General features: G+C 36.3%; 1 protein-coding gene across 1 annotated transcript; it reads left to right on the top strand.

The window, feature by feature from the left end:
• Positions 1-48,004: 48,004 nt before the first annotated feature.
• Positions 48,005-261,316, top strand: SPOCK3 (SPARC (osteonectin), cwcv and kazal like domains proteoglycan 3). The gene is made up of 11 exons (XM_075751834.1): positions 48,005-48,117; positions 48,291-48,464; positions 126,080-126,125; positions 144,233-144,347; positions 178,936-179,062; positions 197,860-197,974; positions 238,370-238,489; positions 249,855-250,076; positions 256,858-256,920; positions 258,170-258,307; positions 259,242-261,316. The coding sequence occupies exons 2-11, from the start codon at positions 48,291-48,293 to the stop codon at positions 259,415-259,417; spliced, it is 1,296 nt and encodes a 431-aa protein (XP_075607949.1). The 5' UTR covers positions 48,005-48,117; the 3' UTR covers positions 259,418-261,316.
• The last annotated feature ends 27,042 nt before the right edge of the window (positions 261,317-288,358 follow it).

Below are 288,358 nucleotides of genomic sequence, written 5' to 3'. Positions count from 1 at the left end.
TTTTCAAGGAGAAAAAAAAATTCATTTTAAGTATGTTTTATTTTCTACTAAAATCCAGTTATATTTAGACATAGGTAATGTTACGCAGACATAGCAATATAATTCCACATAATATATCCACATAAAATGCATTACAAATCTGTCATAACGGAATCATTCATTTTATTGCGAACTTTAATTCTATTTTGCTACTAAGCTACACTTTTAATTGTTTTTCATCTTTGACTTCTGTAGTACTGGGCTTCTTCGTAGAAATCCAGTGCTCAAACAAGCTGAAGTCAGAACTCATGGTTTTTTCCATGGTGAAAAAGTTTGTACCTTCAGAAATGCATTTCTCCCAACATTAGCTGGGGACATTGATTAATTTTGCCTTGAAAACATGATGAGCTATAATTAAAGTCTCAAAAGATCCCACATTGTGAACTACCCACATTTTCTGGTGACCTCTCCTTTCTTGACTTTGCTTATGTTGTCAGAAGTGATGGGGTCACAGCACATGGCTCAATGGATATCTTTTGCTTCTTGTTATTTTTTTCTCCTCTTTATTTCCCATTCAGATGGGACTGATTCCCTAGTGAAGAGATGCAGTAATCTCTAGAGTTTCTGTGCTTTTTTTTTCTCCCCCTATTGACATAAAGATTTGGCCTTCACAAAGTAATCTCTAATACTTAGGGATGGGATTGTCAACAAAATAGTATGTGGAGAGGATGCCTGTAATTGTCAAGAATAAAAATAAATAATATATCTAAAGGCATGGAAATGTATCTTTGTTTTTCCCAGATGTTGATTTAGTGACTGGAAAAAAAAGTGATTTTATTTTTTTAGACAAAAGCAATTATAGAAGTTGGTTAACTGTTAACCACAGTATGTAATAAACCTTAAATGATCCAGACAGAAGATAAAGCATTAAAGTCAGCCTTTAACTATAGAGGCTGGGCATTTCTGGTATGAGTTCATGCAAGGTGTCATCTCGGTACAAATGGTGTGGATTCATTTCTCCTAATATTTTAGATATGCTGTGGAAGATCTTGAGAATGCTTTGCTTACAATAATTTAGGTGGATTAATTTTAGTGGGATTTTTGTAGGTTTTTTGTGGGCTTGTTCCTATCTCATTATACCAGCTGAGTTTGGAATAATGTCTATAGTTTTCCTGACATGACTTTTTGCCAGTTTACAGCTCCTTGATAACTGTTCTTCCAGCAGAGTTCATGGATACTTTCTGATGTGCCTGCAGCCCCTTTAGATCTTGGTTCTACAGTGGATACATGTTACAGGATCACCCATCTTCTCACATAAGCTGTTCTGAGCTAATTTTTGATAAAATATTTCTGGATTTGCATGGACCCATTCTCAGAATAACAAATAATTTCCTTTTTCCCAAAGTTTTGAGAAGTGACTACTTGTATCATGTCTTGAAATTCAGATTGAGCAACCCTGGACGTGGTCTGGGTAGGTAAATAAGAGAAAATAAGTTCCTTTTCAAGAGCCTAAAATGGAATCATTTAAGATCACTGGTATCTGTAGATACTAGTTAGTCCTGGGCTAATGCTACTCTTTGCTTATGGGAAGCTTCCACTTGTGAGATGAATTCATCTGATGCTATGATGAGATGTATTAGTTTGAGTTAGCAGAAACCAAAAGCTGCAGCTAATGTCACAGAAATTTTAGAAAGAAAGCAAAAATGCCATGTGCATCACATGATGTGGCAAATAGTTCAAGCAAATAGTTCAAAATACTCTCAGCATCTACCCTACTGAACTGATAAAATTCAATTATCAGTTTTCAGAGACAAGAATGAGTCAAGTATCTTCTTTAGGGATCAATCTAAATTTTAATGAAGGATTCCATTTGGGACTTACAAAACAAGATAAAGCTCTCTTTGTTGGTCTATGGTGAGAAAAAACATGAGGACTGAAATATTGATGATTCAAGGATTTGAGGGTTTAAGCAGATTGTGTATGGTGAGATTATTTTATAAGACCTTCATTAAAATTTTGTTTGAGCAGTTAAGGAGGGGAAATAGCATTGCTAAACCCATTTTCTTGTAGTTGGACTATTAGATTATGATCCCCTTATATTCTAATTGGAGCTTTTAACCTGTTTCAGTCTGGAACACAGGCCCATATCCACAAAGCCATTTGAGAACCTAATTCTTATTTGAACACTTAATTGTCACTGATTTTGAGAGAATGTACTTGCCAGAATGGGAGTTAAGTGCCTAAATACCTTTAAATAGCTGAGCCATAATGCTTTTTTTCGACCTGTAGTTTATACAGGTACTTATGTTCCAATTTTTTTGGAGACACAGCAACGCCCTCCTAACCTTTCCTAATCAAACAACACATATCTGCAAATCATACCCTGTCAAGGCTAAACAGAAAGGCTTTTATCATTTATTATTTTTGTCTACATTGCTGCAGAAATACAAAAGCTAGAAATTCACGTAAGCAAAGATAACTCTTTATCAGTCCATTTCTGCAATATACTTTGACTTTGTAGTCATTAACGCTCTCTTCATGAAATGTTGATGCCAACATTAACAGCCAAATTAAGCTCTTCTGAATAAGCGGGGAATTTTTCTTAACTGGAAGTACAATATTCAGCAAGCAGAACCACCTGATTGCTCCATATTTTTATGTTTATGTAGCTATACTCGCTTCCATGTAATTGGGCTGCTGCTATTAGCAGAAACCATTCAGACTTTATTAAACGTATTTGTAAAACTCATTTTCATTAGATATGTGACATCTGCATTTCTGTCTGCTGGGTTCTGCCTTTCTACCTGAAACAATCAAAACTAGACACATTATACGTCTGCCATCTTTCATAATCTAAACTGCCTCAAGTAGGAACAATGCATTTATATTTTATAATGAAAAGAAACCCTCAGAATGCCAACTAGTAGACACAAAAGATTATATTCCTATTTGCCAGGCTTGGATTGTCAGACATTAAATTTTTTAAGAGCCACTTCTGATGAATTATTGATGTTCTCACTATTTAGAAAATGGATCACATCACTAGAGTAATTAGCACCCTGCCACTTCTGCCTATCATGTTTAATGTGTCATGAGAAAAGGCTGTGTTGAACTATTTCTTTTTAAATTAATGACTAGCTTTTTCTCATCCGTTGTTCTGTTGCATATTATCATCTAGTGCATACAGATGGTATTCCATAGGGTTAGGATCCAACATCCATTTGTGGCTTCCTTTTAGTATATGTATACATGTTTCTTGTAGGAATTTAATGATGTAGATTTTTCCTCTGAGGATTACTATGCCAAGCAAAGGTTTGAAGTAGTATTTCTTACACATCAACAGAACCTGTTGACCAGAGTGAAACACTTCCTCCACAAAATATGCAGTTTTATCCAGTTAAAAAACGAATCCTTAAGTCTGTCATGTGACAACTCAAGCTTGTAGTAGGGAATACTTCCTAAGTAACTGACTTATGATGTAATTTAATGTTCCTAGCTCAATATTTGTTTGAGGCGATCATAATACATGATTTTATTTAAATTATTGGGAACCCATAGAACTGCTGAGGAATTTAGTAGAGATGAGCCGTGGTGTAGATTGTCCGTATATTTTGGCTTCAGTGATGTAGAATTTAATTTTTACATCTAAAACATAGAATGGATGCCTTCTGAAACTGAAGCTGCAGTAAAGGTAGTAAGTGAAGTGTATTCAGATTCATATAACCAAGTGTTATCCTCTGTATGTAAGAGATCTCACTTGAGGCAGTGTAAGTATTTAGGAATAATGTTGGTTAGCAAATTTTTATACTTTCAAATGAATAAAACAGAGTTCTGTTTTGAAGTTTGTGTCCAACAAATATAACTTCTTGAAATAAGAAGTGTCTACAGATTCAGGTGAAAGCACTTAAAAACCCCCAAACCCACAGCCTTCAACATAAATACAGGCCATGGAAATCTCTTCAGAACAGAAGTTACTTGCCATAACTTGCTATCTTTTTACAGATGCGACAGTAGTAGTTTTGCTTTCTTCTTGATTTATATACATCTATGCCTTTTGGAATTTGTCAAGCCTTAGTCATCCATTTCTTCCTAAAAGCCTGCTAGAAATAACTGAAAACAGAGGTAAATGTATACCAGCAAAGTGATTTTTATCAGATCAGTAATTTATAAACATAATGTGTGTTACTTAGAAATACAAATTTTAAAAGATATCTAGAACTGCATATTTGCCTGGGTTATTGTCCACTTAACTGAGTACTCAATTATTCTCTGCATTTAAATGATCTCAATACCTGATACTTTGGAAAGCAGAAATATTAATAGAGGTACTTAAGAAAATAGGAAAGTGGAAAAAAATATCACATGCAGTACATGGTCATGAAGGCTTAAAAAAAAAAAATCAATACTTGTGTACCTAAATAAAAGACTGCAGAAACAGAAACTGACCTCACTCTGGACATATGCATTTCAATGGACAAGGGCATTGATCAACAAAATTAGATGCTTAACTGGACACTCTAGTCTCTGAACTTGAGTGTGTGACTATGATACACAGTATTGAAAAGTAACCTGCTTTGTTTCCTGGTTTCAGGCTCTTAATCTACATTCTTCAATAATTTAATGTAACAAGAGAAATAGTGGCAAAAATTCAAAACTAGATGCCAAAAAAAAAATCTATTCAACAGAATAAATAAAAGCTTAAAAATGGGTGATACAAAGCAAAAATAAGCAATTATAAACAGAATAAACCCAATGACCTCCAGGACCTTTTTAAGATAATTTATTCTCAGATGTAGACATGCATTTTAAATTCTACTGCAATTGGAAAGTGAAATTGCCTCCTTATTTCCAAGCTAGAGTGGACTTTGCCCAAAGAAGTGATAGAAGCTGAAGAAATGGAAGTTGCCCTCCTTAACATCTAGCACATTTGGGGTGGAAGAGCTGCCTGGCAATTTCTGTGATCACCTGGCAGATGTGGTAGGTGCTGAAGCACCTGTAGAGTCTCTAAATTGAGTGCATTAAGCCTTAGGATATACTTAATGCATTAGTGGAGGATGTACTGCTCTTCATCTCTGTTTGACTTGTCTATTATGCTGTCAAGCTGCCTCCGCGCTGCTAGGGCAGCCGTGGCTGTGTAACAAGTGGAGCGCACAGAAAGCTGGCAGAGCTGCTTGTCTCTGCGCTGCCTGCCGTTGCAGAGGAATAGTGATAGCTTCATTCCTGCAGGCCAGCACTGGGATCCACTTAAATATGTGAAGGGTCTGCCACATCTTTCCGTACACCCAAGCCATCTTGATTTCCTAGCTAGACCTATATCTCTGCAGAGTGCTTTACAAACGTTAGCTGTTGTGTTGTCTCCTTTTCAGTACTGCAGAAATACATTGTACATGACTGCCTCTACCTGAAAGTATATTAATCTGTGATTACTCCTTATTTTGATTAGTAACAGGGGCAAAGGGAGTTACTTGGTACTGTTTAATACAAGCTATAACAAAATTAGCAAAGAACATGTGTTAATGACTAAGGCAGCACTGATCATGCTGCAAATGTGAGCACACAACTCATCCATTCCTTTTTGGTGGTGTTAGGCTGAGCCTTTTGCTGTACGTTGGAGAGCTGAATAGTGCTGTTAGAAAGGAGATGCGTATCCCTGCCAGACCACTCAGCTTACCTTAATGCTGATGTAGAAGGCTCTGATGTCAGGATGGGTTTCAGGACCTCAGAACAAGGTAGCAGATGTGTTGGGCTGCTGTGCCTGATGAGCTTATGTACAGCTTGCTGCTCCTGGGAAAAAGCACCTCCAAGGAACCTGTTTCTGGAGGGGTGTCCCCCTGTAAATTAGGGTGGTGGCATCACCCAGAAAGAGCTGTATTCTGAGCCAGTTGAGCTTGCAGTTGGTGAAGTACTTGTAGTGGAAAAGAAGGATATCTGCTTTCTATGTAGAATGGAAAATAAGTGGCAAACGGTACATGCACTGGCTGGGTTCAGAGACAGATTGAGAGATTTGAATTGGGCAAGTCACCTGGCCAGTTTGTCTTTCTCCCTTTCCTATTATTTATTCCTGCTCATACACTCTATCATATCCAGTAAGTTTTCCTGAGCAGACCTTGCTTTGTTTCTGCACCATGTTAAAAAACCCTGACTGTGCTGGGTCTTTTGCTTTCCTGATTCTGCAGCTGAGCCTCTTGCTTGCTGACTCTCAAAGTCTGTTGATTGCAGAGGAAAGCTTACCTGCTGTTGTAGATTGTTTTGGGAAGAGCGTCCAAAAATTCTTTTGTTCCAAAAGTTGTACCATTGGCCACAAAAATAGAAAATATTTGATACTTATCACAATGTCAGTTTTACTTTTTCACTGTAGAGTTAACAATTCAAAGCTGCAATTCTTTTTCTGTAGCACATTGGAGTAAGGAAGGAGGGGGGGAATATTAAAAATTTGAAACGTAGGGTCTCTAAGCTTAATGGTCTGCACTCCTGCAGTTAGCAATACCAGGGCTGTAGCACTTAAGTGGCATCTCTGACCAGTGGAGATCCCGCAGAACAGGACACTCTGTGCTCTATCAGTTGCCAGGTGCACATCTTGGTTTGCATTCCAAAGTGTGTACTACCCATGCTTACCATTTAAGATAAAGTCTGTAGGAGAAAAGGGAATGCTATTTGTCCTCAGAATACAAATAAGAAAGTTTCTATGAAGAAAAAAGGGACGTGTGTGTTAAAAATCACCTGAAGTATGTTATTTTTATATTGTTGCTTGTATAATTAACTTGGATGTACTTCAAAGAACAATTGTGATTTACAAATCCTTTTTTCCAAAGTACAGCCAAATAATAATGAACAAAAGATGTGTAGCAAAATAATTAAAAAATCCCAAACTTCTGTTGCTTCTCAAAAAGTAATTATGTACACAGAGAAAAAGACACATTGCAAACTAATCACTGAATTTAATATTCTCGTTTAGCTTAGATGGCTACAAGGGTCCAGAAGAATACTTATATTCCTAGTAGAAGGAGTAGTTAAAACTCATGTAACATTGTATTTTTACTTGCATAATATAAATATGAAAGTCTTGGATCTCTCTGCTGTAAAAAAAATCTCTGTAGTGTTTGACTAATGGAAAGAACAATAAAGAAAAAAGTACTTCAGTGACTCAGGACTTCCTTCTCATTGACTTTCAATAATACACAGGCATCTAAAAGTCTTATCAAGTCATACAGAATGACACTGAACATTAAAATGGAATTTAAACAGACTTCAAGCCCATACTTATATTCAAAAAGCCTCATTCAGCAGTCGCCTTCCCCTAAAACTGTCTAAATTCACTGCTAATTAGTGATTACCTGATCTGGCCTTTGCATAGGTTCTTGGCTGATGTAATCACACAGCTGCCCCAATATGACCAGCTGACTCTTACCTAAGCTTTGCAAAGATCTAGAAATTAGGTCAAGTGATGCTTAAGTCCTTTAGAGGACCTGCCTGGCACTTGTGCTCTAGGGGTGCCCCTCAGTGTTGACTCTGGTGGCTCTCCTTCCTTCTCCATATGTGATAGGATGCAGATGAAAAGAGGATGATGCTCCTTGCTCTTTGCATCATACTCTAGTAGTCACAGCAGTCACCCAAATAGCAGGAAACTCCTGGATGGATACCTCCATCTGGATTCTGGGTCTAATGACTCTTCACCTAGAAGTTGAACACTGCTAAAATCCTGTATTGGATCTAACTGTCCTGGAAATAGGATTTAGAATTTATATCTTCAAAGGATTGATTGAAAACTTAACCCAAATGGACCAATGACAAGCTCCTTTAAAAAAAAAAAAATCTCTAGTACACCTTTTGATTTTTTTTCCAGCAAGTATAGTAAAGATAATTTTTTCCCCCAAAGTCTACTGAATTGTGGGGCCCACACACTTCCCTACAAAGCATATCTGTGCTCTTGGAGAAGCTCTCATAAGCCATGTCTCCCCTTTCATGCACTCAAACACTGGCTATGCATCAGTCTTGAATTTTATCTTTTTTTTTAAGTATAATAACATTTTTATGTGGGAGGTAAGACAGAATTTTTTTCCCTGTCAGAGCTGCCTTTGGGAGTGAGCACCTCAGGTACAAGGTTCTGATGCCTTCTCTGGCTTGTAATGGTGAAGGAACAAAGGGAGAGTGCTACAATAGTGGCTTATGACTTGCCATCTGTGGACCCTTCAGGTCTCCCTGAACCCTTTCTAAAGGGTCCAAAAAAGGAAATGTAGTAAATAAAACCTATTATTAGGTGTTAGTTCACAATACAGGAACCTAATACTTCATCAGAAAAGGCTGAAAAAATCATTCATTTACATGAATTACACAGCTTCATTAATTTATACCAGCAAAGGAATTGATACTGAGCTTTCATTTTTTTTTTTTTAGGTGTTTTTAAATGCCTCATCTCTTAACACTGCAGTGAGATAGAAAGTGTTTAAGGGATAAACATAGGTTCATTAACAACACATCTGAATTCAACATTTAAGGACTCATAGTAGTATGTTAGTTTGCTGAAAATCTATTTATTTGTTAAGGCATCAGTTTGAGCTTTTAAATGGGGAACTGGGAAGACCATCAACATCCTGCAACATTAAAAGACAGCTCTGTGTATCTGGAGTCGTGCCTAGGAGCCTGACTTGCAGCTTTGCCTGTGTTCTCACAAAGCGCACATGCAAATCTACAAAAATTTCATATTCTGAAATAAAGTTTAGTATATAATATAGGCACTTCTCCTGGAAAAAAAAAAAAATGGAAATAATGCTTATTTTCATCTTTGTTAGATGTTCCATGAAATAATGAGGAGAAAATGTGCATTTTCTATGATAGGCTCCTAGAAGGGTAAGGAAAAGATTGGGATATATAAAGCTGCTCAACTATTTCTGGATCTTGTATGCTTTAGTTCCGCTTCCATATGTTTATGGTTTTACATGGCTTGCGTTTAAATGAAAACTGTGTGTATGTGTGGTAATATGTTTTACCTGGGGATTTCCAGTACAGAAACTAATTATTTCTTCAAACTGATCTGACACCATGCACAATTGATACTGATGGCTGATGAGTTTATAATTTTCTTGTGATTAAACTGATTGTAAAAGCAGTGTCATCTGTGAATAAGGGTATCCTGACATCATAATTGAGTGATGGTCATAAACTCATCTGATTGTCATGGTATAATTGCATTATTAACAGTTCATAATAAGAATCTATTGGGCTGAAAGTTTGATAGAAATCGATTTGTCTTTTTAGCATGCTCCCAAGAATAGATGAGTAGTGCTTGTACTAACATGACTGCTTTTTCAAGCAGTTACGGTAAACCACCTCAGGGCTAGTCCATGTGGAAGCTGGATCTGACATAACACCAGATTCTCTTTCTTCATGGCTTTGATTAGAAGGGGGACCCCGTAGCAGTGGTGTGAGGAGCAAAGTAGTAATGATGCATTCCCTTATTACCATAGATCTACAGCCATAGACTTGTTTATTTTTGCATTGGTGTTGGATGGAGACAAGGAAAGAAGAGAGCCTGAAATTAGATCTTCTGTGCATCTAGCTTATCCTGATATAAGCTTCATTATCCTTTCCTGTCAGCTGTAGATCTGTTACTGCATTGGCTCTGTGATGCATATTTTTTTTTTTTCTTCCTTCTAAAGGGTGGATGTCAAGATGATGGGGCTAGACTCTTTCCAGTGGTGCCCAGTGACAGGACAAGGGGCACTGGGCACAAACTGGAACACAGGAAGTTCCACCTGAATATGAGAACTTCTTTATTTTGGGGGTGACTGAGCACTGGAACAGGCTGCCCAGAGAGGTTGTGGAGTCTCCTTCTTTGGAGATATTCAAAACCCGCCTGGACGTGATTCTGTGCAACCTGCTCTAGGTGATCCTGCTCTAGCAGGGGGGTTGGACTAGATGATCTCCAGAGGTCCCCTCCAACCCCTACTGTTCTGTGGTAGAGTTGCATTTGAGTTATTTACGTATTTTGGATTTGAGGAGAAATGTCTGCCCTGAGGGAAAATGCAAGGGTAGACGATGAGGAAAAGAGCATCATAAAAATGTATAAGGAAACAGACTGGCTTTTCTGCATTAGTCAAGGCCTATATTGGAGCCTTCTTAAAGAATTTAACATTATTACTAGGATTGCAAAGTCAAATACTCAAAAGTGGTTAATGCCAGTATCGTTTCATTGCCATGTTGAGCATGTGCATCGCAACAATCTTAAGATGTTCACATACTGCTCTTACCCCTGGTTTATTCAACATGCAGAATGCGCAATGCTTGCATCCGTTATTTTTTACTTTTTAATCTTATTGCTCAGTATATGGTGCTCAACTTTATCTACTGTTCATTGTTCTAACCCTACTACGAATATAAAATTATTTCCCCCATAGGTTTTTCTTCATTATCCTATCCAAGTGCTTAAAGTAATTTTCATGAGATTGAGAAAAATGATATTTTTCCATTAATTCAATTTCCCAGACAGAATACCTAGGACACCAAATAGCATCAATACTGGAACAGTTTCTGGCTTTCTTCCTTGCAATAGCTAGCATTGCAATCTTCATGCTTTAAAAGCACAGTTCTAGTTAACTTTAGTCACAGTTGTGACTCTTCTGTGACTCAAACTCCACAGTCTCAAGATGAGTGTTTATAAGTAGAATATATATTGGTAGTGAACTGTGGAGTTAAATTTCAATGACTAGTCTAACGTCACATCAGAGATGTATTACATTTCACATTAGTGCATTGCTGTACAGTTATATCTCTGCTTGCTTAATTACTGAGACCAGCAGGTTTGCATTAGTGTTTCATTCCCACTTCGGCTACTAAGGAACTGTTTTGTTTAGCCTCAGTGGAGCTCGATGTGAGCCAGCTTAAGTATCTGCACAGTACCGCATTGTGCTGCGCAGATGTGTCCTGCGTCAGATGCAGCAGCAGAATCCAGCTCTGCATGATGCCATTTCAGTTTCTTGTTCGTAGGAGTAGCTTCTGCCTTTGAAAGCCCTTGTATTTATTCACTACACGTATTGGAACCCCTGAAACAATGTAAGATCTGAAAGACAACAGGTCCACGTGTATGTTTAACATCATGTGGGGAAAACTAGTGCCAAGTAAGGCGTTGGAAGATTTTACTTGCATGTATTTGTGCAAGGTTCTTGATGCGAAAAGCTGGACTTTAGTCAGTGGGGTTTCTAGAGGAAAATGCACTCCCAGGCAATTCTGATACCACCTGCCTGGTTTATTCCTGATTCTAATCTACTTTGTTGCTTACTGTAGCAATGCCATCTTGCTTGCATCGGCTTCTCTCTGTATGCTGCTTATGTGATCCTGTCTCTTGCCCAGCAGTTGCCCCCACTCCCCAACAGGCTAAAACAAATCCAGGAATGTTTCTCTAAAAGGATGCAAAATGTTAAGACCTTTCCAATGCATTTCTAAGTACAAAGTTCCCTATTTTGGCAATAATTTTAAGTACTGTACTTTTAAAATAATTATAGCACAAGCATCAAGCTGTGGTTTGGTTTTGGTTCACCCTCCAAGAAATTTATTTGATCCTATAAACCTGTCTTTGGCAAGTCTGGTGCAGGTCTGTTCAGAAACTCTGACAACTCATTGAGCCCTGGGAGGACAGCGCGCAGCCCAGGTGCACAGCAGGGTTCAGACTGGAACTCTGAATCACAACTCAGTTATTGCTTAGCATTACAGGGGAAGTAAATGCTATCATTTTTATTCATGGGATATCTTGCTTCTCCCTTCTTAATTCATGTCAGCTCATCCTTCACCTCCCTGTCTGGGAGCAAAAGTGATACTCTGTCTGCTGCAGAAGCTCTTTGCATCACATACAGAAAATCTGGCATTCCTGGCTCGGAATAGTTCAGGTGCTCAGCAGAACATCTCCTCTGCTTCCTCACGAGGACGTGTGGCTTGGCCTGCAATCGGTCACTGGCTCCTGTTTGCTTCAGCTTTGCTCTTACCCCACAGGTGTGTACTTGTGCTGGGCTCATTTGTTATGCTTGCTTCTTGCCTTAATTTTTGTTAGGTGATCTTCAGGGTACGCTTTTATCAGTTACTCCTGAAAAAACAAAGTATATAATATTTCCACATGCCTGCTGCAACAGTAAGATCTTAAAAGATCTCAAAAGATCTCAAGCAAGCTAGTTATGACTTTTTTTCTCTTAAATCCGTGCTTTCCATGACCTCTGCTCACTGTGAAATGTTTGTCATATATGTAATGCTGGAAGGTGGTATTAAATTAACTTGTCTGTAACTCTGTCCATCCTCCTTCAGTAGTGCTCAGCTATTTTATAAATACAGTGAACCTGTTTGAGTATGGCGAAAATGGCGTTATACTTCTAAGAACACTTTCTTAAAACTGTATCTTCTACCAGATAGATGGGGGAGGGGCATTTTTTTTTGTGCCTACATGATCTGAGCTTGTACTATTAAATGCCCCAAACTTCCATTTACTTTACAAAGTAATATTACAGAGAAATCAATACTGAAGGTTCAGGCAAAAGAAAATCTAGCTACAGAGTTTTCCATGTTCTGCTTTTGCTTTAAGCCAAGCCATGGTTTGAATGTGTCCTCTCTGCAATCATAGGACTTTCAGAAGCCAGAAGTTTTCTTGCCATAGGCTACAGATCAGTAGATGCACCAAAACCTGCCTGAGTAGCCGGGTAAGTTAGCCTATGCCATGATAGCGTAGGAGGCTTCTGATTTTTGCACTCCTCTATCAGGTATATCACAAATGCACATCTATTGTGCTATTTCTGGCAGTGCTAGGAGGCTTATTCTCAAAGAAGTTTTTTCTTTTTCCTGGCCATGATTTGAGAGGTTGTCATGATAGTTTTGTGTCACACTGGGTAAAGTGACTGGAGTCTTTTCTACGGTTATTTTCTGAATAGTTGTAATGTTCTAATATTTTTCAATCTTTTGACTAGTGTGACAAAAAATTTTCTTCATTTCCATCTTCATTTCCTTTCAGTCTCTTAGCAATGTATCGCTAGACATAGTACTTTGTCTATTTTAATATATGACTAATCTTTTCAGACTCATTTCCATTGCTATCTGTGCACTACAATTGCTAACTGTATTATGCCATGGAATATGGTATGCAGCAGTCCATCAATCCTCTTTCTTCATCTAAAGGCAGAAAATATATAGTAATTGCTTAATAAATCTGCCATTTCTTTATCTCAGTCTCCAATTCCCCATTTGCATTTTTAGTAGTTTTATCTTTAGGGCTGGCTGGTCATCTAACCAAGACAGGACGATAGCTAACTTTTATAGTACAGAAAGCAATAGGATTCTATGGTGAATTAATATTTTTTTAATTAATAATGGGTACTAAATCTTGATGGAATTGTTAAGGTCATGCATAACTCCAGCCTCCACAGAACTTGTCTTGGGCACCTGGGTTGGAAAGTGTCCTCTCTGTTTGCCTCAGGGATGTAACCCAAGGAAGTTTCCTGCATTTCAACACAAAGTATTTGACAACAAATTTAGGGCTGAATTCTAGCAAGATCAGCTTTTCCTACATACTTCAGCAACTCTTCTTTGTCAAAAGAACTACCATATGTTTAATGAGGCATTAGTGGCATATTATTGGAACAGGGATTTCTTTTTGATTTCTTGCTAAGTAATGACAGGTTCACCAGGTGTGCTCTTTTCTGCTGTAGTAGTAGAGATATCATGTCAGCAGAGGATCTGAAAGCAGCTAAAACTATTAGTGATTCCAGTTATTTTTGTATATTGACAAGAATTGTTTGCCTCAAAGAAAGCTAAGAGTTCTAACTGAGAAAAACAAAGGAAAAACACAAAGGCTTTCAGCTTGTTTATTAATCACACTTTTGTTTTACAGCTTATTCTGTGCTGCATCAACGAAGCTTAAGAATACTTCATTATCTAAGTGAACTTTAATTTTCTACGCATTGTTTGCCTTCTGAATTTGCTGTCTAAGGTGTGTGATAGGGAGGATTTGCAAGAAAGGATTTACTGCTGGTCTTGCTTATCTGTACTTCTTGCCGTTTCTGAACTGGAGTTTCTGTTGAGCAGATCTTCAGATTTGATAATGAAAACTTTCAGCATTTAGGAAGCATGAACTGATGCAGAATCCTAAAGCATATCTTATCAGCAAAACAGGCCTTTGTGAACACACTTGAACCATCCTACCCCTCCTACTACTCAGGCTTAGGTGAGAATGTCAAAGTGAGTTCAAGATCCCTGTCTTGATCTTGAGGGAACTCCATAGCATGAGTCCTCAGATATCTAGAATATCCTAAGAAATTGCAGTATAAAGCCTGTTTTGCATGATGCACCTTCCTGTATAGGATTAAATATAGTTTCTGTTGACAGTAAAACTCTTAAGGCTGTGCTTAAGACTATGGACTAAACTGGGACTTTGGACAATCGCAAATCTTGAAAGCTTCTCTTCTCCTTAGACTACGCCCTTTCTAGAATAAATACATAGCAATAGACAGAAAAAAACACTTTAAAAAGCAAACAAGAAAACCCACCAAATCAAGACATTGATTGCCAGTGCTTCTGAGGGACTGTTAATAAATGAAAATGCATGGCTGATATTTAGTTATTTTGCTTAAATAAATACCCAGAAAATATTAAAAGAAACCTGTGGAGGATGTCTATAGAACTGTCAAAATGTACTGCTGCTTGCTACTATTACAATCTACATCAAAGTCTAGAAGTAATATAAAATCCCTCATTTAATTTGAATTAAGTGCCAAAGCAAGAGGAATATGCAATTTTGAGAAAGTAAGCACAATGATATGACACAGCTCCAGTCTTATGCTTCGGAAAACCTAGATTTTATTCCTAGGGGAGTAGAGATACATAAGGGAATATACAGTGGAAGAATTACTGCTTTATCTTTTATGCTTTCAAAATAATGGAAAAAATAAAAAGAGGAAAGCTTTCCTAGCTAAGCTGAACAAATATTTCTTCATGGGATCTCATAGTGTAACCTTTTTCAGACATAAAATGGACTAAATAGCAAGTATGTGACATGAATCAGACTTCCTGTGGCATATGGTCCAACACAGGCTGGATACAAGTGGGGAGACTACCTTGGATCTTTAAGGAAAATATTTTAATGTTGACAAACAAGCACAGCAAGAGACAGAAATGTTTTCTGTACAGAGCAAAGACAGAGTCTAAGTGTAGATCTTAAAAAATAGTTGCAAGAACACTTAATCCAGACTTATGATGGAATTGCTTCTTGAAAGGTGGGATAGTCACATCCAGTTAATTTACTGTCTTTTAGAGAACTAGATATGCAAACTACAATCAAAGGTCTTAGTGTGGTGAGGTTGCTGTGTGTGTATATCTCCCTGTTCTCCTCTCCTATAACAGAGGAACAGCCTCTTTCTTACTCTTCAGTTTGATTCTGATTCACCTAGGGATCTCAAATTCCTTTCCATTTTTCAAACTAAATGTTTTAAATGTTCTAATTGCTTCTATTGTTCTTGATTATTCAATCTTACTTGATAAAATTGGTCTCTGCTGCCCTTTTTCCTTTTAGCTTCAGCCTGGATGAATTTTAATTATCTCCTATTCCTTTTGTGCTGTCCTTTGCTAGATTTCTTTTACGCTGTTGACTCTTGATCACGTTTCCTTATTTTACATTATTTCAAAGCTACTTATTAAAGGAAAAATAGCTTTGTTTCTTGTGATAGCACTTACACTCCTGGGTGTTTACGTTGAATGATAGTGCTCTAGCTAAATGTTCTCTAATATCAGATTTACCTGCTTTGCTTTTTTCTCATTTGGCATACAAGTTCATGGACAGCCTTTTTCACATTGCCTCATCAGCAAACCAAAAGGATCAATCCCACCCTCTTAAAGCCAATGTTAGAGATCCTTCTGATTTACCTAGGAGGAGTGAGGCTTCTTGTAGATGTCCCTAGAAATATCTCCATGTTCTAGCGCTGCAATTGTTCTCCCAAACAATACCTCTGCATTTTTCACAGGTCTCATGAAATCTTTCCCGCTGTTCTACAGATGTCCAGCAGCATACATGATTCATCTAACAGGCGAAATGAACACTTAGATAACTTCCCTGTATTTCTTACCATCTATCATTCTTTACCGTTACCATTGACCCTCTTCCTGAACTGCTTTTTGCTATCCATTTGATGAAATGTGCATTCTGGTATTTTTAGTTCCATACGATGTTTGTCCTTCAGTCAACCTTTGACATATTTGAAGGGGGTAGGATATGTGGAGATGTGTATGTGTGATTTTTGTTTTTTAAAAAAGTAATCAGTCTTTTCTAAATGTCTTCATGGAGGTAAAAAGGCAAGCCAGTCTTTGCTATCTGTGTAACAGTTGCATATCAAGGCGTATATCTACAGATAAAGCACAAATAACTTCACTAAATAAAATCTCCGAGGTCTGCTTTTAATGGCTGTGCTTCTGCAATGATGGCCACAGTAAAAGCCTGAAACTGCTGTGAATAAAACAAATATAAAACTGAACCATTTTATTTTCTGTCCTGTAACAAAAAGCCATTTCTGGGAAGAAGAAACTTAAATTGTTTTGTGTCAGCAATGTATATGAACTTGGCTTCTCTCTTCAGGAGGGGAAAAGAACTAGAAGCAGCAGGCAAAGGAATCAAGTAGTATTTTTAATTCTTTTCTTTCCTACATGACATGTCTATGAACCACTTAATTCTGTATCAGTATGGGTTTAAAAAAACCCAAAATATACCCCCCCCCCCCAAAAAAAAACAACCCACCAAACCCAAAATGCACACAACTGCATAACAAAACAATGAACCAACTTGAGACTTGAATCATAAATTAATTCAGGCATTTCTATGGAAATTACCATTGTGTATGCTTGAGAACACTGTTGTGCAGAATGTATCTTCCTCTAGCTTGCTTTGACTCATCAGCTACAGTGCAAAACAGATCAAGTAAAGGCTCACCAGGGATGGAATAATTGTGATCCTAGTAAAGTGATAAACTTTCACTGACTTCAACAGAGCCAGAGTTTCACCTGAGGAGCAAGGACCCATTCTGAATTGTCCTGGGTGCATGTGTGGAGCTGAGAGTGGGGAAATTGATATAAACTGTACTAAGATACTGCAACTAATGACACATAGTGCTCACAATAAACATTCAAGAAATCAGTTTACTCTGTAGGAAGGGACTGCAGTAGTGGATGGATATTATATATATGTAGACAAGCTTTCTTTTGTAGTGAGCATAGGGATCCTACAGTGGTAAATAAACTCAAATTCTGTGTTTTAAACTAACTTGCTTCCACAGTGGCCTCAGAGAAATGTTATTCTTCATTACCAATCTTCTTGCTGGAACAGTAAGTTCATTTCTAAGGCTTCAGGAAAGCAAGACATTTGGTACGGAGGTCCTCTGAAGGTCCAGGAACACTACTTTTCCAAGACAGCAGGCTCTACTTGCTAACTAATTGCTCAGTGTCGTCCCTGCAAGGTTTTTGCTTCTTGACAAGCAGCAACAGCAGGAGGGTTCAGATCAGAAATCAGGCTGACTCATTTATGGTGTGGCTGCATAAATAAAACATGTATTAGCTGCCCAAGGTAGAAGGGATGTGAGCACAGTGCATGCCACAGCTATGTATTGAAGCACTACAGAATAATTACGGTGCCGTTGTGTATTCCAGACAATATGTAGTATGGACACAGTTAATGTGACTTGAACAATATGGATGTGCATTAGTCCTTATCATCTGACCGCGATCAAAGCCTGGACCACACAAGACAATGTAGATACGTTACTGTGTTCAAATGTGTTAAGTCAAATATACCACACACCAGGCAAGGAACAGAATCAGACAACTATGAACCATATGTTGGTTATGAGCCGTCTTGTAAAACTAATGTTAACATAAAATATTGTATCCTATAATGATACAGAATGCATATAGATATAACATTAATTATGGACCTAACTGTCCATCTGGAGCATCTTTGTTTTGTTTAGTCTAAGTGTTTCCAGTTCAGACATATGGGAGTCTGGAAATCACTTTACCCTTGGTAGTGTATATAGTATCGGTTTCTGGGTTTTATTGCATTTCCTTTGCAGCTGTGATTTGTGGCCATTTGCATTTTTGCTGACAGGTACTAAGAGTAAGTCAATATTTATAAAGTATTTCTTCTATGCCTTCCTTTTACTAGAGACTTCACTGATCGTAATGAGCTGCTGCTTCAGAAAATGAAATACAATTTGGGTGCACATGCCAACAATAATTGTACCTGTCAAGAAAAACAGATAACATTATAACTATCCAAAATTTAATCACAAGAAATGTGATAATTCATATGGGAAATCGTGTTTTACAATTTCTTTCATTTCATGTGGTTGAGAGTAGATCAGGAAAAAAAATTACACTGTTTAGGCAACACATGCAGAATGGTATAGAAAGGCAATTACATGCAAAGCTTTTAAAAATGTCTTGGTGTTTCCTGTTGATGGAAACATACCTGAGACTTCAACAATAAAAACACAGCATGAAAAGTTGGGGAAAAAAGTGACTATAGTTAACTGCTGCATAATATACTTAATTTGATTTAGTTAGGAACTATTTTAAAATTTTTCTGGCAATACTGCTGGGAGCAAGTATAATGTAGCATATAAAAGAACCTTTCAGCTGTGGAGGGTGAGATTCAGTTCTGTCGTTAGTGTAACTCCAGGCTAATTTGTTAAATCAGATTTGTTCCATATTGATAGCCATATGAGTAAAGTCTGAATCTGGGCCAGATCTTGCATACTAAAATCCACCACAGTTTTAAATTTTTATTTATAATAACAACAATCAAATTACTTTTTTAACAACATCAGCCCATTGCTCTAAAAGCAAGCAACAAGAAAAAAAACCCCAAATCACAAACAACAAAACCAGTCAACCAGTAAAAATCAGCTAATTAATGAAAAAGTTATTAACACAAGATTTCTTCATTTTCACATTTTTAATTGGCATTTTCATACCAACCAAGATGTGCTCTTATTATGCTGCTTGCAGTAACTGATAAATTGTATGAAGCCAGATCTTTAGAGGCAGGTTTCAGGTGTGTGAGCCCAGCTGAAGGGAAGTGCAGATAGCTCCTGTGCTTGGTTCCTGTACAGAAAGCCTAGCTAGCGTCCAGGCTGCAGTTGGGCACAGCAGCTTAGCTCTGAGCCTTGACTTGCATGGCAGCTCCTCCCGGTGAACATATCTGTGATCCATCCTTCTCTGGTGGTATCTTGATACCTTGTGGTATCCCTGTTTAGCGGAGGAGTCTTGGATAGTGACAGTGAGTGGCTGATTCACTTGAGATATGTCTAAAAAGTCCACGTAGTACAGGAAGAATGTGTAAATGTAAATTTATTACTCAGGGGCTTATCCAGCCTTTGCAAGAATGCATCAGGATGAGGGTTTGCACTCTGCTTTTTTGTTCGGGTTTTGTTTGTTTTTTCTCAGTGTTCTGAAAAACAATACTCTCATTGTATGATCCAAATTAAATATAGGAGAAGAGTCAGTAAGTTGCTTGTCATAGTGTTCCTCTCAGAAGTACAAAGAAAATTAATATATTGTTTTGCCCTGGAATGATCTCCTTGAATTTGGTCAGTGTATGTTAGGGGCAGTACATGTGGCCTGGAACACAGAAGAGGCTCTGCCCGCTTTGCTTTACACATACCGATTTCAAGATTGTGCCCTGTAAAAGGGGAAGCTTAAAGCTTCAAGTCTCTTGAGGTTTTTATAACTGCAATGTTCCCTGCCTAGAAATGGAGTTCTGCAGCAGAGTGAGGAAATGAGCACCAACAGGAGGCTTTAAAGAAAACAGGCCACGGCAAAGAAAAACAGGAAGTTTAAAATGAAGATGATGATAAATGCAGTTCAGAATAATGACTACGTACTTTTCATCAAGTCTGAGAGAGCGTTCTCTGCTCAGCAAGGAAACTTATCAACGGTGCGATGTAACAGCCATGGCAGGAGATTCTTTGTACTCGACCTTTTAATGTCTGAAGGAGAAAAAAGGCTTGTGGGTTGAGTCTTAACAAAATCTGCTGTAAGAGTTGGTTTTGTTCAACACTATAAAAACATAGACAATGCAGAGTGGGATCTTTTTTGTACTTTCATTTTTATTATCATGTGAGCAGTTATACATGAAAACATTTCCGCTGACTGTTATATTTAAATGTTAGTATGACCATAGTAACCCACTCTGTATTATATTTCTAGGAACAGAGTAAGTTTCTTCCTTCAGAGAGAAAGTCTTAAGCAGTATACAGTGACTTAAAGTTGATATGATAATATATCCCTAAATAATCCAGCAAATAATTTAAAAAAACAGCTATTTATACTGAAATGTCATGTATCAAGACCTCTGGAAATCTAATCTAAGAGTTTAGAGCTCTGTAAGAGTACTAATCTTTGGAAGAGTTTGACAGCTCTGTAATTTTGCTCTCTGTGGGTTCCTGTGGCGTATTCATAAAACGAGCCAGCTACAGATCTAGGATTAGAAATATCTGGACTAAGAGAAAATATCTTTTAATATTTTTAAAAATATTTATATGGAGCCAGATTTGCTCTTGGATTTGAGGAGCATATACCTAGAGAACAGTATATCCTGTACACTATAGGCAATCTGATTTATCACCAATACATTTCACAATGTTACATAATTTATATTAGAATGTAATTTTAAGTGAAAGCAAAGTGAAACCTCCTCTGGCCCTGCAAAAGTGCATGGGAAGAGGGCAGAAAGATTAAGTTTTTGCCATTTGATTACTCTTTGGGTTCTCTAAGAACTCATTTTATCTTTAAGATTCCATTTTGCAAAGAGATGGCCATATTGCTCTGCTAGTGATCTTTTTTCATAATTATATTTGGCATTTGAGGTACCAATAACTCTTGCTTTAAGTCTGATAAATAACAGTATTATAATTTTTTCCTTCATCATTTTACTAGTTTTGGTGACTCATGAAATAGCTGCAAGTGATGCATCTGATGGTGCCACGCTGTTGGCAGTGTTCATCTGCCACCATGTTTGCTGTAGATACAAAGGGCATAGTAACAGTCAGCAAAGAAGTTAAGAAGGGTATGTATGTGATTTCTGAATGCATCATTTGTTCCCTGAACTGTCGTATGCTTTTTAAATGGTGGCACTTAGTTCTAGCCAGATGCTACAGGAAATAAAGAAGAAATCCACAAAAGAAAGAGTTTGGATTAGGAATTTCTCCTTCCTTACCCAGATGGGAGAAAGGTTGCTGTCCTACCTGTTTCCCAGCTGGTTTGGGAGAACAAATAAGAACTCATCAAACACTGCTAGAGCTTAGAGAGATATCAAAATTGATTTTTAAGCTATCTCGACAGTTTGGAAATACATTCAGCTGGATCACTAGGAGACTAAATGAATTTGGGACGTCATCAGTAAGTCCATTAAAATTTACCCATCTATTACATAAAGCAACAGGGAGCAAGAGCAGCTCATTTAGAACCACGTCTTCCAAATTCAGCAATAAATAGTGAAAGACCATCTTTTTCCATTCCTAATGCCTGCAGGAAGTAGATAAGGGAGAGCTTCTCCATCCATTTATATTCCTTCCTCCTATTACCTTTTAGTTGCTTTAGTACTTCAGGATATTGTGTTGCATTAAACAGTAGGTCTTTCCGCTGTATAACCTTCACAAGGGTTATACAGTGTTTTCCAGCCTCTTTAGTAGGTGGACTGGATTAAATGAGAAGGGGTCTTTCTCTGGAGAATAACATATTGCTAAATGGGAGTGCATGATATATTCCTCCAAGGAACTGCAGTAGGTATGAGGTGCAGTGCTAGACATGAACGATTAGCATGTGGAAGCTGGAAAAGTGAGGAGACTTGAAGCTAGTTGGTTTTGTGTATGAGAGTCAATGGAGTTTCTTTAACTTATTTGACAAATAAAAATAGATGTATTACACACACCACCCCACCACCCCCATCCCCCCCCCCATGGAATAAAGGTATTAAGCTCCTTCAGAGAAAGGGGGGGGGGGGGGAAGCAAGATGAACATTTAAAGCATTTGAGAGATGTGTAAGTAAGGTCAATAGTTGGAGGGTGTGTGCGTATGCATGAAGATGAGAGAGACAGCGTTTGGGAGATGGTGGGTATTAGTTAAAGAAACTTTGTAGCCTGCATATCTAATAGATAACCTTTCATGTCTTTAAATTACTGTTTAGAATAAAACCAGAGGTCCAAATATCCTTGTACAATTTAGAAATTCAGAACTGAATCTAATACATTGTAATCCAATCTGGTATTAAAACTTTCACCTGTCCTTGAATGCCTGATCATCACTGATAAGAGAAGAATCTCTTAATGTAATTAATTCATGTAGTAAACACCAACTCACTCTCTAACTATGTAAAAATAAATCACAGTAGTAAAAATTATTTGGGTAGAATAACCACCTATTGGGTAAATAATTAAAGAATTTTAAAATAAAATATAAAATAATTGGAGAATTAAATAACAAACAAAACCCCTGAGGAAATGAGGGAAAACTTGTATTTCAGGATTATGGTTCAGAACCTTTCCTTTTAGTGATGGAAAACTGCAAGCAAGATAAAGCAAATTTTATGGCAACTTCTGGGGTAAATTCTTTGCAGATAATATACATTTAGATGAAGGAAAGACATATGCAAATTTAATTAAACAAATGCAGCAGTGTCTTCTAAGTATTAAATGGTGGGATGAGGCACCTACCTCAACAGAGTGACAGAAGCAGTGCAGGACATGTTATGACGATAAGTGACTAGCAATATCAGATATTGACTCTAAACTGGATCGTTTGCTGTGAGAAGCTTTGGTATCAGAACCATGTGAAATGTTAATTGGATTTGAATAGAAAAGCAGAGTTCTTAGGTTTGCGCTGACCCAGGACAAGCAAGGCCAATGTCCTGGTGACAAATATGGTGAGTTGTCCCATTCTCATAGGCCATTTGCTGATGAGTTATAATCTAATGACGTACCTCTTCAGGACACAGGGCAACAAGACTGCTGTCTACCAGTTCAGCTGTTTTGAGGGAAATAACTGGTTAACAAACTTCATGTTATATTTTGACCCTAACTTACACATATGATTTAAAAAAAAAAAAAAGTTTGGTTAGTGCCTGGATAAGTGTAGAAATACTTCAGGGTTCAACTGTAAGTGTGGAACTACCAGAATTCACTTTTGCAACTTTGGCTCATCTTTCTTCCCAATGACTCTTACAGATTACTCTCAGTGACTCTACTTCAACTATTTTTCCTTTTGATGTAGAAGGAGGTGGTGAAAGGCTATCTGAATATTTCAAAGGCCTATTTTTCTTAGTTCCTCTTATCTATATTAACAGTTACATCTTCAAAGAACTGGAACAGGAATGTGTTACCTGTCCATCCTAAACTAATCCTTAAATGTGCCAGTTTTTTTCAGTTTCCATTCATTACCACAGCCATAGTGTCATTTCTAAGAAATTCTCTAAAATTGATGAAAAACTCATAAGTTTATGGATTTATTGCATTTGTCTCTAAACAGCCCAAAACCAATGCAATTGTGCGGCACTGTCTCCCTCATCTGCACCCTTTTTGCTTCACAACGGTCTTGCTATGGCAAATACAAAAGATGAAATGACTCAAATACAAGGAAGAATTGTGAACTATTTCTGCTTGGAAGATACCTTCCAGATGATCTGTTGGTCTGGATTTAATATCCGAAACTTCTCAAGATACTCTAATACAGTATGTTCTACTCTGTAAATCATATTTCTGTGCTCAAACTGTGCCGCTTTGAAACTTTTGCAGGCGAGTAAAATTTTTTTCAGCGCTACTCTCCCATAGTATGATCACTGTCTGAAAGGCATATGTTAAAACTTAGAATTATATTTTCACAATGGACTTCTTGTTCTTCTCTTTTTTTCCTCTAACAGCTTGTCTTTTCAGCGGTTGATTAGTGTTTATGGGGAATCAGATACTTTTCTGAAATGGCACTGCTAGACTTCTGCCTTTAGCATAGAGTACTTACATATATAACCACACACAGAGTCTGATATTTGGATGGGAATACATAAACCTTTTTACTTAAAAAATTACAAGTTGGTATTGGCTGCCCACAAATATTTTAGAGGTTTTCCTTTCCAACAAAGGGAATCGGAACAGTCAGAACTATCATTTTGACATTATTCTGATGGTGATCAGTGCTAAGGGCCAGGGCCACAGGTGACAACATCATTGTAACATCTGTGAGCTAGCAGGTATTTTGTGTAGATCCATATGCATCCTTCTTGTTCTTTCCAGTTTCTTCTAGATGCACAGTAGAAAGGATAAGGCTTCCTTCCATGTTGTCAGTGAGGCTAGTTAAGCCATAGGCTTCAGGTTTCAAATCAGGTATTTTTCCTAATCGTGGGGTAGTCTAATGGGTAAAACACTAATTTTTTTCCCTTTAAATTATCTTTTAATTAAATGTATGGCATTTACTCAGGAATCATTCAGTTATACATGATAACTTTAAATCTCTTTCTCTTTTCTCTGATTCCCTCGGCACCTCCAGAAGCATTTAACAACAGTAAAAACTTCTGTATCTTGTTTCCAAATCATCCAAGAGTCCCTTATCTCCTTCTAACACTCACAATAGCAAGAAATGATCTGACTCACTTGGAGCGGAAGACTAAATAGGATCGTCGATGTCTTATACGCACTGCTGTCTATGCAAAGGCTCAGCTAACACCAGTTAGTCACAGAAGCCAGCAGAAAAGAGAAAAAGCCAGTTTTGCCACTGAGAGAGGAGGAAAAAACCAAACCACCAAAACATCAGATCAGACACTAGAACAGGGAAATATCAGCACATCACATCAACAATTCCTGGTGTTCAAAGAATGTGTGCTGCTTTTGCTGATGTGTCAGCTCTGCCTGTGGTTCCCATAGTCACTCTTGCTTCCAGACATGCTTGTCATTACAAAAAAAAAGGTGTTTCAATTGGTAAACAAATGAGGAATATGAATTCTCTTTTCAAACACGGAAAGACCATTAGAAAACAAAAGACAAAATAGCAAAAATTTGCACTAGATGACAAAGCCTGTGAAACTAATGTCCCAATCAAAAGGGTATAACAACCTGCATAAGGCTAATGAGTGTTAGAATTTTTTTGACTTTGAATTTTGGATTTTCACTTTCAGTCCTGATTCACTGGTGTGTATCTAACATGAAATTCAGGACAATTTCATTTGTATACAGCTATCTAATATTTAATGGCTGTTAGAGACTTCAGATAAAATCTATATGAATTTAATTTTTGAAATATCAATGCCTTAAGAACTTTAAGAAATAAAGAATACATTAGCTTTCACAAGCAAGGTCACTGCTATAGCGTTTTTATAGATAATTGTTACGTCAGGGAGGAACGTTAAATGTTCAGCTGTATCTAACTGGCTATTCTTGAGCTCATGAATAGTCATTTAGAAGTTTAATTTCACCATATTAATTACAGATTATTTTTTTTTTCTTCTTGAAGTAGTCTTTACACACACACACACATCAGTATAGCATTCCATTGAAGATTTGTAAGGAAAAAGATGCTTTACTGACTTAAAACATGGATATTAACTGTGCATGGGTAAATTATGATTGTAGAACATCATCAGTGCTGTGTGTTAGATGCTATTAGTTCATGGGCTAAGAGAGGGATTTGCTAATTTCAGGCACTTAAAATGGAAAGCTTGGACCAGAATGTGATGGAACAGGAGATGTGATTTATCTTTCAAATAGATCAGTCTAAAGCATGCGTAGGTGCACTGATCCAGTTGGAGTCACTTTTGCTTAGATTTACAGTAGTAATTGAACTATTCATAATTGTAGAATTGTAAGTAAGTCAAATGTTGTGTTTTAGTCTCAGGGAGATTTCTTATTTTTTTAACTGAAGGAAATGAAGAGAAGTTACAAGTAAAGCAAGACAAAGTAAAAAGAGAAAGTAGTAAATAAAAGACAAAATCATATTAAACACTCTATGCACTATTATCTTCTTATTGCTCTGTTGTAAGAAAGGAAATAAAGCAAAGAAAAATAAGCTGTAAAAAAAGGAGAAAGCAAATAAAGTCAGAATATCATAGCTTATAAAGGGATGGTGCACATAGCTAGATAACTGTCCATATTGGGAACTGCTGCACAATATCTCTTTTCAGTACTGTATTTCCAAATCTTGTGATAAACATCTCTATACAGAACATCTTTCCACAACTATTTATTAAACAAAACCTTTAGGATCAAATTGTTAGCTTAAATTCTATTATGAATGGAGAAAGATGGGACTATTTACTCTGCAAATCATAGTTATTTCCCTAGCTGCCTTCTAGTTCCCAGAAGGAAAGTAAATTGCTTTGGATCTAGCCTGCCTCCACATCTTGAGTGGACCAATTCAGAGTGATTTACTGATCTAACTGCTAGTTTGTTTTGTTTGGCTAAACTTAATGTTTGTTCGCCTTGGTGAAAAATTCCACGTGCTTTCTCCTTCAGACTTTCAGGGACTATAACCTACTCACCAGCTATTCCAAGAACTATCTCAAAATGAGTTTTCCAGTTGTGCATCAGATAACAGTATTCATTGTTTGCCATATGCAGCCTCTGCTCTGAAAAATCCATTTTGAGTTGAGCTGAATTCTTCAGCCATTCAGCTGAAGAAAGAAGTATGGTGCAGAGCAATACTAGAATTGATTGGACCATGGGATATCATTACTACTTGCATGACAATAAAATGAAAAGTTCAACTAGCCGCATGGATTAAAATCTGTCTTATATCCCCCACAACTTGGGGGAAAAATCTGAAAGCATACTCTCTCACTATGAGTCAATATGCTTTTTTTAACTTACTCAGAATATTCTGATTCTCTCCAAAGTGGTGCTATTTCTTTACGCAGCTGTCCCATTTTTCATCTTAAGAGTTCATTTACACAGAAATATTTTCACTTCTCTCTCTGATTTGGTTTTGCCTTAGGGAAGGCTACCTCCTTTGACGTTGTGCACATTCTGAACATTTCATTAGGTACTTCAAATACTCAACATGCAATAAACTTTCAAGGAGCCTACTGCAGAGGAGAAGATATTGATTAAACTTCTGTTTATTTCTTTTTGAATTCTGAATAATGCATTTCCTGCTTGCTTTGGTGAATCTTTTGCACTAGTAGTTTATAGATTCACTTTTGCTAACAAATCATATTTTAAGATTAAGTACTTTCTCATAGTAGCTCTTGTGACTGCTTGGAGTCCTTTCAGTTTGTCTTGTGGTGGTGGTTGGGTTTTTTGTCATTCTGATTGGGTTTCTGTCACTTTAATGTCTGAAATAAGTTTTAACTCTGGATTATGTCCTGCCTTTCTCCTTCATCATGTCTTCTGAATTGATATAAGATCCTAGAATAATTTGTATTTTGGCTTTCACAACCTTTCATAGGTCCCTTTTTATGTATACATATGGAGTATATGTATACATGGAGTATCAGAAGACATACATTTTATGGAAAAGTACAGGTGAAATTATTGCTAAATAAGCATTTCACTTTGTAACTGACCCTAGTAGTTTTACAAATATCTTTTACAGAAATGCAAGGTTATAGCTGGAGATAACTGAAGTCAGTGGAAAAGACTTGAGACTGATATTTTTTTCTACTTTTTTTAAAGGAAAAAAAAAAATGTTAGCATTAAACTTTTTACCAAAAAATAGCCAAAAATACATTTCAATAATTAAAATGGTTTTGCTTTTCACAAGTGTGCTTTTAAAAATTATAGGATTTACAAAGTATATTAAGTGCAGGAGGTTTTTCGACAACTTTAACCTATTGTAAGGTTACTGAATAATTCCAAGACAGAAACAGTGTAATACAAAATAAGTGTATTGAATGTAATTTAAAGAATCAGTTGAACAAACTCCCTTGAATGAATATCCTTTAACTGGCAGTTAATCAGTTTCCAAATGACATTCACTAAAGTCACAATGAAAAGTTGTAACTTGAATAGGAAACATGACGTGTACGCAGTGGATAGAGAACTGAAACTCATGACTGAGTTTTATTGGGTCTACCTGTCCAGGAAGGCATATTGTGTTGCTCCCTGCCAGCTCCTGCCTATGTAAAGCTTGAAATAAAAAGAGAAGGAAGTGTAATACTGTGGCAAACAAGAAAATGTGGCATAAAAGAAAAAATAATAGAATGTTCTGTTAAAAACAGGAGCCTTGCACCAGGGTTAATATACATTTGGAGATTAATATAGTCTTTAGAAGTATTTTATAAAGGATTTTTAACTTTAAAAACTAGATTCTAAAGAAAAGACAAATAAAATATACCATTCTGATAGTTTGTGCATGAATTATCCATCAATATATGCCCACTAATTGGTGCAATACTTGATTCATTTTTTCACTGGTAAATAGGGTAATGAACTAGTCTTTCCAGAAGAAATAACAATCACAAAAAGACTATTGCCATGAAAGCATCCTTTAGCAATAATTATCTTATTCAGTCAGAAATTAACTAGCCTTATTACTAAAGATTTAGATTTAAATTACTGCTACTCTTGCCTACCGTCTTTCAAAATATCATTGTATCTTAATTCCATACCACTGTAATACCACCCTATATTAATTCTAACAAAACAACATTATGTGCCTTCATACCTCCATCTTAATTACATGTACGTGGAAAATTGCTGAAGGAGAAAACAGATATATGCGTGTCTTCAAAATAACTGATATTTCCACTGAAAAGGTGGTTGTTACCATGGAAATGAACTCTGAGTTTTCCAGCTGCGGTACTTACAAAGGTAACTGCTCACATAAACATCCCACAAGTGGAACAACAACAAAAAAACCCCAAAGAGTGTAACCAACCTAGCAGTGTTTATGAAGTGTTCTTTAATCATATAACTGCCAAACCATATAGTTACATTTTTTAACATACATTGTGTTTACCTGTGCGTGAAAAAAGAAACCGTATACCTAGTTCTCAGCCATAAGTTAGACTTTTTTTAGTTCTACCTGGTCTGATAACATTGTCTGTGAAAAAGATATGCAAATAGTGGATTAAAAAAGATTAAGAAGTGTTGTGAAAAAAATTAAAAAGATTAATTTGTATATTGTGAGGTCCCACTGATTTTATGCTCAAAGCTATTTTTTTTTTTTAGTCTTTTGACAAGGAAAATCATGTAGCGTTGTTATCTGGAAAACCTGTGCATTTTTTTAATAATATGCATATTTTGTATGCACAATATTGACTTCATAGTGTTACTATCTGTACTTTGACTATGGGACAAGTTTACATATTAATATAGATGTCACAATATGTTTTGAAATATGAAATAGTGACATTGAAGGAGGAAATTTAACCAAATAGGAAATCAAACTGGTTAACCATGTTTATGCTAGCTTTTCAAACACTGTACAGAAAACAAAGATAATGAAAATTGTCATTAAATAATAGTCATTGTAGAGTGTAATGCTGTTTCAATCTCTCTCACCATTTGACTAAGTAAATTTTTTTCCAGTTACAGTAAGAAAAAGAATCAGATGTCTTATTTCTGCTAACAACTTTCAGACGTCCCTTCTTCCATCTCTGCCCCACTGACTCTTGAAGAAGATCACTTATGTTGTCATTGCCTTACAGACAACTCCGTTATCTCAAGCAATGGGACTCTCTATGAAAGGAAAGATGACTCCTCCTTAATTGGGTGGTAGAATTGGAATTTCTTCATTTTAAAATGAGAATTTCTCAGAGGAAGGAAGAAGCAAGCAAGCCAATAGCAAAGAAGAGAAAGAGAATGATGAAAGATGAAATGATGAGCAATCATTAAAAATAAAATAGTGTAGCCTTTCTCTAAGTTGATGTCATTTTGCAAGGTATATTTGTCCCCTTTTTTTACAGACTTGATGTGGCACACCTTATTTGACATTCTGGGGCAAGAAACTACTGAAGCCAAGTCTTTGGGTACTGAAATTGATCTTACAGGAAGGCTAACAGAAAGAAGGCTAAATGCACTTGCAGCGGATGAGTACTTCTAGAGATTTGCTGCTTTTCAGTTCTGCCAGGTCAGATTTGGAACCATCAGTTAAACTATTAATCTTGATTAATGGAAAGTTTTGAAAATCTGGTACTTTGGCACAAACACGCTTTAATATTTCTGCCAAAGTCCTTAATTCACCTACTTTCACTTCAAGAAAACTGACTGAGATAAGGTCTTACTGCTCACAAACGATTATGCCCTGCATAGTTTTGTTGATGTTCATTTGCAAGGAATGTTCATAAAGTTCAATCAATGAAAACTGCATTAGGTGGGACACTGAAGGGATTAGGGGAACAGAGAGGAGCACGTATAGCACAGCTTCCCTGGGAGACAAAAATCAGCTTAGTACTGCTGATGTATTTTTTCCGCTCTCCAGAAGTTGCTTGAGACCAGTATCTGCGGACAGAAGTTCAACAAGAGGCCAACACTTTGCTGTGCCTCAGTGCAGAAACCCAGGTCCACTCAATCTGATCACATTGCAGGTAGCGTTCTACAAGATAAGCTCAGTCTGCTATGGACTGTTTCCAGTAGCTGTGTGGTGTTCTGGGGGGTTGGGACTTGTTAGTTATGTGCTTAATACTGCATCCAAAACATGCAGAAGCTAAACTTAGCATTGCCCTTTTGAACTCTGGGGTTTGGGTTGTTTGGTGTTTTTCACTGGCAAGAAAGTAAAATGTATAGGGTTAAAAATACATAGCTTAAAAATAGCGTTGTGTTTGTAGAATCAGAATCTATTTTATAAACAATTTAGTGGAGCTTCTTGAAAATGTTAGATATGTCTCCAAAGGCAAAATTTGGAATTCTTTATATAGCAAAAATAAATTGCTCACTTGTAGTAAATGTTTTGCATTTTGTGAATGCATCGAAGGAAGAGAACCATTCAAACTTTTTGAATGTTTTATTACAATCTTAGACGCTCTGTGAAGTATGCTGTTCTTGAGGCAAAAAAACGGGGCGGGGAGGAAGGACATGTTGCCTCTCTTTGCACCGTACTACTGTCCAATGGTGCTTGGGAAAAGTGTGCCTGGATAATAAAGTCACTGAATAGTTGGAAGAGGTATGACTTTATCTAGTGTAAGGAAACGGATGGACAGGTGGGATTCTTTCTGCCATTATGATACACTTTTAAGTCTCATACTTTTCTGAGAGCCTGAAGGACAGAGTGAAGTGCTAACAGAAGGAGAATGAATAGAAAGTGCTTTAGACTGTCATTTCACATTTAAGCAAAATCTATGTTATACTAACTGCTTCTTGTGATAAAAAGTCCATAGTTGAAAACAAAACATACGTGCAGTACAATACAACATAGTACATACAAGCTTGCTATTATCTCTATCTGTTATCAAAACCTACATCTTTCAGCCAGGGAAAAAACAAACAGGAATCTGGAATGATCCCTCAGGTTCTAAAAATTCTCTTTTTACTTCCACATCTCCACTGCAGAATTCTGCTAGTAAACAGGAAACAACAGCACGTGTTGACCTAGATGCTATATTTGATTTCTCTTTTTGTTAAAAAAGTCCTTCTCGAGAAATTCTGTCAGCAGATGGGTGAGTACTCCTGTGTCTCCCATACCTTCACCTAGCTCATTGTAGAAACACTTCACTTGGAGAATTCAGGGTGCTCAAATCCAAGGAGTCATAGTTCCTTTTCTTGCTATGATCTTATCTCATATCATCTAGGCCTTCCCCCCAGTCCCATGGTCCTCCAAGGCTGTTCTTTGCTCTCACTCTTCTCTCAAAGGTAAATCCTGTGCAGCTAACAGTGTTCCCATCTTTGTTTTAGAAACAACATGCATGGTTTTTACAGCATTTCAACTACTAGAACACTATGTGTTACCTTGAAAATGAAAAGCTTGAAGGTAATGAAAATACACAATTGTTTCAGGATCTACAAGACACTTGCCAAGTAGTTCTGCACCCTGTGAACTGGTGCTTCTAAGTTTCTGAAAAGCAGCTTGGTTGTATTATGATATAGATATAATTAACTGTGTATGCACAAAATTTCCAGGTAGTGAGCTTGCTCATCTGAGGCTGTCAGCATGGAAACACTAAAATGAGAGCTTCTTTGGAAATATAGAGGAAACATGCAGCTCCCTACTGATATGTGTCAGTGTGCAAGTGGTTTACAACAGGGATGATAGTTATGCAGATGGGGATATTGAATCTTGCAGAAAGGTGATTCTAAACAATGCAGAAAACAAGAGATAACATCATCCCAAGGTATTAGAACTGTGTTGATGGATAGCCTCAGCATGTCATTCCCTAATGCTGCTTGTGCGTACAAAGTCTCTTTGGGAGCACAGGTGAATTACTGGGAGATTCCTCTGATAGTAACACTGTTTTTATGGAATGTGTCTGCTGCTCCCTGATTCTGGAATATGACGATATTTTTAAAAAATTGCAAATGTTAAGTAGAAAGAATAAATATAAGTGGGAAAGAAAGAGTTGAAAGCAAGCTGTTCCTTCAACAGCTAGGCAGAAAAAGTTACAAAAGCCTTTCATTTGGTGTGCTTGGCTGAGGGAGACTTAAAAGAATGCCTTATAGTGCCAGGCATCCATCATATATTGTGTTGCAGCTCTAGCAGAGTCAAAAATAGGTAATTATTGTAATTGTTTGCTGTAGTTGGCTCAAGTACACATAGTAAATGATCTGCAAAAGCCTATTGTAAATTAGGGCTCTGATGCAGTGTATTATTAGACCTATGTTAGAACATTTTAACAAAAACCGAACACACATTCAAAGCTTATAAAAAGTAGTTGTAATTAAATTTCGTATTTTGAAAAAGTTGAGTGTGAGCTTTCTGCTTAACCTTTTACTATACCTGAACTTTAGCACTGTTTTCTAAGTGGCAGAGATTGTTGGCTTGGCTTGAATGGCTGGCTTTGCTGCTTTGAAATACACTTCCTAGGCAGCTAAGTGTAAACATTTCCACAGATGTGGAGGTTTTGTGGGTATTTTTGCAGCATTTGTTTGCTGCCTGAAAATGACATACAATCCTGTTGCGCTTCTCGTTACATCTCTGGACTGGACTATTTTCTCCAGGAAGCATTTCTTTTGATCTTGCCTCCTTTGCCATGTCAGAATTATGACCTGTACATGAATTTGCCTTCTGTTTTCCTGAAAGTGGATTTCTGATGAACAATGAATTTGGTTTTACCTAAATCTTTTGCAGAAAATATTACCTGTAGGAAATAGTTGTAAAAAATGTTCAGCCATTTTGCATGAAATTGCCATCATCAGTAGTAGTGTCTGATTATATGACCCACATTTTCTCCGTTAACAAGGCAGCCTTCCCCTTGCCAAATAATCTGATTTACTACGCACATATACATAGATCTATTAAGTTGTAACAGGCTTACACTTTGAAAAAAAGTCAGATTTTCTTGGTATCCATGGAAAATTTCAGATGCTTTTTCCAGCACCCTAAGAAGAAGAATAGCTGCTTGTGTCACAGCACTTTAATTCTAGCCTCTGTTGTCTTCTAAGGAAGCACGCACTTGCAAGGAAGGCTATGGGACTTGCACATCTAGCATAGTGTTAGTGCAATGCGATAGCACTACTTGTCTTCTCGCTGCAGTGCTGTAGCAGGGACATGACGTGCTGAGAGGAAAGACAAATTATTCTAAGGACAGATAAACACAAATAATTCTATTGACATTCATATGCTAGTCACTATAAGACTTGTAAGGATGCATGGCTCTTACTGACTAGCTTCTCAAAGACTAGTCCTAAACCACATGTGCAATCACACTGGGGTGCCAGAAAAGCTTAGGATAACTGTAAAGGTATGACTTCTAGTATCTGCAAGCAAAGTTTCCAGGATCAAGAAATTTTATAGGTATAACTAGTTATAGCATAAAGGACAAACAGAAACACTCCCGTTGTCGAGTAATAACCATTTTATCTAAATAAATAATTTAAAAATGAAATAAAATATTTTAATTTAAAAATAAAATAAGGAAGAGAAAAACTATAGCTAGGACGATGTGCAACTACAAGAATTGTAATAACTTAGCTCGTATCTCTAAAACACATCTGGACTGATGTTAAAAAAAAAAATTGTGATTTTCAGTTATCACTAGGGGGCACTCCTCTCCTAAATACGTTAAGAAAAAGGCACAAATAGTACATTCCTGTAAAGAGGTTTTCTCAGCGAGATGTTAAGGATATGTACATGGGTCTATTTAAAGAGTTCTCTATGTTTCTAGAAGTAAATGCTAAAAGGCACGAATGTGTTGGTAATTACCCTTTGGTCACATTCCTTGATCTTGTGAATCTGACTAAATTCAATTAAAAAAAAAAAAAGAGTTTAGAAACATTGGTTTCTATTTTTAAAAGATGATTGTGTCTTAAGGAACTGGAAGGTTTAATGTATTCTCCTTGATATGTGTCAGTTCATGAAGATTATTATTAAATATCTTATTTCTGCTTAAACTCAAAGATACTCTCATAAGACTATCATGTTCTTAATCTTCATTGTCAGTTTGTAATCATTAACTTAACATTAATACTTCCCTATTCATTATCCATATACTTTTGAAGAAATTTATAATTTAATACTCTGACTTAAAGGCACAAAAGATAAAAGCTTTCCAAATGTTCAGTGTATGTAAATTGTCAACTGTTACATTTTTAGACCTTTAACCCAAGTGTGTATTTGATTCCCTGCAAGTACATTGGCACTGTATATAGGACAAAGCAACTTCATTTCCAGCTGCATAATGCAGTTTGTAAGTGAGTAGCTCTGAATAGGATCAGAGAAATGAAAAAGAAGGAAAAGATCTGCCATTCAAAAATAAAAAAGGGAGTAGTGGCACTATAAAACATGAAACAAATTTATAAATCAAACCTCATAGATTTCAGTATTTACTTTAGTTTATTGTAACCTCTTAAAAACCCTCACTCCAAAATATAATAAAGGATTAGAACAATGGGCTCTTCAATCAATAAGTACACATGCTTTTCAGGTTGAGAAGAACACAGTGAACAAGTTATGGAATGGACAGTTACATTTTAAATAACAAGTTTATTATTAAGAGAAAAACATTAATTGCATGCTGTATAACTGCCTATCTTTTTATATTCTCTGCGTACATTCCCAAAGATCAGGGATAGTCAGATTCAAACATAATTTCAAGTCTTTAGTGATTAGCGCAGACTTCTGGCATACATAATGTGACCTGGTATGTATCAATCAATGCAGTCTATTCATTTGATGTTCTATGTGGAAGATACAATTTGCTTCTGTCATTCTAATTCTATGCAGCATTTTCAAAACAATTTCTGAGAGGAGGCGTCAAGATGATGATTTCATACGCACAAGTTCTTAGACACTGTCTAAAAATGTCTGTGCCATGTCCGTCAAAATATTACCTATCACCATAGGTTCGATTTTGGTCTAAGAACTATGTCTATTCAAAAATCGTGGAGGTAATTGTCATACTACTAATATAGTTACAGGTTGATGTCAAAGATCAGAAAGCTCCATGTCATTCACTCGCTGCTGGCTTTCAAGCTTCTCTCGATGCATGATTCCTTCCCTCTTCCAGGAGTACTTTAGATGAAAATGTAATTGTTTATTGTGAGTCTCTCTCAAAAAGAAAGGATTGAATCACCCCAGCATTATGACTCTGATATGTGGTCAGCAATATAAAACTTTATGGAGTGATGAAGAATGGGGATGTTCTTCATCCTTGATTAAAAGGAAGGCTTCAATCATTTGGCTAAAATTGTTCCTATTCTGTAACTCTAAATCTGAGAGAGATCCTATTATTAGGAATAGGTGATTCTTTGATGAAGTTCTAATAAACATGAGACTGGATGCTATGCAGTATTTTGGAAAACCTGGACATTGATTTCTTGGAATTTGTCTGGATTTGTATACTTTAATGAATGCAATGTAATCCCTTTTCAAAGGTGTTGATAGTTTGGTGTTTGGATTCTCAAAGATGCTGGCAATTATCAACTTCTATATTCTTGACTCTTCCTTTTGCTGTTGAGTGCATGAATCAGAGTGGCATGTGAAAATTAAATTCCTGTATAGAGTCCAGAGCTGTGCTTGTACAAACATGTAAAAAAAAAAAATCTTGGAGGAACCAGCCTTCTTTCTCTCTTGTATTTTAGTGATAACTTATTTTTGGTATTTCAAGAGACTACGCCGAGTATAAGAGGTTTCTCTGAAACACAGGCTTCCTTGAAATGTATGCTGGAGTTTGGAAGAAGCACTATAGTTTATTGATTTAATCTATGATATAGGGAAGTTATGTGGCTTGCACAATCTTTGAAGGTAAAAGGAAGTCTGAGATCCTTGGTGTTTATCTTGATGACCTGAAGTAGAGGGGGGAAAACGAAACAACCACAAAATACATAGTAAGAGATCAGAATTACTTGCTGTTGTACTCTTATGGATTGGTATAGCTGGGTGTGATGTATGTTAATATAATAAAAGGATAAATCATAATAATTGATTATGGTGGCATAGATATAGAAAAATCATGATTTTTAAAATTCTAAAAAAATTTGAAGTACTATGTTGTACATTAACATACTATTATTTTACTCTAGTAAAATGGAAAACTGTGGGACATCTAGTGTTTTAGGCTAATAAAACATCCAAACAAGGACTTTTTGAAGAGTTATTAATTGAAGGTCAACTTATGGTCTGGCATACAGCCTAGCCACATGTGAAGAGAGAGAAAGCGAAGAAGGAAGTTTCATCAACCGGGTCAATAAATTCTGCATTTCTGCTGAGGTCTATAGGAGTCTCTGGAGGAACTGAGGTCTATGGGTGGGGTTCCATCTGCTGGATCTAGAGTGTAGCTCAGTGGGTTGCCATCAACCTGATGTTAGCATCTTCTCTGTTGTTTGTAGAGGCACCATAGAATACCAAAATATGCTGTAGAAAAACATGTGATCCCCATTCAAGACCAGAAAACTTCAGTAGAAATGTTAAACCTGTGATCTGACTAGTCCAGGCAAACTCAGCTGGATTAAAGTCTGGATAAATTACAGACTTTTATAGGTCTATGCTAATCAGCATGTGTGGAGGAGCAAACAACAGGTTGAGCAATGTCTTCTTCTCCCCTGCCTATGCACAGCTATTTGGTATGGGCCTATGTTAGGAAGAAATTTTTTGCTAAGAGTGTGAAAAAACTTGCCATCTCAGAGGGATTTAGATTTGAGAATGGATTTATGGTAATTCACCCAGTGGTATCTTGTGCCCTTCGAGCCAGATCATCCTAAAGGAAAATCATCATTATGTAAAGGGCATGCAAGTTTCCCATAGATTTATAAACTGCTTTCCAGACTCCTCGCTATGTGTAAAAAATAATTTAATTCCTTTCACATTTTCTTCCATGTCAAATCTAGATGAAAAGTCAACGTCCTAAAACTTTCTGTAGAATCCAAACTTTTAAAATGGCTTTTTTTTAATTTCAGTGTTTTGATTGCCCTGAATTGAAACACTAATTTTAATTTAATCTGAATATTCAGAATTTGAGTCTGTCAAATTGCATCTACTAGTATCTCTAAATTACTTCTTTATTGTCTAAATGCTTTGTGTTCTTGTTCTCTCCTGTGGTCTACCTAGGAAGCCAGATGGTTAGAAATTTTTATGTCTCTGACCAGGTTCTGTGGCAAAACTACATCTTCTATAATTCATCATGGGCTCCTTTGAGGTTTAGACACACATGTGGCCCACAGAGACTGGGACTCGGAGGAACTTAGGCTTTGAAATATAGCAACTACAAATTGCAGCCAATTAATTCTGACCAACCTGGAAACTTACTGGTTTAATTTTTGATGAAATTAAATCTTTCAATTTGGTTAAATAAAATGATCAATTTTGCTACATTGCCCACTATGTAAGCAGAACTGGCATCCCACAGGAAAAAAAAAAAATAATTGTAGAAACACATTTTAACTTTTTAACTGTTTAACTGGATTATCTGTTAACTAGAGTACCATGGAACTGGAGTTCCTTTCCTCAGTTCCTTAAGTGTATTTTCTGTGGGTTTGTTGGGTATTTTTCTCCTTTGGAACCTTGTTTCTGATTTTTGATGTATCAAAGGTTCTGAAAAAAATAAATTAGTAACAAGAATGATCATATAGCAAAATACTTAGTTCCTAGATGTCCTGATTAAGATAAGCTGCCGATTGTGAAACACTGCTGCCAATTCAAAATGGCCAGCTCAATACAGAGAGATTTGGCTGCACATTGCAATAATTTATATATTTGTACTAATCTACTCCCAATAGCTTCACCAACCTCAGTAATCTGGAAGACCAACTGTACTCTACAGCAGTGTCGTGTTGTTCTTGTTCCACATAAATTTTCCACTTCTGAAACAGGCCACATAAAAAGATAGTTTCAAAGACCTATACTGCATATCCAGGTTATCTTGTAAAGCAATTGTACATAATTGTGTAGCCTCCTCTAAATGATTTGGTAACAAGGGAAGACATACAGCATGTGTAATAGTCCTCCAGGCCCAAAACAAGTTAATGTAATGGGCACAAATGTGTACTCTTGTCAAATTACGTATTTCATTAGAAATAGACTTGGTTCCAACAGAAGATGTGGTTTTGAGGAAGAAAAATGTGCCAATAAAGTAAAACCATTTAATTCTGAAATGTCTTACATAGGTGTAGAAACAGAGCCAAAGAATAGATGTGGTTTGTGATCTGACTGTAAAAGTAAGATTCCTCTTCTCCTGTTGTAACAGATTCCTTTTAAGGCTTACACTTTGCTCCAAAATCTAACACAATAACTAAACAAAGTCGTCATTTGCTTTTTAATTATGGTTGTATCAATAAATCTTCATACTGATACTCCCCAAATCCCAGTGACTTTCATGGCAAAATTGTTTTGAATATGTGTGGCTTTCCTGATTTACATCAAGGCAAAGAGTCATTTTAGGTGGATGATGCGTGGTGGTTCAACCAAACTAAAAACTGCTTCACTGTGGCTAGCTAATTCCATAGGTTAATTCATCAGCCTACAGTTAGTCAATAAAGTTGTGCAGGTCAACTGTCATCACTATAAGATAGAGGATACTTGTGGGAGAAGGCCTTGGTCCAGTTGCTGACAGAAGAAAGGGGCAAGATAGTTCTTATGTTTGATCAGCTTAGCTTTTGCTTTTGTGAAGACTTTGGTTCCCTTAAATAGTAATGCTATCTGAATTTGGAAAATTTCCATCTTTCAGAAACATGAGATTAGGCCAAATTAGTAACTATTAGTACTTTGTAGCTACCCATCGTTGCTCTCAAAAAACGTATGCCTAGTTTATTTCTCACATAAAACATTTTGATAAAGAATAACTTTTTTCATAAATGACACTTTATTATGAACATTTTTAGACAGAATTCTTTAGATTTTGTGAAATCCTCTGTAAGTCTCTATGCCATGTGAATGAATACATTAGAAGTTTGTCATAATATGTGTTATACTCTGAAAATATAGCCTGATAGCAGTGTCCAGCATACAATAACCAAATGTATTGTATCCAGTGCTTTTGATATTATGCATAAAACATTTTACAGGAAAGCATTCATTTCTCAATAAATGAGATTTCAAAAAAACAGCCTAAAATATGAACTGATACAAAGTAGAATATTTCTGTATTTGATAAATTTTATTAAAAATTGGTTTAATTATTTGAGTAAACTTTGCCATTTTGATTAGTATTTTGGTAAAATAGAAAAAACTAAACTCAGTTTTCCACAAAAAAAAAAAAGCAGAGTCATGTAGAATGTTGAAAAAATGAAAAATATCTTAATGTTAGAATTTTGTCATTAAGTAATTTTCTTGCTTGCCACATTATGCATAGGCTAGAGCTATTGTTAAGAGAGACATTCAACAATTTCAAGAACCCTGTCTCTTCAAAATAAGATGTAAAAGCAGACAATGGGTTATGGTCAGGGAGAGTAAATATTAGAAAGGAGATTAATTAGCATGCCAAAAGAACTTTACTAAGATGAGGAGGCTACAATGGGGCTGAAAATCTCCAGCTGTGCAGAACTATCAGGAAGGAGGAATAAGTGGTAAATGAAGAATCAAAAAGGACCCCTACCTGTTTAATCAACCGCAATGATTAGGATAATTCATGGATTTTTCAAACTGTATGATGAAGAGATATTTCTTAAGAAATGCTGGTGATCTCCATAGTAAGGAAAAAAAGAAGAGTTTGTTTCAGAGAGAAAACAAAACAAAAGTTTTCTGCAGATATGTAGCATGAATTTTTTTTCATGTTATTTTCATTCTTATTCAAAAGAATGAATATCTAACCTGTATAGTAAATATCTGGGTTGCGATTTGTAAAAAAAGTCTCATTATATCATCCTCTAGCTTTGTCTGCACTAGAAACACTAGAAACAAGTAGATTTGCAAAATTATTCTTATAACTTATTTCAGACCTGAAAATCCATAATGACGTAAGGTCACCCAGCAACAATATACTTTTCACATCATAGTATCATCCACAGTACCTTTAATTGAGCATAACTCAGACTGTACTTCTGTATCTCTGACCACTAAATTTGAGCTAACAGGAAACTTTTAGTGGGTAAAAGTAGTAGTAGTAGATAATTCTCTTTGCTTGTCCTTATTTCTCATTTTTGTCTGTGGATGAAAAATGTGTGGAAGACCTTCTCCAGTCATATACTTTGGAAAACAGAAACTGTAGGAGGTATGAACTAGAGATGATTCTAGGATAATTACAGAAAATTGTGAACAGTTTTTCTCCTCTTGGGTCCTGAAGGAACAAAATCACACAACTGAACAAAAACATCATATAGCTTGTAATATGTACCCACCTCATGACAAAGTTCACTAAAGCCAATAATATGAATTTCCAAAGTATGTCTCAAATGGTAAGTAACAGAACAGAATCAGAGGGATACAATGGCTGTTGAATCCACTCTGCTAATAAGGTAACCTGAACTCACAAATGTTCTTATCTTATTAATAAGAAAGAAATTTAGAGAGGTCAAAGCTCACAAAGGGTACCTTTGTCCTACCCAACATCTGAGTTGCTTCTATTGAGATTTTATGTTTGTGAGATGGTTAAAACAGGTCACCATCCAACACACACAGCTCTACTGGCTACCCAACATTTTTTGGTGCTTAAATGGAGTCAAGTCTGAAATTCCAACCTCAGATATGGAAGCTGAGTACTTCTGTGTAAGACACATATAAAATAGCTAGAAATGCCTCAAGTAGGAAGATGTTCTTTCAAGGAGGTTGTGAATAACTCATGAAGATTTTAACAGGCTGTCGTGGTTTTGCCCCAGCTGGAAACTAAGCACCATGCAGCTGCTCTCTCACCCCTACCCCCCAAAGGGGATGGGGAGGAGAATGGAAAAAAAACCAAACTTGTGGGTTGAGATAAAGACAGTTTAATACGATAACAAAGGAAAAGAATAATAATAGTAATAACAATAATGATAATATATAAAACAAGTGATGCACAAATGCAATTGCTGACCACATGCAGAAGGGAAAAAAAAAACCCACCCAAATGATTCCAAGTCTGTTTCCATTCCCTGTCTGATCCCACCTCCCAGCTAGCTTCCCCAGTTATATTCGGAGCATGAGGTTATATGCTAGGGAATATCCCTTTGGCCAGCCTGGGCCAGCTGTCCTGGCTGTGCTCTCCCAGCTTCTTGTGCACCTGGCAGTGTGTAGGAAGCTGAAAAGTCCTTCACTTAGTGTAGGGACTACAACTACCTAGCAACAACTGAAAACATCAGTTTCAAACAAGATTACTCTCATACTAAATCCAAAACATAGCACTATGCCAGCTACTAGATAGAATGAAAATTAACTCTATCATCTCAGCTGAAACCAGGACACAGGCATTGCTTTAACATGATGTCAGTTAAAGGGTCCATCCATCTTATGAAGTTATGACTGTTATTTACGCAGAATATGTACTGCATAAAATGTTTGTTTTGAAAGGGTATGTCTGGGACTAGGGCACAGAGAGATATTTCACCTTTTCTGGAAGCTGTGATGTGTGCCAGATCAAACTCATGGGTAGGAGAAGATTCTGATTTTTTTACGGAATTACTGAGAACAGTCAGATGAGAAGATTTTCAGTTTATAATGAATAAACTACTTCTAAAAGGTATGACACGCAGACACAGAAGATTGTACTTGGCATCAAGACACTGCATATTATTGTGTTCTAAATTTTAACATACAATTCAAATTGTTCACTGAATTTGAAGGGAGTTTTGAATTTCTGAACATCAGGAAATAAAAAACTTCATTGCATACTTTCCTAGAAATATAACCTTAACTTTGACAATGATAGCAACTAAAAATATTCAGTAGTCAAAGTGAAAAATGACGATTTCATATCTACACATGGTATGTTTCTTCAATAGGTTAGGTCAAAGATGAGCTGCTGAGGTTGCTGTGGAAGTTAAAGTTCTGAAGTTTGTATTATATGAAAAGCCAGATCCTTCTGTGTTTAAAAGGTTTGGAAGAAGAACTCAAAGCACATGAAATTCTCTTATTTTGGAAAGCTTGAATTCCAGGATTTATGTGAACTTCTATTGCATCTGCTATGTTTTTTGGGGCTATATAGAACAGCAGATGAGATGTCAGGCAGAGATGTCACACTAGTAAGATTATGTTATCTTGTTTGTTATCTAAGCTTGTGAGGACTTTATTCAGACCTGTCTTGAGATGGTCTTCTGCCCTCGATCTTGGACAAGACCATTCATCAATGCCTTATTCTGAATGGTATATAAGCTGTCAAAAAGCACAGATGGATGTGTGGTTAATGCTGATCACCTTGCTCTCTGGATCTTTTTTTGTGGTTTCTGGCTTTTTGACAGTAGTTGTGTAAGCAGAGATCCACAGATGTTTTGCAATCTAATCATATTCACGAAGAATAAGAACTATGAGCATCTTGGAGCATTTACCCCACAGGAAAAAATATTAAGGATTAAATTGCAATAATAGCAGAAGAATAGGGAAAGTCATAGAAGACCAAATATATTAAATCTTGAAATCTGCAGCAGCCTAAAGTAGAAGATGAAAGTCAAGGATGATTATGAGAGATGAATATTTCAAAGCAGTTCAAGACACAAGTACCAAAAGCCAAGGGGAAGGTGAGATGCAGCTAGCAAAAGACATCAAGGTTAATAAGAAATCATTATGAACATTGAACGTTTTAGTATAAAGAGGGTAAAAGAGAGGAAGGTGCCCCATTGTGGAGGAAGAATGTAGTAACTGGAAAAATGGAAGAAACAATAATTTAAAATCTATGTACCAAACATCAACGGGATGTAGGTGGTTAGCTCAGCTATCACAGCAATGACAAGAAAAAAGAAAGGGCATAGATAAGACTTTGTCTCTAACAACTCCATTTTGTAATTTTTGTAAAAATGTGATTGTTTTCATCATCTTATGAACTCGGCCCCTGAATATTTACAAAACTGTTTGAAAGGATGTCAGAATTGTTAGCGGTTGCTTTTGAGAAACTGTAGAGAACAAGTGGAGTACCAGATGACTGTAAAAAAGCAAATTAAAAGGGTTTTTAAAAAAAGGGATCTTGAAAAAGGGTTGGAAAAGGGTCAGAAAATGAAACTCCTGTTGTCCTGCTCTCAGTTTCTAGAAAACACAGGGAGAGGTAGTACAGTGCACTATTTCTAAGTGTCTGGAAGATACCAGAAAGATGCATAACAGTCAGAATGTAATTGATACAACAAATCATATCAAGCCAAAATAATTTCTGTTTATCAAGTAATCCTTCTGCTCTGTTCAAGAGGGGGAAAGCAAACCCAAGGTATTCTAGTGTTCTAGGCACTGACAATATAAAAACCAGGTAGCTTGATTTGAAAGATTCAACAGGACAATAGAGACAGTGATCAGAGGTCTCAAAACCATAGTGTAAGATTAAAAGAATAGGGTAAAAATATGGTAATAAACATATCATAGGGAGGAAATATGGAATAAGGTTGCAATAGTTTACAATATAGAAGAGACTGCTGAATAGAGGAAGACAGTAATTTGTTCTTCATGTATTTGGTGAATAGGATTCACCATAAGAAGTTTTAAGCTTAAATTGCAACAAGAACTTGTTTCAGGTATTGGAAACCTCTTCTGAAGTTAGACTAGTAAAAGTCACTGACATAGATTAGTGTGCAGTTTCCATTGCTGACAGACACTCCACCGATGGTGACTCTGTGGTCTAAAAATAGATTTAGATCGACATCTGCTAGGACTGACAAGGTATATCTGATTTTGCTTGTGGGCAATGGGATAGCTAGATGTTCCCTTGGGATTCCCTTCAGCATAACTTTAAAAAATTATTTTAACTGCAAGGGTTGTGGTGTTATATTTGAATAAACTTAACTCCATGCTTTAGTGCCTCAAAAGTACACATTCTTCATTTGCGGGAAGTGGCTAAAGCACCTTTGAGACACAGTGTTCAGGGTATAAATGTCTTTGTATTTCCCAATAATTTATCAGCATGCTCCTTCTGTTTCATCATTAACCTATATATACAAACTTTACTTCCAATATATCTCTTGGTGCATCTATAACATAATTCCAACACCCTTTCATATAACATACAGATGTGTATACAATAAACATATTTACATGTATACTCCCTCTTTTTTCATCTCTCCTTCCTTTTCCTTATGCAACATCCATATTGTTTATGATAATCTTGTAACCTTCTACAAGTATATTACCAGCTACATCATCATCTTTGCTATCTCCCTCTAGGCTCCATCAGCTAATCAGTGGTAAAGCAACCTGACTAGTTATGATTTTAAACTAGTAAGTCTTAATATTTGAAAAATCTGTATTGGAAAATATACAGTATTTTGAAATTGAGAAGAAAGACAATTTTTATTAATAACAGTAATGTTTCTTAACTGGACAATGATGAAAAGTGCTATTAGTTTCTAAACTCTGAGTTTAAAATTATGTACCTGTTAACATTAGTAGTATTCTTTTATCACTACTGCAGTACTGGATTCCCTGTCACATCTTAAAGATGCTATTGTTAGGCACATCAGTACGTAACAATACAGATATATTTTCTGTGAGAAATGTATGTACATTTAAAATAAAGGAAAGAATAATTCTCAGGATACATAAATTTAATCTTTGAAGAGAAGTGGAATTATTGAGAAGAAAAAAACTTCTTGTATCTTCAAAATGCCATTTCAATCAAGTATCATTTTTTGTGTGCTTGAATAAATGGAATTACCAACTTGTGTAAAGTCCTTGATCAGAATGAGGCTCTTAAACCAATTACGTGGAGATCAGAGTGCTTAAAATTATAAGGAACACATTTAGAATTATTAAAGGCTTCAAATAGCTTGGTTCAGGAAAAATTACATATAATTGATCATTTAGTATGTGTTGTCAGTAGAAACTGCAGTCATAGATGTGGAAGACCACTTTTTAGACAAATCGCAATGGAACTTTTGTAAAACCAAAACCATACCAGAGCTCCCTTTTCTCAGGTTTTTTACTGAACGCAAATCTCAGCTACTTTTATTCTTCTCTAAGTATGGAAAGATGCACCATAAGTTAAAAGTATTGAACAATATTATCTGGATGAAAATGTGAAACACAGATGAAGCAAAACTAAAATAGATTACCTTGATTGCTAGGTAAATGAAACCACAAATTCGAGGAATGGGATGCTTTTGAAAACATTTAAATAAGAAGTCATTCTTAAAAACAACAAAAAAAATCATTAGCTTTATAGAGAAATTTCTTCTTTGCCAAAGGCCAAAGCGATTTGTCGCAAATTAACATTAAGACTGACGAATACAAACTGGATTGTCAGACAGTGATTGTATAAGGGACTGACTCTATAACCCACCCTGAGAATAACATGACTGTTTTATTGATTCTTACTTAGCCTCTGTGCAGTCCCTCTATCCCTTTGCTTTGAATTTTATGATTCATTTATTAAAGAACATAATATCATTCTGGATAGGTAGCATTTTCAGAGTCAGGCACATAAATCCTAATCTGGCAATCATCCTCCATATCTGTCAGACTGGTGACAAGATTCTCATTGATTTTAGTGATGCAGGTTTAGGAACAAAATGGCACGTATTATGTAGTGTAAAATGCAGGTTAGCAGATTGAATTCATACTTTACTATCTGTCTGTAGTTACAGTTTATAACCAAACTCAAAACTTGCTAAGATCAGTCACAATCTCATATTCACTTCTGGTTTTGCATGAAGTGGCATTTTTCTGCTTATCAGATTTGATGGACTTGGCCCTAGTTTCAAGTCTGAAAGTAACTCTCAAATTTTTACCATGGAAAATACTTTCAGATACTACCCTAGGAATGTTGTGTAGCAACCTTGCAGTGGGTTAGCCTCAGCTAACAGCCAAACTTCCACCCAGCTGCTCACAGCCCCCTACCAGCAGGACAGTGAGAGAAAATAGGAAGAACAGGAATGAGAAAGCTCATGGGTTGAGATAAAAGCAGGGATGTTGCTTACCAATTACTGTTGCAGACAAAACAGACTTCACTTGGAGAAGTCAACTAAAATAAAAACGCAATTGCTAATTTGGGTAATGGGAAACAAGAAGATACATGTTAAAACACCACTTCCCCCCCCCCCCCCCCCCCCCATTTTCCCAGGCTCAATTTCATTCCAGACTCCTCTTCCTGACCAGCACATGGACAATTGAGGGGGAGCACAGTCAACATGTAACGGTTTCTCTTCACCACTCCTTTGTCACATTTTTCCTCTGCTCTGGCATGGCTTCTGCATGGGCTGCAGTCCTTCAGAAAATGTGATCCAGTGTGGGCTTGCCACAGTTCCTTTGGGTATATCCAGTTGCTCTGGTGTGGGTCTTCCAGGAGCTGCAGTGCTTTGTCAAGGAGCATCTCCTCCACCTCCTCCTCCTCTCCCTGACCTTGGTGTTCCCTCTTGTTTCTTTCTCTTTTTGTTCCCATCTCCTCTCTCTCCACACAGCATTTTCTGCCCTTTCTTAGCTATGCTTTCACAGAGGCACCACCAGCTTTGCCGACAGGCCCATTTACGGCCCACAGTACCTCCACTGTGGAGCTGGCAGGAACCAGCTGTCCCCAACATGGGGCAGCCCGGTACCTCTTCCCACAGAGGCCACCCCTGCAGTCCCTGTCCCCCTTCTGCTACCAAAACCTTGCGACACGCAGCCAATACAAACCTAAAAAGTGGGGAGTTATTTAAGTCTAGGGAATAAAGCTAACATTACAAAATTAGATGAATTAGGTCCACAGGATGGCAGATGGAATTCAAAATTAAATATGGAGTCAGCTATGCTGGAAAGGTAATTGAACTATTTATGCACCTTGCTCACTTCTAAATTAAACTTAACTAATTGAGGAAAGAAATAGGATGTCACTGAAGGCTTTGAGTTAATGTACAGCTGCAGTTTAAAAGACAAGAACCCAGAAAGAGGGGGATTACAAGAGGGAATAAGACAGGTGGCATTACTATGCATGTACCTAAACCAGCGTTCAGAGGTGACGTGAGAGCTTGCATGTCTCCTGTCCCCTAAGGTACAGGATGTTTTATCTTGAAATTACGGGGAGTTTTTAAAGACTGTACCTGCCTAAGGAATTTTTGCAGGCTTAACTTGGGGTACGAGGTGCCAATACAACTGTAGAAAAATTCCAGCGACTTCCACCCTCACCTGGAGGTACTGGCAGCACACCGCGGCTCCGGCGGGGCCATCAGGAGCGCGACGAAGGTGGCCCGTGCGGCCGGTCCCGCAGCTGTTCCCTGCCGCGGAGGAGGCAGGAGGGCCGAGGCTCGGCTCCGCCCCGGCCGGACTTGCCTTGCCTTGCCTTGCCTTGCCCAGCCTACCTCACCTCAGGACAGTGGGCTCCGCAGGAGAAAGCCCTTCCAGCCGCCCGACCGCAGACCGTTACCCCCGGCGCGGCGTCGCCGGCGGCGTCGCGCGGAGCGGCACAGGGGCGGAGCGGGGCGGGGCGAGGGGCGGGCGGAGCGCGCGGCGCGGGGCGCGGGGCGGACGGCTGCAGACGGCGGCGCGTGCGGGGAGGGAGCGGGCCGCCTTTCCGGCCGCGGCGAGGAGCGCGGTTGCGGGGCTCGCAGCAAGGTGACGGGCTGGGCAGCCTCCCCTTCCTCCCCCACCCCTTCCGCGCCCCTTGCCCCTTTCGGGTGGGCGAGGGGTCCGCTGCGGGCGGTTGTCCCGGTCCCCCGCCGGCAGCCCCCGGCTGGGGTTCGGCTCTGGTGTGGGTAACCCCCCTCCTCGTGTCTCCTCTCGCCCAGATGCTCAAGGTAGCAGCCTTCGTGTGCGTGTGTGCAGCAGCCTGGTGCAGCCCGGCGCTGGCGGCGGCGGCCGGGGGCAGACCGGACAGCGGCAATTTTCTGGACGATAAACAATGGCTCACGACCATCTCCCAGTACGACAAGGAGGTCGGGCAGTGGAACAAATTCCGAGACGTAAGTTCAACGCTTCCACCCTGCCAGCCGGCAGCCGCGCCCGGCCCGCTCCCCTGGCAGCCCCGCGGCTGGCGGGCTGGTTCCGGTCGCTGAGGGCATCCCTTGGGCAGCCAGGGCTGGGGTTCAGCCTCAACGTACCCCCCCCTTCTCCCCGAATTTCAATTTTTATTTTAATTCCTGGCGGCACCTCGGCAGGAGGAGGGAGGTCTCACCGGGCAGTTCCCGGTGCGCTGCCGCCGCTGAGCGGCGAGGACCGCCCGGTGTGCCCCGGGGCCGTGCTGGGCGCCCAGCCCGCACCTCCGGGGCCCGGCGGGCCGGGCCGCTGGAGCTGCTTCCCGCCCTGCGGGTCGCCAGCCGTTAAAAGGTGGCGGCGGTGGAGGGAGAGTCGCGTTTGTCCGTCCTCCTCCCCGTTTCCCGCCCCGCAGCGGGAGCGGCGGTGGCTGCGGGAAGGGCTGCGGTGGGGGCGCGCGCTGCGGCCGTTGGGCCCCGCTGCCCGCCGAAGCGGGGGCGAGGCCGGCCCGGGAGGGTGAGGGGGGGCTCGCCCCGTCGCCGCTCTGCGAGTGCCGCCTGGGGCAGAGCCCCCTGCCACCTGGAAGCGTGAGCCGGGCGGGACTGCCCGGTCTCACCTTGCCGCTGTCAGAAGTGTCGGGAGGGCGGGCTGGGGGAGAAGGGGCTGCGCGCAGCTGGGGGGGGTCTTTGTGGGAGGTGTTGGAGCGCGGATCGGGGCAGGGAGGTCCGCTCAATAAGGCGGTAAGTTGCGTGCATGGTGCGTCCGGAGTGCCTTGCACGGGGTACGTGAACAACAGACCCAGTCTGACCCGAATCTCATCAGTTATGAAACCTGCTGCTGTAAGGTGGCTCTCGTCCTCCAGAGTGCTTCGCTTTTGCGCTTTGTTCGTTCTCGGTTTGTTGCAAGTTGAGTAAATCCTAATCAATTTTCAAGTCCTTCACATTTCTTTCAATGAAAAACGTTTTCCTTTTTCAACATCCTGCATTCTTTGACGTTGCTTTTAAAAATCTGAATCCCAAGCATGCAAAATAATTTTCTATTTAGCTTTACTGTATTGCTTACCTGATTTCTTTGATTTGGTGTAAAGCATTGATTTGGTTTGCAACTTCGGAGTCAACAGGTTTCTTGTGCTACGGCTTACTGGTGACTGTGGTTTGCTATAGCAAACTGAAGTAAATGTCTCGAAGTCTCTTATTTTTTTGAGAGCTGTAGCATACTTGTGATGCATGTATTTTCTAGCTTTATATTTATGTTGCATGTGGGATGCAAACTTGGCTATTTATGTTAAGTAACTAGGAAAGAAGAGCTACCTTTAGAGTTGTGGGAGAACTTATTTCCCCAATAGTTTCTATTAAACAGCGTAATTTTAGTGTTTGAGAACACTCAAATTGTATGCAGATATTTTTGTTTGCTTTGAATGTCTTAAAAACTTAATGTTCATGTGAAAAAACCTTGTTCAGTGTACTGTACTTTGGGACCTGTGCTTTTGGAAAAAAAATATGCAGTGCGATATAAATGTTTTAGGATGAAAGGCTGCTGCTAGAAAACCTCAAAATAAGCACATCAGTTATGTTTTATAATTGGGCAAAGTCATTTATGTAAGGACTACCCTGCAAGGCTGAAGAAGCTAAGTGCTCTCTAATGCTTGTCTCCTGGGTGCCCACTGACATATACTGTAATATTGGATATTAGCCAGATAATTTATTCTGTGACAAGTAGGTGTCCCCAAGGGTTTTAAGAGTGGCTGCTTTGAGGAAGTACTGCATACTGATTCTTCTGAGGCAATTTACAAATATGCTGGCTTATTTATTTTTACACTGTTTTAAGTTTTGTAAGGCTGGTACTTCAGTGAGGAATATGCTTTTATTTCTTGTGCAGAATGCTTACATCCTATTGATTGGTACTCAATCTGGAATATTTATGGATGGTCCTAATACTTCATGAGGCTCTCTGTTTAAAGCATGGATGGTTTTCAGTAATTCATAAGATAAAATTGTAAAAAAAATAAAAAAATTATGAGTTAATCTACCTGCACAATAATGCATTAAAAATATATATTACTTGTAAGAAGCACTGATTAGTTATCATCCTTAAATATAACATGGTGGAGAAGTTTTATGAACATCTTACAGTCTTGTAATTGGGAAATTTACTTGTATGACTGTAATTTGTTTGAAATTGTGATTAGCAATTTAATTAGTGATTCAGATGTTGCCTCCTGTTAAGGAACAGCACAACTGCATTTTAAACATATGCAGGAGCAACTATCTTGGAGACTTAAAAGCGAAATAAAGGTATGCAAGATCTGTGTTTGTAATTTAATTCTCTAGTCAGAGTGTAGCATATTTTTGTAGGCTTTAAATACCCTACAGATCTAAGGGTAAGATGGAATTCTGGTGTGAAAAGAAGTATTTAAAGGCTTAACTTAAGACTTAACTGACAGGACTGATTAATGTGGAAGATAATGACCCTGACTTCTGGCTTATTGGCTTGGTTTCTTAGAGTTTTAGATCACAGTGACAGAGAACATAGTCATTCGCAAAGGGACCCCTTACAAAACCTAATAAACCAGGATATGATCTTTTATTTAAAAAAAAACAACAAACCAAACCTAGCTCTTTAACATCCTCTAAAATGTCAGATTTGTCAGTAAAGGTTATTATTAACATGTTAATTTTAGCTAAGATCTTTTCTGTACTTCGTACAGCCCAAACTGACTCTTCAATTCTCTTGAGAGATCTTGATAATTCTGACAAATCTGTTGAAAATAATGAAATAGATCTAGGCAAGCACTGTGCCTTAATGTGGAACAGTGGTAAGCTAGGTGCATGCTAGAGGCTATCTTCTCATATCTTTTTTGTGTGCAAAAATTGAGAATGGGCTCCTTCTTAAATAGACTTAACATCTTAAAGATGGAATTGTATTCTACATATGTCAAATATCAACTCCCTTAACTTGTATGTGTGAGTCAAAACATTTTGAGTTATGTACAAAGATATGTTTACTTTTTGCCTGTAGTAGCTGGGGAGGAAGAGATTTTAACCCAGTCTTAGTGCTGCTGCAGTCCAGTTGCTGAGTAGCTGCAGCTCTTATGTCTGTCACTAATGTAAGTCCTAGGTTTTATGTGTTTATTAAGGTTTTTCAACCTGCTTCAGCAGCCGATGGTGTCATGATGCTGGAGCGTCCTAGCCCATGTGTATATATCCTTTATTTATTTCATGCTTGGGAATTGAGGTTCTTTCTTTAGTAGATGCTAAGTTAGGGGAATCTTCTTAATTCATATTTTGTTGTACTTTTAGTGCTTTGGTTTTGTCTGATAATGGTTGCACCAGTCATCTGATAAAAATGTGTATATATAAACCACAGTTTGTCTAAAATGAAGATTATTCCTTTTAAAAAATGTAATCAGGTAATGGCATTACGTTTATATTCTCCTACTTAGAACATCCTATATCTTATGTATCAAACCTTCGTTACTCATAGTGCTGTAGATGTGTGTAGAAGACCAAAATATAGGCATAATTCATTATTTTCTTTATGATTTGATTCCAAATAATTGTATTATTTTTAATCCTAGAACAAAACATAATGGCTTTGTCATTTATAATCATTTTGTCTTTTTATGTGGTCTTTACAGCCAGACAAAATTTCACACAACCGTAATTGTCTGTTGTATTGCTATCTGAAAGTCTTTCAGAAACTTTAATTTCTATTTCTGTAAAATTCCATGAAGCAACATTCTTTTGAGTAACTCATTTTAGTCATTGAGATTTGCAAACAGTGTCCCATCCATTTGTGTTCATTAAAAGGACTGTATAATAAATGTGTTTTATATGGTAAATTTTACTTGCTGCTTAAGGAGAATTATTTATGATCTAACTTGTTTGTTACTGATTTTTTACTTTTTCTTTTCAAAGGGATCATAACTTAAGCAATTCCTGTATTTACAAATTCAAGATGCATCAGAAACTTTGTAATGAAAGATACTTGTATATAAATAAACTGCGCAACTCAACTATGGCATAGTATTCTTATGAAATCATATGATCAGTTGATCAAAGTGATCAGTTGCATCATACTACGGTGTTATTATCATCCTACCGTATTCATATAGTTGTCAAAGGTATAGAAGGTAGAAGAAAATTCAAGTAACAGGCCTCAAAACCTATCAGTTATGAAGAAGTTTGCACGGGTGACACTACCTTTTACTCTACTTCACTATGAACTGTTCTCACATTGACCATCAAATATATTGCCTTCTAAAACATTTGGCAAGTTTGGGCAGCTCGTGTTGGCTTCCCAAATGAGTCTTTTGAAGATATTTAAAGAATATGTTTTTTCAACATTAGTGAAATCTAAACCTCGGTGTTTGGAAAGGAGATGAATCAAATACTAGGTCTCCATAACAATTTAGTAATTGCCAGCATTCATTATTCTCTTGCCTGTTTGAAAGTTTAAGGCTTCTCAAAAATAAGCATCCCCCTGCCCCCAACTAAGGTCCCCACCAACTATACACCTGGTGTGGCTTTACTGTTGTGAGCAGAACATCTCTGCCCAACTGTACACCCACACAACTGCATCTCTGTATAACTAAGAAAGCCAAAGGCTGTTTTAAAAGGGATTCATCACAAGTTTTTTGTACTTTATTGTGTGACCACTGTGTAAATTTTTGGAAGATTTTCATGTTTCCAGATTGGAATACTGGTAACTTTATTTGAAGAGGAGAAGGGCTTCTGTTTAACATGTTTTTTGCATTGGGCTTGAATCTCTCCTAGTTTGTGGAGGATCATTGAATGTACTTTAGAGGAGGTCTGTGTTTAGGATTGGGTACTGCAGCACTCATCAGTCTTTCCTCACTAATGTTAACTCGTTAGCTGTGAAAATAGGTCCAGTAGGCTTATTTATCCTGTACTCTTTATGGTTCAGGGTAAATAAAACATATCTCTTTCCTTATCAGTGGGTAGAGCAGCTCGTTTACTACATACATATGTTTTGATAGAAAGTTCTGATTATGACATCAGGAAAAAATGGAATAGCATAACAAGAAAGATGAGCTGCTTCATTATGTTGTCCTAGGCCCAAGCTAAAACAAGAACTTGGTAATAAGTTAAAGTTACTTTTTCAATTAGGGCATTGAATCTGTTTTCCACATGCCAGTTTGTTACTTGAAACTTGTTATCGGCTATTCTAAAGTGGTATCAGTCTTTCTCTTTTTTTCATGACATATTTTGTATGATCTTAGTTTTATTAATATGGTGAAGGAGAACAAACTTTGAAACCTAGGAGACTGGACAGAAAGAATAAGTGTTTTGTATCTACACCTATAATTGCTATCTTTGAAATGTCACTAATAAAGTAAGACTTGACCACTGTTTTTTAAACTGTGAAATATAGGAAAATGTTAGGAATTTGCACTAATTTTAATTAATTGAGGAAATTTAGGAAGCTGTTTAATTGTTCATCACTTCTGAACTGAACATGGCAAATTATAATGGGAAGGAATAATGGAAATGTTAAATTTTCATTTCTTCTGTATTGTAGAAAAAGGCTTCTGATTTTTATATGTGCTTTTAGTTTGTTCTCAAGTATGGATTCCTTTTTATCTTTCACCTGATTACTTTTCCTCTGGTCAGTTTTTGCTTCTGGTTTCTAGTGCCAAGTATTTTTTTGTCTGCAAAGGCAAATTCTACTAATCTCAAACTATTGTTAACATTGAACTCTTAACTGTCTCTTGGAAGACATTAGCTTGGAAGCTCTTTATATAGCTAACGTTCAGGAGTTAAGTAAACTGTAATGTGCTTTTCCTTAGATTGCCCTCATAATCTAAAGTAAAGCTGATAACATTGTTTCATCTTATCTTTATCTCCTTTCTCTAAAGAATAATCTTTATTTTATTTGCTGTAGGTTGTTTAGTGGATATGGATACCCAGTCTTCTCTTGTCTTGCCATTAAATCTTATTGGGATTGACTCTAGCCATCTGTGCGTATTATAGTGTAGTATAAATAGCTTTGTAATACGCTGAGAGGTGGTAACAGTAACAGAAACTGCATAGGCTGTCTTGGTTTTACAAACAGAAAGGAAACATGTCTGAAGCAAGAGGTATATTATAAGGGGAAGCTGAATGTAGAAAACAATGGAATGTGAGTGGAATTAGAATATCTATGGTTTTAGGCTAACACCATCAATTCTTTTTTTCTGTCTCCTCCATCTCTATTACTTCATAATTATAAAAGCATTTGAAGTAACTAGCTGCAGAAAGGAGAAATAATAGCTTGGCTTAATATGTTTGCAAGTCTTGGCCAGTTTTCAAGTGTAACTCTTTCCTTTAGGCACTTAAGTCTAAATAGTCATGTCCGTGTTATCCCGTGTTGTGTGTGCCACCCCAAGATATGTCGAATGAATTAAGCAAATCTTCGAACAGTTGGTTATTTTTTGGTACCTAGCTTTAGAGCAACTCCTAAGTTTTCAAGCCTAAGGAAACTTATTCTAAACAAGGGATTTCTATCTTTTTCCTATCAGTATGTGAAAAGTACTTGTTAGTACAATAGCTTAAGTTTTGCTTTGTGGATATTCTTCTAATGTAGACTCTTTAAGAAATTGTGACATTGATTTTGCAGTGGTGTTTTTCCTATTGTGTATTTGTCTTAATCTGACGTATTTGAATGTATTTGTAACTACAGATGAACAGTTGCTTTTTCTGCATCTGATGTTAAGTCTCACTTTGACTATGCTCAGTGCTTGCCTTAGAAACAAGTATTATGGAGGCAATGGTAGTAAATGCTAATGTACTATATTGTATTAAAGGTTCTTGCAATTTTCATATTTCTTGAAGTTTAATTTCTGAAAGAGAGAAGTTTGTGGCTAGTAATATCAGTGTTCAAAGCTTCACTGGGCATTCTTATCTAATGTGAATGAAGTTTAGTTATTTATTAATTTTTTTTTTAAATGATTTTTCACTTTTGCTTTCCTGTCTTACCTTATTTCACACTGATAGATTACAGTAGTGAAAATAGCTGTAGGAATTAATGATTTATCTAAGGTGGTGCAGTGTAAGGTAGCAACCTTGGACAGGACACAGGGCGACCCATTTTGAAATTCTAAGCAATGACAAAGCTTTCACATTACAATGAGGATGTGATTTCACTGCTCTGTTATTATCTTCACAAGTGACTGCTTTAAGAGAACACAGTAAGAGAATGGATTTAAAATATGTAAATGATCCAAAATCTTTGGTATTTTGACACTTCCAGAGAGTATTATCTTAATATGTTGTTCTTAAAGACTATCCAGTGCTTGATATTTTTCTGCAGAAAATTCTTATGAACTAGTTTTTATTTTCTCAAGTGATGTGCAATCATTGGCTCAGAGGAGACTGTCAGTTCGCAGCTTGTTCAGCATCCCTCTAAAAAATGTCTGCAAGCCATCAAATAATTCTGTGTAGTGCACTTAGACTGGGGCTTGCCTACAGCTGAAAACGAACTCCTTTGGCATTTTTGAGCTTGCGTCGATGATGAAATTCATTCTAGTTGTTAAATCTGCATAGCATAGCAATGAGAAGTACAGAACGTACTCCTTGGTATATGCTTCTGAGTATGGAAAATGACCTGTGTTTTAACATCTATTTATTATTAAAATAGAGGGAAGTGCTTAATATGAAGACTATGAGATATATATTTAATGATGCATGTATCTTTAAGGATTTGATGGTGGTTGTGTTGGTGACTGAAACATCACTTCAGCAGAAAACTCAAACAATGATTCTTATAAGCAGAATCAATTGACTGGTGTGTAAAACAGCAGTGGCAGGAATCCATTGTATAAAGTGCCCTTCCAGACTTTTGCAGAAGAATAAATTAACCAGTTTGGTCAGATTTAGGAAGCTCATGTGAAACTCTGAGAACTCGTTGTATTCATAAAGATTAGAGCCAAAATAGACCACTGGATTTGATAATATGCTTGCCTGTATATAGTGGCTCATTAACTTTTATCCTGACAGATTGTATTAAACCCAAAAACTGCAGTTGGGCAAAAGCATTTCAGGTTTCAGGAGGCTATGTTGTGTGCTACTGGCACAGATTAAGATAAAGATTTGATCTCTAAGGCCTGCAATATGAGGGAATTAATTAGCTGCAATATTCCCAGATGATCTAGGCAGCAAACTTACACTGTTTTGCAGCAGAATAAGGAAGTTCATACTAATCTGATCTGGGAGTGTTTACTTCTTTGGCCCAAATATGACAATTACAAGGACTGGTGCTTGATTAATCTTTCTTATCCTAATTTGCCATTTAAAAGGAATTCTATTCTGCCACCTTCATAGCATTTTCTTGTGTGTATTGTCAGCAATTGTGGCCAATTACTTTTATGTGAAAAATCACAAATGATATTGGAATACGAGCCAATTAAAATCCTAAGGAAGATGGAAAAATGGCTCCTGAATTTCCATTACAATATTCACGGAGATATATATTTGTTACCTTAATCTGGAGTGTAATTGTTTAAACATACTAAGGATAAGGTAGGCAGCCTTGTCTCCAACACCCAGGAATAATTTTTGGGTATATACTGAGTGACTCACATTTAACAATGTTTATGGTGTACAGAATAAAATAATAATTCTGAATTCATATCTCAAATATGCAAGGCAGTTGTCTACAATAGTTTCAGTTCATTGGCTGGAAGAAATACTTTATTTTTTATATGCCTTTAAGTATCACATAAGAACAAGACAAGTATGACTACAAATGTCTGGAGATTTTTAGGAAAATGTTTGTGTTTCCCCAAGAAAGGTAGGAGAAAGTATCAAAAATATTTTAATAAAATTTGTGAAATTATTCTGTGAAGCAAAACTGAAGTTAGAATCTCACAGTACTTATCTGGTTGTAAAATGTGATAGTATCTTACAGAGTTTACACTTAAAAAAAAAAAAATCTTTCTTGTCAAACTGATATTGCCTTACTTTTGAACTAAAGGAATCTTTAGAATTTTGTTACAAAGAGTTGGACTGTCACTTTCCAACCCAGTTTGAGTGTAATTGGACTATTCAACAGCAAGAACGTTAGGAAACTTTTTTCTTAAAATGTTGCAAGTTACTGTCAAACATTAATAATAATAAAAAGTTCAGCTTATTAGTAATATCTATATAATACTGTTTTGTCACAGATATTTCTGCTTTTTAATCTCTAATCTAATGCAGATAAAGGTTAGTAATTTGCACGTTTAAGTCCCAGATACACAGATCCTACTCCTCTTGCTTGATTTTATCAGAAAGAAATTTTTTTATTGAATAAATGTACTAGTTGAAGCTAAAATTTCTATAGCTGTAAAATTATACACATTATTTATACAACTGATTTAAAATATATCCGCATTCATCATTTACTTACACAATGATAAAACAAAATTAAGCTTGAAAATCAAGTAGGTGTATTTTCAGATTTGACAACTGAATTTTTCAGTTGCTTAACTTAGGTAGCTTTAGCCAAACAGCTTGCTAATTAGACTAAAAAACCTGCCAAGAGTAATCAAGCTTAGGGATGAAACAAAAGACTTTGTGATTTACCATTTTATGCTTGACGTTTATCAAGAGAAATGCTCGATTGAAGGAAAAGAAGGGAAAAAGAAAAAAAAAATCTTCATAATGCTGAATTAATTACTATCATAAAATTTGAAAAACCTCAGTGATGTGTAGTCAACTAACTCTGTAATGCCTGAATTGTTATAGGAATTCTTTCAAATAGTGTATTTTAAAGGAGTTTTGTAGGAAGTGAAGCATTTCTGCTGAAGGTTTTTCCCCCCCCACCTTTATTAAACCTTCATTATGGATTTCACTGGGACAGTGTTGTATTAGGCTGGATCTCCATCCAGTTTGTGTGGAGTCTTTCCTTGTATCATCAAGGTCACTGAGATGATGTTCACTGATGTTTGTGAGAGGTGAAGTAAAGCTTTAATTATGCCAGTCTACTTATTTAAAATCATTATTTGAACATTAAGACTACGAAATGGACTTCTGAGTATAATTTGCATTTTTGAAAAATGGAAAGAAAGCAGACTTGAACTGGAGAGCAAAGTCATCTATGCAATGATAACTTCTTTTTATTAGAAAATCCTATCTAGTGATCTGCAGTAGAATACTTATCAAGATGGTTGTGGGTTTTTTTTTTTTTTCTTTTTGCTGTATTATATATAAGGGAATTCTTAATTTGTTGCTACTTCTTGGAGCACAATGAAAATGTTTCTTTATTTCTTTAAGCTACTGGATTTCATTGGGGATTTTATTTCTCTCTTTAAATGAATTATTTTCCTGAATAAGTTGTTACTTGTTTTTTTGTTTTGGTTTTTTTTTTTTTTTTTTCCCGCTAGTCCCCTCCCCCCCTTTCAGTTGCAATGACCTGAATCAAAATATTTCATTTTGGCTAATTCATCTGAGAGGGTTTCTGTTTGTGTATTTATAGTCTGTGCCTTATTCATTTGCTGAATTGCTTCATGGAGTTGTAGGTAGGTGCCTCTGTGCTGCCTTACATGCCAGGCTTCCTGATGAATTGCATATTGTATGATGCACTCTGCTTTCCCCTCTAGCTGAATCCCATGTTGCACTGTGCAAAACAGTGCAGAGATTCAATTAAATGGGAGGGTGGCAATTATTAAGTAGAAAAAAAGAAAATCAGACAAGCATAAAAAAGCTGTGCAGTGCATAGCAAGATAATATTATTGAGGCAAGATTTTCATCCTGTATCAGAAAGGCCATTTATATAGATAATACTACTGTTAAAAACTAAAGCTGAATAACCTATTTTGTGAGAGGTATTAAAGTATCTGCTGCATGGCTTAATTCTGTGGGAAATTATAAGAGTTTATGGCACAGCTAAGCACTGGAATGGATTTACCTAGTATTTGTTACTTTTATCTGAAACTGGATTTTAATTTTTGTTTTCCCCTCCTGCCCCAGATCTAATGCTGGATTAGATTGATCATGTAGTATAGTAATTCTTAGGTGTCCAAAATAAGTTGCAAATCTGTAGGCATTGCTTTAGCTTAATTTGACAAGTATATGGTGTTTCTTTTTGTGTCAGAAATCTCATAGAAGCAAACTGCAGTGTACTGAGAAACCACGGATCTAGAGCAAATCAAAGTCTGGTTTAAGTAAGGTAGACCATAGTATAATTCAAGCTTAACTTTTTTGAAGCCTGTAGGTTATTCTCTGTTCTTATTATAGTACATCCTGCTTACTTTGCTTGTCTTAAGAGTGCTGAAGTTCCGTTACAGTTGTATCAGCTTTATTTTCTTACAAGTCTACTGGGTCACTTGATTTTTCTATCATTTGTATTTTTCCTCATTTTTATTCAGAAATCTATTAAACTACTCATTACTTCCCTCCTCTGCTTAGGCAACACAGAGATTTTGTGTTGTATATGGTAAATATTTTCTCTAAAACTAAAACATTTTACATCACTTTCCTTTTATGAGGTTCACCAGAAAATTAGAAACAAGGAGATGACTAAATGAAAATCAAAATTGATTGCCGTTAAATCAAATCTAGGGATTTGCAGCATTCTTTGAATGGAGATTTCTTTGATACTGGTCATGCTGATAGATGTCCCTGTCTATCCAGCTTTTATACGAGGTTGAAGTTCCTGGTCATTCCCATAAACATTTCAGTGACAGTGTCCTTGCTCAGAGGCTTCAGACAAGAACCAGTGATTTTATGGCTTCTTTGTACCGGTTAATTTTTTTTTTGTGTATCCAGTATGAAGGAACTGGAAAAACAAGGGTGGAGAAAGAATCCATTTCTCTTTCAGCCTGGATCTAGATATTCAAGATCTCTTCTGTTTTAATCAGTGAAATGCAGGCAACTATAAACTCTGAAACTGAAGGTCAGTAGCACCAGTGTGGTGGTGGGTTGACCCTGGCTGGGGGCCAGGTGCCCACCAGAGCTGCTCTATCACTCCCCTCCTTCTCTAGACAGGGGAGAAAAAGCACAACAAAAAGCTTATGGGTCGAGATAAGGACAGGGAAAGATCACTCACTAATTATTGTCACGGGCAAAACAAACTGAACTTAGAGAGGGAATTCATCTAATTTATTACTAAGCAAAACAGAGTAGAGGAATGAGAAATAAAATCAAATCTTAAAACACCTCCCCCCACCCCTCCCATCTTCCCGGGCTCAACTTCACTCCTGGCTTCATCCTCCATCCCGCCCCAGTGGCACAGGGGAACGGGGATTACGGTCAGTTCATCACACGTTGTTTCTGCTGCTTCTTCATCCCCAGGGGGAGGACTCCTCTCATCGTTCCCCTGCTCCAACGTGAGTCTCTCCCATGGGAGACAGTCCTTCACAAACTGCTCCAACATGAGTCCCTCCCACAGGGTGCAGACCTTCAGGAGCAAACTGCTCCAGCGTGGGTCCCCCACGGGGTCACAAGTCCTGCCAGCAAACCTGCTCTGGCGTGGGCTCCTCTCTCCATGGGTCCACAGGTCCTGCCAGGAGCTTGCTCCAGCATGGGCTTCCCACGGGGCCACAGCCTCCTTCAGGTGCCTCCACCTGCTCGGGCTTGGGGTCCTCCATGGGCTGCAGGTGGAATCTCTACACCCCCTCATCCTTCCTCCATGGGCTGCAGGGGGACAGCCTGCTTCACCATGGTCTTCACCACGGGCTGCAGGGGGATCTCTGCTCCGGCGCCTGGAGCACCTCCTGCCCCTCCTTCTGCACTGACCTTGGTGTCTGCAGATGTTCTTACATCTTCTCACTCCTCTCTCTGGCTGCAAAAGCTCTCTCTAGCTGTTTTTTCCCTTCTTAAATATGTTATCATCACAGAGGCGCTGATTGGCTTGGCCTTGGCCAGCGGCGGGTCCGTCTTGGAGCCGGCTGGCATTGGCTCTGTCAGACACAGGGGAAGCTTCTAGCAGCTTCTCACAGAAGCCACCCCTGTAGCCCCCCCCGCAACCAAAACCTTGCCACGCAAAACCAACACGACCAGCCATTGAACACTTTGGGGAGTAGTCTTAGTAAACATGTAACTCCCTGCCCTTTTTGAATGTAGATTAGTAGAAAGCTGCTCAGTATAGTTGCACTGTATCAGAAATAGAACTTCTTATCTAATGTGACAAAACTTGAGTATCGATTCAGATCAGAATTCCAGATCTTACCATCACTTACACCATGAATTTGGAAGAATTTGTTACCATTCTGTTTGAGATTTAAACTTTGAGTGAGAGTTCAGAGTTGGAATATTTTTGTCCTTTCTGACAGTAGACTGTATGGATCTATAAGTCTTACTTGCTTCCTGCAAGTTTTTGAGTTTCTTAAAGAAGGATTTGAGTGAATGCTGTGCTTGCTTAAATTAAATATCTGTAACAAAAATCTGTTTTATTTGCATGTGTATTCTGTGGAATTTGACTGTGACTCTTAAATAACCCTTTCTGCTTTTCAAACTACTGCTGTATTTTTGTGTTTTTCATTTAGGAGTTACAATGTGCCTATTTTCTATTACAAACCAGGGCAATTTGACAGGGGAAACATTCTGAAGACAGTGTAGGTTGGTCACTGAGAAAAAGGGTTTAAGAAATGATCCAGTTATATGTGATTAAGAGGAGGTTAAGGGCTTCACTCCAGCGGCATAAAATTAGTTAAGGACCTGATACTGTAATTTAGCTGTGCTTTGTTGTTCTGAGTGATTTTTTGGCTTGAGCTGTTAGAAACAGGTAGTTGTAAAGACTGGCTGGTATCTCTGCAGCCAAGTAGATAGCAGGACAGAGGAGAATCCTGAAATCCTCTTCAAACACTATTAGCTTGCTAAGAAAAGTTTGAGAAAATATGTGAAGTCTTATGGAACAGCAGAATACTCTAAGCATTTTATTTGTTAAATATAAAATAATATTACCTTACCCCAATAACCTTTGTTTTAAAGTTAAAAATACGTAACACAAATATGAAAGAATTATTCTATCTTGTCCTTTGATTTACTCTTTCTCTCCTGGTTTAATGTCCATATTCAATTTATGTTGTTTCCTCTCTGTTTCGTTTCTTACACACAGCAATTAAATCAGCACTCTAGGGAGAAAGCTTAAGAATAATTTAGAGGGTTCTTAAAGAAAAATTAAAACCACAGTTTTATAACCACGTGAAAAGAACAGAGTATTTTTTCATGATTTCTTGTGAGAATGGAACAGCACCATTTGTGAGAAATTCCAGTACCTGAAGGGGGTCGACAGGAAAGCTGGAGAGGGACCATTTACACGGGTATGTAGTGATAGGACATGGGGTAATGGCCTCAAGCTGAGGGAGGGTCGATTTAGACTAGATATTAGGAAAAAAAATTTCACTGTGAGAGTGGTGAGGCACTGGAGCAGATGGCCCAGAGAGTTTGTGGATGCCCCATCCCTGGAAGTGTTCAAGACCAGGTTGGATGGGGCTTTGGGCAACCTGGTCTAGTGGAGGGTGTCTCTGCCCGTGGCAGGGGGGTTGGAACTAGATGATCTTTAAGGTCCCTTACAACCCAAACCATTCTATGATATTTTGTTCAAAGGCATCTGCATACCCAGAGTACTTGTCAACTTGATGTCTTGTTACCCTAGCTAGGCAACCTACTATATGTGCTTATTTGAAGAAGTGGAATTTATCTGATTCTTTTATGTATACTAGATTCCTAGTGTATTTCTAGGACCCCATCTTTTACTACACTAGAAAAATAACTTGCTTATTTCCTTAAAATCTCTTAGTAATGTGATGAAAATAATACTGAGTGCCAAGTCTTAGTTTTCACAATGATCATTAGTGTTTGAATACACAAGTTTATTACATACTTAACTATGAATGATGAGATCGTCTAGTAGACTGATCTGTTAATGCAGCATTTAAACATGAAGATTCATCTTTAGTCCAGTGCCATTGATCAATATAATTGACATCAATCTTAGAGGGGTTCTGACACTGGGTTTCTAAGTTGAACCAAACTGGCAGTGTAGTCATGCTTAGTTACTCGCTACTGTGATTGTAGATATTTCTGCACAATGAATTTGAATGTCTCATGTCCTGAGTGCTCTGTGCTCTATCCAGCAAAGAGTTTACTGTATGGTTAATGTAAGCCTTATGAGTAGGCTTCCTTTGAAATCACTTGCTATGTTTCAATTAAGTGAGGGTGTCAGTTTGTGTTAAGATCATTCCTATCTGGCCAGTTTCTTTTTCTGCTGATCATTCCAATAGTGGGTTTTTTTTTAATAGATATAATTGTCCAGTTTGCTTTTAGTATAGATAATGGTGGTTTTAGTATAGATAATTGGTGGGCTTGAAATTTATTTCTCTTTAAATATATTTCCCCTAAAGCTTTGTAATAAAAATGAACTTGGTTTAAAATAGATGACATTTAACAAATAAAAGTTATGGATACTTTCTTGAAGTGGAAAAGTTGCACAAGAATTTCTATGAATTGTTGTATATCCTATTGGAGAAAGACGTGCTACAGTGTTATTAGGAGATTTCCTTCTTTGCTAAACACTTTTTTTTACTAGCATTTAAAACAAATGTTTGCATTTCTTCTTTTGACTTTTAACAGATATTTCTTTATTGAAAAAACAATTTTTATCCAAAAGTGTTAGATGGTTGGGAAATTAGATGCTAAATTTAATGGAACCAACAACAATATTCAGAATTAAGTTTTTATCCTGATTCTGCAGCAACTTACGTTTTTCTGCACTGCTTGGGGTGTGTGTGTGTGTAGTATTCTTTGCTATGTAAACCAATCTTGATACAAGAAGATTACTTTGATGCTTCAGAGAGTAAAACTCTACTACTTTGGAAAGATTGTAGCACCAAATGTTAATATCACTGTGGACCAGTGAAACTTGTTTCTTATTGCTGTGCAATTTGAGTATCTAAAACATAGAATTTGTGGAGGGATCTGCTGTGCAGAAACAAATAATACTAGTGCCAGTTAATATCGCATCTGGTGTGTGGAAACCTGTAGATTAATTTCTAGGTAGTTATTTGCAGGTATAACTGTCCTCAGTAGACACTAATTTTTTTCAGAATTTTAAACTTTATTCAAGTGGAATATACATCAAGAAACCCGAAGTCTTTTTGGTAGTTTACATAGTTTATCTTGTTTGGGGCAGCTTTGAAATTTTCATGTTTAACAGTAAAGCTGTAAGGAAGATTGTGTTCAGATTTAAAATGTCCCTCAGTTTCTGCAACTTCAGCTATGTATCCCATGTTTTCAATGTACTTTTCTGTGCCTGAAAATTCTGTGATATTTCCTTTATGTCTGGACACATCCCACCAACCCCTGCCCATTGCTTACCTCTTCTAAAGTTAAACATTTCTGTAATACACTGATTGACAGTTTATTTTGCAGCCTGGCTTGCAGGACATGGATTTTAGAGACTTGCCTTATTTGTAAACCTACTTATTCTTCTGTAAATGTTTTTGGTGTAGATCTTTCACGGTAACTTACTGAAGAATAAGCAATAACTAATCAAGTACAGCAGAAATCAAGATCATGACCTCAATTTTTTGTATCCTAGGGGAGCACTTTATATGAAGTGTAATATGAATATCATGAACTATGGGCCAGGTTTCCTTTAGTAACCAAATCTCATAGTTTTTGTGCTTTCATTACAGCTAGAGCTGTTACTCTGAAGACACTGTTCTGGACTAGATTTGTTTGGTTTTTGACTTCATGGGAAAGTTTTGTGTTGGTAAAAAATTGTTTCAGGTTCTGTAGGACTATTGAATTCAGCAGAAGATGAAAGTAACTTTAAATTGAACATGTGTAGAAAGCAGTTTTTCTTTAGATGGAAAATAACCTTATCCAGTAGGATTTCTGTATAGTTTTTTATTACTAAAAAAAGAAAAAAGAAAAAAGCAATTTGGACTTTTTTGTGTGAAGTTAATTATTTTCATCAGATATGATGATTTGCACTGAAATGTTTGTAACTGTAAACAGTTGATTTGTGTTCATTAGGATTTTTGTAGGAGATGAAGTGACCTTTATTTGGTACGGAAAGTTGCATGCTCAAAGACTTCTAGCATTAAGTGTTACACAACACCATCTGGAAAAAAAAAAATCACCAGATGTACTCTTTATATGTGACAAGTTCTCATGGGTTGTGGTGAATTCGAGGTAGAACTCTGACCTAGGAATGAAAGTGATGTATGCTATTGGACTATTGAAAAAATACAGTAAAATACATGATGAAAACTCTTGAATGAAAACTAGGTTTGTGATATATCTTTATTTACAATGCAGTTGTATAATGCACTCCCAATTCTTAGAGTTGTTTAGCAATTCTAAAATTTATTTGTAGTCTATGTGTTTCTTGGTTGTTTCTGTCAGTATATATTCTTCCCTCTCTGCCCCCATATCACTGATTTAGCGTGAAAGCATACAACATGATACTGATGGATATTGGTGATTGATTATACGTAGAGGCATATGTTGTTCTTACACTTGTATTTAAAAGAAAAAACAAACAACCAAACAAGCCAAAAAGAAACAACCTGCTGCATATAATTAAATTTTCTGGTTATTAAGTTAGTATTAATAGATTTGGTTGTTTGGTGAATACTTCTTTATCTTACATAGCCTAATTAAAGGGACAAAGTATGCTCAATATTTGCTTTCTGTTGTTAAGGAGCAATTTCACATGCTTTAGTTTCATGTACTTTCCCTTTTTTTTAAATTGCTCTATAACCACGTTTTTCATATTGTCGGGTCTTGTGGTTACTTTCCTGTTGCTCTATTAGATAACTAATGGAACAAAGGAAGCTGAGAGGTTCTCTAGGGGCAACAGCAAAATTAAATGTTGGTAAATATACAGCATAAGCACTAGAAGGGTATTCTCACTGATATCAAAAATTATAGCAACAGTATGGTAATTTCTTCATAACTGGATTTTTAAAATCAGTATTATATGTTTTAGATTTATTTAGAAGCAACACAGTAGGGCAAATATGTGGTTGTTTGCAGCAGGAGCAGGCTTTTTTTTTTTGTTTGTGTAGGTATATATGCACAGGATGGATTTTTTTTTTTTTTGGCATAGAAGTCCTTTGACTATTAACTGTACAACTGACATATTAATAGTCTTTTTTTTAGACTGCAAGAAAACACAGATGAGACCACACGTTGATTTCACTTTTTCTTTAATTACAGAGCTAAGCTTGAGAAAAGGATGTTCCAGGTTATTTTTATTGAATGCCTTGCCATGTATGGTGTGGAGTAGATTAAGTTTGTAGGAAAATTAAAAGCTTTTTCTTTCTTTTTTTTTTTTTTTCTTTTGCAGGTAAAATTTCCATTATAAGTTGCCATAATTTTACTTTAAAATGAGTCTTGCAAAAATAAAGACTTCTTAAACTTGTCATGTGTACAATTAAACCTGATACATGTATATGAACGTTAGTGTAGAATAAGTAGGTATGGAGAGCAAACTACAATGCTTTAGCATTTCCTTCTGGTATCTCCCTGTAGAGAAACTTAAGGTGCATCTACATGGCAAAATGTTCTCAAGAGATATGTGTAATGAGTGAGGATATGGAAATAATAATATAGAAATAGTATAACTCTCGTAATGCAGGGCATTAAGCAAGTACATTTATCCTGTTTCTGAGCAAAGCCTACAAAAAACACTATATGCTCATACTTTTACTGATTTTTGGTATTTGAATTTGGTGTGCAGAGATGATTTGGATATGTCTATATGATACTTTGAACAAAATGTATGGTTATACAACAAAGTACCAAAGTGTCTTTGTATGGAGTACCTTAATATACAACTAATTTTTACTAACTCCAGTTGAAAAGTTATTGCAGAACAATTAGTTGGCTTGCTTGTATACAGCACTTAGTTCATTGAGCTTATATTTGAACAATAGCCACTGAAAAAAATTACATATTGTGGCTAGCAGGATATGTGTTACTGCTGCTTTCTGAAACACAAAAAAATGTTCAGTGGCAATGTTGTAAAAGTGATGCTGATGTGTGGCGATTTGGAAACTGAAAATCACTGCTCTTATCAAAAAGGTTCCAAATATATTTAGCTTCTGAATTGTTAAACATGAAACTTGAAAAATATTTCAGTTGTTGGTGTGCCTAATTTCCTAACTTGGTAGCTAAATTTTAATTCAGATGAAGACAAAATATTATTTAAAAAAAACCCCAAACTTATTTGACACATTTCAGAAATTTTGCTTTCTCTTTCAATAATACTTCCAAGGGTGTCCAAATGCTTATGAGTACAGAGAAAGACCCCATAGAGATCAGTGGCTGTGTTTACAAATACTATTCATGAATCAACTATACTGCTATAGCATTTCTGATATTTCAGCTGAGGCTCATTCAGGACTCACAAGGTTTAGAAGTGATTATTTTTTATTACATTTGTTGTAGCAACTGCAGTGGGTATAAGAGAAGGAGTCCTTAATCTATGGGAGAAATTCTTTAGGTATTTTTTTCAGTCATGGTTAACCTCAGCCCTTAACTAGAGGAGTAGGAGCAAAGAGAAGAATTAAATTGAGAGAGGAAAATGAAAGAGTATACACACTGAAAATTTTAGAATAGAAAGGGAGATGGGTTTTGCCTTGTCTGTTTCTGACAGCAATTGGAGAGAGGAGAAAATTTCAAACTGAGTGAAAGTATTGTTTGAGATGTTTGTCCTTTGCTATATGTGCACATGATATTTAAATAATTAAATTTTTGCTGCTGTTTAGCAGCAAAATGAGAGAAGCCTCTTTGTATCAATGTGCTGCTGCAGGGTAAACCAGCCTCTGGGAAATAAAGATGTGTTCAAATACCTTTTAGAAGTCTTACTTAATTTCCTTAAGGCTATTGCATCTTCCTTTTTCCTGTAAGGACAGATTAGGAACTCGACCCCAAAGTACTGAAATAACACATCATACTCATGTGGGAAAGCACATGATTGATATTGGGTATTGTTACCACTGTTCCATGACAGCTTTATGATTATGAGAGTATTTAAGACAAGCTTAAGACTCTTTAAGTGCATTTATAATAATAGTCTTGACAGAATTGAGATTAGAATAGGAGTTACTAGGTACAATTACAGTAACCTTTCTACTTTGTTAACTATGTTCCTATACATTAGACTCTATTTTCTGTTTTTCATTTTGAGACTATCTGGAAATGGAGGAATTAGTAAGACATTTATCTTTTAAGGCTTTCAGCTTTGATTAGTGTGACAGTTGGAGAGGGAGAAATTTTGCAACAGTTTCCATCTCCTGAAAGGTCATTCCTTTTCCACATAATTTGAGTTGTAATTAAAGCAGAGTTGTTTAAAAGTAGAGTAAGCTTAATGGATACTACACTTGATTAAAAGGGCAAATCTGCTATCAGTACAAATTTTGCTTCCCAAGTGTCTGGGTTTCCTTCTCAAGAGATATTTCTCCCCCCCCCCTCGCCCCCGTATGAGCCTTTTAAAACCTTTTATAAGTTAGCTGGGTTTTTTTTGTTTTTTTTTTCCCCTCCATCCTAATCATTAAGAATACAGTCCAGGCAGGGGTAAATTGCTAACATTATCATCAGAGGAATGACAAGCCTTCAAGCTCTGACTGCGTTGGTTTTGCTGACTGGCTGTCACCATCTTTGCCTTAAGTCAGAAGGTGTGGTGTGTGCAAGGTCTGTGCTCTGTACTGGTACACTGCTCACCACTAACTCCAATATCCTGGTCTGATAACCGTGTGCATTATTGCAGCTGCAGATAGTAAATACTTCTGCTATATCAAGATAGGAAATTTTCTAGGGAATAATTTGACTAGTATTACTGTCCTTCCAGCTTTTGTATTTCTTTCCCTCCCCGTCTCTTTCATGCTAATTTTTTTCTTGTCATTTACTTGATCACATATGTCAACAGTCAGAGGGCAGAAATATGTCATGTGTGAAATTTTCCAGCGATGAATAAATCTAGGTAGGGTTGCTCAGGACCAGTTCCACTGTAGATAGTTACTGCACTACTAGTGTTTGTTGCTGTTCTTTGTAGCTATGAACATAGTCTTCATGGAGGAATTTTGCTTTAATCCAAATGTCAAGTACCTCAAAACTTCATTGTGTTTCTCTGTGCTAGGAGGGAAAAGAGACTCCTATGAAAGGGCAAGAGGAGATTTTATTTTTTATTTCAGAACCGTTTTGGTAGTAGAAATGTAAGTGAAGAAAAAAACCTGATATTTTCTGCAACCCCTCATCCTTCCTTCTATGCTCCACAAAAATCTACTTTTGTCATAATTTGTATCTTTGCCATTGGGATACAAATTCTAAAAACCTGAGAAAACTAAAAGAACCAGATCATGAAAAGTTTTGATAGCAAGAATGCTATTTCTCAATAGAAATAGATGTCAGAATATTGTGCAGTTCCTCATGGCTAGATACATTTAGCACCCTGAAAATTATGTAGCTTGTAGTGGAAAAACTTAAAGGAGAGACCTACTTTGTACAGTTCATATATCTTTATGTATTCATTTTTCTGTTAAAATTATTACTGGGCAAGAAATAGAATATGACTTCCATGACTTTTGTTGGACTAGGAAGGCTGTTCAATGCTGCGACACTTACCATGGTTCCTTAAACAATCAGAAATTTCTTTTCCCTTATTTCACTTATCTAATTTCCGTCATTACATTTCTACTATTTCTGTTCTTCAAGTCTTTCAAATTATGAATGTTATTTTCACCAAGACTTGAGGCTAGACATGTAAATTGTCTTTCCTTGGGAGTAGTGGAGAATGTAAATTAGATATTGTCATATTATAAGTGGTAATATTGATTCATTTTACCTAGAAAAATGATATCAGCATTAAAAATACTTTAGAATTTTTGTTTCAGGGAAAAAAGAACAAATGTAAATGAACTGTTTTTACTAGCTTGCAGAAAGCTAATTCTGATGGAGGTTGAATTAAGTGTGATAGCAATGTATTGCTGCTTTTTGTTTGGAGTTGCTTAATGTTACAGCCTAAGACTACTATGTAGATTTAAAATGCCCCAATGCTATATCTGGAAGAGAAAAAAGTGTCAATGAAAAGCTTCCACCCCTCCCCGAAATAGCCACATTTGGCAAAGTTCAGTTATTGTTGGGTAAATTTTTGCAAAACAAAGAAAGCTTCTTCATTATCCTAAGTAAAGCATTACTGGGTTTGTGTGCCTTGTGATGATCAGGGTTTCCTTGCCTTACTGAGTAACTATTGGGGAGTGAAACTGAGGTATTCAGAAGGTAAAGCTGAAACTCATCTTGCCTGACTGTAATAGTTTAGAAGCTTAGCATAAGCTCATTTTCTGCAGACTTCCTCTATAGTAAGTCTACACAGATGTCCGCTTTAAAGAGTTTCTTGTTGTAATTTTGTGTATGATGTATCGCCCTTTCAAAGTGGTCACCTTTTTCTGTCAGGAATGCTAGTTGTCCTAGATGCGTTGTACAGATGAAACAGCTAGTTTTTAAATGACTAAACTAAGATACAGTTAGTCTGTATTAGACCAAGACTCAAGTTATAAGTATTCTGTACAAGTGGATGGAAAGACAATGCTTTTCTTCTGTAAATTCAGTCTGTAATAGAATATAGAACCTGCATGTTAGAGTTGCTTTATGTATAGACTATTTTAATTTTTTTCAGTGAAGCATTATACTGTTAAAAAAAAGTAAAAATTTAGCCCTGATGTGTAGAGTTATAATTTAGTTAGCTGACCTTTCTCTAAAACCTGTTATTCCAAACATCTACTGAACCTTTAAAAATTAATTATTTTGTCTCAACTTTCTTCCACTTCCAGTCAGGTTTAATGTTACTCCTTAAGAATAAGAAAAACTTTCAGAGTTATTTCCTACAGGGACTTATCAGGATTGAGGATTTTTATTTCTTTTCTATCCTTTAATTTCAATAAAATTGTTGTTGAATAGATACCCTTTTATGACCACACCTATGTTGGAGAACCTATATTATATACTTTTAATTAATTGTTTATCAGATTTTTCACTCAAGTGGATGATTTTTCAGATTAGTTTGTTTTAAATGTGAAATATTGCAGTATATTTTCTGTATAAAGAGCATGACCTGAAATTCTTGGAAATCTTTAGAGTACTTCAGTGCGCTGTGAGTTGGACCTTGAAGGCAAAGTGCTGATTAATGCACTCAGTGGAAATTAATGACTCGCAACACACTTTTTCATAAATGAAGTGAAAACAACACAAATATGACGTATAATATTGCAGATATATTCATGCAGAGGAGAAAATGTTCAGCAAAAAAGGTGAAAAGGTCAGAAAACAAGAAATGAAGCAAACCAGCTTTGTGTATACTAGATGCCATACCCTGGTTATCTAGGGATGCATTATATAGTATTTATGAGGTTACTACTGTACAGCTTTCATTATAAACATTTTTTTTCCTTGTTCTACATAGCTTTAGCAGCAATGAGAGTTCAAAGTAAAAATATTCTGAATGTAGGGTCTTACCTAAGACCCCGCCTTGTTTTAGGAGGAGGGATGGGGGCATCAGGCTAAGAAAGGATTTTGGTGGCTCATTAACACCTGAAACATCCTGACTAAAGGCATTCTTTCTCCTTCAGCTGCAAGAGAAGAGGCAGCTCTCTGTCAATAGGTTTTTGTAAGGAGTTCTTCTAAAAACATTCATTAATTTGTTTTTCTAGCTAGTAAAAAAGTATTTTATTATGGACTATGAGAAACTCGTCTCTTCTGCTTATGAAATTAAAGTGATTTTGGGCCACAGGATGTACTCAGGAAAACATTCTGGAAAGAAGAATCAAAAGTAGACTGTTTTATATGAATGGGCTATGTAAAATACTTTTAAAAAGTTATGTGAGTGCATTAAATGGAAGCTTTATTTAATGGAGTAAAGCAAGCAAAGAAATTTAGAGCAGCTGGGAATAAGTAAGTGCTGGTTTTGAATACAGAGTAATGGTTTTAAAAATTCTTGAGAATTAAAAATACCGGTATGTGTTGTGCAGAGGAATTAAGATAATGATGACATGATTGTCAGATTGTCATTGCTTTTGCATTTAAAAGCAAAGAATAACTGGTACTGTACACTGGAAGAAAATCTTAGAGTTTACTTTTTTCTTTAGTGTTCCTTCAGATAAACTAGATATCTTCTATTTTTTGAGTGTTACAGCAACCTTTTAAAAAAAAAAATCTTATTGGGATAAGAAGTGTTAATTCCAGATCCTGATCCCTCAGTCTGTGAGATTCAATTAAAGTTGATACTCTTGCCAGTTTGTTTTTTGATGCTCTTGGAACTCGCTTGTGAACAAGCATAGAGGAGGATATAAGTAGATTTAGTCCCATCTTCCTATTTTCTCCAGTGAAACTGGAAAAAAATGTGGTATTTGTATGGGGTTTTTCTTTCAGAAACTATATTTTAAAACCTCCAGTGCAATTTCATAGTAGTAATTAAAAATAATTAAAGTTAAAATTGAGAATAGTTAATCCACCCTAATAGGAAAACAGTTTTTGTGTGTCTACATTGCTTTAATGTCATATGACAAAGTAGTTTTACTGCTAAGTAGTTTATTCTTAAGTTTGACCTGTTTTCAGTCAAATTCAATGGACCCTCAGTCCTTAGACTTGTGACTTTACCTATATTGGGGCAGCCTAAAGATGAGTTCTCTAGGTTTTGGCAAGCTCTGAGCTCTTTTTTGCAGAGTTTTTGTCACACAGAGCTGTGACCATCTGGTGGTAGATGTTTTATTTCTCCTTCTGGAAGTCTAATTTGTCCACTGAACCTAAATGTTCTCTAATCTCTTTGAAAGTAATTAACTCTTGTTTTGAAGAGCCCTAGCAGTCCTTTTTATCTAGAATGCTTCTATCCTCTAATAGGAACCTGGGAAAGAAAGCTTACTTTCTTTAGACAGGAAACCTTCATCTCCCTTTGTATATTGAACCCTATGTAACTGTCTTTGGGAGTTCCTGTTTTGTGATTTCACTGGTTTGGAGGAAAAAGGTGTATCTTCTATCCTCATTAGAACTTAGACTCTACTTAGAACCAAGAGTCTGGTACGGTTACTTCACTGCTCTTGAAAGTTTTGTTGAAATTAAACCACTTAATACTTTTCTGCTTTCTTTTTGCTTTTCTAGAGAGCCTTTTTCTGGTTAACTTAAGACAATATAATTATACAGAAAGTATGCTAATGACTGGGGTGTTATGAAACTAATATAGGACAGCCTTAAATTTCTAAATGATCATAAACAGGAATAATTCCCTAGTTACTTGAGACATAATTGCTCTTTGGAAGTACAGAATTAAATTATTTATCTTTTCACTCAATGTTTTAATTGTTGTTTCTTGTAAAGGACAAAGGCACTCTAAAATCTCGAAATGAAAATTATCTTCAGTTTTACTAACACAAACTAAAAGCTTAACAATTAAGGAGGTAACGCACACATCTTTCTTATTTACAATTGCATTTCTTTGTATTGAAATTTATGGTATGAAGTAATCCTGATGTACACATAGTGGTTTACCATTTGAAGAAAGAACTTGCTGGCATTAGTGGCTTTGTTTATTGTTGAATTTACTATATTTACTTTTAGATAACAGAATTAAGAGTGCTCTGACTGAGTGTATAATTTCTTTTTATACTGTCTTACAACACTGGAAAAAAATAAACTTTTGAAACTTATAAACTAAATACATGGCATGCTTATTAGCCTTCTGCTCCTTTTAGCAAATTCATAGGAAACTGCACTCATCTTTATAATCAGTATTGTTAAGATGAACTTCAGTACTACTTTTGTGTATCATGTCAGTGTCCTTTTTCTTCATAGAATCATAGAATGGTTTGGGTTGGAAGGGACCACAAAGATCACCTAGTTCCAACCCCCCTGCTGCAGGCAGGGACACCCTCCACTAGACCACGTTGCCCAAAGCCTCATCCAACCTGGTCTTGAACACTTCCAGGGAGGGGCCCTCCACAACCTCTCTGGACAACCTGTTCCAGTACCTCACCACTCTAACAGTAAAGAATTTCTTTCTAACATCTAATCTAAATCGACCCTCCTTCAGCTTAAACACATAACCCCTTGTCCTGTCACTACACTCCCTGATAAACAGTCCCTCACCATCTTTCCTGTAGGCCCCTTCAGGTACTGATAAGCCACAATTAGGTCTCCCCAGAGCCGCCTTTTCTCCAGGCTGAACAACCCCAACTCTCTCAGCCTGTCCTCATAGGAGAGGTGCTCCAGCCCTCTGATCACCTTCATGGCCCTCCTCAAGGAGGTTTGCCTAGAATCTTCTTCTAGATTATCATAGATTATTCTTAATTCTAAAGAAAAGAAAAGATTGCATTTGACTGTATGCGCAGGTATGTTTTTCTTGGGAAGCGTGTATGTGTTCAAGAAGAAAATGTGGTGGTTTGTTGGGGGTTTTTTTTTTTTGGGTTTTTTTTTTTTTTTTTAGAAAATCACTTTGTTGGGTTTGGTGGCAAGGTTTTGGTAGCGGGGGGAGGCTACAGGGGTGGCTTCTGTGAGAAGCTGCTAGAAGCTTCCCCTGTGTCTGACAGAGCCAATGCCAGCCGGCTCTAAGATGGACCCGCCGCTGGCCAAGGCCAAGCCAATCAGCGCCTCTGTGATAACATATTTAAGAAGGAAAAAACCAGTCAGGGAGAGCTTTTGCAGCTGGAGAGAGGAGTGAGAAGATGTAAGAAACCCTTCAGTGCAGAAGGAGGGGCAGGAGGTGCTCCAGGCACCGGAGCAGAGATCCCCCTGCAGCCCGTGGTGAAGACCATGGTGAAGCAGGCTGTCCCCCTGCAGCCCATGGAGGAAGGATGAGGGGGTGTAGAGATTCCACCTGCAGCCCATGGAGGACCCCAAGCCCGAGCAGGTGGAGGCACCTGAAGAAGGCTGTGGCCCCGTGGGAAGCCCACGCTGGAGCAAGCTCCTGGCAGGACCTGTGGACCCATGGAGAGAGGAGCCCACGCCAGAGCAGGTTTGCTGGCAGGACTTGTGACCCCGTGGAGGACCCACGCTGGAGCAGTTTGCTCCTGAAGGTCTGCACCCTGTGGGAGGGACTCATGTTGGAGCAGTTTGTGAAGGACTGTCTCCCGTGAGAGGGACTCCATGCTGGAGCAGGGGAACGATGAGAGGAGTCCTCCCCCTGAGGATGAAGAAGCAGCAGAAACAACGTGTGTTGAACTGACCGTAACCCCCATTCCCCATCCCCCTGTGCCGCTGAGGCGGGATGGAGGATGAAGCTGGGAGTGAAGTTGAGCCCGGGAAGATGGGAGGGGTGGGGGGAGGTGTTTTAAGATTTGATTTTATTTCTCATTCCTCTACTCTGTTTTGCTTAGTAATAAATTAGATGAATTCCCTCTCTAAGTTCAGTCTGTTTTGCCCGTGACGATAATTAGTGAGTGATCTCTCCCTGTCCTTATCTCGACCCACAAGCTTTTCGTTGTGCTTTTTCTCCCCTGTCTAGAGAAGGAGGGGAATGATAGAGCGGCTCTGGTGGGCACCTGGCCCCCAGCCAGGGTCAACCCACCACAATCACAAAGTCCTATAGGAAGGAAGGAAAACAATACTGAATTTCTCCTGAAAGGACAGAAATAAGTGTCCAATTCCAGAAGGTATTTTAAAAACCAACCAAAAAAGTTATTCTGATGCTAGAATTAATGTCACTGGTAAAAAAGCCTTGAATCAGGACTAGTAAGATGGCTTCTCCACTGATAACCAGTTAGATCTTTATATTACAGAATTGTTTCTGTAGATACAGAATATCTGCAGATATTCTTAGTTGTTTTTTTTGTATTTTCTTTTCAGTAGCTTATATTGCTGGCAAGCATTTGGCTTGGAATCTTGTTTGCATGCAATAAAGGTATACCTGGAAAAGGAAGTCTTTGTGTAACTTATGTATCCAAAAATCTGTTCTTCTATAACAAAAGGCTGCCCATTTACTCCACCATCTACTCAAGTATCAAAACTACTTAAAACAGAAATGCAAAAGCCACAAAGGCATACTGCTGTCATTTCAAAATGATACAAAAGCACTTTAGAGCAGCAAATAATATTACAGACTTTATCAGCATTGCATCAGTTCTTTCCTCCATAAACTCCTTTACCAATCAAAATAATCGAGTATTTGATAAAAGTGAGATAAGGCAAAAGATGCTACTCATCTCCACTACAGTTAAAATGACTGCTACTAAGGATGATAATTATTTCATCATTCCATCCACAATTCCCCAATTCATCTATAAAATGTATTCAGAAAGACTGTAATTTTGGCACTATGCTCATTGCAGGCTGTTTTAAATGAAATAGTTGGCTTAGGTGCAATAGTGTGTATCATTATGCATAAGTCACTGGAAATCTTGTGGTTTTTTTTTTTTTCACTTAGTTGCACATAAAAGTCCCTTTCCTTGGCTGTATTATACAGAATACAAGCAGCAAGTATTTAGAATTGTTGCTTTAGTTGGTAGGCAGTCATTAGAGGGTAACAGACATTCTCAACTTGCTTTTGGTCTTTCTAAAAGCTCAGGCAGCTGCCTCTATACATTTATTTAGTGTGTGAGGCAGAATTGGCAGCTTATCGAATGTTTGCAATCAGAATACTTTTGTTGGATGTGGCAATAACGGGGCTGCAGGATTGCCTAGAATCTTCATTGGGATAAACTGTTAATGTCAATTTCGTTTGCTGAAAATACAGCTTTTATTTGCCAACTCTTGAAGTCTTGAGTGCTTTTTAATTTTCCTATACTTGCAACTCTTTGTGCAAAAGAAAGCCCCTTTGAGAATCTACCAAGCTAGCTGGTTTCAGAAAAGGATGACAGTAGTCCTAGGTCTGATAAGGATACAGTTGATGCATATATTTGTTTCAAACCGTTGCAATTTGGGGAGAAGAAAATGGAAAAGAATTTTTTTTTTTTTTTAAACAACTTGATGTCCTGTTGCATGCTGGTTAACTTCATGTGTTGCTGTTCTGAATCACAGAGAATCACATATTCTCAAATAATGCTTTTCTGACTAAGTATCTATCTAGAACTGAAAATTGTGACGTTTTTAGTGTGGTATTTCTGTGCAGCACAGTCAGACCTGATCCCCTACAGAGATATAAAAGGGCTTCTCTTCTCATTTGACAATTCAGTAGCTACTGTTTATTCCAGCTTTATTCTGTCCTGCTATGAGTTTCTTCATCAAACTCTAACAAGAAGTGTTCCCAAATAATCTGCTGAATCAAATTCTCTACACTTAGTGTGTAGTGGCAACAATCTGCTTTTGAGTGGTAGTTGTCACTTACCTATACAGACAATTCGCAAGTGCTTTTGAGAAACTCCAGTAATTTTCTCTGGAGTTCTCTGTTTTTATCCTCTGATTTGCTGAAGTCTAGCGGCATAAATCAGCCTGTTATTTCCGTCCTCCAATACTGTCTGTCCTCCTTCTGCACCTTTATCTTTTTCCAGGAGATTAAAGAAGTTACATTCTTCTAGTTTTTAAAATATATTAAATCTAGCCAAAGTCTAGATCTGTACCAGTGGTTTGGTAGACACTCAAAGGTATGTAGCCAGAAACTGTAGGAGGAATACCAAGTTAACAGCTATGGTTATGTGCTAAAACATACGTGAGGGGTTAAATGAAGAACTGAAAAAGTAATTGTAACATACCTGTTGCCTTTTAATTATACAGAACCCAATATGCATTCCTGTTCTCTCCTCTAAACATAGCCAAGGTTGGAATTGGCCACCAGAGGGCAAACTAAATGTCCATGCTCTCTTCTATATGTTTTTGAAAATCAGCTACAATTGTTCATGTCAATAAATCTGCTTTTTCTCTCTGGTAATTGTAAATATTTTTTCAAGAAAATGTTCTTTTTCACTGAAGAGGTTGTATTGTCTTGGCTTATTGTGTGGCACCAATAATCTGAAAGACCAACTCTGAAACGGCAAATAGCTGTTGCATAGGAATTATATAGAACATGAACAAATTAGTTTTACATCTTACTGTTCCATGGCTTTTGATAGCATCTGTAAGCAGAAGATAGACTGTGCATCTTTTGCTTCTCCTTACTATCTGAAAGAGCATTAATCAGTATGAGGCTATCAAAGAAGCTATTCTCTAGACAATAGGAAGTTTTTAGTTGTGCAAGATTCAGACTATTCTGAAGTCCCTTTCCCTGATACTGCAAATGATGACATTATCATAGAATGGTTTGGGTTGGAAAGGACCTTAAAGATCATCTAGTTCCAACCTCCCTGCCATGGGCAGGGACACCCTCCACTAGACCAGGTTGCCCAAAGTCCAATCCAACCTGGCCTTGAACACTTCCAGGGAGGGAGCATCCACAACCTCTCTGGGCAACGTGGTCCAGTGCCTCACCACCCTCACAGTAAACAATTTCTTCTTAATATCTAATCTAAATCTACCCTCCTTCAGCTTAAGGCCATTACCCCTTGTCCTATCGCTACACACCCTTGTAAACAGTCCCTCTCCAGCTTTCCTGTAGGCCCCTTCAGGTACTGGAAGGCTACTTTAAGTTGTCCCCAGAGCCTTCTCTTCTCCAGGCTGAACAGCTCCGAATCTGTCATCCTGTCTTCATAGGGGAGGTGCTCCAGCTCTTTGATCATCTTTATGGCCCTCCTCTGGACTCCCTCCAATAGCTCCATGTCCTTCTTATGTTCAGGGTCTCAGAGCTGAAGACAGTACTGCAGGTAGGGTCTTATGAGAGCAGAGAGGGAGAATCACCTCCCTTGACCTGCTAGTCATGCTGCTTTTGATGGTAGGATCCAGTTGGCTTTCTGGGCTGCAAGCGTGCATTGCCAGGTTGTGTTGAACTTCTCATCAACCAACACCCCCAAGTCCTTCTCCTCAGGGCTGCTCTCAATTCATTCTCTGCCCAGCCTGTAGTGCTGCATTGAAAGGAAAGATCCCATATGTTTGAAACAAGATAAAATTTTGTTGTTCTGTAATTCAAAACAGTTCCAGGAGTTTTCTTTTATGCTTGAATAGAACTATTTTATTTACATTCCCTTTAGATCAAACCAAAAAATAGACAAAATTATAGGAAGGTTTTGGCTGAGGCTTGGTTCTCAGTTTACTTATGAATGATGACACATCTCAATGTTTATATATTTTTTAGGTCAGTAGAAACAGACACACAATGTATTTCTTTAAAGAATTCGGTACTAAATCAAAATGTATTACGAATAAATAAAAAATCCACTCTGAAATAACCTTTTAACCATTTATCAAGAAAGGAATTTATTATAGTCACTAAATTTAGTAGCTTGAATTGAGATTATCTGTCATTGTGTATTGATAGATATATTTTAATTTTGGTTTTCCTTTAAAGAATACCTTTCCTATTTGACATAATCTTATGGTTGTCAGATCAAAGAATATATGTAATAAAATGTCTTTCTTGTTGGAATGGAATATTACAGTGACTTGATTTGGTGTCAGTTTAGAATATAGATGAGTGCACTTTCTTCCTAGTGTTTATCAATACCAAGCTATCATTTGGTATGTTTCTGTTTGAATTCAGGCTTCTTGGCTGTGGTTAATTTTATTTCATCAAAACTTTAGTATGGACTGGATCAAACCACTGTGAAGGTAGATGAGGTATTGCAGGATAGAAAGAATGCTTTGATTTGCAGAAATTTTGGATTTATTAACCCACAGGTGAATTTTTAGCTCTTTTTGCAAGACAGCGATTAACATGGCCAATATGTTTATCATAAAATTTATCTGTCATTCTTTGTCAACATTTCTAAATATATCTCCTGTATTTGTTCTTCAGGATTCATATGACCTTGTAGAAATTTTGGATTGAGTTCATTTAGAATTGCTCGTTTTATAATGAGACCACTTAACAGTTGGAAAATGATCCTGACATAGTAAATTAAATATTTGACAACTTTTAAGTGAATGTGTTTTGTAGGCAGTATGTTCGACTATAATTATGTTTTTGTTCTGTCTGGTAGAGGGAGACTTTGAACTTCTACATCTGTATACATGTACATATTAGAATGAATTATAGTAAAGGATCATTTTCTTTAGTGGCAGTTTGATATATTTTCCACAAGATCTTGACCATATCCATTACAGTTCACAAAGCTTCTCTTTTGAAAGAATGAGTGGGTGAGATGAACATGTCATTGTGTGGAGGTGTGACCCTGAGTCATTAAGAAAATTGAACAAAACAAATAATAAACTAGAAGATCTCTTACAAGAAAAGAATGACAAGCTTCATATTTGTTCATTTGTTTATAAAGAGAACATGTACATTCTTGTACATACAGAATTAATTCTAAGATTATTTCAGATACTGTTTTTTTGCATTTCCTTTTTATCATGTGACTTCAGAGGTTGGATGCTGTTCTGGAGCAGTGTAGTTCAATGTTGAAGAAAGGAACAATCTTTCAAAAGTCTGTACAAGAGGAGGAGGCCCCTGAAGTCAGCAAGCACAGAAAGTGTGCTTAACGGCAGATTTTTTTTAGAAATTGCAGCTTATAAGATGGAAATCAAAACATCCAGTGTTGTTCAGGATTTAGTTACTCTATTAAAAATATTCATTGTTCACATACATTTATTCCACTTAATAGCTCTAGAGAAAGTGTGTGTGTTAAACTGCATGTAAGTGAGAAAGTGTGACTATGACTGCTCTTAAGGGAAAGAACAGCCTATCAGCAGAATGACTCCTCTTTTATTGGTGTCTCCAGTTTTCAATAGGTGGGGTTGGAAGCTGGCAAGGTGAATGAAGGGAACTTTTTGCTTGGAAATACAAGCTCTTCAGAAACAATTTCTACATAATGACGTTTCCCTGCCTTTTACTTTCCAAAGACTTTTGTAAAATACTTGTTTGTGTCTCCTCTCTATGGTGGATCAAACAGCTTAAAGACTCTTTTGATAACATTCAATCCTTTTTTCCTTTTTCAACAAAAGTTTGTAATCTCAAAGCAAAATTTGGCTGGATTTGAAGGAGATGGACCTGAAGATAATCCAGAATTAACTGATTTATATTCATAGGTTCTGATCCAGTCTGATTTAAAAAACAAAAAACCCCAACAAAAACCCCCAACAAAAAAATAAAACCCAAAAGTGGAAAAAAACTAATAAATGTTCCCAAGTAGGAAATGGAAGTAAATCCTTCCAAGTTATTGATATGCAGTAACCCATAATGGCTGCTATTTGTCTGACTTCTCTTTTTGTTTTGAATGAAAGCACAGTAAGCATGAGAAGAGTCAAAAAACTATTTTGGCACATTGCTCTAAAGATGAGGCATGCTGTATGTACAACAATGTATATTTTGTTCCTTTTTTTTTCCCAAAGCAGATGAGCATGTGAAAATACTCTGTATTCAATATATACACTTACTTTTTTTTAAACTTTGAACATTTTATATAGGAATTTTTGGCAGCTTTCTTTCAGAATTTCTACTAAACTGCCATGAAATCCCTCAGAGCTGTTCTGTAGCATGCAGCTTTGCATTATAGGAAAGAATTGACTACACTGCTGTTGGAACAATAGTCTGCATTAATTTTCATAACTTTGTAATAGTAATGTGGGAGATAATTTTATAATACCTTAATAAAAATCTGGCATTTTTAAGGAAAAATATTCAGTCCTATTGTATTATGGCTTCATTTTTTAAAAAATGAAATGGTGGTTCTGGCATGTACAACTGAAGGAGGCATACCTGTGGTATTACACAAGATTCTTTCCTGATTGAATATTGAAACATGTTATATAATTCATTTAGAAGTTATTGTTTTCATGGCATTACTACCAACTCCTGTCCTGTTTGAACTCCCATCTGTATTAATTGCTTTTCCCTCTCCGTTCTTTTCCCTCAAACAGACTTGGCCTACCTGTTCATGATGTTCTTGAACAGATGTAGGAATATCTACTTCAAATGACTCCTAGAGAGGAAAAGTATTTTGGAAGGTAACTGCAAAAATGGGAACTTCATGTATTTCTCAATGTATTACTTGTGTTTCATCAACACTATAATGAACAACTCTAAGGGAGATGATTTGTAATGTAACAACTGAATTGACATGAATGGATTCTGCAAAAATGTTCTGTTCGCACATCAGCTGAGGGATTTCCAGAGGCATCAGAAAAACTGACATAGATGGCTTTCTCTTCTCTGCCTTTTCTGTTCCAAATAGAAATTCTTGCTGCTTCTGCATGATATAAGTGATGGTTCAAGGATGGAACATTGGAAAGAAAAAATGGCTTTTCAAGAACTGTATTCCTTGTGACTACTCTAGTTTATATTAAATTGAAACTGCCTCAGATACGGTGTTGACAACTTGAACCTTAATGACTTAGGACGCATGTTTTCCCTCTGTGGTAGTTCTTTTAAAAACCTGATATTTTTGCATAATCCTAACCAATTTCAGTTACGAACATATGTTGTATATATAACTATGTGATACAGCATTTTTTGAAGGTAGTTTTGCTTGGTTTTTAACAAGCTGTCTTACTTTCAAGGTTTTTTCTTATTAGTGTTTCAGTAATGTGCAGTTAGTGAATTATAGACTGCACCTTAACGAAGTAATTATTGTGGGAAGAAGAGTCTGCATCCACTTTAGCATTGTCTTTTGCTGGTTAATGCAATCAAATTTGTAGTTATACCCATTCAGCTTTTGTGTCTCTTCTCTAGGGTCTTTTAAGTGGATTGTTCTGTAAATAAACCAGTTGGTCTATTTGTTCTTGTAAATACTGTGGGGATTTAAAGTTTAAGGTCTTCTGGAGGAAAACATTCCTGCATTGATAGACAAACCCACACATGTGCGTGGTTGCCTATTGCTTTTTACGATGCTGGCTATTAGCAACTTGTTTTGTAATTCTTCCACATTTGAATTGAATCTGGAGTTTTTCAGAAGTCACTTAGCAACCATCGCAGCTTCTAATAAAACATAATTGGGCCTGATCCTTCTGCAGAATAGTCTCTGAAGTAACTACATAAATGTCTCTGGAATATTTTCTACAAATGTAGCAGAGTTGAAAGAAGAAATAAGATCAATTTTTCCTTAAGTTATGCAAACTTGTTCATAGATTTATGGCTTTGTATGAAACTTCTTTGAAACCATACACTGTTTGCTTGTGAAAGGCAAGCCAGTGATGCACAGATGTTAAGCTACCTGTTGGCTGACCTTTTGCATTCTTTTTCTTGGTCTTGTTTTGGCTATATTGTCTTTTTTTTGTATAGAAATATTGAAAAGAGAAAAATTATAGTCAGGAACCTAATGCTCATAACATCCTACAAGAAATAAACCTCATATGTACATAGTAATAACTTATTTGTATGAAATAGATGTGGGAGTATTGCACAAGTTGAGCTCAATGTCCATCTAGCCCAGCAGCCTATATCTGATAGTTGCCAGCAACAGGCATCTAAAGCAGCAGATAAAATCTTTCTATATTTCTGTAGTGTGATGTTCTGTTTTACCTTTCATGGCTGTAGTTGCAGCATTGAATGTAGTTTACGATCCTATTGGTCGGATCATGTTTTTATTTTATGTTCCAGATCTTGTCCCACACAAATATTTTAAAAATTAAGAACAACATTCTACATAACTCAATTACATGAACCATATCTAATCCATATTTCCATAGAATTTAACCAGGAGCTGACTTGACCTTCTGGTTAAAATAGATCACATATCTTGTTACTTTTGAATGGAAGGGATTTCACCAGCTATGACTACATGATTTGACTTCTACCTAAACAAGAAACAAAAAAATCTGTTGGGCACATTTGACTTTGAATTTTCAACAGTAAGTCAACAAACATTTTCCATCGGATAATGAAGGAAAAACATATTTAGGGTTATATTTTGTGCTTGAATTACTTTAAAGATTATTCCTGCTTTCCTTAAGTTTGACCATATATTTATCTTTTTTTTTTCTTCCACTCTTCATCAGTTATTTTTTCTTTCGGTCTTGGTTTCAGCTGAGATAGAGTTAATTTTCTTTCTAGTAGCTAGTATAGTGCTTTATTTTGGATTTAGGATGAGAATAATGTTGTTAACACACTGATGTTTCTAGTTGTTGCCAGGCAGTTGTAGTCCCTACACTAAGTGAAGGACTTTTCAGCTTCTCAAGCCCTGCCAGGTGCAGAAGAAGCTGGGAGAGCACAGCCAGGACACCTGGCCCAGACTGGCCAAAGGCATATTCCCTGCCATAGAACATCATGCTCCTGATCTAATTGGGGAAGCTAGCCGGGAGCGGGATTGCTGCTTAGAAACAGACTGGGCTTTGGGTTGGGGTTGTTTTTTTTGGTGGGTGTCGTCGTCCCCCCCCCCCCCCCCCCCCCCCCCCCCCCCCCCCCCCCCCCCCCCCCCCCCCCCCCCCCCCCCCCCCCCCCCCCCCCCCCCCCGCATGTGGTCAGCAATTGCATTTGTGCATCACTTTTAAAAAAAATTATTATTGTTGTTACTATTACTATTTATTATTATTATTTTCCTTTGTTATCCTGTTAAACTGTCTTTATCTCAACCCATGAGTTTTTTTTCCATTCTCCTCCCCATCCCCTTTTCTGTGTGAGGGGAGAGGTGAGTGAGCAGCTGCCTGGTGGTTAACTGCTGGCTGGGGCAAAACCATTACAGTTTCCTAGCACTTGATTTGTATCTTTGGCTGTCAGTGATCCCTTTTCCTACTTCTGAAAACTTAAAAAAATTTAAAAAAAAAAATAAATTGTCTTTTTCCCCCTTGTGCTAAAGGAGTTCTTAACTGTTATGAATGGCTGTAGGATTACTGTGGTTTGGAAATCAGTGACATTCTTAAAAAAATCTCAGTTGTCACTTACATTGCTTATTTATTTTTTGTGTACCAATAAAACAATTCTGGCAATTCTGATCAAGCTACAGTCAATTCTGTTTGTTTTGGTTGGTTTTTTTTTACTCTCTGGTTAACAACTGCTTTAGTTTGTTAGATGCAGTGATTTCAAATTAGGAAGTTATCATCTATATCTATAGTACTTAGAAATTCTAAAGGTGTTTGAATTTTAGCAGTGCTGTTTTTTCATCAGATTATCAAATAGGAAAAAGGATAAAACAACAATTTACCAGCGAATTTAACTGAGTACCATAGCTCTTGATATCCTACCCTCTTATCATTCTCATGTATTCTATCCTGTAATCTTTGACCTTTAGTAATGAATAACATTATGGTGCATAATTTCAGGGTGAACTCATTATGAGGTGCTATTGTGGTACTTCAATTGCTTTTTATTTTTTTGTGGAAATCTGTTTTCAAAGAAACAAGAAACTATGGATTGTGGTAGTCATGACTGAATTTACAGTTTGCTGGCTATTTTTAGGTATTGTTTTGTAAAGTAGGCTCTTTTGTACGTTCTCTTGGCATCAAATTTACTAGAGTGAACTGGTGTATTGAAGCTACAATGAACAGGAGAGACATGCAGCAATTCAGATTAGAAAGACAAATGAGTATCTCTAGAAATACATTCTGACATGGGTTGATCCATTGTATTCAGAGGCAAATTTTCACTCTTTCCTTTTAGGACAAGAATTAGGAATCATTTTATACAGCTCTCTGCATTTTTAAGCAGCGTACACTGGCTAAATCTTGTTTGTTCTCTTCACAGATCACTGATCTTCAAAAAAATTAACATAAAGTAATATGAAATTTTCTGATAATGTGGGAATAAAGAAAGGAAGGAGAAAATTTTCAAAAGTACTTTAATAAACTGGAAGCGTGATAGTTAAATGGCCTATTAAATTCATTGTAGAAGAATCTAAAATAATGAGGCCATTGACAAAACGTTAGCAGATATAATGGGCCCTCAGCGGCCATATGGTACAAAACAGTGAGTTTATGAAATGTTGTGGGAAAATGGTGGGTAAAAGTCTTAACTTTGTGCTTTCTGTCTCCATTATTGGAACACACAGGCCTCAAATAGGAGACAAGAAACAATTGTGCAAGATTGTGCAGATTGTCTGTAAGGTTACAATATTAGTATTCTACACTTTTGGTCTTTTGTTTTTCTTTCTCAAGAAAAGCATTAAATAAATGAAGCAATAGACACCATATAGTTTTCAGTAACTCCAGTGTAAGTCAGAGGATGAGTATGTGAAGTATATTTTTGGAATGTGGTGTTCAAGAATTTTGTATTTATACCTCATTTAGGTTTGCTGTGGAGGTAATTGAAGCTGATATGGAACTGTCTCGTAGATAACAAGGGAAAAAAGTAGAGGATGTTGTTTAGCAGTTGGTGATGGCAAAAGAGAATGTGTAGGCATGTGCCAGAGCTTTGCCACTTTTGAGTGAGTATGTGTATATTTTTAGGTTAATAATGTGTTATATTTTTATCATCTAGTGCAAAAATGTTTCCATTTTATATGTACATGTGTGTATATATATTTAAACCCATAAAGCTACATTAATAATGAGTGAGGTAATCTTAAAATTCAGTCATTGAAGTAAACTGCTACATGTCGTGTACTTTGATAGCACATTTGAGTTTCTTTGAGCTCTATAGAGCTTCTGCGGGTCTCCTGTCCGTGAGGAATCTTTAAAGGAAGCATCAAGTATTCTTCATTACTTGAACCTTACATCCCTGAAAGTTGACTAAAAGCCAGTTTCTCTCTTCCTGCTTGAGTGTTGCAAGTAGCTACTGCATCCTCCAATTTCAAGGTTTCTTTGTGGTCATAGACTGAAGATCATTTTTTTTCCCCTCAACTGTGAGCATAGGTATTCTTTACCTCCAATGGACATGTGTGGTTATGGCATTGTGTCTTTTTTTTCTCTCTTCTTCCCTCCCTACTTTCACCTATTAGTGTATGGGAGACAAACTATTGTAGGGCAAATGCATCTTCATATGTGAATTGGTTTTTGTCTTGTCCCAGCTCCCTGAGTTTGTGTAAGGGACCGTAGACACTGTGTAGGTTATTAGGTTGCAGTACAACCACCTGTTTATGATAGCACTGTAACATCAAAAAAGGTTTTAAAACAGGAAGAATTCAGTTCTTCCTTTAAGATGTATGCTGGATTTGGGATTATGGATATTTTAATTTAGATCCACTCTGTACTCTAAAGAAACATATGCTTTAGGTTTGAACAAAATAAATCATCTTCATAAATACTGTTAGGAAGAAAATGCCGATTGTACATACCCATGCAATAATTACCTATGTTTGAAATGGGCAGGCTGATGATGTGCACTGAGAGCAGTACAGAGATACTTAGACTTGCACCTTCTGAACACGGACTTGGAGAATGGAGATTGGAATGCTAATAACTTTATTTTTTCTTTTTAGTGTCAAGTTAGATAATGTGAAAAAATAAACACCATTTTTAAGTCTGGAAACAAAAAGCTGCAGCCGCTTTACTGATGCCTCTATGTGGTGGGTTGGCCTCAGCCAGCAACTAAACCTCCACCAGCTGCTTACTCCTGTGTGGGCCCTCCTTTCCACCTCCGTGGGATTTGGGAGAGAATAGGAAGAGCAAAAGCAAGGAAAAACTCATGGATCAAGATAAAGACAGTTCAATAAGTGAGGTTAAAAAAAAAAAAAAAAGAAAAAACCTAAATAATGCAAAGGCAATTGTTCACCATCCCCCACAGAGCAGCCTGACGCCCAGCCAGTCTTTGAGCAGGAACCACCTTGGAAAGACTCTCTCCTGGTTTTTATTGCTGACCATGATATGATGTGGTACGGAACACTTCGGTCAATTTGGCTTAGCTGTCCCAGCTGTCCCCCCTGTCATCTTGTCTACCTCTAGCCCACACGCTGGGAGGTCAGAGTAAGAAACAGAGGCGGCTTTAGTTTTGGGTTAGTTCTGGGACTGATGCTGTACCACTGGTTCAGCAATAGCCAAAACATTGGTGTGCTACCAACACTGTTTCGGTCGCAAAAAACACCATGCTGCTATGAGGAAAAGGAACTCCTTCCCAGCCAGGCTCAGTACTCGATGTTGCCAGTTCATATCTTGCATGGCTTCCATCAAAGCTGAATAAAATTTTTGAAGCTTTGAGTACTTTTTTTCTGTCTTGCTAGAGTTCTGCCTCTTCCTTACTTCTTCCATGTTTGTTTCCACTACTATCCTGCCATAAAGCCTACTGTGAGAGACACACCTTCACATAATTTGCCTTCATTCTATCTATAAAAGCACTTTTCAAACTTTGATTTGCTGCTGTAATCATACATTGCTCATAAATGGTTGAAGTCAGAGGTAGCTGCTTCTCCCAGACTCCAATTTAGCTTCTCATTTAGAAGCATTACATGATGAATTAGTGCTGAATTACTCCCCCACATATATTGCTCTCTTAAAAGGACAATTACCCACTTCATCGGTGTTGACTGAGTGGAGTACTTTCTTAGTCTTCTGTCCCACTCAGTTTGCATTACTGTTTGGTTTTGTTTTTTTTTTCTTTTACTACCCGTTCTCTGTCTTTTGACCAAAACAGCTGGAGTCAAAACAGATAATTTATTTACTTTTTGTACGTACTTAAATACATGTGTAAAACTTGTTTTTGATGAACTTAATTATAGTTTCATCTTTTAAAATTATTATTGTCCTTTCCCTAATGCAAAATAAGCACTGTGGTTTGGCAAACAGACAAAACAAAGGATGACTCAGACATTTTAGAGTCCTAATTAGCCAAACTATCTAAGAAATGCTATGAAATGTTATTTCTGTATGGAAACTTGCTGAATTCTTGAAATTGTTGAATTGAGAGTGGTTGACTTAAGTCTTCATGAAATTATGCTGTTGCATAAGGTATGCCTGAAGATTTCAGTAAGTTTTAATTTTTTTTATTTTTTTTTAGTAAGGTGTATCAGAATACAGCATATGTGCTATCAGTTGTTCACATTCATTACTGCACATCAGGGTATAGGAGGGGACTTTTTTTGTGTGTGTTTGGCAGATTCTTGCTTTACATAAACTTTGATGTTGCAGATATTGTACTATGAAACTTTAACTATAATGGATAACATGTTGCAGAGTTGTGTGCCTGACCAGCTTCAGGAATTCATCCTTACCATGCCTTTATGCATGAAGGGTACTATATACCCTGGTTCTTTGCCAAGGATCCTTTTAAGATATGGAAGACTTTATCCTTTTTCATCGTCATTCTTGTGTCACTATTAAGTTACTGTTTTTTAGTCGTCGTTTGTCAGTGAACTAAAAACACTGGAGACCTAAGGCATTTGTTTATAATGGTCATTACAACGCAATGCTGTTGAAGTTACATTTAAGCATTCTCTTGCATTTACTCTCTCCTTTCTCTTGGTTGTAACCTTGTGGGGTAATTCCATGGAATAAAGGAGAGTGCAAAACAGTGGAACCACTTTTTCCTATGAATAAAGTTTCTACTTAATTTTAGGACTTAATATTTTAGGACTCTCTGATATGGAGAAGGAATAGTTGCAAAGTGATATTTCTTTGCTTTTTTCCTCTAATGACTTTTATCTGTTTGTCTATCAGTCTGTATCTGTTCAATAGCAGATTGTAGCTATCTGTTCTCGACTCCAATTGGAGATGGAACCTGGGATAGATGGTTCCATGGGGCTGGTTACCTAAATACGATGGCATGTATTTTAAAAAATGGAACATGTAGGTAAACGTCAGTGTTTAAATGTAAAGGAAATCTAATGGAATGAGTATGAGATGGATTATTTTGAAATTTAAAACCAAAGACAGTAGAATAGTTTTGACAAAGAAAATGGGAAAGGTCTATGTGGCATAAGTCATGGAAACATTAGTGGGTCCTTGGTCTTGACAGGGCCCATGCATTTGGAGAACAGAAAAGAGGTACTTTTCATTTAACCTGTGCTCAGTTTCACAGGAGAAACCCTTAGGGTCACAGGGGCACTGAAAAAATTATTTTCCATGGCTTATGCCAGCCCTAGCAAACATGCAGCTGTGCAAATTTTTTATTTAATCCCATTCCAATGCCAATACTAGTGATCAAGAAGAATTCTGAAAAACAGGTGGTGATATCATTACATGTTTTTGAAGTGTATTGCTAAATTCATTATTCTATAATAACTATCACCTTCTGTGGAAACTTGATCTGTTTCCAGTGCATTAGAAACAAAATTCACATCTAGTTAATAATGTGATTTTCCTTTCTTCTTGCTGAAAATCAAGATGGAAATTAAAAAAAAAAACCCACCACAACAACAAAACCAACAGAAAGCCAGCAAACAAAACTAACAAAAACCACTTGTGATTTTTCCTTTAGCTTTTATAGTCTTCAGTTCTCATTCTGGTTTTCCTATTTTTGTTAAAGTTAAAAAAAAAAAAAAATCTGCAGATCAGTAAGGACAATCATCACCCCCATTAATGAACTGGGATTCATTAGCCCTGTTCTGACAAGTTCCAGTCTCCCATATTTATCACTGTACTTTCTGTGAAGAGAACCGTTGTGGTAGGTTTTAGTAATTGAGGAAGGGGGGAATATAAATTACAGAATGTCACTGCAACAGCGATGAACAGCGATGCCTTTGAGATGTGGTCCTTTAAATCCTATTGCTGTTATAGATTGTACAAGATATCCAAGAAAGAGAAAAACAGAAATATCCTGGGGAAAGAGTCTTCCAGCAAACATTGTGCCTGGCAGATAATTCATAATGACAGAGCTGAATTTGAGTGTGCTGTCAAAAACTGGATCTGAATGATGAGCATTGAAGCTCATTGCAGAGGGATGGAAAGACCAGTACTTGGTATAAATTATGTAAGTTACCTAAAGAATTAATTTCTTCCTGGTACATTTGTTTGAAATAGACGCAATAACTGAATGAGGAATTGGCTTTGTCAGTCAAAGCATGCACAGATTGTCCTTGTACAAATTATACAGCCAGATTCAGAGGAAATTTGACCCAAGTCCTAAAATGCTTGAAACTTTCAGATGTGACAGTAAGCTGAATTCACAAAAGGGAAGTTGGCTGGCAGAGAGGAGCTGAGCATGTGGAGCATATTACTGTTTTGTTTGGCAGTCATTTCAGTGATACCAAATACATCCTAATCCTGTTTGTGGCTGTAACAATTCTCCATTAAGTGGTTTGTTGGTTTTTTGGTTGTGGTTTTGGTGGGGTTTTTTGTTTTGTTTTTGTTTTTTGCTTGGGTTTTTGGATTTTTTTGGTAGATTGTAGAGGAAATATATAAAACTATAGTTTTATAATAATAAAGATGCATATTGCTTTTTTAAAAAATAGTTTTGTTCATCTTGATTTCGTTTCTTTTCATTTGAATGAGCTTGGCCCATATGTGGCCATAATTTCTCCTTTCCTTATCAAATGCTCTAAGAGGATTTTGTGGAAATAATAGGCTGAAATTCTTGTAATATTTTGGCATCTTGATTCACATCTGCTTGATGGTGTATGTAGGAGAGCTCTTGCTTAAAGTTGCCTGCTCATAATGGAGATGGAGTGGGAGTGGGTTGTTTAAGACTGTTGGGTGACTTATTTAGAATCATAGAATCATTTAGGTTGGAAAAGATCCTTAAGATCATTGAGTCTGACTGTAAAAGTATTACTCTTGCATTATTCTGATCCTTCTCTGGTAAAGCTAGAAAAAAGTAGTTCTGAGTCAGGTCAGTGGAATTTTAAGGTATTTTTATGGTACACACAAAGATAATGTCTCTTACACACAGTGTGAATAAGCAGCAGCATGTTTATAAAGTCTTATTTTCTTTTGAACTTATAGTGCCATCCACATGCTTTATAAAGTGTCTTAGATGAGAAAAAAACCTCTGATAAATAAAGAAAAAATGGGTACTGAAAACGAGGAAAACTTAGGTAGCAGTAAAGTGGGTCTTAGGTAGCAGGACAGGGTATCTTCTTCCATCTAGTGAATGATTGTGTTGGGTTTGTGTGGCAAGGTTTTGGTAGCCGGGGGGGTGCTACAGGGGTGGCTTCTGTGAGAAGCTGCTAGAAACTTCCCCTGTGTCTGATTGAGCAAATACCAGCCAGCTCCAAGACAGACCCGCCGCTGGCCAAGGCCAAGCCAATCCGCGCCTCTGTGATAACATATTTAAGAAGGAAAAAAACAGTTAGGGAGAGCTTTTGCAGCCAGAGAGAGGAGTGAGATGTAAGAAACTCTGCAGACACCAAGGTCAGTGCAGAAGGAGGGGGAGGAGGTGCTCCAGGCACCGGAGCAGAGATCCCCCTGCAGCCCGTGGTGAAGACCATGGTGAAGCAGGCTGTCCCCCTGCAGCCCATGGAGGAAGGATGAGGGGGTGTAGAGATTCCACCTGCAGCCCATGGAGGACCCTATGCTGGAGCAGGTGGAGGCACCTGAAGGAGGCTGTGGCCCCGTGGGAAGCCCACGCTGGAGCAAGCTCCTGGCAGGACCTGTGGACCCGTGGAGAGAGGAGCCCACGCCAGAGCAGGTTTGCTGGCAGGACTTGTGACCCTGTGGGGGACCCACGCTGGAGCAGTTTGCTCCTGAAGGTCTGCACCCCGTGGGAGAGGCCCATGCTGGAGAAGTTCGTGAAGGACTGTCTCCCGTGAGAGGGACTCACGTTGGAGAAGTTCGTGAAGGACTGTCTCCCGTGAGAGGGATTCCATGCTGGAGCAGGGGAACAATGAGAGGAGTCCTCCCCCTGAGGATGAAGAAGTGGCAGAAACACCGTGTGATCAACTGACCGTAACCCCCATTCCCCATCCCCCTGTGCCGCTGAGGGGGGAGGAGGTTGAAGCCGGGAGTGAAGTTGAGCCCGGGAAGATGGGAGGGGTGGGGGGAAGTGTTTTAAGATTTGATTTTATTTCTCATTCCTCTACTCTGTTTTGCCTAATAATAAATTAGATGAATTCCCTCTCTAAGTTCAGTCTGTTTTGCTCATGACGATAATTAGTGAGTGATCTCTCCCTGTCCTTATCTCGACCCACAAGCATTTCATTATACCTTTTCTTCCTTGTCTAGTGAAGCAGGGGGAGTGATAGAGCGGCTCTGGTGGGCACCTGACCCCCAGGCAGGGTCAACCCACCACAACAATACATTGACATAGAAGAAATACGGCAAGCTAGCTTTTTCATTCAATTGGAACAGAAAAAAATTCCCTTCTTCATGTATTTAGTAAGGATTTGTTTGCAGCATGAGCTGGGCATGATATACAAATGAATTTTACAGTGGGGTCTGCATTAGCAGTGCCCTTAGCAATGTTAGTTTTACTCCTTGGAGCACAAGGATTGATACTACTGTTTTTTCAAAATCCTTTCTAATGTAACTGAATGTTTTTATTCTGAGACGTGTCTAACTCTACTAATGCTTTTGGCCTTAGTTCTTTGCAGTGAATATAGATAACTTGTGATTTACTTTGGAATGTCTGTCCAAATTTGCTTTGTCAAGTATTTCTAATAATGTAGCTTTTTAAAAAACTTGATAGTCTCTAATTTTCCATCTACTGTTCCTGAAATATGACAAGTAGACCCACAGAGAATATTCAAGGAATGGGAAGCAATTTTCTTGATAATTTTAAGACCAGAAAAAAATTGGCATTTACTTTGTCTAACTGTTATGTTATACAGGCCAAGTAATTTTGTTACTAATCCCTGGAAAAATAAATATTTCCTTAGTGCGCTCAGTCCGATTTACAGATATCGGGCTGATCCATAGAATGTGAAAGTTACAAAGTCAAACATTCAGAAATTACTAAATACTTAAACTTTTGACCTGATACCTGAACTGGTCCTTTTGTTGATATGCAGTATGATACAGGCTATAATTGCATGCTCATATCATTTACCTGTTAAGTGAAAGAGATTTTCTGTGAAGTGGAGATGAACCATGCTTGTCTTCTGAAGGACTTTGACTCGTCATATTTTTTATTTCTTAGTAAGTGCTCCAGTTTTTGAATATTCAAGCTTTCTAATTTGAAGGAAATAGTAATATTCTGAGTGTAACTTAAAGAAGTTAATTGAAGTAAATGTTTTGCACAAAAGCAGCTATTAAATGTTTCGTGAAACAGAAATGATAGATCAATAGTGTAGCATTGTCATGTCTAATGGAACATACACTTGGTTCTCATACCTGAAGAGAATGTTACACTTAGAAGCCTAACTCTAATCTCATTCACAGATTTTTTTCGAGAGAGATCCCAAATAGGCTATGTTTGTGTGAAACTTAGAGAAAGGTTGCATATTCCCAGGGTGAATATACCTGCAAATCCAGTTTAAATTCTTAAACCTGATGATGCTACTTTAAGATATATGGCAACTGATTAATCTGATGTGTTTTGCTGCAGAATAAACTGCAGAGACTAAATGTAAAGTTTCAGTGAAGTTTCTTTCATGCAAGTTGTCATAGTGAATTACAAAATTAAAACCTTAACTGAACGTGGCCCTGAGCAACCTGTTCTGATTGACCCTGCTTTAAAGCATGGGTGGAACTAGACAGTCTTCAGAGGTTCCTGCCAACTTGAACTTTTCTTTTTCTGATCTGTGAAATGCAGATTCTGATAGTTCCCTGAATGAGCAGATGAAGCTATCAGTCATCATTTTCAAGTTTACATCTTACAGTAGGCTGTTGATAAACCCTTAAATGTCTTTTGTGTTCAGGTTTTTGGTAGTTTGTGGAGTAGTTGGGGTTTTTTTGTTTTTATTTTTGGGCTTTTTTTGTCAGCAAAGGCATTTTGGAATGTCCCAGGTACAGGGTTAGCATGCAACTCTTGTTTTGATAGTGTCCTATTGCAACACCAGTTACAGCAGTGCAAGTGTATGTTATATGTACACACATACGTTAAATGATACAACTCTTAAAACTGACTGTTTGTATTGGCCTACAAGTGTTTTTGTTTGTTAAGAATAAGAAAATATACTTTAGGGTTCTGTCCAGTTTTTCCTTTTTGCAGACTTCTTGTTCAAGATGAAGTAATGTCATCTTCGTTTTTACTCAGGATTATATTTAGATATTTGGGTTCCCATGGTAGTTTGTTCTTTTGTCTCAATAGGACTTTGATATTGTGTTTCTTCATTGTCTTGTCTTTGTATTTCTTCTGGCCGTTCTGTTTCTGTGTGTTTAGTAGAATCTTTCTTATAGCTGGAAAATATGTACTGTGTATGTCGTGTAACAATGCAATTCAAGTTGCAGCAAGCACAAAGTTTATTTCTGATATGTCTTTTGTTATCTGTATAGCATCAATTTATATTTCCAGAAAAATAGCATGAAACAATCTATTTTGATTAAACTGCACATCATTATATGACTAGAAATATGTGTTTGGTAGTAATGCACCAGTTTAAAGATTTACTGAGTTTCAAGTACAAATGTGGTGTTTTCCTCTGAAGAGAAGTTATAAAATACCTGATTAACCTTACCTACATAGCAGCATTTACTCTTTATGCTTAAAATTACTTTCCTTTAGATCATGACAGTTGCTTATGATTTAATGTGAGCCTTAATTTTTTAATTTTGTTTAATGTTCATATTCACAGATTTTTTTGAAAAATATTTTCTAGTTAAATATAATGCTTAGAAACTAAAATGCAGCTTATTTAAAACAAATAAAACATAACATGATCTGCATGGAGGGACACAAAAAAATATTTTTCTTGAATTCCTGTTCATAATGTTCCTAATATATGTGTGTGTCTGTGTACTTTATAACAAAACTGCCTAATCTGGCATATTTTGCTGTGGAATTAAGTAAAGAAATTGAAAGAAAAGCTTCTTTGCGTGAGTGTAATGAAGATGTGTATGGATTTCAGTACATAATTCTTAAATAGGACTTCAGTGGTTTCAGTATACTTTTGGAAAATAACTGGCTTAATACTTTCTAAGCAGGTAGATAAGAAAGCAATTTCTTAAATTTGTGTCTGTGCATGTACATGTTAAGGCATCAAACTGTTTAGCAAATACAGTAGTTTTCATTGGCTATTTTAGTCACAGTCTCTTTTTCCTAATGAAAAACAAAACATGCTATTATAAAATTGGTATGAAATATTATTCCAAAATGTTACTTATTTGTAGTGTAAGTACGGCAGTGAAGACACTTCAGTGAAGATTTGTTACTTGCTGTTGGCAACAGTATAGAGGTGAATTCTTCAATATTTGACTTTTTTGGGTGAATTTGGAGAACTCAGTGAAAAATACTTGTCCAAACTCAGGTATATGTAAATATTCCATGAATAGTCTTATATATTAACTTGGAAAGCTGCAATGAGGCTAATGATATGGATAGGAGGAGGATAGGAACTGAAAAGCACTTTTACCTTTTGTGTTCTTATTCAGAATCTGGAACTGAACACTAGCTCTATGATAATAAATTCCTTGATATCAGCCAGAGCTGCTCAGATGATAGATCTGTATGCAGATATGCATACAAATTGAGGGAGCGGTATTGTTTCTTCTTCTTTCTTCATTGTAAGCCAAAGCGAATAACGTCAAGTCTCTCTTATTCTCAGTGTTCTCATCTGAAAACTTAAAGATGACTTAGTAGAAGGGACTTGGGATAAAAAGCCAAAGGAGTGTTAGCAATAAGGGAGTCTCCTCAACAAGATATCATTGTTGAGTTCAAATATGACGTTCTCCGCTTTCAGAGGAAGCACAGAAGTGGGATCTGGAAGGTGGCAAGAGAACTGAAGTTTGCAAATGGATGCAGCCAGCAGTGCTGTCAAGCCAGAAAGGACAAGGAAATACATGTTTTTTTCTTTATTGAATGGATTTAATCATAAAAGGCAATCAAGGCCTTTCCATATGTGGAGTAGAAATCTGTAATAAAGATGTAGTTAGCATCACAGAACAGTTCTCCTCTTAGTCTTGCTCTTTCAATTAAATATTATCATTGGAGTAAGATACTTCAGCAAGATAGATGGTCAGTTTTGCCCAATGTATTTTGGAAAATAAGAAAAGGCATTAGTATGTTTGACTCTATTTCATAGAATCATAGAACGGTTTGGGTTGGAAGGGACCTTTATATGTCATCTAGTCCAACACCCTGCAATGAGCAGGGACATGTTCAACTAGATCAGGTTGCTCAGAGCCCCATCCAACCTGACCTTGAACAATTAGGGAGGGGGCATCCACAACTTACCTGGGCAACCTGTTCCAGTGCCTCACCACCCTCATGGTAAAAAATTTCTTCCTAATATCTAGTCTGAATCTACCTTCTTTTTGCTTAAAACCATTACCCCTTGTCCTATGGCTACAGGCTTATTTGTTGTGCTTCTGTTATTTCATAGGTCATTTTATTATTAGCTAAGCAGGAACAGTCAGTAGCTCTCATACAAAAACATCATACATGAAAATACCTTATTAAAAAAAAAAAAATCTCAGGCAATGATCATCTTGAAAATGTTATTCGTGGCTGGAAATTAGGCTTGTCAATGCTGGTACACTGTAACAACTCAGAAATTGGCAGGATATTCATGGGCTCAGCTTCAGTATTCAATCTATGCTGTAGAAGAACAGCTGGCTTGAGTATATTCTAGGGCTTGACAGGCAGAAAATAGATCTGTGGGGTTTTTTTTGTTTGGGTTTTTTTTTGTAATCTGTAAATTATAGAAAATGACAAACTTATTTTATAGATTATGATCCACATTTATGTGATATGTGTGTATTTTTTTGAACCCCAAACTTGGAAATCTGTTGTAATACCAAATGTCCAGTGTAATAGAATAAAAAACCCCCATGGACTTACTTATTTTTACTATTGTCTCTTAAGAAATGTTTATAACATACTTGAAAAGTGTTTGCATGAGAAGAGGATGAGAAATGGATTGGTTCACCCTTAAAAACTGAAGACTGAGACAGATCTTGTTGCTGTTTTCAACTGCCTTTATTGGTAGTACAGAGAAGGTGGAGCCAGACTCTTCTCACTGATACACAGGGGTAGGATTAGAGGTAAATGATATGCTACAACATGGGGATATACTAATTAAGTAAAAGGAAAAAAAATTCTTAGGAGAATGGACAAACACTGGAATGGGTTGCCCAATCCATAAGTTGGAATCTCTGTTCCTAGAGGTACTCAAAGCTTGACTGAGCATGACTGAGCAACCTGTTCTAACTGGACACGCTTTAAGCAGCGGTTAGACTAGATGACCTCAGCAGGTTGTTTCCATCCTAGATTATTCTATGATTACAAGGAAAATCAGTATCAAATAAGAGACATTTTTATACTTATTAAATATAACTTATAAGGAAACTATTAAAATTTGGTTCACTAAACTGTGAAAATATTTTGTGTAATTTGTGAATGTAAATTGGAAGCTTTAAGTATTAGACCTGGTACTGTTCTGCTGAGGAAATTTACAGGATGTTCTGTCCTTTTCTCATTCAAAATGTGTGTTACAAGTATGCGTTATTTCCTAGCTTGTTTGACCATCAGAGTGTAGGAAATATTTGAGGGAGAATGATACAATAAATAACTCATTTTCTTTTTAGATATAACATGTGACAGATAATTATAGAAGTTAAATTGCGGAACTCTTGTTTTAGAAAAATTGTGTGTATTTTTTTTTTATGTGTACATTATACACGCATACATAGATACATACACTGGTTACAAATTCAGAAATTGTTGCTAAGTATCACTATCAAACTAGGAAACTTGCTTTTAGTCTCTTGTTAAAAAGAATATAGAGCATAGGATAGACAAATATTTATCTTACAAAGGTAGTTTTCTGTTCATGCTATTTGGCAGCAGTAAGTAGTATTATTTGAAATTTTTGTGGAAAACCTATAACTTTATTAAATCACAGTTTCATCTTGATTTTTAACTATGATTACCAACAAAAATGCATTGGAAAAAAATGTTCCTGTTTTAATTTTTGTTCAGGGCATTTTGGCTCAAGTTTCCTTATCTGTTATGGCCTGTGTTACTGTCTCCATTTATCTGTATGCACAGTGGCTTTGATACAATAATTTCCCTATCTCATGAGAGCAAATATATCTATGTGTGTTGATCATCATAAAAAAGAGTAGACTACTACCTCTTTTCTTATCAGTACATTTTTGTTAGGACTTCTTTAGCAGGGCAGTTTAGAGAAATACTTTTCCTCTGAGCCTTTTACCTGTTTTATTTCTGCTGTGAAGCATCTGATTATTTAACTTTTTATTTTGTAATTTCGCTTCATAGTGACATGGTGGGGGGAAGGAAAACAAAATCTCAGGCCCAGGATTTTTTTGAGCGGAGCTGGTGGAGTGTCATCTGGTTTTGGATATGACAGCGTTGTTGAAGTCTCTCTCCTAAAACCTGAGAGAGATGCTATGGTAGAGGATTTGGGAGAATGTATGATGTACGCAGGGACCATGATTTTCCTGCAGTACTTTACAGTCTATAGAGAAAACAAGAGTCTGAATGCAGAGGCTTGGAGTAAGCCTTCAGATCCCAACTAACCTCATGGGTCAAAGCAGACAGGTTCTCTGAAGTATTTGTGGAGAAGATTGTTGTTCCAGTGCAGTAGGTTGTAGCTGTTGACCTGGAAAACATTTTTTTTGCTTTTATCACTGTAGTGAACTGCAACTGATCCTGGCAAAATTATGAGTAGTTGAAAATGGGAACTCAATCTATCTTTAAAATAACACTGAAAAGAAATGAACTCAAATGTTACTGTACTCAAGTGCCCTTTCAGGCTGTTGTTTCTCTTTTCAGCAGAAGGAAGGTGGCACATATAGGTCATTAGAGATAATAAATGACAGGCTTCAGCTATGATTCAATTTATATATGAAATACATTATTACTGAACATTTCTAACAGACTGAAGAAGGGATTTGGAATCTAGTCTTAAATGGTAGCTGTAGTTCTTGTTAGCATTGAATTCACTGCAAAGATTTGGTCTGTTGTTTTGTTTTTATTTGGTAACTAGCACATCAACAGCCATGACTTTCTGGTACTGCTTGTGTGTCACCATAACTAAGACAACCTGACATACAGTGCTTGTAGGTAGATGCACAGTAAAAGCACTAAGGATTTGATCTCCAGTCTTGATAGGTAACTGTTTTTTATTGCAGAACTTCAGTGACAGAGAAAGGAAATGGGTGCCATTAGCATTGCACCTGCTGCATTGAGCCATCATTCTCTACGAGCATAGCTGTTTTTACTACTGAAGTCCTTCTGGTTTTATTTGTAATGTTCTTTCAGCTTATTTGATACCTGCAAAACCCATGCTCTTTACAGGATAAATCGTAATCAAATATTAATGTCAACATTTCAAGGAAAGGTTGGTCAAAGAGGATGTGCAGATTGAAGAAGTCTGATTCTCCTTCCACTTTATATAACGTACCTCTTTTAGAATCAAAGTAGACTTAAACTAATATAATGAGTTATCCATGATGTTTTCTTTGCAATCTCCAGTTTCCCTATTTGGAAACAGGAGGTCACAGCTGTTTGCTACTGGAGCGGTCTCCTCTGTGCCAAGCTTTACTTGGGCAGGGAATCTAGGTTTGTACTGGCAGACACACAGAATATCTTGTTGAATTTGATATGCCATATTTAACAAACCTGGGTTAGAAAAAGACTTGATAGTGACATCACTGTAAAATGGAAAGAAAAGGATGTGTTTAATTAGTGCTATAACTATAATTTAATGCCGGTGTTTTAATATGATGGATTGTGCTACTTGGTGTTTCCTAATGAAGCAGACTCTGAATACAGATGGTCTGTGTTAAATAAAAAGTAGTGGTACGCACCCTATTTCTGCTATTAAAAGATCAGTAATTCTTTTTTTGTGTTACAGTTTGGGATAGTATGAAAAAATGCATCTAGATATATGCTGGATGTGTGAAAAACACCATTTCAGCAAATTGTTATAATTAGTTGTGCTTTCAAAGTCTCTTTTCCTGCATACATTAAGTGTGACTCTTCATTCATATTAATTTTATTTTATTTTATTTATTTATTAATTTATTTATTTATAAGTAATAGTGATTAAACTAATGGTGAAGCCTGGTCCCAAGGTGAGGAAAATCTTTGGAGAAGCTTTTATTGGCTTATGTGGATTTTAGGTCAAGTCTATGGGGAAATGTTCCTGAAAGCTAGGCTTAGAAACTTGATACAGTAAAATGAAAAATGGGGTGAGGTGATTTTTCGATAGACTTTTTCAGTGTAATGCTATGGAGGTTCTTCCAGGAATAGAATAGAGGTGAGTATAGAGACTGGGGTTTACAGATACTATAAAAAGTACATTTAATTTGATTTTATATTGGTTTAGCTCAGTTTAGGCTTTAACAAAGATAAGTTTCCATAAAGTACTACAGAAAATTTCTGAACAGAAAAGACAGCACTGTTTGAGGAAGAGTAGATGGTTGTGGGTTTATTTCCTTCTCACTATTGAGCACTGCATCAGGGCTTAATTCAGAAACTAAGAGAATGAAAGAAAGAGTAGGAAGAGGCTGAAGTTCACAAATTGCCTTCTACTTGGAAAGATCCCAAAATACATTGCACTGTATGCTGTACAAATGATTAACATTTGGTAACACTGAAATTAATCTCATTCTGGGACAGGATTTTAGTGCTCAGCAATAGATTTCTATTTTAAGGCAAATTGAAGACTCTCACTGTTTTTGAAGCATAGGAAAATCTCGAGAATGCAGAATGTGATTTCCTAATTGGACACTAAAAAGGCTAATCTTCCCTTTTTTCTTTGGGGGGGGGGGGTGTGTGTGTGTGTGTAAAGAGTCATGTCAGTTGTAATTCTAGCTGCCAGGAATTTAGCCAAAGTAAAATAGTCAAGTCTTCAGTCTTAAGTCCCATAGAAGAAAAAAATGCTTCTAGCAGCGCACAGTCCTTTCTAATACACTGCTCCTCTATGAGTTCAGCACTGACTTTGTGTGTCATGTACTGAAGCATCAGCAGGGTTTCCTGCAGCAACTGGGATTATCCTTTGTCAGTCATCCTGGCAAGGTCCAAATCTGCTTGGTTTGAGATTAAAGGCAATAATGACCTGAGGGACTGAGATAACAGAATGCTCTTGCGGATGGGAAAGGAGGATGATGCCAGGGATGCAATAAGGCTGTGAAAGTAGGACAACATGATTTCTGTAACTGTTGAATAACTATTTGTGTTGATTCTGATGTTTTATTGTAATAGTTCTAAGGTGTTAGCACAAATTTGGTGCTGACAGTTTGCAGGTAACAACCAAGCTTTGTGATAAAGCTAGATTTTCATTTTCATGTGAATAAGCTAATCATTTAGTAGAATCAACAAATGGGAGTTAGGAGTTGGAAAGTTTACCTTGCCTCACTGAAGTCAGTGAAAATATTCCTGTTGATGAGAGAGACCCTAAAGGCTCTAGGATTAGACCAATATTTTTTACAGATTTACTTGATAATGATTTTAATATAGTAATACTCAGGGGACTTTTTATTGATTAGACTTGGGGGCTCATTGGATTCTCCTTCTCTCTAACCACCATCTTGTATTTCTGCTTCCACTATGCATCTCTTCATTTGAAAAGAACAAGATAGTGACACGCTTCTCTTCAACTCCACCTAAATTAGCATTGTTTCTATTATTGGATGTGTGTGTAGTTTTCTGCTCCTATGTAGGACCTATGGAATTAATTATAAACATTAAACAAATCAGGTTTTTCAATGAGGATTTGCAGTAACACTAATAGATAATAATTTAGGCAACAATAGTTACTGTGGTGTTAAAAGTTCCAAGGAGAAACCATTGCATTGTATTGGAATAAAATTTGCTAGATTATAGTGCTGTGCTAAACTGACTAAAAATTATGCCAGAAAAATTGGTATTTCAGAAAATTTCATGATTTCAGTAAGCTCTGGCATCTTTGGATCTGCCGTGGTCACCATTAGTGAGCTGTCTGGAGTGGACAGCGTAGTTCCCAGGCATCTGGTTTTAGATAATCAGCATAAGCAACTCTTATGTAAAAATTCAGCAAAGAATATGGGGAAGAAATGTAAGGAAAGATTATGAAAGATGAAGAATGGGATAATATGTCAAAAGACTGAAATAAGCAAAATGTAGTTTTTAAAGAAAAAAGCTGAAAAATTTGAAGGAAAAAATCAAAAGATAAAGAGTAAGGATAGAGTAGGTGATTATTAAATGAAATTTGGAGAATATGATAGTGTCCATGAGTGCACATTGCAAGATGCTGTCAAAACAGCGCTACTAGCCAATAGACTTTTTTCTTCCAAAAGATTAGATTCTAGTCTCAAATTTAGGGTTGTTTTTCCACCATCAGTTTTATCCCAACACAGGAAGGAGACTTTCTTTATTCATGCTTGGTCTTTGCTGACGTTTCTCACTGTAGAACTTTGTCTGGTTATATGTTCAGGATGTCTGTAATCAGAGGGGACCTATACCAACGGTCAGAGAACCATTTAGGAATGGGCTGCTGCTTGCTCCTCGTTTTGCTGTTCTACAAGGGATGCATTGTGAAGCATCTCATGGCAGCACTGGCCAAAGTTGATTGGAATTTTCCATATAAAGTGGGAACTTCATGTTACGCTGCATATGAAGATGTCATATATTATTTCAGAATAATGCAGTCACTAATGATCTACAAGGAATGGGTCAATTAGTTTAAGTTAACGTTAAATTGCATGTAAGAATAATTCCTTTAAGAAATTCAGCACTTAGTGACATACTGGTTCATTATCCTAGATGAGTCTAATAAAAGAATAATGCAGATATTTCAAAATTTCTTTTGTGCTTAAAATTCACGAGATTACTGAGGTGTCCTTGAAGACTTAATTCTTTTTTTCTTTTTTTTTTTTTTTTTTTTTTAAGCTTCATCAGTAAAAGTTACTCCTTTAGGGGCTGACAGATAATGTTGTCTTACAGAGACCTGCATGTTGAATTGCTCTTTTGCTGAATAGCTGCTGTTATTTGCAATGAGAATGAAGCCAGTCTTTGCTCTTAACAAAAATGACTATTTTCTTTAGAAACAATGGAAGATAGCCATTTTGGAGGAGAACAATTCTTCATTAATTTCCCTGAAGAAGACTACTCTTATGCAGCAGATTTGACAGATAACATCTAGTGATTAAAAACAGTTGTAAAAAGCATATGGTACCAAAGTGTATTTTTTTGTACAGCATATCACCTTGGCTCAATAGAGAGGATAAGGTTGAAGTTAAGGGTAGGATCTATATATATATATATATATATATATATAGGAAAAAGAGACAGCTGAGCAAGCTAGGATAAGAAAATGAAGGCAAGATGTGTATAAATAAGCAGAAGAATGGAGATGCAGAAAGGATATCCAGCTGCTCTGGAAATGAATGGGCAGGAGGGGAAAGTGAGTGTGTCATCTAACAGAGATTGTGTGCTATTCCTGGAAATATAAATAGAGGAAGCTGAACCTGTCTGAGCCCTCTTTTCTGCCGCTGCCTCTGCTGTTAGTAAACCTACACCTGCCATTCGAAAGACAGAGCAAGGCCACTGTGTCTGAGCCATTTTGTGGCTTCTGCTGATGCACAGTAGGTAGGATGTTTTGACTCCTTCATGTTTTGGTGTAACATACCCAGATTTTTCTTAGTAAATATTTTATGAAAGTTAATATTTAATAAAGTAGTTTTAAAGTATCTTAGTGGTTTAGGATACAAAGTATCATAGGCAATATTTACTTCATCTGATAATTTCTTATTTTCTTTTTACTGACATTTGTCATATATAAATAGGAATTTTCCACCCATGGTTAGGATATCCAAACAACTGTAACTCTCTACAACACTGGCATGGTGGGTGGAGTTAAGGAAGAAAGCATCTGCAATTTCTTTAAAAATAATTTGCTTTTATTTTGGATATCAAGGTTGCATAAACCTTTGGTCACTTCAGTGTCAGTAAGATTCTACCTAAACTTCTTGTTGTGTTTATAGGCCTGGTATCACCATAATGCATTTTATTTGAAACTGTTGAAACTTTCTCATGTTAACACCATTTTAGCATAGCTTTTGTCAAGGGAAAAAGCAATTAGAATGTACAGTGTTGTCAACATTTTTTATTTAATATTTGCAAGTAGGATAAAGAACAAGACATGTTTCTTAAGGGATGAGTAAAAAGCACTTAAATTAAGGTCATGCTAGAACTAATGTTTGAAAAATTGGAACATCAGAAAGCTTTTTGAGACTTAAAACTGCTGATTTAACTCAAAAGTATCATAGTGCTATATTAATCTCTGTTGATGAAGACAAAACTTTCTTCTTGGAAAGAAAACATGAGGCAAACTTCAGAGTAGGTGAAGTTGTTAGTGGTATTATGAATTTTAGACTTCGTTTTCACTTTAAATATAGGTTGAATGAACCCAAACCTTACCGGTTCTTGGTACAAAGACTGGCACATTCTTGAAGAGTTGTAGGCGTGAAGTATATATCCTAAGGAGATAAACTGATGCCTAAAGTTTTTGTTAAGCACAGGGGACATAGACTTGCAAATACTTTTCTAAGACATGAACCTGGACTTGGTTTTCTTTAAACAAACAGTTTAAGACAGACTTGTGAAATTCCTTTCATCTGTAGAATAACTATTTTTTTTTCTGAGAGGCAGCTATCTTTTCCAAATGTATCTAATGATGGAACCCAATTCAAGTACGCATTATTTGCTGAAATATTTTATTTTTATTTTCCCAAGCCACACGACACATTACTGTTACTCTACTAAATAACTTATCACCCTGAAATCTGTATGTGCTTTTATCTATTGTGTTCTCCAGTTTGCTAAAGTTGTATTTCTATGATGTTGGCAAGAAGTGGGGAATTTTTTTTGTATCCCACAAATCAAAAGGGATGACTGACTTAATTAGAACATAGTTCTGTTCTTACTCATTTTCTCTTGTCTCTATACTTGTTCTATTATTGAGTTTAAACTTATTTACATTCCTTAATTGTAGATACACAATTATGATTGTATTTTCAGGGTACTCTGAAATATACTGATGAAACTGCGACTGCTTTTAGAAATTAGAACGACTCAATTATAATAATACCTCAACCAGCATAATATCTATAGTGCATGTACAGATACAATTTAAAATTGTTAATATAAAGCTAAATATACCTGAAAAATTACAAGCAATATAATATTTGAGACAAGTTATATCATCCTTGCAAATACCTTTGATTATGTTAGGGTCCTGCCTAGGCGGGACTAAATCAGTGATGTTTTACTACTTTTAAACTTTACAATGCATATGTTATCATTCAGATAAAGTAAGTGTTTTATATCTAACATTGAAGGTTAGCTTATTGCAGCAGCAGGGAATATTGGGAAGGTGAGCAAAGTGAAGTGCCGCTTTGGAAAGTGGGGGAAAAAAGTCACCCAGGTGATGAACACGCTCTCAAGGGAAAGGATGCTAACTGTATCCACTAATGCCAAAATTGAAGTGGGACTGAATGACAGTTAACTTTATAACTAAAGTGTGTGTATAAATACACACACACACACATATATATACTTATATATAAAAAATAAAAATTGTTGTTTCTCATGTGTGAAAACAAGCTACCCTAGATTTCAATGAGGGAAAAAAGTCATTCAGTCTTGGGGTTGTTAGGAACACCACTAAGCTTACACGTTTGAGCAATTGACCCATTCTTTCCAAATTTCAGTCTGCCACTCAACATTTTGTTTTCTGGCTCGAATAAGCAAACCACGTGCTACCTACTAACTTGATGTTAGAAGTGGCAAAGGCTGAAGAAAACTCAGAAGTCTCTCCCTCCACCCCCACTTGTGCCCAAACAATGCTTTTTTTCTAAGCACCATTTTAGGAGTAAAGTCTGCAAGAAGGTCCCAGGCTGATAACTCACTGCTATTAGACATAGAAAGTATGTGCCTTTTTATTGTTGAAGAGTTTTGCTCATAGTAAAAATGATTTATTTCCTCCTCCCTGCACACAACTTCGATCCTATATAATTTTACCAGGCCTGAGGTGCAGAGAGGGCTCTCCAGTCATCCAGACTCAATGTTTTCCCATGTTTCCAAATTAAGTGATATGAACAGTGAACTGTGATAGTAACCTGCAGTTTCACAGGAGATCTTGTATAAAAAAAAAAGACTTTATAATAGTTCAGGAAAATATATATATACACACACTCTCTCACACATTTAGTGTAGAGTTTTGGAATCACACATGTACTATCTCAAAACTGTCATTGCCACTTGGATTTTTTTTCCTTTTGTAATTTTTATATTTCTTAGAGATAATTGACACTTACTTTATATAAGCTTGGTAAGACTTCTCTTGGATTTTCTTTATTACCAGTATATGCAAAAGTGTAATCAACATCAAATGCTGTTATTTAATTCCTGCACAGTTTTGTATCACAGTATCTTGACTGGTTAGGAATTGGATCTTTTTCATTTCTTTTATTCTTTTGATACTGTTGTTTCCGTGGTATGGTTAAATAGGGCTATAAATCAAGATAGCATGTCTTTTCTGCAGGTTAATGACTGGTATCTATAAAAGGATTCTGAATGAAAACATATCAGACGTTTGAGTGACTTTATATCACTTCATCAAGAACACTAAGTTTTGTGCATTACAGATGTACATTAACTACTTTATTGTGCAAGTTCTTAGCTTGCTCTGCGTAATTTAGAAATTATGATCAGAACATGTAACTGTCTGAATAGTTAGGATGCACAATGGTGAGGTCATGTAAAGGTTATAATTCAAAATGTAGGGGAAATTGGATAACATTTTAATGTGCTGCATCTGAATGGCGACCAAACCTCAAGGATGAAATACCATTATAAGCAGTTGGGATATATATTTCACTTTAATAATAATATTCTACAGTGTACTGTTACACATCCATGATCAATTTTGCATTCCCAGTTCTGAAATCTGGTGCCAGTGCAACTAGTTGTTACTAGCTATCAAAAGACATCTTGCCCTGTGTCAATCATGGGTAATTCTATACATGTTCAACTTTCCTTCTAAAACCAGTTCTACGCGCATCTCACTTTGAATTTCTTTAGTGATCAGTAACTGGTCATTTTTTATTTGATTTTATATTCTTTGATATCATTCTGTGCTTGTACTTTGAAGACATCTTGTATTTTCTTCTTCTTGTCCTTTTAGGAGCCTTGTTGCAATCTCCTGTTTAACAGCATTCAAGTTGTGGTTTTCTGATAACAGAACTAGTGTTTATTAACACAGCCTAGTCATGCCTGTAGCCTCATTCTAGGAGCAGTGATTATTTCACTCTACAAAAGTAGTACTCTATTAAAATAAAGACACATGTATATGTTGATTTATAGATACCTGAGGTGTTACAGATGTATGATTTGCTAATGATTTTTTTTTAAATTATAATATCACTGATACATTATTAGAGTTCCTTAATAAATGGGAAGTGTTAATTTTTTTCAGCTCTTATGGACTTATGTTTTTAAAACAATCGCAGTCTTTTTCACTATTAAGTTGGCTGTGTGATGCTTTTTCACTTTGTCAGAAGCATAAAAATGTACTTAGTTTTTCAGATGTATCTAATCAGTGCTAATCAGTTTCCTCGAGTGTGAAATATTGTCCTACAATACAGTCTTACGGTTTTCTGCAATATGTCTAAAACGGAATGTTGAAGATGTAAAGTTGGCTCTAGCTTCTACTACTGCTGTTGCAGAGCTGACTCCTGAGAGTATTGGGAAAGCACTCTGAGTTGGTTTTCAGAGGAGCAGAGGGAAGGAGGCAAAAGAGTTTTGTTTTGTTTTCTTTACTGCCTGCTTGTGTTTACTGTTTTGCAGTAGAAACAAACAAATAATAACCCAGGAGCTTTATGCTCAAGATCTAGGTGTTGAGGTCAGTTCCTAAGTGCAGTACAGAGATGTGTGCCTTGGAAGGCAGCCTTGCCCACCTACTGAGAATTCAAAAGAACTCAGGATTTGAGCTGGTGGACGCAATATAAATGATTGGAGGATATAGGCTTTAGGGAGATCTTAATGGTGACTCTATTTATTGACATAGATAGATACAGGGTTTAGCCCATTTTCCAGCCTGTTTCGGGCATTTCTTCCCCTTGATGTGTTGAATCTTCTGGATCATCTTGGAACAGTAGCAGTTACCAAATGAGTATGGTTGTTGCTCGCTGTGTTAAACCTTGTTTCGTGACTCACTATGTGGGATCTATTCCTCCCTGTTCTGGCCTTTTTTTGGTAACATCATTCTGCTTCTCGGAGAAAAATTACTTTTCAGTCCCAAAGAAAACAATTTTTCAGTGACCATTTAGAATTTAGTCCTGATGAAATGCTAATGAAACACATATGACTTTATATGAGTGGCTGAGATTTGGAAGAATAAATCTGTGTTTGTCAATTTTTCTAATTGATGCTCAGAGTCCAAGATCTATTTGCTCACTTGAGCCTTACAGCCCAAGATAAGTCTTACTCTTTTCTAGTGATTTTTGTCCTTCTCACTAGCAAGGGAGGGACCTTAAAAGGAACAATTAGTTTTTCACTGTAAGCACAAACACACAAGACATTTTTGAGAGTTAAAACAGCAAAGCAGAGACTTTTCTGCCTGCAAAGCTCTTTTATTTTTTTAAAAAAGAGTTCAATTACTGCCAAGTATTAATTTTTTTGTAATGTCTTTGTTCAGCTGCTGCCTATTTTCTTTTGTCTGTCAACTTTCCTCAGTCAAAAAGGCTGACAAAAAACCCTAAGCAACAGTCTTCAAGGCAGTACTTTCAGACACAGAGCCAAGGCCATCTGATCTTTGACAAATATCTAATATAATGGTATATGGCCTTGATTTAGGTGTTGCAGCAGTAAAATAAATTTTAATTTCTCAAAACTAAAATATTTTAGTCCATCTTTTAAATGTTCTTCTGTGGACCTGTTTCTCTCTGGACTGTAACTATAATCCTTGTGAACTGTTGATGAGATGTGGTTGACTAGCAATTGCAGATATTAAGTTCCAGAAAATTTGGTTCTTTCTTTTCATTTCCCTTCAGCGTGGACTCTAATAATTGATTAGAACTGAGGAGATAGCCTTTTTCATTCTGTTCTATGGTTATTAGTATGTTTAACTGATGATATTTTTTTTTCTTTGTATTGGAGAATGCTGTATCTTTTTTTCCTTTATGGAACGAGACCAAAGAACACTCCTCTTGTCACTGGGAATGCTTTATTTCATCTAATTAAATCCATGGATGAACCCAATAGGAAACACAGATTAGGCTCCAACAAGGAAAACAGGTTGTTCCTTCTGAATGGATAATGACAAAACAGTTTCAAGGGAGCTTTTAAATTTTCATTAATATTTTTTTAAGCAATAGGAATAGCAGCATGTTTGGTCTTGTAAAATAGCTAAAGCAATTCAATTGAAAAATGATCCAGTTCAGCATTTTCATTTTGTCTAAATGTGAAATACAAGCTAAAGTTTTAGTACAGACATTGTCTTATAATCATTCTTGCTCTGTTGTTAAATACTACACTGTAGTAGTTTTGCTGGAAATTAAGATATCACTTCTAAAATACACAATCAAACTTTTACGTGCTGTAGTTTAACATATATGCAGATACAGTTAAAGAGCCCTTCTAGAAACAGAAAAAATTAGAGGTGAAAATATGAATAATACTGGTCTGTGAATAGATCAGGGAGTATGAGATGACGGTACGTAGCCTGTTTTGAAAAAGTCAATACCAACAGCACTATGTATTATTAGTTCTGAATTGGGGAAAATATATATGCATCACCAATATATAATTAAGTGCCTATGTTTAATATAGAAAATGTTTAAGTATATCTTAAAGATAACTAATGATAGTGAACTAATAATATTTTCAGTCTAATGCTTTCGTCTGTGGCCAATGCTTAGGAAAATTTGCCTGTCTACCTCTACTTCTATGAAAGACTGACCAAAGACAGATGTTGTAACCTACTCAAGTCATTCATCCAGATATGTAATGTATTTTGCACGCTTCACTACTAGATTTGTAAACTGCCCATAACTCAGTGGCAGGTTATGTAAATTCGTGAGGTACAAACTGCTGCATCATAAGTAAATGACCTTTTCTCTTAGAGAGCAAAGATAGCAATAATATCCCAAGTGAAAGTAATTAAAATGGGTTTCCCTCTACATTTTGAGTCACAACTATTTAGTTAGTCCTCTGTGTTCATACGTTTCTCTCTTTAAGAAAAAGCAGCATTTGCAGACAATGGAAGAAATGTTTATGTTCCGGAAATCTGTAAAGCAGCACATACATGACTCAGCATTGATTTCATGTTATGTAGTCAGATTTGTGACTTGTAATTTCTAAGCTCTATTAAAGGGAGAAGAAACAATATAAAAGATGATGACATAACTTTGTCCTGAAGTATGGGACCTTATTTCATGTAGGACTTGGACACAGCTTACCATCTACTTTATGTACTTATCTAGAGAAACTAATAATATTCAGTTACCTTTTGCATGCATATCAACTTCTGGGATATTGAAATGGAATTCACTCATTTTGGCACTTGAGGAAGGATGTGACCTCTGCCCTAGCAGCTAAGGATGTGCAGTGGTCTGCAGATGGGGCTGCACGGTTTCACCTCAGATTTCACAGGTGCCAAACAGGATGGGGGAAACATAAGCTTTTGCTTTGTAAGTTCTGTGAAAAGGTGTAAAACATTGCAAAGAAGAAATTTTCAAACAATTCTTACTGATTTTTAATTTGTTACCCACAATAGAAGCACTGGGACCTGAGCAAGTATAGTGGCAAAAGTTAAAAATTATAATGTTTACTACTCCATTCTTGTGAAACCCTGCCTGGAGTACTATGTTCAGCTCTGGGGCACCCAACATAAGAAGGACATGGAGCTGTTAGAGCGAGTCCAGAGGAGGGCCACGAAAGTGATCAGAGGGCTGGAGCACTTCTCCTATGAAGACAGGCTGACAGTTTCGGGGCTGTTCAGCCTGGAGAAGAGAAGGCTCTGGGGACAACTTCTAGCAGCCTTCCAGTACCTGAAGGGGGCCTACGGGAAAGCTGGAGAGGGACTGTTTACATGGGCATGGAGTGATAGGACAAGGGGTAATGGTCTTAAGCTGAAGGAGGGTAGGTTTAGATTAGATGAGATATAAGGAAGAAATTCTTTACTATGAGGCTGGTGAGACACTGGACCAAGTTGGCCAGAGAGGTTGAGGATGTCCCTTCCTTGGAAGTGTTCAAGGCCAGATTGGATGAAGCTTTGGGCAACCTGGTCTAGTGGAGGGTGTTCCTGCCTGTGGCAGGGGAGCTGGAACTAGGTCATCTTTAAGGTCCCTTCCAATGCAAACCATTCTATGATTCTATGATAATGATGCGTTTCAGTTATCTCCTTATCTGCTAGAGTGATTGGGTAATTTCTTACTAGTTAGTTGCTAGAAGACAAAATGGTTTCCCTTAGAACTTGGAGAAGATATTTGACATGTAAACTAGATACATGAGTCTAGGCCTGTAGGGTACCTAAGGTAACGTTTCTTAATAACTGGAATGAGATAACTTAAGGATTATAAAGGTATGTTAACCACTAAAATCCAACTATGGTACATCAGTCACCAAAATTTATTGTCAGGTATTTGATGATGATGAAATGAGTTTAGTTATCTCACAGAAATTCACAGTACACTTGCACATGTTGATTTTTTTCTTTGTCTTTTCAGTTGATTAAAAAATTACCTTCTTAAGGTTTTATCTAGGAACTTCCATTAGTGTTCCCTTACACATCTTACAAATCTATTCCTGCCCAACAGCAACATAAAACATGTTAATGGCATGTGTCAGAAGATACAGCATTTCTTTGCGTATTATTAATTGTTTGATTGTACAAAAATAATGAAATACAATGGCAATAAAAAGACAGTGTATGTTAAAAATGTCCATACTGTTTTTCGTAGGCAATTGTAGTGTCTGCTTTTTCTACAGTTTTTTATTTTTGTTAACTCAGCATTCTGTATTCATGAGGCTTGCTAATTCATAGGAGATTTTTAAACTTCTATATTACTGACCATATCTGTAAGTTCCATAATTGCAATAGGACCACTAGGAGCAAGAGGACATAAAAATGCATTGAACTTGATGCTTCTTATTGATAAATTTAGGACATAACTCTTGAGAAATCTTGAATCCCATCTTGAATCAGAGTAGTTTGCTTACGTTATGAATAGCTTTAACAAAAATAACATCTACCAGGATGTAGTTGTATAATGATTGAATTTCTGAACACATTGATATATATGCATATAGATTTGTTTCATATTATTTTAACAATATATATTTTTCTGTTTTTACTGTCTTTACTGTCTGTGGATCTACCTAATTTACAGTATATTTTTTCTCCATCTGATACAAGCTATATAGGCTTGACTATAATAAATATATATAAAAATAACCATCCAGTGTTCATATTAACAAAGAATGTTGAATGAGTATCTCTATCACTGGTTTAATTACAGATTCTGAAGAGCAGCTTATGTCTTCACAGATTCTAAGTTGAAGTATTTGTTGATTTTTTTTTTAATTTTTTTTTTAGAAGTCCTCAGCTTGTTTTAAAGGGATATTTTTCCCTTTAAGAAGGAGGGGAAAAAAAAAAAAGGCAAACAAGTTACCTGAGCTCCTGTCATTTGTGAAACAGTGCAACATTTGAAACAGAAAGGCGTTTCTCTTCTTCCAATTTTTATTCATTACATTTGGCCCAAGTGGGCTGCTAAGGCAGTCTACCATCGACCATTTTTTTGTAACCTGCAGGGCTTTGAATACCATCAAAATTGATATGTCCAGTGACTGTTCTGATTCTTACTGGTGATTTATCTCAAATTGTTTTGGTTTATTCTTCACTCAACAAGAGCCCAGCATCAGGAATTACGAGGCTAATGCTTCTAAAGGATGATAGATGTCTTCAGGATGTTGTAAGGAAAGAATGAGCTTTTCTCACTCAGTCTTAAATGAAGAAATGAAGCTATGACTGATCTTTTTCTGAAAGGCATGTGTGTTATAAAGTACAACGGTGATGTACGTCAGCCATGTTTTTAGTACTGTGGGAAGGTACTTCCTTCCTTCTACTGGAAGATAAATCACTTGCTGTGTCCCACTGTGAGGACCATTTGACATGAAAGATACTTAGAAATGGCAAATTCTGTCTTGTCTCTGAATTTTATTTCTATGGTTCTCCATGTCAGTCAAACTGACCCTATTCTTTTGGAGTTCCTTTATATCTAGGATTTGGTGGGGGTTTTTTCCACTTCTGGTTATTGCTGTAGTTTGAAAAAAGGTTGTTTTTTTGTAGTAGTAGTAGTATTGCTACTATTGCTGTAGTTTGAAAAAAGGCTGTTTCCTCAGTTGTATAGCATTGCTACTGTAGATTTAATTGATACAGTAAGCTGAATAAACTGCTGAAGTTGGTATTTTTCTGTATCAGATACTGTTCTGGAAGATTTTTCTCATGAAGTGTCTCAGAGCAAAGATCCAGTTTGCCTCCTTTGAAAGTGGCACCCCGCTTTTTCTGCTGCATACTGTCGTTATCTGATGCAGTGCAACAAAAAAAAAATCTCTTTTAACTTTGTTTTTAAATATGTTCTGGAGTATGCTAAAAAACACTAAACAGTATTTTCTTGAGTTGTTTCCCTATACATAATTTGAATCGCTTTTGTTCAGAAAACTGTAAGTTTTCCATATCTCAAAACCAGAAAACTGTTTTCAATATATTTCTTATTCTTGTTTCAAATAGTTCTTCAGTTTTGGATTTAGTATATGAGCCAATCAGTAAATCCATGCATTTCCCTATTTTAAACTATGAATTTTTTATCATCTAGTCTGCACAAATCTTCATGAAAGAACGTAGATATCATATGTTCTTGCTCTTAAAAGTTTGGAAATGCCAAAATTAAAACTGCTTAGGTTTTTTTTCTGCCATGCATGCTCTAAAATCATTAATGGCATGGGCTCTAATAAATGTTCGTACATTCTTTATTCATAAGACCCCGCTACTGTTCACTGCATATAATAGAATGAAACATTTCCCATTATTTCATTCTATCCAACTTGTTCAGTTTGTGACCCTGGTCTTTGATCTTCTTGCTCAAACCGTTCTGAAGACAATGATAATTTCCTCTTGGATTTTTAAAATTATCTTCAGAACACAAAATGCTTTAAAAATTGCTCTGTTCAGAATAAGAAGATAAAGAAAATGAGGTGCTGTTCTCCTCTTTAGTAGCAGGAGGGATGAGATAAAGATCATGAGTGTATGCTCTTTGGAATCATAACCTTTGATCTGAGCATTTAGCAGCCTATCTAGCATTTTTATAACATTTGACATGCTCAAAGGATGGCGTCCATTAGCTCTGAAGAACTGGAGCACTGAATTTAGCACTTGATCTAATTGGATTCTGGGCTTGATTTTAATGAGATTAATTCATCATATATTTGCCTATAAATTTTCATATTTTTAAAAAAAGGCTGAGAAGACCCTAGGAATTTGTATTTAATGGAGTATTGATACATCATTAATTTTAATGGACTTGTAGATCTTAAAGTCATTTGAAAGCCCAGACTTACTTAAAAACAAACCTTCTATGTCATGATATTTTTTGACATTTATAAAATGTTTTTGTTTCAAAATGGAATTTAAGCTAGAAATTTGAAATTTCCTTTGACAAAAAATATATTAAATAGCTTCTTTTTAAGTCAGGGTTTTTTTACAACCAAAATAAGCATTTCATGTGGCTCTTAGTGTTTTAGAGAGAAGACTCTAAACAGAGTGCAAGGTCTGCATGAGTAGTGGAAGCCCCATTGTTATTTGGGACACCAGGTATGCATCATGTTCCATAGAATCAAGTTTCAGTAGTATACAGCTACCTTGAAATAATGAGGGAAAGTTGCCAATCAAGTTAAGTAAGGCATTTTTTTTAGTAAAAAGAACCTGAATGTCTAGCAGTCAAAATTTATCAAACTTGATATGTTTCTAGAAAACGTCTGTTTTGACAAATACCAATTTTCTAACAAAAAGCTAAACAAACAAGAAAAAAAATCCATGGGCATTCTCATCCAACTTTATGCTGACCTGTGCAACGTAGGCTATAGAGCTTACCATTCTCTATGTGGAAGACAGGGCAAAACAGTTTGACAGTGCTTTTCTTCAGTATGTATTGAGATTGAGACCCAGAAATTTAGGATTTCTTTCCAGAGTGTAAAGAAAACACTTGCAGGTTTGGTTGGGTTTTTTTTGCAATCCTGTTTCCTCTACAACTTAATTATTTCTTTACATTTCTTCAAACCTCTTCCTGTGCCAGTCCTGTCTCCACTGTTCTTGATTTCTCATCCTTCCTTTGCTTGCCTAGGCTTAATACCAGTCTTATCTAGTCTCTTTGAGATGCAAATCTGAATTCTTTATTTCAGCTAATTCACACTTCCTTCTTATACCACCTCCTTTCAGTTCACTGTTCAAAAAAATCAGTCTCTAATGATGACTGCCTCCTCCTTATTTTCCTTCATGTGGCAGTTCCATCCTACTCCTGCCTCCTGGCTTTATCTTCTCTTCTGCCCAGTTATCAGTCCCATTCTACCCATTTGTCTCCTAATGCCAACCTTCCCAAATCTTGGTTTCCAGAAACTACTTTCACTTCTCTGTGTACCTTATTCCAAACCCCTCTGTTTGTTGTGCTCCAAGCTTCTCACCTGATCTACTTAGTCCTTTTGTCCTCAATCAAAAGTTACTACTTTCTTTTTTTTTTTTCCTTACATCCCAGTGTTAGAAGCTATCTTATACACATATGCCAGTTCAACTATCCAAGCAGGAAACATAGGTGAATAAAGAAAATAATAATAATAAGTTGCAAAAGGACAGTAGAAAAAAATGTTCTTTTTCTTCAAATATTTGGAGTTAACAGTAGAAAGGAATTGTTCCTTTTCTTCAAATATTTGGAGTTAAGAGTACTGGCATACTGTAAACAGTCACTGATTCAGATAAATTTTAGTTGGAAGGTACCCCTGAGGGACCTATAATCTAGCTGCCCACTCAGAGTTGGGGCTGTTGCAACACTAGGTTGATCAGGTCAGCTCTGGATTTTTCTTCCAGTCAAATCTTGAAAACCCCCAAGAACAAAGACACCATGCTCTCCATGAGCAGCTTGTTCTGCTGCTGTACTACATTCCTAGTAAAGAAATTTTCCCTCACATCCAGCCTGAACTTCCCAAACTGCAATGCGTGGCCTTTGCTTCTCATTTAAATGTTTTGGCACTGCTGACAAGAACTGGTAATTGCCCTTCGAATGGTTGCAGGCAACCATCCATTAGCCTCCTCATTCCCAGACTAAATAAATCCAGCTCTGTCAAATTCTCCTGCTGTCCACTGTAACTCCCAGGCCATTTTCAACAGAGTTTTGCAGCCTGTATCCCACATTCTGTCTGAGTTATTCTTTTCCAGGGTCAGAACTTTCCATTTCTTACTGAACCTAATTTTTCTGCTGGGCAAACCTCAAGTTACTGGCGTCTCTCTGGATTGAGCTCCCACTAGTTCAGTTGTTTATGGCATACTCTGTGTTATCATCCAGATTGTTACTGAAGATGTTAAACAATATGATCCCCAGAACTGACTCTGGGGTGCTTTGACAGTGAGTCACCAGTTGGACGTAAGCTGTTGACCACCGATGTCATCAATTTTAAGCCCACTTAACTGTCTAGCCTTTACTTCCTCAGCTTCCAAATGAATGCACTGTGGGAGGCTATATCAAAAGCCTTAGTAAAGTGAAGGTATGCTACACCCACCATTCTCCCTTTGTACACAAAACTGTTATTTCATTGTAGAAGGCAGTCTGGCTGGTTAAGCACTGTAAATCCTTGGTAGGTCTGCAGCGAGCATTTATTCTTGTTTGTCATGTGCATGGAAAAGGACTCCAAGAGGATCTTTACAGGAACTGAGGTGAGGCTGCCTGGCCTGTAGTTCCCTGCATCTACCTTCTTACATTTTATTTATTGAGATGCTAGCTTTTTTTCCAGTTCCCAGTGATCTCCCTGATACAATCCACCATTTTTCATTGATACAAACCATAGCCTCACAATCATATTGGCCATCTCTTTCAATCCCCTCCAGCCATATAGATGTGATCTGATCTCTCTGTATAGTCTGTTACTGTTCTGCTACTCCTGACTGTCCTTCTTTTCTCCAGACTGTGGCATTGTATGCAGAGGTCAGGGAGTAAGTTCTGCCCTTGTTGCCAAGGCCTTGTGCATTATAGAAGAAGCACCTGAGAAAACTGAACAGGCATGTGAAAGTCCCACAGATGGCCTTCTACCTCACATGTGTCATCTGTTTTCAACTCTTCTCTCAACTGTTAGACTACAGCTTCTGTAGTCTAACCAACCTGTTTTAAGGCCATTCTCACAAGTTGAATCTTCACAGCCTAATAGGAGGAGCATGGCCAAAACTTTTTGTATGTGTTTGTAGTGAAAAGATGGTTCTTTTTTTTTTTTTTTTTTTTTTATTATTCATGATGAGAAATGACAGATGCACTTTTAAAGAAACAATGTTTTAAATTTTGTCGGGATTTAGAAGCTTATAGTGTTGTACTTTGATATTGCTTCTTTTCAAAATGTTTTTCATTATTTTCTTAGTATTTCTGAATGTAAGCTTTAGTTAGCATTTGGTATTCTTGGCAAATGATTTCAATACTGTGCTATTCAAACCTGCTGTTAGTAAATGCTGCTAGTACCAAATAGATGGCCTCCACAGAAATCTTACTGAATGAGGTCTGTGAAACAGAGAGAGGAGCTGAAAAGTGGTGGCTCTTAGCCCAGCCTCATCAACGGTACTAGAAGTGTGAGGCAAAGAAAGGGAGCGGGATAAACATTGAGTGTGGGGAGCTGAGTGTCAGGGTTGCTGGAAGCAGCTATTGATTCTAATTGTGCTTTGCCAGCCTGGTGAATACAGGCCTCAGGGGTGGCACGGCCCGGGAGTCTGACGCAGCAGAGGAAGCTGACATCAGCCTCCCTGGAGGCTGGCACTGAACGACAAGCTAGCATCCTTTCGCCTGTCACTCCAGCATCCTGCTCAAGGAGGCTAGGTGCCAAACAAGGAGGAAAGGAGTTTTGCAGCAAGGCTTAATCTTGCCTACAGGTGTTTAGTTCCTTCACTACCGGAGAAGCAACACTGATATTACCTCTGTGCTGGTTCATTATTTTGGAGTTTGTTCTCTCCTATTGATTCTTTGACTTACTAAACTGATTTTTAAGATCACCTGTTTCCCAGAAGTACTGGGTGTGAAGTGTCACTGCCTTTATCTGTGTCTGAGGTGCTTTATGCACTGAACTACTTCTGGTGGTTTTGGCTAAACTAATTATATTTCTAATGGGACACTTAATCTGGGGAAAAGAATCAAATCTGGCAGTAGTCACCTTTCTATGCTAGCCTGTAAAAATCTTCTAGACTTTGTTTTTTCTTATTTCTTAAGTTCAGGTAATAAATCTGATTGTTTTTTCTTTAAAACTTGATTCACTAAAGAAGAGTTCCTGCTCTGTGCTTCTTTGGAGTTGTCATCATTTTACCCCAGCTGGCAGCTAAGCACCACGCAGCTGCTCGCTTACTCCCATCTGGAAATATGGGGGAGAGAATCAGAAGAGTTCAGAGTGAGAAAACTCATGCATTGAGATAAAGACAGTTTAATAAGTAATGCAAAAGCCATGCGCACAAGCAAAGCAAGATAAGGAATTCATTCCCCACTTCCCATGGGCAGGCAGGTGTTCAGCCGTCTCCAGGAAAGCAGGGCTCTGTCACACGTAACAGTTAATTGGGAAGACAAATGCCATCACCCCGAATGCCCCTCCTGCTCCTTCCTCTTCCTCAGCCCCTTACGTACTCAGCATGACATCATACGGTATGGAATATCCCTTTGGTCAGGTGGCGTCAGCTGTCCTGTCTGTGTCCCCTCCCAGCTCCTTGTACACCACCAGCCTACTCGCTGGTGGGGTGGTGTGAGAAGCAGAAAAGGCCTTGACTATGTGTAAGCACTGCTCAGTAATGAAAACATCTCTATATAACAAAAACATCTCTGTATTATCAACACTGTGTCTAGCACAAATCCAAAACATAGGCCCTTACTAGCTACTATGAAGAAAATCAACTCTATCCCAGCCAAAACCAGGACAAGATTGTTGGAAAGGAATCCTCAAAGGTGGCTTCATGGGAAGCATGAGAGTTTTCTCAGCTGATGAGAAGAGGTGGATCCTGTTGAGAAGAAAGTATACGGCTAAAAAATTTACTAGACAAACAGTCCCTGCCCTCCTGGAACTAGTTCTGCTCCTAGTTCTACTGCAGGTCCTTAGCTGTGTGGCGTCACATAAGGTATGTGCATGTTGTCCTACAGATTAAGCAACCTATTGCATCCATTTGGGACAACTATTAAAAAATATGCTCATGAACACGTGGTCCATCCAGGTTTCTTGCCCTCACACGTAAGATGCTGTGATAGTAAATATGGTGTTGAGTGTGCTAGCTGCCTTATTGCCTGGAGTGCACTATCCTGCAGGTAACTGGCTAAACTAATGCTCCACATTGCTACAACAGAGTGCTGGCATGGCTTATGATAGATCAGATGTCTATGCAGGTCAGCAGAGATGAAAAGCAGCATCTGATAGGCAGGTGGGTATCCACATGCTGCTGAAGAGCATGTCTGTATCCTGGATGAGGATTTCAGACTGGCTCAGGTTTCAGGGTGAAGAATTTCCCAGTACACAGGCATCGTGCACTTGCATGGTGCAACTTATACTTCCCCAGTTATGGTTTATGTTTTGGGGTAGTACTCTCTCTAGATGTGATTGGAGTATTTTAGTTATTCTGAGTATGCTGCCTGTGACCCTCATTTATTTGGCGAAACCGCAGTGTTTAGGAATGGTAGATTTCCCATATGATGAAAGCTTTGATGGTGTTTCATCCTTTTATTGCTGTAACACTTCACATGACCAGCAATTTAAGGTTCTACAGGGTATTGACAATCTTGGTGACATTAGGCTGAAGGTCCTAGAGCAAGATATAGTGGAAAAAAACCTTTTTGCACACTGTTGGTGCTAACTTTGTTTTTCCAGCACTGGAAAGAGGTTGGGACAGAGGTATTGAGTGACAACCCTACCACAGCTCTTTTGGTGAGACTTAGAATATCAGTACGTGTTACAGAGTCACTGGGAGGGTTTGGTGCAGATGAGTCAAACCATCTGCTATTGGAGAGGTGCAAAGACATGAAAGGAAGATACTTGGTGAGCTCAAGTCTGCTGCAGAAGTGAGCTTGAGGCAGGTGGAGGGCTGCAATTGGTTCAATTCAGTTGGCTTTTTGAAATGGAGTCTGAAAATAGTGTAACTACCAAATAGCAAAGACCTAGCCTAAAAGAGATAAAGAGCTTTCAGATTAGATGAGAAGCAGATGTATGTACTTGAGATGCAGATACAAGAAATGGAATAGAAACCCCATTAAGAACTCGTGAAATTAAAACCAGCAAAATAGTCACATAGCTAATGGCAGCAAGGAAAAAATCTAAATCTAATATTGTAGGTTTTAAGTTATATTAGGGAGCATGTGCAGTCTGACAGACTTTTTTTGTTTCTGAAGTTGTCAAAATATGATTTCATGTCCATCTACAAATTGGAGTATGTAGCTCTTCTTTGATAAAAACAAACCAACCCCTGTGTAGGAACAGGGAGGCCAGCAGTAAAATATATTTTTTGCATTATGATAAGTTCTATAAAATTTGAGTGGAATTTTGTATGGGCAGAATTTAGTTTGGTGTTGAATAAAGTTCAGGAAATCTTTCCAGCTTTGGTAACTATTAGAAATGTTGTTTCTTGAAAAGGCATTATAGATGAAGCAGTACCTCACATTGAACAGTTGCCTATCAGATTTTTCCCTAAATTGATAGCTTTTAAGTCACACGGTTAAATAATATCCCTACTGTACAACCTGTGCTGTAGCAGTGAAGTTATACTTGGATAAAATATAAAGATAATTGTAAATTCAGAAACCTGCTTCAATTTCAGTGGATTCTTTGACATAAATGAGCTTTGATTTTAATATATAGGCTTTTAATGCATAGGCCATACTAGAGATAAAATGGGGACACAAAACAAGGACTGGATTTACTTTATCCATTTTTTTCAGGTCAACCTTGGTCTGAAAATATTTGTGAGGAAACTGCCTTTCTTGCTGTAGGACATCAGACTCATCATATCTACCATGTATCATTATTTTTTAGCAATATAGATTTCTGTTGGGTAATTATTCAAGTGATGTAACAATATATGGCAGCATCTACAGAAAATGTTGCAGGGGAGAGATCAATAAAATGTTGTAACAAATGCTGTAGACAAGAAAGAAAATTAATTACAATCATATTTTTGCATCTCTGTTGAAAGCTGAAAACTTCTGCTGTATTACTACATTGTCAGATATGATTTTTTTTTCCCAGTGAGCTTTTTTTTCTTTTACTGTACTTAAATGTGTATTTCTTAAAACTCATGTAGCAACTGCTTTTTAGGAATGAGAAGAGAAGAATTCATATAGAAGAATATAGAAATCAAAAAAGAAGCAATAAAAGTGTTTGAGGCAAAATACCCCCACCTCCTTTTTTTTTTTTTTTTTTTTTTTTTTTTTTAAAAGCTTTTCTGATTAAGCTGCTTTTGGTCATTTTGAATCGTCTTACGGCTGCCAGATTTTCAGACTACATACATGATTTTTTTTTTTTTAAGATAAGCCATTTTCAGGAAAAATAAAAGATATTTATTAGTCTCAAAGTGCATATGTAATTGTAGCATTCTTAGAAACACTTCATCACTATGACCCTGGCTGAATGTAATGCTTAAACATGCATAATTTTAAGGCATGGATATTAAACTCATTGAAATCCATCATACATGGCTATTAGAAGTGCTTTATGTGTCTTTCAGACAGTGAGAAGACTTGAAAGAATAACATACATTTCATGTAGAGCAGTAAGGATGAATTTTCTATTTAAAATGCATGGATACCTTTAGCTAGAAAATGTTAAAAAAGCGGTGTGGTTACTAAAACAAATTTGTGACTTTATTTTGTATACTTTTATAGCCTGCCCTTTAACATGCTCAGGACAAAGGCAGGGAAGATCCTGAAGAAAATCAAAAGTCATAGGTTGTGTCCTGAGACATTGCCTTTTGCATTTATAAGATTATTAAAGTGTACTTTAGCTGTAGATACTGTGATGCTACTCAGCCTTCAGTGTAAACTGTGTATTTTTTCATTCTGTTTTTAATTTTATATTAAATTATGAAAAACAAGGCTTTGTAAATTATATTATCATTTTGATATTCTGAAGAGGATATTGAACGTTATAATAATCAAACTTATTGACTGAAGATTAGAAAAGGTCTGAATGTAATAGGAATCCAGGTTCTTATACGTGTGATAGGTTAAATAGCTTTAGGAATATTTGTAAAATTGTGGAACTGTAACTTATTGAAGCAGTTTCCTTAATTGATTTTCAGATTAACTATTTTATTTTGGTTTTAGAGGCACGTAAAGATTTTGTTTAACATACTTAAAGAAAGTCCATTATTGTGTAACAGGTGATTTGAAAAAATAACTCTTTAGGAAAATCAGAATAGGTGTGTATGGGTATGTATATTTTGTATTTAAGATAGAAAATTCCATGCAAACCATGACCCATTCAAGCCGTCATACAATTAAAAAACAAAACTCCAAAACATACCCCTAACCTAAAAAGAAAATGGAGGGGTAGGCATAATGGGGAGAAGAATACAGTGTTACTGTGTTGTGTATAGATGTGTAGTGCTGCTTCATCTTGAATGCTCTGCATGATTCTAGTCATGTCATATAAACATGGCTTGGAAATTTTTATTTCCAAGACTTGGAAAACATTCGGAGGAAAGTAACAAGAAAGATAGGGAGTGGCTTTTTAGACAGAAGTCAGTCAGCTAAGACTCTTACTTCTAGAAATGCCTGAGGGATGTTATATTTGGGATCGGTGAAGTTGTCTGCTGTATAGAGATGAAAAAGAATTCATTTATTGTCTGCTTGGTTTGAGGCCAACTTGAGAAGATGCAATTTATACAAGCCCCACCTCTATGTTCTTCCTAAGGTATAATGCAGGATGCTTTACCTTAGGATTTGGTCTCACTCAGGGTGACTGCTCTTTTGTTCTAATAGCCTTATATTCTAGTTATTCTAACTTTTCACCATTTTAATAATAAACATATTGTCTGAATAGGGTGAACGTTACTGATTTCGTAGAAATGGAAAGAGAATCTTCCACTTTCATGTTTTTTCAAGAACTGAAAGTTTTGCCAATGTGTGATTCATAGGACAGCATTGAATTAAAGCTGGCTCAAACCTGTTCAGAGCACCACTGTAGGAATAACATCTCCATAGTTTCTATTAGGATATAATTGGAAAACATTATCATAATTGTAATTTCTGCTTATCTCTTGCATGATTTAAAAAAATTAAAAATCATTTTATATGCCTGTCTATATTTATTTACTTTCAAAAAATACTAATTAAAAAGGCAAATAACATACAGTGATTCATAGATTGTTAATCTGTGCCGCATCAGAGTGAAGGAATACATAAGTGTTGAACATAGTACAGAACTATGATTCTATTCTGCACTTCCAGATTCTGCTTTGAAACAGGAAGAAAGACATAGGCACATATTCCCATAACAACATATTTACTAATAAAATATCATCAGTGAAATACAGTTTAAGCTGCAACCACAATTTTTTGCCCTTTCAGGTAAAACTGTTGAACTATTAAAAGCCAAAGAGTGTCTTGTTCCTGTAAAGATGTGCTTGATGCTTGATCATTTTTAAGTTGTGATTATGTGGCTTTGACAACTGTATGAGACTCACTTTTTCCCAGTAGTTCAGGTTTTTTTTATAAATTGAGGTTTCTTTATGGTGGTCTTGGTGATCTTCTAGCAAGTGGGATGGAACTGATGGATGTGACGATACACCTTGTGAACCTTAATTTATGCAGACATGAAAATGTTGAGTACAGTCTTTTTAATGTTTTGTTCTACAGTATAGTGAGTTAAATTAAGACATAATAATTCTAGTCATTTTTCTGCTCCACCTATTATCTGAGGTGTGCAGATCAATTTATATTTCAGCTATGAATTTGTCATCTTTTTAAATCAAATTTCTTAAAATCTTGAAAGCAATTTATTCAAGTTTTTCCTTCTGGAAATTGTAGCCTAATACAGCTGATGACATCATTAGGAGGTAATTTTATGTTTAGGAAGATTATTTGTAGAAAATAGAGATAATTGGACTTATTTATTGACAGATCTTACTGATGCAGTTAAAAACTACATAGCAGAATATTTATTTTTCTAAGATCCATGTATCATTCCTTAAAATGTAGTGTTATTGATGACAGCTTTGGAGCTTTGGTTTTGAAAAATCATTAATGGAAAATGTAATTAAGTTTTTCAATATCTTAGAATTTAAAGTACAGGAAAGCTACTGTAACATTTGAAAAGCAATATTAGAAACATTACCTGTATAAGTACTACGAGAAATACTTTTTCTGTTTTAAATGCTAGTAAGTAACATGGTTTGAATAGCATTTTTACTTAATGAGTGTAAATAGCCTCTGACTGTTTTATTCTATATGAGTAATTTGTCCCATTATGATGACTGTAATATTTTTCCCATTTGTTTTTTACTGCTTGCCTTTTCTAGGAAGTGGAGGTTGGTATACATCTTCTGTCTTGCATGATTTTGTGATTTTTTTGTGTATACATTGATTCCTTACATTTTACTAAATGTAGGTTGTTTCTCCCTCTCCAGGATGATTATTTTCGTACATGGAGTCCGGGTAAACCATTTGATCAAGGTAAGATTCTACTATTTATTTGTGTGGGATAAATTTTATTTATAATTGTGTTCCTGTTCTAGAATACCTACGGAATTCTGTGAATTTGTGTCATTTTCTCCCTCTTCAAATGACTGATTTAAAGAGGGCCAGCGATTCAGCCTAATCATCATTTTATATCTGTGATTTTTGCAAATTTTTATTGATTAGAGACAGGAGCATTCAGAACCTCCAAAGTAGCTTGAAGTTTCCCTTGTATAAACAAGTTAATGGGGTTTGAGAGGTTCTGTTTTGTTTTATTTAAATATTTAAGTTAAGCACTGTTGCATTTTCAGCAGAACATATGAAGAAAAACTGGCACACAATCTGATATTTGTCTTTTGCAGTTAAAAACATTCATTATAATGTTGAAAGTGTCTTTATGTCTGGCTGATTAAAGGAAGATCTAGAAAAACAGTTTTGGAAGTCTGTGTCATGTTCAGGTGATCTGTCTTGAGGCAAAACGCAGATGGAGCTTTGAGAATGCTACAATACAACAGTTTCAGCCTTAGAATAATTTGAGCAAACGCAGCAAACTTTCACACTAAACATTCCCTCCCCAGGCATTGGAACTTAATATTTACTGTCAATACACTTCATGTATGTTGTTACTGAGAATCTTGTTACATACTTTTTATAAATTGTTGCAAGGACTGCTTCAGAGACTTTGTCTTTTCTGGTAGTGCCAATGGCACAAATGCAATGAAGAAACAGCGTAGGGGCTTGTACACAAGAGACAGATAAAAATATGTTGCAAAAGTAACGTTTACTCAATTTAAAGAATTTTCTCTGTAATGGATACGGACTTTTAAGGGAGATTTACCACATGTCTTAGAGAAGGACTTTCCACCACGTTCTATGCCATTTCACTTTAATTCCGGATTACTGTAGTAAGCCTGTGAAAGAAAATGCCTTAATTTCTTAAATGAATGCACCCGGCCTGTTTTGCCACTTTGTGGGAGAGAGTAGAGGGAGGGGGAAAAAGTCACATTTATGTTATCACTACTCTGAATTGTGGTGATTTTCATCTGGTTTGGTGGAAATTTGTAAATGTTAATTTAGATCCATGGCAGCCTGAATGTTTTAGATCCTGCCAGTTTCACAGACCATATGTCTCTCCTCATTATATACTAATACATTAGGAAAAAGTACTTGACTTTAGTCTTCTGACTCCTCAGAGAAAAAAAGATTACTTTCTTTTGGTGAAGTACCTCATCTAAGAAGCAGTCTTACCACTTCAATACAAAGTACCTTTTGTCTATTCCTTTTCTTCTTTATTTTTTTGATAAAGGGACATGGTATGCAAATACGTTTTTAGTATGAGAACTGGAATAGGTTATACTTTAATTAATGACTTACTGGTGGCAGAATCTTTCATCAGAAGACATTGAATATGCTGTAGATTTTGCTCATGAGTTTTTTTGTTATAGCATATTTGATATGTTTTGTGGGGTGTTTTTTCGTTGGTTTTTTTTTCAATTGGCTGTTAGTTTTTCAGGAGATGTACTGAAATACTATTTTTTCCACCAGATTTACACGCTCTGTCTTCTTCTTTTACTCTGAATTCTTTGGGGATCCTGATGCTAATGTTTGTAGAATACTTTTCTGAATTTACAAACAACCCAACTGAGAAATCATGTTAATGTTATCTGTCCTACCTTATTTGCAAAATGCATTGTGTATTGGGTAGTGAATATTTTAAAAGCATGCCTACAGAGTTCAATGTTCTATTTTCATGTCCTTGTTAACTGAAAAGTAATACTGAAGAGTGAAATGCATTTGCTGAGTAGTTTTATCTACATTTTACTGTGTAATTTATAACTGAAAACCAAATAATGCTAGTTGGGAACACTTTTTATAATAAAAGGTACACTGAAGTTTTATTAAAAAATGTTTCCAGAGTTTTAATTTGCCAATCTATCATTTAAAGAATATCAGGTATTTTTACCTGACAGTGCACTGCTTTTCAGTTTTCCTGCAATAACTGCTACAGTCTTTGGATTGAATTTAGCAATGATATTGAATTGAGCTGTGTGTTAAAAGATTTACTGTTTCTCAAGAATAAGACATTTTCTAGACCTTGATTGACATATAGGTATTCTTTATTAATCCGAGACTTGCATGCTGCCGTTGTTTTTTGGTTTTTTTTTGAAAGTCTATAAATAACATTACTGACTAGATCTGGGAGATATACTGAAAAATAGAAGAAGGCTTCCCAGTCAATATCTTGGTCTCTGTGTTGGCAGAATTGGCTTTCTCTTACTTTGGGTATATATGGGAAATTATTTTTTGAAAATAGCAAAATATTCTTGAGAATAAAATATAATTATGTAAGTACCATGTAGTTGTTCATACATTCAAGTCTCTCATCAGATGGGAAAAGTGATCATGGGTGATATTTTGTGGGAAGAGCCATTCACACTATAAAAGTGTGGCAACCTCGCAAATGTCAGTTTGTCAGCAGTGAATGTAGTGTTCATGACTTACTGAAGAAATTGGGTCATTTATGATTCCCTGTGTTTGCCAATAAAAAACATACAGCACTGACAATATCTCAGCACTTTTTTTTTTTCCTCATTATTTAATGAGATAGGAAAAAGTGAGAATTGGTAGTCTATAACTAAGTTTTAGGTGTACATTCTGATGGTCTCTCTAAGTGTTCCAGGGTTGTGCCATAAGCACCTCACCAGCGCTATTCCACTCCAGTTGCGTACCATTTCACTACTAAGTTTTTAAAACAAATAAGATTTAACTATTAATTAGCTTTTTCACCTTAGTAACCATACATGTAGACTTATGGGTTTTTCATCTTTGGTAAAAGAAAAAACAAAGTGACCTATTCAAAACAATAAATGGGGACATCATGAATGAGTGACTGTGGAGTCCTGTGATCTGCTGGGGCTTGTTGCAAGCCAAGTGATCTGTGTTAGAGAATCTTTACGAGGGTTTCCTCTTCAGTCTTCTGTTATTACCATTCAGGCTTGTGCAGCACCTACTCTCTCAAGTGAGAGCATTCCATAAAAAATGTTCTCCCAAATGAAAACATGAAACTCCTAAGTAAAGGACAAATTTTAAAATGTAGAGATAAACTTGCAGTAAGAGACTGAAATTGCTCACTAAAGATGGTGTTTAAACAGGACAGTAACAACTTCCTATGTGTATTGTGTTAAAGTTTGTAATAATACTGCTGAAGATACAGGCAGGTAAGTTCTTTGAGGGCAGAAATAAATAATATCCTTAATTTATCTCTATCAGTGTTTTATTTATTTTCATTTTATTTGTTTTATCAACATTTGGCTTTTCAGGAACATACCTTTAAATCTGTGAAAGTATGGAATAAGCCAGGAATCTTTTTGGCATTGAAAGATCTGAAGTCCAGGTATACTAGATAGGATATTTTTTTTCTATTTACTGTGAAAACAATGGAATATAGGAATTACTAGTGCTTTGACAGAAATATTTTTTTCTTTGCTGATTTAAATTGTAGCAACTTTATGTGATGAAATTACAAATTGATATTTGGAAGTTTTAAAATCTATATATGAAAAAAATAGGAAGACCTTTAAACTGCATAAACCCCAGTTCATGACATGTAATAGAGGTGGTGGTGGACTATTAAGCTTTATGCCTGTGTGTTCAAATTGCAAGTTGTCATTTAAAAAATACTCTGTTACGCCCCTTTATCTTTTAGGCTGTGGCATAGGTGCCTGATACACATGTAACTAACTCCTTGTTGATATCATCAGTGGCCAGACAAATGTCTTCTTGTTATTTAAACTTATTATTTTTTTCCTATCCATATTCTGCTGGAAATCAGCAGTATATGGGGACCTTTTTCAAATTCTTTTTAGCCAACACCCGTATTAATTTGCAGGTAGTATTTTTTGAGGAACCAAAGCTTGCCATATAGGCATATCTTCGAGGTCTACTCATAGTTATTATTTTCCTAAGATTTACCTGATTATTAAAGCCTTTTCTAAGGTTTTCATAGATTTACTGTATATGGATCATATATCTTTATATTTTTTTCAAAATACATCCTTAATCTGAACCCAAATCTTAATGCTAATATATTGTTGTAAAATTTGAAAAGTCTGTGGTTCAAGGAATCAATAGTTGAACATATGATAATAAAATGAGTGTCTTAATAGTGTCTTAATTCACTCTTCTATACTTCAGTTTATTTTGACAGGCATTCTTATGCTAATATGATTAAGTTTGTCAAAATTGCTCATGTAGACAGATCTGTGTAATTCTGTTGGTATTAATAGATATAGCTATATGGAAATATATGTCCAAGCATTCCAGGAGGTTAGCCCTTACTATGAAAATGTATAGTGATATTTACTGCTTGGAATAAATCTGAATGTTCTATTTATCCTATTTAGTTACTGCTAAAAGGTAGATTTTGTCCTTCCAGTGGTTTTACAAGCAAGCAATTAGGATGTTTTGTGTTTTGGACTATTCCAAATTGAATATTTTAGTAGCATTAATGTATGTTTTATCAGTGTTTTCTCAAAGTAAAAAACCAACTTGTTAACACATTTTCTTTATATACTACTTTTACATCAGATAAAAAAATACAGGATACTTTTGGTATATTTTATTTTTAGACTAGAGATGGTAGCAGAGCTTAGAGGGTATAGTTACTGCATAAAATTGCATACACAAAGACACTGGTGTAATTTTTTTAAGTGGAAAGGATGTTTTCCTCTGCTCAATAGAAACACCTTGGAGGAACAGTGGAGTATTTTCATGTAATGGAAAAAATATGAAATGACATTTCCATGGAGGATGAACAGCCTGAAGGTATAGTTGATTTGTAGATATATTTATAACATTTTTTTGTAGACCATTCCACTGAATTATTTTTGGCTTTTATACTATCAGGTTATATTAGATGTCTGTTTACAGCAGAAATATTGTAGATACCATTTTTACAGCAGAAACACATTTTGAAACAATTTAAACAGTTATATTTTAGTTTAGCCTTTGCCTTTTAGCTCTTTGTGTTCTATCTACCTAGTTCTGTAATAATTTGGGTAACTAAGGATATGCAGATACGTTCAAACACATCTCTATAATTTGTGAATACACTTCTGTACTGTGAACTGAAACCATTTAGAGTCATATTCAATAAAATCATTTGATTCACTCATTTGCAAGCCCTGGGAAGTCATGAGGGAGTTTAATGAAGATCCATTAGTTGAAGACTGTGAAAACAGTCATGTAGATTTAACTTTGCTACATTTGATATGTGCACTCATGATCTAGTTTTTGTAGCAAAACTATTGATGTTTTTAAACTAGAAATCTATAGTCCTCACTTTCAAGATAAATTGCAGCACTTTACAATTAAAATGTGTACCACATATTACTTTAAGTATAGTTTAGTCTTAGGTAAGCATGAAATGTTTTTAACAGTTTTTCAGGTCTGTTCTTTTTAAAATTTATAGTGTCCTCCTACAAAGACATCATTTTTTTATCTGAGGTTACATTGTAATGTGGTGAACAGCTTCCAGCTTCAGGTACTTAGGTATGTTTAGGAATCCTGTTCACCAAGAAAATACACCAAATCCTACGTTAAACAGATTCCCACTGCTTTTTAGTACTTTCAGCCAGCCCTTGCCTGAAAAGATCTTTCCTAGATGTCTGAGGAATGCTTTAATGGTACTTTTTCTTCATTATCTGATGCTATGCTTTAGCAGTTTTTATTATTTCTCTTTTATAACTTCTCTACTCTGTGGTAACACCAGGAAAGTGCCTTGTCCTATATGGTTCACAGTTTTGGCTCCTAACTCAAGTTCACTGGGTAGCACACATCTGCTTTTCTAGTTGTGGATCTCAAATTGTTTCAGTATTTATTTCTGTAGAATCATTGAATGGATTCTAAATTCTTACATCTATTTTAAGAAAGGCTATATAAAGGATTTTTAGTGAGGCTAAACCCAGCCCATAATACAAGATTTTGCTTGCCTTCAGTAGCAGTTTAACCCCTTGTTCCTGCTCCCCCCGCCACCCTTGCTTTATGCCCTGAGTCTGTAGAGTCACCAAACTTTGAATTGTCATAAGGTAAATTAAAAATTTTAATTTTTGTTTCTTTGTTTTTAACCTGGCTAAATCATGGATTCAGGTAGCCATTCAGACCCGCATATAGTTGTCAGAAAAGCGAAAATGTGGCACAGGGCTACAGTGATTGGCTAGAGGTAGAGCGCCAGACTTTCTTAAGCTGGCAGCATGCTGAGCAAAGGGTATGGGGAACTTTTTCTTTGCATTTCACAAACCTGCTAAAGTTTGGCCCTGCAAATATCTTCATTTTTCAAGTCCTACTTCCGTCTACGGTGCTGGGATGTCCCAGCTAACTATCTTGAGTTATGGGTTCCATTGGTCCCTGAGGACTGTGTGCCTGAAAATGTTTTGATATGTAGTCGGACTCCTTCTTCTGTACAGGCTCATTTAATGGGCTACTGAACTTACTTATGTTTGCTACAGGAATTTAATAAGAAAGCTTGTAAAATAGCTAATAGAGGTAGTTATTAAGAATATAAAATCTGAAACACACATTAGTGTCTCGTGGTGAGTGAAAAAGAAATACCTGAATAAATCCCTTTAAAAACCCAACCAAACAAAGAATGTAAAGAAGAAAAAAGGCTGTACATAGTTTTTCTTGAACTTGAATAGAAGAATGACAGTTCTTAAAGCACATTTTAAATATTAAAAGTTGCCTTTCTGACCTATTTTTATTTTACCTCCTCATGTTTAAAAACCTGTTTTCCTATCTAAGTTCTTTTCTTAACTAAGATTGTTCTTGTCTGTTTCTGTAATCCTGTTTATCTCTGGTTGATGTATACATAACTTTTTACTAATTTTTAATTTACAGTGTGTAAAGAACATACATCCCAGGACATATAAGTTGCAGTATGGCATTGGCATGTAAAATTCCTGTTAGTAAGCTCTGCGTTGTTCTTGCATTTTGAGGGACAGGGTTGTGAGAGAATGACAGCATTTCAGGATTGTGCCTGAAGTTCTTAAGTAATTAACAGAAACTGTGCTATTATTTATCATCTGTGAAAGTTTAAGAAATCACTTGACCTCTCATGTCAGAATCTGCATGGCCAGCAGTAAATAAAACCAATTTTTTTATTTGGACCTTGAATATATTAGATTTGAGAGTCAGTGAGGTGGACAAAAGGGCAGATCCAGAAGTTACACTTTTATGATTTTATTCTTTTTTCCAGAGACAGTACTCTAAGTGCTTTAAATAAGAATAGAAAAGAAAGGAAGCATATACTTCCGGAGCATTTATTCTGCTTTTACATACTACATAATATGCAATTAAAAATATTGAGGCTTTGTTTTTCATTTAGCTAGGTCTCATTTAAAATGAGACTTTCTCCCTGCAAATCATCTCCAAGTCACAGGTTTTAAACTAACATTTCATTCATAAAAATGTGTTCATGGATGGAAATAAATGAATTGCCTCATGTATTGAAACATATGCTGTGAGATGGATAGGTACAACCTTAAAAAATTTCAAAACAGGACTTAGCCAAAACTGCAAAAAATATCTGTAGGTCAGATAAAAGATGAATATTGGTACTATAAAAGATATTTGTGATAGTAGTAAACCCAGGTTGTTAGTAAAATGTTCACTGGTATTCATTAGACATTTTCTGTGTTTATCTGCTAATACAAAAAAGTAAGTCTAAGCTGTCAAATTGTTATATTGAGTCAAGGTGGTTTTTGGAGAGAAAGGCCAGGTTTGGCTGTGGAACGCCCTGTCTGAAGTATTGCATGCTCTGCCACTCTGAAGTCACCTTGACTGACTTAGCTCCAGCGGTCCTTCCAAGCTACTCTCCACACCATCCTGCACACGTACAGGGAATACACAACTTTTTCCTTTTCTGTGCTATGCCAGGTGTTGATAGGTATGAGTCAGGCCACAGGTGCATACTCAAAAGTGACGGAAATTGTAGATTTCTTTATTACGAGCGGGTAACTGCAGGACGCTTGTAGTTCTGTCTGTATTTCCAAACTACAGGGTTCTGCCAATCTGGAGGCTAGAAGTGTTTCATGAAAACATGAGTCTAGTGATCCAAGAGAAACCCTGAAAGGAAGATTACAAAGTGAATTTTTAATAGAGTAGGTCCAGTTTCTTTACATTTATAATTTTACAGAAATTAAATTCTTACACGCTTTTTTTTTTCTTCTTTCTTTTTCTAATGGCCACTTAAATCTACTTGGAACATTTACAGGTTTGGTATATTTGTAGTTGTTAGCTTGTAACAGTGAAATATCTTTAAATAGTAAACAACTGAAGCATTTGAGGTTTGCCTTTAATTTCAGTATTTTAAGCTCAAAGAACTTTTCATAGATTGTTTGAGCCAGGATGTACAGAAAAGCTTAATTGACTCAAAAATGAATGTGCTTTGTATATTGTGATGCAAGATGTGATTTCAACTTCTGTGACTTTTTTACAGAACGTATTTTATGTAGAGATCCTCATTCAGTTTTATCAGAAGTACCTTTCCTGATTATTTTTGTTATGCTAGGCTTCTTCAAAATATGTATATTGCTGATGTATTAGATACTTTATATGAATAGTCCACTGGATTCTGTTTTAGTTGGTTTAAAGAATTTAAAAGCTGAAGTGGATTACAATAAAAAAAAATAAATTAAAATGCCCTCTTTATCATACAAATACATAATAAAATACAGACATTGACCAGTTCTCCAAGATAATGCAATGTTTATAATGCATCTTATAACATGTTGTTTTGCAAGAGTAATCATCTTGGCATGTGACATAATAGGTGGGAGAAGTTTCAAGAAGATGCCTTTCTGTTCTATAGGTATGCAGGCATTTCTTTCCCCTGACTGACTGAGTTGGAGAACCCAGAAGTCAGTTCTGACACAGCTAACATGTCTCTAAATTATAATTTAGAGTATTTAGGAAAATATAATATAAAAGATAATATAATGCTTAACTGTTTGCTAGTCATGTATTACTATTGTATTAGTATTGTAAACCTTGAAGTAATTTTAAGGTGTTACTTCTCTCTGCCAAATCAAGGACATTGTGATTTTAAAAAAGGTGCTTCGCTAAAGCTGCTGAAATCTTAAATGTATGCATGTGCATTTCTACTGGTCGTATCTGTTTTGGATATTTTTGCAGAATATTTGAGAATTTATTACTATATATAGAATAAATTGGATATAATTGTCTTAATTTTGTTGTCAGTTACGCCAGTCTGAGTCCAAAGTAACTCTGTTCTTTGGCAATTTAAATAAATAAGATCATCTCTGAATTTGCACAGATAAAAGTATGGGTGACATTTGACTTTTACTTTGTGGACTTACTTACTCATTTACATCAACTTCTGAGCTATGGGTAAGCTATTCTCTCGTAAACTTTCAAAGAATACCCAAATGAGAGAACACAAAATTATGGGAATGTTTTTGAAGCACAGCTCACAGATATTTGAGAGGGGGAGAATTTCTTATAATTTAGAAATTACAAAACCATTATTGCTAAACATTGAAAAAAGAAAAATGCAGTCACTTCAGGCTGTGAGCCTGGGCAAAGATTGTCAAAGGTAACTAGGGATTTTGGGGTGCCTTACCTCTTGAGAACCAAAAGAGTGTGTCTGGTTTGTTTTGTTTTGATTTTATTTTTGATGGGGGTATTTTTGGTTTTTAAATGGTACTACTAATTATAGGAGTAGACTGCTTAAATGTCTTTTGACAGTCTGAAGGTAAGCACTCAGTGTCTGAAAAAATTAGAGTTAGTAAATGCCCTTAAAATCTTGATAGGGAAGTTTTACATTTCGTATTTCCACCACTCACCCAGCCATACTCACACCCTCGCCCAAAGCCTGAGTAAATAAGTAGGATTAAGTATAACCTTTATTCAGGTAAAACTCTGTTAGGAAAACTACAACCAATGATAGTGTAGTATCTGTTAATTTCTAAAGATCTGAAATCTAAAGATTTCAAATGAGTTTAATAGTAAAGATATCAAAACATTTAATAAGTATCAGTATGTGAAGAGTTGCAATATCTCTGTTTCATAGATGATTGGTTACTGCAATACTGAAAGAAAGTGGAGTGCATTGATGGATGCTAAGCACACAGTTTGAATTTAAGATGAAGTGTGTAGGCCAGAAATGCGGAACTTGGGCAAAAGTTGTCCCAAGAGATTGCATTTTTGATGATTTTGGAGATTTAGAAAATAGAACTTTAGAAGAAAATTAAAAGGTCCTTTAATGATATACTGGTTATTTGGCGATCAGCAGTAAACATTTCTGTTTTAAAAAAAACCTCAACCAACCAAAAAACAAAACCAAAGTGGAACACAGATGCTTACTAGCTCTTTTACACACATGTATTCAGGCAGGTACATGCATCCACACAGACATATTTTTGTGATATAAATTATCTGTCCTAACTGTTCATCCTGGAATCTGCCCACCTGAAAAACTTGCTGACCCCTCATATCATATTGTTGAGGTTGCTGAGAGTAAAGTTTCTCAGTTGGAGACTACAATGGAAACACGCCCTGTGCAGTTTCCCTTCTCCAGGACACAAATACCTACTTTTCTGTGAGCTAGAGTGGGGGGTAGGTGGATTCACATGTATAAATAAGGCTTATACTTTTGCATGAGTGACTAAAAAATGTGTGGCTCAATGAAGACGACTGTTTTAAAGGGAGTGGAGAAAGAATGAGTATTTGTATTTTGAAACTGTGAAAAAAGAGATCAAACTTTAGTGGGTTTGTTCCAGAGGAAGAATAGACTGCCAACTTTTATTATTTTTTTGAGCAATTTTTAAAATTCCCATTAACAGTACTCAGAATAGCAGGTACCAAATTATGAATCAGGATAAATGCATTTTTATGTTCTTTTTTAAAAACTTTAATTGCAGCAGTGAGCAAAAAGGAAATATGCCAGTACTTTGTGTCAGATGGTTCTAACTCAGTATTAGATGTTTCTTTGCTTATCAGAACTTTATCTAGCATAACTTCAACCATTGCAGGGCAACTCGACACTCAGTGCTAATGTAACAGAGCTTAGTAACATAAAATGCTAGGAACAGTGATGAAGCTGAACAGAAGCCTGATAAGAGGCTTTACACAACTGTCCCTGATTCATTAGTATGGAGACTTCTGAGCATTTGTGAGAGCAGGTATTTCATGCGTAGAAGCAACCTCTGTGCACACAGCCACCTTAATTGTAGCATTTGCTCACAAGTTAGAAAGCAGACTTCTAGACAGCCCATAATGTTCAGGGATTTGAACCTAAACTCCTAATTACTTGCTTGGCCACCTACAGAAAAACCTCTCTATCCTTCTTACTGAAGTTGTAGATTCATGTGGCCAGATGGAACAAATAAACAAGAAGATTCCTCTTGTGAACGTCCGGCTGTAGCTACCCATTCTGCTTTTCATGTTATATGGTGAATCTTAAATGGCAAGTACAATCCCTTGGAGAAGAAACAAAATCTGAGATTATTCTTTTTTCAGAACATCCCCATCAGGTTACCGAGGTAGGCTATTTCTTGTTTATTCTCTTATTTTTATTCATGAATCTCAGATTGTTAACTGCACAATAATTCATTTTCTTGTAGAAGTTAAAAGGTGTGTATTCTCAGTAGGTATGTTGCATAGCAAGACAAGGATACCTTGCTATGAACCCACAGCAGTGTGGATTCAAACCATCTGTGGCTGAGGAGGGCCTATATGCAGGGATGCAAATTTTGGATGCTGATCATTGTACAATTTAGGCAAAAAAATAACCACTATTGCTGTTAACTGTAATTAAACATGTATCTGGATTCTGTGTTAGCTGACAATATCAACTGAGTGTTTGTGCTCTACGTTGTTCTCTTCCCTACTGTTTCTGGAAATCATGGTGCTGGGATTCTGCTCACCTCTCTAGACCCAACGCATTTCTCAGTGAGAAATTCTGCTTTAGGAGGTGAGAAATCACCGTCTTTCAGAATGGAGAGGTAAAGATACTTTGGTCTTTAGGTACACTGATGGTCTTAAGGTATCTTCAGGAATTGTGTGGTTTATCAAAGCAAGGAGTATGAGTCATTCTCTTCTAGCTGTCTGCCTAGGGTTGTAACCTAGGTGTTATTATTAATATTGTAGTTAAAACTTTTAGATAATTTATATTCTTCTCCTCCCCCCCCCGCCACTCCATTGTCAAATGTGAAAACTTTGTAGGCAAAGAAGTCAGACCAGCCTTTTAAACTAGAGGAATTAAACCACTCACAGGATACTCAAAACATAGCTTAAGTTTTTGTAAGCCTACTAATGCAAAATGTCTAGCTGGTTCTTATTTTGCCATCAGAAATGAATCACAAACTTTGCAAGAGGGAAATAGAATTTAACTCTGAAAACTTTGTCCTTAACCTTTTTTCCCCTTTCATTTTACTGGGAATGGAAAATTAGGAACAGGTCAGAATGCACTCAGCAGATTGTGAAATAACGATAATTTACTGTGGTTTCTGCCACAGAGCTCCTGTTAAGAGGATTGCTATGTTATGTCTTGCTAATCTTGATTTCCTATTATATTCCCAATAAAAATGATGTTCTGGCTAATGTCAGTTTCCGGGAGTGCTAGCTGTAAATTAACTTACAGAAGAGATGATGGGAAGCTTTGCTGAATTGCTGTTCCAAATTTGAATTATAAATAAATAGATCCATTAGTAATAATTGAATCTTTTGAATATTAATTGCTTCCTTAGCATGCGAGAATAATAAATCTATATCCATGTATAAAAGTCACCAGGTGATCCTAATTCTGTTCCATAGTTTTTTAGCAGAGAGCAAATTATTTATAATAACATTTATAATATAAGTTCTTTAGAGAAATAGTAGATGTCTGACTTCCTAGAAGTCAGCTGATACATTATAGCCGCTAATAAAGAAATAATTTCTGGCAAGCCTTAAATAAACAGTTGCTTATGTCTAGAGTCTCCTCATGATAGTGGAAACCATCACTGATTTTTAATGACAATATAACTGTGCTGTACAATCTACATTTTCACTTCAATTATAGAAAAAAAAGACCTCTAGCCTTCTTAATTATGAAGATATTTTAGTAAATGTGAATTGGATAAAAACTCAGATGATGTCTGTTTCATGCTGAAGAAGATAGCTCTGAGGGATACATAAGTGGCTGCACAGTGGGATTCTGACACTTGTGATATTTTTGGTGTGAACATTGTACTGTTTCATAGCTGCTTATTTTAGCAGAAATGGAAAGGAGTATGTGTTGTTGTCAGTGCAAGTCTGCATACTTTGAGTGAGCTGGGGTAAAGCAGGCACGTTTTATCAGGGATTGCTAGAAGATGCAGTGAAGAATTAAAAACTCAATGTCATGTATTTCCATAGTTAACTGAGTTATATGCTTAGCTGAAATCAATGGTACTTTTCTTTGAATAAATTTATGCATTTTCATAGTACTTTAAGATATTTAGGATGACTCCATGTAGAGACTAGACATAGTCAGTTCTTCCCCAGCATGAAAAACTTAAGACTATGGTTTTGGAAAACATTTTTCTTCTGGTTTAGCCTTCATTTTCAATGGAAATTGTCCATTTGTCTGTTCCAAGTATGAAGTAAAACAGGTTTAAAAAAAGGCAAGCCATTTCCATGCTTTCATAAATACTAATTTTTTTTTAGTCGTTTCAAAGCTGGGAAAATCACTAGTGCAATCCGTAAGTTTACCATTTTTATAAAGCAGGTTAAAAATGAAGAATCTGAGATTGTGCAAAATAGATTCATAAAATTTAGATCCTATGTACTTCATAGGATAGGGTTGACTACAGCATGTGATATTGAAAGAAGAAAGAGAAAGACTTGCACTGCTTTTCATAGTTTCTAGCAACATTTCTGTATTTTGTCCTCTGGCTTGATAAGCCACAGTGTCAGTCCAGGCAGACATTGACCCTCCCGGTAGCTGACTTTTTCACATTCCAAAAATCTGTATTTTTATATCAGTGATTTATTTGGTCTCTCGCTTGCTGTTGTAAGGTACTGCAACTTTTCAAAAAATGTGTCCAGGGACGTACATTCTTCTATGGCTTCTGCATTACTAAAACTGGTTCAGTAACTGAGAAATTTTAACAAAAAAGTATTGGGAAAAGTGAGGCCATGTATCACATGTAAAATGAGGAAAAAAGACTTCTGTAGGGGGTTCATAGCTGACAGAGAACAAGAAGTCCAGCATGTCACTGAGTGACAATGTGAGTTAATGTTGATGGCAAGGCCATGAGTGTTGAACATACCTTTGAATCTAACTATAGTCTTGTGATTTTGGCACCAGCGGCTCTGCTGGCTTTCTTGCTCTGCTTACGTAGTAACCCCTGTACTAACACAGTCCCATAGCCATTCTTGCTGTACAGTGAGTGTATGGCACATCTGAGATGATCACGAGTTTCATGCAGGGCATGATAACCACTGGGTCGGCAAATACTGGAAGATTACGTTGGTACTGTAAGGTTTGGATATACTCTAGAGCTGATTATGTGTCCTGGCTTACAGTCCCAAGTGGTAAATGTAAACCTTCGGTAGGAGAAGGCCCAGTCTAGCCCAGGAAATGTTTTGCTTTGGGAATGTCCAGAACAATTCTCTCTCTCTGACTCTCCTGTCTACTGTTAATGATAAAGAAATACCTCTGAGAAGTGAATGAACTCACTGGTATATTCTTCAATGTCTAATTGATAGAGATGGTGTCCAAAATCCCTTAAAATTCTTCATTTCTCTGCAGCTGGACAGATCTGCCAAAACAAAGTCTTATGTCTTCAATACACATGTGTGTGCACACAAACACAAGTTTTGTTCAGTACTTCACTTTGATTTATAAAATAAATCCTGATCCTAAAAGAAACAGCCATTCAACCTTGACTTCTCTGTTTCATAGCAAATGAAACAAACAATGTGCGTATGCACAGAATGTGTTATCAGTTAGCCACATTTATGGGTAAATCTTTCCTTTTTGTAAGCTGTTAGATTTTCTTCAAAGAAAATTTTTAGAGGAGAAAAATGGACAGAACACAGCTGCGTCTGATATCAACATAGGGCCAGGAAGGGGTTGCCTTGCAGATATTTGATTGTCTTGCACAACTGATTTCTAACATTAGGTTCTCACCAATGAATACCTCTTTCATTTAGAAGGTGCAATTTGTGAATGGGTGCTGCACAGAAATGTATTTTTTAGCACAGAATTTGAAACAATCTAGTTTATCATTGATGGGAAAAGCCTATTAAATACATAAGGAACCTAATGGAGCATCAGTACTCAATGCAATTCTTACAGTCACTTTTTCTTCCTAACAGTTTTCTTTCTGATAGTGCTGTCAAAATCCAGAACTTCTTTCTGTCATCACTAATGTGTTCAAAGCCATTTTCTAATTTCATTTCCTAGTTAGGTCTCTTGGAGATCCATTGATTTTTTTTTTTATTTTTTTATTTTTTTAAATTTTAAAATGTTTTCATTTACTCCTATGTATGTGTGGGTAATTTAGAGGGATGTGTGGTGTGTAGCGCCCCCTTTTTTTTTTTTAAAATGGAATCTTTAACTCTGGCCCCTGGCATTCTTTTCTAGGGGTAAAGTCATTCTGATTCCAGCAATAATCTAGATGTCTTCCCTAGTTTAATACCTGTTTTTATGTCATCATAAAACAAAGTGTGATAGTGCCATCTCTCGGTTGTAAAGTTGGATTCTGCCTGTAACATTGCCAAAAAGATATGTTATGGATTGCTAAATTTTGATAGAGTTCTCAAAACATACCTTCAGAATCCCAAGAATTTGGGAAAAGAAAGAACCATTTCAATGAGAATGGAAAGTTACATGATCTCCTCCATTCACTCCTTTGCCTGAAACACGTTTTCTACTTGATACTGAACTCAGCATCCTTATGTGATTCCAGATTTCTCTTGCTCATGTATTTTTATTCCATTAACCTATTCAATTTTGCAAAACAGTTATCTGATGATATGCCAAGATCAAATTCCAGTATTGCTACCTTAGTGTCTCCATCAGGGAACGTTCTGGGAAGAGGTACTTGGATCAGCATATTAAGTGATAATCTGTACATGCTTACTAGGGGCTGTTATTACACTCATGGTGGTCATTGTTAACATTGACTTTAAGCAGAGAAAGTATTTGACATGAATTCTAAAATCTACAATATTGGATAAGGATGGTGAATATGTTCTCATTAATTTGGACTCCAACTCTGTTATCCTAATTCAGTCATTTCTTGCTGCATTTGCTTCTCACTTGTTTAGAATTGCAATCAGACTTATTCTAGATGACTCATTGTGGTTTTATGGCTAGTTTGCTGTAGAAATAAAAATACCTGGAAGAGGAATGCATCTTTGCATATGTCTTATGCTGTAATTGACAAAATATTTATTTTCCATCTGCATTGAATTACTAATACATTAATGATTCCATCACTTTTCTGTTTTGTTGGTAATATGACGTATGTATTTGCACAGCTGAATATATTGTTAAGAACTTTCTTGCTTGATTTTGTGATTTAGGATTTTCAGTAGTGTCTCTTTAAGCTAGGCTTTGGTGTTTAACTTATTAGGGTAGGTTGTTTGGGTTTTTGTTGGGTTTTTTTGGAGGGGTGTTAAACTTTAAAAAAGATGCCTATGTGAATAAAAAAAATAGTTTTGGAATACTGAGATCTTAGACCTTAGATGTTAATACTTAGACCTGAAAGACACCGTGGAGATCAGAGAAGAGAGAAATTGATTGTTTCTTGTGAATTGATTGTTGTTCTTATTTGGCTTTTCTAGTGTTATAGCCAGAAATTAGTGTTTGTAGTTCGAAGTGTAGCTCAAAGATGGGTATGGATTAATGACTAAAGGACTAGCTACAAAAAAACCCCACAAAGCAGAAATAGAGACCTAGAATATTGCAGGTAGAATTTGTATCTAAGGACAGAGTCATAAAAATCACCTGCATATTTTAGTATACTTTTACTAAAATCGCATCTGAGTTATATTTTTCAGTAAATTCAGGCAGTGTCATTGTTCACCACTTAATGTTGAGTTGCAGGAACCCAGCTGTGTCTTAGTAAGTAGGAAAGGGAAACTACTTTCATGGTAGAAATACCAGTATTTGGGGATTACAGTGAAAATGGTGGTGAGTACTTTCTCAGCCTCACAACAGCAGAATTTCGCAAATGAATGCTTTTCCTCTTCTCTGGGTTAATTTGCCTATGGACCAGCACATCACCATTTATGTCTTACTGAATTATTACTGTGCAATGTAGCCTAGTAGATGTTATTATTTCATAGTAGGAATGACAAATGGATTGAGTGGAAGTGCGGGTTTTTTATTAACATGCTGGCTTACAGCTTTTAAAAAGATCTTGTATGTGGGAGACATGGCAGCCAACATCTGAATGAACAAATATTCCTAACTCCTGATGAAATGTCATTTACCTTTCTGACTTCTTTTTCATTACTTTTTGGCTTATGGTTTTATTGTGATTTCAGAAATGTGGTGTCTTCTGAGCTATAAAAATCACAAACCTAATTCTGTTTAGAAGTGACATGACTGAAATAGAGAACTGTAGGCAACAGGATCCAATTCAAATTGTTTCATTTGGGAATTTGGTGCTCAGAATGACATAATGGGCATGCAAACTTCCTGAAAGTCCTAAGCAAATTCTAATATTAAAAAAATGTTTCCAACTACAATAAAAACCAGCAGCCTTTGATTGCCTGTGTTACACATGTTGACCAGGAGAGACCTGGATAGGGTACTTAGTATTTTTATAAATAAAAACCAGTGGTATTGTATTAGAATATGCAGAAGTATATATATATTTCATGAAGATGCATTTTCCTTGGTAAGGAATTTTGCCGGGCTTCATTTTGTATTATCGCTGAGTGCGCTGCATTTTATCCTGGTGAAAATCAATGCCTTTCAGTCTGGCATGCTGTACAAGCAGCAGGCCAACCCCGCTCCGCATACTTGGTGGGTTTTATGTGTGGTGTGTTTCTTTTCTTAATTGCATGTTTCTAGATAATTGTTAACAATTCTCTAAAATTATTTTTAGCTTTAGATCCGGCTAAAGATCCATGTTTAAAGATGAAATGTAGTCGCCATAAGGTCTGTGTTGCACAGGATCAACAAACTGCTGTTTGCATTAGTCACCGAAGGCTTACGCACAGGTAAATACTTTAAAAGTTAATCCTATAGACTTTTTTTGTAGTGTTTGTGACTGACTGTAAAACATAAATACGCTGCAATTAGTTTAGTTATTTAACAACATATGAGCAGAGTAGGAGTGGATTTTAGAAGTAATTATGTATGCATAATTTGATTAGAATATTTATTATTCAATTTTTTTTGATAGGCTGGTAAACTAGAGGGTGTACATATTTAAATATTGCAAGCTGCTGATACAAATACATTCAAGGAAATACCTACTGTGCCAGTACCAAATGAATATAATTATTGTGATAATGTCCTACTGCTGTACATTACTTCAACTTTATCACTTCTTATATGAAACTAGAGAACTCAAAACTGCCTGTTAAAGTGTAGGTAATGGCCTGTTATAGTGTAAGTTTGTTGGATATTTTTCTTCTTTTTTCTCTTCTATGCATTCCAATTTTCTGTGCATTCTGGACTGGTTAAATAAAAGGAACAAATATATTACAAAGTTATTCTGGAATCCAAATGTAGATGATTTTTGTTCTCACCTTTTGTCGAGGGAACAGTTCCAGATGCTCTATTTATGTAGGTCTTAGAGGGGCAAGATATTACTGTGCTTCTGTGACTTCATCTGGGGCAGAAAGTAAGTATGTAGGGGCCTGAACCATACACTTAATTGAGTCATGAGACTGTTGTTTGGTGAGGAGATGGAGTCAAGTTGCATTTTTGACTTGGGTTTGCTGTTCCCGCCCCCCCCCCCCCACACTTCATAGTGGGAAACAGAACATAGTAGAAAGGCTAAACTTCAATAACTTGATTGAATTAAGTGTGTGTTACAGTGCTTTGCTCAGCAGGGGCTGAAAAGAGCTAAGGAAAATAAGAGATTTTCTTGTCTAATGTGAGGGGATCATTTCAAGCTTTTTAGAGAGCTAGTACAATTTTATGAATGATATAAGGAATGTTCTTCGGAGTGTCTAGTTATGTTAAAAACACCCATCTGTAGCTTTTCAAACAAGCAAGATAGTACATAGTGAAAGGAAAAGTTTAAACTCTTCTTGATCTGCAGCTGCAGTTAATTAACATAAAAGCTCTACATTATTTGTAGAGCTAAACTGTTTAGCTCTACACTGAGATTGTTTGATATAGACATTTTGGGTTGATAAAGTATCATATAAGGTACAAGAACTATTATCAGACAAAGCTAGGTAGTCTGTCAACTGCGTGTGAACTGTGGGGAATATGTGTCAACTGTGAAAAGGCAATACAATCACTTGAAATTTCTGAGATGTATTACACACATTATTGAAAACAGTGGAAAAAAATAGCATCTCCAAGTTAAGTATACATGCAGCAGGTAAGGACTGAAAACTTTTTTTAGACTAGATGAAGCTGCATAGAGTGGTCAAATTAAGAAACATATTGACATCTGCCTTCATACCTGTGTTACTCTTCCCACAGTCCCTGGCATTCTTTTAGAAAGGTAATATTTTAAGAGGCAAAGCTTGTCTGAATGTAATACAATCTCATAATAGGAAACTTCAGAATGACAGCAACATGGTGATTGTAATCAGCATTGCAAGTCTAGTCTTGTAAGCTAGACGAAGCAATTCTTTTACTACCTATCCTGAGCTGGGACAGGGATTTTCCAAGCTTAGATCTCCCTGTTCCGCCAGATTAACAGGTTCAAGAAGAAATCAGTTGCTTTGTGTTATCTTTCTAGAGAGGTTTTCTTCATGCAGTCTCTGATCTTTCTGTGGTATGGTGGGATGAGAGTATTAATGGTATATTTACAAGCAGTCATATCTGCTGGTCTCTTTACTGCTATTAATGTCTTTAGCCCCAGATTTTATTCCTTCACTGATATCTACAATTTGCATATTGATTTTCAACAGAACCATCTGTTTTTCCAGGCTCCCAAAGGAGTAGTCCACTCATTTATAAGTCTTGGTAAAAATTAGATGTTAGAGATTATATTATCAACTGTCAGGTTATATTATCCACCTGTATCCATTTCTAATGTATCAGTTGTGTATATTCAGTCTATTGGGAATAAATCTTCACAAAATTTCATCCCAGTAATTTTCCCTTTCCACTTTGTCTGTCTGTGTGTGTGCAAGATTGGATAATTTTGATTTTTTTTTAATTTATTTTATTTTTTAAGAAAAGTCAGTTGTGGATGTCTTCTGGAAAAATAGTTGAGACCTTTTTCATGGATTACTGGGAACTCTGCATAAAGAACTTGCCCGTAGATTTCCATCTGGACATACTTGCTGTATAGATCCATAGACGTTCCAGAGATTATTCCCAAGGCTCTTGCACAGGAAAAGTAGTTTTAAGCACATGAACAGTAGCAAAGACTATCCTCAAGAGACAGTCAGGGAAGAGGAGACTCTGCATACCTCCAAGATAAATAAAAGGTTTATAGGTACCTTTTGGCTGTCCCAGGGAACGAAGCATGAAATACAGATATAGCTGAATAGATTATTCTGTAGTGTCATCAAGTTGAAATTCTCAGGTTTACAGCTAAATTCTCTGTTATTAGAAGCAGCATTTCCAAGCAGCCCTATTACCTTGGTCATAAATTTCTGTATATAAATTCTCACATTCTTTGAGGTAATAGCAGGCAGAGAGGTTTTTTAATCCATGGAGACTGATAATTGTATCAAATGGAAAAATCACATTAGTAATTTCTTTTGTTGTTTTGTTAGAAATTGACTTGCAGAAAGAACACTTAGGCATGGACATTCTGTTATTCAGTCCATGCTGTCCCATGTGTTCTTATCTGTACAGTACAAATTCCAAACTATTGTAGCCCTGTATGGATTACTGAGGGTACCTCACAATGAAGCATGTGATCGGTGGATATCCCAGCCATCTGCAAGGCTGTTAGTGACGTGCTATGACATGGTCCCAACCGGATGGATTAACGTGACAGTACATTCTACTGATGTGATGATTCTACCTGTGCTATTAAAATTTGTATTAGCTTAGGGATCTCAGCACTGTGCTCTTGCTGAAGTGTGCTTGCCTTTGCGTGGTTTCAAAACCAGCTGCTGCATCTCACTGTCCTTTTCCTGGTGTTTCGGGTCAGGCAAGCCTTTGGTTTTGGTATTTCTTCAGTTTCCATGGCAGCAGAGATCATGGTTTACCCTCAGTCTTGAGGTACTGCACCCAAGGCACATTTTCTTTTCTGGGAGACTGCCAAGATGGCAAGTCCTCTTCTAGCATGCTTCTACAGTGCCACAGCATCCTGAAGCAAGAGCTTCTTTTATGTACTCTCCTGGAAAGACTGAGCAGTATTTGACAAAAATGTGAATTAACTGTTGTAGATCATTGGTCATGGGAGTAGTTTGGAGTACCAAAGCCTTAGAAAGTATGGGGGCATGCTTAGGGGTGCCAGATTTTTGTTGGTAGGTAATCTCTGCTGGCTATGACTGTGCTGGAAGCTGTGTTCTGTGTGCTGTGCTCTTAGCTGTGTCCTATGAAGGAAAGAAAAAGTACTTTGAGGGATGTCCTGGTTTTGGCTGGGATAGAGTTAATTTCCCAAGGAGCCAGGACAGGTGAGCCAAGCTGGCCAGGGGGCTATTCCATACCATGTGATGTCATGCTCACCATAAAAGGGGGCCAGTCGGGCAGGGGCGAGAGTTCGGCGTGGCTGTGGGACGGGCTGAGTGTGGGCTGGCCATCAGGTCAGTTGTCGAATTGATAAATTGTTTTGTTATCACCAAGTGTGAGTATTCCGTTATCAGTACTGTTATTGTTCTTGTTTCCCTTTCCCTTGCTGTCCCAGTGAACTGTCCTTATCCCCACCCATCGGGTTTTGCCTTTATGTTTCCCATTCTCCTCCCCATCCTGCTGAGGGGGCAGGGGGGCGGTGAGCGAGCGGCCGCCTGGTGCTCAGCTGCAGCTGGGGCTGAACCACGTCAAGGGGGAAACATGCAGGATATATATTAATGTTATTTATCCAAGTATTTCCATGTGGATTGTTGTGGGAAGTGTGTAGCTAGCTACCTGCACTAGAATGCACGATCAATAATTCAAAGTCTGGTGTAAAATAGAGTTTCTAATTGATTCTTTGAAACTCCGGAGATTGACATTAACTTTTCCTTTTGCTTAAACAGTGTTTTACCATCCCTTTGTGCTTTCCCATTTATCTTTATTGGTTAACTGATAGACTTTATGGGGAAGAAACCCCTGGAAAGTGTCTGTACGTGCAATAGTGAAATGCTTTGGCGTATACCTCATTCAGTTACAAATGCAACTTGTAGAATATCGGGATACAGTATTGCCAATACCGTGATACAGTGATGTGAATGTTATAGTGACAAGCAGGATATTCATCATACTAATAGAAAATTTTCTACTCGTTTTAGTTTTCGATTACCTCACTTTCAGGAGATTCAGTTATTTGAATCTGCAGTATTGAGAATCTCTGGGAACTATGAGTTCACCCCTGTGCACCTGGGGAAGAGGAAAAGAGTTACATGAATGTTCAGCCAGAAGAGCATTGGACAGGAAATAAAAAACGGATGAGTCAAAGGAGGAGGGCTGTAGATGGTAACGGATATTTCAGGATACCTGCAATGGAATGTGTGCTCTTTGTATATGCAGAGCACCAGGTGGTAAAGATAAACCCTTAAATCTTCACATACTGGTTGTTGCCACTTTGAGCAAAGAAAGAAAGAATTTCTGGTGACACCACAATGCATAGGAACCCATGAAGGCCATGGAAAACACGTAGCTAACCAGGCTCAGAAAAGTTGAAAAGTCCAGCAATGAGGAGTTATAGATTTGCAGGTCCTGATAAATAGTCTGTTAACTTCAACTTAGATTTGAAACAGACAATTGTAATATGAAGGGACACATCATGTAATTTGCTTTAAGAATAATATTCTATGAATCATAGGCTACTGTACTAAACTAAGCAGTGTGTAGGTGAAGTTCTAAGCAAGTAGGTTAGCTGCAGGTGAAGAGCAGGACTCTAGAAAACTTGAGAAAATGGGGTAGGGTTGTTACCTAGCAGAGGATTTTAATGTAAATGTAACAGTGAACACAGGATAGTGCCTGTGGTTTCAGTTGGATTACTTTTACTGGAATTCTTTTTTTGGTATTGCATGTTTGTCAAAAATATTTAAGCCTAATGCTTAAAGGTGAAAGAAAAGAGAGGGGGGGAAAGCATCTATCTACTTCAAATGTTTCTCTTTGCTTTTGTCCCAAACCAGCTGCAGGAGACAATTTACAAATGAGGTTAATTCAACTGAGACCCAGTCATTATGCAGCCCATTCCAAAATTCAACTGCTTAATTCAAGAAACTGGCAAAATGATGACTTGCTCAGTAACATCTAGAAATGTGTTTTGTGTGTAAGTTCTGAAAATGAGGAAATTGCAAGACAGTTTTGGGCCAAAAATCATGTTCTAACTAAGTCTGAGTGTCTTGGATATATTAGAACCTAGTGACTAATCTGGTACTTACTGATTGATCCTAGTGAAATCTGATAAAACAGTGTCTTTTTTTTCTTCTTCCATAAGTAAAAGAAATGTACTGCATAAAATTGATTTGGTACATTAAATCAATCAATGCTTTGATGCATTAAATTACTCAATGCATTAAAAGCATGTGCAATTTTTCTAGGTAAATGTAGATCTGTCTCTTTTATGAATTACAATAGATTATGCCCCCTGCCCCCATTGTGGAGGTCCTGCTATGCTTTTTATGCGTTTGTTTATGTAAAATGTGCAGATCAACACAACAGTTCCCTGCTATGGGAGAAATAGATTGCACTTCTCTCTGCCATGTTATATCCATGGCAAGTTAAGATGGAATTGAAATGTTTGAAGACTGACAGCTATTACTTGTGTAAGGACCTCAAACTTTCTTTTTCTTTCTATTGGATTTCTCATCCTCTCCAATCATTTGTTCTTAGGTTTCAGAGTAGAAAGCAATTATAACACAGTTCAGGTATTCCAGATCCAGTTTTTATTTCATGTGTTAGGTATAGGAAATTTCTAGGGAATTATTTAGAAATAAGGGATCATTCCTTTTGTAGCACATCTTTTTACTTATGATTTATTTTCTTTTTCTTTGCAGATTATGCCTTTTATACCTTATGTCATTTAGTCCCTTGTCTTATTTTTGTGCATTTTTTTTTCTTGTTTATGGTAGCAACCTATACCTATGTCATTTTAATAACATAGGGAAGGTGTTCGTAAGAGGAATAGAATTGCCTTATCATAGAGGTGTGCAGCTTTTTGGAACTTTTTTACAAGTAACTGATTCCCAATAAATATTAACTAAGCAATAGATTCTAATGTTACTAGCAATTTAAAAAAAAAAATACCTATTTTGTTAAAATAGAAGTTAATGTAGGAGAGGTGACTTAATCCACAGTAAAAGCCATTTCAGTTACAGATTGTGATTTACCTGGAAAATGACAAGAATTCACTAGTCATGGACAGAGAGTCGTGGCAAGTAAGCATTTAACTAATTTAAAACAAAGAAACAAAAAAATATAGTTGCTCTTTTTGTATTAGAGCTCCATAAGGAGGTTGCAGAGAAGGGTGCAGACTGGACCTCTATAAAATGTGAAGTTGGGTAGGAGGTGAGCAGCAGAGAGGGCTAAATGATACAGAATTCACTATTTTAAGAATTAAGGAAAGAATGGTGAGTGCTGTATGGGTAAAATGTTTCCTCTGCTGTTTTTTAAGAGTTCTATGAAATGAAGTTAGGTTTAATGAGAATTTTTCCCTGCCCCTAAGCTTGTGTGGAGTAGGACCTGAATTTAGGGATTAACAAAAATTTTCTAATATTTCTGCCTGTGGTTGCAGTCTTCAAGTTACCACAATTTCACTGTTCAAGTATGTTAAAGCTCATCACTTTATTATAGACTTACAGAAGCTGATAGTGGTAAAAATGTTATATCACTTAATCTCACTTACTAAGTTGGATAGTTTAATAGATTTTGTGCTAGCACTTAATCTTCTTACAACTTCCTTCAGGCTTTTGAGTTAAATGCCATTTCCAAGTGCTGATTTGGTTCGAATTGTTTGTCATCTAGTCCATTATCTTGCCTTGGACTCCCGCTCTCTTACAATTTTTTTGAAGAATATAGAAAACCAGTCAAAATACTGGATTATCAGTTGTTCTTCCCTGGGCGTGTTCACCTTGGTATTATAACATAAGGAAAATGTTCCATTTCAGCTTTAAAGTGATGGCTGTTGGGTCCTGAAGCATGAGAGGGATTAAGCTTTTCCTCTTAGGGCTGATGTGACAGAAGCCCAGAGTAAATTTCAAGCGCTGCAGTACTGTAACACTGATTCCACTGCGAAAGCAAACAGAAACCTCTTCTGTTGCCATCCTGGGGTACCGCATGGCTGAGATTATGTCCCCAGGTGTAAAAAGTGACCAAGTATGTGAGAGGGCCATTTGATAAGAAAAATGCACATGCATACATACACAGCTGTACATACATACATAAAAATATGTATGCATGCATATGTATTTTTTCTGTTCATATCATATGGACACATGTATCCTGGATTTCCAAAACATCATACTTTGGAATTTGAGGTGTTTTCCTGTCACTGTCTTTTTACCATAAAAGACTGAGGGTTTTCAGTTTAGACTTGCAACCACTAAGCTTTTGATTTAAACAAACAAACAAAAAAAACCCCACCAAAAGCTGAAATTGCAAATCTGTAGTTGTGTTAAGTTTTGAAAGAGAGTCTGTTAGAACTGATACGGAAGATGCTCTATTTGATTAGAATCAAATAGAGCCTTGCTCTCATTTCATTGGGAAAAAGGAAAAGAAAGCAGAGAAGAACGAACAGTATCGCTTTGTAGCTTTTCTGTATCTTTAGGTGCTGCAACATTTTATTATGATTTCAAAAAAAGACTTCCTAAAAACTGCAGCAAAACAAAGGATTTGCTTTGGGCAGATTGTGTGAAAGTTGCAAACACCACTATTTAGGATGTCATCATTTCACATTATAATGCTGCTGAAGAAGGCCAGCTGGTGCAGTTAAGTCCCTTATTGGAAATTTTAGTCTGATTCATTACTGTGATTTGTAGTTGTACACAGAAACACTTAATCATTCTTATGCTCCAAGCTCTATTGAATCTACTGAAGGCTTTCTGGTTCTTTGCATAATTTGTGCTGCCAGTCTGCCAGCTTGGCAATGTTTCAAGCTTGTTGCATTATCTGTGTTTGTTTGCACAGGAAGTGATGCTGCACGTAGGCTGAATTTACAGTAATTCTTTTGTAATAGGCTAATGAGCGACACTACTTCATTCACAATGCTAACATTATATAGCTTTGATTAGTCCAATTATTGTGTAACTGTGCCATTGTGATCATACTTACGCTCTGCAAAGTACTGAAAAGGAAATTTGCTTAGCCATAGCTTAATTGAACTTGTTGAGGAAAATAAGTTGGACTTTTATGTGCTTAAAAGATAGGTGAAAATGTGAATATTTCGGAGATTTTTATATGCTTTGCAATTTAATTTATTAAAGGAAAAAAGGGAAGCTTCTTTATTACTAGCTGTTTCATTGCATTGGGAAGGGAAAAAAGGTGACTAACACTATGCATCATAGGTTTTGCATGTGTTGTGAGGGCCTATTCTTCCCTTAGTGTGCATGTGTTTATTTTAGTGGGAGTTATGGATACACAGCTAGAGGAAAACAGGATCCTCTAATGGAGTTCATTCTCTCTCTATAAGTAATTTCTGCTAACACTAACAGAAGATACGTATGTAGATTGCAAGAATGTATATTATGGTACCAATGTTGTCCATATCAGCCTTACTATTTGTTAAAGTTGTAACTTAACCTTACAGTATTTATACTTTTTACAGCCAAACTTCAAAACTCTTTTTTTTAATTAAAAAAAAAAAGTACCACCCCACCCCCCAACTTGTGTCTGTAGAAATCTAAAATAGAATTTTTTTAGTTTTTAATGTATTTTTTTCCTGATATGTAATATATTTTTTGTAGAATTTCAAAGCAAAATAAAGGAGACCTAGACAGAACTCCACTATTCTATTTATTAGCAGAACAGGTATTTGTCACTATACTTTTCCTATTCAAAATCCATGATATATCTATTTTTAAGAAAAATGCGGAGTCCTACTCTAGACTAATGCAGATGGACTTCAGTTAATTTAGTAAGTCCTAGGCCTACTCGTTTTACCTGCTCCAGTAATCTTGTTCAGATTCTCAGTGGCCTGTAGGCGCGAGAGGGTGCACTGGATAATCAGTTGGCATGATGAGTTTTTCAGTGATCATGAGTGTCCTACTTTCCACTTCTACAATGAGATGATAAGTGAGGATTGGGATTTTTTTGCAGGAAAATGGATCCCAACTTTGTGTATTTCCTTCTGTCTTGCTGACAGTGGTTGAAGGCATGCTCAGGTGTACTGGGTAAAAGGCAGTAAGTTAGGACACTTCTGTTCAAAAACTAGAACACAGGAAAGAATAAGGAAATATAACATCTGATCTAGGAAAGCATTGCTGTTAGAGTGTACAACTTTTGACTAGTCCTGGTCGATGTTAATGTGCTATCCTGTTAATAAAAAATGATTTGTGAACTTTGTTGTTGTTGTTTTAAAATGGTCTTTTCCCTCACGGTGTTCCCGAGAGTCTACTACTTAAAAAGATTGCCTATTTGTTAACAAAAAACTAGGAATAATGATGAGGGTGGTACTTACAAGTAATTTCTCTGTCCTTAACTATAAAGCTGTGATTGTAGTCCATAGCAATAGAATTCATTGTGGACTATTATGTAAATATTAAAATAATACAAAATAATAAAATAAAAACTTTGAATATTTCTTTATCAGAAAAAATACGCACAATTAATTCAGGAACAGTTCAATACCCCTTCTTACAAATACCTATCTAAAGTAAAGCTTGCCATTTGTTTTTTGTAGTGCTTTAAAAATTAGCTGTCAGTATCAATTTTCAGTGTACTTTATTAGAATACATTATCAATTGTAAAATAGCTCATGCAAACATTTGGAATGTTATGGTTTAACCTAGGTGAGAACCATACAAATACTTCTCCTAAAGTCCTTATGCAACTTCTGTAATAAAAATAATAAATTCCTATAACTACAGTACAGTTAAGGCTGGATTTAAGGCTTCCTGAATCTGTAGGATCCACTGCCTTAATTCAGGCAGTATCTTTACATTTTCGGGTACACTTTGGGCTTATTGCACATGTGCAGACTATCTTCATGATGCATGACACGGAGGATTCTGTGTCCAGAAATCTCAGACAAATGGTCAAATTCTCTCTAGACAAAACTTCTGGATGAGGAAAAGAGGTTATACCTGAGGAAACCTACAGTCATGGTGGCTGTGACTCCAGTGTGCTCTGGTTCAATTCCTTTGAGGGAGACTTCTTCAAATACCTTCAGTGATGTTTCTGAACATCCAAGGGCAGGTAAACTTTGGCGATAAAATTTATATGAGCATTTTATAGTGCTTTTTGGGTTTTGTTTTTTTTGTGGGTCTTTTTTTTTTTTATAGGATTGCAAAAGTGCAGAGAATTAGGATACATCATAATTTTATAGATTGATTGTTACCTGAAGTTGCAGTTATAATAGCAATAGGTTAATACTTATATTATAAACACTTCTCCAATAGGCAATTCCTAGCCTGTTCCATAAAACAATAAAAAATTATATAATTAAAAAAAAAATCTCAATTCTCTCCTCTTTCAGGACAACATTTCTCCACTAACTAAAGAAATAGAAAGAGTAACTGACCACTAAACTAGTTTATAGCACTTATGGATCAAGCCATCCAAAGTTATCATCTTAGAGAATATACAGTATTTATTTCACTGTGGTTTAAGATGATTTAATTCTTCATGGTTTCAAGCGTGACTGTGTGTGGTAACATCATTTAGCTATTCTACTTTCTAATTATTATTCTTTCTACCTTAACTGTAGATTATTTTAATGCAGAGACTAAGTAAAAACTTTTGTAAAATACAACCATTTGAATCTTAGAGATAGTGCCTTTGGGAAAGATGTTTCACAGAGGAATATACCTAGGTGGACTTTTTATGGTCAGAGGGTTTTATATATGTAAAAATTTAAAATAGTTAACTTTATTGTAATTCAGGGATTACTTCATTTCTTGATCAGCTGAAGATCTGGGCACATAGGTATTTCTGAAAACATTTGCACGTCTTGAAGAATTAATTCCCCTTGACTTTGCCTTCAGCACTTGCACATTCATTTCCAATGAGTGTTTGTTGTACCAAGATTTGCATACTTGTGAAAGTTAATTTGAAGTTTTGATCCCTAAATTCAACACTAGTCATGTTCTAAGCTTTTGCTGTTGAGCCTTTTTTTTTTTTTTTTTTTTAAGCAAATCCCAAAAATCTTTTCTCCAGCCCCAAACTCATTGGTGCAAGGAAGAGGCAAATAAGAGGAAAGATTATCTGAGAGGAGAGTTAAGCTGGGGAGAAGAGCAATAAACACACAACTATAGGAAATGGATATCCTGAGGATATGAATGATTGATTTTTCATCTTTGGGGCATGCTACTGGAGTCTATAAATAAAGTTATGAATGCACAGCCAAGGTGATGCAGATCAGAATGAAATCCCTTGCTCTTAGAGTTTATAAAACAAACTTGCATGTTACGAAGTAGGATGTGAAGGCTGTCCTCTTATTCATTACTGTAGCCAAACCTGAGGACTCGTACTTTTGACCCTTCTGCCCATAAAATTCTCTTTCATTAGGGAACCTACAATAGCAACACTTCTAGGGTGACTTCAGCCCTGTATCTCACAGATTTGAGGCTTCTCCTGGAAAACTGATTTCCTTTCATGTTCTAGAAGTGTACCGACATCATATAACCATTTACTTTAAAGTACAAATGCTGGAGGTTTTTTACCTACACTGCATGCTATACTCTGATTCACCTTTCCTATCTTCAAATTGTAAACCAAGGTAATTTATGTTAGAATGAATATTGTCTATATGCTCTACTGAGAAGCAAGTACAAAGTGCCATTATGAAGAACTTGGGGAAAAGGTATGCAGATGCAGTAGTTACAAAAGCAAACAAAACACTGAGATTTGTAAAGAATGATAAAGAGAATAGTCTGTAAGTATTAAGAAATAACTCTGTGAGTGAGGTCTAACAATTTATTTGTGTTAATAGCCCTGTTATTTCTGGCTACCTTGGTAAATGACACATAGCAGAAACAGAAAGACTGCAGAGCAGTTAAAAATATGATCAAAGACCTGGAGAGGCTTCTGGATGAAAAGGCACTGAAAAATGGCACTTAGATTAAAGCTAACTTAGTAAGAAAGACTATGACAGGATTTTATGTCTGGAATCATTGCTCAGTTAGTTTCATTTACCATCTCATAATCAAGGAACAGGGAGAATATACGAGGCATCAGATTCAAAACAAATTTTAGGAACCTGTTTAATTTTGACACGACACTACTGCCACAGAGCTCTTGGTCAGCGTTGTGGTTAAAAAGAAGGTTTAGAAATGTGTGTGGAGAGCTAGAACAGTCCTCTAAGCTAGCATGCAGGTAAGACAACTAATTTTTCTGACATGTGGCAAACCTGTTCTTGGCAATTAGAGGTGCAAGTTTTGCCTGTGGTCACTTCCCTGTTTTAGTATGGCCGCTATCTAAAAAGGGGTACTGTATTTGATCAGCAGAGTGGACGCTAGTCCAATTAAATACCACAATTTAGTTTCTTACCAGAGCTATTCAGATACCAAAAGATAGTTATTTCTGTATATGCTTGAGCCTATAAAGACTGCAGTAAAAATAAAAATTGAACTAAACTATGAACTACAGGGGGGAAAATATCCCTGGAAAAAAGTAGCACTGTCTGCTCTCAGGATTTGGAAAAAAAAAATTAAAAAAAATCCATCATGCTTTTGTGCAAACAGGTGCTTTCCCAAGAAAATTTTGAAATGTGTTTTTGTGCCCCACTATGGGGGCAGAAAATATCTTCTTCCATGTATGTCATCTTGGAATAGATTACTTTTTTTCCTTTCCCTGTGTAACCACGGCTTTTTTGTCACGCTTACTGCATTACAATTTTGGGACTTTAAAGCTGGATTTGTGGTTGGTGTTTTAAAGCAAAGTATTTGGAAACATTTTCAGCTCTGAGGCTGAGTGGTGAATTTGTTGTTTTGCAGAGTCATGACTTTGGAGATGAAATTAGGCAGCTAAATTAGGACAAATGTGGTTTGAGGTGCAGAATACCAGGGGTCCCCAGGCTAGGACAACAGCAAGGGCCCCAGTTGAATGAAGATAGAGTCCTTCTGGGAGCAACAGAGCAGAGCAAAAGCTGAGGCCTGAAGTATCTTATTTGTCAGTTTTTATAAGCAGTTTGAAATAATTGTTAAAATAGAGACTTTTCCAAACTCTGCACGATGCAGAATGAAGAAGTCAATGTTTAAACAAAACCCTAAAAGTTGAGCCACAAGTCTTGGTGTTACTATCCTAGAAATATTTATTATTGCTATTTTACCTTTTACCTCATGTTTTTGTTTCTTTAGGATTTTATCCCTTGACATTTTTCTTGTAGTTTTTTTACTGTTGTTCTCTCTCTTCAAATAACTCTTTTCCATTTTTATATACTACTTTGCTCTTTCACAGTACTTGATGTTTTCACTCAGCATGGTTTAACGTTCATGCACTTATGCCTCCAAACCTGAAATAAGCCCTGGTAGGAGATGCTTTATGAGGGCTTGAATGGAGAAGGGATAGATTATGTATTACCCTGTAGGAACCATTTTATGGAAGCTACGTTAGAGTAATTAAGAGAGGAAGAGGCTAGACAGAGAATGCTTGTGTACATTAATAGAAAAAAAAAATCAAATCAAATTAGGAGCCTAACCGACTTTCATAATGACAGAAGAACAAGTTCTATCTAGCTTTTCAGATACCAAGTTATTTTGTGGAATCAAGTTGAGGTTTGTTTTTAAAGACATAATGGGGAATATAGTGCCAACATACATGAAAGAGAACTTCTATCATGCTAGAGTAAATAATCATCTGAGACAACATTGCAGTAGTTAGTAAAACCTCTTTTGGCAGTGTTATTGACAATTTGTTTCTCTTTCATATCCTGGCGCAGATATTTCATCATGGATATCTCTGTTTTATATTAAATTTTCATCTTTAAAATGATCTATATTATTTATATGTGTGAATTAGCAGCCAAGAAAACCTCATACATTTAATCTATTTCATTTTCTTGCCTCAAGCAACAGCACAAATAATACTTTATGTTTTAGAAATAGCTTCATTTATAGATGCCAATGAAAATAGCAAGGTTTTGTTTTAAAACCTTTTTTTCCACTACAGCAATATCCCTATCTATCTCTCTGGGGTTTTTTTTTATATATATATATGCAAAAGTAGGCTAATAAGTAAAACCAAGTATGAATTAATTTAAATTGGAACTCTTTCAAGCTGTAAAATTCCACACTTAGAGTATATAAAAAATACTAAATTATTTCTTAACTGTGAAGGGAACATTTTTTTTCCCCCAGTATGGGCCTCACTGTTGATGATTCTTGGATTTGATCGGAGGGGGAAAAGAGTATTATAAATTAAAACTGACTTTTGGAGAACATCAATATTGTTGCAAAATAGGGCAAAGTTTCAAAGAATTAAGGACAAACACAAGCAACATAGAGCCAGAATGGAGGCTATGCACGTGTTACTGTTTCTTTCAGTAAGTTTAGCTGGTGCAGTGCTTTGTTTAGTTAGGTTTTACATTTATCAGAGTTTTCTCGCTCCCCCATGAAGTTTGTCAATGCAGATATTGATATTTGTTCATGGAATTTCTGCCTACTTGGCAAAAGGCTGACCACAGTCTACAGACCTGTTGCACAGTGAATGTGTAATAGAAATGGTACTCCTTGATGCTTTGGGCTTGCCATGTGTATGCATGAATTTCGTTGCATAGGCAGAGTCTGAGATGAATTAGCGCTCTGAGATTTATGGAGAAACGCTCCTGAAGTATGAGAAACTTAGCCTGTCTTCAGTAGTAAGGAAAAGAAAAAGAAAAAAAAAAACACCCAACCAAAGACAAACAAAAAAGGAAAATCTTGAGGGTTTTTTATCTAAAAGAATATCATCAATAGAATAATTCAGTACAATCCAGCAGATGATCTGCCATGAATAGTTTGATCACCCATTTTTGCTCAACTATCATCTTACTATACACTTGTTGCTATGTATTTTTACTGAGCAGACTTCTATGGCAGCTTGTCAGCTTTATCTTCCCATTTTTCTGATGTTATCAGACACCATTCATACATTCAGAAGATATAGAGACAGAAAAGATAATACCAAGTTGTAAAGCCTTTCTGTCTCTTTTGTTTGTTTTTTCTCTTCTTTCCCTCCTCCTAGGGGTGTGAGAAAAGTGGTGCTGATATGCGCTCTTCTATCTATCTGAAGAGCGCTTGGAAGATTACAGTACAATAACTTGACAGTTGGCTAGATGATCTAAAAGAATTCTGTTTTTCATAGAAATGCCATAGCTGTTATACAGTGCCAGAATACAGAAGTTTAGTTTTGTGAGGCACTAATACGAAGACATGCATCATTCTCTTAAAAACTCATGAACTGTAAAACAGTGTTGTTTGCAGCTTGCAAGTGGTCTTCTAACACCTGATTAACAAGGTCATTTAAAACCATCACAGCCTTTGTCACAAGTCAGTTAACATATTCACAACAGCAAAACCAGTTCAAGTTAATACTGCTTCATTTTTAATTTAAATACTGTATAGAGATTACAGGTAAATCCTGAGCACCATTGTATAAGAATTTTCTGTCCAAGTGTGTGCTATACCTTAGAATCTGTAACTACAGTCATGATATTGTGATGCTTTTGAAATGATTTTAGGAAGTTAATGTGTTTTGGCTGTAGAATAAAGGGCAATTAATGCTAGCACTAGCATTATCAAGACAGCTGGCCCATTTCAAGCCTTACTGCTCCTCAGCACCAGGCAGTAGATAGTATATAAAAAGGCTTGGCTCTATTATGTAATTTTCTTGCTTAGCAGAATTATTCTTGATTTAGACTAGTATGAGAGCTGAGTCTGGTTCAAAAACAGGTGTGCAAGGTAGGTAGAATCATATTACATACTACCTGTAATATAGTGGATTAATGTAAAAAAAAACCCCAAACACCCCCAAAAACCAAACCCCATTTTTACTGTTTAAGCAAAATGGGGAGAGGAGAAAAAAGTAACGCTCACTGTAAAGCTGTGATACAGAGCAAAGAACATTTATTATGCATATATGGATGGCTGCAAGGGTGTTTGCCATGAAGAGACTCTGAAGGAACTCTGATTCACTTATGCAATTAAGGGATACTCAGATCCCTGAACACGAATACTTTGGATGTAGTTTTTGTAAAAGTGGCTTATTACTCCTCACAGGCATAATGAGGAGCTTGGAATTGCTAAATATGATCTGGAGAGGCAGATACTTCCTTATGCCTCTCCTCAAATTTTGGAATTTCGGCTCAAAATAATTCTGTTTTACATATACATCATAAGAAAATAAGCTACTAAGCTTGAAATACACTGCTGTGTATGGTGTTAGCAAACAATTTCAGGTAAATTTTGCCCTCCAAAGAATGGGTTATGCTCTATTCTTCTCCCTATGTCTTGGTGTGAGAAAAGACATGATGATGGTGGAAATGTCATCAATATAAATAAGATGGAAAAGGAAAGACAAATAGCAACTGTAGTGAATGCAATAGAAATTTGCTTTAAATTCAGAGCTAAGAGACTCAAGTGCAACATGCTAATTTTAGGATACTTCCAGAAGTTATATTGTGCCATATCATTTTTTTATTGAAGTGCTAAAACTAAAGCGGATATAATTAAAAACAATAAAACATATCAAAATAATCAATACAGTAAAACATTCAAAGATAAGTAGTGCAGCAAATCAATTTGCCAGTTGAACAATTATTAGAATACATGCTTCATTTTCTATTTGCGGGGGAAGGGAAACAACTGAGGAAGGTTTTGGTAGTTTCTGGCAAAGGAACAGGAAGAGAAAGCTTGTACAAGCTGCATTCATTAAATTCAGCCATAGTGTATTTGTTTTCATTTCTTTTCCCCTGTAGTCTCATGATTTTGTTGGTTAAATGTGGGACTGTGATGGAGAACTTTTGCTTTGCTCATTATAAATAAGAAGTGACTTGTCATTTAAGCAAGGTATATGAACAGAGATGGTATGTGTTCTGCTGATAATTGCAAAAATTGTCATGGGCTGTGTACTAAGGAGCCAGGACCGCATAACTTGAGTGTACTTGCTATATATGTGCATCTATGTGTTTGTATCTCAATACATATAAATATACATCTAGGTATAAATGTATAAAATTGTGAAGATAAAAAAGAAGCATGCTATATCACAGTGACAGACCACCACCTTCAAAAGAGTTGAAAAACTATTTAAACCTGTAGTATGACATTTGGATCTGAAATGATAACGTCAGATACATAATTGGAATGAGTCAGGGATTTGTGAGTACTAGTAAAAATGTATAGTAACAATTTTAAAAGTTGTTACAGTAATACAGTCACGTTGCAGTGATGCAGTACCTGGCTGGTTTAGAGCTCCTACCTGAGAGAAAGCAGCTGTGGTTTGTTTTTTCTTTCTCCCCTCCCATGGAGAATGTGAGGAATCATGGGACTGGCATAATAACCTTGTTATATTTTAAACAGTGCTTAAAGCACTACAGCCAGCATTGAGTTCGCTATGACCTTAAAGATTGCTGGATAGTGGAGCAGTGCAGTAGTCAACCTCCAGCCCTGGATGACAAAGTGTGGTTTAGGAGGCACGTGAAGATGTTGTGCTTTCCATTCTTCCATGCTTTACATTCGGTACACAGCATGGAAGTAAAATTAATGATATGGGGCAGGAAGTAGACTGGGTCCTGAAGGTGTTTGGAACATAATGTCCCAAGGTCCTTTGAGCAATCTTGCAGCCTCTGTGGAGCATACTCATAGATAGGACCAAAGCAATCTGAAATTAGGTATACAGCAGTTGTAGTTATCTCTAGTTGTTCTAGTGGAATTGCTCCCACGATACTGTGTGATTTGAATGCCCGTAATTTGGGAAGAATATGCAGAGTTATAGAGTATTCAAAAAAAAGCCACAAGAATAGCTGAAGGCCAGAAAACATGCCTTATCATGAAAGACAACAGGAACATTATACATATTTGTAGTGGAAAAGAGTAAGAAGGCAGTGCAGCTACTGTTCTTGAATACTTGGAGACAGAAACTTTTTCACAGGCTCCCCAACATAGCAAAGATGTGTTGAGATTTCACAGAGGAATCCAAGTTAGAAAGTTTAAGGGTACCTTTTTCCAACTGTGTAGTATACAAGTTTCCTCATGTGTTATGTGAAGCCTTTTCTTGTTATAAAGCAAGTGAAGATAGTAGAAATGGTATAAATTTAGTTAGACATGAAGTAGTCTACTGTAAATAGCGTCATACTATCTTTTATTGCCATACTTGTTTTGAAAAAGGCATGTTGCCAGACTTGTCAAGAAGTTTTTATCCATGATATGAGATGTATACACTAATCATGAATTCTAAAATAAATATTGCCATATGATTGTTTGTCCAGCTGGCAATTCAGTATGTGTTCAGTTTAAGCTTTCTTTCAGACGGATGTATATGTATGTAGTTCAAATACCATATGGACAGCACATCTTGGTAACAACAAAATCAGAAGAAACTTGTAATTGTACCTGCTTAGGTAGGTTTTGCTGAGCAAGACATATAGGGTTTGGTGTTTTGATAGAGTTGAACACAACTGCAAATGACTCCAAACCCTCCTGAAAAGCCTTGGAAATAGAGAAAACTTAAAACCTAATGTTTCTGACCATAATTAAGTTTTTCTGGAGAGAACCCTGTAAAATGGAAGTCAAGATCATAAAAATACTTATAATGGCCTCATTCTTTATCACCAGATGTGCTGATTTATTGTATTCAGCTGTTTACACTTGATTTACATTGATGATGGTAATATCTCAAGTCCAAATGTTTTTTGAGAAGTGTCCAAGTGTGCTTTGAAGTTTACAGTAAGTTCATGACCGCAAAGTCTACTGTACAGGAGGATGGTCAGCCAAACTCCTTGAATGTTGTCAGCAAGCTCTTTCTGATGATGATACAGTGCTGTGAGTTATTTAATTATAATTAACTGTAGTGTTTTTCATTGAGAGTTAGGCTTTTGTCCTTGAGTGTGGTAGTGGGTTTTACGTCTTTGGTACCATTGATGTTCTTTTCACAACAAAGTTGTCTAGTAAAAATAAGTTCAATAATATATACGTGAATTAAGCAGCAATACTGATATCACCACAGGCCTCTGTTGTTGTTTTAAGTCTTCCTTAAGAAATGGTAAAAAATTGATGAAAATAGTTTCAATTCCTTTAGCAAGTCCAAAAATAAACAAGTTAAAAAATAAGAATTTATTATTAAATCTTGTTTGCAAAAAGTGCATTTACCAATGTTTTTATGAATATGAAGGTGGGAAAAAGCGTTCTTTGTTTTGTAGCTGTTGTAGGTCAGCTTTTGTAAAAGCCATAGAGGCATTTTTAAATATGCAATTTGGAAATGGCTGCAGTGGCAAATTAGTTACTGAATATAAATTATAAGATGTGAAGACAGTTTCATATAAGTTCTGTGTAAACGGAAAATATATGTTCGTGTTTCCTGCCAGCAGCCTTATTCTTACAAGTGCTTCTGTGTGGGAAGGGGCATCACAGGACTGAGACAATATTAGTACATACATTTCACATTCCTGACGAACAGTGAGGATACAGGGATTACCAATGTTATTCAAAATAACAAAAGGTGATCTTATTAAAATTTATGACATTGCTGTCTCATTCGTCTGCCTAGGTATCACAACACTGTAGGAAAGTATGAGTAACCATTCTGACATGTAATGGCACTATTCCTGAACTATATTTGCTCATTTTAAGTAAAAAATAATAATAAAAAAAAATATGCTTGTTCCTCTTCTCCCTACCCCAGTCCACTTCAGGCTGAAAAACATCAGTTTGATTTTGTGGAGACTTTTACTTCTTTACATATCTTCACTGATAAGTGTCCTGGGTCACATCAGAATGCATTTGACTTCTTCCAGTGCTGACAAGTAAAGCTGGGTTTAATGAAATTGGAGGTTTTTAAACGGATTGGGCTGACATTATAAAGCCAAGAATGGCAAATATATTTGTCTAAGAGAATTAACAATTGTGAAATAGAAATCCTAAGTGAAGGCTAAATCATTATTTCCTCAGATGTTTACTACTGTTTTGTATTTACCATTTTATTCTCTCACCGACTGCTCTGTCAGAATAATGTATAGCACTCAACACTTAGAATTCTGTTTCTTCTTTTAAAAAGCTGAATTTTACCACAGAGTTTAAATAAGATGATCTTAGATGCTTCCTTATTCCATGACCTGAAAATAAAGCAGGTCAAAGATCACGCTGCTGCCAGTAGGCAGTCCAAAATATTAACTGCTCTGACTACACAATCTCATTTTTAAGCTTAAGTTAGAGATGTGGTTAGTGTTTTAATATGTAATATATGGTAAAAGCACATCAATATTCATAACAACTTTAAAGTTAATTGAGAGCTTATCAATCATTGCTGTATATATGTGTGTGGGAAAACAAAGAGAATAATTTGTGTTCATAACACTTCCATAAAAATTGGTAGGAAAAGACTCATAAGACTATCTTATATTGATTTTTGAATATACAGTAATATACATAAAACACTGAAAAAAGGAATCTTTAATCATATAGAAAAGCTTGTACAAATTTTATCACTGTTTGTCACTATTTATTTAAATGTAAAGCTGAATCTTATAGCTGTATTATGTATTCTGAGTTGTCATAGAACAGAGGAAACAGATTCTGAAACATGTGCCTTAGGATAACAACATCAGCGGACACAAATCCAACTAAGTTGCGGGGGGGAAGTAACCTTTCTGAGAGATTAAAAAAAAAAAAAAAAATCCCTTTATTTGACCCTTAAGAAAAAACAAGAAGGTATTAGAACTGCCAAGCAGTCCTAAATTCTTTGGAGGAAGATGAATAGAGGATACTACCAGATTTTTAGAGAGTGAAAAGAATTGATCAGATACATTGCATGAATATATAAGAAGTCTGAAAGGGTTTTTTAGTTGGTGTGTTTTTTTGTTTGTGTGTTTGGTTTTTTCCTCTTGAGGGGAGTTGCGTCATCTCAGCATTTATGTTATGTCATTGCTGGGAGGGTGATGTGTTTTCCAGCAAATGCTGTTTGGTGAGAAATCATCTGGAAGTAATTTTAGCATTTGTATATGGATATGAAAACACCTTCCAGTAAATAAGACATTAGTTTACTACATGAAATGTACCTCTTAAAAAAAGTAAACAAACAGATGAGTTTTGGGAAAAAATGAGCAAGTACAGAAAGAATGAAAAGCTTATATGGTGAGCTGTATAATTATTTTAACTCCTACACTACATCAGTCTCTTTGCAGAAATCATGTTTCTTTAGTAATCTTTTCTACTTGCTATTCAGAAGGAAAAAAGGCATGTTCTTTTGAAATTGATCATTAATTAATATTTTCTACCTGTAAGCCTACCTAAAGAGTTGAATATAAAGTTTTGAAGAATGCAAATAAACTTTTTAAAGTACTCAAAGAAATGAAAGTTTTAGGCTGCCTGCTGGCTCTCAAATTCAAGTGATTGACGCAGCAGACATGTATGATGATAATATTAAAGGGAGAAAATGGAAGTCCTTCTTTCAGATATTGATTACTGTGATGCTTATAAGTGTACTTTTTTTCCTCCTTTTCTGTCTTCATTTTCAAGCAGACACTGTGACTGATCTCATGTGAGGGAAGAAAGAGCTGGGAGCACAGACAGCAAGAATGCAACTTGCACTTGCAAGGCAATGAGAAAGATAGATTGCATGAGCATCACTCTGCAGGGTTCGGAATGTGATGAGTGGAATATCAATCTACTTTTATAATGGCAAAAGAACATTTTTGTGGCAGCCAGCGTTTTGAGCCAATAGGAAAATCAGCTGTGTTCTAGTGAAAACTGTTCTGTAATTATACTCAACATACAACAGTAAATCAGGAGTGGCCATGCTAATAGTAATATTAATCAAAATATTGTCACTATTTGTTGTCTTTGGGCTGCAGAAGTGATTATTAGTTATTTGATTAGGTTTCATTTATTTTCATTTATCTTAAATTTATTTTTTAGGTTTCAGGTTTTTTTTCACTCAGTTATTTTTTATAACTCACAGGCATTAAGATGCTTTCCGATGAGAACTATATCTGTAATTGCACTATCAAATGCAGGTAACAAAAAGCCTCAAAAGGCTCTCAGTAATTTTGACTTCTCTCTCAATAATAGATACATAATAATTAAAAAATTAAACCAATATCTGACCTTGAAGTTTTGCAAATACGAAACAAGCTGGTACATAGGACCCACATTTAAAAGACACCATCCAAATCTGATTATTGCACTTTATTAAGGACTTTTTAGATTCCTGTTCAACAAGCTATAAGAAAGTAAGGCTTAACATGATTTTCTGGTTATTATATCTAGTTCTTAAAATAATTGTCACTGACTGAAGAGAACTGCTTTCTGTCTTTAAAAAAAAAGTATTCTCCTTTATTAAATAATGTGTAAAAGAAAAAGGAAATTATTCTTACTTCCGTGTTACCTATATTGGAAAACATGTTGAAGAATCTCTTCGCTTTCTTCTGGAACACAAATTGATGTCTTTGTTAAGTTTTTTTCAATAACACTAATAGATATTGAATATATATTCAAAGAGGTGAACTCTGCAAGGCTGACACAAAATCTATGTAATGTTCTGTTTTTGCAAAATAGAAAATGATAGGTTTGAGAGCTGTTTAATAATTCTTTCAGCTTTATAAAATGAAAGTAGTTTTGAGAAAAGGTGATAACTCTAAGAGAAATTGTTAAAAAATTGCATTATGACAAGGTCAAACACTTAGATTAGCATAGAAAGCACTTATGAAAGACATTTGCATATCTGGCAAGTGATCGAAAGGTAAAGCATAAGTTCATAAGTTACCATACGCTATTAAAAATCTTTCTAAAATAATACATTATCACTTTACCAAAGTGCAATGTGTGTGTGTATGAATCTCAATTTTATTTTTCATATTGCCTACACATTATATCAACTAAAATATGTATCAAATTGAGGCCTCAATTCTGGAATCTGTTAAAATTGTGAGCATCTTGTGTAGTCACTAGAGCTATTGAAACCTGCTCAACTTTGTTACTGTGAATTTCTGCAGTGCTTGGGAAAGATTTAAACATTGATTATTAGTGACAGATATGGAATTTTTCAAGATTGTACAGATTAAAATAATAATAAGGTAATTTTATTAAAATAACACTTAAGCGTGTAAGTTCCTGAGTTTCTCACTGTCCATTCAGGTGAGTAAAAATGCTTATATTCACTGAAAGGGAAGAAGTCGAGTTTAGGTCAATATTTTTATGAAGTGGAAGAAGTCCTCTAAACAATGTGAATTAGGAAAAATAGTAGGTGAGTTTATAAGATTAAAAATTATGAAGTCAATATTGCCAAGGTATTTTTGCACCATCTAAAATATCCGAAAATAATTTCTAGCAAAGGGAGCATCTTTATCACTTAAATGACAATATGTATTCATATAATTTAAGAATAGTTGAAATACCTTTTTCTGTAACTTCACTTTTCTTTCCCCACCTGGTTTTATCTTCTTTACCTTTATATCCCTACCAAATATATTCTTTAAAATGTTGCATTAAAGAGGAAAAAAAATATCAGCCCTTGAGTGATGTTTTGTTTTGCGTACTGAATATACTCAGACCTTTGATTATAGTAAACTTCTTTCATGTACAAGGGTCTTTTTATGTTTTTTACAGGTTCTGTGAACAGTAATACTTGAAAACTTGTAATAGTTGTTCCTACTATCATATAAATCATTACTAACTTTCTTTTGGCTTCAGCTTTGCTGAATTTTGTAATTTATCTCTGTTAAACCCAGAGGATTTTTATCATGGATTGCTAAACTAGGTGTCAACCCAGATCATTGTATTGGTTTTAGGTTTGTTCTGCACAGAACTAACACTTTAGGATAAGCAAGTAACCGTTAGTGAGATTGCCTTCTGCATTGTTTAAGATATCTGAAAGAGGTAAAGAATTTGCCTCAAACTGTGTGGATATTGCAGAGTCTGGATGCAAAGCCTGTGATTCTTTAGCAGTTTGGATTCCTGCAGTTTGATTTTACTTGTCAATGCCATGGGGGTGTTTTGGAATTATATTGGTGTAGCCCTTTTGGCTGCATCTGCCTCTGGGAACATGGTGAAGAAATAGTTTTTACCGTGAAAAGGGAGGAACCAAAAGTGAAGGCTCCTGTTTTGATATGTGGTCTATATGAATTGTTGTTGAGTATGGATGGATGTGTGCTTTGGGTCTTAGCAGGTTTCTGTGTGTCTGCCATCTAACTTTTTCTTCCTTTATAGATTCATGGACCTTTCTTCAGTCTCTGTGGAGCCTGGAGAGGAAGTGAGGGACAAGAGAGTGTAGGACATGCCAGCACAAATTAGCTGGTGATATTTTTTGTGTTGTGGGGAGGGCAATTTTGTCCTTAGAACAAATAAGGTTCTGACAGTGATGCACTAATTTACAAAGACACAAACTTGATAAGTTGTTGTACTCACTGAAAACAAAAAATAATGAAAGAACAGAGGTAATTTTCCTGGTCTTCTGTATTTCAGTGAGCTTTTCTTTTACTGATACTGTGGACTGGTTGATTTGGGGTGCAGTGAAACAAAGAGTAATGTAATGTTCTTTTGGAAATAAATTTTTTTCTTCCTCACAAAACATACGCTTAAAAAAGAAGGAAAAGGGAAAAAAGCAGCTTAAAAAACAAGGCAGCAAACCCCCCATATGTCTACATTAGTGTTTTGGTTCAGTTTGGAGTGTGCTATTGTGTAGAAATGCGATCATCTCACCTTGCTTTGGTTTTAATAGTGGAGTGACTCTCAGGGTGTATGAAATGGATTAATTTCTAATGAAAAAAAACCCCAAAACCCTAGAGATGTGCTCCAGGATCCTACTTAATGTGTGCCAGCATGCCAGACTAGTGAGTTCAAAGTTAAAAAAACTAAAGAGAAAAACAACCCATTGCCCCCCTCTCCTCCAAAAGCACGGACATTAGTTTCTCAGCACCAGGTGTTTCACTCTGTGTAATCCTGTGGTACCTGTTTGCTGATGCAGATAGATAGTTGTGTTCATTGGCAGAGTTCTGTGTTATTATGTGATCCAAGGTCTATGTCTAATACTGCTGAATTAGCCCCAAAGATCTTTATAATCTTCAGGAATCGTTCTCTTGTTGCTATAGAAACATAACACAACTACAGCTCAGGATGCTATGTGAAACCTAATGCAACAGACTAAAACTCTTGCCCACTGGAAGTCAGTAGGAGTTTTCTTATTGAATTCAACAGGACCAGGATTTTATCTACAATCTTTAAATCCTAACCTACACAACTGATATAAATTAAAAATGTTACATCTTAACTTTGCCTGGTGAGAATTCACTGACCATTGTACTGTAGAAGTTACAAAACATAAGGTTTCTATTTGATGACATCAGCTTTGAAGGATGTAGGAAATTAGCTTGTTTCCCAGGGTATATCAGGTTTTTACCTTCTTAAATTGCACATATCTATTAAATAATGATCTTTGCTAAGTAATGATCAGTGCTAAGAGGATTTCTCAGTGTGACCTCTAGATGGCACAGTGATTTGGACGTCCTGTACATTCATATGATGTCAAATGGATGTCTGCATAGGAAATAGCCTCTAGAGAAATGAGATCCTTTACTGTAAAAAGAAAAAAAAAAGAAAGAAAAAAAGAAAATAAAACCCTGCTGTTTTCTATTGTTTTGTTGAAAGAAATAACAGATGTAAAAAATTGCCAGCATTAAAAGAACTGAAAAATATATGAATATACTAGAGATCAACCAATACATAGTTTGTCTTCTGGAAGTAGTGTTGTCTTTATACATTATAGAAGATTTCATCATATCTCATGTTGGAGGCCAAAATAACCATGCTGAAGAGCCAAATCAGACTTCCTGTGATGGGTGAATCATTCTGCCATGTGCAAATACCTGCTTCATCCAAGTTTTTCTTCCACTGTGTTCTTTACTTCTGAACCTATAGTTATAATCTTCCCTCTCTGGACCACTTTGTTCAAGCAATTTTTACACTGAACAAAGGCTATGTAAGCAGGATACATGCTACCTAAAAGTATAGAATTATTTATCGTCAAATAGACACAATATGTAGCTAGGACTAATTTGCTGTCAGACTAAATGTGAAGATGCTCTCCACCTCTTGCGAGATACCCAGTGAGTCCTTAGTGGCCATACAGTTCAATCAAGTATAACAAGTGTTGACTTCCATTGCTCCTTGAAACAGGCTGATCCTCAGTGTTGTTTAAACTGAAGATCAGTTTAAACTTCTGACTCTGTTTTTTCCTTTTATGATTTTATAACTTTTCATACTTGTGGCTTGTTTTCCCCCCACTCCTGACTGACCTTGTCACAATAATCTTAGTTCTGTCTGCAGTTTTACCTTTCTTATATTGGACAGTTCCACTCCACGTAATTTCTTATAGCTCTTTCTCACAACTTAGTAGTTTCCTCAAAAGTCTGAGCCAAGGTTATTCAGCCATGCCATATCAAAACCTCCATCCTTAGGAGGAAAGCTAGGTAGTTAGCTGTGAGTTAACTCTGTGAAATATGCACCATTCTTCCTTATTCTGATGGTCCGAACTGCAGATACTGATGGAGTGATGGAGTGTGCTTTGGTGCTCCATTGACCTGCATGTCCAGATTTCCTTCTTAGATACAGTGGGAAGATAATGGGTGAATCTAAGACTTTGACAGCTTCTGTGGCTCAGGACTTATACGTGGGATTTGTGGAGTAAGCAGGAATAAAAGGCAAAAAGTTATCAAAAATTTCACAAGTCATACAAAAACATGACTTAAATCTGTGGCTTCCTTATTAAAACAAAAACCCCTGGACTCTGACCTGATTATCCATTAAGTAGTTCAGTATGTATTCTGAAGAGGTAAAAAAGGATGAAGGATGTCTCCAGTATGAATTCCAGGTGAGAATATGGTTTTGATCTTATGCAGATTTCAAGGAATTCAACATTTCTGGTGTTGAAATAGTATAACATCTATAATACTGATATTCTATGGGAAGATGCAGTCTTGTTCCTTATCTTCAACAATACTTTATACCAGTTCATACAAACAAACCAAAACAAAAATATTTGTTATGTTTAAAGTGTGAAGATGTTTGTTATGTTTAAAGTGTGAAGTGTTCAAAATGGTAAATGCTCATTTCTAATTACTTTAAGTCTAAGTCTCTAAGCCAGATTTTTTCCCCTTTATTTGCCCATTATCTACCAATTACCTACCCTAAGTGTGTCTCTTTTTTTTTTCCCCTTCATTTAAGTAATTTGGATTTTCTTTATAATTTTTGTAGCTGTATATCTCCTATAGGTGTGACCCAACCATATAGCAGTTCTGATCAGAAAACTATGATAACATGTAATGATTTTGACTCAAGCTTTTAAAATGTTTTTCCTTCTGTGTAAGTTATATTTAAAGTGTATTAGAAAAATATGTGCTAATCAGTGCCTAACCATGTAATTTACAAGTGTAGCAATTCAAGAGGTCCTAAGAAAAACCTTCAGTCTACTTGGTGCTGATAACCTTTTTTAAAAAAAAATCATACAATATTGATATCTCTAATAGGCACTTTTTGTAGTTTTAACATCTTAAATCTTCACCACCACCCCTCCCCTGGTGATTTACATAGCAATTTCTAAAAAATTACTCCTTGAAATGCAGGTATCATTTGCCAACCTAATGGAAAAGAAGGTTGGCGTGAGCACTGCATTCAGCTGTTTGTATATTAGGTCCCTTTCACCTCTCAAGCAACTCCAGATTATCTGAAGTTAAATAATGAGAAAACTCATTTCTGTATTCCTGTGCATTCTTTGCTTTTCTGTCTCATTAAAATGCTATACTGGCTAACTTCACTCAAAGTGAAGCAAATACTATTCCAGAAAATTTCAGCAACATTACTTTAAAACATTTTTTTTTTAAATAAATAAGGCTGTTTTGGTTAGATTTTAGTTTATTATATAGACATTTAGAATAAAATATTGGTTTCTTTGCTTGGCAAAAGTAGACAGAATGGTACGGAAAATAATGGAGCTGCGTAACAACAAGGCAAGAAACTACCTTAAAGTGTAAACTTATCTTTTTAATAATACATGTAGGTGGAAGGAGGTAGTAAGGATTTGTATCTTTAAGATACCTACTTGTTTTCCTTCTCCGAAGCAAATGAGTAAATAGCATTTTCTTTTTACATGCATAGAAAGAAATATTCTTCTAAGTTTTGAAATAATACTGAGTATGTACACTTAGTGATCCTGACAAAAATGATAGATCATACATAATTTTCTAATGTCTTGGGTGTAGATGCTGGGGGTGAAAAATGGCTGAATTTATATATTCTCACGTGCACCAGCTAAACATTATGATAGTCCATCAATAAATACAAACACCTTGCCAACACTGTTAAAGTTGCTAAAATGTATTGTATTTTGACCCATATTAACTTTATTAACCTTTTCTTTATTTGTCTCAGATCCATTCAATTACTATTAGTTTTTTAAGACAGATTTTTCTTGTGTTTGTTAGGAGTGGTGCAAAATAATGAAACAAGCCAAAATAATAGACATACACACACAAAGACTGGCAAAAATGTCTTGGTTTCTTTTGACATTTGAAAGAAACATCTCAACAATATATTGACAGCTATAGTTTTCTTCCAGGATGCTTCTGCGTGAAAAAGGAACTTTGAAGGAAATCCAGTCAACTCTAATGAAAGCAAATTAGATTTTGCAATACAAGGGTTTTTCTGATTGTGTTAATCTGACGCATCCTGATTGTGTCCCCCAAAGGCCATGGCAAAATGTAATCAGGCAGTCTCTAAATTGGAATAATTCTAAAATCTCTAAAAAATGCAAATATAGTTATCAGAGAGTTACAAGAGTTCTTTGAAAGATTAGGTTTTTTAGTAACTCAGATTTGTTTCTGTCAGTCTGTATTTCAAGACCTGTGTTTGAAGACTCTCAAGTTTAGCTATAAAATACCTTTTTTTTTTTTAAGTGCATTGGGCTTTCATGCATTTTATAGATATTATTAAATAAGTAATGTTGTCAAAGAGTTGCTTGCAGCTAAATTTTCAGTGGGTTATATTAAGCATTCTCAATGTATTTGCAGGCATGATCACTGTGTGTACAGGAAGGTAAGTTTATGTATGCAAACAGGTACATAGGCTAGAGTAATTGGGCAGATTGGCTAATTATGTTTCTAGGCATGCAGTTGCATATGCAGTCTAAAAACATATGCACAATTTGGTGTATGCAAATTAATGCAATCACAAGCGTTGCTAGTAAATCAAACCCATATATTTAATTTTATCCTTTAGGTGTCAACAATGTCAAATAAGGTGGAGCTTGTGAATTCAGTAATAGTTACTTTATTACTAGACAGATCCTAAAGCCCTTTTCAGGAAATTTAGAAGTATAAAATTTGACAGTGGAAGAGGTTGACTTTTACACGGCATCATATATTTATTGTGGCAAAATACTAAAAAGTGCAAGAACATTTATAGTGATTGCAGTGGAATAACAAAACGAAATGGCAGGCTTTTAGTAACTGCAAGTTGCAATGAACTGGGTTTTCTTCTTGCATATCAGATTGAAAAAAAATGAAGAGAAAAAGAAAAGTCATTTCTTACAGTGAAGTAACTGATTTCTTTGTTTACTATTTGTTTGCCTCTCCAACATTTTAAAATGTAAAAATATATTGCTTTGTATATCTCAAGTAAACAATAGCATATTATTTATATTGTAGTTAAGCAGTCTTTCTGTATCTTATTTCAGGACGTTGTGGACATATACCAATGATCTTAATGCAAGATGATTTATGTCATCACAGTACTTTCTCATTTATATCCACATCAATAGTTTGTATGTATGCTCATTGCCTAGCTGTAAAAAAAATAGACACAACATCTGGTAGCAAAGAAATAGTCAACAGGAACAAATCTGATGCAATTAAATAATGGTGAAAGGAAATATTTGAGTACATAAGTAAAAGGCATAGTTAATATATTTTCGGAAATGCATGTATCTACCATATCTAGCATTAAAAATGTTTTAAATTGACTTTTCATATTCACCTGTCATCTCAGTTACTGACAATCAAAAAATAGCTGTTTGATACCTCTGATAATACAGAATTTAGTTTCTGCATCATTGTACTAAAGCTTCTGAACAGATGTCCATCCAAAGCATTTCCATTACCAGGTGTCTCTGGATTGAATACCTTCAAAGTATCATTATTTATAATTTATTTATAATTTCATCTTCCATTCCAAGTTTGAAAAATACAGGTATTTCTGTTTTGTGGAAAATTATTATTAGTTACTTAGAAACAAAGATTTTGAGAAGAGTGATCATAGAATCATAGACTGGTTTGGGTTGGAAGGGACCTTAAAGATCATCTAGTTCCAACCCCCTGCTGTGGGCAGGGACACCCTCCACTAGACCACGTTGCCCAAAGCCTCATCCAGCCTGGCTTTGAACACTTCCAGGGATGGGGCCTCCACAACCTCACTGGGCAGCCTGTTCCAGTGCCTCACCACTCTAACAGTAAAGAATTTCTTTCTAACATCTAATCTAAATCGACCCTCCTTCAGCTTGAGCCCATTACCCCTTGTCCTGTCACTACACTCCCTGACAAACAGTCCCTCACCATCTTTCCTGTAGGCCCCTTCAGGTATTGATAAGCCACAATTAGATCTCCCCGGAGCCTTCTCTTCTCCAGGCTGAAGAACCCCAACTCTCTCAGCCTGTCCTCATAGGAGAGGTGCTCCAGCCCTCTGATCAGCTTTGTGGCCCTCCTCTGGACTCGCTCCAACAGGTCCATGTCTCTCCTGTACTGGGGCCCCCAGAGCTGGACGCAGTACTCCAGGTGGGGTCTCAGGAGAGCGGAGTAGAGGGGCAGGATCACCTCCCTCGACCTGCTGGTCACACCTCTTTTGATGCAGCCCAGGACACGGTTGGCTTTCTGGACTGCAGGCGCACACTGCCGGCTCATGTTGAGCTTCTCATCATTCAATACCCCCAAGTCCTTCTCCTCAGGGCTGCTTTGAATCCATTCCTCGCCCAGCCTATAGTCGTGCTTGGGATTGTGCCAACCCACATGCAGGACCTTGCACTTGGCCTTGTTGAACTTCATGCGGTTCGCACGGGCCCACCTCTCCAGCCTGTCCAGGTCCCTCTAGATGGCATCCCTTCCCTCCAGCATGTCGACCACACCACACAGCTTGGTGTTGTCGGCAAACTTGCTGAGGGTGCACTTGATCCCACTGTCCATGTCGCCGACAAAGATGTTGAACAGTGCCGGTCCCAGTACCAACCCCTGAGGAACACCACTCCTCACAGTTCTTCACTTGGACATTGAGCTGTTGACCACAACTCTTTGAGTGTGACCATCCAGCCAATTCCTTATCCACTGCATGGTCCATCCATCAAATCCATGTCTCCAATTTAGAGACAAGGATGTCATGTGAGACAGTGTCAGATGCCTTGCACAAGTCCAGGTAGATGATGTCAGTTGCCCTTCCCTTATCCACGGATGCTGTAGCCCCTTCATTGAAGGCCACTAAGTTTGTCAGGCACGATTTGCCCTTAGTGAAGCCGTGTTGGCTGTCACCAGTCACCTCCTTGTTTTCCGTGTGCCTGAGCATAGTCTCCAGGAGGGTCTGCTCCATAATCTTGCCAGGCACAGAGGTGAGACTGACCAGCCTGTAGTTCCCTGGGTCTTCCTTTTACCCTTCTTAAAAATGGGGGTTATGTTCCCCTTCTTCCAGTCGGCTGAAGGTCTCAGCTGAGTTCTCTGTATCAGGAAACTTGACTCTCTTCACCCTAGATGAGTACCCTGGAAAGTCAGCGTTTAAAAGCCTGACAAAGCAGAGGTTAGTTGAGAGAAAGTAATCTATCTGAGTACATAAAATATTTTCCATTTTCTTCATACCTCTCCACTGGTTGTCACAGACCTGCGATTTCCATGTCCTGAGCTTGCTCTAGCGTCCGCTCCCCTTGTGGTGCTTTCTGAGACACATCATTCTCTTTTCCTTCCTTTAGGTGATTTTACTTACCTATTTGCTCCTTCAAAAAGGGCTTCTTTTTTCTTCTCTCCCCCCACCCCCCCTTGTCTTTAAACTTCATTGAGGGCATGTACAAGGGTGCAGATAGGTTATAACCCTGTAATCACCACTAGTCCTTTCTTTGATGTGCTTTAAGCATCTATACTCATCAGCTTCTGTGTGTGTCTCAGATCCTGCTTCCAATTTCTGTTTTTTGCTGATATCCATGGGGTTGATGTCTGGAACTTTTGCAGTGTTGATTTATGCAGTGTTTTAAAGTTACTATATCTCAGATAAGCAGAAATTGCATCAGGTTGATAGTTGGGACTCTGGTCCTGTCAGTAACCTCAGGCTATTGGGGCACTTCTGGAAAATTGTGAGCTATAAAAGTAACAAAAAGTAAGAGACAGATGCAGCCATCTAAATAATCTAATTATGCTGGAGCTCATGTGGATGATTGGAAAACTCTTCAGTTGAGTGAGAGATTATTACTTTATGTTAAACATAAACAAAGATACAGTTCAACTTTGCTTTTCTTTACTGTAATAGAAATGAAATGGTTTGTACTTAGCCTTCAGATGATGCAACTCAGCAGAAAGGATTGTTGTTTATTATTAAATAGGGTGTTATGTTTGAATTGTTTCCTTTTGTTATACTCCCTGATGGACATAAACTTTCTGAATGGATATTTTACCATTCATTATGCTACGTGTCATTTAGGCTATTACTGGCTTTTTCAGCAGTAACTGATAATTTCTGTGTACAACATTTCAGGTCCCTGTTTACACTGTAAAAAATCTGTATGGTTCAAAATTTACCCAGAAAAGATAATCTGAATGTAAACTTCTATAACTTGATTATTTTTTTTCCTTCTTAAGGACTACATTTACAGCCAAAATTATTAATAGCAAAAACATTAGCATAGCTGAGAAATGGAGTTTTGGTTTTGATCATCACCAGCTTACTGTTAGGTGTCTGCTTTTAACCTTTTCCTCTACACATCATAAAAACAGAGAATGGTTATTTTCTCTAATTTAATTTCTTTTTATTACTCCAGACAAGTTCTTCTCAAACAGTGATTCATGACTAATTAGCAAAATAATTATTGATTACCTATAGGTGAACCAAGCTCAAAATGTTCTGCTCCATTAAGGAAGATTTGATTTGATTTTTTTTTTTTATAAGTTTGAGCATTACTTGAGTGTGTCCTAATGTGTCATTGCTGTATTCTAAGCATAATCATTTTTAGATTCCTCATTAAGATTCCAAGCAGAAAACACAATATAAAAATCATGTGGTACTGTTCTATTTTCTTATTTATATGGAAGCCAATAATATACAAAGCATATTGTAGGTCAGTCTATGACTCAAGCAACTCTCAAAAACCAGCTGTTTCAGCATATAATGGCTGCTAAATGCTTTCACAGTTGCAAAAAGCAATTGGAAAAAATCATGAAATAAAAATAAATTCAAAGCTACAAAGCAAAAACATGTTTAAGGATGGCCATATGCCACAAAGTACTGAAGGCTAGGATAGTGTTCTGGGGAAGTGTTAGTAACTTATTTTAGACTTTTAGTCTGACCCAGTGTAGGTTTTTTTTCTGGCTTAAAATGATCCAACTAGCTATATTTATATGTTTGTATAAGTATACACCTATATGCTTACACAGATCAATTCTGTGCTCCAGTTTTGTTTGGGTTTTTTTTTAACTTGGCATTGGATGCTAGAGTCTGAATTTTACAAAATGTAAGGTGTGAAAGGCAGTAGTCAAAGTGAGGCAAACAGTATTGTGAAGGACGACCTACCTGTTTCTATAGAAGTATTTAAGATATAATTTTGTAGCATGTAAATTTTACATCCTTAAACACCAGTATTAATACAACAGCTCCATTCATACTATTTAATAACAACAACAAAAAGTAAATACCACACAAGTCAGACATCTTTCACTGATCAATAAGTGTAACAGTCACCAAAACGTCATCTTAATCAACTTTTTCTACTAAGATGTCTTAGAAAGTGAAATAATATGCAAGTATCACTACAGTGAGTAATGTATGAACGTGAGCAAGTGTATACCAAAGACCGTGGCTGGTCTTTTCTTAGGAGAAAACGTTATGGCTGAAATTATGTATGGTTTACTGTTTATAAAGGCTCATTAAAATACCCTGAATGTGTTCTATTTTTATTACTGCTTATCAGAATTACATACTTTTTGTTTACTTACAGTATGAAAGAGGCTGGTTTAGGCCATAAACAGTGGAGGGGTGGTCCCATTTCATCAAACTGCAAGCAGTGTCCAGTAGTTTATACCAATCCTGTTTGTGGATCAGATGGTCACACATATTCTTCTCAGGTAAGAACTAAATAAAGAACTAAATTATTCTTTCATTGTTCCCATCAGTTCCAACTCTTGGAAAATAAAATACTGTATTATAACTTTTATTTGTTTTGACTAAAACTTATATTGCAGACTGTAACCTACAGCAATTCTAGTGTATTGCAAGACAAAACAGCAAAATGGTAGCAAATCCTAAGCAGCATGAAACAGTAGTACCCAAATAAGCACAGAGTAAGAGTGTTCCATGATACAAGTGAGCTCTGGGTTAAGTCTATCTGTGACAGACACCAAGGCAGGGTTTTAAGTAAGCGAAAAATTATTGCCCGTCCCCAATTTGGGGTAGGATAAGCATGTTAAGTCAGATTTTCCAGTTGACCATTGAGACAATGCTTCACATTCCAAGCATCTAGGCATAGATGGAACATGCCCAGATAAAAAATGTAATAATGTAAATAATTGTTGCATATTTTTCCTTCTTGCAACAGCATTTTATGTATTTTAAGACCATAATCAAATCTGCCTTCTGTATTCCTGAACTCTTCTGTCTTTTCTGTCATACTCTTTTAAAACGTTCAGTAGAAGAATGTTCAACCAGTAGTAACAACTGAATTCCCCCCTAGGAGAAACATATGCGTGCTTGTGATGAGCCCATTTCTGTCAGAAACAGCATGCAATTCAGTAGTGCAAGAGGAGCTACTGTATTCTGTCATTCTGACACCATGTCCTTCCACTAACAAAATGTTTCTAATAATAATATCCAGTACTTCAAAATAAATATAGTAATGATAATGCTGATTGTTCTAGATTAAATTGATGGAGATGCAGAAGCTCTGGCTTCGTTAATTACAAAGAAAAAATTTCCATACAGCATTTTAAGCAAAATATTTTTAGTATATTTCCCAGTATTTGAAGATTTTAGACTTAATATTTACTGTATTGAATTTCCTTTTGAATTTTTTTTTGTTTTTTACTGCAATCATAAACTATATCTGAATTTGACAAAAAAGGATTAGAGTTTCTAGAAGTGACTGGCTGTTGGATTGAACACTATCTTCTCCAAGGATATTTTCTTCTTGATAAAATAAAACCATCAGAATGTAACTAGTGCTTCCTCAACCTTGACAGTTCTTACGCTTTTATCCTAAATCTTACATTAGAAAATATTTTTCTTACAAACTAAATATTTAGTTATAGGGAACTGGTCAGGTATCTTACTTTTCCTTAAAAAAAAAGTCTAACTCTTACACCAGGTTATCATCTGAGGTCCTACACATGAATTTTAGACTTTTTGACTTAACAGAAAAATAATTCCTTTCCAGTGATGATATAACTTAGTTTTAATTTAGACATTTGAAAATATTATTATTTTCATTCACAGTAATCGCCTATGTTTTATCCAGAGCTTGAAATGTGCTTGCAACTTACTAGACTTTAGCTGATACTGTCATTTAGCATTTCTTTTGCTGTGTCATGTGAAGGTTCAGTCAGTCTTTAAGCCGCAAGGCTAGCCTCCATAGATATAAACCAGATGGTAGTCTCTATCACTTTGCAATTTAAATAGACAAGGTAAATAATTTGATATAGGTAATACTGAATGAGCAACTTTTTTTTTTTTTTAAATACTATATACTTCATTCATTACAATCTCTCTGTACATTCTTCCTAATGTAATACAAACATCACAGCCATTTTTAACCTCATTGCTTATTTCCTATTTTATCATAATGGCATGCTGTATTGTAAATAGTTCTATAGGCAGAAGTGACCCTTATGGCTTCTCATGGTCCGGTCTGAAGTAGATGTACAGAAGTCTATAAATAATGATGAGATGCAGATATTTTTACATCAGTTTGTGTGTTAAAGGTGAGGGTGTGCTTCTTAAACAGAATGATGACAAATGAGTGGATTAAATAGATAACGCATTAATATATGTGATTACCTGTAATATGGTGCATTATCAGAGCTGCAGTCAGTGCAATGGTACGTGTTATCCAACCTCTAGGTCCCTTACATGCATATAAAGCAGAAGTAATGTAGCAGCAAAGAACTTTTGCAGGTTTTCCTTTTGTCTTCCACTACTTTGTAATGGTAAATTTCAAATCTGTTTATGGCAGCACAATGCTAAAAAACCCCACGTTAATGACCACAGAAGATCTGTATTAGCCTATAAATATTTATTTTTATTTATTTTCTATGATGTTATGATTGCATATTCCATGGTGCAGTTCCATCAAAATAGAGGTCTTTGCAAGGTTATTTCAAGAGCAGTTGTTTTACAAATTGACATAAAGACAAATATTTGTGTTCCTTTACTCCAGGCAAAGTTTAGTTTTAATGTGTCATCAAGCTCTAGTAGGAGTTTATATAGCAATTTTCTTACATTTAGAATGCATTTGTCAATGACTGTGGCAAATTGTATAATACGTTTTCTGAAAATAAGTCAGTAAATAGTAATAGTATTGTAGAACACAGCCTGGCAGCTCACAGTTATGGGATGGACACTGCTTTGGGTGTATGCCCTCCCTTTTCAGGCCAAGCCCATGAAATGTCTGTGTTAAATTAGGTAACTATACATATTTCATACATGTTTTTTGCTTTGGGGGGGGGGAAACCCAACATGATATAATGAGTAGACAATGTAGAAAGAAAGGTTAACTTCTAAATTGAGCTTGTCCAGAGTCAGGTAAGGATGTTTTGTTTCCCATTCATTTTAGCAGGCCAGGTTATGTTTACCGTTTTCTCAGCCCACAATTAGTTACATGCAGTCACTGTGAAGGAAAAGTAGCAGGTGTAAGATATTCATTATTAGCATTACAAGAATGTTGAAATAAAAATATTATATGCTGAAATATTGAATAATCAAAGTGAACATTAATTGTTATGTGAGAAGAAATTCAGTATAAAGAGATCCTGCTGTTTCCTTACTAGGGTGGTGTTTTAAACCATTTTTAGTTAATAGCCTTTAAATAATACTGCATGTGTTTTACACTTCATTAGTTTAACCTTCTGCATTTCTCTAAACTTTGGCACTTGAAAGTGCATTATTCATTTTAACTCTAGGAATTCTCAAGCAGCGCTGTATCATCTGGCCGTGGTACCCCTATATATTTGACACTCCATCCATTCTCTAGGAAAAATGTGGTCACTGCTGCCAGGACAGCTTTTGCAGCCTGTTTCTAGCTTTATCTTTCCTGGGATTAATAGGAAAATAGAAAGGGCATGGAGTGCAGCAGCTCAGATAGGGGGTGTTTTGTGGCGGCAACCCACCTCCTGCCATTATTTTACCCTGGCATGTACCTCACTGCTGTCCAGCACACGTACCGTACAGCTGGTGTAACTGTGGATGAGATGATGATGTTCAGGAACAATTCTCCCATATTTTACTATATTATAACTTGATCTTTTGAAAAATAGCCACAAGGAAACAAAAAATAGTCATACATCACAAGAATTGTCTTTTTGACTTGTTTTCACATATTTTAATTACAGCTCTGGTTTTTGGTGTAATACGCTGAAGTTTTCACTCTTAGGGTGAGCGTGGTTGAAAAGTAGCCCCACTATAACAAAATCTAACCTTAAATAAGATCAATGAGCAATGCTTTGGGTATTTTGAAAGGAAAACACCACAGAAATAAATTAATCTTTGGAATATGCCTGTTGCTCCATGATTTTATTCCAGAATCATCTTGGCAGTAAGTCCTATGTGAGTTTTATTGTTAGCAACAGTTTGCTCAAGTTGGTTTCATATTGACAGTGAATTTTCAATGAAATATTTTTTTCTCCTTCCTATGAAAGCTTCAAGTGATTGATGACATCCCTATAGGTATAAAGAGCAATAAAAATAATGTTTGCAAAAATAATGGGTCTAAACTAGCTTCTCAGACTAAGAGGGAAAGGTATAGAAAAGCAAACAGTCAGAAAAGAGGATATGAATTCTTGATATACTTTACAGATAGATAGGTATGTGAACTTAGATTTTTTAATATTCAAATACTTCAGTCTCCTAAATCCCTTTGTCATTAGAGGGTGAAAGAGACCCAGTGGGTAAAATCGTACTGTGTGCGGAGAGGGGAGTTTGGTACTGATTGCTTACTCTATCCAGATTTCGTTTATAATTTTACATGAACCTAAATTCCTAGATTTTTATTCTCAGGGTATCCCATATTTCATTTTTTTCTTTTTAAAATCAAGCCTGCTTTTCTTAATTTCAGATGTTTTAAAGACTGTTGCTTAATAATCTCTGTCTCTTAGCAATATGTTTGGTGTAAGACAGCTTGTTTTGAGGAAGCGTAAAAAATAAGTATCAACGTTTTTAATCTTTGGTGTTATTTTAAATATTGTCTTATTATAAAAATTAAATTGTTTTATTAGCTTATTATGAGTTTTCAGGTCACATGGCTGAGCTGTTGACAGTTACTTTGAGAAAAGATTGCTAGAAATAGATTTACTATTACAAAATAGGTATCTAATCCACTACGCCCTTCATTTTTTATCTGCGTTGTTACTAAGCAATCTGCTTTAGATTTACCTGTCAGTTGAAATGTAGCCAAAAATAATAAGGTTAAATCATTGCCTGCCATCACTAGTAATATAATAATGTAATCTCTTTGAAATATGTTATTTGACAGCATGCTGGTCTGTATTTTTGCAGCTGGAAGAAGCAGCTTCTTCCAGGTGCTCTGCAAGCACTAGAAAGTAGGATACGTCCAATTTTCTCTAATAAAAATAGGTTCTGTCAAAAACGGCCTCTCAAAATTAAGATTCATGTCTCTATCCAGTTCCTAAGCAAGACCCAGCAAAAATCACCCTGTTGAAGTGGATAACTTTAAAGCCTTTTGACAGACAAATCTAAGTTGGACTGTTACAATGAAGGACTTGTGGCTGAGGTACATTGGCAAATGGAAAAGAAAACCCCAAACCCACAACAAACCAATAAACCATGACTAGCCCTTCTTCTGTGCCCCCCCTCCCCCCCCAAACAAACAAACAAACAAACACAAATAAAAAAAAAAACCAACATAACAAATCTTTCTTGAGTGAGACTAAATGGTAGTCAGTGAGATAAAATGTATCTTACTTGATTCATCCATGGAGTATACTTTATCAGGATAAACTGATATTTACAGAAATACTGGAAACTCCTTGTTTATTGTTTAAAAGCTTAAAAAAAGGCTAACAATAAAAAAATCAGGAAATGAGATTGGCTGGTTTTCCAGCTTCTGCCATCAGTGAGTTTTGCCGCTAATACCTGAAATTTTGTCTGGAACCTTTGAATTGATAGGACATGGTATTCCAAAAAAGGCAGAGAAATGTCAGAAGGGTGACTCACTTAATCCAGTTTTCCAAATAGGCTGATGTACTAAAATTTCCAAACTGTATATAACTGATCTCTTTTTATCAACTGCATTCAAAATAAATACCTGCTAAAGCTGTAGAGAATGGAGATGGTAGCTTACATGACAAATTACTTTATAGAACCTTCAATATTTTGAAATCTTGAGCAGCTCAGTATTTCTTAGACTAGGATGACATATATTAGCAAGAATTGAATTTGTTTCCCTTTTTCATTTCCAGAATATTGTGTTTGTTTAATATAAAATTCTATATTGGATTTACATTAAAATTTACATAAACTTTAATGTTTCAGTTAAAAAAAATGCTACTTTATGGACTGGAAAATATTTTCTTAAGCCTTCATCTATGTAATGCCATTACATTGTTTTGTAAAACAGTATTAAGTTTTCTCTAGAAGAGAAACTATCTAGGCTGGAAGGACAAACCAATAAAATAGTAGGAGAAATGGGAGAAAGTGACACAAGTGTCAGTGTTTATTAAATAACTCTCATATCACAGCAGTAGTAAACTGATACAAAATAATGAATATAGAAAGAATTCAGATTCAGGAACTATTAATGAAAACCTAAATTTGTATGTTAACTGTGAAATGGGACAGCCATTAAAATGAATGTATCCACATCATATGCAGGCAGAAATGCATAGGGGCTGAATGCAGGAGCTGCCAGTGCCATAGTTATGCTTGTGGAGTGATGGTGGGGAGCAGAATACAGTTCTGAAAAGAAACCAATAGAAAGGTCTTAAGTTTCTGTAGCACCTGAGAAAACATTGGAGAAGATAGTTATAAGCAGTGCTGGTTGCAAGAAGGGGATCAAAAGAGAAGATTGTCTCAGATTTATGAAGCAGAAGCTCATTTGTGAGCATGGTTTCAGTGGAGTGGAGGATGAAGGGGGTAGTAATTGAGGAGGTAGGTAGGTGGGATAAGAGGATTTTTATGATCTTGGGAGGCTTTTGTTTGGGCATTTTTTTTTTATTATTATTTTTTTTTTGAAACAAGCAGAAAAGAACCTTTTTATAAAGGAACAGAGTGGTTAAAGACAGTGGGCATGAAACAAGATGATGTCAAGCTAGGGAACAAATTTTGAGTTAGTAGCAGACAATCTGTGATAAGAATTGGGATTAAAGAGAAGGAGATTGAAAGTGGCAAATGGCAAATAAGAAAACTGACTCAGGTCTCAGCCCAGTGAAAACATTCAAATACTACAGTAATAATTCTCTGAAAGAAGACCCCAAATAGTGTGCCAGTGTAGCAAATTATGTGGAAAATGTATGTAAACCCTTAGTACAAAGGAAGAAGTTTAGTGGTACAGGGTGTATTTCTGTTCTTGTGTCTCTGACAGCTTTACATCCCACCCCGGGCATGTCGTTCATTTCTCCTTGGAACACTCCTTCCCATGTTCCAGGGGCAGTGGAGAGCCATGGCCACCTAAATTGTCCATGTACACAAGCTGGCACTCCAAATATATGAGGGAATGGAAGAAAATGTTACAACAAAAACATTTCTTATTTTGCTATGGATGTATGAATGGGGTGATTATACTTCTTTTTCAGAAAGCTATTTCTCTCTTTCTCCCTGTCACCTGTGTGCCATGGAATTTAATAAGTTTAAGCCCTTAAAAGGGATCATTTTCCTAAATCTATCCCGTAGGATAAAATATGTAGCTACACAATGGTACCTTTAAAAAAACCCAAACAAACAAACAAACAAAAAACCAAAAAAACCCCACAAACCCAAAACTCTAACTTAAATCCTTGCTATCTTTTTTCTCTGTCATTTTCTCTTAATTCCAATACGCCATTAAAGATATCAATGAGGTAAAATATCTGTAACATTAAAGAATCAACTTTCAAGTTTGAATCATTTTTTTATTTGTAATTTTGAAAAGCTAGCAATGAAATATTACTATGTAGATATTGCACTGAAAACAAATTCAAGCATATCAGGATGTTTGAATATTCCTTCAAGTTTTAAGTATTTCTGATGCTGTAATGCCAGTATGCTATGTTTTTGTATACCTAAGATTCTCTGCTTAGAATACATCTGTAATTTAGAATTTTAAAATAATTATTATTGAAAGGGGGATGATGTTTGTGTAGTGTTCTGTTATATGCATACTAATCTTATTTAATGGGATTTAATAAGACACACTTAGCATTCAACATTGTGATACTAAACAAATACATGTTATCACAGCTCAGGCATATTAAGTTTATGGCTTTGGCTGTAAAACAATACAGTTCTTCAATACAGAAGACTTCCTGGGATTCAGATTTTCTAATGGGATGCCTGCTAACCACATTCGCTTCCCTTCCAAAATCATGTCACTTTAAAATATCTAAAGCCACATATGGAAACACACATCCAGAGGTTTCTGGGTTGTGTGAATTTCATGACACTTGGATGTTGCTGTGAAGTTCCTGTTCCTTTAGGAGCCTTTGAAGCATTAATATACACCTGCCACCCTCCGTGTTGGAGAGAAAAAAACCCCAAACAAACCACACAAAGAAGAAGAAACCTTGAAGAAATGAATAGTTGATATTTAGAAATGTTTAAAATGTTTTATCCAGCTCTCAAACAAAATCCTTAAGGCTCTCCTGAGAGTATGGAGTCCTTCAGGATACCTGCCTGCTTTCTGCCCTCATCAGTTTTCTTCAAGGGTGTGGTTGTGATCTATCCCAACTTCATTCATTTCTAGCAAAGAGAAGAACTGTCCAACCTGTTTATGTACATGTCCAGTGACTTTTAAGGTGTCTGCTTTCTGCTAAATTTACAAGAAACGTATAATAATAGACCTTTACAACACTGCTGATTGCTCTGCTTGGTTTGCTTGCTTATTTTTCTACATTAATCTTGAGATCAAAATGAAACCAAGTATTTCTTAAAAAATAGATGTACTCTGGATGAGATCTTGAATAAATGACAAAAAAGTATGAAAGTAAAATAACTTAAGTCCTGAAAGAACAGATCTGGGAGATTGATGAGAACAGAGACTGGGATGTGGAAAATTCGAGTACTGAAGGTAGGTCTTCTGCATCATAGCAAAGATTTCAGAAAAAAAATGAAACATCATAGACCTCCATGGACTTACTGGAAGAGAAGAATAGGAGTTTGTATAGCAGAATTTACCACTCTAGCTCTTCATTCAGAACATGACATATGAAGACTTGGCTTTGTGTTGTCCTGATTTTAATCCTTATGTGTTTGACACAGAACAGGGAAATCTTTTATATAGTTTAGAAATCAAGTACTAACAGCCAAAAGTAGAAAGATTTAGGTACAGTCCTATGTGTCTGTACACAAGATAGATCTCTTCCAGCTCAAGAAGCAATACATGTAATCAAGGGAAAAAAACAGCCATGCTTTGAAATATTAACTCCCACTTGCACAACAGCATATTTCTTTCCTGACAGGATGAAAACCATTATGAACATGGAATTTCATAAACATTTCCTTCACTGATAGCACATGTAGCCTTCTATTTTGGACTGTTTAATAAATAAAATCTAGTACTTTGAATTCAAATGAATTTTAGCATTAATTTTAGGTGGGCAAAAAACAGAGTAGAGAGCTGTAGAGGCACTGGGATGGTAAGAAAAGTGCGAGTGCCTAGGTGTGTCTAACTTCTGATCCAAACAGTGATTCTGTAGTACACTGGTGAAGATTTTGCCTAAATGTAAGTAACTATGCAGAATTTCTTTTTTTGCTTTCTCGTTTTTGCCCCAATTGACATAGTATAGTTTAAATGTCCTAGAAACTTGGACAGGATAACCCAGCATGGACTAGCTAGGTCTGTGCACATTACTTTTATTACTTTCGTTATTTTCCCTGTAATTGAAGACTAATGAGCACACCCTTTAGATGCTATTTTAGCTCACACATAACTTTATAAATATTTCAACTTAGATATAATTAGATAAATTGAACTTGTTTAATTAGTAATGCAATCAGCCAGCATGGCTTAGGAAGCCATATCACATTAAAAATATAGTGATAATGCATGTTAATAAGCAATAAGCAGATTCTTCTAACAAAAAATTCCATGCTTTTACAAGCCATTTGTGTCTTATTAAAGCTTTATAGCTTTGCCATTACTTTTATTTTATCATTGCCATTACTCAGAAATTTGCGTGTCAACTGAAAATCAGTGAAGATCTTTCTTGGCTGATTTTGAACCAAGATAGTCAACTGTTTTTAAGATGATGGTTTAGAAGAATTAGATGTTTTTGCTTACGTGTTAAATTTTTCTTTGAATATTAATTTTCAAATTTGAAGTGGAGACTTAAAGTTAGTTTTGCCTGAGCAATATTCCTGTTTCTGTGTCTCAAGAAATTTTCTTCAAATTACAAAACTCTGAATGCCAGCAATGAGGTACACCAAGAATCATGCACATATAGCATTGAGTGACATTCTGTGCATCTGAACCTTGGGTCTGCTAAAAATGATGAAGTTTGAAACAAGGAGCCTGATGAAGTGCTGAATTTTGGACTGTACGGGCAAGAGCTCTGAATAAGAGCTAGAATTTATAGACTTAAGCGTACACATGTATATGTCACAAAGTGAAATTATATGAAGCATGCTTACAAAAAGCTGTTAGTGTATTTTCAAACTGCATCAGTGTTTCTAATTTTGGAACAAGCCACGATCAGAAGGAATAATATAGGTAAGAGTAATATATTTTTACCCCTTTTGTTAATCAGGTTTTTTAAAACTCTAAATATTTTTTTACATTTTTTCATATTTGAAATATCTTGTTTTCTACAGAATTTATTGTCTTCAAGGAATATTGAAATATTAATTTGGATATGAGATAATAGGTTAAGTTATTTTACACAAAAATGACTAGAAGCATTAGTATGAATACTTCTTAATTTACTGGAAATAGTATGTTTCAAGTAGGCATATCCCAGGGTTTTGTCATTTAGCATTAAGCAAGCTTTATGTTCTCATTTGATGATATAAAATACTAGTTTACCTGTTTGCATAACATATAGAATAAGATGGTGAGATACACATTTACCAAACTGAGTAGGTGCCTAAAAATTCAGATGGCTGATTTTAAAAACAGATAGGTCCTTAGAAGGATTTTCAGAAGCTCCTAAGCAGCATATGTCTCTAAAAGTGTCTAAATATGAAGGCAAAGACAGGTATTAATTTAAATAAACCCAGTAGGCATCTATCTGCATGTTTCTGTGACTTAATATTTTCTAGGGTGTCCAAAAAAGATTGAATAGCTAGTTGACCTGATTTCAGGCTTTTCTTTTTATGCCATTGCACTGCATACTGCTGAAGAAAAGAGGCAAGAGCTGTAGAGGTGAACAGGAAGAAAACTGCATACAGATTTTCATTTTGTCATGTAAATTGCTTTCTCTAGTTCATAGCTTTATAAACAATGTATCATCAGTTCTCTTTGAAACACAGAAGATTTTCTTTGCTCAGGGTCTTGGTTAATAGGCACGTTTCCTTTTGTTCTCTGGTCAAAACGCTAGCTGCATATTTTTTTTATTTTTTTTTTTTTTATTATTTTTTTTCATTTTAAATAGTACTACATGTTTGCTGAAAAGCTTTTTACCCAAACTCCTAGTGTTTAGGTAAGTAATACATATGATTAACAGCTTACTGACAGAACAAAAAGGTGTCTATAGATCTGGATGACACTTGCACATTATTTTTTTTTTTTTATTTCTAAAGCTTGAATTAGTTGATAATGTGGTGTCTTGGCTTTATGCCTAGCTGGTTTTAGTTTTAAATTCTATATTGCAAGTGCTTGTGCTGCTTTTGTCAAGAATTACAAAATGGCATAATAGTTTCAAAATTAGGTTTACCACATTAACGTCACGAACTCTGGCCATATTTTCACCTCCATTTTAAGCCAACCTAAAGTGATCAATACCAGCCATCGCCTGGAATCAGCCTCTGGCATCAAGCAGTCCTTTATCTCTCTTCCATGTTACATATCAAGTAACACTCTGTGTTGAACTGGACCTGGAACTTAACCCGATCAGTACTCACTTCACCCACCCCATCCCCGTGATTGGAGATAGGAATCACTAACTCAGTTAAAGCATATTGTAGTTTCTTAAATATTTTACTTTAGGAGACTCAAATCTGAGGCCATAATGTCACATGGCAATTGCACAAAATACAGGAAAAGCAAAATTTTTCAGCGGGGGAATGTGTGTAAGCTTTGTGAAATGGGGATAAAGTGAGAAAATGGGGAATGAGGGTAAGCAAAATAGCATGAAATTCAGCTGAAAGCACACAGTACTGAACGCTGGTACTTGGAGGTTATCTGTTCAACTGTCAGAGATACCAGGTTCTAAAAATGGGGAGAAAAGAGAGATCTGTATTGATGCATGAATGTGGAGTTCTACAGGAGAGATTTCTGCCAATAAGACACATGGTGATGCTGGAAGAAATATTTAACAGTTCATTCTCATCTTCAGCACCTATCTTTGTGGTACTCTACCAAAGAGCTCTTTTCTCAGAGATCCTGTTGATTGCATCATACAAAAATCTCCTAACCACTCATTGTTGATCATCTAGCAGGTACACAGGGAAGGAAGAACCGTGAGCATTTGAGGTAGGAACATGTAAATTTGAGAGGATATTCCAACTTCTCTTCTTAGCCATTCTATTTGTTTGTACTGTAACAGCTAGGTTTCTCTGCTTTACCTGTGAACGTTCAGTTGGTAGGTAGCAGTGCAGAAGGCTGTGGTGTACAACTTGTAGACTATGGTGGTAAGATTTTGAAATTCTTGAATGCCTACTGATATTCCCAGTTTCACTTGCACTAGATCACTTATCCTCCTCTTCCGTATGCTGGATGGTTTGCTGAGACCTGAGTGAACAAGGGTGTGGAAGAGTTGAGGAGTCAGAAGTAGGGCCTCTTACTCTCTTCTCTCTTACAGGTTGGTGCCAGAATCATTATCCATGACCACAGTTGGTAACGATAAGAAAAAAAAAAAACCCACATTAACTTTTTCTCTATATGGATTTATATATTAAAATTAAGTACTTGTTGCATATGAACTAGTAATTAACAGGTGAATCTGAATTTAATTATTCATCAGTGTGTTTTTTTCTTAGAGTTAGATAGCATGCCTTGTTTAATTTTAAATGCACAAAAAAATCATGGACCTCTACAGAGCTCTTATCATTCAGATAAGGTACAATTAAAGGTGACAGTTACCTTTCAAAGATGAAACATTTTTTACAGTTGCATAAGTATTGATTTTATTGGTTCTCTAAAATGTCTAACACAGAGTGGATATACCTCTCTTGTATCTAATCAGTAATTTCTTTTCTCTGCACTGTTCAGGACAGTGTTATGTCTTTTATTATACAGTAGCCACACAGTTAAATTCCTCATCTGCTTTAATGTCTTTATTCCCTGTAGATTTTGATAAGTCTGCAAATAGTAACTAATTTGCACTGTCTCATACACAGATCCTCTGTGCGATACGGGAGTGTGGTTTTAGAGATAGAAGATGGTTCTGCAGAAAGATGGAAGCAAAAAAAATTATTCATGAGATTTGGATGTCCAATTAATGGATTGTTTTTCTCATGTTTCACACTTCAAAGTATTTATACATTCAATTCATTATTGTTTTAGTTTACCTATGTGTTCCCAAATCAGATCTCAGGTTTTCAAGAGCTTAGGAAAGCACAAATACACTCAGTACCAAAGAGAATTTTGCTGAAATACGTTATCCAAGATCTGTGGACCAGCATAAGTGTTATTTTCCTTTTCTTCCACGCAGTATCCCTAGTTCATTCATTACACATCTTTCATTCTCTCCAGCAAATGAACAAGATTTATGCAAGCAATAGTCTGTCAAGACTGGTTCATTCCCAGAGCAGGTCTGTCCTATACTTTCTCATTGAATGAGCTGGATGCCATCTGGTTCACTCGTTTTCTTAAAGTGAGATAAACTACACAGGTGTCATTCCTGACAGACTTATCTAATCCTAGTTGTAAAGACAATAATTAAGATTCAATAAACTTCTCCAGCACTTTATTTTAATACTTCACTACCCTTGTTATTAGAAAGTCTTCCTAGTGTCTAATCTGAAATTTTGCTGCAGCAATTTAAGCCAATTATTTCTCGTAATGTTCATTGTGGTATTCTTTTCAGTTATCTTTCAAATACTTTTTTACCTACTTTGTTGTTATGTGTCACCTACTTAGCTGTTATGTGAATCCTCTTTTCTCAAGACTGAACATCCCCATTCCTTGAGCCTATTTCTCAGCAACACTATTTTCTAGGCCTCTGAGTATTCCTATTCCACTTAGTTCCTGTCTTGTTTGAAACCTTGCCACAAAGCTGGACAGGATGCTGTATGTTAAGCATTGCCAAAGCTGTGTGGAATTATTTTACGTGTTTTGTAGGTTGCAGTCCTGTTTAAACATCCTGGTATGGCAGTGTTTTTAAAAAACATTCAATTGTTGATAATGATCACTAGGTTATTTTTTTCCTTTGGAATGGATGTCTAGCCAGTTGTTCTATAGCTTGTATTTTAAATGTGATCAATATGTCTCCGTAAGAGTAGAACATAGCAGTTTTCTATATTGAATTACATTATGTTTTTAGCCTATTTCAATAGTACGAGTATTTTTATTGTATTCCAATCTTCTAAAGCTATGCCAGCCTCTTCCATGTTTAATAGGATATCTCTTATTTCGTCTTCCTAGCCATTAATGAAAAGACAGAAATAGTTCTAGGGTTGTGCTTAACTTTGCAAAAGTCTACTCAGTGCAGTCTTCCGTTTTAACGGTGAGCTGTTGATTGCCACTCTCTGAAGATCGCATTCAACTAGTTTTGTACTCATCTTCCAACATAAGCACACAAATAGCATACTTCCCAGTAGGACTTACAAGACTGCAATGTAAAACAGTGTGACAAGCCTTGGTAAGGTACTTACAATCAAATACATCTCTGTTTTCTAGAAGTTCTTCCGTAGAATGAAACTAGATATGTTATGATTTGCCTGATAAAACTCTATACCATGGTCCATCTCCTTTTTTCTTCTAGGTGCCCAGAAATCAAACGTAAAAGCTGTTTTTTCTATAATTTCTTGGATCATCTTTTCCTTCCTTATTTATTTGCTTCATCTTTCATTCATTTCCAGTCTAATAGTACATCTTATGTCCTTCACAATTTTTCAATGGCTGTAAGTTTGTTCAACCACTTCTTCAAGTGTTCAAGGATGTAAATATCAAATTCAACTGATTTGAGAACTTCTAAACTGTATAAATGTTCTCTGAATATTCTTTTACGCTCAACATAGAGATTTTACCTCTGTATGTGTGACAGTCATGCTGACATATTACTCCTTTGTGTAGAGTTTTCCAGTGTATTTGAAGTCATCCAAAAGTTTTCTTAAGTCACAGGTTTTATTAGTGTCCTCCTCATATTTCATGACATGCATACCGTCCTTCACACTTAAAAAATTAGGTCAGGAGGATGACTTGAGGGTTTTCTAAAAATAAACATGCATATATGAAAATATATGATATTTTGCTGGAACTTGATTTACAAATACAAGGGAAATTGGGATAGTTTGGAACTTAATGTAATAAATAAATTGTATCCCGTCCCTGTATTCCTGCCAATCAAATGCACTGAAAAAAGATAGGTTTTTTCCCCTTGTATTTTATTTTTTAAATTATTTTTCCATGGAAAAGTAGGTGGTTTTTTTTTTATTTTGGAGCAAAACTAGGTTCTTTATATGTACAATATACAGAGATCCATTTGACAGCCTTTGACAGGTAACTACTTTGGAATGGAAAGTGGTAGAGCTTAATGAAATATATTACTGTCATTTAACCTTTCCAACTCTATAACAGTAGTTCTAAGAGCAGAGGTCATGTATATCAAAATAACATACGCTGTAGTAGTTGTTCCAGAAATATAACTATTCTAATAACAGTAAAGCTGCATGAGTCATGTCTAAAGAAAACACATTCTTTCATGTTATTCCCACAGATTTTAATTGCTTGTCTCTTGTTCACTAAACAACTACTTTGGGCAAATGTTGAAGAATCTTGAGACCATTTGAGACTGAACACGTTTTCAAACAGGCAGTATATGAGTAAACAGACTGCATTTTTCTGTGGGAAACTTGACAGTACAGAAATGAGGAATTTTTCATCCTGAAATATATTGTCAAGAGACCCTGACATGGTATATATTCTTTGTCTGTATTGAAATGATTTTTTTAAGCACTGTGCAGCATGTTGCTCTGAAGTTAGAAATACCTATTCTTCTGTCTTGAAACAACATGTGTGAAAATTCAAACGGTTGAAGCATCCTTAGAATCAAGCATGCAAATAAGATGTGGTGAAACTCCAGTGTAGAAAACTGATCTGCTAAAAGGAAAGGGGAATCAAGATCAGAAGATAAAAAGATAGATATATTCAGAAGTAGAATGATATTTTTTCATGCATATAAGGGATTGTGATGAAAGTAATGGATGGTTTATAAATCTAATATAAATAAGAACATTGTGAAATCTAATAGATGAGTTTCTTGAAAATGGCATGACATATTTTCCCCATATAGAAAAGTCAGTAATAAAGCCAAATAAATTGGAATTATTTTATTGCTATACATAGCATAATAGTTCATGTATTTTTCAGCTATTTAAACTATTCAGATATTTTTTCCACAAAACAAATGACTTCATCAGTGTTCCCAACACTATCTCTCCTTTGTACCACTACTTCTCATTGTGTCCTCATATTCTATATGCCACAGATTTCTCTTTCTGTGGAGTTTTTCAGGTATGTTGTTTGCTCTTCTACTGGTTTGAGACTGACATTGAGGGAAGTCTGACCCACCTCTATATCTCAGTGCTTTCTTTCTTTGGGGAACAAGGACAAGAGGTTTGAACCAGAGTTACATTTCTGGTGTCATTAGCTGCTGATATGAGACTGTCAGAACAGCCTATTGATTCATTTCTGGCTAATGCAAGCACCATGATTTTGCTTTGTTTCTGGAGATGAGGAATCTAACTCTGCTGCCTGCCTCTCCATGAAATGAGTTTGTTGAGTGTAAAATTCTAGTATACCTGTGAATGGGAGTACTGCTTTGGAAGTGTTATGCGCTGATCTTGCACTCGCTACCTCAGGTATCAGTGCTTGTGGCAGGTATCGAGCATTAAGTTTTTCTTAACATTTAAAAGGGCAATGTTGTTTGCAAATAGAACTGAGTAGACAACTTCAAAGAAAAATAATTCAAAAGGACTAAACTCACAACTCATACCTATTATGTTAGCTGGAGCAGCTTTGAAGTATTTAGTAGTTTCTTTAGCAACGTTCCAGTGAAACAAAATGGAAACACAGGAGTCTGTAAAAAAATAATCTCTCAAGGAAAGGATTAAAGAAATCTTTAAAAAAAAAAAAAAAAAAGTATTCCTTTGTTTTGCACTCTTCATATTCTGATTCTCAGTAAAAGCTGAGAACCTGAAACGGGTTTATATGTCTAGTTTTAAATGGTGGTCTCATTAAGTTCAGTCACCAACCGGAGTAATCAAAGCCTAAAGCACAGGTTTCCATATGTTTGACTCCTTAAGTGACTAAGATTGAAGAATAAGAATTCTCAGATCTTAAAAAAGGAAAGATATATCTTTTTTCAACAGAAACACATATTAAATTCAGGCTATGATCCACTCTACTAACTCTGAAGATTGTTTTGAGTATTAAAATATGAATTAGGTCATGCACTGTCTGGAACGAGGTCTGGCAGGCATCAAGGCTAATGCAAGCACTCTCCTGTACGGCCAGGATAATTGGGCAGGGCTACAACAGGTAGTCAGTTGCTTCATAGTCAGCATAGACAGAGTTGTTTACTTTGCTTCAATTTTCTGGTTCTTTATGAGATGCTAGTGCTATTTGTATAGCTTTCAATTGCAGCAGATCTGTTCTTTTTTGTTAGAATTAAAAGATTCTTTTAGCCTCATTGTCCTTTAACCATGCCTTTTTGGCAAAAGGGAGCACATTCAGAACTGAACTATAATGATGATTTTATGTGAATACACAAAATTTGAGGTATTCTTTTCTCTCTCTTCTCATATGTCTTCTTTTTGATATTGGCAGTGATGCAAAAATGTATTACTTCAATACAGGGATGCAGTTCAGCTTGTGCTAGGTAGAGAACTGCGTGACAGCTTTAGAAGTCCAACTGCATGAAAGGTTGATAAAGTTCTGTAAATTCGCAGTGCTTATATCTGCATACTGGTGGAAACCTTAAGTGCAGTCATTCAGGAGGCTCTTTTATTCTTACATAGTTACAGTGCTCCCACCCCTTACTCATTTTTAGGGGAGAGAGAGAGGGAAAATCGTCAACTTTAGGGTTTGCTGATAACTTTAGGGTTATCCTGATAACTGTATAATGGAATTGCATTGAACTGAAGTTAAATACCCAAACAGAAAATGAGTGAGGGAATATAAGGCACAAACTCTGGTGAGATTGTTCTTCTGAAGTGTTGTAATGTATAGAAAACCATATTTTTGTTACTTCAACTGTTTTGCTGACTCCTCTACTTCTAGGTTGTATGTCCCTTACCTGACTAATGAGACATCTTCCATCCTTTGCTCAAGGATGAAGTGTTCTCCATAACCATTTTCCTCCTTTTTTTTTTTTTCTGAAAAAGCTTTTTGTAGATACTTAACTTCTTTTTTCCTTTGTTTTGGTTTGTGTTTTTCCTGATATTACATTGGAAAAACATCGTGAAGAAAGATCTGTATGTCAAGAACTTTTCTGTTTGAATGAAAGTACAGCTTTTCAGTAAGAATGACAGTATTTACCATGACGTTATTTTCTATATATGTGGTCTTTAACTATGTTATTTTTATATGCTTGAAACAACAATTCCATTTCCTGGTTAGGTTTAGTTCATTTTTGTATGGTTTCTTAATTGGAATTATAAGTATACGGATCAGAACCACACAAATGAATCTGTTTCTATATCAGTAAAGACTGTCACTGTGCAGAGTTGCATCAGGCACAGCTTTCCATTTTATTTATTACTGCTTTTTACTAGGATACTGTCATCTTAAAGGTAGAAATTAAGTGATAAATTGTATAATAATTCCTGTTAATTGCCTCATGTCAATAATGAATATTGTTGCCTTGTTTATTTGCTCATATAATACAAATAAAACCAATGAGGTCTAATTCCATTTAGTATGCGTATTCAAATCAGTCTAACACCACAAGTGCATTCATGCTTGAATTAAGCCTGAAACTGTAACCACGTTAGGGAACAAAAACTTTGTGCCTTTATCTAATCTAATTCTTAGTACAAAGTTAGCATAGACTGCAGGAAAAATTTCTAGCATCTATGTCTGCAAAGATTTAAGCACATCATGAAAGATTGCTTCAAAATACTTACAGCTATATTTTTTATTATAAAAGATGTTTATATTAATGATAGTCATTCTCTTTCCTTACAGTGCAAATTAGACTATCAAGCCTGTGTCTCAGGAAAACAAATCTCAGTGAAATGCGAAGGACGTTGCCCTTGCCCTTCTGACAAATCCACAAATGCAGGCAGAAATGATAGGAGAGGTGAGTGATGGTAATTTGTATGATGTTTTTAACAGCTCATTTCTAGAAGGAAATAAGATTTTGCTCAGAGGACAGTGATCACAAACACTGATTATTCTTGAATAAAACCAGCTGTATTTTATTCAAGGTTGTTTTCTTTGCTGTGGGTTTTGAAATTGTGCCTACAGTAAAATACCACTGTATTTTTCAAATGCAGCTATTATAGTACGAGTTGTTGTTGTTCTTTTTTAACTCTTTAATACTCATTGAGATGCTTATGGCTGTACTTAAGACAAAAAATAATTCCTTCCTCTTCAGTGTTTTTAGTTGAATATTCAAGAAAATTAAGTGTGATAGAAAAAAAGGAAACTTAAAAGTCCTTGTTACTGCTCATAGGAGTGAGCAGTTGCACTTAAACTATGGAACTATTAGTAAGAGCTGTCATAGAAAAGTGAGTTCTTGGTTTGAAAAGTGTTTGATAGGAATAAATCAGCTTCCTTTTGGACCGTGCATGAGGTTAGGCTGCTGGAAAATGCAGTTGCTTTGCACTGATTCTTAGCCATTGGTGCAACTGGAGGAAAAAAAAAATTGTGGCTAAGTGTATTTGTATTTCAGTGACTCCCAAGTGTCTTTGGAAGGGGGTTGTTAAACGAAACAGGATACAGTCTTTGGTGCTCCTGAATAGAGAGCCATCATAGCATGAGGTTTTAGGCCACCATGGACCTGAATTTGCTAAGAACAGCATGACTGGGCGTCCACATTTTTTTTTATTTCTTTAGATTGAGCTCTGTTAGATGGTTGTGTTTTTTTTTCTTTCTGTATAGTCACACTTTTGATGAGTAAGCTAAAACTTTATGCACAAATATCCTGTATCCTCATTGGAAATACACCAGAGTTAGTTTTTGAAGATTTTTTTTTTTTCGCCTCTCTATAGCAACCTTATAAAGATAAAAGAAACCAGCATTACATTCCTGGATTATGTTAATGTTGGTATTTCACTGTGCTTTGATGCACTATTGACATTTACAGTGCAAGAGAATCTTATCGTTTCCATGATAAACTGTAGCTACTGCCAAAAGTTTTTTTTTTCCTAATTTAAAAAAATGAATGAATGCTTTTTTAGCAATGAATAGGGGTGACTACTGCAAACATCGAGCTGTGGGCAGGCATACAAGTCAATTAAAAAACTTCTCTGAAATACTACTTTAGGTAGTTGCCAGCCCGAATGAATAACGCTGGAAGGCCCAGCCTTAGATGGTCAGTGTAGCCCCTTTGAGAAGACACATGTCTTTGATAAGACATGGCATTAATGCAGTTGCAGTTTTCACTAGCAACAATTTCTACATCTCCAGCATAGGTGTGGGGACATTTCCTTAACAGTGGGCAGGAAGTGAAATTGAGATGATCAGCCGAGAAGCATCTCTGAGTAGTAGGCTAACCATTCCCCAGTGTTAGTTTTTGACTATGGTATTATTGACCTCAGTTTTTACCAAAATAAAATTAGCATTTTCTCTGCTGGAAGCAATTTGACCTGATGCAGTTATTTTTATCTTTGTGTGTGTTCTTTCAAGCACATTCTATTTCTGCTACGCCTGTACTTAAACATTGAAAACAATCTATAGATTAAATTTTATTGGCTTCAACAAAATGAAATTGTTTTTAATTAGGAATGAACTCCTAGGAATGAATACTTCTTGAAGATTTAATACTGCCAAGGGATCAAGATTACTTGTGCTTAGTTATGTAAAAGAGAGGAAAAAGATCCTATATGAGTATGGGAATTAACACTAATCCTGTCCTAACAGATTGTCAGAGCAAACAAAATACAAGGCTTTTCCAGCTGCTACATTTTACTGCAACATGGAAATTTGAATATAATTTCTTTACAAGGCCAAAGGCCAGGAGACATGAGAAATATAAAAGTGAGCGGAGTATCATTACTGAAATTTTATCCAGAAGTTTTGAAACAATACAAAATTTGTTATGACTTTGTTGTTATTTGTTATAAGACTTTTGTTGTAAGAATACAATTATTTTCTCTAAATTGAACTCCATTAAGTGTTCTAAGCTGTATATGCACAGGTCAGTTGCTTAGAAATTTGACAAATCCAAAGAAGCAAAGTGACACTAGTGCTGCAGTTTCAGGGATAACTTAAGTGAGGATTTCCTAAAATACATCCCCTATCTAAGACAAGTTTTCATTTTTTCAGATTGACAAATTCAGGTAGAAAATCATGTTGGTTTCTGCTGTGCAGCTGCATGCAGTTACCTGTCTCAGGTGTGGCCGTGGTCCCTGGGACTCCCCCAGCATTTGTCTCAATGCATCTCTCTGATCTCCAGGATCTCTCCTCACTTTCAGCATCTTTCCACCAGCCAGGATCTTCACTGTCTTCTTTCAGGGGCCCCTTCTTCTTTCTGGGAAGCCATTCTTCTTCCAGGACCCATCCTTTTGGTCTCTACCACACACCCCCAACACCATCCCCGTCCCCATTTTCCTAATCTAAATATGCTGTGTGCAGAGGCACAATGCGTGATCAGCTTCCTAATTGTTAGTTCTGTCTCATGTCTCTTTATTGAATGATTTGGGAAATGCCACTTCTGTTTTATCAAAATTTACACTAGTCCATACCGATTGCAGCTAGCAAGTGCCAACCTTATGCTTGAGGGCTCAGAAGTTCAATTTTAGATGTTCACAGACACACGCACAGACTTACCTGCTACCTGTTAGTGTTCACATTTTAAGCTATTTTTTCACTTACTGCAATAGCACATTTATTTGAAGTTTTGTTACATTTATTTAGTAATATACCATTCACTAACCTATATCTACTCTTTCAGTAATTTAAGGTGTATTACAAAGTTTTTGGCAGTTTGCTATTTTGACTTTATTTAAATCATGTTTCCTTTCAGCCAGTTTGAGATTAAAATATTAACAGCAAAATTTCTTCAGGAAAAATTAGGTGACTTAATAGAGAAGTAGAGGTGAAGGAGATAAGACTTTTCTATCAGAATGTTTTCTTGTTTCATTAACAGAATTGCATTTTACCTAGTGTAATTTGTTTCCTTAAAAAAGTGTGGATTTTAGAACAAAAATAGTTTTATTGAGTGATCTTCTGCCATTTGGCACTTTTTCCTAATTTTAATTTATTCTTTTTTGAACTGTGTCATTTCCCAGTCAATATTTAAGTAACAGTAAATTTTGTTGCAGTTTAATTTCCAATTTTCTAGTCCACTACTGATTCATGTTTGATTTGTACTGTTTTGATTTGAAGCCTGTGAATAGACACTCAAATGCACAAATTTGTGTAACATAAGTACATATTGTCAACATTCCTCGAAGAAAATAAAAATTTAAGTTTTAAAATCTGATTGAAAGAGTGGGGTTGTGGGAGAGTTCTTTCAAGTTCTTATCTGATTCCAAGGCTTTGGTACATGAATTTTACTGTCCTGTCAGAAAAAAGAAATCTTTCATTTTGTAATCCTCATAGTTAATAACGGGTGGAAAACAGCAAGAACAAAAAGTTAATGAACTGTAGTCACAACTGAACTTTCTGATTTGCAACAACGTTTTATTTTGCAGGTTAATATATTCAAAATACTTTTCTCAGGTGCATGAGCTTCTTTTGATGTTAATGAGCATCATTAATGGCCATTGCAATTGCCTAACAAACTTAGTGATACCTTGGTATAATCCCAGAAGCATTGTTTTGCTTTTTAGTTTATTTAGTGTTGCTTTTGTTATTTTCAATTCTTAACAAAATATAAAATGTATCTCTCTATAGCAGCATAATCTTATTCTGAAATAAGTGTGTACAGTCCATTTACTGAACATGACATAATTAATGACTTGAAACTGTTACATTTTACATTTTTTGAGTATATATTGAAATGGTCCTCATTCAGGAGATAGCAGATGTTGCTTCATTCCTTGCATTATATGTGATGTAATTCAAAAGTTGTGATGAAAACCCTTAATGAATAAAGATATGCTTAGCAATATGTTTTTAACAAAAACCTCGAGGTGTGTAATGGAAAGTTCCAGTTTTCTTCTCTCTCTCAGCATGAATGAAAAAGGCAAAAAAAAAGCTCTTGTAAAAGTTACACAAACCTTTCTACTTCGGTGACAGTTCAACTTTGTTCAGTGACTTTGGTGGTTCTAATTATAATGAAATTACTCTGAAAATGTGTCTGACCCATTCTATAGTCATAGACCCTATTAACCTCTCCTACTAACTGTAGTCTTCTGTTACTTTCTACAAAAGTTTAATAAGTAGCTTATTATATAAAGGTGGAAAAATAATCCTGAATATCCTTTGGGATCTACTAGAGAGAAAATTATATACCTGTAAGTTTTTAATTAAAAGCTTACTAGGTGTGAACACGTGAGTACATGCCTCACCAAATAAAGTCAGAATTTGACTTTTTGATGTGTGTGACTCAAGCTATAGTTAGTTAGAAGGAAGATAAGAAAAAGAGGGAATATCGATATATAACATAATTACCAAGCAATTTATTTTTGCATTAAATTGATGAAGCATCTTCACTTGTTTGTGTTTTCATGTTCAGGCCTGGCAAGTGTTAAAAATTTGTTTGCTTTAGTTTGCAAAGTACGTATGCTTCTTAGTTTGTGTCTTGCAGGGTCTAAAAGGCCAATTTTATTAAGAGGTTTTGTTAATTCAGAAGGAGGAGTGAATGGCAACAGCAAAATCCTTTCAGTTTTTCATAATCAAAAATTACAGTTTTACTAGAAAAAAATGGGCAAGTGAAAGTCATTTTGTACTGTTCTTTAATTCTCATGGGATAGGTCAAGACCCATGTCTGTTTTTTTCTGCATAAAGAAAAAAGGCAGTCCGTGGAATATGCATCTTAGAAATAAGGGCATACAATTTTAACTGTGTTTATTTCTTATGTATCATTTAATGTAGTATATATGAGGCTTATATGTATATTTTTTACAGTATAATACTTTACATTTTCTAACTGACTGAAAGAGCAGTTCTGGCTTATATTGGATACTGGTTGAGGAGTCAGGGTAGGACTGTCATGAGCCAGGATTTGGATTCATCTATAATCTCTTTCTGTATGAAATTTACCTTGTTTCCAGTCTTAATATTTCCTCGAATTTCTTTTTTGCTTGTATTGCACTTAAATTACTAGTTGAGATATGGAAAATTAATGATGTTAGATTGGTAAGTATTTCTTAGGAAAGTAAGTTGGTAAACTGAGGAGTTTTATACCCCATCTTCCAGAAAATAAAAAGGGAGTCCCAGATAACAGCCTTCCCTGTGATCAGCTGTAGCATTTAACATCTCTCAAAAGCTGCAGAATGATGGAGGGGAAGGAACATTTCAGTCTCTGAAATAAAATTGTTTCACATCCGTTCAGAAACTGAGAAAGATTATTTGCTCTCCCTTAAATGATACTGCACTCACTGCCTCATTGCAGACATTTCCTTCCATTTCTGCTTTACTTCTTACATAGGTTATATAGAGGTTTATTGACTAAATAAATAAAATAAAAAAGTAAGATACTAATAACAATTAAAAGCTTCAAGATGCAAGATGGTGTCGCTGGACTGTTTTGGTGAGGGTTTTTTCTTGTCTGAACCAAATACCTGGGGTATGTCTCTTTTCATTGTCACAGCACTGTAATATGAGACATTTGGCAATGCAGATGACAAAATGCCACTGGGTATGTCAATCTAAAGGAATATGCTCCATGAAAACATATGTGGCATTTCTGCGTTTACAGGAAGATCCTCACTACACGTTTTGAATGCCGGGGCGGGAAATGATTCTATGGCTGACAACTCTGTGGTCAAAGACCTTCCAAAGGTATCCAAGAAAAAAGCATCCATCATCAGTTGGCTTTAATTTGCTCTATTCTAGAATACATACATTGGGAAAGTTTAATTATCCTTAAATCCAAACCAGAGTGCCTATGTTTTATGTCCCTGTTGAGGTACACTGACACTGTGATAAATGTGTGCCGTGACACGCCTAGGATCCCGGTCTCCCAAACAGATTTGGCTCACATGTGCTACAGCATCCCCCTGGATTATGTCTTTGGATATCTTCTTCATGGAAACAAGGTTGGGATTCTGCCCTGACATAGAGTCAAGATGCAGCTGGGATATGATGTCATACCCAAAGGCTCAGAATCAGTTGAAGGTCCTGCAGTTAGATGGAAAAAGCTATAACATTGTAGGTAAAATGTTAAATATCCATTTTCATTAGCTACTGAAATAAAAGAATTTGCTCTCAACAATTTTTGAGTTAATTTCTAATAAATCCTGTAGTCAGAGCTTACTTGATATTTTTGCTAAAATAACAGGTAGACTTAGATTCATGAAAAAAAGGGCTTCTCTTTATCTGATCATCTGAGTAGGACTATATAGGTAACATAGTAAGCTGCTATAAAAGTCATTCTCTTTGACTCTAAGCTTTTGCCAGAAGGAAGTGAAAAGGCAACATTGCATGCTGAAAGTATTTTCAGTTAGCATATCTGAAAGACTTTAATCACAGAACATAGCTGCTCTTTCAGCTGCATCCTATTTTATACTGAATACTGCCGAATTGTTAATTGCTATGAAGAGGTGAGGATAAGTAATGGTAGGATTAAAGACACTGTGGATTCTGTTTCGTTCTGTGTGCATCAGTGCTTGAAGAACAAATATGGGGACTCTTTTTAAACAAATAGCAAAACAGCATTCTCCCAAATCCTCTTATTTGCGTAGCAGCATCTTCTCAATACATGACCTCAGCCACTCTTCCTCTAGTGCAGGTATAGATGCCAAAAAAGAGCTTTTGTCTTGTTTGTGTTCAAAGAGAACACTGAATCATTTCCAGACTTCACAAATAAAGAGATTTAGGGCCAAAAATAACATTTAACTCCTTAATTTCTACATAGTACTATCTGTCCTTCAAAGGTAATAATACAATTTTGTAATTCCTTTTTTCTCTTCTGCAACATTAACTCCAGGACATAATAGAATAAAATCTGTATCCAAAACAACATATACTAGACCAATCAGCGATCAGTCATGGGGTGGCCAGGAGAAGCCATTCATAGGAGACGACAAGTAAAACTCCTGTCTATAAGATGAAGTTCATGCTGTGTGACCAAGGATAAAATTTAACTTTGAAACCTCACATAAGACCAAAATAACCTACAAAAGAAAATGACTGTTACATTGTAGTGCTGTTTGGGGTTTATTTACAAATATGTTAGTATGTTTTAAAATATTTCCCAAAAGGTCTAGTTGTAGCATCTAATTTTATGCTGCCATGCTTGTTACAGAAAAGTGACTTGCCTATAAAAAGAAATACAAAGAGAAGCATGCTGGTTTTCATCAAGGAGAAACTACTCTCATTTGTTAACTTTCTTTGAAGAATACGCACAGTACATGGAAGGAGGCGGTCTCAGTAGTTTGGGAGCGTAGACAGTAGCAACATTTCATACATGTGAGTTAAATTGGCATTAAGTAGTTGTCAGCTTTCTAGTCTACTGTTTTCCTTAGCCGTATATTTATGATTCAGTAAAATATTTTGTTATGTAATTGCTACTGCAATTCTATAGAATGCAACAGTAAATGAAAACCTCTATGCTCTCTAGTTGCTTAATTTTCATTAGAAAATTTGGCTGATTTTTCTCAAAATAATATTTAGATCAAACCTGAAATACAAGTGCACAGCTGTCAGTGGAAGCACTCAAAACCAGGAATTTGTCTTGTATGTTTTGGCATGTACTGTTTGAGATCAATGTCGTTCTGGGCTGACCACAAAAATCAGATCTGGGATAGTATTTCTGCTCTTGCCTTTGATATGGCATCAATGTGAATTTTGCCATTGATTTAAATGTAAATAGAATAGGCTCTAACACCGTGACTCAGTTTCCTTGTTAGAGGAAAAGACATTATCGATAGGGAAGCTTTCTTACTATACTAATGTTTCTGAACTCTACTGATGTTTCTGAAACCTTTTGTGATTTTGAAGACACTATTGCATATCCATTTTAGTTCTTTAGAGGGTATTGACTTAGCAGTAAATGTTTTGCTTTTATTGCTTTTTATAATGCATAGTATTCACTTTTAAATCTCAAAGCTGTTCATCTTAGACCTATGTTTGTCCGGCAAAAAAAAGCTAAAATATTGGTTTTCACTTTTGTTTAATTCATTCTATATGTTTACAGTAATGTTGAGCTGTAAGTATACATTGTATATAAATAGAAGCTCTTTGAAGGTAAAGTGAATCCAATTTGATGTGTTGTAGATTTTTACGCTTTGAAATTCAGTAAGGCTACTTCATTAAGAATGCCTTTTTTTTTTCTCTGTTGTATATATGGTGAATTATAGACTATTTTTACTTGATCTTTAATAGGAAGTACTATTTTTTAACCAGGTTTTATTGCTTTAGTATCTTTATATTATATAAATGTCAGCATTTTTCTAAGATAGCAGACTAATAATCTTAGCAAGAATTAATTTGTATCTGTAAATGATTTCCATATCTATGATATGATAGGGAATTTGCTAGCATCAAAATACTTGTATATACGATACAATACTTGTACAATAAATATGATGGTATTTGTAAAAGATACATATTTAATATTCATTCCTATGTGTAATAACAGAAACTTAATGGACCCACTTTTATTGTTTATTCCTTCAATGTTAAGGTAAATTTTCTGCATGAATCTTTTTTAGATTCTTAAACACAGTATTTTTTTTTTTTTGCTTGAATGACACTGAGCCAAGTCAAATTGTCAGCAGTATCTTCTTTCATTAATCAAGCTCCATGATAAGACTTTCTAAAAATAGACTTCTCCATCATAATTAGTAGTAATCTAATGTAGTGTGATTAGTAGCAATCTAATGTGGTGTAGAATGACAGAGAATGTGTTTGGAATGAGAAGGTGTATCTGACCTGCATGCCCACAGTCCCCTGGTCCCCTTGTCATCTAGTCTGGGGCTTAGCCAGGGCACACCACACACCCAGGCTTCCTTACCCAGGAGCTCAGAGGAAGGTTGGCAGTGAGGGGTATAGCCTGCTTGCCAGGTCTTCTCCACGTGTGATGTGGAAAAGCACGCCCAAACTAAGCAGATGGGAAGCTTTGAAGACCCTACAGTTTAGTCAGATGGCTGAGACTAAACGGTACAATGTGAGAGAAGAACGAAGGGGCTGCGGCTGCGTTCGAAGGAGTGGGGAAATAGAGATGTAGCTGTGTAACCTATTATTAGACTGTAGAGGTGACTCCATTCATCATTTTTGCTTCAAATGCATGAGTTTCTGCTGTAATTTTAAATAAATTCCTCTTGCATGGAACAGGGTGTGTTCATTTTGTTTTGAACACCTTTATAGTTCAAAAAAGAAAACTAGAATTGTTTAGTCAGTAATAGATGATCCTTTGGCTAAAAAGAAATTTTTGCTTTTGCTTTCTGTTCTTATAGACATTAAAATATTTGGGAACAAGGAATAGAAATACATGTCTTGCAGTAAAGAAGTGATACCACAAATGCAAGTAGAGCAAGAAGCGGAGACATTCTAGTAAAAAGTGTACTGTTAACTGGAAGCAGGGTGGAGCTGATGGGGGGGGGGGGGGGGAGATTGCATGTGTTTGTACAGTGATTTTTATTTTTTTAATTCCCTGAAATGAGGTCATAATTGCAGAGCAAATTAGAATTCTGTGGAAGCTTGACTGTTAGAAGGAAGAAGTGAAGTATTAAGGAAAGACAGCCCATTCCATAGTAGTATAGTTTATATAAAAAAAGGCTAGAATGCAAGAAACTGTTCATTCTGTGTTTATGCAAAATAACCCACATAACACCGCAGAACATATTCAAGGATGCTGTGAAAAAGAATATTTTATTGTTGCCAAGATCAAGTGAAATCCTTAGAAAGGACTGTTAGCAAAGTGCTTGTTGTCAGTATTATAAAGAGCTAACTCTAAAGGGAAAGGTGGAATATTACATACGTATCGCTGGAAACAGGTCTTTGCTCACAGTTCCAAGCCTCTTTGCAACAGCAGTCTTCTCCAGAACCTCTTCCTCTTTGGGCTGCTTTTTTCCTGGGGGCTGCTTTGTTATTTCCAAATCCTTTCACTTCTTATGGATGCTTTTGGCAGCCGTGGATAATCAAATCTATACAGCCTTATGAAATCCAGGTATATCACGTCCCCAAATTTACATTTAAATGGAAAATTCCTCAGTGTCAAGGCTGTTGAAGACAGTTCTAGCCTGCTGTGGTGGGCTGCACCCAGAGAAGTTACTTCTCATGTTTCTTCTGTTACCAGCAAACGGACATTTAACTAGCATATCTAGCCCTGTGTTTAAAGTATTTGAATAATACAGTTTTTAATATCTAAGCATCTACAACAATGTGACTGCTGCATCTCTGCTGGCTGTGTATTTTTAATCACAGGACACCAAGGGAATGTATGTCATATGCCAGTTGATGTTTTGAAAATGGGTGTGTATGTTTGAGGACATGAGCCCAGCTGGGATTCCTCGGTGGTCTTGTCCATCCTGCGCATAGGGAGCAATTTCAGAGTGAACTTTCCAAACTTTGTCCCTAGCAAAACTAGTTGGTTCACTACAAATCAGTATGTGATTATGCACATGGGATGGACAATACACTTAGGATGCATTGCCATTTTTTTAATCCTTGATTTCTATGGGACTGTTCAGATACTCAGGGCCATTTAGACACTGGTTCTGTTTAGGTAAAGACTCAATATGTACAAGATGAGTAATTAGTCATTCAGAGTTGTTTTCTTACTACTGCAAAGTATTCATATACTTTTCACAAAGGAAAACACTTCTCTGTAGGAGATAGCCTTATATTGATTTGTTATGAAAGTTTTGATTAGCCTGGTTGATTTCTTTATTTCCTTTCACCTTGTATTTTTAGTAGGGGAAAAAAAAACCCCTGACAAAATCTCATGGTAAATATGTCTTTAAAGGAGGCAAAAATGTTACCTTCAGCGTATGATCCTATGGTTTCGTGTGTGCTGTTGCAATTTTAAGAGTTAGACACGCCATTATGATGAAAGAAGGTAATTAATGCTGTTTAATTTTTCTGTTTGATAATCATTAACTTTAACCTACGTCATTAAACAATTCACAAACCATTTCAGTCCTAGAGACCCCAAAACATCCAAATTGTTAGTAAAGTTTAGTCTATGTAGCACAACACTCGATTAAACTATTTTAGATAGTAATGAGAGCATGCTTTTTTTAGGATATGTTCCTTATCTTCTTTTGCACTCTGCCAACCAGCTTTTATGGATTATAAAGCTGGAAGTTTAAATATAGTCCAGACCATTAAAATGGTGTTGCATTCGATTATAATGACTATAATTGCCTTAATTATGTAAATGAAGAGTCCTTGCCAGTCTTATGATACATTAAAGGCTTTAAAAGTGTGTCACAGGCGTTCTATTGAGAATAAATAACCAAAGAGATGCAGATCGTATGCTAAGTGTCTGGATCAGCATTATCTTTCTGTTCATGCAATGGATGAATAAGCTAACAGGATGCAGCTATGTTTGTGTCTCAATTACTGATGTGATGGTAATATTTTTTTTTACTGATACTATTTTTATCCCATCAATATGCAGTTACATTTAGAAGTGTTTCATTGCTCATCACTGGGAGATAACTGCTAGAAATATACTTTCTTTATCAGGTAGTTATTTTAAACTAGTTTATTTGCCCCTTCTGCTTATTTTTGCAGGTAAAACGTGGTGCCAATAGTATAACCTCCTGCCGAGTTATTTTGTCCTGTCAGAGCTTATTGGATAGTGAAGCTACTTGAGATCCTTGGGAAACTCGGGGATGGACTGATGGTTCAGTAGTGTTCTGAAGGAGTGCTGGACCAGTGAGCTTCACTGAGTTGCCTTCAAGTAGGATGTAAACCCAGTGGTATTGAGAGAACATGTGATATCCTATTTGTGACAAGCTCTCAATAACAGCAACTGAATCTTTAGTGGTTTAAGTTCCTGGTTACTTCACATCTATAGCTGTGCTATCTCTGCTCCCTGTTAAATAGTCGCAGTACCACTTTTCTGAAGTGACTTTTAATAGCTGGTAGAATTTTGATATTTTTTTTAAAATATCAAAATCCTTTAAAAGCCAGGGATGAAAAAGTCTGTCTTTGGCAGCATTTGTTAATGGTTCTGTACTTAGTACACTGAAATTGACAGAAATAAAATGTGCTAATTACAGAGTTAATATCGTGGTGATATAATGTCATTTTCTGAATTGTTTTTTGTTACTTTTTTTTTTAAGATGCAGTTTGGATCTCAGGCAAAAATTTAAACATTTCTTTTTTGAAGCTGACCTCTTGTCATAAAAATTAATTTCTACTTATGCTAACTTTAAGCAGATATGCCAATAACTTATTATGCAAGAACAGAATTTCACTTGGTATCAACATGTCCTTACTTGGTTACACAATTTCCTCTTTCTTCCAATAATTAAAATATAATCAGTTCTTATACATAAAAGTATAAATTTTCAATTAAAAGACTTGCTCACCTCTCCTGAGCGTGCAGACACAACAATACTGATATACTGTTTCACTTTTACTTTCTTTGCATAAGTATTTGACCTCTCTTTCACAATTGAGAACCATTGTTCTTTTGCTTGGTGTAATGTTTTGAGGCACCAGTGGAACAGTTTATGTGGCTAGTGCATATTCACTGATGCACTGAAAATGTCTATCTGTGCAGTGAAAGTATGATAACACTTAAGCCATGTTCACATCATCTGATTATCCTTCTTATTTCAAGCTGTGATAGTCTCTAAAAGTTTGAAAAGATGATGCTAAAAAGAGATTTAACAATGTACCTCCCTCTCCAGGGCGATCGTTATATGCTTCTGAGTGTTTGTCTTTGAAAATACATCTTCCTCTTGCTTCAAAAAAAACCCCAGCCTTATTGTTCATGCCTAATTGTCATTTTATAGTTTTCTCCAAATTCTGCCAGCTTTGACTCTTTATGACAGTTACTATAGCTTCACTCAAAGTCTTGTTAAGAAAAGTTAAACAAATATTTGCTAGTATCATCATGATCTAAATCTATTTCAGGTGATCTATTTTCTGTGTACTCTTGATGAATCAGCATTATCAAAACATATTCATAAAATTATTAGGTAGACACTCTGGATCCAATTATCATAATTACCCAACTGTGTTGCTTTTTATCTGCTTCACAAAATACAGTAGTAATTTTATTTTTTTCTTGATATTTTAGTTTTATATCCCAGATGCAGGCTACTTGACACGTCAGAAATCCTCTAAATAAAACACTAAGGTCTTCATGGAAAATAAAAATCCCAAGTTCTTCCCCGAAGGCACTAAGATCCATGAAATTAGCTGTGGCATCTGTTTTAACTGTTGTTCCTGCTGATACTGCAAGATCGAGTTCCATAGCCACCTTGCATGCCAGCATCAGCAGTTGTTCAGTTGTATCAAATTGTAAGCTTTGTCTCATTAGCATGGTGGCACCTTTATAATAGTCTGAACGCTAAATGAAAAGCATTCAGTTTTAAAACTTAACTACCCCCTAAAATTAAGTGTCTTTGAAAAATAGATTTGTATTGTGATTTACTAGTAATGAAATGTTTTTTGTAGAAAAATACCCAATCTTGTATTAACCATTGATAATAGTGCAAGGCAAGTCAGAAGAAATCCTGGGCTGATATATACTGAATAACAGTTCTTGTCAAAATGGTTTTCATTATTTATCCTGTTTATAACAGAGGTCTGTTGTAAATTCCTGAGATTCTTCATAGCAGGAGAGCATGAAACATTTAAAGAGAAAGTTGTAAATCCAGCTTTAGGGGAAACTAAGTAATTAAGATAGTTTTGTTCTGTTTTGTCTTTTCAGCAGGATTGTCTCCTTATCTGAATTTAGGTGTAGATGAAAGTTTTAAGCAGGTTTATAACACAGTTTACTATGTCTTGTAGGAATCTGATTTTTTGTTTTAATCTAGTTTTCTAAGGTCAGTATTTGAAGTTGATCACCTTCTGTAGTATTTCTGTAAGCACAGCTTAAGAGGATTAAAAGATACCTCAGAGGCCACTAATACACTGTATTATTTAGTTACCTTCTTTCTAAAGGTTTAACTTCAGAAGGAGGAGTACAAAAAGAGCATGTCGTTTTAACAAAGTGAACAGAGTACTACTGCAGCTCAGAAAAACAAAGAAAATAAATTAGTCTTTCTGCTCTTTTCTTTTGCACAGATAAAGCAATGGAAAAATACAACAGAGTAAAGTTTCAAATATTTGAAACAGGCATGTTTTTGTCCCCGGCAAATTCAACAGGCCTTGCTTTTATCACCTGTCAAATAAAGTAATAGGGAAAAGGATAGTGACAAAATTAGGATCTCAGTTTTTGTGTTGCACCCTATTTGAATCTAGCCAAGAGAAAAAAAATATGAGTTGGTACAAGTATATCCAAGTCACCTGGGATGTTTCTGACAGTTTAATTGGTCATTGGATCAGAATTGCACTTTATAGAAAAAAGGATACATAACATTAGGAAAGTAAGTTTAAAAAAAATAACTACAGATTGGAATCATTTGGCTTCCTTGAATTCAGGAATAGTTGTCCACCAGCTCTAAAGTCTATTGAGAGATAGCTTTTGACTCAGAAAAATACTTATACACTGAAAGCAGCCAACAGTATAAAGTGTGTCAAGGCTACAAGATGCAGGCAGTTGTCACAGACCAGCATCTGTGACTGTTACTTCAACAAAGAAAGTCAGAAACCAATTCAGTTGTTCACAAGATTACTGTGTATGTGTGTTTATTTCTTCACATCTCTAGAATTCTCTAGGGTTAAGGGTAGATTTTGTAATGCAAGCATTGATTTACCATAATGTCCTGGTTCTGGCAAGGATAGAGTTAATTTCCCAAGGAGCCAGGACAGGTGAGCCAAGCTGGCCAGGGGGCTATTCCATACCATGTGACGTCATGCTCATCATAAAGGGGGCTAGTCGGGCAGGGGCGGGTTCGGCGTGTCGGCGTGGCTCCGGGACGGGTCAAGCGTCCGGTCGGTCGGTCGTCGGATCGGTAAAATCGTTCTCTGTTATCACCCATTGTTACTATCTGTTATCAGCACTGTTGTTGATTGTTTCCCTCTCCCTCGCTGTCCCAGTAACCTGCCCTTATCCCAACCCTCGAGGCTTTGCCCTTGTTTTTCTGTTCTCCTCCCCATCCCGCCGGGGGAGGAGTGAGCGAGCGGCGCGTGGCACTTAGCTACCGGCTGGGGCTAAACCATGTCAGTCCTTTTTGGCGCCCAACGTGGGGCTCGAGGGGTTGTGATAACGACAAGTCTGACCCAAGTGTGTTAAAACAAAGTTGTTATAAGCATTTATAATGTTATTGAAACAGTCGCTGGTCATAATGATGTTCTGTTTGCTCACATGGCTCTGCTTTGTAAACCCGTGTTTACTCTATGCAATCCCTGCGGTGCTGTTTATCACCTCTGGGAGAGGGGTTCGTGTTCTCATGTTGTTGTATTGTGTGATAATGACTTATGATAAGATGTCATTGACAGTCATGGGTCTGAACTGGTATGTGTATGTAGCATTTCGGTCAGGCCCGTACCTTGGTCAATACCTTTCAGAATTGATTAATAATTGGACCCAATCTATGGGGAAGACGGGGGGGGGGGGGATACCTTCTCCCACTCTTTCACCTCCTCTTTTCCCTTTTGGTTGGTTACAACAATTTTTGAGTATTTTGAATACCCTTGGAATGTTCATGCTAGTATATTCCTATTGCTAGTATATTCCTATTGCTAGTATATTCCTATTGCCAGTGTATTCCTGAATGCTTTCCCACTCCTGTTCAGGGTTAGCAAAAATCTTTTCAAGAGTACCACCCAGGGATCTTCCCCAAGGCTGAGTGGTCAGGGCTGGCATGGCCTGTGGGAGAGTATGGGCGGGTATCTAGAGACCTTTTCACCCCCAATGGTTTGGAGCTTCACTCCTGAACAATTGCAAGACCCTGATAAAATGGTAGAATATTTGAAAGGAAAATGCTGTGGGGATTCTAAGGAGGCACAACTTACTGCGCTGTGCTGGGCCCTGGCCACAATCTGTCAAACACTGCTTGATAGTAGACAGCACCATCCAGAGGGAGAGAGCGGACCCACAGGCACAGGCCCCCGCAACAGTCACTGCAGCTGCCCAGGCCCCACAACAGGCACTGCAGCTACCCAAAACCCCAGATTACTCGATCCCTGTCCCTGAGTGAGCGAGCGGCACGTGGCACTTAGCTACCGGCTGGGGCTAAACCACGTCACATGTCCATAGTTGATTCAGATTGTCACTGACTGTAAGGATGAGCAGTCTGGACCTCTTACAGCAAGCACCTCCGTAGTGTTCATTTGTGGGCAACATAAATCTTGTCATGTAAGACGCAGTGATCACTCTTACCTAGTCAACCAGACTGTCAGGATATTCTTAACGTATAGCATGGGGGGTCGTTAGAAGTTCATTGAGGGAGGGATGCTATGGGACTGTGTTGTGGTTTAGCCCAACAGACAGCTAAATCAACCACATGGCTGCGCACTCCCTCCCCTCCTCAGTGGGATGGGGGAGAGAATCGAAAAAAGTAAAACTTGTGGGTTGAGATAAAAACAGTATAATAGGACAGAAAAGGAAGAGAAGAAGAATGATAAAAGAATATACAAAACAAGTGATGCACAGCACAATTGCTCCCCACCCGCAGACCACTGATACCCAGCTAGTTTCCGAGCCACAGCCCTCCCCTGTCAACTTCCCCCTAGCTTATATACTGAGCATGATGTCGTGTGGTATGGAATATCTCTTCGGCAGGTTTGGGTCAGCTGTCCTGGCTGTGTCCCCTCCCACCTTCTTGTGCATCTCTTGCCGAAGGCTTATGCCTCCTCACTGGCAGGGCGTGGGAAGATGAAAAGTCCTTGACTTGATTGTAAACACTGCTTAGCAACAACTAAACATCAGTTTGTTATCAACATTATTCTCATACTAAATCCAAAGCACAGCAGCTACTAGGAAGAAAGTTAACTCTATCCCAGCCAAAGCCAGGGCAGACTGATTGCTTGAGCTTGTTGAAAAACATTCTCAATATTGGCAGGAATTTAGCAGTCAATATTGAGTAAATATAGTAAAGGAAAAATAGGCATTTTCTGAATTATATCCCCTTTCCTGAGAACATGCTAATTTTCTTATGTTGAAGAACTATACATTAATACCTGCCATCTCTTCTTCCTTTTTCTAGGCTACTTTCTACTATCTTTGTACATACTGAGTTACACTTCACTCTGCAAGTCATCCTAGTGAAGTGTGAGGTATTAGTCCTAAGTTGGGGTAAGAGAGTTAGGGTGAATAAGTGTTAAGTTACTCAGTGATCTTAAATTGTTTGCATATTTTAGTTTGTTGATATTATTTGAAGTTACGTCAGTCTTTCACATAAAGATTTGTAATAAGTGATGCCGAATGTTGTAAAGATTGAAAGTAAAGTTGTTTTTGTGTTTTTTTCTTCCCTTTTTTTTTTTTTTTTTAATTTAAGCTATTTCTAAATTTCTCCAAAATATTGGGAAGGGTTTCATATCAGTTGTGTTTTGTAACAACAGACTGATCTGACCATAGGGTCAGGCTTCTGATTTGCTGTATTTCTCTTCTCAAAACCAGAAACAACCTGGGGGAAAAAAAAAAAAAGAGATGGAAAACTTTGCTTAATGTGAAAGGAGTAAGGAGACATGAACACCCTTTTTTCTCGAAAATAACCTGTGCAACCAACACAGAGAATCTGAACAAAGATCCAGTAAATAAGGAATTAAACTACACCATCACTTGAGTTGATCTTTGAGTTGTTTGAAATAGTCAGTAAAATGCTTTTGCTACCATACTTTCATCAGGCTACACACCAATATTACAGAATCACAGACTCACAGAATGGTTGAGGTTGGAAGGAACCTCTGGAGGTCATCTGGTCCAAGCTCCCCTGCTCAAGCAGGGTCACCTAGAGCTGGTTGCTCAGGACCATGTCCAGGCAGCTTTTGAATATCTCCAAAGATGGAGCTTCTACAACCTCTCTGGGCAACCTGTGCCAGTGCTCTGTCACCCTCACAGTGGAAAAACTGTTCCCTGATGATCAGAAGGAACCTCCTGTGTTTTGCTTTGTGCCCATTGCTTCTGGTCCTCTCACGGCACCACTGAAAAGAGCCTGGCTCCATTTCTGTTATGTCCTCCCTTCAGGTATTTATATATGTTGAAAAGACTGGCTTGAATTTTCCTCTCCAAGGTACGTGGTCCCAGTGCTCTCAACATTTCCTCATATGAGAGATTATATTGATTCACAAAAAGTAAAGCAAGAAATCCACTTTATAGTTGGCTAAGCAAAGTTGTCTCATTCTCATAATAGAATCTCATGATTGTTTTTGTCATATTCAGGGATGATTAGTGAGACAGTTTGGGTTAGCTGTGAAGACCTGTAAAAGAGAAAAAGCTTAAAAAAAATGCTCTGAGAACTATATATGTCTATACTTAATGAATAGTAAACTTAGTTCACTCTACTTCTGTGTGCAGATGCATGTATTCCTCCTTCAGCCAAAGTAGAGAGAAAGAAATACAGTCTGGTCTCACATTTTTAAGGAACAAATAGAGAAGTGTGTGGCTTAGCATATAACATGAAATGTAATTGTGAAAATGATTTCTAGCTCAAAATATATTTATCACAAAAGATTATTTGTCATTTTAAAATTGTGATGTAAATCCATACATTTCCTAGAAAGCTTGATACAATTTCCAGTGCTTCTAGATTTATATGTTAACTTACATTGGAGTTCTTAATTATGAATAATGTCTTGAAAAAAAATAATTGTTTGCTTACATGCACCCACAATGCAAAAGTCTGTAACGCTTTATATATATATATATAAAATCAGCTTTATATGCAAAACACAAGTTGATCTTTCTCAGTAGCAACTAGAACATTGAAACATTCTATGGAACTGAGCATTGTGATTTACTTTGGAGGGTAACGTAACCACCTACGAGAAATATGGAACAGTATAATCAGTAGTAGTAGTCTAGGTACCTAACGTATTTTCTAGAACATGAGCTCATAACAATTGATTGCAAATAATAAAGCCTGCAAAACAGCCTTTGCTTTACATCTGTTTCAGCCACAGTGATGTAACATTCAATTTCATCTGACATAAGCTTTTTAGTAGGGTAATGATTTATTCTTGACATTTGGAGAAAGGGCACAAGGAGCCTCGAAAGTAATTTTTAAATTCCTAGCTGTATGTATTTATATGTAGAAGAATGTTGACTATACACAGTATAAGGATAAAATTATACTGAATTTCATTACTGCAGAGGTCATCGGATAATTGCCAAATCTCCTATTCCTTGTTACTTTTGCTGTACCTCTAAGCAAGATTTCCTTTGACTGGAAGAATGCCCCTTTTGTTGTTTAGGATTATAATGGAAACAGAAACGCATATATCCATTTGCAAAGAGATTGATGGCATGGGCACGCATTTCTTAAGCACTAGTCAGACGGCCAATGGATATGTGCAGATCAGTTGCACTGCATATGCCGTGAGTCTGGTGCATCTCAGATGCTTACAGCTTAATGACTTAAGACTTGAATTGTACACTCTTCTGGGACAGCTGAAGATGAAATGGCCTGGTTAGAGCTACTGCTCTGATATGATCTGAAATTCCTTTTTTATTCCCAGAGTTTTGGGGTAGATAAAAACCAGAATTATAAAAAAAATGAAATATGGTAACCCTTGTCATATATAGTTGAGCAGTTTGTTCCAGTGTATCATGTGGGGACAGACACGCGTCATTCTGTTATATAAAATAAAAAGTGAATAAAAACTTCTTATCAAACATTATAAATGCTCATCAACGTTCTTCTGAATGATGAAAAGTTCCTTTTGTAGTAGAAGTCAAAGAGTAATGATGAAAACAAAGTCCATCAGCCTATTGTGGTCTTCGTAGTATAACGAACAGAAAATACTGAGTGTAAGCTTTTCAAGGAACTAACATATAAATGAGTATTCTAAGACAAAACAGAATCCAAAGTAAGGAATTTAAAGTCTTTATTTTTGGCAATAGTGATTATTGCCCGTATCTTATTTTTTATCATCAGTTTCTCAGTGTTAAACTGTTGTATTTTTTTTAATTTGAATATACTTAATCCGTGAAATATCAGATCATACAAAAATGGACATTTTCCTAAAGACTCTATTTCCTTCTTCCAATGCTAAAAGGGAAGATATTTAGACATGGACTCAAAAATCATGCATATCTACATTTATTTTCTTTTTAGTGATTGCATGAATGTCAATCAATTAATTTAGATTAAAATGCTCAGCATCTTAATTGTCTGTAAAAAAAGTTTTAGATTTTAATATTTTTCAAAGAAAAGAATACATACTATTTTTCTCTAGAACAAAATTCACTCAGTAACAGTATGATAATTCTAAAACACATTTGGATACAGAAATACATTCAGAGTGACAAATATTTCACAGAAAGCTTTTCAACACCAAAGTGATTAAATGGGACACCTGTATTACGTGTTGTACAAGAAAATATAAAAAAGCGTGTGGCTCATTAGCTCTTGACACTTCAAAATGTGAGGGACTAAAGAAAGAAACAGCTTAGAAGAGGGAGAAAGATTAAAAAAAAAAAAGTGAATAGCAAGGAGATGATGATTCTTTAATTATGCCTTTGGCTTGGGAGTGCAGTTTTGTGCCCACCAGGCAGGTGCTTGGCTCCCTCCTGTAGAAAGAAGAGAGGAGAGGAACTCCTGGGGTTTTTATGTATAGATACAACCATATATTTATGTTCCTAACTTCTGCTGAAGAGCTTACCTATTTTTTTTGTTTGTGGTAAATGAGAAACAAATAAAATCTAGATACCTACTGTACCTAGTTGACCACCTTTCAGAGAGGTTTTGGAGAATTTGTGTGAATTGCTCCCCCACGGGCTGTTACCACTGCCTATATCCCCAGGAAATTTCTTCTGATTATCATCGCTGTTGAGTGACTGAATAATCAGAGGAGCTGTTGCCTACGTCTTCTTCACAGGTGATTGATGTCAATGTCTTTTGAAAATATCATGGTTTCTGCTTCCTTGGGATCATTGTAGGTCCCTTCCAACAGAAATAGCCTATTCTATTCTAAGTCAGTAGGCATTATTTTAATCGTATTTCTAAGTTATGATTCCACTTATGAACCTGTCCACTTGTTTAATAGATTTGCTGAAAATAGGATATAACATGTCTTGAGGCACCAACAACAAAAATTCACAAATTTACTTTTTAGTATATGGAAGATAAATTCTCTTCCATGGTTTTTAAATACTTTTTTTTCTTCTCACCCTGTATAGGAAAGCCAGTTTCTTGTAAAATTTAAAGCTTTGATGAGGTTTTTTTCTGTTTTGTTTTTGTGTTCTGAGGCTTACACAATGATGTTATGATACCATTTTTAAATTGCAAATGAAATGCCTTTGGGTTTGGTGGGCTGTCTGTTCTGGTTGTAACTGCTTGTATCAACTTGGAAATGATAGAGTTCAATGTACTTTTTTCAAAAAGAAATCTTTCCACAGCTCAAGTTACTGGCTAATTTCAGAAATTACTAGTTGTACTGAATTTTTTTACACAGAAAGTTAGACTAGATTACCATAATGGCAACTGCTGGCCATGCTACATCATGTCTTGCAACAAATTTATTTAGTCATCTTTGATTCTCATTTTTTCACTTACTCATGTATGATTATCAGTAGACAATGCTTTCAGCTGTCTTTGACTTTTCAACAGGTCTTTAGTCAACTGTGGCAAAAGCTTAAAAGAGGTTATAACCTTTTTGCATACACCACAGTCCTATAATCACTGCAGTATTAGTGGTGATGCTTTGAAGGTGTCTGCTCTCTGCTGCTGCTGTCAGGGCTGAGCCAACAGAATGAATGCTGTGCTCTTCAGCTGGTTCTGCACAAAGTCAGATTATCTTTAATAAGATTTAAACTTAAAGTATCAATAAATATAAACTAATTAGGTTTTCCATTGAAGAAGACCAGGAACGCTCACAGCCTGTTCTGCCAACATGTGCTGAGGTGCTGGTCTGTGGCATCGTGGCAAAGGAGCACGTATAGGGCCTGCTGTTCTCTGTCCCTGTCCGTGATGAAAGTCAAATCCTTACTCCATTTTGGATTTGTATTCTAGGGGCTACAGTAGGAACTGTTAACCCCCTCCCCCAACACCCAAAAAACAAACCTGCAAGTGTCTTAACATTATAGGAAACAACCAAGCTTATAAGTCAAGTTTGCTCAGATGTTAAATCAAGTTAAATCAAAAAAAGCTCCACCGTGGTCACGTTTTAGTTGTCAAATATTACTTAAAGTAATTTTCTGCTGATCTAATACTGTAATTCAGTAATTACTGTATAGTATTATTTTAAATAAAATTATTCTCTATACTTAATGACCTTTTCAAAGTACTTACTACATCCAGTCCTACTTAAAACAATAAAATCATAAATTAATCTTCCAGGATTGACTTTATAACAAAAGAACGCTGTGTTGTGTACGGTATGTTATAGGATTATGTTATATTTATTCTTCCTCATAGTTACCAACACTTATTAATCCATGAGCAGCCATAGAAATTTTTTTGTTGCTAAAACAGGAATTCAATATAAAATGAGAGTAAACCAGTGTTTTTCAATGTAAGTAGCTTGCATATTAAATAATAGCAATCTTGGCTCTTAAAGTAGAAGCATGCATTGACGATATCCATTTGTAATACAGATAGCAACAACTGAATAAAATGCCAAGTCCACTCAGGTATTCAAGCAATAGGCATGCTATAGCCTTCAAATGACCACTGTCAAACCAGGAGGAAGGCTGGGCTTTGTGCAGTAGAGTAATGAAGTTTTTCATATTCATTGAAGGAAAGACTGGCCTGACTGAAATCAACAACAAAGCTCCCACTAAACAGAACCAGGATTTCTGTTTGTTTAATGAAATAAGAGCTATGGAGTACCCGCTACTCTGCAAGTAAATTTGCTTGGTGGTGGTACCTGCTATTGAACCTAGTAATCTCTGTCTGCACACATTTGCTGTGCCTCAGCTTCACCTTGCTAAACAGGAATCTGCTGTAGTCTGCAAGTCGTTGAGGTGCAACAGCAGCATCTTGAAACCAAGGCAATGAGCCGTGCAGACAGGAAAGCAACGTCATTCTGAGCTCAGCGCAGTGATAACAAAACCATGGTTTTTTCGACCGCACTTGGTTCATGTGTGACTGTCAGTCCTTGTATCTTTAAAAACTACCTGGACAGCCTAGTGATCCAGCTCGTCCAATAGAATATAATAGTTTCTCAGGACTCTATCGTGCCATGTTGATCTTAATGGTGATCATTGTTGAAGGAAGACCTGAGGGTATAATTTTTAGCTCTTTTGTGTGACCACTGAAATTCAGATATCACTGTGATATATTTCTGCACTTTTCTCTGTAGTTAATGATGTATTTTCAGAAATACAAAATACTTTTAAGAGCATAGCCCGCAAAGGGCAGAAGAGAAACATGCATGAAATTGAAGTTCAATAGCATAAAATACAGCACTATCTGAATAATAACTAGAAATTATGTTAAAGATCTTTTGACAGAGAACAGAAGAGTCTATGTGAAAAATTGACAATTTCACGCTATAAATATTTGTTACTGCCCTTACTAGGATATCTTCAAAACCATTATCAGTAGACATTTGATTATTTCTTAAAATAATTAAATACTTTTTTTTAAACTTTTAAAACCTCAGCTACTGATGCATTCTTTTCAGACTTCTTTCTGACCAAGTACTGATGTCACTGACAGTTTAAACAGTTTCAAGAATTTTGCAAACAGTATAGAACAGTGATGCTGTTCTTAGGGGTAACAGTTGTTTCAAAGTCTCAGATGCAGTGGTGAAGAGGTTCACAGTTGATGACATTTGACAGTTCTTTTCAGCTGTAGGCAGTGGTGCTGATAATCAGCACATCCAGTTCAAATACCTTTCATGCTTTATGATTAACAAGCAAAATTATAAGTGAATAGATTACTGTCTGGCATCTCTAATTGTCCATACTCTTTTTGTCCTGAAAGGTCCTTAATCACCATACAGAAAAGCAATGTACATTCTTACTTGTATGGATGTTGTGTACAGTACAATACATTTTATTGTATAGATTTTTTTCCCAGAAAAATAATGTCATATTCCTTTAAGCAAAAAGGTTCTATTTTTTATTTTCTTTCAGTGGACTGTAACTTATGAAATGTCATTTTTCATTGCAAAAAATGCCAACAAAATTGTTTAAACAGCCACCAAGATGTCTGTTGATCAGTGTTAGCATTCCTTTCTTCTTCAAAGGACCAAGCAGTTGGTCTAGACAGCAGCGAAGTGGGGAAGAAATTCTGCCTGGACTGAAATCAGCAAGAATTTTACTACTGATTTCAGTATGATGAGAATTTCTTCAGTGTCAGAAAATATGCCAGGATCCTCAACATACCATAATATTACAAGTTTGCTTAAAAATATTGTTAGTAATATTAGCTTTGTTCTGTTCTGTGTACAAATGGTGCTGATTTGTGCCTGCTGTAATCAGCTCCTTTCAAAAACTTGTACTTGCAAAATAGTCATGCAGATAGACTGCATGCGAGTAGACAGCAGTCCCATGCAGATAGATTGCAGCTTGAAAAGAAGCCTTCCCTAAAATATGTCATGATACCGAGACCGATTCCTCATGGTACTTGGTTTGGATCTGTCCTTGTTTAATGTCACAGAGCACCTTCGTTTACTCTGTGTATTAAAGATTGTCTGTAACGCACCCATCTTATATGAGGATTGCAAACATATAAAGGTGACTTGGTTTTCTTTGGAGCTGGGTCTGAGAATGACCATTTTTATCTGTGCTTTGCACCAGATGAGTTGATGGCTGTACAGGTAACGTTGATATCTCTCAGAGCCAAGAGAAACAATCAGAAAGTTGGGTGTCTCAGTGAAGACTTAGACACGTTTTAGGAACTTAGGAACAGCTAGTTAATGTTAAACTGGCATAGTATTTTGTATTCAGTGTATTTATACTCTTTTGTTTTAGTTTTATGTCTAAAAGCATGACCTGAAATTTTATTTTAATATCTGTGGATTTTTTTTTTATTACACGCACCTTGGGTAGAGGCCACCAAGAGAGAAAACATATTAGTTTTCCTGACTGTATAGATTCATATCTGGCTTTAGAAATCCCTTGTGCACAAGTGGTTGGAGACCAGGCAAATGCTTCTTCTGTTATGTGCTTCACTATGCGTCGACTTTTTCCCATTCTTGGAGACTGAGTATTGGGCTAGATGAGCCTTTAGTCTGACATACCACTGTCACTGTTTCATTCTTCCATAACCCACACAGACCATGTCTTGTCGGAGGCTAAGTTTTGAGAAGTTGGTTCCAGTATTTGTAGGCCATATCCATTTTACTAGAAGAAAATGACTGGAGACACTGTCTGTTTACCTGGCTCAAGTAATCAGCAGAGTCTCATGAGCAGTGATACAGAATTTTACCACTATCCTGTTGTGTTGACTACACAGCGATTTCTTAATAGGGTTTGCAACTTGTGCTCCGTAAGTTTACCTTTATGGGATAGCAAAGATAGTGAATAGATTTCAGGAGGATCTTGATCAAGCAGATTTTCTCTCTTTGTCCTTTCATAAAAGTAAAGCCTGTATTTTCTTGTAATCTGCAGATAGTTGGAAATGATCAAGTTCTGCATTACTTACCCATTTAAATTCTGTGAGCTCCAGACATCTCTGAGCCATGGAGCAAGCAGGAGGAGAAGACATACCACGAAAGTATTGCTCTTTCCACCACACCTGTAAATAGCTGCTCTTGGAGACAAGACATAAGGATTGACAGAGTTTGGTCTGACCATACGCAGCCATCCTTATGCATTGCTCTGCAGCCACTGAATTGTCATTGTTAATGATGGGATGTTACTGTTTTGCTGCACTTGCTGTAGTCAAAATTTTCTTAGTTTCCTTTTCCTGTCTAGTAAGCTCGTTCTCCCTGCAAAGGAGGTTAATGGAATACATTCACTTGCAGTTTTACAGTCCTTTCCTTAGTTTTTTTTCCTTTTGCAGATTTTCTGATTGAAGCCTGGTTTTCCTTGCTGGCAGGCTCAAATTGTAATAAAAGAAATTGTAATAAATAAAATTGTAATTGTTTAGCTACTACAGTGTTCCCAGGAACACCGTGCATTTCCTAGATGCCATAGGGGGACTATAGTTATGAGAAGAATGCACTGAGCCATTTGGAGACTAAACATTCATCTTAAAAGAAATGCCATCAATTCTTCTGGAGAAGGTTTATAGATTTCAGAAATCTTAAGTGGCAGTGTTATAACTGTGGATTTCCTCAACATTGTATTTGGTGTTATTGCAAGTCACAAAAGCTGCTAAGTCTCTGATGGCCTTGTGCATTAACTTCACTGAGTGCTTTGATTTTGTTAAACTTGTATGGGGTCTTCTGTTGCCAAGTCAGATAACTTAGTTTCTATTTTCAGTGTCTCAGGTGGCAATTTTTTTTGTCACTGTGTTTAAGAAGAGGTCTTTTAAAAAGAGTTTCACAGTTATTCAATGCAGCTGGTCAAATGGCAAATGTCTTCTATTTCTTCCCTTGTAGTCTTTTTTCAGTTTAAATGGAAAGGTTATATAGATGAAGGACTTTCTATTTTCTTGCTCACTGACATGATACGTTAGAGCAGAAAAGCATAGTTTAAGCTTTCCAAAAAACACTTGCTGTTGCCAGGTTTAACTGAATGCATGGACTGTGATCTGTAATGGCAAAACAGAAACCCTGAGGTAGAATCCAGTCATCTCAGTATATCAGTCAGTATAACAGGTTGAAAAAACTAAATATTTTGATGAAAAAAGGGAAATCTTTCTTGGTGGAATTTTTTTCCTCTTTCATTAATTATGTATTGATAAATTTTTTTTGAAAGAAAGGTGCCAAGCTCTTATTCTCTCTTCTGTAGAAAGTTGAAAGATTTACAAAGGATAAACTTAACACATATTTAATAACTGTTTTCTGATGAAGCAATTTATTAGGATACTCACTTTCATCGTCAGCCTTGCAGTTCAATATCTCTCCTCAAGAAAGGTGTTAAATCTGTCCCTTAAACTAAGAGGGCACCCAAAATGTATTTCTTTTCCAACAGTTGTCATGCCTTGCAAAATAGTTCTGTGACCATTAACTTGCTCTGGAGCCATTTCTTCTTACACTGAACATGACATGGTCTCCATTTCTGGGACACAAACTTGGGGTGAAGGAATACGGGAGAGCATATAAGGCTGTATTTGCACTGTCAAATGATGTAGCTGATTGGTTTGCTCCTTGGCTCTTGTCCTTGGGTATCCACACTATTAGTTCACCGCCAGACTCTCTGCTGAGGTAAAGTAGCTGTTCCCCTTTCAGATGTACCTCTGGGAATAATTTTCTCCATTAACTTCTTCCTGCAGACTATATGAATGATAAAGCAGCAGATTTATAGTTCTTTATCTTGCAAAGTCTCCCAATGGTGTCCTATCAGTCTCCAACATTTTCACACACCCACGTGCTACAGTAGTGATGCTTCTCATATCCTTCTTACTTACTTATAAAAAAGCACTTTGAACAAGTTTCCCCTTACTCTCCAAAAATAATAATTGTAATTCAGTAGGATCACTGTCAGTAGTGCAGAATTTTTGCTTTAAAAGATGTATAGGAATAACCACATTAGAAATTACCAAAGCTAAATAAATTCTTATCTCTATGAATATTCATATGCATCTCATAAAAATTCTCTGATCTACATCAGACATTCATGAACAATCCATTTGGTGTTGAGTGCATAGACTAGGAAAACATAATTGCACTTTGCTAACATTTCATGTATGCACGTGTAAACATTTCGGATATTTGCACCCTAATCATATATTTTTAAAATCACTACTTTCTTCATTTCTCCTTCAACTTCTGATTAGTGAGTGTGTATGGAGGCACAGCTGCAGATTACATTTACTTAACTAGAGTTCTGATTTCGATGAGGTTGTGGTACAGTGTAGTAGAGTTTGCATCTCAGTGCATGCGATTCCTGTGCCCGGAGGAGTGGGTCCTGCTGTTACATTACTGATTTAATGGATTGACTGCCATAGTTCTCTTCAGTAGTAGAGAAAGAGCTTGTCTGTCTGTGATAGCCTTGCTTTAGGAAAGGCAAAAATAATTAGCTAAATTGGAGTGATTCCACCTTCCCAGTCCTCAGTAAGAGGTCTACAGGCAACAGTGCTCTTTAATGCACAATTTTAAATGATTAAGAGCAATGTTAGTGATTAAGCATTCAAGAAGGACGCACAAACAAATGTTTAGCATATGTACAGAGTGGTTTAAAGCATCGGATCACAATCTAAATACGAGGAGAATACCAATATTAAATCTGTAAGACTTTAGTGGGATCCAATGTGATGTAAAATTCTTTTATGCCAGATACTTACAGAACAGAGTTAATTTCCATTAGTTGGTGATTGTTCAGCCCAAGGTTCAATTCTGCTGTCCTTTCTTGCAAGAGAAAAGGTGCAAACCAGCGGACAGTCCTACCAAGGCACAATGGTAGTTTTCTCTCCCGATAGACAGAAGGGTCCATTGGTCCCTTCCAGGTTCTGTGTGCAGAACTACCTGGTGTAGTAGACCTTTGAAGCCTCTTACCAGCACAGAACATTTCTGATTTCAGAAAATGTCTAATTTTAAATATGGAAATATTTTGCATATGTATATATATTTAAAATTTCTTTATAAAGAGCATGTTCAGTGATCTTTTTATCCTTGTCTGCTAGATTTCAAGGGGTTTTAGGTCAAATGCAAAAATGTCTTTGTAGGACCCTGTCAATCTTGTCTTTGAAAGGAAGAAAATGTCCTGACTTTGTACCAGAGCTGTGTAATACTTTCAGGAATCCTTGAAACTGAGTTCAGAAAACTACCTCACCTTTGGGGTATGGTTGGCTGGAAAGCTTTCACCACTAAGAAAATTGCTTTTCTGTCCCTATTTGATACTTTCCGTATCTTATATTATGTGAAATACTGAATTCAATTGAATATATGAAAATATTTGGGAATGAAAAGATCTTGGAAGACAGCACATTACAGTGGAGTCTTTCCTTGCTATGTAACTTTTTTGCTGACTATCTGGCTTCCTAAGTATGCAATTTACACATTAATAACATCACTTTAATTCTCAGAAATTAATAGCTCAGAATAACAGAGAGTGATGAGAAATGCTAACCACCACTAAAGGTTAGCAGCAGTTAGTCAATATATATGGCTTGCTTTCCTGTCCTCCAGAAAATAAATTAACAAATCCCACAATAGGTCTGTGAAACTTCTGATGGATTAAGGAATTACTATTGCCTCATCTAATTGCAATGTTTTAGTTAAGTTTACATATTTTAAGTTGAAAACAGTATCTTAGCACATAAATACTATATGTTATGGTTACTACTATTTTTCCTGCACTCAGAAGTGGTCATTATAGTTAAATGTGAAGTCTTTAAAACTGTGAGGACACAGAAAGATCAGATTTATTTTATGAAAATGTAATTTAATTGAAATAATTTTAAATTTTATGAAACATTAATCATGAGCGGAATGTCTGTATGGAACATTAATTTGAGGCAGTAAGAATAAGCAGCTGCAGTTCCCTGATATGTTATCTGCAGCATTTATATTAATTATCTCATAACATAGGCTAACTGAAGTAGAAAATTCATTATGCTTAGTTAAATAGTAAGGAAATCAGAATGCTTTTATTTGTTAATTTCAAGGTATCTTGCTAAAATCATAAGCCCTAGAGGTAACAGATGGCTAATAAACTTCATGAGCTTATAAAAATAGAAATACACATATGAAGTTTTTCAGTTTACAGCCTTTTTAAAAAAAAAGTTAGGATTGTACATACGGGACTGTGAAAAGATGACTGAAATGACTGTCCCATCCTTTAGTTACAAGTTTGAAGGGCTTTTTGTCCTTCTGCCAAATTTATTGGGTTTTGCAACCACATTTTTTTTTTGCCATATGTTATTCTTCCCATTTGTGCCAGAGATGATACTAAGCTAGAAATGCTGCCGTGTATTGCAGGAATTGGAAGGCCATTTGCATACAATCTTAGTTCTGGTGTTCTTAGACACTTAGAGTTAGCTAAACAGGGACTAGCTCTTTGTCTGGAGCCAGGAATTTTCAATTTGAGCAATCAGTTCCTCAGGGTTAAATTCATAAACCTATGCAGAATGGCAGCCTTACAGAGAGTACTGACACTGAGTAGGTACACTTTATGTGATGTTCCAGTTTACTTTAATAGATACTGTCTTTAAAGACAGCACTGAATTCTAATGGCAGTGTTAGGGTTATCATATTTTCACAGAGAGCCCTCTGGAAAAGAAATATATTTATAAGCGTATACTGGATGTGCAGTTAATCAGAGCATCGGAGATGCATAAGATTTACAGTGCAGCCATACAGTAGTACATGAATGGTAGGTAATGCATTGAAAGGGCATCGAACTCCATAGGCATCAGCTGTGGGACTGCTCTCAATAATCCTTCTCACAGTTGAGTTGGAATTGCTGCTGTAACCAGGTTTCTGTATGTCTAGCAATCCTGGACAGATGGGTGCAATCCTCAAGTTTCAGCATGAGAAAATGCTCTTGTACTTTTCAGGGAAAACAGTATAGAGTTACAAGATAGTAGTATATTGTTCCTTTTAAGAGGGATAGTCTTTCATATACTGTGGAACCTTGATGTGAATGGCACGTTGATCACAGGACATGAATGACTGTACGCTGCCCTGAGAAGCCTGATGTAAGTAAAGTTGCTCTTAGCAGAGGGTAAGACTGACTGACTTGTGGAGTTCCCTTCCAGCGTAAATTATTCTGTGACTTTGTGATCATAGGCAGTGATTCCAACACATACAAAAATTTGAGATGATCAGAAGTCTTGCTTTAGCACACGCTGATTGTTTTTACCCATCTCACATGGAGTAATTCCTAGTATGCTATAAGAGGTGATTGATGCATACCCTGTTCTTCAAATTATCCATATGCTCTCTGTATATTTACTTCTTGGTTATTTTATTATATGCATGAATTTATGAATATAGTTCTGCCTGATTGCCTGAGATTGTATGTGCTGGGGATGATCTTCTGCAGTTCTGGTTGTAGGGAGTGTGTGTCTTGAAAAGGGTGATAGGGTTGTGTGGCAAGCACAACCACATCTTGCGATGGTGGAGTACCACATTGTGTCTTGGAAGAGTGCCTTCTGGCAGGGCAAGGTATTTCACATCTCACTCTGAAACAAAGCCTTAATCTTTCTCCTACAACTTAATCCCACTGACCATATCATCAGTAAATTATAGTTTTCAGGCTAACTATCCATTAGTGGATTTGGGAATGGAAGTGTCATATTATGTTATGTTATATAAAGACTTCAGGAAGATTTTGGCTGCAGGGCACAAAAGATGACAGATCAATGGGCGAGTTCTACATTTAAATTACTGTTAAGCTGTGTGCTAATAATTTCTTTAAGTTTCTGTAGCTTCCTTCACAGTTGTCAGGCCTTCTGCTCTTAGGATTGGATATTGAGCTGAGCTCTGCTGCTGAAATAGTATGTGAAAGTATCTTTTTCCGAAGTAAACAGAGACACGGGTTCTGTCTACAGCCTTGTGGTCCCATATCTTGTTCTGAATGTTGTGAGGGGTGTGTTTATTGCTGCTTTTTTTTTTTTTCTCTAAATCACTTTTTGACCCTTCACTTAACAAAAGCTGCTCCTTAATACAACAGTATTTCAGTGTGCTTATTATGTCAATATGGTAACTACAGATAATTTTTTTATATATATATATTTCTGTGTGTTTATATAAAAAGTATACACTGTTAAAATAACTTTCTGCTATGTCAGAAAGCTAAGACTGGTTTAAATGTGTTAGGGAATTAAATCTGTTATGCTAGTCCAAAAATATGTTCTGCATGTCTTTATAGTTTTCAGTAGCACTATTTTTACTTCTTCATCAATTAGCTTGAGTTGAAAGGCACTGAAAGAACACATACTGATTAGCATTTTCAAATATTCTGCTTCCAATCAGTAAATTATATTCAAATGCCAACACAAATTGTAACATTTACTGTATGTGAAAACAAATAGAACAGTTGGTTCCACCTAACATTTAAATAATATTTACTATAAAGATATTTCTGGTTGTGGTATCTATAAGTTTTCAGATCCCTTCATTTTTTGCATAGCCATGTATGTTGGTTTTAAAAGTCAGTCAGTTTTTATTACTTCAAATGACAGGAGACTCCAGTAACCTTTGAGCTAGTGACTTCATTTTACCCCATACTAATTCACTTAATGGCTACTAGAATTGATTGTAATAGCAGGAATGCCTTGCATTGGCATTATACAAAACCAGAAGTACTTCTGGGCAGGTTCTGAGTGGATTCATGTGATTTAATATGCATTTTTTGATTACTGTCTAACCTTCTACAACCTTTATTGTCTGTCTTTCGCCATTAAAGATTCATCTCCCAGTCTATCAGGTGAAATAATAGTCCAAATAGATCTGAATTACCTCATCTTGACCTATTTTAAATCAGTACAGACTAATGCGTACAATAATTTCAGCAGCATGTATCTTTAGAAGCTGATCACCATGACAAAAACTCCCTTAACATATTCTAGAATGATCAACCCATTAACTAATACAATTTTTCATCATATAGCATAACCCTGAGCAAGCATGGTTCAATGGCAAATAGTGTTCTAGTGAACAGACTGCTAGGCTGATCCTCTCTGTTACAGAATAAAGGTGTATTCACATAAATCCCTGTGAATTAAGGTGGAGTGCTGAGGCAGGTACTGTACTGAGACAGGACACAGATAAGAAACAAGGCCAAATGTAGACATTTTCAGTTAAATATACCTGAATTTTTTTGTGACTTAAAGGTATTACTGAAGCATAACTTAGGGTTACATTGTGAAGCCCAGCTCCTCTGAAAAAAAAAAAAATTGTGTTTGTATCTCTGATAACGTCTGAATATTGTTCTCCGCTTCTTAGCACTTTCTGAAAGCTACTTTTTAGACTGAAGTCTTTTACATCTGTTCTGTGTTCATCTGAATGTTCTTGGGAAGTTGAATAAAACTTACTGATAAGTTTCTGTGTGAGTGGGAATTTGTTTATTTTACTATTTTAAAGGTTATTTTGCTACTTCTTTCCTTTTTATATGTCAAAACAGGAACAGAAGTCTGAAGTGTGATAAGTGCTTTTAGAAAAAAACTTTCATATGGTTGAAGTTATTAGACATTCAAAATCATATCTTTAACATGTGGAAGATGTTAGAAAGGATTTTAATACTTTTTTAATAACCCATGTGTTAAGACTCTTCAGTCTGTGTATGTATGGCAGACTTGATACATGGAACATTAAATGGGATTCTTTCTCTAGTTCAAGGCCCTCGGTTTACTCAGAATATACAAATACTGCCTTAGTCATTTTGGCCACAATATAGAAATATGACTTTGTTGTGAAATGAAAAGGGAGGGAAAACTCCATAGTAATATAATATTATATTGAGAAGTAATGTGGAATATGTGTACTAATTTAATATAGAAATGCTCAAAGAGCTGATAACAAATAAAGCTAATATCTAGAGCACCACCCTTTTTTATTCTTTGAATGACCTGACATTCTGTTATTTTATTCATATATGTTAATTTTAATCATATATGTTCATAGGCACTGATATATGTGGCAAAAAATCGATTCATTTTTTAGCATTACTTCTATATATGCAGCTTTTTTTTTTTTTTTTTACTGGACTGAATGTGTGAGCAATTAGTCTATACACATATTTGTGTGGCCAGAAATACCTCATTAACAAAAAATTGCCTGTCCATAGTGACTCATGTACAACAAAGTCATTGCTGGCTATCCTCTAAGTATGTATTTTTCATAAATGAATTTACTAACTAAAAACCTGTGAAAAAATGGAGATAGGTTTCTCTAATTTTTTGATCAACTCTGCTCGCTTTATGCTTCTTAAATAAGACAGTAACATATTTAGCACATGTATTCTTTTGATGATGAATTCACTGATAAGTAATCTGAACTTTGTATATTTTATCGTCTTGTGCTATGAAAATTGGATCCTTCCTACAAAGTTTAAGCAGAGAATATTTTAATTTCCAAATAATTTTGAAATCATTTCAGATGTGAAAAGTATTCCCTGCTGCCTGGCTCACTGAAATTGTAAGATGTTTTATAGAGTAAATAATCTCACCCCAGGCCGATGCACAATGTAACGCCATTGTGCTGTGATCAGTCTACTGCTGTACAAGCCCAGTGCAAGGTATTGGTGAAAGAGGGAGGAGACTGGGGCGGCAGGCTGCAGCGGGAGCAGGATCCTAGCCCGAGCAGCCCATCCCACAGCGTCCCTGGAGATGTCTGTGCTACTCCCATGGAAGAGATAAGGTTGTGAACCAGAAGTAGCACCAGTGACAGCCGCTTTCCTGAAGTGGTCATCTGTGCCCTGTACTTGAGACAGGGACGGGAACGAGAAAGGAGAGCTGCTACACTCTGTCCCACACCTCCTTCCTACAGCAGCTGCATGTTATCCAAACATTGGCCCCTTCTTTTTCCAGGGCAGGAAGCATAGGAAATTGAGTGGGCAAGCAGTAAGCACAGTATTATTTATTTTTTTTTTAGGAAGGGAGTGAAAGGGAAAGAAGAGTTTATCCAAAAGTCTCAAAACAGTGAATCCTCCCCACATCTCAGTTAACCTTGCTTGACATTAAAGCCGATAGGCCCATCACCACCTCCCAAAAGTTCTTGTGCTACTTCCAGTCTTGCTTTCCCCCAATGTTTTTCTTTTATTGCTGAAAATATTTTCTTCCTGAAAATAGATTTTTTTTTAAAAATCAGACTTTTTGCAAGATGGTAGGACTTGAGACAGCTCTGTTCAGCAGATTGATAGAGAAACATAGATAATCTTAGGCCATATGTATTTTTCAATAGGCTATTTGAAGTTTGCACTACATATATGAATACTTAAGGCAAAATTTCCCCCTAGACCGTACCCAAGTATGGTACTTACCTTGTAAGCTAGAAATTACACTGTTTTCATAACTTGAGAATGACGGCTCAAGGTGCCACTTACACTTGTGGGGTGATGAGTAGTCTGATCAGATTGATCCAAATAAAATAAATGTTAAGGTGTTTGAATCAACGTTAGAACAAGCAGTATTCATGATGTATTAGGTTATGGTAGCCCCTATTCTTATAAAGAATTTTGAACCATAGTTGTAAAGCACAATTGTACAAAAAGCTGTTAAAGAATAGTATTGGTCTTGAATTGTCCTGGAATTTACTTTTAGCTATTCATGCATACTCTACGAAAACACTTTAATGGAAATTTGTAAAATATGATTTCTGCCGTATGACATTAGAGTTATATTCAGTTTTGCAATTTGTTATACATATATACGACAGCTGGAGAGCAGCTTCCAGATTATTTTCCTAATCTAAGAACGTGCAAAAAAGCTAATACACAATTTCTGGGTTTATGTGTTTATAACTTAACATGGAAGCAGGTCCATGCAAAGTGGACTTTTTCATTTACTATGTTAATACTAATTAAATTTATTTGGAATATATTTGAAATATCATTCATAGTGTATTTAGAAGTACAATAGTTGAAGCAGTAAATATATTTAGCCCAAACCTGAAAATACTGAAAATTTTAGAGATTTTCTAATTCATAAAAATACATCATTTCAATTAAGAAAATAATATGCACATTTAATGTTAAGAAGTTTACTTTGTAGATTCCACATAAATTGCTACTTATATAAAATATACTCTAAAGCACCACTGTGCCTGAAGAAAGAAGTGTTCTTTTCTGTCAAGTTTTGGCACACATGTCTGTGTTGAGGTAGGACCAAACTGGGGCTTTACTACCTGATTTACCTTTGGGAACTGTCAAAAGATTCTGTCTTTTCCTTTGACAAAATTTCTCTGTCAAGCCACTAGTCCTCTGCTTCTCTCTGTTACCTGAGGGGGTAATGAGTGCAGCTTTCCTGCCCCTGTCATGGCTTAAGTAATCCAAGCACCTTGTAGCTAATGATTTAGGAAATGGGAGGTCTTGGCCCAGAGGTGCTCAAATGCTAATATCTATAGAAAAAGCTGTACTACTTTAAGGATGGATTTTCCACTTCTAATACCCTATGTTCTTACATACTTATATAAATCTGTTTTGTGCTTGGTTATTTTCCAGTATAAAATGTCATGTTCTAAAAAAGTCTCTCTTTTATTTTTTTATATTTTAATTCTCATATCAGGATAGTACTAGCTTCCCCCCCCCCCCCCCCCCCCCAGTAATCGCAATATAAAAACCAGAATTATTTTCATCGAATTGTCTTATGTTTCTGAAGTGCTTCAAACAATATGATATAACAGAATATTTAGAGAGTACCATATGCAAGAGTAACTATGGAAGTGAATGAATACTGTCATCAGATGATAGGGAATTAACCTGACATAACCCCAACCAAAACCACTTAGCAGGAACCATAAAATTAAAAATATATTCTTAATTTATTATTTTCCTTCTTATTCTGCTATTTTAATGTTAGGATAGCTAGATCTTGAAAAGCGTTCTGGAAAATAGTAAATATACTGAAATCTGAAACTTAAATTTCTCAATGGAAAATTCCAAAATAGAGAAGAAAAAAAAAAAGGTGGCTTAGGAACCAGACAAAAAAAAATCCAACGTGTTTTACTTTCCAGAAATCTGTGCTGGTTTTGGCTGGGATATAATTAATTTTCTTCATAGTAGCTAATACGGGACTATGTTTTGGATTTGTGGTGAAAACAGTGCTGATCACATACAGATGTTTTTGTTATTGCTGAGCAGTGCTTACACAGAGCTAAGGACTGTTATTAAATTGTTCTTATCTCAACCCCCAAGTTTTCTCACTTTTACCCTTCCGATTCTCTCCCCGCCCCATCCTGCTGGAGGGAACAGTGAGCGAGCAGCTGTGTGGTGCTTAGTTGCCAGCTGGGGTTAAACCAGGAAAAAAAAAAATCCAGTGGGTTTTACTTACACAGTCAAAATTAAATTGCGTGATTAATTGTTATTTAACCAACTAAAAATTTTAACGTATTTTAAGCATCCTGTGGAAATGAAATGATTGATACAAAGTTTCATGGCAAGAATTCTAATTTGCTGGCTGGTTCTACAATTTAAATATTTTTCTGAGATGCTGGTAAATGAACTAAATGTTCTTTGATAAAAAACTGTGATACTCAAATATTGAAATAGGACATATTGTTATTAACCTATGCTTTAAATTCTTGCTGAGAACACAGTTTGTCCATGTAAATTATTAAGAGTGTGGATTAGTGTAGTTCTGCTGCATCTCTCATGTATATTTCACCTATAGAAGACATCTGCTTTTACTTGGCATATTAGAAATGTCATGAACCAAAAATTCACTGTGCATTTAAATTAATAATAGAGTAAATGTAATTACCTGCCATGTTTGAGAGCTGACTCCAGCACTTGAGTAGCTATGGGGTGTAAAATAGTCAAATGGCAGTTTTAATCAGTTTGTTTTGCATTGCCTTGATTTTTGAAGATGATTTCCTCCCATGACAAAGTTATCAAAATCATTAAAATGAACCAAAAATTATTATAATTTTCTGATTCTTTGTTTTGAGATAAAAACCATAATTTAAATTGTCAAGCAAAGTTTGAGAAAAGGGTTATAAGAAGTTGAAATTGGAAGAATGCCACTGCTTTGAGATCTGATATGGGCTGTGTCTGATGCCCAAAATATGCCATATGTACCTTCCATTTTGAGCTGAATGCAATTCACAGGAGCACAGAAAATATAATTTTATGTCATATTGTGCATGACAGTGGCTAGTACCAGATGCTGAAACAGCAAGCTCTATTTTATTCTTAGAGCTAATTGTCAAAGAGGAACTATCTCCTTTTCTTAGTGCTTTGTTTTTACACCTTAATGAGCTTAGGGGATGGTTAGCTGCAGCGTGTCTATTTGCCTGCTTCTGCAGAAAGGAGGAATTCATATATTCTCTCCATCGTGCAGCTGCTATGTGCATCTTTCTGTTAATGTTATTCAATCTAAGCTTTTGCTTGTAGCTGGCAATTCCTTATGGTCTCCCTTACATATATATATATGCACACACACACATATATATTTATGTATGTGCCTGTAAATGAGCTTATATGCTGGCCCTGAGTAGGTCACCTCCGCATCAGAGGTTGATCAGAGTAGCACTACATATAGACAAGTTAAAAGTGGATGAAAACAGCCAGGTCAGTGCACCGAATTCATGTAGTTATGTTGTTTCTGAGACCTGCGGTAGTATTACACAGTACTGTGCAGCGTAGATAAATCAAAGCAGTTAGATGGCAGGTCAGGTACTCCTAATGATTGTGCTGTGCTCCATACCCTTTGATTCAATTCTAAAAGTCTGTCTTTTAAACCAAGAGAGAGTAGTTGGAGAAGGAAACAATATTATGCTATTTCACCTGTAATGGAGGAGAAATTAAAGGGGGGCAGGATGTCCCAAGTTAATATCTGATTCTTTATGCTGTCCTGTCAGCTGGTGCAAGCATTGGTAAAGAACGTGTCGTCGTAGCAAATGTAGAAATCCCGCAAGTTTGAATTATGATATGTAGTCTTGGCTCAGGAGACCATTTTCATCTAGTTGTTGCAATAAGATATTTTTGAGCATACATGCCCATATATCATTAATATTTTCTTCTCCGCTTCCCTATCAAATAATCAGAAAAAAAATTGTTCCATTACACATGAGAAAAGCACAAGTTTTATAAAAATGTCAGTTCGTTATATATGCAAATGTATGTATAGATTGCACCTAAGTCTGTCATGGAGAGAATCAAAGTCTCAAGAGAGACTTCAGCAAAGAATGAGTAAACAAATGCTTAGATGCCTGCTGTTGTACAGGCATTGATAGTTGTTGACCTAATGACATGTTTCAGCCTTACTCTAAAATTCAAATAGGAGTTTCGCAGCGTTGGTCAATTTAATAAAGTGGGCTGAAGGCTATGTCACCAAATACTATGGATTGCTCTGTAATAAAGGAAAAGTAAGCTGAACTGGAGATTTGTTTTCAAGAGTGTCACTGTGAAGCTCTGCTCACTTAGGTATGAGCTCTTCAGATTGTAGCTCCCAGTTACTGGTAGACCTGGAAAACGATCCTGATTTGGAAGTGATAACTGTTGACAAGGGCAGCGGAAGGCATTTTGTTACCTCGGGCAGCATACATCCAGTGCCTGTCCTGGTTGCCTGCCTTCTGCTTTTGTCATCTCCCAGATCTTATTTCTCTCATCTTCTCCCAGCTTCTCTCACACACATGAAATGGTGAAACAGAGTTCTGGAAGGGATATCTGCTTACTCCAAGCACACCTTTTCTTTGTCTTCTCCAGCGGCTTACTAGTGAAGATGAATAGACCTCCTCATGGCACATCTCTACTATCTGCTTCTGGTGCTGGCCTCAGCTCTAACCACCAGTACTGCACAGCACTTCAGCCAGTCTGCTACTAATCTGCTGCTCTTGGTGCTACACATGGTCTCTTTGGCGTTGTGTGATTTTTCTGCCTTTGCTGTTTCTGGTCAAAGAAGCCATCCTTCCCATCACCAAGCAGCTGTACGGTTGCCTGTTTGCAGTTAGGTGCTCACGAATGTGAGCTTGTAAAACTGTATTCAATCAAATAAACTTTCAGGACACTCTTGAAGCACTTTCTCTGCCAACCCTACTTCCTCTTTTCAGGCTTCAGCATAGGAAAGCAAGTTGTGTGTTCTTGCATTATGCATTATCTGCCTAAATCACATCTTCAACCTGTTCTGGTGGGGCTTTCGTTACTATTTGCTTAATGAACATAGAAATGAAACTCCAAAAGACTGTCATGGGTGTCTCTGCCATATAGCCTCATCTACAGTAAGATGTGAAAATATCGGTGCTAGAACTGTTTATAGTAGTTTGCAGTAGTTTGCAAAGGATGTTTTTAGTATCTAAATATATATAATTTCATAATTGCTTTATACATCAGGGATTTATTTCTGAGGAACTTAATTGGGTTTTGAAGGCATACCTAAGTAATGAAACTGAACTTTATGAATTAAAGCGAGCTGTGGAACATATATGTTTGTATTATTTTATGTGTTTTACTTTTTTTTTTTAGCACATTTCGAAAAGTTCTGTTTAGCACCAAGGAAAAAAACATTAAACAACTCTGCATTTTGTTTTTCAGTGTGCAGTGACCTGGAATTCAGGGAGGTTGCAAACAGATTGCGAGATTGGTTTAAGGCACTTCATGAAAGTGGAATTCAGAATAAGAAGACTAGGATTGTTCAAAGGCCTGAAAGAACCAGTAAGAGATTTCTACTTGTCTTATTTGCTGTTCTCTTTGATACTTTTCTGTACTTTTGTATTTCCATTACTAAGACTTGCCTTATTGTCACATGCTTTAAATAAGCACGTGTACGAAACCATAACTTTGTGCTTTTTTAAACTTAATTTCTTATTTATGGCTCAGTATTGATATGTTCGCTTTAAACTTTCAACGTTATTGGCAAGACTGTCGCTTGTAAGCATGTGTGGCAGCTACCATTGTCTGTTTGATAGAGCTTGATAATTAGCTGCTGTGTAAGGAGACAAACCAGAAGAAACAAGTAGGGATTTTGAGCAACTTTTACATAGAGAAAAGTGCATTGCTGAATGGCTAGCCCTAAGAAATAATGTACGGGAGCTGTAGTTATGTGTGACCCATCGTTGCTGGTTGATGCCACTGCAGGTACTGGTACAGAAAAACACATGGAAAAGAAGCTTGTAAGTGAAAAGGAATTTTCAAGGATATACTTCAAATTGGAAAAGACTCAGGAGTACTAATGAAGTGGAAGCAGTAGGGGGCATAATTTGGTTTTAACTCCCTCAAATATTTAAATAGATTTTTTGTTGTGGAAAGTAGTAAAGCTTTAAAATGTAATTATAAAATGGCTTATTTAAAATAGCAATTGAAGTGTGCAATAATAGTTTCAAGAGTGATGTCCTACTGTGAACAACAGTCAAATTAGATTTCATAAGCCGTAAAACTCTACCTTTCATTAATATGATGAGCAAACTATTAATTCCTCCAGCATATGTTTCACAGAAATTGGCTACCACTGGCTGCTTTCCTTAGTTCCTTCATTATTAACTTTCTAAGTATTTGGGATTCTTATTTTTTTTTAGCTTTTGTTTGATATTTGTGGCATTACTTTTTTCTTTTTTTTAAGAAATCCATTTATTTCATTTAATTGGAAATGTCATTTCTTTGTGTGATTTTTTCATGCTAAGGAAATATGAATAATTCTGTAAAACACCATGAATTAAAGATGATTCTGTGTTATCTGGGAATACTTCTCTTAACATTGAGAAAAAATGATTCTGAGATAAAGTGATAATACAGTAATGTCACTTTTTATTGATATTGAAAAAAAACACATGTAAAAACATATATTTCCAATTTACATTCTTGTTGGTGCCCATAATTGGCATGTGATCTGCTTCTTGTCCAGTAATGGAAAAAAAACCCAGAAATACAGTTTGCAGATTTTAAGTAAGCATTTATTGTATAGTAATAAATAAAGCATATCTAATAATATAACTCATGTTAGCACATTGCTCAGTTAAAGATCAACTGAAACATTGCATAGAGTCCTTTTTCTTGCTCACTTTGAGGGTAGCACACTGAATAGGTGAGGTCAAAAATGCAGCACAGCTGTTGAGAAGTCTGATAGTACAGTAAAAGTTCAAAAAGAAATTTGGGCAATGATAAAAGAAGCAACTGTACAGCTATTAAGTACTGCGGCATACATAAATAAAATTCAGTGTTTCAAGTAATTGGGTTCTATGTAATACAGGAATGTAAAGTTCATAATTAGTAATCTGAGTACGTTGAAATGTAGTGCAAGCACAAAGTCCTGAGTGTGAGATTTTTCCCTTAGACATTTTCCTTGGCCTTTTTTCCTTAAGCACACATGTGTCATTGGTAAGACCTCATATCTATACTTGAGACAGGTATTTGTATTATGATGTCTACGTGGATATAATATGCTCACATTTATTTTATCACTTGTTTGTTTGTTTATAGAAACATAGACTGGTTTGGTTTGGAAGGGACCTCAAAGATCATCTAGTTCCAACCCCCCTGCCATGGGCAGGGACACCCTCCACTAGACCACGTTGCCCAAAGCCCCATCCAACCTGGCCCTGAACACTTCCAGGGAGGGGGCAGCCACAACCTTTCTGGGCAACCTGTGCCAGTGCCTCACCACCCTCATAGTGAAGAATTTCTTCCTATTATCTAATCTAAATTTACCCTCCTTGAGGTTAAAGTTTGCAAATTTTTACTTTATAATAGCAATCAAAGGCTATATTTAGACTTAAGATCTAAGATTTTAGTAAGTGTGACTAAAAATGCAAGCGTCTTGTGGATTTTTGAACCTTGTCAATTTTTGGACGTGGAAGTTTGTTACATGGTTGGTTTGTTTTCAGATTTTGATGGTCACTTACTATAACATTGGTAACACTCGTAAGATCGAGTGGTGTCTACCTAATGTTTATTTATATCTAGTACATCCAAAATGTTTGTGTTTTGGCACTTCATGTACAATGCAGAAGATAACAACCATCTGCTTAGATTATGTAGAACAAAGCAGTTGTGAGATGTGGTGATTTTTAGAACAGATTGTTCAATTGCATGAAGCACTTGGGTCTGCGAGATCTGTGAGCATGAGTTGTTCTGCAGAAAATGTTATAGTCCCATTCTGATTAGCTTCCTCCAAAGTTTTAGGGTCTATGGGATCTTTCCCACCTAACCTGAGCTAGTTAAGGAATCTTTCTAAGGCAGGTAGAGAGATCTATTTGCCTTTAGAAGCCTTCAGATGAGAGGATCTTCTCTACATAGTTGTTCCAACTGAGGGCAAAAAAAAGAGGTTTCTTGCCCAGTTTTCAGAATTTCTTTTTGGAAGCCTTCAAAGTCATGAAGTTCTCTCCTGTGATGATATAAAGAATTCACATGTACCTTAGGAGATATCTGAAATTTTAGGCACAAGTTAGACTGGATCTTACCCTCCCAGTTTTCTGAGGACAGAATCAAGAGTTGATTTGGATGGCTAAGAATAGTCTTTTCAGGGCTCTTTTTCATCAACAGGTAACGAAATATAATGTGTGTGGAAAAGTCTGGTTTTATTGAACTACTCACTTTAAATTCCCTGTGAACATGGTCCTGTCAGAAATGTTTGACTTACATTTGTAACATCGTAACAGAAATTAATCTTAAACAGCTAGAATGTTGTACAAAATATTGATTACTATGCTGGTTTTAGATTTTCTGTTTCAAAGAGTTATACCACATCAATCTTAAAATAGCGGTAGTGGTGTTATCAGAGTATTGAAAAGTTTGCTATTTGTTACAGGAATGCTAGGATGTAAACGTGGAAGTTTGATGATAGGCTTTGGCATGTTTATTTTCTTTTTACTAAAACAAAGCAAATCAAATTGTAGAAAATGGTTACATATGAGACATTCAGTTTGTCCTATCTTCTTTTCTTTTTAGAAAAGGTTGTCAACGAAACCCACAGTGTTTCATAAAAACATATGAACAGTAACTATTTACTGTCTAGTGTTTTAGTACTGTGGTCAGTTACTCAAATTGTAGATATCTAATTGTGAAAAGATTTTGCTTTCAAATATAAAAGATCCTATTTGCTCAATATTTACTCAATGTTATAAATAGCCAATATTTACTTGATTGAATTAATTTGACAGGCTACTGCAAAAAGTCAGTCTATCTATAGACAGAAGGTGATCAAATGAATATTTGATCCTAGCCAAAATCTGGACAAAGTTCAGTAGTAGTTGTCTTTAATTTGTGGATTTGGAGATGCAAAAATTGTTTAAAAACTGCTGTCATTAATGCATTTATATGTTTTTTCTGGTAGGTAAATTTCTGAACTTCAAAATTTTTATTTTTCTTCAGGCAGCAAAAAATATACCGCATCTTATGAGAAATTAACATGTCTGTGGTTTAGTAGAAATTAGGTCACTATGTCCCTATAAACATACAACGAAACAAAAAAGTAATGATAAGCATTGAAAACAGTAATGTCCTTTCTAATACTATTAAGAAATTCTTAAAACTGTTCTTCAAGAGCTAAGCTCGTGAGTAGTATCCCTAATGAAATCCCTCAAAGTCAGTCTCCAAAGTCATAGTAGGTTCAAGACATCAGGCACATTCATTTTTAAGTATACTGGGGAGTCCCGCCCCTATTTTGGGGATGTCTGAGAGCTACACCTGGAAATAAATCTTGCAAAGATCTTCTTAATCATGTATAATGACCTTATACTTAGCACGTGATACTTAGTGATCTGTACAGAACAGCAGCTATGACAAAAAGCCACCTGAATGCAACTTCCCTTTCAGGGTCCTGATTATTCTAGCAGATCCCTGGAGCTGCTCATTATCCTTGGGGAGTTAAAAATGTGTTTTGGCACCCTTTCCCCCAGGCTGTCCTTTATTCTTGTCATAGAGTTCCTTCCTTGCTGAAAAACCATTCTGCATTTAAAAAAGCAATTTGTGACATCCTTTCTTGTTGTCTGTTTGCATTTAGGATTTTTCATATTGCAGTATCTCTGGTGGCGCTTGGGATGGGATTTTTTAAAAGGCTTGGGCATAGTCCTTCTGACCAAGGTAGATGCGGTACAAGTTTATAGTGCCTTGCTGGTGCTTTTCAGGGTTGTTACAGCTATCAAATAGTCCACATTTATCCATACAATCATTAATATTATTTCTAAACAAACCAAATAGTGTTTAAGTTGTTCTGCTAGAGCCATCAATTTGCTGATAACAAGTTAAAAATGTCAGGTTCCTACACTGTTGTGTTTTTACGAGAGTTACATAATTTTAACTGACACTTTTTTTTTCCTCAAAGCTGTATTGTATTATTAATGCAAACTAGAATATTTCAAATAATTAATAGGGTTTTATTTCCAAAATCCCTTTTGTGTCCAGATGTATTCAGATTGCATACATCTAGAAACTTCATTACTATAAATGCTGTATAAACACTTAAATCTTGTCCTCATGCCATGTATGGTGTAAATAGATGACACAAAAGGGAGAAGGATACTTTACCCTCATACTACTTGAAAAATTAAGTGAGATTTTATGTACCCATTTCAAGTCTTTTAAAATATTTTTTCAATTTCTGTATTAATTTTGTGTGATAAAACTCTAGGGAACTAATGCATCAAATGCAAAGCACAAAAAATACTGTAGTCCCACAAATATTTCTGCTAACAGGCAGTCTATTTCTGAAGAATACTTGTGTGCCTTGTCATGTTAGAAGATGAAAGACCAGAAGCCAAAGGTAATAGAGAATCTTCTTATGGCTTGGGAATAATATGATTATTTGGAGTCTAATACACTGATAATTTTGAAAATAACAGAAAAATACAAGAAGTCTGAAAGAAAATTACTTATAATTGGCTTGTCTAGAGTCTAGCACGATGAGATATTATTACAGTAAAATTGCCAAACTTGCAGCAGGAAAAGACCAATTTTGTATAGAAAAGTGTAAATAAAAGTAACAATTTCAGATCTTTGCTTGGAGGTTTTTACTTCATTCTGACTGTGCTAAGTTCCTTATTGATGAAGAGACACAGCTGACGTTATGTAGAGATAAATTGAATTTTCCTGATCTTCATTGCTGAAGCATATTTGGAAATCCTGGTGTACAGACAGAACTGGTAGCAGTTTTGCTTACTCTTGTCAGTACTCTCCCAAACAGTCACTGTATAGTTATAAGAGATAAAAAGAATTGCAGTTTTAAACATTGTTTTTGATGTCTTGAAAATGCTGAGTGCCTGAGAATTTGGTTACTCCCTAAGATTTGTCTCAGAAAACGTCCCATAAGCTGTACTGCAAAGTTGCACAAGCTGGCAACCTGAACCATACTTCTAGTTTCCTAGAAAGAAAAGGTTCTTCTGATGACTTTCTGCATGAGTCGGGTTAGTGTAAGCTCGGGCATTTTTAAAGCAAGAGTTTAGAAGAAGAAATCCAGCCTAGAAGTAATTCTGAGGAGGACTTTTAAATTAATCCATCTTTACTTAAAATTAAGACTTTGAATGAACTAAATCACTGTTGCTGACTGAAGTTTGTTTTGACTCAATCTTTTGTACAGAATTATCCTTATACACAGTGAAACACATATAGATGTTTATTGTAGCATTTTATTTTATGCCTCCCTCCTCAAGTATCTTCTGCTTTTCCTTAACAGTCACTCCTATTAACAAAACAGTCAGTCTGGTGTCCCACAGAATGCATTTCATCTGAGCTGTCAATCTATTAGCAAACTGGTAGCCTTCAGCAACAGGATTCATCTTGATTTTTTAATTTTTTTTTCCCCCACACCTCCATATAAAATTCTCTAAAACAGTTTTCGGAAAAGGAGAGACTTCAGGATGCAAACTTTCACAGGTGTTTAAGGGATGTTGCAGCTGTGCTTCATTTATTTCCCTTGTACCTTTTGTTTTCATATGAGAGCCAGCTGTCCTAGGTTTATCACGAGACCTTTGGTACCTTCCCCGTGTCTTGCCCTGAACCAGGCTCCACTCCTTTCTGTGTAATCATAGTGAGCAGGAATATATTACAACTTTAGACAGGTGACAGAGAATATTATGCCTAATGCTATCTCCTTCTTGGGCTAGTATGCAGCCAAATGAGTCTCACCTTAATCAGTCCTTTTATGAACAGCAGATATGACAGAAAGCTTTCACGTCTGCTTAGTCCTCTCTTTTGTTTAGTCATTCCTGCTCAGGTCTGTGCTGATAAAACTACATTAGGAAAGAAAACTTGTTCCCAGCTTGTGTATGGTAGGCCTCAGCTGTGAGATGCTGTTAAGTGAAGATTTTCTGATAGCCAAAGTGTTAGACAAATCCATCACAAGAGAAAACTTTCTTGCTATGCAGCTTGCACGCTGAACAAGTAAAAGCCATGGTCTGGATGGCAGTCATGACTCTAGCAGAGTGCACGTGTGTTAGTTCACATGTATGATTTGTCAGTGTCTTTTATTGTACTGGACAGTGTACTGGTATTGGAAAGAACTGCGCAGTTTACTTCTTTTGGCATATTAGATAAACAATTTTTATATAATGTAATAGGTCAGCCATATCTATGTATGCTGTTCTGATTTCCACATAATGTCAAAAGCTATCTTCCTCGATGTACACAAGGATTTATTACTTACGAGCGTAATAAGTAGGCAAACAACAGTTTTACCTTGAAAAGCAGATTATATTTACTAAGAGTTGAAATTCTCCCCTGAGAAATAATCATAAACACAGGAGCATTTCTGTTGGTTCCTTTTGAGGAAAAGTTTTGAATGGTAGTATGTAAGCTATGGAGGAGGAGTATATTTCTCAATAATATTTCCCTTGGGATTGTTTTGGCTGAGGAAAAGAGCTTAAGCTGGTACTTCACATTTTTCTAGACAATGTTCAGAAATAGCTGCATAAAAGCTCATTTCATTATGGTATATAGAAATAGATTTCAAATAAGTGGTTAAAAGGAGAGAAAGAGAAAATCTTTCATAATTTAGACATCCGAGCAGCAATTTTTTGTCTCCTCAGTATAATGTCCTGGTACTTAATCATCAAGAATAAATTACTATTCTTCAACTATACTAATTTTCCCCCTTTATTTTTTTTTGCTCTTTACTTTGTGTCAAAACTGTGAAAAAAGTGTAAGAACAGCATTCCGGCTGATGCTCAAAGTGATAATATATGTAGTCTGTGATTTGGGCAATTAATTTCCTGGTTCTAGGTCACCTGGTGATTTTGTGATTCTTAGTTCTGTATCACCTGACCCACTCATGTGTCAAACCATGTTAGCAGAGGTTAAACTCTAGGCATGTATTTAAGTGCTTTCCTGACTCTCAAGTATATCACCTTCAAGAGTGATGCCTGTATTATTTTATCAATATTATAGTAGAGGAAGAAGATCATTGCAGAGAGAAAACACTTCTGATAATCTTAAGTGTGGACAGTTCCTTAAAGGTTCTTTAAAATTGAACCAAGAATTTTACTTTACCACAGTAAGCTCTTAAGGGGTTATGATGTGAAGGTGGAACTGATGATCTTTATGTGGTGTAGCAGTTCTGGAGGAGGAGAAGTGATCCATTTTAGATCAAAGCAAGCTGCTTCTGTCTCTGTCAACATGTGCCTGGCTTACCTCTGAAATACTTTAGCCATTTTTATTTATTTCACCTAAACTAATACTTGACATAGATTTGAGATGTTTCTACACTATACTGATGGTTGTGAAAGAGTTTGGCTTGATAAAACAAGCTGAATAAAATAAAAAAATCACATCCCTTCTTAGTTTTTCTGTTTAAAACACTAAAACTGTAAATACCAGAGAAGAGAAAGAACTAAAAAAACAGTAAAAACAACAACAAATATACCTGGACTGTAAATAAAAATGCAAACTACTCCAGAAGCAAACTCTGGAAAAAAAGTAACATAAACTACTTTCAAGATAATGCTTGATCAGTTTTTGAAATTATTACATCAAACAGTTATTTAGTAGAAAGCTAGACCCCATGACCAACAATGCTTTTTCTCCAGTATATGATGCTATTTTAATAGGTAGGTTATGACAAATTTAATATATGTAAGCTTTATTTTTCAGGCTTGGAAATGCAGTTTCTTATATGAAATGTTATTGTTTGAAGTAGGTTTATGGATTCTGATGTGCCAGTTATAATATATTACTGTTTACTAAGAAGTGTATATCATAAATACCAGACTTCAAACTCTATATTTAAATATTAAGCTGTAGTTGTATTGAACTTTAACTGGATTTATAGAAAATATTAGACCATAATGACATTTTTTGGTGTTTTCCTGTTGATATCAGTGGTTTGTAATAAAATCATGTGTTTTTTAATGATATTGCTGACTCCAATGCAAATGTTTTAATTTCAAGCTCTGTCCTTAACTGTGACAAATGTAATAGATAAAAATCGAGTGGAACATCACTGTTAGACATACTTTTGAAAAATCTAAAAGCTACATAGAAAGAAGCAAGAAAAAATTGAGGAATGGGAATAGAGGATGAACTCAATTCACAGGCTCATGCTAGTTGAGGGAATCAAGAAAAAAAATAGGGTTAAAATCTTCTGCGGATATATATCATTCCAACCTTAATTTAGTGATGCATAAAACCTTTGAAATGTTCAGTGGACTTTCACTATTCTTCAGATGATAAATTTATTTCTTTTAGAGTAAAATTTGAAACTGACCGAGAGAAATAAAATAAGCGGGTGTTTGGGGTTTTTCCACTTTTCCTTTGTAGAGTTTATTAAACATATAACACTAGCCTCTAGTGTCCTAAAATAAAAGGTACTTAATGGTGTGAGCTTTTTCAGCATGGACCACAAATGCTAATTTAAAAATACTTTGTCCCAAGCTTGAAAGTGACACCTCTTTCAATAAACGTATGCTTAAAATCCACATGCAGGTGTGTTATCTACAATTACCTACTTTGGCCCACAAGACCCATCCCTGAATACACCTTTAAACTGGCTTTTATCTTATATTCCCCTCTGGCTGGCATCTTATTCGTTAAAATCTGTCTCCTCATGGTTGCTCTTTTTCTACAACTTGTCTTACAGTTTGGTGAGCTGGCCAGAATGCCAAATTCAGAAAAATTGTGTGAGCACAAGAATAATTCCTCCCTTCATGCAGGTGCATAAAAGGCAGGATAGGAAACAGTATGTTTCACATGGATGCCTTTCTGAACCCAAGGTCTTGAGAAGGGTCTCTAGCTAAAAGCAGGACTAGCAGAGAAAAGAGAAATATCTGGCAAGTGTTGAGAGGCCTTCAGGAACAGAGCCGTAGAGGTAAATAATGTTATACGGAACATTCATCCTTAGACAAAATGTTTTAAGGTGGAGGAACCTTCTAGAATTTTTCAAATGGGAAACACCTGCTAAATAATTTTGATATCTTTTACAGATAAAGTTGAATAACACATCTACTGTATATCCTTATTCATTCAGTTGAGTCCTGTCTGACTCTGCTCTTCCTAATCCACAAAAAAAATAAATTGTTTTGTCTTGATGTTTTATCAGGGGCTGGAGAGGAAGGAAGAGAGAGTCTGATTGACTACCTGGCTATGTTTTTAAATTGTGTTAAACTCCTCAAACATATTATAAATATCAAATGATTTGCTTTTTTGTTTTCTTTCTGTCAAGCAGAAATAATAATGAATGTGACAGAACAACAGGGAGGAAGAAGTAGTGAGACTTCTCTGATAAAAAGTCATAGTTACTTAAGGATTTCTGGAGAAGGGGATTTTATGTGGTTGTCTGACTTCTACAGGGAGATTTTGGTGCTATCAGCTTTCTTCTTTTCCTTTCTGAAATGATCATTCTACCATAGCATGGACGTGTATGGATGTATAGCATGGACATTTCCACATACATATATATCTAAAGGAAAATCTACTGATTTCTAAATCTGATTACTGAGTTATCCAAGTTGATCTCTTTTAGCAGTATAGAAACACTTTTCAGATTTCTTTATTGTTTTCAGAACAACAACTGGGGCAGGCAGGCTCAATTTTAACAGCAGTAGAAACTGTGCTCTCATGTCAACTTTTTTATAGCCATATTCACCAATCTCATTTTTTCAGTGCTCAGTTTTAGCTTAAGAGTTTTTAGAAGAATAGTATTTAGTAGCACTAAATCTCGTTCTGTATTAGGATGTATGCTCAACTGCCTGGCCACATGCACCGTAAGCCTGTGGTACAACCCGTAGCACATGAACAGGGGAAAACGTGTAAAAATGCAGCTCACATCATCTACGTAGGCAAGAGGCCTGATGGTTTCTGAATTTCTCATCCATATCCATATGCAAGTCTGCATGTACTTTACAGTTGGTACAGGAAAAACAAACATGAGGTCTAAGCTCTGGCTGCAGGAATAATTAACTCAGCCTGTTCCTGATGGCGCTTTTTCCAAGCAACAATTTAGGAAGATGCAAGGTGTATTAGTAGGTCTGATACTGGCAGTTGGCTGCTCTTAGCAGTCGTCTTTTCCATGGCCTCCTCCAAGATGTGAAGTACATCACGTAAAGATAAAATATCATAACTTTCAAGGCATTGCTAGGTTGAGTATTGTGTTCCTTTTTCATAGAATTGAGTATATGTTATAGGAACTAAAAAAAGGACTCCAACAAGTTACCTGGAATTTAGTCTCTTCTTAGTTCTGTAAACAATGCAAACCACTTAAGCTTCACTCTCCTGATTTATAATATCACTAAAATTCCTCAAAAGAACTATTTTCCAGGAAATCACTGTAGATCATTTATTACTGTACATAATGTGTATGCTATATGTATAATGTTTGACAAGAAAACTCGTATTTCTAAATGGTTTGAGACTGATGGTGGGATTAATTTTTTTAGCAGGTTCATTTAATGATTTTTTAAAAAGATGCTGACATTCAATTTATACATAGGATTTCAGTAGCATACAATGTTTACGTACTGTATGTATGTACCACTGGAGCAATTTCCATGATGCAGTATTCTTTTGTGGTGGCTGAGCTCAGCAGCTGCTGTATCTTTCCTGCTATATGATTTTTTAATTTTTTTTTTTTTTTTTTTTTTTTTTTTTTTGCGCCTCTTAGGATTTGATACCAGCATTTTGCCAATTTGCAAAGACTCCCTTGGCTGGATGTTTAACAGGCTTGATACGAACTATGACTTGTTGTTGGACCAGTCAGAACTTGGAAGCATTTACCTTGACAAGAATGAGCCATGCACCAGGGCATTCTTCAATTCTTGTGACACATACAAGGACAGTTTGATATCTAACAATGAGTGGTGCTACTGCTTCCAAAGACAGCAAGGTAAAAGATGAGAACAACCTGCATATGTATATGACTGACCTTTTTGTAGTGCTTTATCTTTTTTAACATGTTAAGAAGATTACAGTGAACTACAAGCTCTTAAATGCTGTACCATGAATTTGTGTTAAAGTTTTTGACCTATTGTGAATACCTAAAATGAGGGGGGTGGGGGGGGAAATGAAACAACCCAAGCTAAATGGAAAGGCTTGCTAGAAATTCAAGGATTCCAAATAAAGAGCAAAACAACAGCTAATGCTTTTACAGCGATATTGTTACTCATGCCAACTTCCAGTAAGTATGTAGAGGAAAGAGACCAAAATAAAGAACAAAATTACTTAAATTATTTCTTTCCCAATCTAATTTGCCTACATTATAAAATAAACTTTTTTATTGCTAAAGTAGGGCATCTTAATGTTCTATTTTGTGAGCCTATTAAAATAACTGAATGAACATTATGGATAAAGTTATTTCCAGTCATTTGGACCTAAAACCAATTGATTTTTACTGCCTAGATGAATCTCTTGTTAATGTCCTGATGTGATTTGGTTAAACAAATAAAAACAATCTATAAGCATTATTTTCCTGAGGACCACATAACAATTTTAATCTAGGTGAGACATCACATAAATTATGTAATCAAACTAGTTGTAATGAATCAAAGAATTTACTCATTCAATATTGACTGAAACTGCACAGAATTGTCCCTTCATTTTTCTTACTAACATGAGGGAGATTTTCAAAGGGATAAATAGCAACCAGGGTCCAAATTTCTACGGCCAGTAGAGGAGATAAGACTTATTTGGTGGAAAGTTTGCAAAGTCAGTTCAGCCGTTTAGAAAATTTTAATAACAGTTTTTAAGTCTCACTTGTGCCCTTAAAACTCTCTTGATAAGTTCCCATTAGCACTCAGCATCTATGGTTTGACTCTGATTACTGTGGAAATAAAGATTTTTATCATGCTACATATGCCAGTTGTAAATCTGAACAAAAATAAAGCTGTACTTCTGTAGATACATACTAAATAGTAGATGACTTTTCTTCGGTAACTTTGTAGTTAAAAAGTTAACAATCTTTCAAAGCACATTGTTTTATAGTAGAACAATATTTTAGCTTTTATTTTTATAAGCATGTATGTACTGCTAACAAAATCAGTAAATGAAAAATAACCCATCTCAGAAGTAAAGTAGTTCTTAAAGAAAGGAACATAACACATTTTGTTTGGTTGCCTTTAAAATAAAAAAAACCCACCAGCAGAATCATTTCAGCTTAATATATAAACACCCGTACTCTTTGGAGGGCAGCATAATTCTTTTCAATTGTCAGAGAAAGTACAGCACCTAGCATGTGGCCTAGTCTGGTCCAAGGTTCTTCTACCAATTGACTCTTCTACTGGTTTCATACAGTGTGGGTATAGCATAAAGAGGACATTAAGAAAGCGCTTCCACAGATTAGTTTCAAGTAGTTTTGCATTCTACAGCCTATAAATACTGTTTGTCTAAAATATTTGCTCATGTACCACTAGAACCCAAGGATGGTATCGTAAAGACTGATCTAAACATTGCTGAATTATATCAATGGTAGCCCAAAGCTAAAAATCTGCTTCAGGAGATCTGATCCAGGTGACACTGATTCTCCAACATTATCAAGCTTTTCTTCCCTTTTTACCAGTGTCCTCACTATCTTGACCGTGGTGTGTGATAAGGTGCTGATTTAAAACAGATTAGATAGATAGCTTTTGATACCACAGTGTGTTTGAGCATATAGTAAAAATATATAACCTCAACATTGTAAATGAGGTGAAATGTCAGTTTTGGCAATCCTTGCGCATTAAACATGCACTCCACGCCTCCAGATTAACACTGTCAACAAAATCTGTATTCTCCTCCTTTTTTGAAGGTGTAAGGAGAAAGAAAAGCTTATAGTCTTCTTTTTCACATCTTAGTATTAGCTCTTGCACAACTATCTGAGTTTTAACTCCCTAGTGTATTAGTGACCTGTTGCATTCTTTATTCATACCTTGCAGTGTTATGCTAAACCTTGTAATATGTTCGTGTTTGGTTATGTTTTACTTGATTGAGCAATCTAAATAAGAGCTTTAACTAGACCTTTGCTATCAATAGCAAAGAGATGGCTAGATAGTGAAATTCAGTGGCTTCTTTCTCATGTTTGTTAGAATAAGTTGATTTTAACAGAATGCTTCATGCCATGTAGACAGCTCGCTCTATTCGTGGACCTTAGTAGGTGCTTTCTGGGCAGAGCTACAGTTTTACAGCACAACTGTTGAATAACTGCGTTCAAAGTGAATATAAAATTTAGTCAACAATATGCATCATATTGGGATAGAAATTCCATTGTGCTTTTTAAAAACACATAGTATTTGCTTGAGTCATTATCTGAGAAGCCCTCTTAGCTTCACAGTTCAAGACTGTCAGGATCAGACAAGTACTTGCAACTCATCTGCAATCTTTCTTTCTGCTTAAGATCTGTCATGATGCATTACAGTACACTAGACCCATTACTGCACATTACTCACAACTTCTAGTCAATATAAGAAAGTTCTTATGAACACTTAAGTCAGATCTTTCTTGCTCAGAAATAAGATCTTTCATGTAGTAGCTGTCCCACCTTGACTAATGCTTAAACATTTACGTCTGGCTCAGTAATGCTTATTGCATTTTTTTCTGGGCCTTATTCTGCTTTAAGTGTAATTAATATTTCCAAGGTACATCCAAGACACTATAATGCATTTCTGCAATACTTCAAAATCTGCACTTTGCCAGTGCTCTTTGCAAGTTTTCCTGTATACTTTGGTCGCTATTGCCCTCTAGTTTCAACTTAGAATTCATGCAAGTGCTTTGGTGCCCATCTTCAGAACTTATTTTCTTGATTGTTTGACGCTAGCTTGAAACTGTAGTGCATATCTAAATGGTGAAGCACTTGCAGTGTTGGCTTTTTTATAGGTTGAATTTCTTTGTGCCATTACTTCATCATTATTACAGCCTTGGTTTTGTTGCATCACTGCTTCAGACTAGGAGACTACCCAATTTTGCTGGGAATATTAATGCTTGGCACTGAAGTATTTCTTTGCTGCAGGCATCTGCATGGATCTATTAGTCCAGCACTTCTCTAGATGCCTTTTTCTTACAGACTTTTCTGTCTGTCAAGGCTAGAAAACATCTTTATGACTTTAAAACTAGTTCATCTTACAGAATAATGATAATTATCGTGATTCGTATTTGTTACATCAGTCTTTTCAGATTGCAGGACTTCAAATATGTTTATGAGTGGTTCTGAAGGAAGATGTAATGTGCCTTAACACAGAATTGAGGTCCCCAGAAAGATTTCTTGAAGTGCAGTATTGATGCTTCAAATCCCTGAAGTTCAAGCTTCAATTGTCCCAGAACAATTATAATACTTGACCCCAAGCACAGGCAAGGCACAACAGGACAGCCTAATCTGCAGTGGACCATATGCCAGAAGCTAGGGTCTCTGTCAAATATTATCTACTTGATAGATGGAAAAAACACTGTTTTGTAATTCAACGTGATGGAGAATCTGTGAAAGCTGGAGGCTTACTGTGTAGGAGGCAGCTTCTTGAGTCGCTTAAAAAATCTAGACATTCTTTGTCAAATCTACCAGTTTTACTGCCATTGCTCTGGTAATGTGCCTTTTTTTGGTGAAGCAAAGCTTAATCGTACTGGCGTTGCAGCACCTCTTGACTCAGCTTAATATTGATGTCTCAAGGGCCAGTATTAATAACATGGGATACTCTTGTGTACATCAGTACTTTGAATACTGAAGAACTGTGGATGGCTGCTGCTAAGTGGTTCATGAATCACTCACAGCAATGCAGTTGTACTGTCAGAAAGACAATTCCTGCCACATCTGTGGAAGTAGATTAAGGACGAAGATGATTAGGTCTCTTACTTGTATTCATATTATCAGAAAGACTGATGTCAGATTAATTTCTATTTCAAAGAAAGCTATCACACTTATTCTTGTAAAGGAATTTTTTCTCCTTGTCTCAAGACTCCCAAAAGTTGTCCAGTGACACTGCTTTTTTTTTTTTATTGAAATAAGTTCAGAAATTTAAAAGAAAGCTTTTCCAAACTCAGGAACTAACTGGAAAATAAAGAGGGACGCACTATGATTTGGGGAGAGAGGAAAAAGGATATACTGTGGACCAGAAGGAATTGGTTGAACTTCTAGCCTGCCATTCTCTTTGACAGTTTTAAACACCAGAGTGATTTAGTATTGTTAAGAGGTTTTGCTGCTTTTATCCTGAGAAGCAAAGCTTAAGTGTGAATCTTGAAGACCTAGCTTCTGAGAAGAAGAAAGTTTTGGGTAAGTAACTTTCTCATATTGCCTTGTTATCTTTTGGTTAGTGATATTCCTTTTTGTAATTGTACCACCAAAGATCTATAGCTGTAAATGAAGATTTTTTTTCTTTAGGCATGGTCCATCATTTTTACATTTCCACATGTTACTGTTCATGTGTGCAACTCTGTTTCTAATTTAGGATGTTTTTTTCCATAGAACAAGATAGATGTATTTTTGCTATTCCACTAGTTCTTCTCCTTCAGCATATTTCTCATCTTCTTTGAAAGACAGAATAGAATAAAATCATTTAGGTTGGAAAGGACTTTTAAGATCATCAAGTCTAACCTTTGACCTAACACTGTCAAGTCCAGCACAATCCTAGATCCTTCTAGCCTATGGTACTTGTGTGCATAAACGGTATTTTTTAGATTACTATTACTTGGAAATACCTTTGGATTAAGTAGTAATTGATCCTCAGAATGCTGTACAATTAACTCTTTAAATAACAGGAAGGACAGAAACCTTAGTTTTGAAAGGTAATGAACATCTCATAATAGATAGTGAGCATGATGATCATCAAAACATTTCTGACAACAAGAAATGGAAAACTTTATACAGCCTGAGCAAATACTCAAAGACTAAATACCTAAAACCCAATACCCACCCAATGATGTCGAGTTCCAGTCTGGAAAGACATCTCTTGAAAATTTGGTCTGACACTAAGACTCCTGTGAACAGTATTTTAAAAGTAGAGCCTACTTTTAAGGTCTTCACTCTACAAAGAATCATTATAGATTTTGTATGAAAACCTGGCCCACCAGAGTCGAGGCCACCCTAAACACTTATAAATTTCTTTAAATGTATGGGATATGTAAATAGAATTTAAAATGTAAAGCCAAAAGAAATTAACGGCCTGCTGTCAGTAAGGGGTGGTTATTGTCTTCTAGTTTCTCTGTTAGATTAGAGCTCAAGAAAAATACCAGAGTCCTATTAGTATATCTAGGCTATGCCAGCCAAGAGGCTCTGTGTTCACCAGAAATATATTTTTGAACCCCAGTTCATCTAGGCATTTATCACCAGAGTTTGAGCATTTCCACAAGAAAGGCACCTCATGTATTATAATGTATTCCTGACGTTCCTGCACTCCTTTGTGCATCCTGTGCTGCTCTCGGCTGGCTAAAGGGTGAGCACTCTTGTTTTCCTTTAGGAGGAATTCGGGAGAGGCTGCTTTGGACTGTCACCTCTCAAGTGATTTTTGCCTACCCATTGCCCTATACAGTGACTGGGTTCTGGTCTAAGTGTGTGCTTCATCAATAAGCTAGGCCAGTCTTACTCATTTTTAAACTAGCTCAGAAGATTGTTATGGTTTTTTTTCTGTTTGCATGGAAGAAAAGTAGTTTCACTCTATTTCAGAAGGGAGCCTTGAGTTAATTGCATGGCAAAGAAATATTCTGAATAATCAGAGTCTGCTAAAATGGAAAATGCATTTAATATTCATAGAATATGAGATATTAGTGAGATGTTATCAGAATATTGTCTGGGAACAGTATAAGCTAAAGACACGTGTGAGTAAACTCAGTAATACCACTGCTGATTCAGAATGAGAAATGCCTTTGTGCTAATGGTCTGATGTTGTGCGCAATATCAGTGTTCAGAGATTAGTACTTTGCTGTCTTTGATTCCTTCACTTATTCAACAGTAACATATACACATTCATGTCTTATTTCCTTCCTCTTCATGGGGCATACTGTGAATTGCTTTTATAAACAGTAGAAAATTAAATGATTCAGAACTGGAGTAAGCCATAACTGAAGAATGGAAAACTGAATTTTAATACCTATTCTGCCTCTCAGAGCCATCTAAAGTTTGGCCACTGTTTTTAACATAGTTTGCTGAACATGGGGCTTTTACCCATGGGATTCAGTTATATATTGTTGCAGTAGAATCACAATCGTGCAGACTTCAGTGGAGAAAATTCTCATTTTCTTAGTGTAGTATGTGAAGTACAAAACTTGAACGTGACTTCTAACAAGTCACAAAAGGGAGAGAATTAAAAGAGCCATCCTGTTTCTAACCAACGCATGAGGCAAGCTTCACAGTCACACTCTGGTTTCTATAGACTGATGAAATTAGGGTGTGATAGAGTTACTATTCTGGTCTGGCATTCCTCGATCCTCCAGCCTAGTGACTAGATGCTCACTTTCGCCTACGTTAACTGGGAGTGACCTTCTGCACAAATCCATCATGGTCGTGCTCTAATTCATAATTCTAGAGCTGTAGCAAGGTGCAGTAATTCTTTTATTTTGGAGCTTAGAACATGCCTACTAATGCAGGATGCCTGTTTTTCTTAAGATCAGTAGTTAGAGTGACCTTAGAACATAGCAAACTGTGAAAACCTAGTCATATGCTTTCTTTCCTAGATACAATGTAATCTGTTTAACATTTTTTTATGTCATTTTAGACCCACCTTGCCAGACAGAACTCAGCAACATTCAGAAGCAGCAAGGAGGAAAGAAGCTCCTAGGTGAGCCATAGATCATTCTTTTGAAGGTTTTATTGCTTACATAAATAACTCTAGTGAAACAGCAACATAAAATCAATATTAATCCAACAAAGATAGACCACAGTAAATTCCAGCAACAAAATTTATGAAGTTTTTGAATGCTATTAAACTTAGTTTTATTACCTTACCTAGCAAAAGGTATTACATCTGTTTTATTACCCTAATAGAATGTACATTTTTACAGTTATAGAGGGGACAGTCTAAGGCACTCCTAAATTAGTATCTCTGCTGATCCTTTACCTGTAATGTTCTTGAAGTAATTGAAATCTTTGTTGTGAATCAGTTTATACTGTATCAATATCACTGAAATGTAAAATCTTCATTTTACTGTTAGCCACTGTATAAAAGCTGCAATAAAAGGCTTGGCCCAAAGTAGTCAAAACTGTATTTCTGCTCAGGATGGTTTCTAGCAACAACTATAGACTTCAAAATGCTTTCATATGAATGTTTTGTTCATTGTGGTTTGTCTACCTTTTATGTTTCTTTCAAAAAGTCTCCATTTGTTCCGAATGAAAAACAGTGAATTATTCAGCCTTAGTGAAGTCGCTGCCTCACAAAATAAATTCCTGTTTGTGTGTCTTGGTGGGGAACCTTTTTGGCTTAGAGCCTAATTTGCTAGGGATTTTGCATATAAATGCGAATTTCACATTCTTTTCTTAAATTTGTGGTTGATAAAATTGGTGTGTTACACTGCATTTGTCTTCTGTGGTGGGGTAATTAAATATTAGTGGGTAACTAAATGGATTGTAAAATACATATTAAATAAAAATAGCTCCTAAGCCTTGTAGGAGATAGTTTGTTAGTCCAGGAAGCCTGGCCCTTATTATTCAGACTTGTTTGTACTCCACAGATTATAGAACATCCCATTCAGTGTTGGGTGCTACATTTGAGCCTTTTCCCCAGAATACAGTGAAGATCTTGACTGAGACATTCAGGGAGTAAGGAATATGTATCACAGGATCAATGAAAATTTTAAAGGAAGACTGGTCACTTTATTTCTTGAAATCTGTCCAAGACTGATATGTGTTATTTTCCATCTCACATTCGATAAATTCAGTCACTTTCTGCTTAACTGAATTTAGTAGTAGTAAACCAGTCAGTGTAGAGTCTGGGATGAGAAAACAGCAAAAGGTAGTTACCTTCTGCTATAATTGTTATAACGGCCAAGAGGTGGGTTTTAACATTCTTATTCAATATTTATGTATCACAGGGCAGTACATCCCCTTATGTGATGAAGATGGGTATTACAAACCAAGCCAGTGTCATGGAAGCGTAGGGCAGTGCTGGTGTGTTGACAGATACGGTAATGAGGTAACAGGATCCAGAACAAACGGTGCGGCAGAATGCGGTAAGTTAAGAAACCTTTGTGTCATTTGATTTAGAGCTGTTATTGCCTTTGATTACCAACCAGATTAGATTAAATTTCTTCAGTAAGAACAGGTGTAGAACCCAACTACTTGGATATTGAAACAAAAAATAACAAATTATAATTTGTTATTGTTATTACTTCATTTTTTTTGCAACTCCTGTCACTGTGTCAGCTATTAATAGACCTCATGTATGTGCTTGGCATATTGTATTTAAACCTAGGGAAAATTAATTATCTAGAGCAGCATTAGACAAGCTCCAAAATGCTTGATGAAACCCCTTTGGGTAATCAGCATGCTAGTGAATTCAATTTGATGGGGTTTTTTTCCACTTTATGTTTGAGGGAATTGCCAAAACTTCCTAGCACACTAAATCTTCCCTTACTTTTCCCCTCCCTGCAGCTCTATGCAACTTCTTCCGATAATTCCCTTGTCACCTTTATTTGATGTCCCAGATATAAAAAAAAAGGCAATAAAATATTTTTCTTTTTTTTTTTTTTTTTTTGTTAAAGAGAAGTCTTACTTTACTCCTTTCCACTTCTTTTGCAACAAAAGAACATAGCCCGAAACAAAGGGTAAAATTAAGACCATATTTGACATACAAGCTCAGGCCTATTGTCCGTCTAATCCAGGATCCTGTCTAGGTAAATGGACAGTTCCAGATAGTTCAAGATAATATGTAAGAATTGAACAATAGACAGTGTATATTATCGGTAGTCCTTACTGTCATCTGGAAGTTGGACTTAAATCTCTTTCAGTTGCTCCCGACAATCGTTATCATTCTACAAATCCATAAAATTTGTCTCCTTTTGTTAACATTGAGAAAATCATCCCTGTTGAAGTGGTTTTCTTTTAAGACAGAAGAATTTGTGTATCATCTTTTATGTCTGTTCTGTAACTATCATACCTTTTTAGCTATCGATTTAGAGACTTCAGGTGATTTTGCCTCTGGTGATTTCCATGAATGGACAGATGATGAAGATGACGAAGATGAAATAATGAATGATGAAGACGAAATTGAAGATGATGATGACGAAGACGAAGGAGATGATGATGTTGATGATGATGATGATCATGATGGATATATTTGATTATATTAGGGGGTCCATGAATTGTACCTTTCTAAAATTCATGAGATGACATTTCATAAAATCCCTTTGCTCTCCAAGATCAAAAGGATTCTAACAAACATGTATATTTTGTATGATTATTTCAAACATTGCAGCTGGAGTCATAGACTTTTTTGTTTAAATAAGAATAATTATATTATGTGCTTTTGAGTTTTTAAATGCCTTTGCGCTGAAGAAAACACATTGGAAGTCTAGCCTGAAGAAATGTTACGTGCTACTGAAAATATAAATGTGCAAAACACACTATAGAGACAACTGGTCTCTTTAAAACTCCGTTGAAGAGATGTTTGCCCTTACTTGGAACTGTGCATGTCCTCTTCAGAACACATACTGTAACTTAACTTTAGTTCTGTCAGTGTTTTAGGCCCTGCGGACTTTTCAAATTATCCATTTAATAAATCAAAAGTGTATTACAGTAGAAAAACATTGGTGCGTGAGTAGCATCTCACCAGCCTTTAATTAACCAAAGGTATGGAGAAAAATTATCAGGAGGGGAAAAATAAAGCAAAGTCCTCCTTTGTGTTTGCATTTGTAGTTATGTTTTTTTATTAGGAAATGGCTAGGTTATTGAAAGGATTTTTCAAAAGCAGTAGCATGGACAAGCACCAATTCTGTAATTCTAAAAGTTTTCTCATCCTTCCTTAATTTTTTTCTTTCATGTCAAGGTCATATAGACTTTATCATTATTTACTCAAACATTGCTTCACTCTTTGTTGTTTCCTCTGTATTTCTCTCTAATCAGATTAGCGTAAAATATTTTACATGGGGAAAAATTTGCTTAAAATTATATTACCTTTATACATTACTGTATTTCAGAGTATTGGCACTTGCCCGAGGTAGTTTTTAATAAATGTATAATGATACTTTTTATTTTCTTAATTCAGGAAATAGTTTTGCATCTTTATCTTAATTCATGTTGTTTTCTGTTATTAGTGCAGAAACTTAGAGAACGTATTGTAAAGGTGCCTTGCAAAATAGAAATAGAGAGGTTTTAGCATGCATACCAGTATAGGATGTTAGGCAATAGCTAAGCACACCCTATTACCAAATTAATGCCAGTATAGGTACTGCTGCTGGAATGAAGAAAATGGGTTATTTTAATTTTTTTCCTATTGTTATGTAATTACCATGTGGACTAGATTATAATTATTGTGTAGAGTAGCACTTAAGATCTGACTGTAGAGAAAATTACTTTAATCACTGTATTTATGTTAGCATGTTAATTAATTGTGTAGACATTTTGGGACTCCACCATCTTTGTTCATATCATATCTATTGCTTTCTGCCCACAACAAAAAATGATGTGACCTGTATAATGTAATATTACAGGTTGTATAATTTCAAAATTGGATCACTGGTTTCCCGTCGTTAACTAAAAGGAAAATCAGTTTCTTATTTGAATTAATTTCTACACATTAAATACTAAATTTAATGTTTATCCTATGTAATATCAAAAAGTATAATGCATTTTCTTTTTTACTGTTTCTGTATAGTTTGCAAAATAAAGACTCTTGTAACCAACCTTTGGCCAGTATAGCCCATCATTTTGACTTTTTGCATAGTTTGAAATTTTAAAACAGGAAGAATTCACGTTGCAGATACATTTCGCCTATTAAAATATGTATTTATTTGTATAAAGCCATTTATTAATGTTTTATTTCCAGTAAAAAAATTTTCACTAAGGCAAAACCCATAAGGAGCTTTTATTTTTCTGTATTTTTTCCTGAATTTTCTATAGCTTTGTTATGTACTTTTATGGCATTGTCTTCACTACATAGTAAAGAAAGAGATATTTCTTTTCAAACTCTGTCATAATTTGTGGGGCATAGTTGTATTATTTTCTTAAATAAAAGTAGTTAAGAGTTTACCATTCCAATATAGTGGGATTTTATCAGAGAACAGTTTCTTATGTCTGAAATTGACTGATATATAAATTGATTTTAAATAAAGAAGCTAAAGAAAAAATGTTGTCATTATTGGCTGATGTAGCGAATACTGTTGTGTTGTCTTTTTCTGATGTGACAAATGGTCAGTAGATGACAAACTAAAAATAGATTTCATTAAAACTTGTGATATTAGGAGAATTAAAGTATGGAAGGAGAATTCATAATGTATTTAGCCTGGGATTACAGGATGAAAACCATGCTAAAATGAACTGTCATGCAGAAGAGCACGCAAAAAGTTTATATTCTTTCTTCCCTGAACTGGAAGAAGAGGGAATATGCATGGATTTTAGTCCCTAAGTATCAAAGCTACCCATCATAAAGTCAGAAGTAAGTCAAGATAGCTAAATTTACTAAAGAACAATACAGATTCACAGTCATTTTGAAGAATTTTTGTGGTCCAAAACCGAAACAGCAGCAACAAACCTTGAATTATTTCTTATTCAGGAGGAGAAACCAGAGAAGAGATTGATAGTGTGAGACTTCCTTTGAAAACATCCTTCCTTTTTTAAAAAAAATAGGTAAATTTGTCTATGGATTAATATTATGGTGTTGATTTGCTTTCATTATACCAAATTAACTGGAAACTACTTCACTGCAGCATTAAAGAAATGCATGAAATCAGGAGCAGGTAGAACAAATAAAGGCAAAGGCTGATAATATAAAGTCACTAAATAAACCATTCAGAAGCTTTTTCCTTCTTTCCATCACAGCCAGAAATTTACACAGAGATATGTCCTCATAGGTGCAGTCAGGCAGAAAAGCAGTAGGGAGCCCATTGATTTTAAAACTTCATTTTTTTTACAGTGTCACTATCTGTTGTTGTTTTTTCTTGATCTTATAATTGTGCACTTATATATGTACTTAAAAATATGCAAAGATACTGATATAAATTTGGAGATTTTCAGACACAGTGATTAATCCTTGTGCTCTCCTGAGAATGCGTGGAATTGTAATTCTCAGATTCATTGAAAAGGAATGTCGAGTTCAATGAAATCGATTATTATATAGTCTTCAGAGGGAATATTTCACATCAAGCCACACAGGTATGCTTAGTTTCAAAGCAGATGAGCTAGTGCCATTAGTTTGCTTGTATAAAAATAGGATGATTATACAAGATCGGGGAAGATGGACCATAATGACAACAGCAAAATTTTTACTTGTTTTGTGCACACGGACAAGAACTGGATTTCTTTTATTATTATCAAGAAATATAGTGCCCAGGTGGAATAATAAAGGTTTATCGGACAGTGGATTAATTTTATGCTTCATAGGAAATTATAAAATATCTGTATTTACAAGGTTTCTTCATTAGAATGGTATATGTATTTCTAATTACTAAAAGCTTTTAAAAATTGGATTTAAATAGAGCTGCGACAGCACAAATTTATTTGAAATACAGTAATCCTTTTTACTCTTTTACCACTAATGTAAATATATTAGTAGCAAATCATCCACAATTTGATTTCAGCTAGTTCAGTGGACACTAGGTAGTTTGTCACCAAGTTTCTGTTTGAAGAAACAGATCGGGAGAAACATGAAGAGGAATAAATGGATTGGAAGAATCTCCAACTTATCTAGTTACTACTGGGTAAGTAATTAAAATTAAAATATCAAAAGTTTTAAAAAAACCCAACCCAACCTGCTCCTGAAGGCAAGCACCATATTGGACATGCTGAAGTGATAGGGAAACCCTTTGCCATGAGTAGATCTGCACTGAGCCAGTGTCATTGTACTCATTGAAATTAAGAAACCAGAGCAAGTACGGGAAACAGTTGCCTAGCCTAAAAGATGAAACCTTTGCTTGAATTTTTTGTTGTATTTCAGATGCTAATTGAACCAAATCCTGAAAAAGAGACTGCTGCACAATATCTCTCTGTCCTCTTGAAGGTGAGTTTTACAAGTGAAATGTGTGTGCCTATATTTAAATAAATCTCTTATGTTTTAACATTAGTAGTAATGCAGAGCATTTTACATCTCTTCACCAGCTTTCCACATGACCCCATAGAAAAACTTGATTAAAACTTCAGACAAGGTTATCCACAAAACTCATGCTCATGTCTGTAACCATTTTTGCCAAGATGGTTGAAATTTATCAGTTAAAATCAAGATGGACAGAGAGGTGGCCTGTTGTCCCTGTCTGCCCATGGCATTCACAGCTGCTTTGTCAACTCAGAACATTCCACAGGCTGCTGAATTAAAAAAAAAAAAAAAAAAACAAAAACAAACAAAAAACAACACATCTCTGCAATTCGGGTCATTATACTGCTCATCAGGCAAGTGCAGTTTTAAAAGAGCTGGTTGTACCCAGCACAGGGCATGAGAGTATGCTCTATAGGCCTTGCTATTCACATCAGATGCTTGGTTTTAGGTAGACTCAAAATTCGTTTCCCTTCTTGTAGTTTATTTACCTCATAGGCTTATGTACTGAGACACCTCGGTGAGATTAAGTTGTCTGCTAGACTTTAGTCCCTGTGAAGAGGAGGAGATTGGATCTCTTCTACTGCAACTGTAATGCTTCTGTTTGGTTTCCATGTGCCTAAGGGGCTGGAGGGCCACACCGAGTTTGGGGTGTTAGAACAGAGTAGTGATTAACAAAATACTTTGTTGATTTTGTTGAAAAGCTAAGATTACTGAGGTTCCCAGCAACAGCAATGTATAGTAAGAGTTCAGTTTTGCAGCCATGATGCTGTGATTCTTTTCTCTTATTTCTCAAGAATAATGCAGTTATTTGAGAGCATACCATAATTCAAAATTGACTGGTTTTGAGCATCATGCAAAACTTCAGGACTTGCTCAGTTTTAGTACACTTCTGTCTATTCCATTGTGCTGCATTAGTGCTAAGGAACTGAACATGTTTCAATTGAAAATCTGTTGTCTGAAGTTTTTTATGTTTTCTAGTGTAAACTTTCACTCTTGAAGAAAATAAGATCTAGAGATTGTTTTAAAGAGGTTACCAATATAAATCCAAGCCAAATCCCCCAAAGTAAAAAATTACTATAAAAAGATGTTTTGTTCACATGAGGCATACATTTTAAAATTGAGGTTTAAATGGTTAAAAACTGTCTCAAGAATTCTTATTGCTCTAACATCTGTGGCAGCTACCGGAAAAGCACAGTTGTATCTATATGGAAGTTTGTGTATTTATTTTGTGTTAAGTAAGACGAGCTCAAAGGAAAGGAAGGCAGGAGAAAAATTAGAATGAGACTCTGTTGGGGCAGCATCTATGTATTTGAATAGCTGACTGATCCTATCACTGAATAAAAGTGCAAGGATTCTAAGTTCATTGCTCATGCTGCTCTTTCCCCTCATAATTTCCCCCCACACATGTTTTTGTCAGGCTATGTAGCTCTATAACATATCATTCACATCAGAAATTACACGTGAGTGCTGAGAGGACTTCAGCTCCCGTAGTGGTATTGTGGCACAAAGCATCTGTAGGAATTGCTGACCAGCCTAGAAGCTGAGGACATCTTGCTGGCGGGTTAGAGTTCCTCAGTAGTAGTGCATAGCAGGTGTTTGCCAGATGTAATCTACTACATCCATTACAAATGCTTGCCTGACTCAGTGCAGGGAATTATCCAGAGTTGTTTATATAAATGGTAATTTACTTAGATTCTGATGTAAAAGTGGAATAATGCCATTAAAAGTTGTATATCTTGCCCATTAAGATAGCTTGATTTTTTATGTAGTAGAAATTGCATTACTGTTTTATCTCTCTACAGAGTAACTTTCATTTGAATCAGCAATACTGGCAGAAAAAGCATTGCCATCTAAGTAAATTTCCTGTATCAGTTTTGTAAAGATAAAAGAAATGTCAGTGCTTGCACAAGGTATGTCCTAAGGCGAAACAGGTAGTGAGTAGATGCCCTAATTTACAGTTCACTCCTATGATTCGTAGAAATGACTTGTAACATAAGCACTAGCTGCCTGGTTAACTGTTCTCTGGCCATATTCGAATTTCAATTCTTCTGAGAAAGTAAGTGAAAGAAGCATTTTCCCCACTCCTTTCAAATCTGTAATACATGTCTTTTACTGTTAATTAGAGGTCAATTTATCTTAAATTCTCTCCCACTCCACTGCTCCTTGAACACCACTACGTAACAATGGGGGGAAAAAAAAAAAAAAAGACAGACTTTTTTAATCTTCAACAACAGGAATAAAATTGCATAAAATTCCTATTATTTGCTGCTGTACAGGGATAGGTCTTTTTCTTTCTACGTGCAGACAGGAACCTTGCCACGGCCATGCAGCCCCCATCGCCTTTGACACAACAGCGTGAATGTCACGATCACGAGCAGCACAAGGTTTCAAGAAACCTCTACTGCCTGGCACGTCTCATCGCTGTGTTGTCCTTCTCCATGCTCCTGTAGTTATGTTGAGACCTATAGCTGATGTAGTTATGTTGAGACCTGACCACAGAGGGATCAGCTCTGCCGCAGAGTAAAGATTTGCTGAAGGGGAATTGCATAAGCCTAAGGGCTTTATGGTAGTGCTGCTGCTGCTGCTGCTTGCCCAAGCGTGATGGAAGAAAGGGAAAGATTTTGCGTAGTGAGGTTATGCAAACTGGATGATCCCACAACAGTGGCTTCCCTGGGCTCTGTACTTCACATTTGCTGTGTCAGGTGTGTCAACTTTCCATTTCTCCTGGCTGGACTATAAGCACAGAATAGCTAGCTGCTTTTCCCTACCATTTTATCTATCTCAAAAAGAGATAAATATTGTACTTGTGAGGTTTGTTTCTGGTTTTGCTTGTTAACTTCACTTTTAAAGTGTTCTTCGTCCAGCTATTGTTAGAAAAATAAAGAAAGGGAAGTGTCCTGGTTTTGGTTGGGATAGAGTTAATTTTCTTCCTAGTAGCGGTATAGTGCTATGTTTTGGATTTAGGATGAGAATGTTGATAACACACTGATATTTTGGTTGTTGCTAGGCAGTGTTTACACTAAGTCAAGGACATTTCAGCTTCTCATACTGCCCTGCCCGCAAGGATGCTGGGGATACAGAAGAAGCTGGGAGGGGGCACAGCCAGGACAGCTGAAAAACTGGCCAAAGGGATATTCCATACCACATGAAATTTCCAGAGCTCCCTGATTTTTTTTTCACAGCTATATTGCTAGAGATGAGCTAAATTATGCAGTTTCAAGGTGACTTTAAATTTTGAAATCATCCCCGCTGGAAGTTAAACAGTAAGCATATCAGCTACAGGTAGGCAGAGATATGTGATCCAATGTTATGTTCCATCCTGGCCTAAGTTATTTGTCAGTGCCAAAATCCTTTCCAGGTTTTCACAGTCCACCTCATAGACTGCTTGTAGCTTTACAATTTTTCGCTCAGCAATACATGTTTGGAAGGTGATTTTTTTTCCCCCCATCTCTGAAATCTAAAATCGTGTTTAGGCACTAACTTTACATACATGACAAGATCTAAATTAAATATTAATGGTTCAGAAGTGGATAATGACTTAGAAGAGATTTATACACAAAGTTCTTTGAAAACATCACTGGAATGCTCAATGACAGTCAAAGAAAGCCAATTATATCAGGAATTATTTTGGGGAGAATGGAAAGAAATAAAGAACAAACCTCAATGAACATCATTTATGTCACTGTATAAGCACATGCTGCTCCTTCTCTGTGCTAATCTCTGTGTCTTCCCTGTTTCCAAAGTAAAAAAATTACAGGAAAGGATGACGAGGATAATCAAAGGTAAGATTGGTTCACGTGAAGAAGATAAAAAGGTTGGGATGCTCAGTCCTGGAGTAAAGGTTATAAGTGGGGATATGACAGAGTACAATAAAATCATAGGTGCCTTACAATTTTTCAAATTCCCTTGAGTTCTGGAGGAGCAATGTCACATGCTACTAAAGGTATTCATTGATTCAGTATAAGAATATTGACATATCTAAAATGGGACACATTGAATCAGAGGCACCGATGTCCATTGGGCTTACCTTTACCCTATGGAAGACCATAACAGCTGCCACTTAGTAAAATGCCTAAGCTGTGCTATCTAGCAAATGCTACCTGGCAAATAATAAAGAAGGAAACAAATGAAAATAATGAATAGTTATGACAATAGTTACTTTTCTGTTTGTCCAGAGCAACAGCATATTCTTCAGTGTATGATCTAATTGTAGTGGTCATCTGAGCTCTTCCCTCTGAATCTTACCAGACCAAATACTGTTTTTAGATAAGGTGCTGTAATTTCTTCCCTGAAGTAAATTCAGAAGATCAACACATGGGCTATCCATGCACAAAACCCCAGCCATTAACAACATTAATAAGACTGCCTCTTTTTGCAGAAAATGAACTCCTATAGCTATGCTTGTAGCCATTGCTCAGGTGTTTTGCTCCAGAAAATGGTTTCCAGTCTTCTTTGAGTTATGAAAGCATATAGCAGATCCTGACTTTCCTCCTTGAAGCTGTTGGAGAGAACCAAAACAAAGCTTTTACACCTCCTTCCTGTCCTATGAGTCACCCTTCAAGTGACATTCTTCTCAGCAGGCTCATGAAGCAATCAACACATCCTCTGAAGAAATGATCTTCACTACAGAGGGAGCAGGGATGACTTTTAATTATACCTCCTCTCACTATGCCAAACTGCAATGTGTTGTTCCCTTTTTCAAATGTGACTTCAGTGGGGAGAGTCCTTTTTCATTGTGAAGAGCCCGTTCACTGTTGTTCTCTCGTTGGCTATTATCTATTGAAAATCATCACAGCTAATCCTATCTGCTGCACAAGTCAATTCTCCATGCATCTAGATCTATTCCCCACCTTCATTGCATCTGTTTTGCCACTAAATAATTCCAGTCTTCTAAGAATTACTACAGCAGTCAGGAAACTCCAAGGTTGCTCTTGGTCTCAATATTTCATATGCTCAACAGATCTCTTTCAGCAGAAGACCCTTCACATATGATTTGACCAGCAGCAGCAGATGGCCAACTTCATACTCCTTGGGAACTAGCAAGTGACTCAGAAAGTAAATGTTTTTACAAGTACTTCACACTGTATTTTCTTCCCTCTTACACTACCTTTTCTTTGCTCTCATGCTTGTTCCTCCGGCTTGTTCCTTGAAAGAAGGCTTGTCAAATTGTGGAGATTTGTCAAATGCTTTATAAAAAGTCCAAACAATCAGGCCATACATCTTGCCATTGTTGACCTTTATTGTAAATTCTTGAAAGGGAAACGTAGTGTTAGGCAAGAGCTCCTAGGGGGCTTATTGCCCTTTTCTTTTATTGGTTGACTATCAGGAGTGGGAAAGCCACATCTGGATCATCGTTGCGGGGGGAAATTGTATGACCTATTGGCTGGAATTGATATTCTGTGTAACATCTTACTTAAGAATCTCATCCAGTAGTATTAAAAAATGGATGTAAAAATACAAAGCTTTCCTTTCACTAAGTTTTTTGACATTAATAGCATTTGACTGGCATAAAGGAGTCACTGATAAGTTAGTCTAACATGCTTGTGAAGAAAAAGACATTTATAGCAGTTCAAATGTAATATTATTTTTTCATGAGAAATCATTTAATACCCCACTCCTGTTAGACCTGGCTTTTTATTTCAGTCTTGGTTAAATGCTAAAAGTTTCTTTGCAACTCATTTATTTGACTTTTTTATTACTGGGAAAAAAGTAATTAATGCCTCTAAAGCAATTTTAAGAGATTTTGTTACTTTTTCTTTCTCTCTTTCCTTTTTTTTTTTTTTTTCTTCTAGAGGGCAAAGTATAAACATACAAAAATTTACATCTCATACTTACTTTAATTTCATTTTTTAAAAAAAAATCTGTGGGTGGCACTTGCCACCATCTGCCAGATTCCATAATGGAAGTAGTATAATGCCATAATGACTGTGCTGGTAGTGTTAGAACTAACTTGAATTTATTGTTAGCCTTGCTAATGCTAGGAAACACTGCAAATCTCATCTGGAAACCTTGTCTTACAATTTCCAGACCTAAAAGTTTTCAATAGCTGCCAAACTTCTTTACTTCTTACAGTCAAAACTTTCTCATTTGGCACTTGTTCATTTCAGATTAAGTGCATTTCTTCAATGTGTACAGCCTGTATCTAGGGACAAAGCCAAGTTCAACTCGGGTCAAATCTTTTTTTATGTCCCCACAGGGACCTTGTAGAGAAAGGAGACAGATCTGTCCCTAGAATTATTAAGAGTTAGTTGTTTTTATTTAGCCCTTTTGAGCTCTTTATTTATTTTGGGTAGTCATTTATAAAAGACTGAATGTGAGCATCAGTGCATGGAAGAGAAGGAAGATTAGTACTGCCTTCAGATTTGCTTTTTTGTATGCATGTTTAGGAAATTGTTTGTTCAGATACAGGACTCTACCAATAAAATAATTGTAAAATTTCCTTTAAAGACCTTTTTTCCCCCCTGATCCTGCCCCTTTCCTTTTCACATTTGCTTTCTTGCTTGTAATGACCAAAGGTGTTTCACATAGTGATGGTGATGTTTTACACTAGTTTATTCTTAGGATTTGGTCTTTCTCAGTTGCTAGTCTGTAGTCCACTGGAAAATACTGATTTGGCATGCAGATATAGAATAGTTTCTGAGATGTCATTCCACAAAAGTGTCAGTAAGTGTCTCCCTGCACTCTGCAGATGTAGGTATATTGATTAGAGTACCTCTGGGACACCAAAATTTATCATCATTTATCATCTTCATTTTTGAGGAAAAAGTATGAAACTTCTTTTCAATATAATTAAAAAGTAATTCCATTATTTTTTTAATTTTGAGTTTTCAGGGGTAGGATCAGGTTTATGATTAATGCTATCTGTGAAGGCAGTGTCTAATGAAAATTTTCAGTAGACAAGGATAATGCTTGGTTACTAACTTCAGAATGGGATTTATTCAATAAAGAGATGATTCCAAGAAGGCTGTGGTAGTGACTACTCTTGGATGAACACTAGATAACAGAACAAACAGAATATTACATGTATATGTTTGCTACCCAGAAGATAAAAATTTAGCTTTTTTTCCTTAGAAAAGAGTGATCATAAATTCTCCTTTGCAATACACAAACAGGAAGGCCTTGTCTCTAGACAAAGAAATCAATAAAAAATAATAACTGTGGTAACTGAAGTTTTTATAATGTAGCATATGTTCCAGATTTTGGTAAAATTAAATAGTTGCTTAATTGCCCATTTTGCTTTTAACATGTGCAAAATACTGCATAAGTGTTAGTGTATTAAATATTAAACGTATGCTCTGCAATAGCTTGGAAAAACCTATCAATGTTCTATTTGTATTTGAGTTCTGCTTCTGATCATATAGACCACTAATCTTGTTAAAATCTTGACCATCAGTGAATGCCCTAAAAACAATTAAAAACTCACAACAAAATAATTTGGTTTTTTTTTTTATTTTATTTTTATTTTTCATTAGAAGTTAAAAGATCACAAATTACTTTCCATTTTACTTTTTTTTTTTTTTTTAAAGTGAGCTTCATAATGTGTCTGGAGAACAGAGCTCTGAAATGAACCCAGAGAGGTGGTAAAATCTCCATCCTTGGAAGCACTCAAAAGCCAGCTGAACATGGTCCTGGGCAACCTGTTCTAGGTGATCTTGCTTGAGCAGACTATTGGACAAGATTAGCTCTAGAGGTCCCTTCCAACCTCAGCCATTCTGTGATTCTGGGAAATGAAAATCAGAAAATAATTTTCCATTCACTGTTTCTCATTGATCTTAGATGGGTTTTAGCACATGAAAACCTTTATTCCTCATCTATTTCCTGTTAGAGACTACTGGAAGACAGTATGCATTATTCAGGGCCACATTATTTAAATACCACATACTGAAATGGAGCCACGATCTTTCTGGGGCATCCATGTGTTGCTGTAACACACATCAGAATAACCAACTGCTTTATATGTAAAGCAGGCATCTGTTGCTATTTTATGTGAACTTCTGCCCTCGGTGAATTCCAGATAATATTGTCTATTAGGAATTAATGAACAGATTCTTCCCAGTCAGGAAATCCCACGAGCTAGATAGACTCAATTTTTGAAGGCCGAGCTATGAATTATAATTCAATATTTTTATTTTTTTGAAGAGTGGTGTCCCAGGAAAAAAATGAAAGTTGGCCAAATAGCCTACTAACTAGTTCATTTGGATGGGATTTTCAGCTCAGGACTGTGCTGTGGCTTTTACACAAAGTTCTTAAAAGAGAAGAAAGATGTTTTAAATACTATGAGAATATGGTGACTGTGCTCCTGAGCAATGCGTAAGACCTGGATGAGGAGACATTGGTAGGAGTTTCATTGGTTTTGTTGTGTTTGGGAGGGGGGTTGTTTTTCATTTCTTTTTTGGTGGAGACAGGGGATATAGGAGGGAGGTGAGTGTTCCAGAAAGAAGTTTGAGAGAATTGGTAGGCCAAAAGTTGGTATAAATAAACTCACAAGACTTCCCTCCCCAAAAATAGAACTGTTCTTTATAGCGTATGACATTTATGATTTTTAACCTAAAAATACAAGCAAACTGCTGCACTTGTCAAGGGTTACTACAGTCCATGCATCACTACTGTCCAACAAAACTTTATTCTAAATCATAATTGTTACTATATTGATACTTCTTGTTGATCTTTTTTTTCTTTTAGAGAGCAGTTGTTGCATTTTTCTACAATTTCCATATTTGTGAAACTTACTGCTAAGTTTTCCATGTTTTGTGTCTATGTATGCTGCCTGCTAATAGTTTTAGTAATCAGCTTATTTCCCCTACTACTTGATTTATTTTACTACAGAACTGACCTTAAAATAAATCTGGGATTCAAAACTTTGTTTTAATTCACCAGTCAGGAGAAGATAGCTGTAAGTTCGTTGGGCTGCTTACAAAAGAAATTTGAAATTCACCCAGCAATATTGAACCAAATGTCACTAGGAAGCGCAGTGACAGGAGAGAGCATTCCTCTCCCCATTTCTTTGACACCAGGACTCTCAGTAGCAGGTTCTTAGCCAGTATTAAGGAAAAGGCTAGACAAATCTTTGATTTTTTTTTTTTTTTTTTTTTTTTGGTGTGTGTGTGTGCTGTCTGTCTTTATTAGGTACCTTAAATATTTATTGTATGTTAGCTGTCGGGAAAGAAAGGTTATTGTGGCTAAGCAATAAAGAGAATCAGGATTTGAGTAGCTCCACACTTCTGATGTGTTTGTTAGTGACAGCAGGGACTGAGATAGACTGGCAGCATGCTGCGAGATCTCTGATTAAGTCTGTAGTTACAATGTGATGTGGCAGCTTAAGGATAAAAGAAGAAACTCTTTTTGTATTTTTTCCAATGAAAAGAATGATTTATGGGATGCCAGATTTTTTTGCCTATTCTCTACAAATTTTTGTGACTCAAGCAAAATGCCGAAGCCTTTACACAATTTGCAAGTAATTCCTTGTTGTCTGGCAAACGGTATTTTTGTCTGAGAAAGAACTGAAGAATGTGTCCTGAGTAAAAGTTAGTCTTGCTTTATTACCTGAATATTGCAGATTGTACCCAATAAAGTTCCTTGTAAGGTAAATGCTGCAGGTCATGTTTGCTCTGAGGTCAGATTCCTTCACTGTGGCATTTTTTAATGCCATTCCTGAACCTCAGTCTCCCCCATGGTAGCTTGATGAGTTGCCATTGGACTGGTAAGAGAGCAAATTCTTAATTTTTCTACCATCCTGAAAAAAAGCCCCTAATGGAACTTTCATGTGCTTTGCAGTTAAAAAAATGACAGATAAATGACAACACACACAGGAGCATCTTATCATTGAAGACTTCACAGCCTTGAGAAGCTGATTTTGCCTGTCAAATGCAAGAAAAAGAAGTCTAGCTAAGCCCTCAATAATTAACAAGTTCTCACATTTTTACACCTGAATTGCTGTAAAAAATACAGAAAGTAGCCTAAAAAGAGCTTTAAAAAAATAAAATTTAAAAAAAAATCACTCTTTTCTCTGTTAATTTGGAAGCACCCTGTAATGAAGTTACTGGCAAAGGAGTCTATCCAGTGTCTAGAATATATATACTGAGAAGCAATGAATATCCATTACAGGAGGATTTATATTCATTCCCTCTGTGATGAGGTGGTTGTGCTATAAAATCAAATAAATAATAGACATTAACATATGTGATCCATGTTTGTATCACATGCCACTTCTGGAGTCAGTGGGCAGCATGTGTTCCTTCAACTATAGATCAGCACGACAGTTGTTCTCAGCTGTCCACACCTAACAGGACTCGATGGTTTTTTTATCCCCACGCTGCTCTGCTGCAGGGTGATAGAGTTGTATAGCATGAGAAGTTTGATCCTACTCCTTTTTAGAGCCAATAGCAGGTGTAGAAAATATTTTTCTTTTTCAAACTTCCAACTTCTTGGGAAAATATACTATGGAGAGCAAGGGAACAGCAGAGCTGTACTTTTGGAACTGCACAGTGATGTGCAAGGACAGAAATGCAGGACAATAGGGGTAATGGCATTTTTGTTGGTCTAGTCAAAAGTTTCAGATTTATTAGTCTAATTATAGTTAAATACCAAATGTGAGTGGGAAGTCATTTAAATTCCCTAAGCCAGATGGTCTAATTCATCTCTCATTTAAAGCACTTTGATTTGAAAATTTTGAAAGGGTCTAATGCTCAATTTTATCACATTTAGTTCTATAGAAAGGTCGGAGAGCAATGTATTTCATGTTCAGGATTTTACAGCCTGGGTGTATGAAGCGAGAACTTAGCCACAAAGAACATTCCAGCATCTGGATGTTATAGTAATAAGCCAGACATGCTTTCCTACTTGTGTGTTTCTAGCTCCAGATTAAAACCACTAGGAAAGCAAAATTTCCTTAGCCACCCGCTTTCTAGAACGTAGATTTGTAGGGGTTTTTTTTTCTCCCTGGAAGCTAAAGCGGGATATGGATATGCACTGCACTATGGATAGGGCAGTGGTCCTGACTAGTTTGGTTTTCTCTTTTTAAAATAAAGAAAGACGAAAGCCTCGGTAAGTCAAACGTATCCATTGCTGAACTGTTGGGACTGGTTAACTGACCTTCTCTAATGACTATGGGAGACCTGAAATGGATTATCTCTGAACATCTACCAGACGTTCACTTGCTGGAGAGCTGAATGTTTTCCCCTTAGCATGTTGACTGGCCTTTCCTCCAATTGTTTCCTAGTGAATGAAGTTTGAAGCCCAGGGAGACTAAGGCATTAATCTGTAGGTTGAGGCTTGCTTTCTTAAAATGTGTTGTCAAGTATAGATTTGTTTATCTGGAAAAAAAACCCACCATCAGGGTAAAAGGACTTTGTATTCTCTATGGTTACCAGGATTTGGAAAGGTTTACTGAGGCCATCAGCAAAGAGATTGCTTGAAACGCATTTCCTCTGGACATCTATTTACATTAGTTTAATATGAGGCCTTCAACTCATTTTATACAGGTAATAAATCCACAATAAAAAATGATCATTAGTTACTCTGACCTCCTCCTTTCCCAATCAGAGATAATGTATTGTCTGAAAGAGATTGTATATTCAGATATATGTGTTCTGAAGAAAGAAAAACCTGGATGTTTTATGCATTTTTTTTGTTCAGTTATTCAGGCTCGAACTTTGGTACTGAGTATTTGCCTGAACCTGAATCCGTTGCTTCTCAGTTAGTTTTCAAAGTGGAGTCATTGTGCAGCTTTAAATTTTGTGCTATTTCGGCGAATTTATAAATGTGTAGGGACAATTTTACTGGAAATTTTTTCAAAAGAATTACCTGACCTTGGCATTTTGGGGCTTACCGCATAGTAATTTCTCTGATGGTCTCAATAAAAAGTTTATAAACTTTTTTTCTGGTGGACAGTCAATACTCCACACGCAGATTTACTGTGGAGTTCAAGAAGAGTGCTGCTTTTTGCTTAACTTTCTCCCGTGACTGATTTGCTAGGTAGCTGCATTCATAACACTCTGCTGTCTCAGCTTGACAGGCTTAGCACCTTTTTCTCTTCCTCTGAACTTCCTTAACTGCCGTTCTGGCATATTTCAGGCTTAGATACTTATAACTCATTTTAAAGGCAAACTTATAATGATGTACTGGGAAAAGCAGTTCTCAGCAGAATTGTCAGAGCTGGTGGTCGGTAGAATGTATGGACCCTTTTAGTAACAGAAAGATGGCATCAATCTGAATGGGGCTGACGGGGATAAAAATGAATTTTGACAAGTGAGTTTTGTCCTAGTAATAAGAAGCTGTTTCCCTTGGATCATATTTTAAGTCATTGATTTGTTACTGATAAGAGTTACTTACTATTGATGGCTCTGATCCTCGAGGGCTTTGCCCTAGCTCAAATTATACTTTTTCCTGGTGCATATGTGTGCAGTACTTACCTGGGAAGCATAGAGGAAAACACAGAGGAATACATGGGTATGTCAAACTGAGCCTTAGTGTTATTGTGGGCCCTGCCATTACAGGTTAGAATATTACTGACGCAAATTCTTCAAAACCATGTTGTAGAGAAATGAAACATGTCAAAGCAATTGCCAGGCTGCCATTAACATTGTGAGCTATTGCAGATGCCATCCAAGGGGTGAATGATGAAAACAGAACCTCTAGCAAACATTTTTTTTGCCAGCTTTAGTGCCTTACTTAAGAAGCACAGAGAAGCATTTAGAGTGTCTGTTTTGTCACTATCATATTACCTTTCTAGTTATTTTCTTGTCTAGACATATTAAGGAACACAGAATAAACATAGATGTGATTAAAATCTCTAGCTATAACATAAAAGATGCATGAATACTTCAAGCCTGGTCTGTAACTCCTTGTGTGGCCAGTGATTAAATGACTTGGTGTTCTTCTCAACGAGCTCTTGCTAAAAGGCCTCCTTGTAAACACACCAAGCCAGCAAGCACGGGCGGGAAACTTGCTCCTTTTCCAACACTAATGGAAAAAAAACCAGAAAATAGTGGATTTCACTCTTGTGCCAAGTCAGAACAGTCCTACCTGTGCTGAGTCTCCACACAGTGGAGGGTTTCATCTGCTGCATCTAGCTTGGTTGTTTTAGAATATGTTAGAAGCTTTTGGGTTTATATGGGAAGAAAACAAAACAAACAACAAAAAAAACCCCAACAACAAAAAGATTTTTTTTTTCTTATCAAAATCCAGGCACATCTTTTAAACTTGTTTTTGAGACCAATGAGTATTCTCTGATTTTGCACAAGTAATTTTGAATGTATTCAGGAAATAAAACCTATACTGGGCTGAATGACTGTTTTTCTGAATTTGGTGGGGAAACACCACAATCTGTGGCAGCTACAGACTTCCTAACATTAAAATGCATATGGTTATATGCATTCACCTAAAAGAAATTCTGCTTGCATGCCCCAGGATAGTCCTTGCCTATCAAGTCAGTAACTTGCACAGGTCAGTAACTGAGGACAATCAGCACATTCTCAAGCAGCACTCCAGATCTGAACTAAACTGCTCACGTAGGTCCACTTCATCTCCCCTTTGTTTCCATTAATATATTGTCTGACAAAGTACATCAAAGTAGCTTCTGAAGTGTCTGTGTGCAGGAAGTTGGTATTTTTTTCCCTAAATACAGATGAAAATACTTACAATGGTTACAGGATTGTGCTATTTGTTCCCCATCTATCTGCCCGAAATGAGGTCTCAGCTGAAGGAAAAACACAAAAGAAGGGCTTGTGTGAGAGAGAGTGTCTGAAGAAGGAGCGTACTTTTCTTTTGGTTATTTTTTTTTTAATACTTGGTAGCACAAGCACACAAGCTGTAAAGAATTGACAGTAGTGACTGCAGAATGGGGTGTTTGCTGAAGTGATTGATACTGAAGATATATTCATCATCTTCTGAAGTTCAATAACACTTCTTAAATAAGATCAGTTTGAAAAATCCTTCACTGCAGAAAATGATTTATCCATGTGCAGTCTGAAGTGAAACAGGTTAGAGTTTACATATAACCCAGAATGAAAAAAAAAAAAAAAAAAAAGATTATATAGTTGGGCTTATGCCAGTAGGTGGACACTTTGAAAGTCAGAGATGTGCTTGAGAATGAGAATTATTAGGAACTTCTGGAAAGCGCTCCCTTTTTTTGGCATATCAAAGACTTGTTTTGTGGTCAGCAGCTGACATCTGTTTCTGTGTACTGGTATATCATAAGTAGCTTTTCCTGCTTTCATCTAAAGATTAGAAGATAATGCTCTAGGGCCAAATCTTATCCTAACTTAAACCACTGAAGTTAATGAGCAAAACTCTTCTCTGTCACATTAGTACACCTGCTGCCCTGAAGTGTGTTTCAATGATGGAACTTAGAAAACCACAGAATATGTTACTGATTTATGGTTATTTTTTCTCTCAGCAGCCTGGATGCAGCTTCAGGAAAATGAGTGGAGGTAGTCCCTGAGGGTTATGCAGGGTGTAAAGTCAGCAGAGAATTTTGTCTCTGAAGTTGTCATAGTCCATTTGAACTAACCTTCAGACAACTTACCTTCTCATTGTATCTTTTTTTTTAATGTAGCAGGCATTAAAAAAAAGTAAAAATCACTAACATGGAAACAGATAAAGACACAGGTAGAAACAGTGTTTTGGAGGACCTGTGTTTACTGAAATTAGAAAAAAAAAAAAAAGTGCATAGAAAACTGTCAGTAGTAGGAAGGATCTTTGAATAAAAACAGTAGCATAGAATAAAAACCCATAGCCCATAACTGGAAGATTGAACAATCAATCCACAAACTACATGGATTATACTGGAAAAAAAGTAGGCTGGTCCAGTGATAAAGGCTTGCCTGGAAACCAGAATTTCCTTTTCAGTTCCCTACTCTGTCACAGGACCTATCAGAGTAATTTTTACTGTGACAATACTCACATTTCTACATGCCTGATCCATGGAACAGAATTTTGAGGGGAAAGTTTCTGGGGATTTTTAGCTGGTTTATATTTAAAGTCTTAAGAGAAGGGACTAAAGAAGTTCCTATTTTCCGGATTCACCCCCAGGCTAAACCGTGAGATAGGTACTGATTTACTCAATCTGTCGTTTGAGGAGCATTGCAAAACGACTTGATGCACCTGGGAATAACAAAATGGTGTAGAGGAGAAGTAAATGTTTGGGTTTTTTCAGGACTGTATTTGTTGACATAGATTCTGCTCCAGTCCCACAGTGTCTTCTGTATGGATCTGATCATTCTTCTCACTGTGGCTCATCTATTTGTCTGTATGAAAGAAACTGAATATTTTGTTTCCCTTGAACCCTGAGAGACAAAGAGTACATCTTTAAAAGATTCAATGCTCGAAAAGAATTGCAACAGTATCTCTATGAGTTAATAATAAATTGTTTGCAGAAGTTTAAGAAAACAGACTTGTACAATTTAAACAACCAATAAGTCTTACTAAAAGAAAAAAATTTTTGACCAATATTTCAGAAGTATAATGTCATAACCTGGTTATAGGCCTGTCAGTCAAATACTGATTTCTGTGGCAGGGAATGTGGGGAATCGTGTGGCTGATAATGGTGTGACTCTCTTAATAAAGAGTCATAATTTCTGATGAGATTACGAACTAATTTATAGGGATTATAGAAGCATATTTGGTATAGGCGCAAACTGATAGACATCCATTAATTTACTTTCCATTAATTCTTTGTTCTTGGGAACTTGTATCAACTTTTTTTTTTTTTGTTTTGTTTTGTTTTGTGTACTTCATTGGGGTTTTTTGCCAATACCGCTGGAATTCTGCAAATGACACAAAGACTAGTGGAGTGATAAATAGTGAAGAAGACAGGCCAGAGTCCCCTGGTTAGCTTGACATAAACTTCCTGTAAGAATTTTAACACATGCAACAGTTCAGTCATGTATCTGTGGAAGAAACAAGGAAGGCCATTGTGTACAGGATGGGATCTTCTCACTTAGGCAGAAGTCTTTCTGAAAAGGTTTTTTGAAGAATAATTAGTGGGTCACAAGATCACAGAGTGATATTTTGGCCAAACACCCTACGGATGTAAATGCAGTTGTATAAATAGTGGAATATTGAGTAAGATGACTATGGCAATGTGTCTAGGGTATCCAGCCATGAGCTTCAGGACATCGTGGGGCCTTGCTGTACTTTCAGCCTAAGTGATCTGTAGGGTGCATGAACCTGGACCCTCCCATAACATGCGCCATCAGTGCTTGCAGTGACTCATAGGCTGAGAAGCATTGCACTTCACAAGTTTGCCCTTGGGGAACATTGGTCTTAATTTCTGTAAATAATTAGTTAAAACTGTAAGGATTGAGGACTAGAAGCTCAAGCAATATCAACTTTGTCTTGCTTAATGTTGTAGAATGTTAATAGTGAGAAGAGGTAGCTGCTGAAACAGTTTGTCACGGGCCATGAAAGAATCCTTCCACACTGCTGCTGCAGCCAAGGGAGGCTGCTGCCTGCCTGAGCAGCTCAGTTCAACTAGAGGATTTGGACTCAAGGCAGAAATTTGAGGAAGCTCCAACCTCTGTTTTATTCAGGTCAGACTAAAGTATTATATAGATCCCTTTGGACTTAAAAATCTATTAACCTGAGTTCTGCTCTGGGTGTTTTTTTTTTAACATAACATGTTTGCCTGCTGTTAGGAAACAACAAAAAACCCAATAGATGGAACAATGGATTTAGACAATAATAAACTGACAAAATCAGGAAACATGAACATGTGTTGATTATCATATTTAATATTTTTTCTACAAAATATAATCACAAATACTTTTATGCAGTCATTGCCTTTAAATTTGGTGATAGCCTACAAAATACATGTTTAGTGATGAGACCTGTTAAGCATAAGCCTGATGAATTAGGCAAAATTCCTATGACTACCAATGGAATATAATTGTATAATACCTATGAGAGTTTTCTGTGCCGTGACTTATAATCAGTAGATATGGAGCACCAGTTAGAAACTAGCATATGGATGTCAAGGACCAAAGCTGCAATAATAAGCACAATTTTCATGGTCCCCACACTATAAGGATGCCGTAAATCCAAAGTTAGATGCAGCACTCTTTCCAAATTACTATTGTACCCTGATATATCATGATATAAAATACTGACCTTGATCATGATTCAACTTCAGGCAGTGAAATACATGGTCTATTCATGGTTGTGCCTACCTGGTCAGCTGCTCTCCCCCAAGGTTGCTGCCTTAGAAGTTATAGGTAGACTGGTGGCTCTTGCATTGGTTTTCTTGGGGATTTTGTTGTTGATCCTAATTAAAAGGATGAGAATTAGAAGAAGAAGGAATCCCACAAAGAATATTCTGTATTACCCTGTATGCAGAGTGCTCAGATTTCCGCTCAGTGCTCATCACAGCATCGCATACAGGGAACACCAGGTACCGCAGACACTGTTGGATACATTTGCATAGACCTGTTAAGCTGTTTAGGCAAGGTGTTCTGCCCTGACAGCTCTGAGAGGCTATGATGGGATTGTGCCTTTGTTAGCTGCAAATCATTCCTATGCTTTCATGGAGATCGTGTTAACTCTACTGAAACAAATGCTATTGATAACACTTTATCTGTTGCCATTTGGTTTACAAAAGGAACATAGTCTCAAATGAATTCTGGATGCACAAATTAATCTAGTTTGTGCCCTGGTGGTATGGATTATTGTTTAATAAAATATTAGCAGGCATTTTTTTATTGCATCTGAATAAGAGAAGGCATGGTTGCTATAGAAAAATGAGAGGCATATTTGCTTATCTGCTCTTAGGTATGAAAGCATTCATATGAAAGAAGGGAGGCAAGGAAGAAGGGAGGGAAAGAAAGTCTGTGGGCTTAGAATCCTGTTTTATTATATTTTTCAAACATCTGTCCAAGATATCGTTTTTCTAAAATATTTATTGTTCACCTTATGGCTTTCACAATAATACACCCAATACATTGGTTATAGAAAGGGCTGACTACTGAGAACGATACCTTCTGTGTGCTAGTAATGAATGAAGAAACTATGTCAACACAATCTAAATCCAGAGAAACAAAGTAAACTAAAACCTATGAAGCACAGAATAATGAACATATGGGGAAAAGGCAATTAACACTGAAAAGCTGAAATGGATTCAGAAGACAACTGGACTATTTTCTTTAGAAGCAGAGCACTAAAACAGTCTGGTAACCAAGTGAGTGAAAGTAAACAGAAACAGAAAAAGAGCAGTCATTTTTAGCCAGATGTTTCTTCCCTCCTCCAAATAATTTGCAATCTGCAAGGTAGTACATGCTTTGGTTAAGAAATGGTGGGGAGAGAAGGAATAAAATGATTTGTAAACATCTTAAATTTGTGTTGCAGTTTATAATATGCCTCCTGTCATAGTTTAAATGTAGAATCAATTGTCCCTGCAGGCTAAAGTCAGCTGCTGCACTTCTCCCGCAAAGTCAGCTTAACTTTCTTCAACTAGATGAGGCATGTAATTGGTGATGGGTTTTATCACCAGCCATGGAACTTACCTATTTGACAATAGACCCCAAATTTTATTTATATTGCTGGCTCAAGGCACGGTAGTGTCTGAATGTCAAATCAAGGAGTTTCCTATGTCAGTTTGCACATTTTTAACCTTTTATATACAGGGGTAAGAAGAAAGGGGACTCCGGCTCAAAAGAAGACAAAAAGCTGTGTTTTCTGTGTCTGGATTGTGAACAATCTGGTTAAGGATCTGCTCATTTAAAGTAAATCCAAATGCATGACAAAATCAAGTCCTTTTGCAGGGGTCTGTTCATACCACTACTGCTGCACCCCCTTGGGATTTATATCTTTCAAATGTTTACAATATCATACTACACACTCTTGAAAGCATTGCCAAGTCCTGCCTTGGCAACTTGAGTGCAGACTTCTCTCCACTTTTGTCCTTCTCCCTCTTTATTAATAATCATGCAAGTTACTCTTCCATTTGCTCAATATTTTTCTTGTATTTGCATACCTGGATATGAAGCATGGTATTCCTGCTTCCCCTACAGCTGAGGTGCACTTGTTTCTTTTGACTAATATGAGTAGGACTTTTTCAGCTCCAGTCTAAAATTCTTTCAACTATCAGTTATTATTCAACATTTGCACTTGTATGTATGTAACTTCCATGAAATAAGCTTTCCTGATTTATCTAAAGACTAAGTAGCCATTTTTTTTCCTAAATTTTAATATACTGGGTGATTTTCCATAGTTCAGTTCTTTTGTTTTATTTCTTTTTTTTTTTTTTTTTTCATATTTTGTATGTCCTTCCATTTTGGCTTAATCTTTTTATATAATTCTGTGCTATTTATTACCTCATTGTAATGATTAATGAAGATGGAAACCATCACAATACCTTATACTGATTCCCATAAACTAGCCTCCTTTCCTATCTAGATTAACCAGCTCATGCTATAGGCTTTCTGCTTGTGAATCTATCAGGTGAAAGTCTTTTGTTTCAGTGAAAGCCTTTTATTACCAAGTCAGTCTATTAATGTCAGTCTGTTTACTATGGAAATGGAAGAAGAAAGAAACACACTCTGTAGCTACTTAACACATTTCTTGTAGGGCAGGTTGGATGGGATTTCTCTTATAGTTCATTTCCATAGCATTTTGTTTTAATGAGTCCAATAAGATGACAAGAATGATGATGTGTCCATAATTGGCTTCCAGGGAAAGAAGTTGGCTTCTGATTAGCAGCTAATGTTTTGGTGACTCAAGCATGACGAAAAACTGTCTTAGAGGGCTACAGAGGTAGAAAGTTCTTCTGTTTTCACCAATTCATATATTAAGTTATTGTGGTCTATTGCTAACACTAGTTCCCTAACTCTAGATTACTTTATTTCCTTGGGAGCACTTAAAGTTTTTTCAGATAGCCTTTGAAATTTGCCTTTCTTATGGATTTCCACCGAACTTCAATCTACACTGTCCAACTACTCATAAAAAGTTGGAAAGTGGCCACAATGCTGAAGAAGAGTTGAGGTAGAGAAAATAAGTTATATAAGGTCATAAAATATTCATATTAAAATGAAAGCAAACCATGTCTATTCATCCTCAGCTGAAGGTTATCCTACTTTCCCTAGGAAAATGTATCATGTCAAAATATCTGTGAAACTTAGGAAAGGTTCCCTGTGGTGTTTCCGACACCACATTTCTGACAAGGCAGTGTAAGCTACAGCAAGTACTCTGACACACAATCTCTACTTTCAGGTATTTCACTATCCCCATCTTTCCTCCAATTTTATTAGTTAGACCGATAAAAATACAGTTTCCTTTCCTATGAGGAAAATGGTGGACGTGACAGTGATGCCCACCTTCTCACTATGCTTTACTGCAAACAATGTGCCCTTGTTTTAAAATAAGGAAGCCAGGTTTTTATGTTAAACATTGTTCTTTCTTGGTTAAGGAATACAGTTTTAGTAGAACAAATACAGTTCTAGCTAAGAAACATTCACTAAAATGCCCTGAAGAATGAACCAACTTTAATACTGAAACATCCCATTGTGAAAGGGAGACTGGGGTAATCTCTAGATGGACAAAGTTGTAATTTGTCCTAAAAGAGGTTTAGAAAAAAAATGTGTGCCTGAGCTCAAGCATGTTTTTGTATGCATGTGTAAGATGAAATTCTGGTCTTATTGAAGACAAAAGGAGTTTTGTCTTGTCACCTAGAGAAAAGACTGAGGACCTTAAAAACCTAGTATGTCCTTAGGGGTCTTGCAATTTATCGCAGTAATCCATCAAGACTGACTCCATGTTAGGAGGCTGATCTGCGTAAGCATGTTAACATAATTTAATGATGCATTTTTGACTTCGTTAAGTTGTGAATTCTTTGGTGCCTGAGAAGTTGGAGATAATCTTTCTTGCTGTTTTCTGTTTTACCAATGGAGGATCTAGTTCCCTGTATGATTTAGCTTTTCAGATATTTGTAGAAATCCTCATGCTAGCTGTGTACAACAATTATTCTCCCTATTCTAGTCTTGCTGGTTTTGAGTGTTTAAAGCTCGTAAGCAAGAGAAGTGACTTTTAGCCTATTGGGTGCCTGACCTTTCTGGCGAAGCAAATGGAGGGTTTGTAACAGATTTTATGTCTGCTTTTCGAACTACAGTAGCATAGCTCAAAATAATGTGTGATAGATATAGTGTACTGCAAAGGGTAAGGTTATGTTTCAGTCTATACTAGCAACATTGATAATCGCATTATCCTCCGTAAATTTGTATTTCTGTTGACATTTTGCCATTTGAAACTTTATTCATTTCCCCGTGGTGTTTTACATTTGTTTTATAAATGGCATATGCACAAAGCTGTGCTTTGGTCTAGAAGAAGGGGAAAAAAAATCTAATATTAAGCCCCAAAGGCATCTGTTCAGTAACCTGTATCTGAAAGTAAGGCAACCATGCTGCCATCTGTTATATTTTCTGTATGATGGCTGTTGCCCTCGTTGTAGGTTATTGCAGGTCTCAAAGGGCTACGCTCACTTTGCCTTTGAGCCATTTTCCAGAAAATAAAAAATATCTTGCATTTTCTCCTGTCACTGCACAAGCTGTATTGTAAAGATTGCTTCAATTACTAGATCACTTATGTTATTTTTAAGCAGAATTGATTTTGTTTTCATGTTGTATAGATGAAAGTGAGCTCTCTAAAAGGTTTTTAAAGTGCTATGTTGTTGTACTTTCAAGTACCGCAATGCCTTGCATGACTTTGCATAATGGTATGGCATTATTTACTATTTATTTCAGATATTTATTCAGAAAAAAACTCTTATGAGAAACCATCTGCCATATGTGTACAACAAAAGGAAGACATTCCTTAGTTTTGAATGTTACAAAACAAAAAGATAAACCAACATGTACAGCAGGGGTTTTCTTCAATCTTGTTCCAGTCACTAATCTGTCATGATCTTTGTAAGTCAGATTTATGAAGTAAAAAGTGACTCCCTTCAGTCACTATGTTCATGGCTCTGCTAAGTGTGAAAGGTGCAATACACTGCTGTGATAATTCTCAGATAGTAATTTCATTTCTTTGCCAAGACTAACAAACAGGAAAGAAAAAGCCCCCACCTTTTCACCTGCCAATATTTGGATTTAAACTGTGGCTTTTCTCTGCGGCAGAATTTCCCTCACTTTTCTGAGTAGCAGAAAAAAATATTCCATGGTTCTGTGAGGATGAAACATTAATTTTTGAGGAAAGAAAGACTCCACACTTTTCAGAGTCCTTTCATGACCCCTAATTCATGAAATGGCAAACGAATGGCAAAAATGTCCTCCTCACACCCTCCTCTCCTTGTTTATTTTATATTTAAGAGAATAAAATGACATTTTCTCCAACATGAAAGATTTATTAAAGCTAATAGATCTTTTGGGGAAAAAATATTCCTAGAATAAATAATTATGTTGAAAGAGAGTGCGGTGGGGGTATTTATAGTCCTTTCTTTAAATTCCTTCCAGGAAAATCTGATCTGTTAAAATCTGAATGTTTTGGAAGGTGCAATTATAAATTCGGTGCTTAAACTCAGTACTTACAACTCTGCTGTTGAGAGAACAGGAGGGATGAGGAACAACAGACTTTTTAATCCAGACAGACTACAATGGCAATATTCTGAGCCAGCCCCTCTGTTGTTTACCCTCAAGTTAATTCCTATAACAATGGCAGCAATTTGAAGCATAATATTATGAAAGCCCTCAATGCATCATTTATCATCTTTTAATGTCATTTAACAGCTGAAAACAAAGACGGCATCCTATCAGGCAGTTAGCGTCTGGCAGACTAGCTTTAGAAATAAAACTAGCAAATAATTTTTGAGTTGCAGCTCTCTAACAAGTAATGTAGGCCATCTCCTTGCATATTTTACCATATGATCTCCTGCATGAAGAAATGAGTTGTAAATATGCTAAGACATTTCCTGTTTCTTGCATATGATTGCATGAAAGCAATTGCAGCCAAGCTGGCATTCCTTTAACCAAGATATGCGGTTCCTGTGAGGTGAGAAATAGATTAGATTAACCAGTGTCTCATTTCAGATAGAACCCTTATCTCTCTCCATTTCATCTGTTGTAAATGCTTTCCTATAATTTAAAATGGTATTTCAGGGTTCATCTCAGTGATTTATGTATCCTGAAGACAAAGCTGTTTGGAGTAGGAATAGGAGACGGAGGGTCCCACAGTAGGGTTTGGAAAAGGGGAAGGGAGGTTTGAGATGGACCAGCCACCTATGTGCTACATGTTGGGTCCTTGTGAACCTATTAAACGAGAGATATCAAGTGTTGGGCCTCTAATTAGATGTAGCTTTGAGTTAGAGTGGATTTAGAGGCTGGTATCTTCTGAGCCAAAATGGGACAAACCTATGCTAATGTAGATCTATTGGGAAAAAAAAAAAAAAAAAAGATAAGAAGGTCTAAATTATTTGAACAAATGAAGTATGGACTCAGTTTCTGACATATTTCTCTATATTTTTCAATGTACAATAGTAGATTTAGATTCCAGTTCCATCTTAGCAAGTGGCTCAAGTGAATCTTAGTGTATGAAACTTTTCTTTATAGCATCTGTAGTTTTTTAGTTTTTGGTGGAAAGATGAAAGGCAATAAACAGAGATAACCGTTTCTCCCTGTGGTGGTGCAATATGCGTATTTTGAGCTCCAACCACTTTCAGCTGCAGGAAGAATTATCAGGTAACCATTCGTCCTTCAGACACACAGCGTGAGGACAGCGACAGTTCAGAAAACAGCAGCCGGTTCCATATCTGATTACCTTTTAATCTTCCATGGCAATAGTTTCTCAGTGTGGGGTTGGGGAATAGAAAGAGAATCTGAAATGTGAATGAGTGTAATTATTCTTTTCGTTACTTCGTTAATGCTGGTATGTAACTTAGATAAAGTTTGTCCAAGACTAGGAAATGTGCGATCAAATGAAACTGGCAATGTTTTCTAGATACAATGAAAAATCTGGTTTAGAAGTGATAGAAAACACCTAATAAGTAACCCAGTCTGTTTCCTCAAAATAGACATTTTGCAGAAAGCTGTCATGAGAAAAGGAGGCAGAAGCATAGTGTGTTCTCAGAGTAGGCTTTTTTCATATTCCAGAAGCAAAGGTAAGGGAGGCTGGTGTAAAAGAACTGACCTCAATCACTTTATCAATGCACAGGATTACGAAATGGAATTGAATGTGAGTAAGAGATGGTAGTGGGTAGAAGAGAAACAGCTTCTTTTAGACAGTGATACTTAATCTGGGTTTTTTTTGCATTATCCAAGTTACTGATTCTGTCTTGGTATCAAGTAAGGAATCTAGACTCAGGGGGAAGTCTTTGGAAAGATGAAGAAAAACACAGTGGTGACTAAGTTTCTATTTTTATAAGGGCTTTTGCAGTCTTTTGTCTATTGGTCATTGAGGCTATGGCTTAAAAAAGAAAAATTTAAATGTGATTTAAAAGGGAAAAGGGGAAAGGGAAAATGGAAACATTAATTTTTAAAACTGATCTGTTGGTTCAGAGAGACTGATATTTAAACATTTAAAGCCTTCTAGGGTCTCTGGTACTTTTCTTTACTGGTGCGCAGTTCAGCTCCTATTCTACCAAATTCCTTTTCTGTTCACCTTCTCGTCTTTCAACTTGACAGGAACGGGAGACCATTTCCATAGCATATTTGGAAAAGTATTCTTTACAAGGCTCTCTTTGGAATTGTTGCCCACATTTGTTCACGAATATGGTATCTTGACAACCGGCTCATGCTATCAAACTGTGTGCACAGTGTGTTCCATTTTATATGTAAAAGAGATAAAGTTATAAAGCCATGACTCTCAAAAGGTGAAATCTCTGCTAAGCACTACCATGCAAGATATAGAGCCCTTTATTACTGTTTTAAAAAGACAAAGAAAGAAACAAAGCTTTTTTAAAAGCAATCCTTTCAAAACTGACTTTAAGAATATAGACTAGAAAGCCTTCTTTTCTACATTACAGACACCTTTTTCCTTCTATTAAGAAAAGTCTATTTAAAATGAACCATCTGAAAATAGCTAAGGGCAACTCTAATCTGTTATGTGATGTCTTCCAACTCCA

Source organism: Balearica regulorum, chromosome 4 (assembly GCF_011004875.1).
Source record: "Balearica regulorum gibbericeps isolate bBalReg1 chromosome 4, bBalReg1.pri, whole genome shotgun sequence".
Taxonomy (NCBI): Eukaryota; Metazoa; Chordata; class Aves; order Gruiformes; family Gruidae; genus Balearica; species Balearica regulorum.
The sequence above is the reverse complement of the archived record's forward strand: the minus strand, read 5'-3'. Positions and strand labels throughout refer to the sequence as shown.

Excerpts from the sequence above, each read along its gene's own strand:
- SPOCK3 (XM_075751834.1), top strand. The coding sequence starts at position 48,291 with ATGCTCAAGGTAGCAGCCTTCGTGTGCGTGTGTGCAGCAGCCTGGTGC. Across the intron at positions 179,063-197,859 it reads GTCACACATATTCTTCTCAG|TGCAAATTAGACTATCAAGC; the intron begins GTAAGAACTAAA and ends CTTTCCTTACAG. Across the intron at positions 258,308-259,241 it reads AAACGGTGCGGCAGAATGCG|CTATCGATTTAGAGACTTCA; the intron begins GTAAGTTAAGAA and ends ATACCTTTTTAG.